Source organism: Prionailurus viverrinus, chromosome D2 (assembly GCF_022837055.1).
Source record: "Prionailurus viverrinus isolate Anna chromosome D2, UM_Priviv_1.0, whole genome shotgun sequence".
NCBI lineage: Eukaryota > Metazoa > Chordata > Mammalia > Carnivora > Felidae > Prionailurus > Prionailurus viverrinus.
In genome coordinates, this window is record NC_062571.1 from 24,166,896 (window position 1) to 24,439,337 (window position 272,442).

Below are 272,442 nucleotides of genomic sequence, written 5' to 3' on the forward strand. Positions count from 1 at the left end.
ATAAAACTGATTATCAAAAATCTCTAAGGGCAGAGTTCTATTTTAAAATAACACTTGATAGGGGCACCTGGTTAAGTGTCTGACTCTTGATCTGGGCTCAGGTCATGATCTCATAGTTCATGAGTTCGAGTCTTGAGTTGGGCTCTGCACTGACAGTGTGGAGCCTGCTTGGAGTTCTCTCTTTCTTTCCCTGCCCTTACCCAACTCATGCGCTCTCTCTCTCTCTCAAAATAAATAAATAAACCTAAAAAAAAAATTCCAGGGGCGCCTGGGTGGCGCAGTCGGTTAAGCGTCCGACTTCAGCCAGGTCATGATCTCGCGGTCCGGGAGTTCGAGCCCCGCGTCGGGCTCTGGGCTGATGATGGCTCAGAGCCTGGAGCCTGTTTCCGATTCTGTGTCTCCCTCTCTCTCTGCCCCTCCCCCGTTCATGCTCTGTCTCTCTCTGTCCCAAAAATAAATAAATGTCGAAAAAAAAAAAAATTTAAAAAAAAAAAAAAAAAAAAAAAAAATTCCAATGAAGTAAAATGATACTTGGTAAAGGACTAAAAAGGAAGCAATTGCCCAGGAAGCATCATTACAAACGGCTCTAGAAACACTCGTATTGTTATAAGAGACCAAGTTTTTTTTCTTTTCCTTTTCAGAGAGAGAAAGTGCAAGCAGGGGAGTAGCAGAGGGAGAGGGAGAGGGAGAGGGAGAGGGAGAGGGAGAAGGAGAAGGAGAAGGAGAGGGAGAGAGACAATCTCAAGCAGGCTTCACGCCCAGCGAGGAGCCTCACTCAGGGTTCAGTCTCAGGACTATGAAAACATGACCTGAGCCGAAATCAAGAGTCAGAAGCTTAACTGAGCCACCCAGGCACCCCTCTAAGAGACCAAGTTTTAACTCCACTATGACAATCAGAGACTTTCTCAGTTTTGTGTTTTATCAGATGTGTTTTGTATAGATGACTAATGCTTCCGTTTTCCATAAGGCTTGCAATTTGGAGCTTATATATGTCCTTTTAATTTTACCTGTCAACCTGCCAGTTCATTGTCAAGCTCCTCTCCTTCTTGTCAAATGCAGCTAACAGAACCAAGGCATACTAGTAATGTTCTGTTTCCCAAACTCCCATACTTCCAAGTAATTGCAAACGGCATTTCTTACCTCTGTATACCTTGTTACCTCACCTTCTATAATGTGTGTTGCCACCTTTCCATCCTCCAGGAACAGTTGCTTGCTCATTACCTAGCCCCAAATAGCACATAATCTGGCTATGCTTCAATAAGAAATGACCAATCAACAGCTTATGATGATAAAGGTTTATTTCCCACTCATCTTGCATGCCAGCTGTAGGACAGCTGCAGCTCTGCCCCATGAGTCTTCTTTATCCTAGGACTCATGCTCAGGAATCAGCCCCTCTTGGAGACATTGCATTCTCGTGGCAGGCAAAAAGAAAGCAATGGTTCTTAAAGCTTCTGCTCAGACAGAGAATATGACACATTGCTGCTCATATTTCATTGGGTAAAGTAATTCACATGGCAAAGCCTGATGCCGATATTTGGAATATATTCTTGCCATGGAGAGGGAGGTCCTGTAGAGGAAGACATCCTGTAAAGATGGGAGCAGCAAGAGGGGTAGTAAATATTTTGGGAAAGAAAAAGTAATAATACTGTCCTCTACAGTTACAGTTTGGATATTGAGAATGAGAAAAAGACCCAAGTCTGGAGGGACTCGCCTATTTCTAGCCTGGGGAATAGAGCAGATGATGATGCCATCCCTCCAAGTTTGGAAATATAGGTGGAGGAGCAAGTGGTGAAGACAAAGATTATGGGTTACATTTTGAATATGTTGAGATGTTGATGGCCGTGCAATTGCTGGAATAGAAATGGTGGTTTGACACCTGGTTACACTACACCAACTTAGATTTGAAAGACAGCAACTGTGCCAACATATGGTTTTAGAGTCATCTACATGTAGCTTGTGGATGGAGGCACATGAGTGAATGAGATCTCCTCAGGACTGTGAGGGAAGAAAGACAATACATTTATGATGTATTAATGTATGAGAAAAGTACATTCTTGGCACTCCCAATTCAGTTGTGAGCAATGCAGTGAGAACCTACAAACGAGACTGAGAAGAAGGAGGAAAAGATCCAAGAGAGGCCCATGGAAATCAAGGGAAAGAAGATTTCAGGAACTTGTAGACAGCATCAGAATACTAAAACTGACAACTAGTGAATGCTTACTAGGTACCAGTTGCCATTTTAAGCCCTTCACACATATTTTTTCAATTAATATCCACAATCTCTAGGAAGTAGGTTCTATTTTATAGTGAAAGAAACTGAGATAGAGACAAGCTAGATGACTTGTCCATGGTCACACAATAAGTAAAGGAAGAGTGATGTGGAACCAAATTGTATAGTTCCAGAAATCACTCTATACTTCAAAGTTAATGGAGGGAAGAAAAGGGTGAAAGCTTGATTGCCAAAAGCTGTTAAGTGCAGGGAAGGTGAGGAAATGGAGTGGTATGGCAATCCAAAAGAGGAAACGATTACCTGTAGTTGAGCTGACCAGGAGAAACTTCATAATATCATTACTAAAGGATGAACATACATTGGACATTCTTTCCTTCCTCCCTTCTCTCCCCTCACCCTTCCTTGGCAAACCTATCGTTCAGAATTGTGATCTTCTAAGAACTCCATCTAAAGGGCAGATACATAGGAATATTTTCAACTTGAGTAGGTTGTCCATTCACTGTAATGACCATCCTGCCATTGGATATTGTGGCAGAGAATGTTGGCTGGTCACCACTATCTCTTCTTTTCCTTGTAGACAACTACATTTCCCTGTGTCCTTTGCATCCTACATGGTTATGTGACTGAGTTCAAACAATTATATGTGGAAAGTAATGCTGTGTTCCAGGCCTGGCCCATAAATAACACCTCCACACAACCCCTCCCCCCCATACTCCTCCCTCCTTTGCCTGCTTCCTCTGATGCCCAACATGACCTGTGCTGAGAAGCCACATGTTGAGGATGGCAGAGCCTCCCTTCACCTGGATATCTGAATGACTGCAAAAGGAAAACACCTCAATGTTACCAATGAGCAGCATCTGGATGAGATTGTTAAATGGTAAATTTTCATGGTGTTAAACCTCTAATATTTTAGAATTTGTTGCAGCCGTTATTATACCCTTAACCAATACAAGTATCTTTCTCTATTCCAGACACCTTGCATTTTCATTTCTTGAATACCTGCATGTTTCCCTGGGAACTTTTTGTACATTTTTAAACTTTTCTTTTAAGTTTGTTTGTATGTTTGTCTATTTATTTATTTATTTTGAGGGGAGGGGAAGCGGGGTAGAGAGAGAGGGAGAGAGAGAGAATCCCAAGCAGGCTATGCACTGTCAGCACAGAGCCCAATGAGGGGCTGAATCTGAGGAACTATGAAATCATGACCTGAGCCGAACCAAAAGTCAGATGCTTAACTGACTGAGCCACCCAGGTGTCTCTATCTCTAAATTTTTATACATCATAAATTGTACAGTCTCAGGAGACCAGATAACAAGAAGATAAAATTCAAGTCTCTTTGGAAGAAGAGATCATAAGTCCACATCAATGTTTGACTCTAAACTCCCCTGGGCCACCTTTTCTTTATAGACAAAGAAGAGCATAAAGTAGACATGGCCTAAACCTGTTTGTAACATAAAACGTCTGTTTCTGTGATGTAGTGACAAGGGTGTCAGCAAGAGCATACAGTGGTGTGATGATAAGGTGTCAATGAGACCAGACACTGGTGTAATGGAAAGATTGCCGGATTCAGAGTCAGATAACCTTATTCCAATTGCATGACCTCGGGCATATCACCTAATCTCTTAGTTCCCTCCTTTCTAAAATAGACATAAAAATACCTACTTTGCAGACAATTTTGTTTATTCAACCAACATTGATGAGGTTGCACTGCCACATGAAATGAGCAGGTACATATATCTGTGTAATTCTTTGTAAGCATAAAGCACTCAACAATTGTTGATGACTATGTTTCTGTATCTCTCTAATGAGCTAAGTTTCTGCTAAAGTGTGTCTGTTCTCAAAACCAGTAAGAGAGATAAGAATATGCCACAGTGACATAAAAACCATATATGAACGACCCAATCCTAATATCATCCTCAAGGGGGAAAAACTGAGAGCTTTCACCCTAAGGTCAGGAACAAGACAGGGATGTCCACTCTCACCACTATTATTCAACATAGTAATGGAAGTCTTAGCCTCTGCAATCAGACAACACAAAGAAATTAAAAGGCATCCAAATTGGCCAGGAGGTGGTCACACTTTCACTTTTCACAGATGACATGATACTCTATATGGAAAACCCAAAAGATTCCACCAAAAAACTGCTAGAACTGATTCATGAATTCAGTAAAGTTGCAAGATATAAAATCCATGCACAGAAACTGGTTGCATTCCTATTCACCAACAATGAAGCAACAGAAAGAGAAATAAAGGAATCAATCCCATTTACAATTGCACCAAAAATCATAAAATACCTACGAATAAATCTAACCAAAGAGGTGAAAAATCTATACACTGAAAACGATAGAAAGCTTATGAAAGAAATTGAAGAAGACACAAAAAAATGAAAAAAGATTCCATGCTCCCGTATAGGAAGAACAAAATGTCGATACTATCCAAAGCAATCTACATATTCAATGCAATCCTTATCAAAATAACACCAGCATTTTTCACAGAGCTAGAACAAATAATCCTAAAATTTGTATGGAACCAGAAAAGACCCCGAATAGCCAAAGCAATCTTGAAAAAGAAAACCAAAACAGGAGGCATCACAATCCCGGACTTCAAGCTGTATTGCAAAGCTGTAATCATCAAGACAGTATGATACTGGTGCAAAAACAGACACTCAGGGGGCGCCTGGGTGGCGCAGTCGGTTAAGCGTCCGACTTCAGCCAGGTCACGATCTCGCGGTCCGTGAGTTCGAGCCCCGCGTCGGGCTCTGGGCCGATGGCTCAGAGCCTGGAGCCTGTTTCCGATTCTGTGTCTCCCTCTCTCTCTGCCCTTCCCCTGTTCATGCTCTGTCTCTCTCTGTCCCAAGAGTGAATAAACGTTGAAAAAAAAAATTAAAAAAAAAAAAAAAACAGACACTCAGATCAATGGAACAGAATAGAGAACCCAGAAATGGACCCACAAATGTATGGTGATGATGATGATGTTGAGCATTTTTTCATGTGTCAGTTGGCCATCTGGATGTCTTCTTTGGAGAAGTAGAAGAACTAATCTTCGACAAAGCAGGAAAGATTATCCAGTGAAATAAAGACAGTCTCTTCAGCAAGTGGTGCTGGGAAAACTGAACAGCGACATGCAGAAGAATGAACCTGGACCACTTTCTTACACCATGCACAAAAATAAACCCAAAATGGATGAAAGACCTAAATGTAAGACAGGAAGCCATCAAAATCCTCGAGGAGAAAGCAGGCAAAACCCTCTTTGATTTTGGTCGCAGCAACTTCTTACTCAACACGTTTCCAGAAGCAAAGGAAACAAAAGCAAAAATGAACTACTGGGACCTCATCAAGATAAAAAGCTTCTCCACAGCAAAGCAAACAATCAGCAAAACTAAAAGTCAACCGACAGAATGGAAGAAGATATTTGCAAACAACATATCAGATAAAGGGTTAGTATCCAAAATCTATAAAGAACTTATGAAACTCCACACCCAAAAATCAAATAATCCAGTGAAGAAATGGGCAAAAGACATGAATAGACACTTCTCCAAAGAAGACATCCAGATGGCCAACCGACACATGAAAAAATGCTCAACATCACTCATCATCATCAGGGAAATACAAATCAAAACCACAATGAGATACCACCTCACACCTGTCAGAATGGTTAACATTAACAACTTAGACAATAACAGATGCTGGCAAGGATGTGGAGAAAGAGGATCTCATTTGCATTGTTGGTGGAAATGCAAGCTGGTGCAGCCACTCTGGAAAACAGTATGGAGGTTCCTCAAAAAATTAAAAACAGAACTACCCTATGACCCGGCAATTGCACTACTAAGTATTTATCCAAGGGATACAGATGTGCTGTTTCATAGGGACACATGCACCCCCATGTTTATAGCAGCACTATCAACAATAGCCAAAGTATGGAAAGAGCCCAAATGTCTATTGATGGATGAATCGATAAGAAGATGTGGCATATATATAAATATATATTTATTTTTATTTATTTATTTATATAAATACACACACACACACACACACACACACACAATGGAGTGTTACTCGGCAATCAAAAAGAATGAAATCTTGCCATTTGCAACTACGTGGATGGAACTGGAGGGTATTATGCTAAGCGAAATTAGTCAGAGAAAGACAAATATCATATGACTTCACTAATATGAGGGCTTTAAGAGACAAAACAGATGAACATAAGGAAAAGGAAACAAAAATCGCATAAAACCAGGGAGGGGGACAAAACATAAGAGACTCTTAAATATGGAGAACAGAGGGTTATTGGAGGGGTTGTGGGAGGGGGGATAGGCTAAATGGGTAAGGGACATTAAGGAATCTATTCCTGAAGTCATTGTTGCACTATATGCTAATTTAGATGTAAATTTTTAAAAAATTAAATTAAAAAAAAAAAGAATATGCCATAGCATTATAGCCAAAGGATTATAATCTGTCTCAGAGACTGCAAAAAAGGGTTTTATAAAATTGGCCCCCATGTCCCTCTGGCCACTTTGCTATTTCCTCAACTCAGAAACACGGGTTTCATTCATTGCTTCCTCTGTGTGTGCCAGCATCACAACACTAGGTCTCTTCCTCTTTTATAGACTCTACGAGTCCCCGTGTACATCTCATAGGTAAGAAACAGGATTTCAGCCAATGGTGAGCAGGGAGCAGAGCCCATCAGGCTGCAGCACCATGTCAATTCACCTTTAAGTCCGTGCTTTACTGGCCCCACCAGTGCTTTACATGCTCCACCAGCATCAGGCAGGCAGATCTCATTTCTAATTCTTACTAGATGTCAAGGTCCTTTAGGAACCTGGAACCAAAGAGCTTTAGTCTCTCATGACCACCTGCCATTGCTACCATGTTCTTTGTCAGAGAAGGCTGCCTCAGATTAGGGATCACTGAATGTCAAGACAGGACAAAAAAGTGAGGTTGGTAGGCTATTCTCTGATTCATTTTTTTCTCTTCCAGAAAACATTTCAGGTTCTGAAAGAGTACTGCAACTAAATAGCTACCTAAAGGTTTGTAAACCAGAGAGGCAAGTGTCACGAGATGAGTGACTGACTCTCCAATCCTCAATGTTCTCAACTGTAAAATCTGAGAAATAGCATGTGTTTTGTTCTGCCACACAGATTTGTTGTAAAGCACAAATAAGATCACTTCCACAGATGTAGGAGGTATTATCATTATTATCTTTATCACTATCTAACTGAAGACCAACACCAAGACCTATGCCTCAAAATCATGTCATCAACAGGGCATATTCTAGGTCAACAATACTGGATGTGGGACTACATTATTTCATATTCTACACAGTGAGGATCTCTCTGAGATTAAGGCCTTGAATAATAGTAAAGTCTCAGGAATCCAGACACTGCAAATTCAGAATATATCACCCCACAGGGGCAGCTAAACTGAACGTGCCTTTGCACCAACTACAGGATAAGGACTTAATGTGTAAACAAGGCTTCAAGGGGAGTATTGACCCTACTCTTGAGTTGATCTTCAAAGCATTTTGCTCAGAACTTTAAGAAATATTTTCAAAGCAATGTCTTCCTATAAATAAGTAATACAGCAATTCAGAAATATTTTTACTGCTTTGTTATGGCAAGTCCCATAAGGGCCTACTCATGAAGACTCTGTTCACTGAGATTTCTTAATTAAAAATGTATTTGCTGAAAATATTCTATAATTTATACTTTATAACAAGAATAAAAATTACCTTTTATTGAGTGCCTTTTGGGGTACCCATCATATCATTTAACCCTTAGGATAACGTGATAACTTCAAGATATATTGTAGAAGCCATTCTTTTCTTTGTACCAGCAGGAAAGCTTGGTTTGAAGAGTCTAAGTAACTCATCCAGTGTCCTTAAGCTAAAAAATAATAAAGCAAAGATACAAACCAAGGATTAAATGATTCTAAAGCCCTTTCTCCTAACCATTTTTCTATTTTATCTTTTAATTAAGATTCTTTAATCCAGTTAAGTCAACTTGGTAGAGACTTTGTTGCAATGAAATATGCCAAAAGGGTCAGCATGTTTCTAGAAAACAGTAGCCACACTTGATCAGATCTTTATTAAGTCCATTCAGCCAGGCTGGGTGTCTTCATCTGTGGATGCCACAGGAGGTTTCGCAATCATTGATCATGACTTCCAAGTTCCCCTTGTAGTCAGGGAATTGATAGGCTTAAGAAATGACCTGTTTAAGGTCATAAAATCACCTTGCAGATGGGAAGTGGGCATCACTGGCTAATTCAGGGGCTACCAGGCTCATCTACCATCTTCTCCTTGACCCTCGGCTGACATTGGTCCCTGAAGCAGCTCTGGCACTTAGAGGGAAGGTGAAGGACAAGAAACATTAGTCTTTCCTGATCCCTCCCAAGAAAGAAAAGAGAACCAGCTGGAAAGGGCAGTGCAGTTGTTTCACGGTAATACAGGCTTTAGAGGGAGCTGGCCCCAACATAAGGAATGTGCAACTCTATCCGCTGCTGGTTTTCTCCCTGAAGAGAGACCTTGTGGAACATAAACTTCAACCAAGAATTGGATTTTTCTTACAATGTCAACAATTACTTTGTTATTAAAGAAAAAATCTGGGAGGGAGACAGCAGATGGGCACATCTGACAAGAGACAGGGAGGAGGGAGCAGTGTTCCAGGTAGTGGAGAAATTGTTCAAGGACAATTTGTGTGTGAAAATATAACCCCTATAAATCTGCCAGAGCCAACAGGGCTGAAGACGAATCACTTACAGAAATGTGTCTGTCCCTCCCCAGCAAAGCTGACCACGGGCTTAATTTAGGTGCACGCCCTGTTTGTACTGGGTTTCAGGTATTTTTTTAAAGTGAGGCATGGGCAACAAAGAAGTAAATTGATATCAGTCCTTTTCTTTGTCCAGTTAATAGCATCTTTTGCCTCCTGGTATTTTTAGAGCTTTGATTCAAAATATAAAAGTGTACGCCATAATCCAGACCAGCGAGCATATCATTGCCTTGGCAATAGAATATTGGCCTAAGAGCAAGAGAGCCAACTTTTTGTCCCCAATGCCATCATCAACTTTCTTGTTCTTGTCGGCATGACTAAAAAGGATGGCAGAGCTGATCCATTATTTAACCAGTTGAGAATTGCCTAAGCAGCTTATTCAACCCATGAGGATATAAGTCACATTAGGGCAGGGATTCTTTTTTTTCCTTTGCTCATGTCGCATCCCCAGTGCCTGAACCATGACTAGTTCATAGTCAGAGGTCAGTCATTATTTGTCACATTAATAAATGAATCATCCATCCATTTATCCATCCTTGAAGACCAATGCAAAGTATGCATGGGTTTTCTTTCCATGGAACTGCAAATGACACTCATTATCTCACTCAACTTTCTCTCTGAGACCATGGGTAAACATATTTCCACATTACTTTAACTGCTGGTCCACAATTTTGGAATAGGAGCTCACCTCTGGGACTGTCTTACACCAACAAATACTTCCACTTAATTTTCAAACCACCCCTACCAACTCTTCAATAGTGACCTACTTTCTTAACTTCATATGTTCAACAGCTTGGATAAAATAGGTTACAGACAATTAAACAAAGATTGGGACTCAGAATTATTGCTGTTTTAGATTATCAGGTTACTGTTTTATTCCATCATAGTTTTTAAAATGATCTATCAGCTTGTCATAGGAGATTTTAGAAGAGAGACTTCTGATGTGCCCTTGACTAAGTCATTCTTTCTTAGCCTACATCTTCTCATTTGGGTAGAAACACTTGGACTAAATCAGATGCACCAAGATGGCAATACTCAGAATGGTTGAAAACCATGGACACTTCCTATTTGACCTACACAGAAGTTGTTTGTGTGTGTGTGTGTGTGTGTGTGTGTGTGTGTGTGTGGCAAAGGTGAGGGTGGGGGTGGGAGAAGAGGTAGGGGAGTTTAGTTGCTTAGTTGCCAAGAGATAAAGACATCTTCATATAAAAACCCAAAAGTCTAAATACCTGTCTTCTCTTTAGAAGTCACACCTGGCAACATTGGGTCCAAAGTCTTGCATAGGAACAGTTAGGAGAGATTCCCTTTCTAGATCCCTCTGGTTCTCCCAGTGCCCACATCACTCCTTAATGCTGACCTCTGAATTAGGTGATCTTTGAAATTCCTTCCATATTGAGCATTCTCTTATTATAGAATTGTACACAATGCTGTCAATTGCTAATCAGCATTTAATGAGACTCTACAAGGGGTAAAATTCCGTTGTCACTATATATGACTTATGTATTTCTTAAGAACATGGGGACACTTGATGCTCTGAGTCTGTTTCTTCAACATTCATGAGGGGCACTGCTGCTAAACAAAGAGCTGTGAGGCCCCCATGTCCAACCCCCTGCCCTCACTTTGAATGTAAAGCTAAGGGATTAAAATGCTACCTTACTGCTGCTTCTCAAATATGCCCAGATATTAACTTTGAATGACTATAAACTGTAACAATTTGCTCACTGACTTTTTTCTAGTCAATGAAGCAGATAGTATATGTCATAAGCCAGTACGTTTTTCCTATGGGACTCAGTAAAGCTATATTTATTTTGAATGTAAAATAAAAACAGCCCATGAATTTTGTTTATTTTTATTCTGAATAATCCCTTCCATTTCTCAAATTCTGTGATTCTGTGTTGTTGTTGTTGTTATTGTTGTTGTTGTTGTTGTTTTAATGTCTTTCTCCACCTAGAACAAAATACGTCAAAACTGGAGATATTCTACAAATATTGTGTTGGAAGAAAGAAATAAAATTGGAGTTGCCTAAATATGCTCTACATGCTTTTTAATATGTTACCTCTGACCTCACAGGAGCCCTTTGAAGTGGATATTATCATCTTACTTTTACTGTAAGAGACCAGTAAGAGCTCAAACTTGGTGTGGTCTGATTAGAAATCAAGCTTTTCCTACCATCCATCATGGCTCCCTAGAAAAGTCTGTTTCCTAAACTGTAGACAATTACATGGTTTTAGGTTGAAGTAGGCTGAATACCCCTCCATTACTGACTATTAATAAGTAGATACATTCTTCTCAATGAGGGACTTACTTCAGAAAATTAGTAATTAGCAGAAAATTGTAAATTTCTCAGGTTTAGAGATAATTACATTTCATCTTTGAGTTTTATTTCCAAAAAAATTTTTTAACAACGTTTTTGTTTCCATTTTATTTATTTATTTGTTTGTTTGTTTGTTTATTTTTGGGTACCTTCTATTTACCACAAGTGACACTGATTTTTCTTTTAGTCATAAAAAGTTGTAAAAGTGAGTCAATACAAATAAATAGCAATGAAGGGGAAACAATACAGGTAGCAAATTGATAAAGCAAACATCAGAAAGAAAACATGTCAATGTCTGAAATTGGAGAAAGACTAGTCTGAAGGAGGAGATGACTTACTCTAGTTACAAGTTAATGAAAGTCCCTCCCCAGGGAGCAGTCATCTTATTGGCTGAAAGTGGAAAAGGACCAGAAATAATAAAGGGTAAAAAAAAAGAGAGATGTTAATCAAAGAAGAGACCTCTTTTGGTCTTCTCAGTGTTTCTTATTTCCTCCTCCGTACACTATTGTCCTGTCCCTTAATTCCACCCCACCCAGGGCCTATTATTTTTCTATTAGAAAGTGCATGCATTTTTTTAAAAATATGTAATTTATGGTCAAGTTAGCTAATGCACAGTGTATACAGTGTGCTCTTGGTTTCCGGGGTAGATTCCCTTGATTCATCACTTACATACAACACCTAGTGCTCATCCCAACAAGTGCTCTCCTCAATGCCCATCACCCATTTTCCCCACCACCCCCACCCCCATCAATCCTCAGTTTGTTCTCTGTATTTAAGGCCCGCTTATGATTTGCCTCCCTCTCTGTTTGAACTATTTTTTTTCCTTCCCTTCTCCCATGGTCTTCTGTTAAGTGCATGCATTTTTTAAATCCCACTTAATTGGTCACTGACAAATCTGACTCTTCTCTTGAATATTGAATATTGAAAGCACTCAACTCCAGTAAAAAATTTTCTTCTCTCCTCAGAACAAATGGAAATTATCTAAATAAAGATAATAAAATAGATAAATAAAAATTCCTTCTGCAAGAAAGAACATTAACAAGAACACAAAGGAGAAAGCACCAAGTATTTAGAAAGACATCAGCATCATTTTATTTAAATGCTCCACTGTTTGTAAAAAATTCTTAATAGCTTGCAAATCCAATTTTTCCACTACCAATTTTACCCTTGGCTACTTGGCAAGCATTGGCTTTTTTTCTTTTCCACTTCTGTTACCCCTGTGCAGAATTTGAAGATTTGGATATGTGAGTCCTGAATTATGAACCATTGCAATGAAAATATCATCTCTGTGCTGGGAATAGCATGAAGAAGCATCACGACCTAGACTATTACAAATTACTGGAACCAGACTATTCCTCCACCCTACTCTACAACAGAGATTCAGAACACACAGAGAATAGAGACATAAAGTCTCTAAGCATAGTTGATCTGTATTGAAACTCTTTTATAATTTAGTAGACACAATTGCATCTAACTTTTATACTAACCACATATCACTCAATGCATAATTGTTGAAGGATTGAAAATGTATGACAGATGTGCCATAACTCCCCCCACCCACACCATGGCAGACATTACTAATCAATCATGGAACTATTTCCTGTTAGAATGGGGCTGAGGAAGGAAGGCCAGAAAAGGTGTGCCTGATTAACCCTTTCCCTCATAACAGAATCCAGCTTTCCAAGGACTAATACTCCCATGACTGCCAAAATGAAAACCTCCCCTTTTTAATGCTGGATAAACATCATTCAAATCTTCCTCTTTTGATTCTTATTTCAGCAACCCTAAGCAATTCACAAACACATTCTTTCTTCTGTCAGATCTTAAGGCAATGGGTCAAGTTTCAGCTTCGGCCAGGTTACTGCCATGGAGAAAATTAAAGCTGCCTGCGTATGTTCTCTTAATGAGTCATGTCTGTATTCTAAAGGCTGTGGGTAAAAATCCTAACTCAAACTTATTTGACACATTTTTCTTCCTGAAAAACCCATTTCACAGATCAAGATTTAGGCAGTTACTTTAGGAAAAGTTGCCAGAGTACTATTTTTCAGCATATTAATATTCCGCCTTGTTTGGGTACAAGCTGCCCTCATCTCCCTATGACCACTTCAGCCACTCAGACTTTTCCTTAGTGGATGTCAGTTCCAGGTAGTTCGTCTCACTGATCATACATGAATTCTAGGTGTTGACCACGCATCCTTATAAAAGCAATCTCCTCTGTGACATAGGATTTGGCTTATGGTTTAAAATAATGCCCAATCATGCCTTGGATAAAGCTTTTCCACATCCCTTATTTTACCTTGTTCTCACAATACTTCTATTAGGTATGACCTCTTCATGTCATTTGTCCCATTGGCAGATGAGGGAACTGAGGCTCCAGGAAGTAACTGAGAATATGTCTTAGTGATGACCAAAGTCTATAAAGTACCTCCTACCTCTCAGTATTGAGCTAGAAGCCAATTAAACCCTTGCACAGAATAGGTTTTCAACACAATGGACTTTTGAAGCCCGTGCATTGAAGGCTTAGTCTGGTAGATTGTGTCTAACTTTAAATCACCAGGTTTCTCTCTACTGAAATAAATATGTTTGCCACACACCTTAGTCATTGCTGTTGTTTCCCCCTTGTTGTTATTTAGTAGAGTTCCTGTCTCTCAAGGGAAGAGCAATATAACTATACAACTTATTCAAAGAGTCGCAGCCAAGGAAACACTGCCTATCGATTTCCAGGAAGGGTGAGATGGTTCTCAGCTGATAGCATCAGAGAATTCTCCATAGAAGAGGGGCCCTTGGGCTGGATTTCAATGAATGATAGGGATAGGAATGATGAGTAGAAGCATTCCTTGGAATTATATTCCAAGGAACATAAATGCCATGAACAAAACTTCATGACAATCATGAAGGTTTTACTGTCTTTTCAAGATTCTGTTTCCCACTATTTGACATAGAATATTAAGTATCATCAATGGCTTTTTAGGAAAACAGTTCTTCTGTGTCTGAGGTTAGAAGGTGCCTTGAGGTTAGACAGAGACCCAAGGGCACTAGGCACATTTACTTTGCAACTGGTCATTGATTCAGTACTTGTCCTTAGGACTAAATCGCTTATCAGTGGCCCATTCTTTGATGTACACAATTAAGGTTGTCTCATTCTCATGCGAAGTGCTATGCAAACACAACCTGAAAGAGTTCCAGGTCACCTCCTTCCAACAGTACTGCCACCCTTAGGGCCCTCCTATTTAGAAGTTCTAAAGTTACTATAACATTTAGTACTTCTGTATTTCCCAGCTGGTAGGTAAGAGAAACAGCAAGATATCAAAGGAGGAGACTCTTCAGGAGGTAGAGGAGAACAACAAATGTTCATACAGAGGGACTGGGAAGGGAGAAATAGGTGCCAAGCCAAGCAAAATCCCCAAATTACCAAAATGAATTGAATTGACTTGCTCTAGGCTCCTCCTCAGATCAGATACCATTTGTATCACATCCAACTAAAAAAAAAATCTACCAGTAAACCACTTTCTTTGTGGTAGAAAAGGTAACTGTCCCACCAAAAAAAAAATCACACAATACAGTTACTTACCCATCCTGGATTCCCTCAGGGCTCAATTTCTAATAATGGATGGTTTAATTTTTAACCAGATAAACTTATCCTCTTTCGGGGGTTAACCAGCTAATGTTCCATTCCCCAGGAGATGATTCCTTAACACCATAGGGTCAACTTTATTATTTTTTTTTATTTCTGAATCCTACAAATTATTCACATCTCCCTTAGAAGCTTCCTCCTTAGTGAATTTGAGCAAGTTATTTAATCTCTCCATGCTTCAACTGCTAAAAAGGACTGCTGAGAGAGCTTCATGTCATACAATTTGTAAAGATTAAAAGAAATAATTCATTCAAAGTATTTAGTGGAGCTCCTAGCCCATAATGAGTGGTCAATAAATGTTAGCTGTTAATTTCACTTTGAACCTTCTCTGGTTACAGTCACTGCCTGTTTTGCACAGCTGCACAAGGTTTTCAAGTGGCAAGGAAGGTTGAGCACTTTCTAGTGTATATATGTGAGATATATAAAAATACATATATAAATACATATACATTACATTGTAGAAATTTTGAAACTACCAAAAAAATACAAAGAAACATAATTGTCTTAAATCTCCTATTGACATAAACTTGTATGTTTTAAGTTAAAGAGATTTCCTTATTAAAACAATACTATTTTTAATATCTTCCCATGTCAATAAACATGTTTCTATTACATTCTTAATGTGTGCATATTTTTCCTTCCTGGGATTGTGCCATCATTTTTATAGTCAATCCACTATTTCAGTTACTCATGCTGCTTCCAAATTTTTGTTACTTTAAACAATGTTCTGGTGTAAATTTTATATTCTTTTTTGTGAACTTGTCCAAACTTTTCCTTAGCATAAATTCATAGATGGGGAATTTCTGAGTTTGAGGGTAGGCTGTATCTAAAGGATGTATTATATACTGCCCCGTTGTCTTTCAGAAGGACTATACAAATTGGCACTCCCCTCTGTAAAGAAAATTCTGTTCTCTTACTTCCAACTGAACATTGGCTACTCTTTAAAATCTTTGCCAGGTTGATAGGTTGTAAATCTAATTTCATTTTTTAATTTAGTTTTTTTAATCAAAAGTAATGAAGACAACTGTTTAATACATTCATCAAATATTTGAATTTTTTCTTCTGTGTCATCCCTGACAGTGTCATCAGAGAGGTGGTAGAATGTGTATTAAGAGTGCAAACTCTAGACTGATTACCTGAGTTTGAATCCATGCTCTATGTCTTTCTAGCTGTGTGATCTGAGGCAAGTTACTTATCCTTATCAGGCACGTCAGTGCCTTCATCTAAAATGTGAATAATACTGGGGTGCCTGGATGGCTCAGTCAGTTGAACATCTGACTTTGGCTCAGGTCATGATCTCACAGTTCGTGGGTTCAATCCCTGCATCCAACTCCATGCTGACAGCTCAGAGCCTGGAGCCTGCTTCGGACTCGGTGACTCTCCCTCTCTCTATCTCTCTCTCTCTCTCTCTCTGCCCCTTCCCCGCTTGTGTTTGCTCTCTTTCTCAAAAATAAATAAATAAACTTAAAAAAAAGAAAATGTGGAGACAACTAGTACTTACTGAGTACATGCAGGCAGTTAGGACATTGTTTGCCTGTTTTTCATTGGTGTGTTGGACTTCTTTCAGTGGACTGATGAAGAAGGTGAAGGATATCCCAAACAAGTAATGGCATAAACAATGCATAAAAGAACATGAAGTGTCATGCTAGCTCCTACATTTGAACCTTTCCAATATTTTCATGTGATTTAAAGAATGAAAAACAAACATGGTTTCATGCATTGTTTTTCACTTCATGAAATCCAACTTAAACCAAATAGAAAAAAAAATCTTGATAGCTCATCAACATGAAATTTCCTTGGTCTAAGCGTGACACTGTCCTCCTGGGTCTAGCAGCTCTGTGCTGTCTTTTACCTGTAATGACCCTTGTTGAGCAGGTGCAGTGAAGTATGGCTACTCTTGTTTTAGAATTCTACGGGCCCCAGGCTCTGGATATCAGAATGGAAGTTATACAGGAATATCTCTCTTGTCCTTGTGCAGCACAAAGGGGGATGCATAGAACCCAACTTTGTGTTCTAATATTGTCCTCTTGTTTGGGTAACTCTACCTAAAAATTCAGTACCAAAATTTCATGAAGCATCAAAAGAAACCTCAGACTTCATGTGGTTCAACCTTTTCTTTCATAGTGAAGGTTCTAGACCCCTACAGTCACAACAGACCTAAGAATGGGAGAGCAGAGAGCTCAGCTTTCTAACTTTTGGAGTTTAGGGGTGTTCTATGTAATTTGTCTAAAAATGTTTTTTTTGGGGTTTTTTGGGGGGGGTTGGGGTTTTTACATTCACAGATTCACAGAGTATATTTTTATTTTATTTTATTTTATTTTATTTTATTTTATATTTTATTTTATTTTATTTTATTTTATTTTATTTTATTTTATTTTATTTTATGTATGTATGTCTAAAAATGTTTAATCCCAGCTCTTCAGTGGCTCAGTTAGTTAATAGTCAGACTCTTGATTTTGGCTTGGGTCATGATCCCAGGGTCTTAAGATAGAGCCCCGTGTTGGGCTCCATGCTGGGTGTGGAGCCTGCTTAAGATTCTCTCTCTCCCTTTTCCTCTGCCTCTCCCCCATGCATGTTCTCCCTTCCTCCTCAAAAAAAAAAAAACAAAAAAACAAACAAACAAAAAAAACGTTTTAACCCAACCCCAATGTTAACAGGATCAGCTAAACATGGAAGAGCCACAATTACCTTATACCTTTTCTGCTTGTACATCCCATCCCAGAATGGCTTGAGGCATTTTATGAAGATGAAATTCAACAGCACATATTTGAGAACTATTTGCGTAATGTGCTAAACCTTCCTTTTCAGAGTTTTGCCTTACAGAAGTCATCCAACACCACTTAACATCTCTGGGTCTCAGTTTCCCTCATATGTAAAACAAGGGTTCAGTTTTAAAATGCCTTCCATAACAAACATTTCATGATTCCATTTACAGGCCAGTATAATAGCACAAAGAATAGACTATCCCAAGATACAATACTTCATAACAACAGAAAATCCCCACCCTCAAAATTACTATTATTGAAAAATAGCCCAAGGGGTAAGCATAAATTAATAGCCAGGCATAGGATAAAATTCAGGACTCCTCAATTCTAGACCATGACAAGCCAGTACACTCAAAATGGGTATTGCTCCCCCCCCCAAAAAAAAACCTTAAGAAAGAAGACATTTTAAAGATCATCTTACTCAACTTCACAAATAGGACTTTTCAATACTTCCAAGTAAAAATTTCAAAAGCTGCTTTTAATATCATCTTCTCCATGGTGTTTTCCCAAGCTGCAGTCCCTGATTTTTGTCTAGTATCACAGTCTGGGATTCACACCTCTGGTTGTACATTAAAATTCTCTGCTTGGGGGAGGAGGGTAAAAAATCTCTATGATTTGTGTACCTACCCTCAGAGACTCTGATTTAATGGACCTGGGGGTGAGACACCAGCATCTTATCTTATAAACTCTCCAGATGACCCTAGTGTGCAGCCAAAGTTGACTGCCACTAGTCTAGATAAACTGACTCCAAAGTGAGGTGCGTAATTCATTAGCACACTGAACGAAATTTTAGAATGTCTTTTTATATGTATTTTATCTAATTCTTTTAAATTTCTTTATAATTTAAATCTTTGACTATATTAGTATATTTTATTACATTTGTAACATATAGGGTAATGGCAAATATACAATTTATAAACAAATACACTTTTATCTGGTGTGCATTCCAAAACAAAGGCTTCCTGATGGAAGTGTGTCCTCTAAACGTTTGAATCAAAATAATTCATTGGGTAAGTAGCCATTTCTAGTAAGTGGGCCTTTCTTTAATTATAGTTTTCGAGGCCTGTTTTTAGCTTACTTGTATATTGTTATTTGTCTTTCATTTGTGCATTATGTCTTGTCTCCCAAAGTAGGTTGTAAATGCCTTTAAGGCAGAGACTGTTTCTTGCTTTTTACTACCCTCCACATTTCTTGGCATGGTGACACATGGTTGTTCAGTTTTGGACAAGCCTCAGTTTCCTCACTCAAAAATATTGATAATAATAGTACCAACTGCATAGCATTTTTATGAGGATTAAATTTGAGACATAGTTCCTAAAATATATTGTGGATTCAATGAATGGAATGATTTTATTATTTGTTTGTTGAGTTGAACTCTTACATCCCATACATATGGACTACATAGACTAACAACTAGACTCATAGTCTAACATAGTCTAACATAGTGTAACAACAACAACAACAACAACTCCAAACACTTAAACAAACATAAGGACACATAATAGATGTTCAGATTGGCACATGTATAAAATGCTATGAGACTATAGCTAAGGGAACAATTTTTCCTAGGGCCTTGAAGCATGAATAGGAGTTTTCCTATAGACAAAGAAGAGGCATATGCTTGGAAAGATAGCATAAGAAAATATACAGAGCACTGATTCTCAAAGTACCATGGGACACCCGCAGACCATTCTGGATCATCCACAGGGTTAAAATAATGATCATAATAATGCTAAGATATTATTCGCTTTTTTTCACTTACATTCTTTCAAAAAAGTATAGTGGCATTTTCCAGAAGCTACATGACTTGAGATATTCAACAGATTGAATGTAGAAACAACTATGAGAATCCAGCTGTCTTCCATTAAAGAGATTTGTAAATGTAAAACAATGCTTCTCTTTTCACTAAGTTTCTTTGTTTTGGAAAATATAGTTATTATTTATAAAAAAAAGTCATGCCAGTATGTAATGAGTTTATTATTGTTATTTTAAAATTAATATTTAATTTTTAATATTTCAATTATAATTTATATGATAAATATCAAAATATATATTTATATTTAATATATCTACCATAAACAAAAACTTTTTGAGGTCCTCAACAATTTTTAAAAGTGAAAAGGGTCCTGAGACCACTAGCATAAGGGCATAAAATTTCATGGTCTGTCTAAGGAATAAATGAATAAATGAATACATGCAGTTAGCTGCCTCCAGTTCTTTTTGGAAGTAGACAGAGTATAAATTATAAATATATACATCACACATTCATACACAATGAATCTGATTATCATATCCTCTCAGCCCATGAATAACAGATAAAATACACCAGAATGCTGAAAGAGTTAACCTGAATTTATTGTGATTTTTGGAAAGGAGGGGGGAGCAGATTTAGTTAATCCAGTGAAAGTCATCGCATATAAATTTGCAAACTAAAATACTCCTTGGGCTGAGGTCATGTGTTTAATTTTAGCAAGCAGGGTGAATATGTTTGGGTAGGTATTTATACTAAGTGGTGGACTGAGCTGGAGATAGGTTTGGCAGTGGAAACAGTGATACAATCTTTATTATTTTCAATGCAAAAAAAAATGAACTATTAATGTGATGTTCTGGTTGAGAATTTAAACTCTCAAAAAATCTGGAAATTCAAAGTCATGGTACCCATAGCAACCATAACTCTGCCCCCTTGCATGCCCAGTGTGGAGTATTTTGTATTGCAGTACATGCTGTGAAATCTATGCCTAAATGTGCTATATAGCAGAGTTACAGTTGCTGTGGGAACTGTAACTTTGAATTGCCTGCCTTTTGTGTCATTAAACTTTCAGCTGAAGTATTGCATTAAAGGAATTTTTTTTTCCTCCACTGCGTTCCCTCATTTAAAAAAATTGATTGGGTATTTTTTTTAAAAGGATGTAAATGATGTTAGACTCAAATGGAAGGATAATGCATTCTTGTTTCCCAGATATATGCACTGATATAGCATTAGTGAATTACCACATTTACATATTTCAACCTGCAATAACGAGTCATAAAATAATCCTCTATTTATATAGCACCTTTAATCCTGAAGGGTCCCATCACACACACAGACACACAGTAACCGAACCACATTGGATGAGAAAATTCAATAAATATTTAACAGCGCCCAACAAAATTATACAGTGCTTTAGGACAAGCAGTAAGGAAGAAAGGCACTGTCATCCAGTGGTTGGAACACAAGCCAAGGAGTGGGAAATCTCACACTTCAGTCCTACTTTTGCGATGGCATTGGCTCTCTCCTTGAGTCAGTGATTTGAATCTCTCACAACGCTGGGTGTTTCATTTTCTCTGTTGACTGAGGAAGGATTTCCGGGACCAATGGCAAGGAAAGACTCCAGAAGGTCATTTGGTTGTGTCTACTACTCCCAGCCAAGGAATGTACCTACGTATTCTAGAACGGACAACTTCTACTACAAAATTCTGCTACAAAGGGCACAATAGTAAATATTTTAGGTTTTAAGGGCCATACGGTCCCTGTCACAACTACTCAACTCTGCTATTTTAGCGTGGTAAAAGCCATAGACAATACATAAATGAATGAGCATGGCTGAGTTCCAGTAAAATATATTTATGGGTGCTGAAATTTGAATTTCATATAATTTTTATATGTCACAAAATATTATTCTTCTAGTGATTTTTTTTCAACCATTTAAAAATGTAAAACACATTCTTTACTCATGTACAAAACAGGTGGTAGGCTATAATTTGCCAATCCTTGCTCTAGAAGTTTGGGTTGCATGTCAGGCTCAAGGTTACCTTTAGACAGAGATGTGCTTCTAAATATTTAACTAGCTTCCCATCCTTAAAAAAAAAAAAGTATGTGTTTGCCTGTTTATATCTAGATCTAGATATGTACATATGTATATATCCAAATTTGGATGTATACAAATATGTGGGTGTATAAATCCATTATACATTTTGCTGATATACAGGAAGTGTAGCACAAATACACAAATAATAATAAAATATACAACCCTTTTCACTGTCAATTCCATATAGTCAACCTATTTGCATAGAATGATTTTGTTAACTATTTGCTGAACTCTTGTATAACTATTTTGCTTACCTATGATTGCATTAACAAATGAGTATAGTTCCAACATGAATGTCAGTTGATCTTTTCATTTATATTAAGGAGTAAGACAGAAATGAAAAAACAAAGATGTATCTCAGAACTTCACTCTTTCATTAATGACATGAGCAACTTCTTTGCTGAATCGCATAGTAACTTCCAAGTATTTTCTCATTGTTTTTTGCACTATTCACAATATAATTGGTATAGACTTGACACACTTCTAATTTGTGTATCAGTCAGGGTTCTCTAAAGAAGCAGAACCAATAGGATGTCTGTATGTATATTGGCTCACATGATTTATGGAGGCTTGGAAGTCTCAAGATCTGCAACTGGCAAGCTGGAGAACCAGGAGGGCTGATGTGAGACTCAGAAGAGCCAGTGGTGAAAGTTCCAGTCCAGAAGTCAGCAGGCTTGAGATTCACAGAGCCAATGTTTCAGTCGGTGTTCAAAGACTGGAAAAGAACTATGTCCCATCTCCAGAAGCCAGGCAAGAGTCTTCTCTTACTCAGACTTTTTGTTTTATTCAGGCCTTCAACTGATTGGATGAAGCCCATCCACACTGGGGAACGGGGGCAATCCACTTTACTTAGTCCACTGGTTCAAATGTTAATCTCATCCAAAAAAATCCTCATGGACATATCTGGAATAATATTTGAGCAGATATCTGAGCACCCCATGACCCAGACTGATATCTAAATAGAACTATCACAATCTTCAATATTAACATTTTCTCTATCATTTTCGTAAGTCTAAACAATCAACAAAACAATAAATCAAGCCCTGATTTGTAACGTTTGCTGAGTTTCATGGTTTAAATACTCCCAACACAACCAATTTCAAGCTACCAACATACCAATGGCCATGGACTGAGAAGAGATGCTCACTAGCACACCATCTTACAGTGTGCTAACCATAAAACACCATAAAAACACATAACCATCTTACAGTGTGCTAACCATAAAACCATCTTACAGTGTGCTAACCATAAAACAACCATAAAAACACAAAAGGTAAGAATGGCCTGAAGAGTATAGATAATAGTAAAATCTAGGAAAATAATTAGAAAGCAATGAGTTTTGAGTATGTACTACCTTTGTTTTTAATACAATATTTAATTATAAGTTTATATAATTTAATGTTTAATAATAGATATGTTTAATAGCCAGCTTGCAAAATTCCTGAAAACATAACAATCAGATCTAGAGAGCCCATAATTGTTGGTTCTAGCACACCTTGAGAATGGAATTGTGTACGTCCTAAGTAAGGTTCATCTGGCCCCTACCTTCTCTGTGAAAAGACTGAGCAACTTCATTTCGGCCAAAGCTTACTGAAGAGAAGAACAGGAACAATCTCACTACTCTTCTTGGTATTATTTTTCCTCTGAAGTACTCAGATCTCTTTACACCCTTAGTGAATTACTACATTTACATATTTCAACCTGTAATAACAAGTCATAAAATTATCAGTCTGTGGCATGGCAAAATGTAGGTGGAGGCAGCCAAGGGACTTGCTGGCGCTTCCGTGGGTTTGGTTGATGGCCTAGTACAGGGGGCTGCGACTACACAGATGACCAGTCTGGATAATTCTGCCACAATTATCTGAGAAATCCTGACAAAGCCAGAATTAGGGTTTGAGTCCTACAGATAATTATAGCCATGGACAGGGAGACAGAAAATCAGTGAAGAATGGTCCCCTTGACTTTCAGTGTAGTGATTTACCTACCATACCCACTCTGCTTCTAAGTAATGAGTTACTTAATGCCTGTCAAGTAATTTTAAGTCATAAATCACCAAATACAAGGCATCATTAACGTTCATTTGAAATGGCCCAGAGAAATTTTTAGTAGGCACTATATGAGTCCCCCAGTAGAGCAAAGGCTCCATGTCTGTCCATTTTCCCTCCTTCTTTTAAAAAGAATCAGGTACGGCAAGATGTTTTAATAACCTCAAATGGCTGGGACCTCTGTTTTTAGAATGAGCTAGGATAGCTGTCCCCAGCAATACCATGTTGAGGGGCAATGTGATCAAATTCTTTATTAATATGTGGATCACAAATGAGTGTGAAAAATAAAGAGCCTGTATGTTACCACCACCCATCCCCCCAGCACTTCAACACCTGAGATGAAATGGTCTGTCATCCCAACAGAGGAACAAGGTAACAATTTAGTCAAATATCATATGGGCACCACTGCAGTGTGTGCAACCTTAAAAAGAAGAAGAAATGAAGCTTATTTGCTTCTAAACTGAATAACACATAAATATGGAGGCATTTGAAGGAAATGAATTGTTCAAATGAAGGAGGTTTGGGTATATTTGTGATCAGGGGAAAGGAGTGGGACTTGGCTTTCATTTATAAACAAATGTTAAAAAATAGATTCAATATTGTTACTATAACTGGAAATGGCTTGGGCAAATTTATTCCAACTTCCCTGAGAATACCTGATCAATCTCAGACCTGGAAGGAAAATCAAGATAAGATAGGAAGTCGCCATCTGTACTAAGGGCAGAGGAACTTGGGGCCTCTGTGTCCACAAAGGGCACCACATGACCCCTCCCTGGGGGATCTTTTCACAGTTCCCTGCTTCTCTCTCGGCTTTGGCCTCAAGTGCACGACAAATCTGAACCAAGCTACCGACCTTATTGCCTGACAGGAGCTGGGGACCCAGCCCAGGAGACAGGCGACAAACACGAGCCCCATATTTAAGATGTAGCTCAACCTTTGACCACTAGAGGTCTCCTGGAAAGCAATGACCCGTATAACCCGGTTTATCTTCCTTCAAACCAATAGACTTGTTGCACTAAGACTTGGCGAGCCTGCTCTGCTGGAGGCCGCCTTATTAATAACGCCACCCACCCCCACCGCTGACTACGGCGCCAGGCTTGGGAGGGGGAGGGGACTAGGCGGTGACTGACCCTCAAACACTGCTAGTTTTTCAGTCCACGAATCAGTCTGAGGACTCCGGGGCTACCCCCTCGAACCCCACTTCCTAACCAAGCAAGACGGGAGAGAGCCCCTAACTCGAGGTCCCCAGGTGGCAGCACGGAGTCCCACGGACTTCCAATCAGCGATGGACTAGCCAGCGGACCAATGTGCAGAATCACCTAGCATCAGGTCCACCAACAGGCCAGGATCCACCCTCCCCCGGCTTCGCCCCACTCCTTCCTCCCCGCCCCCCTTCATCTCCTCCCTTTGCCTCCCGATCGTCAAAGTGGCCGGAGTTTAGCCTGTGGAAGGAGATTAGGGAACCATTCACCGTCCCTGTTCTGATCCATGCGGTATTTTCTGCAAAAATTAGCTGCTTCTAGCTGGAAGAGGAAAGAAAAAAAGAGGGGGGAGGCGAGGGGGAGCAAGAAAGGAAACAGCCAGGTTGAATTCCCAGTCTTTATCAAGCAATTCGCTCACCAGTGAAAGCAAGCTGCAGTGGCAGATTCGAGCCACATGCGGTAGTGTGTAGCAATTAGTAGATAAAATGCTGACTAAAGTGCTAAAACATGAAGTATTATTGTAGCCAAGGTCAAAAATGCTTCAGTTGTCTTTTACAATTTGGGGGAGGGGGAGGCCCAGAGGTGCGCAGAGAGATTTGAATTTTCGAAATGGTTGCCTTCTTTCTTCAAACTGTACTTTTTTTTTTATGATCCTGTTTATTATAGCCCAAGCTGCCTAATTATGTCACTGCTGGTTTTTGCAACTAACTTAATCCTCCTGATCCTTTATGAAACGATTCACAGACACTGAAAAAAAAAATGTGGCTACTTACTCCCCCCTCCTTGAGGGGTGAGAATGATTTTTTTTATTTTTTACCCTTCAAATAAACCAAATAAAACAGAGCATTGGATTTTTGGGCTAGCAAAGCAGCAGGAATATAGATGTGTAGGTACAGGTTCCTGTGTTTCAGTGTAAGAAAGAGCCCAGAAATAGTGGGTCATATAAACATGCACTGCTTTCTTTCCCACTCCTCTTTTATACACATTGACTCCCAGCTACAAGCTTTTTATAGATAAATAAAGCAGTTGCTTTCATGATTATAACTGTCCTGAATGGATTGTCTTCTTACAACATTCAATCTGTTTATGAGTATTTACTTTACATTAGCCCAAGGACCCTGCACTGCAGGAGTTTGCCTCTATTCCCCTGGGTGTCGGTGTCTCAAGTCTTACATCTGCTCTGTGATTGATGGAGCCTTGAATCCACGTTATTACTCTCTCACAAGCAGAAATCAAACAGGCTATTAACTACATTACTTCAAAGAACTGTTTCAATACAATCTCCTTATCTTAATTGAAACTTTCTTTGTATGGATATTTGCTACACAGATAATTTACAGGTGCCTATCAGCATCATGTTAAAAAGGTAAAATAGAGGATGTTTTTGGGTTTTGGTTTCTCTTTTTTCTTTTCTTTTTTTTTTTTTTTTTTGTAAACACACACCATTGTGATCTGTGATTTTAAAAGCTACTTACAGGATTGGACCAGAGGCTTGATTTATTAGATTTTATTATTTTCATGGGGGTGGTAGTGGGTGGTGCTGTAAAAAGAGAGGGAAGATACCCCTGGGATCCAGTTTTGAAATTTAGCATTCATCTGAATACGAGACTGCAGATATTCAAAAATATTCAGACCTAGATCCCTGCAATTGTTAACATCTGAAAAACCTTATCAGGAGTTTACGAGAGGAGAGATTACTCAGCATGCAGCCCTAGTTCAGCTTCTACCTTGAAGAGACATAGAAACAGCGTTTCTAATTAGATGAAGTCCCTTACAGACACTTAAAGACTTACAGCACCAAAACCAGCAGAAGTTGCTTAGATGCTCTAAAGAGTTGTGTATTTTTTAAGAGAGAGATTTAATATACAATCCAGGGATACCCTCAGGCATTCTGTTAAGGTTTCCTGCATAAATGCTGCTTGCTGCATTGGTCATACAGGAAACTGACTCAGAGTCGATCTCAAACATGATCTTGTCAAAATACTGCAATTCAAGTTTTTAAATATAGGATGTCTTGAACTGGATGTATATATTCACGCTAACAGGACAGCGACTAACTGAAGCCTTAGGGATCTCTCCTGTATTTAAAAAAAAAAAGATACGTAAAATACCCTTCAGTCAAGTCCATTCATATGTAAAAAAATGAACAAAATGGGTTATTCTAATCAAACGTCTGCAGTGTGCATCATAAAGTTAAAAAGAGAGAGAAAACGCTAGAGAGCTGTAATTTCTCTTTGTAACCCATGTTTATAAAATAGAAAGATCAGATGAAATTTCAAGGAAGATAATTAAAGAGTGACGTGCAAGTCATAATCTGGCTAATGCAAAGATGGGAGACTGCGAATTGTTACATTGTCCTCCTTCATGGTGCAGAGTTGTGATATTACTTTAAATTATTAAAATAGTTTTCATCTTTAAGAATACCGGCTCTCTGGCATGGGCTTTTATTACTTATTGTAATTGGAGGATCTGCCATTTTCTTTCGTTTATCTCTGTGTATAGAAACGAGATAGATCTTGCCTTTTATTACTTCCCCATGTTCTGAATCAAAAATGTGGTTTAGATAATGTTAAGTGCCCTAATTCTTACTGCAGCGGACGCAGACGTTATGAAAAGGCATAAAAATACACACAGAGGGTCTTTCCACCTCAAGTCACTGAATATGAGGCATTTGTGTTCTGCCGGGTGTATTAACTTCAGCCATGTGAATATAATTTTCATTAAAGTAATCCTGTTTCAACTAGATGCTGTGACTAGAGGTGAAACGTTGCGAAAGCGTTAAAAATAGCTTACTAGTAATTTCAACATCCTGTAATTTTATCACAGATCAAGTTTCAACTGTCATACTATACAGACCTTATTCCCCATATAGTACATGTTTACTTTTTTAGCATGCCAGACCCACTTTAGAAAGATTGGTGCCAATATAATAAAATCGGGGAGGGGGGGCGGGAGGCACTGGAAGGAGTGGGAGGAGAGCGGGGAAGGGGGTGGGGAGCGTGGGGGAAGCGAGTACACCATTTTACATCAACACTGCGAAAATGCAATCTAGCCTGGCGGAGGACGGGCAGCTGGGTCGGAGAGAGCGAGGGCTTTGCAGTCTCTGCCTGTTCCTTGTTCTGTCGCTCTTAAGTTTCTCTGTGTTTGCATAATAGCCGTGCATGCAAACCTCGCAATGCTCCAGGGCTCCAGAACAATAAATATACACATTTAAAACCTTTATTGTCTTACGGTTCATGCCCCCGGTTTTCAACAGCTTAATTTCTGGTTGTATTTAACTAGTTTGCAAATGGATTTTTTCAGTTTCAAACTATTATTGAGGAAGCTCCCCTCCCTTTTTTGGCGGGGGAGGGGATGGGGGTGGGGTAGGAGTCGGTATATTATTCCTGTAGCGCTGGGTTATATAAACACATTATCATTTGAGAGCGCCCTTGGCGTCCATCAGCATTGTAAACACGTACTAGTGTATATACTTCAAAATTAAAGAATGCACACGCAGAACCGGGAGCCTGAATTCATATTCCGAGCAGACTCGCTGCTCGCATTTATTGATTTATCATGCATCGTTTATTGTTCCAGTCCCTAAATGCAGTCGCTGTCCGTTCAATATTGTTTGCAAAATCCTGAGATGTTTGTGCATTGCTCACTTGTCTTTCTGGGTTTTTTTTTTCCGCTGAGTATTTTTTTTTTGCGAAGCGAACAAATGCATTAATATTTATATGTTTATATAATCGATAACCCACTTTTCCCTTCCATGTAAATAGGCATCAAAAGATAATTTAACAGATTAGTTCTCGAAAACATGGCAGTGAGGAAGCGTAATTTAACTATCAAACAAATCTACATGTCTAATAACAGCAAATCTGCTAAGGAGCATTAGAAAGAGGAGCAGCGCCCCGGAATCTCTGCAGGAAATGTTCTTTATATTAGACATATACAAGCAGGTCCTGTCAGATGCAAAGCGGAGCTCGCGAGCTCTCGTCTCCTCCAAAAATCTCACTAGACGACACCCCTAGACAAGGGAGATTGGGAAGAGGGAGATCTCATCTTCACACAGTTTTAGGGTGGATTTTATTTTTACAAACCTTTCTATATGTTTTTTGCCTTGATCCATCCGCTTCCCGCCGAGATCGGACAGAACCTTACTTCCGATTATGAATTTGATCATCCCACATTTGGAAGGAAACCTACACAGTTTTGACAGGAGCTGAAAATTGAGTCGTCAGAGAAATATTAGGACATATTTTCAATCATTTTGGTGCCGAAGGGGAGGCAAGAGCTCAGTTTTATATTGAGACATTACGCCAGCTTAAGGCAGAGAATGTTTTTCCCTGCCAGGACCTGATGCAATCCATTCAAGCCAACAAGTTTGGAGAGAATGTTGAGTTCAATCAATTCAGAACGTCGAGATGGAGCCCAACTCACTCCAGGTATTTCGCTCTCCTCCGCTCCTCCGATCCCGGCACCCCCCGGCACCCCCCAGCCCCCCAACTCACCCACACCTCTGCACCCACCCACACCCCCCACAAACTTTTCACCAAACTTTTACCCTCTGCATCCCCCCAAATCATTTTTATTGTTTAAAAAAATCCCTGCACTGATCATACATACATAATGTAATTTTACCGCCTCAGATGGAGAAGTAGGGAGAGGTGGCGGTGGGGGTGCCCGGAGTTTTTTATTTTTTTTAATTTTTTTTTATTTTTAAGGGAGGCAGAAAATTTGTGGGCTCTATTATTTTTCCACCCAGCTTTATATCTGTTGGCTCTTCTGTATTAAGTGTGGATGTCTGTGTGTAAATGTGTCTGGGAATAGATGTTTGTGCTCTGATGGCTACGTTATTTATTTGGTGCTTTTTTTCCCCTGCAGTGGGTCGGCTCACCGTGTGGCTTGCACGGACCTTACATTTTCTACAAGGCTTTTCAATTCCACCTTGAAGGCAAACCAAGAATTTTGTCCCTTGGCGACTTTTTCTTTGTAAGATGTACGCCAAAGGATCCGATTTGCATAGCGGAGCTCCAGCTGTTGTGGGAAGAGAGGACCAGCCGGCAACTTTTATCCAGCTCTAAACTTTATTTCCTCCCAGAAGACACTCCCCAGGGCAGAAATAGCGACCATGGCGAGGTGGTAAACTTATATCTCCCTCTCTTCTTTCTTTATTATCCCCCCCCCTCCCCTAGTAATGCTTATTACAGGGCAAGCTTGAAAATACTGTATTCACTTCTGCAGGCGAGCAGGATCGACTCCTTTTTTAAAGGGGTAGCGCCACTAGCTGGGGCTCGAGTATTTTGCCATTGTCAGAGTTTGGCTGTCAGCTTTACAAAGAGGATCCAACTGCTGATTTTAGTCAAGATCAAATAACTTGTTCGAGAAGGGTTTTGTTCAAGGGTGTGTGTGTGTGTGTGTGTGTGTGTGTGTGTGATCGTTCTCTCTCTTGCTACTGCTGCTTGAACATCATATGCTTTTTTATATTTTTTGCCTTTTGAAAATTTTACCTTCGCGTCTGGCTCGGTCGGGGCTGGGTGGATTTCTTTCGGTGGGTTTCGATATTGTTCACTTTTTTTTTTTTTAAAGTAAGTATTTGATATGTTTAAGAGGGCGGAAATTACGAAATGGAGGCAGAGTGAGATCAAAAGCTATTGAGTTGGCAAAGACGTGTTGAATAAAGTGATAAATGACAGGTACTGGAATAATACATTCAAATAACTTGCAGATCTGCCCGGGCGGATTTCAAAGCGGTCGTGTAACCGGCACAAACACGTTAAGCATTAACAACTATCTCTTGCCCCCACCCCCCTCCCCCTCGGACAAGCCATTTGATGTTCTAGTTCTCAATTACTCCACGCGAAGTGGACGTCTTCCAGCGCGATCTTCTGGGATGTGTGGGACCGGGACGGGGGAGGGAAGGGCAGAGGGGTGTGTGCTCGCCCACTGGCCCCGCGGGTCCCGCGGCCTCCGTGCCCAGACGGCGCTCCCGGGAAGGGTGGGGAGGGACCGAGCTTCGCCGGCACGTTTCTGGGCGGCCGCGGGGGCGCTAGCCGCGCTCCCGGGAGGACGCCCGAGGTGAGCTGCTGTCACCGGGCGCCGGGGCGGCCGCCTCCCTTCGGCTCTGTCATTTCATGTGTGACCGCAGTTCTGCGGGCTCCCCTCGTCAGCTGACCGACCTCAGCGCCGCGATACCCACCGGGGGAACTATTTTGGGGAGGCAGTGCCCTCGGTGCGGTGGGGAGGGAGGGCGCGCGGCCGCCTGGCAAGGCTTTGTGTTTCCCAAGCGAGAGCAGGGTGATCAAACTGAGACTTTTGAGGGCAGCTAGCTCTGTGCCAGGCCCTCGAGCTTTCGAGGTAGGTGTAGGATCTTTTTGTTAAATGAATGGTTCCGCGTTTAACTCATCCCGGAGCGTAGAGCTGCCTGCCAGTCCTTCCAGAATCCCTTGGTCTGATGGAGTTGATTTTACTTTTGGCATCGCCAGTTCACTCCCTCTCCCAGGCTCGAATTACCCATCAGTGGTCTATGCCGGTTAATTACTGGAGTTCGTCAAAACCTTCGCCCTCGGATCTGCCTCTTCGGAAATAAGCCCCGCCCCCCTCCCCGAATGCCGCCTCCCCCCCCCCCCCCCCCCGCCTTCCACCGCCAGCTTTGGGTTTTAAACGTTCTTACTTCCCGACGTCTGCCTGCAATTTTACAAAGGTGTTGTTTGGAAATACTGTGAAAAATCCTGCAACCTACCAACAGGTTGAGCTCTTCCCCCTCCCGAGGTCTAGCTCGGCCCCCTCCCCCGACCCAACTTTCCTGCGCAGCTGTCTTCCTCCCCTCCCCCTCCTGATTTCTTATTATTTGCTTTTCAAATTTATTACTTCAACATGGCCTGTGATCTGGAAAAGGGAAGGATTAAATATCCAGAAAAGAGCTGGTGCCTAATAGACTTCTGACTAAACCCAGAAGGAAATTATTCAGTGTTTTATGAGATATTTTGTGGTCACACACACTCTCTCTCTTTTTTTAATTGAAATTGAAATACTTTTAAAGACCCCAAGTTGACCCCACTTGGTCCAGTTTTAATTTCTGTTGGTGTAATTAAATGGTGAATTCTGATTTAAGAATAAAAACAATAATAGCCCAAGGTTGCATCTGTTAGAACTGCTGGTAATGGATAGATATACAGTACTTTTAAACACACGATTTTTAAAAAAATGTTCATTAAGGGGAAATGAAAGTGAGCCGTTGTAATGATCTGTACATTTCGTCACTGCTATATGAGCCATACCTAAGAAAATTAATCTTGCCATTTAAAAGTAAACTCTAGGGGGTTTGGGGAGGGAGATGGCTCTATTTATAATCCTCAGCTGCGTATACATCGTCTAATATTATGCATGATTTGTTTTTTAATGCTAACACGGCTGGTAATTAGCTGTATGATTATACTTGTATATTTCATTAGGACTTTGGCTGATGTCATTGTGAATTATTCAGCCATATTAAAACAATTTTCAATTGAGATAATGACACGCCTCAAAATTATGCAAATGCAGGCTGCATTGTGCAAAATAATTATGACAAATGTAAAGCAGGTAGAAAGTTTCCCAATGCAGATCGGTTTTCCATCCTGGTGATGTCATTTCCCCCCTGGCCTAAGTTAGTCATTCATTAGCTGAATAGCAGCAGCCGTCTCCTCTGGAGGAGAGCCTACAGAAACCAGCATTTACTGCAGGCACCTAGAGGGGGCAACAGGGTCCTCTCATTAAGAAATTTGCTTTGTTTTCACTTACTCCATTAACTTGTTTATATACAGTGAGATGATTTTTGTTATTGATTTTAAATAGTTTTGAATGATGCATTTGCCATTTACAAAGTGTGACCGAACGAGAAAGGTTTCTTGGTGATGTGCACGGTTACTCGGAGAAAATGTTCAGCACATTTAATCAGCCAGTACAGTTTATTTTAAGTAACCAAATGGAGGTTAATAATTTCTTGATTGCGCTGACATCAGCATCCATTTCAAAAGGACAGCCAGGACTCAGTATGCTTTTTTGGTTTAAGAGAACCATTCTGTCTATTTATGATTTCTTGAAATGTAAAGACGTCAGTTCTAAAAGCAGGAAAATTATCATTGTGCGAGATTAGAAATAGCGTCCCTGTGTGGTTTGCTGTGATCTGCAGAGGGCCTTTTTGGGGAATATTTTATTGATCCTTGCAATAACTGGAAGAGGCTGGATAAGGCAGGACTTTGTATGCCATTTTACAGATGGAGACAGAGGCTTAGGGAGATTATGTGGTTTGTCAAAGGTCACCAGAGTAGGACCTAGGTCTTCCTAAATTTTAGGGTTGGTTTATCTTCCCACTGAATCCCACCCTGCTTAATGCATCATATTATATTCTAGAAGTATGTACTAATGTGGGCAGGTGCTTGTTCATTTTAGAATCATGACTAGTCAATCATTTTTGCCAAAGGTCACTAGATTTTAGGTAGAAGAACCATTCTTATTTTATAAAGTTCAGCTAATTCTAGCTAGTGGTAGCTAACAAGAATAGTTGCATTTTAGTACCATGATTCATCACCATTGACAATTTATTGTTAGTTGTACTGATTATGATAATGACTTGCATACTTACATGCACTGCTGCCTTCCCATACTTCCAGAGCTGGCCTCTGGTGTTGAGGAAGAGCAGTCCAGAGTCATGTCTTTTTTTTTTTTTTAATGTTTGTTTATTTTTGAGAGAGAGACAGAGCATGAGTGGGGGAGGAGCAGAGAGAGAGAGGGAGACAAAGAATCCGAAGCAGGCTCCAGGCTCTCAGCCGCCAGCACAGAGCCCAACAAGGGGCTCGAACCCACAAACCGTGAGATCGTGACCTGAGCCGAAGTCGGACGCTTAACCGACTGAGCCACCCGGGCACCCCCAGAGTCGCGTCTTGATTCTGCAGCTTATTATTTGTTTGACCTTGAACCGTCATAAACACTCTGAGCCTTAGTTTCTTTAGCAGTGAAATGGGAACAATAATAAGGCTGACTGTCTATGGCTTGTTGTGAATATGTATGGACAAAAGTACTTCATTAACTGTGTAGTCCTTACATAAATAGAAAAGAGTAATGATTATGGTGGACTTTATGCTAGATATTCTTAATTTATAAACGATAAGCAGAATAACTTTTATGTCTGTGTGGAGGTTCCCAGGCCTAATCATGATACTGTCTTAAATTACCATGAAAGTGAATAACAGGCCCATATACAAGGAGTTAAGTGTCTTTAGTAATTACCCACAATTGCCATTCAGCCAGTATCTCTTCAGAGGAGGAAAATGGCAAAGTAGGCGGGTAATTGGTTCTGTTACTGGGTAACTTCTGATTACATTCATTTTCAAAGTGCCAAGCGCTTAATCTATTGGCAATATACCCCCTTAAAATAGGTGGATGTGCAAGCTTGGATTCCAGCCTGACCATGGGCTAGATTCTACAAGAAGCTTTACTGGTCACCTGCAACTGTGAGTGTGGATGAGTAAGCCAATTTTGTCAGGAAGTCAGGATCTAGCACATCTAGGCATTACAGAGGCTAGCATGTAGTCAGGATTTCTAAAAGTGCTTACCTCATTAAAACTTGTCAAAATTTCATATTCCAAAGCGCCTGTTGAAATTAACTCAATTAGAATCTCTGGAATTGGGGTCAAGGATCCTGCGTTTTGAACAGTTTTGCTTTAGCTGTGTGATCTTGGGCAAGTTTTAAACTCTCTGTTCCTCAATTTTCTCATCTATAAAATGGACACATAGTGCCTACTTCTGAGGATTATTTTAGAGATTAAATGAGTTAATACATATAAAGTGTTTACAGTTGGCATATGGAAAGATCTTCAGTAATGGGTAACTCATTATTATTATCATTAACATTCGTATTACTGTTCTCTTTGAAGTTTGAGACGACTACCATAGACCTTCCTAAAGAAAGGTTTTCTCTATGAGAAGACGGCACGTAGGTTAGTTTACTAGTACAGATAGCCAATACAGGTCTCCCCAAATCAGGTTGGCTTTCATCCATGTGATGGGTTTAGCTATGTCACCAAGATAAAAAGCTCCTTGAAGATTTACATGTTTGTATTGAGGTATGCTGTCTGTCATCTGGATCAGCAAGATTTGTTTCAAAGATTGCCTGATTGTATCATATCTCAGGTTGGTCAGACACATTCTGAAATCCAGGAGGGGCTGGATGGCTACTCAGTCTCAGGTCTGTACCCATGAGCTGGCTTTTAAAAATTTCTGACACCTCTTCAGTGACCTCACTGGCCTTGGACAATTTCTTTAACTTTTCCAAGTCTTAGTTTCTCCATCTGTAAAATGGACTTACTGATCTCTACTTTGCCAAGAGAATTAGAAATAATAATAAGAAAGGCCTGCTAACTAACATAGTACTTAATACACAAGAGCTCAGCAAAGGATAGATAGATGCAGTTATATTAGTTATTATTATTTTTAGAAATGATTGTAAACTATGAGAAGGAGTAACTTAACTGGCTGGCCCTTTAGAACTAGGGTGAGAACTAATGAATTATATGGAGAGAATTTATTGGACTGTGACAAGTATCAGCGAACTAAGGCTGGAGGGCCAAATCTGAACCACTGTCTGTTTTTGTAAATAAAGTTTTATTGGAACATAGTCAGACTCATTTGTTTACACATTGTTTATAGCTGCTCTCAGGTTCCAGTGGCAGAGTCGAGTAATTGTGACAGTGACCATATGGCCCGCACAGTGGAAATTATTTACTATTTGGCCCTTTACAAAAATGTCTGCTGACCCTTGGCCTGTGGAGTTGATCTGAAATAGGGAATGTGATTGTGTACTTTTTCTCCTTCTTACTTGGGTTGGAACAAGATACAGTAAATATTAAGAAATAATCTAACATTAATATGTCAAAAATATTTACATAAACAAATCTCTGTTTTAGCACTGAGTCTAATGACGTTAAAAGTTGAGAATCAGTAGAATGTATACTGAGTTATATTTTGTATGGTTAAGATCCTAACTCCAGCAAATGTTGGTATCATCGGTCTTGAGTTAATCAAAAACTACTTATTGAATGCTGACCATGTACTTAGAGCTCTGCTAGGTGCAGAGATGGTTGCAAACAGTTCGTGGTGTGACCCTGTTTCTCAAGAAGCTTATCAATCTTGGTAGAGAGATGAGATCAACACGTTTTTAAAAAGGTAAAAACAGCAAAAGATGTTCTATAACACGGAGAATTGTGTTGACAATAAATGCAACATGTGGTCAAGGGAAGGCTCGCTATCTGCATGATTTTGGAACAAGAATTTATTCAGTTCCTCAGATGCTGATTGAAAGTTTACTATGTGCTGAACAACGGGATACAGAGATGAAGGAGAATGGCCTCAGCCCTGAAAGAGCTCATAGTTTACCCTCTTGGACAGACATGGGTCACAGAAAAGCTGTCAGACTCTCTCTGTGCTTCTTAGTTAAAGTGGAGATTAACTAAAGTCACTATTTATAGCCTTTCATGATCTTTCTGGAAACTAGAAAGTATTGTCTTTATCTTCGAAGTCTCATTCACTCAGTGCTTATTTATAGAGCACCTACTTTGTGCCAGAGCCTGTTCTAGGCCCTGGGGATACAGCCATGAACAAGATAGGCGAGAATCCCTGCCCTCAGGGTTCTTACGGGGCCTTGGTAGGTTTGAGCCTCCCCTGTACTTTGCACATGTACGTTCTGTGATGCTTATCTGTGTTCTTTCCCTTTGCCTCTCACTCCGCCCCCCTCCCCACCCCAGGGTGGTTCTCAGGAACTGAGGGTTGGGCCTTACTCACCTCTGGGTCCCCATACCTTATTCAGCGCTATTCACTAAGTATTTATTGAATAACTGAATGACATAAGTCATTTAAAATGTCCTTTCCCACCACCTGCTTTCTTTAAGCTTGGCCCAGCGTCTTCTGGCAGAGGACCCACTGTCGGCCATTCACACGTAGGCCAGCTGCAGCACCCCATCTCACACTTTTTATTTCTCTTCTAAAATCCACGGTTGTCTTGCACCGAGGATGTGAAACAGCATACAGGATTTTCTTGAGGCGTACTCACCAAAGAAATCGGTGCCTATTTGGGACTGGATGATGAGGCTAAGAGCCAGCATCTCTATCCATTTGAATACTTTTCCAACCTTCGGCCCTCAGCCCATAAAAAGTCAGGGCTGTGGGGTGGCACTCTGAGCAAAGAGTGGACTTGAGGGGAACAGTCCCTCCTCACCTGAGTGTGGTTGCAGCTACTTCCAGCCAGCATGTTTTTCAGACTGATGGTCTTAACTAGGCCAGTGTTTGATGGTGAGTCAAAATTGTAAGCAATTAAAACCTCCCTTGACATTTAGAGTGTCAGGCACATACTAAGGAAATGTTATTTTTATGAAGTACACGAGTCCATACATGCAAATACTTGGTTATTAATTATGAATCAAGCATACCATTGTTCGTAGCGGCATCTAGTGATACATGATGCAAGCCCATTTATCAAAGTCTGGTTTTAACCGATATCCAGAATATAATTGCTCAAATCAAATGTATTTGCGTGTCATTTATTATAGCCAGGGTAGTTGGATGTTTGCCATCTTCCACTCAGAATAATATTGTAGCCTGTGATTACCCTTTGGTTTGGCTTTTAAAGAAATTTCAAACAAATTTATCGGTTGTTGGATGAAGGATTCATTGGCTTCTCAGAGAGGTGGTCGTGGGTTTCTTGCATTTCTCGAAAAATTTGCTCCCATGCCCTTGCACAGGCATGGATGGCTTTTTCCAGCCACACCGTGATCTTTGCCGGCCCACTGGAGATTAGAACCCGGACCTTGGCCTTCAGAAGCACGGATCACATCCTGGCCTGTGAGCATCCGTATCCACAACACATTTCAAGCATGCAGATGATGATTATTACTGAAAGGGTGCTTTAGAATCATGCTAATGGCATCAATCTGTAGCACACACGCGTAAATTAATTCTGCTTTTAAAATCAGATGCACTGTTAGCAGCGTCAAAGATGGATATTTGACATTTATCACACAGACGAGGACGTGTGGTTTAATTACATGAATTTTCTATAGAATCTCTGTGGCTGTATAAATAGACGCACGGTAGTGTATGTCCTTACCCACGTGACCATCAAGTTCACAGCCCTGTCTCCATTCTTGGCCCACGGTGAGGAAAATGGAGGAGAGGCCATGTGTTACTAGTCAAGCTAGTGGCCCCACGGACATCTTTCCCCCCACCTTACCTTTCCTTTATCGTGACTCGGAGCACACCCAGGCTGCGGAACACCCCACCTCCTCCCCAGCATTGAGTTCCAAGCCTGATCAGTGGCACTAAACATTAAACTCTTGTCTTTGAGAATAATAGGCTTTGCTTTCTACACCCTCAAGCATGTTGAGCTACTGTGCAGGCTGGAAAATAAAAATGTTCTAATTGTGTCTTTTAAATAAGCATAGGAGTGAATTAATTAGACCATATTTTGTCTTTAGTTGCTTAGTTACACAATAGTATTCCTGAGCACGAGAAGATAAATTGGTTCTTTTTGTGCTGCCTGTCCCTTAATCATAATTACTGTATTGCTTAGGAGAGTAAAGCATACATAGATTTTGAATTTTTTATTAATAGTCAAAAATATGCATATGATATATAAAGTATATGCTGTTCAACCTGTTTTATATGCTTTTATGTGGGAAGAAGTTTTATTGTGGTGGTAACATTTGCATTAGTTGCTCAAAGATGTAGTTCTGGGAAATACATAATTGAAATGTTTTTGAATTGCTTTTTCTGGCCTTTTCAATCTTATTCAAAATAATAGTGCCTCCAGTCTTGGAGCAGTCATTCTCATTTGATTTAACATCTTTCTTTGCACTGCATGTGTGGTGCCCAGCTTTAACCCTGCAGAGCCTACACGAGGCTGTGATTCATAGGCCTCAGATGTCGCGCCTTACGTTTTGGGGCTCACGCTGTCAGGGGTCGGAGGCAGCAGGGCTGTGGAGCACCTGCATCCTGCCGCCATGAAATGCCCCTTGCTCTTGGCACACCTCCACGTTCCTTGCAGCAGGCCCCAGGGTTAGAGATCGTTAAGTGTGTGTTGTAGCTTGGGCTGGACAATGCTCTGTGCTTGCCTTCTGGGGTCTTGGAAAATGGGATGTTGCTACTGGAACTTGGGTATCTGGCCCCCTACCCCCACCCGCCACCAGGGAGGCAGCAGGAGTTGGACAGCTTGATATAGTTATTGAACAATGGGAGAGTCTGGCTTAAGACCCAAGATGCATGCTGGGTAAATGTATGTGAAAATTGACCCCATTGTTCTGCTGTATTTGAAAAGCAAGTAAATTATTTACAGATATTTGCTAATTAAAGCCCATGTTGTTTTACCAGCACAAAAGAACACAGTATAACTGGAGACAAAGAACTAAGTGCAAATAATTTAAATTTGCTAATTCTGTGTACTCTTCTTAAGGGAGGAATATGTTTTAAAAATATGTACATGTACATATACATATTCATTGAAGTGTGTATGTACATACGGATATGGACGTGTGGTTTTTGTTTTGCTTGTACCCCCACATGGGAAGTCTTCCATGCTACAGAGATAACAGGACAAGTTATCACCAGTTCCTTGTCCCTGGGCCTGCCCCAAGCCCCCTGTGGAACATGGAGTTGGAAATCATTTTGACAGAATGCTGTTTTCCCTTTAGTCCAAGCTTTGCTCACCATCATCTGGTTCGAGCTCAGCTTAGGGTACCACTGGACAAAAACAAACTATCCAGATAGTATGCCAGTGAATAAAAATGTTCTTCCTCATTGCCTTCTTCTCTGACTTTCCCCAACAACAGACTCAGGTGACTTTCCCCAACAACAGACTCAGGTTTAGATGTTTTTCCTCCATGACCACCCAGCTTTGGGGACATTCGGGTTGGAAATTTGCATTGTAGAATGAAGACCTCTGACATGGGGTGAAGGGTTCAGAGGTGGAGAAGGTTGCTAAGAACATTCTCAGATTCTCAAGAATCCTTCTGGCTGGAACGTTGGCAGATCCGTAGGTGCGGCTGGTCTCTCTGGATCTGCCATCTGCACAGACATGTTTGGTTTTAGGCGTGACTGGCTGGACGTCCCTTGTCTTTGTTGATAAAGAGGATCAGGAAGACTTTCCATGGTCATCTAAGGAAAAGGCTCATGTCTGATTTGTCATGGACATCTTATCGACTTGCAGAACGTTCAAGAGAGTGAGTCTAGCCCCCTTTATTCAATGGACACAGAAAGGCCCAGGAAAATCTTGGCCACATGCTCAGAGTTCGTGAGTGACAAGTAGAACTAGAAGCCTGTGCCCTCAGGCACAGCAGGTCTCCTGCTTTGAGGAAGGACTGCTCTCTTAAGGTTGTACTCTGAGGAAAGTAGGCAAGAGTTTCCCATGGGTGTATTCAGGGCGGGTCATTCGAACGGCCTGTCTTATACCAGGAGATGATGCCTCTGTGGTATATCACTCATAAAATCACTAATGACAGTATGGACTTTAATGCCAAGATACTTACCCAAGGGTCAGTGATGACACAGAAACTAGGCTGGATATTTACACTCCCCTCTAGACCTTACCTTCATTTCCTCATTCTTTCCTGAATTTAGGAGGGCCCTCTGATGGTAACATTTATACTGGCTTAAGAAAAGCTTTGCCAAGATGGCACTCTTGGTGATAAATGGAATTGGCATTCCTGCTACATCTGATATTCATGGATGGTTTCTTTCATTCAGAAATGTTTATTGCATGCCTACTATGTGTCGTGTCTCTACAATGGGGATATGAGAGTTGACTAATACACAGATATAGATTTCTGTTCTCATAGAGCTTACTCATTCTCTCATAGTAAGGAGGGGAAAGCAACTTGATTGAGGTTTCCAAAATGGAGGAAACCCATCTCCATCATCTTAGAACCCTATTCATACATTTTCTCCTAAAGGTTTCTCTTCTGCACATTCCAGAGAAATAGATTTCTGTTCTCATAGAGCTTACTCATTCTTTCATAGTAAGGAGGGAAAAGCAACTTGATTGAGGTTTCCAAAATTGAGGAAACCCATCTCCATCATCTTAAAACCCTATTCATACATTTTCTCCTAAAGGTTTCTCTTCTGCACATTCCAGAGAAAATGCCCCAACTTACTGTTTTTCAAAACCATCTGCAAAAATTTTACCCATGGTGTTTTCAATGAAGTTACATTTTTTGTTTATTGACTAGCTATTAGTGTCAGGCATTGCATATATCTTGGTATGTAAATTAAATGCTCATTTAATTCTCAAAGAAATTCTCTAAGGTTGGTTGTATTGTAGCATTTAATACTTTATAGATGAAGCAACTGAGGCCAGGGAGGTTAAGTGACTTGCCTAGGGTCGCATACAGTTAAGACTCAGAGCCAGGATTGAAACCTGGATGTCCTCGATTGTACCAGGACTCTGACCTTCGTGTCCCCTATCACTTTAGAATATATTGAGGGACTAATATTGGGACTTTCATCATTTACTGACCTATTCTCCAATTAGGCCTTCATGAAAATTGTTTATTTTAGTCCTTCATTTATTTGTTCAGTATAAAACTCTTGAAAGCTTCTATCCTGCTCTCTAGGAACATGCAAATTGGCAGTTGACTGATACACAGATGACTCATAATAATACTGTGCACTTGAGGAATAAAACGTTTAAAAGGGCTCCTTAAATCCCATGCCCCCCAAGGCAGGCATGTGGTGCCTCTTGCACATTTCACAGGAGAGGAGACTCACGCTCCGTCCCTCCAGAGTGCCTTCTGCGTGCAGGCCAGCACAGGCCCTGGCGGGACAGAGGTGGGAAAGAAACCAGGCAGATCCTGCCTTCACGGAGCTTTCTGTCAGGTGGGGAGTACGCAATCAATCAAACAATCACAAGTCATGGGTGATTGTGTGGCAAGGTCAGTGTGATGAAGTGAAAATATATGGACCTGTGACAGGGGTGCCGATCTCGTTGGGAAGCTGTATGAAGGCATTTTGGAAAAAATAACATTTGAACTCAGGTCTAGAGAGATTCTGATGAAGATTGGGAAGAGGTTTCTTGCCACGATGTGCAGAGTCCCTGCAGGATGATTTCTGGGCTGAGCCTAATCTTGGTGAATCCAGTAAACAGATTAGAGATGGCCACTGATGCCCACTGGAGGCACCTATTTTTCTATTCTAGATATCAGTGAGACACCTACCTAGCATCTTCAGAGCTGATTTACACTGGCTGGCTGTGGGGGTATCGAAAACAGGGGTCAGCAAACTAAGGTCAATCTGGTCAGCTGCCTGTTTTGTGAATAAAGTTTTATTGGCACACAGCCACACCCAGTTGTTTGCAAATCGTCTCTGGCAGCTTTCATATTGTAGTGACAGAATTCAGCAGTTGTGATAAAGACCATGTGATGTATAGAGCCGAACATACTTACTATCTGGCCCTTTTGCAGAAAATGTTTGCCTGACCCCTGGTCTAAATATATATATATATATATACATATATATATATATATATATATATATTTAATGTTTTTATTTATTTTTGAGAGCGAGTGCAAGCAGGGGAGGGAGGGAGAGAGGGAGACAGAGGATCAGAAGCAGGTTCTGTGCTGACAGCAGCGAACCCAATATAGGGCTTGAACTCACGACCGCGAGATGATGACCTGAGCCTAAGTCAGACGCTCAACTGACAGGGCCACTCAAGTGCCCCTAAAATGATATTAGTAAAGGTAATAGTAAACTGTATGGTTATGGTTTCATATGTGACCTTTTATTTACTTCTTACGATGATAATGCTATGAGGTAGAATGTAATGTCATCTCCATTTTCCAGAAGGGCAAACTGAGAGGTTAGGTGACTTGTGGAGGTTTCTAAATTCCTTCATCACGTAAGTTCCCAGAATGGGAACTTGAGGTGTCTTGATTCCAAAATACAGATGGCAAAAACGGCATGGCATCCTGCTGACAAGTGGAGGAACTGTATTAGAAACGAACTATTAACACAGGCAGTCTTAGAAAAAGGGTGTAGAACTCATTGAGACATCCCCCAGTGAAGTAAAAGGCCATCTTTCAAGGCCCTGTTCAAAAGCCACCTCCTCCATGATGTCTTCCACTGTGTAGAGAAGAAAGGGACCTAGAGCTCATGCACCTTTGTAAGTGCCCACCAGGCCAGGCAGGTAAGATGAGGTGGAATGAGCCAGGTCTGGGAGAAAATATCGTGCTTGAGGGAAGCAGGGAGCACGTGGCTCCTTTGAATCGTGCCTCTCTCATCCTGCCGATCACTGCTGGGCAGGAATGTCATTTCATATTGCCAGATCTCTCCATTTTTCAAGAGAAGTGTCAGAAATCCAGATTTTCATGTAAGTTTAGTTGGCGGTTTGGTCCAACTTTCAAAAACACTGTGGGCCAAACAAAACATGTCTTCAGTCTAGACGTGTCCCCCGTTTCCCAGACTGCCACCTTGCACTCTCTAGAGCAAAGCTTTGGATTGTTACAGTTTTTAAACTTTTCTTGTATTTGGTCCATTTTCTGTAAATAAAGCAAAAGGAACCTACTGGTCCTAAAGGGGCAGCAAAGGAAAGATGAGGGGAGAGCCAGTAGACCAAGTCCTCACCATTCTCTCTAGCCAGAGTTCCAGGGTCTGGAGGGACGGAAGGACTGGTTGTGCCAGGACACCAGGGCTCTGTGTTGGCGCCCATAGTAAGTCCTAAGGGTGCAGGCACTGGCTGTGAAAAGTGTGTGTGACTGGGAGCATGGCCACCAGTAGCCATGCTGAAAGTACCCCAGAGGAGGGAAGCTTGTGAGCAGGCCCTTGAAAATAACCAAGGCTTTCACAGAAAAAGATTTTTGAGGAGTGAGGGGGACAGAAGGGGACATCCTTGGCAGAAAAAGCTGTAGGCGGGTAGGAAGGGAGGACATAGCAATATCAGATATGGTCTGAGCTGGGCAAGAGGGCAGGGGTTTAGTGGAAAATAAGGTAGACTGAGGCCAGACTTCAGGGGGTCTAGCACGTCAGACTTGACTGGAATCTGAAGGCAGTTCTGATTAATAATTTCACATGTGCATTTGATTTTTCTGGTTAGAATATAAACTCATAGTCTGGAAGCGTGAGAGAACCAAATATGAATACTTACTTTGCCAGTTAGGAGCTGGGTGTCATCCACTTAGTTAATCTCTCTGGGTCTCTGTTTCTTTATCTGTAAAATGGGTTCAGCTTGCTGGACTGTGAATCTCAAATGAAATTTATGTGGGCACAGAGCACCAAACCATGGCCTGGCTTCTCCTAGGCCTTTCGCAGATGCTAGCTATCGACCCCACCCTTGCTGGTCAAGGGCCAAATCCTAACATTACTGTCTCAGTGAAGACTGTCATGGTGCTAGATTGTTAATAGCTTATTAATAGGTAACTTATTGGTTGAGCCGTTGGACTACTAACTATTGTATGAAAATGATAATTGAAAAAACTGTCAATTTGCATAGAGTTAAACTTCCTGGATTCCCATCTATCCTGAGACTTTTCTGTTTCGGTGCAGAGCTTTTGATCCATGTTTGAGGTTTCCAGTCAGATCTCCATTCTGTTCTGTACCATTTAGGTCTTAAAGGACCTTGAGGGAGCATCTATTCCATCAGCCACAACAAAATAGGATGAGGTGGGAGAGTGATGGTGTCAAGAGACAAAATCTGCATTCTAGATGTTCCATATTGGTACACCAACGGAAGTTCAAACCTGCTACTTCTCAGGTTCCTCCCCCTCCACAATGCCACCTCCAGAAGACTAGTGTTGATCTACTGAATGTGCACAACTTTGAATTTAAGTACTGTCACTTTCCCTTCATTAAAAAAACAAAAAGCCTCTCCTATTTCCCATTCTTAACCACCTCCCTCCCAATTTAAAAATGTGTTTCACCTCCTAGATGCCTCCTCTCCCTCCTCCTCCTGTGGTGGTGGTGATAGCAAGTGTATTCTCACACACATCTTTAAAATGTGCAAGGCAAGGTTCTGTTAAAAAGCAAAAACACATCAGCAAAAGGACGCAAAGGGAAGGGAAGGGGGTCCCAGCCAAAATGGCTGGGGGATCTCAGACGAAGGATCTTCAAAATAGAGACTGCCTGCTGGGCCATTAAATCCTTTTGCTTTGGGTTAATCCCACAGTGTATATCAGATTACTAGAATTCAGATGGAAACCCTGATGTAGTACTCCGTCTCCTCACCAAATTATTCCAAAATCGAGTGTACATGGGTTATAAATACAGAAAATAATTGAATTCTGTGTGTCTTAAGTGAAATAATCTGTTCCATTCTGTTTCTTGTGAATATTCTCCATAATAGTCTAATTGTGTTTTGTGCTCCTGGGAGCTGAATGTGTGTTCAGCAACAATGCATTGGGTTGTAAAATACGCATCCCCAACTATCTGGGCAGGCAAAAAAGATTGAGTAAAAAGGCTGAAGATGTTTTTCCTAATGCAAATTGTATGAGTCACATAAATGGTAGTGTCTTTTAAAATTATCAACAGTCTCTGGGTTTTTGTCTTTACGGTTATAGGTCCTGTTTCTCACTCCACATTTTTGATGTTATAGATCAGTAATTCAATAGACAGCCAAGCAGGTGTTCAAATCATTCCTGACCCCCCGAATTCCTTAAATGACCCCTCTAAGCAGCAGAGCGAAAACATTCTCAGCATGTCAGAATATTGAGATTCTCAGTTGCCTTAATATTTTTTTGGCCTTAATTTTTTTCTGCCCTTTTTGTTTGTTTGTTTGTTTCTCTTTTTAAGCAAAGAGAAGCCACATCTTGGCCATGAGGATTGGAGGATTGTACGTCTACAGGACCTGCAGATTGTGCTTATAGGTGACAGAATTCTAACTGGTCAGCTGTGTCAAGGGCCTTTAAAAGATGAATCTAGAAAAGGTGGGAGAAGGAAAAGAGAGACAAGGCCTGGGTTTCTCTGGTAGCTAAGGATGTAATACAATACTGCTCTTGAAAAACAGTTCTATTTTTAAACAGAGGCCTTTTGACTGCAAATTTTTATTCGATTCAATTCACCCAGTATTTATTATTATACCCACAGTTCTGTGGGGGTGCTAACAAGACGAGTAATATCGGCCCTTCTCCCTCTACTTGCTTAGAGGAGACAAAACAAAGTTAGCAACTTACTTAGTAAGATTATCTTTTGCTTTGCCCCTTCCATCCAGAAAGGTATGCTCATATTGTTAAGTAGTTTTCTTAGAAATTTCTGTGGGTACTCCCCAAAAAGAAAAGATCTCTCATATGGGCAGTTGTGTCAAGATTTAGGCAGTTGCATGAAGCCTTTTACCACTTCTTGGCAGAAATTAGTTTAATTTTCAGGCATAGTGAAAATTGGTATTTAAGCAGTTTGTTTCACTGACTGTATTTCATGATCACACAAAAATGCGTGAATGTATCCCATATTAAAGATTAGTGTGCCAGTTATCCATTGTTGTATAATAAGTTACCCCAAATTTTGTGTCTTCGAACATCATTTATTATATGTATTATTTAGCATTTCTGTAGATCAGGAGTCTGGGCGAGGCTCAGTTGGGTGCCTCTGGCTGGGGGTGTGGGGCGGAGGGAGAGGGTGGGCTTGGGGGGTGGTTCTCAAAGCTGTTGCAGATCCCGCCTGGGCTATACTCATCTCAGAGCTCACTGAGGTAAGACCTACTTCTGAGCTCACTCACTTGCATGTTGAGGCCTCAGGGCCTTGAGGGCTGTTGGCCTGAGGGCCTCATTCCTTGCTGGCAGTTGGCTGGGCCCCCTCAGGTTCTTGCTGTGCCACATGGGCTTCTCCATGGACCAGTTCCCAACAAGGCAGCTGACTTTCCTCTCAGTGGGCAAGTGGAACAGAGGCCACAGTCCTTTTGTAACCTAATCACAGAAATGATATGCATCACCTTTGCCTAATTCTGTTTGTCAGCTGATGTGCAGCCCACACTCTTGGGAAGAGGATTACTCAAGGGCATAAATCTGGGAGGTGGGCATCATTGGGAGCCAGATTAGCCATCAACGATGGAACCAGTCATTTTAGCATGAGGCTAGTCAATGAGGGTTGAAGGATATTCTTCTTACCCTGTCTAGCTCTTATTACGTATTCTCCCCGGGTGGCTCCTTCCAAACACCTCCTCGCTCTTCTGGGCATTTAATTATAGAAGGCATACATGGTAGACAGCAGATTGCTTTAATCTTTTAAAGATTTGTTAGTTTTAGAGCATGTCAACAAGCCATATTGGGTCTTTCTTAAACCTAACATCTTGATCAGTGAATTTGGAGAGTTTTGCTGGAAAGGGCATTGTGTCTGGTGTGATGATAAGTCTGCAGAGGGAAGGGGAAGGAGGCCCCTATAGCTGGTATAATTAAACAGGCTCCTTACTGCCTAAGAAAATAGGTATGTTTCATGCACAGTGGTTGAGGAGGGGCATTAAATTAGGTTGGTATATGTCCATGTAAACACCCAAATGAGAGGGATTGTTGTCCCAGTTTGTGTCTCTAACATGTGTCTACAGGAGATGAACATGTTCTAGCTACCCTTCAACCCTGTACATATGTCAGAGACTTGCATCTTGTAAATTCTGTGGAAATCAGCTATTTCATGGGAAAACTTTCATGGAGGATGCAGCTTTGTTTTCAACACAGTGTTCAAAACTTACAAATGTAGGGGCTCCTGGGTGGCTCAGTCTGTTAAGCATCAAACTCTTGATCTCAGCTCAGGTCTTGATCTCAAGGTCCTGAGCTCAAGCCCTGTGTTGGGCTCTGCACTGGGTGTGAAGCCTACTTAAAAAAAAACAAAAACAAAAACAAAAAAACAAAAATAAAAACAAAAAAACAGGGACACCTGGGTGGCTCAGTCAGTTGAGCATCAGACTCTTGATTTCTGCTCAAGTCATGATCATACGGTGCGTGAGATTGAGCCCTACATTGGGCTCTGCACTGACAGCACAGAGCCTGCTTGGGATTCTCTCTCTCTCTCTCTCTCTCTCTCTCTCTCTCTCTCTGCCCTTTCCCCCACTCTCTGTCTCTGAAAATAAGTAAACATTTTTTAAAAACAAGAAAACCCATACATATGTAGGCATTAAAGTTTTGAGGAAAAGGTGGCATAAAGAAAATTTTGGTCAATTTTTAACAATGGAAATTTATTTATAATGCAGCTTCCATGCTAAACCTACTGGAAACTTGGAGAAAAGGAATCTGGATTCAAATTTAGAAGCATGCAACTGTGTTGTTTGTGTGTGTGTGTGTGTGTGTGTGTGTGTGTGTGTGTGTGCGTGTGTTTAACCTTTAGTTTGACATTTCAACATGTTCCCCCCAGTGCCTGTGTATCCTCTGTTTCTTCTGCATGCAATGTCCTGGGTTCTTCTCCCTCCTCCTCTCACCTCCTAACCTTGCTAGCTCCTTCTATTCCTTAGGGTCTCAGCAGAGAGAACTCCCCAACCACTCAATTTGAAATCATCCCCGGTTCCACCCCTTGTCTTTCATTATTGCCTCTTCTAGGTTTTTTACTTCCTATTTTGTATTATCTAGCTCTTCTCCCCCACCCCTCTCTCTCCCTAACACACACGTGTGCACACACACACACACACACACACACACCCCATACACACCATACACTACACACCATACTTAATCACTGTAGGCTCCAGGAAAGTAGGGGGTTTTGTCTGTGTTATTTCTGACTATAACCCCAATGCCTGACACATAGTTGGTGCTCATTAAATATTTGTTGAATGAATGAAAATGAATGAAATAACTTATGGCAGTTTCTCAAATAAATCACGTTTAGCTGAGGGCTATTGTTTACTGTCTACCCACCCCCAAAACTGGCATCCATGAGTCAGGGGCTTCTTCCCCAGCTGTTCTAGTACCCAGCACAGCTCAGTGTAGATGCACAGAACACTGACAATGGAAGAAGCATGGATTCTCTGGCAAAGGACTAAAACGGGAAGAACCTTCACTTCTTAGGCGAGAACAGGAGGCCCTGGGCACTCTGGGTTTCTGAAGGGCAGCACCAACCAGTGTCTTCTTCCTCCTCATCTTTCCGTGGCTGGTACTCAGCCCAGTGCTTGGCACAGAGCAGAGTCAACACAGGTTAATTGGATCAGATTGAGTTGAGTTAGGGAAAAGCTCTAACAAAATCTCTCCTGACCATAACCCAGTGTGCTCAGCTTGTGAATACTCCCGTGAAGGCGGCAAGGATGGTTCCTTCTGTATTCCCTTCTGCAACTGTTTTGTCAGAATGCCCAGAAGCATTCATTCGTCCATTCATTTATTCATGCATTTATTCACTTCCTCATTGCACTCAGGAGCGTGCTGGGTACCAGAAGTCATGGAAGACTATGCAGGTTTCAGAAAGCTTACCCTGAAGAAAACTCGGGCTTCATTCTTCGGTTTATACAACCTGCCTGAGGTGGCAAAGTAGTTGGAATCAGGCTGTTATAGTTGCTTGGCTCTGTCCTCTGTGCCGGCCTCCACACCACCGGCTTTGAACAGGAGTAGAAAGGTCACCCACTGTGGTTGCAAATTGGCTCTTGCATTAATCCTGGCTTATTCAAAAACACTCAATATTTTTCCAAACTGAGTTTAGAGCTTTTGATTGAAGCCTGAATCATTTACCACGGCAGAGCATATCACCAGTATAGGAAAAACTAAAACTTAAAAATACAAAGCCCCTTTAAGTAATCCAATATAGGATAATTACATTATTAAATAAAGCTGTGGGTCTCAAATTATTCCACTGCCATTGGACATGTAAGGATAATAATGTGAACTGCGCTAAGTGAACAGAGCAAAAAAAATGTTTAACAAGAGGGAACATGTCTAAATCATATGTTTATGTTTAAATAGAGGCTACACAAAACAGGAAGATTTACTTGGTTTCTACATTAAAGCATTCTAAATAGGCATAAGGCTCTTGGTGCTTCTCTGTGAAGACTGCTCTTCTCATTAATGACAGCAGTATATCAAGACTCCATGCCAGGTCACCAAAACCCTGAAGAATTCAGACAGCTTCCACCGTGGTTTGCATATACCAACAGGGGCAAAGGGTTTTTTCTCTTCCTCCTATTAGGGTCTTTCTGAAGTAGAGGCTCTGTTGAACTGTGTACCTGGGCAGGAGACAATGTGCCTGTAAAACTAGGTGGAAAAAGATCAGGAGATGTCAAAGGAATGGTCTGGAGTCATTCGGCATATTAGATCACCTGTGTTGGGTGGTAGTTGGGTTTGGGTTTATTGCTATTAGTTTTGCTTTTATAGAATGTTCTTCTAGGTAACTTACCTGAACTTTAACACTGGAATTGGGCTCATTTATCTCCTTTTGCTTATGTTTTAATGGCCAGAGCTAAGAACATGAGTGCCAAGCTAGTTTTTATTATGGCAACCTGAAAGTAGTTAAAAAAATAGACTGTGGAGTAAACACCCTATCTATTTGGCCAAAGGAAAGGTGGCAGGCTCAACCCCTGACTTCACACATCTTCAGTGGATATCAGATACTTGCTTGTTTAGAGATGAAATATCTAGGACACTGGGATGCATCTTCTTGCCTTTCGTGTAAATGGTTTTTCATCTTAGGGAGGAAAAAAAAAAGCACATATGTGGTAAATCCAAAAGGAAAGAAGTGAAACTGAGAATTAATGAGATGATGTTTCTGGTGCTTTCTTTAGAGATGGGCTTCTGGTCAGGGAGCAGGCTGCAGCCTAACAGGTTTTAGATTCATGTGTATTAAAAATGTATTTAGGAACATAAAATATTTAGGATTTTTGAATTACTTGTTTGATACGCAAATGCTTTTGGCTATACCATGACGGATGGTCACATTACATCTGACAAATCACATCTCAGAGCAGTCTTCTGTTTGCTTACTCCCTCTAATTGTGCCAGGATGGCTTTCCAAAGTTCACTGAGCCACAAGCTTCACCCAAATGTCTGGTGGGAAGGAGGGGGAGGTTGGAAGAAAAGGGGCTGGCTTGGGAAATTGGAACCCAATACACTAATGAGCCTCCATGGCAAATCCATTTCATCATGTTCAGGGAGTCAAACGAAACCTTAGCACATACTTGAGAAGATATCTTCATCACTCAGACAACAGAAAATTCTTTGCATTTTTAAATAGCACATGAATGGCAATTTCTGCCATCTTACTTTGGGGACAAGAACACAATACAAATCAAAAATTAAAACCCCTTTTGTTGCAAAATGACTTTAAATCCCACCCCCTTGACCTCCCAGGACACTGTTAGGGGTGAGTGCCCTTGTCCCAGGTGGGAGTAAAGGGCTATGGGGACCAGTTTGCCAGGGAGACAAGGGTGCTGCCGAATCTGATTTCTGGTTCCACATCAGTTTTCTCGTCTCTAAAATGGGCCTGGGAACACCTACCTCAGATAGTCTTTGCAGAGATTAGAAGAGAGTATGTCTGCTAAATTCACGGATTAGTGTCTGGACAAAGTAAAGCATTTTAGAGTGTTCTATTCCTCAAGGACTGAGGAGAATGACTTAGAATCCCAGACACTAGTAACTGCTTTTTGCCCTAACTACCCCTTGGAGGTAGCCAGCCGTAGCCACAGGGGTATCATTGTTCCCAAAGAATTAAGAGGAGTGAGGAATACACAGGTGACATCTTAATACTGCTCGCTCTCACGCCCTCATTTTCAGTCACAGTGACACGATGTAGTAATAGTAACAGCCATTATTTCTTGAATGCCTACTCTGTGTTGACCATTGTACTGTGATAACTTCAACATCCTTATGACCCAGTGAGGGGAGGGTTTTTTTTAATCTTATTTTCCCCCATTTTTTAGGTTGTTTTTGTTTTTGTTTTCTTTTTTTTAATGTAATCTGTATAACCAATGTGGGACTCGAATTCATGACTCTGAGATCAAGGGTCACATGTTCCACTGACTGAGCCAACCAAGAGCCCCACCCAATTTTTGAGATGAGACCTTGGCAAGATGATGTTATGTCTCAAGCTTAATGTGGACATTCAACCTAGTACAGCTGTGTTTGAATCTGGGTCAGCCAGACTCAGAAGGCTGTGCTTTCTAAGTATCCCTTAGTTTCTCCCAACGTGGAACATCCAGAGATGGTTTCCATTAAAATCGGTATTTTTTGTCTGCTTTAGGCACAGCACAGTCCTTGGTTCCTTGGGAAGTACAAGAGAAGTAGAAATTAAGCAAAGGTACCTGCCACTAAAAAGTTTCTGCGATGCAGGCATTGACTGTAGAGAATAGAATTCCATGATTCAGCATCAAATACTGGTGCCTAATAAAGATTTAACATTATGTCAGAGGTAATAAGAACAGTAATTCCCAGTTCAGGGACCAACTGAGTGTTGATATCATTTTATTTTGTCTACTCAGGACATTAAAAAACAACTGCTACCATCTATTGTCATCCTCATTTCTGAGGAAAAATGGATATTCTAACACCAGATGAAAGGAGGAGGGATACAGTATTAAGTGGAAAGAGTGTGCAGGGGCCCCTCTAGATCAGCACTGCTTCCTTTTCTCTGCTGTCTGCCCTGTGTCTTTCCCTGGTGTGACTCCAGTAACAGGGCTCCTGGGCCCTGTGGCTTCCAGGGGGGTTTGGCCTTAGAGGTTCCCTGCCAGGACAGGGACAGGAGTGGGGGAGACATGTATTTACTCCCTGTTCTTATCCTGTGAGCTTCCTCCAGGCTGTAGGTGTCCTTCTAAGAAGAGTCACTGCCACCGGGAGAAGGGTCTGCTCTGATTTTGGTAATCATTCACTCCCACTTTGACCCTTTGGCCGAGACGTGATGATAATTGATCTGCCCTAAGCCCAAGTTCCTGTACGATCTCTCTCGAGGTTCCTTTACATCCCACCAACACCTTTGTCATTAGTCCCTTCCTAAAATCTTCCTTGGATTATCATTACACAAGTATTCTGTCTATTTCCCACTGGGACCCTAACTGGTACAGAGATAGTCCTTGAAATCTAGCAAATTGAGCTTCATGAAACGCTGGCTGCATGGTCTTCATTTTTCTCATTTCACGGCTGGCCAGTGAAAACTTCATCTTGTCGACCCACATTACCATTCTGTCCTGCCTGACTTTCTCGGACCTCTGACTGGCAACCACGTGCCTGTAGAGTGAAACCTTTTTACTCACCCTGTAGGTGTCCTGTCGTGGAGCACATTAATGCCTAACTGGGAGAGTGATCGGCCAGACAAGTAGGTGCCTAGAATGACAGTTATCTGAGCGGGGCTTGAAAGCATGAGAGTGGCCAACCCAGCCAGGCCCAGTGGTGGCACCTTCTGCCCCTTGCACACCATGGGCACACAGGCCTAGCACAATGGTTAGGGCACAAGCTGATGTGCTTGCACTGGTCTTTCTAAATGTTAACATTTAACAGTTTTTCTTCATTTTTAGCTTCTATCTAGTTGAAAATAGCCCACTCTTGGGAAACCAGTTGGACTATTATTTTGGTTTCACGATTTATTTAGCTAACATCACCTGTTGGTATGCTTGCATTCCCGTTTATCGCATTTCAGTTGCTACAATGAATATTTTAAAAATCTAGGATGTTTGGGGAAGATTGAGTTGAATATGCTGTGTTTTCTTGTTCTCATTCCATCCTCCCCCTGCCAACCCCTCTATATTGCACTTATGTGTTCATACTCCTTTAAGCTTTATTAACATAGCTGAATATTGTTCTCCTAAGCAGTGATTGGTTATTGGTTACCTCATAGTGTTATATGGAAGGTTGCATTCATTTTCTCTCTTCTGAGGAATGATATAGTCATAAAGATAGAGGTTTCTCTGTGTGTGAGAGAGACGTAGAATTAGATAAGTGGCTTAGATAAGTTGGGAGTTCAAATCTCTCTCATGTCACAGCCTACAGGTAAATGGTTCAGGGCTAGTGTGGTGGTTGTGCTCCATGAGGTGGTCCGGAGACCCAACTCTGGGCAACTCCTTTCTGTCTTTTTCCCCTGAGAGATTTGTCCTCATGCGTATGGTCCAAAGGCATATCCATTCCCTTTTAAGGGCATGACTTGGAAGTTGCACACACCACTAATACTCTTTTTTTTTTTTTTTTCGGTCAGAACTTGGTCATATGGCTGCACCTGGCTATAAGGGAAGCAGGAAAATGATGTGTTTATTCTGTGCCCAGCAATTTAGCAGTTTATTACAAAAGAATGAAGGAAGAATAGATATTGGGGGAAAGCTAGCCACAGTTGGGGATGTTAAATTTCCCTTGTGTCAGCTAAGATCTTTTCTTACAATAAGTCAAATGGGCTGTGGAGTTCCACTGAGCTTGAGCTCATTCTGAGACATCTAAATTGACAACACGGGGCTGGAATCTAGATGAATTTTTGGAACCAAACTGGAAAGTAGTCATAGGCTTAAAGGTAAATATTGGAATTCCCATGGAGAATATGCAGAGAAAGAAGATCTAGACCCAGACTGCATCTAAGGATATATGTTTCCTACATTTTCCCAGTAGGGAGATGGAAAAAGGAAGAAGAAAAATTGAACAAAGCAAAGAAATGTATAGGTGGTAGATGCTGGGTAGGTGTTCTTCCTGGATCCACTGAGTTTTTGTACATCTCGTGAGCAGAGCCACTGACTGTTCTGGACTTCCCTTTCAAGGATGCTTATGTAATGAACAGCCTTGGAAGACAGAGCTAGTGTCTCCAGCACAGAGGGCAGGCATAATCACTGCCCAGTATTAAAGATTTGGGTTCCCTCCGCTCAGGGTCTCACTCCTATAATGCACCCCACTGCCTGTGCAGGTATCATCTAGCTCTCTTGGCATCTCATTTTGGGAATTAGGTATTGAAGAAGCAACACAAACACGATCCTTTCACTGCAGCTATTGCTGTAAGCAATAAACCATTCTTTGTCTCTGACCAGGAGTCTTGTGTCCTCTGCCAGCATCCATGGAACTGTGGCAGGACAACTTGTAAGATTGAAAGTAGAGTAAAATCTTAGACTCTTCACAGTTCTTAATAAGAGGATGAGTTTCATCAAAGGTAGGGTTGTTCATTATCAAATGCCACTAAGAGGTCAAAGAAACCAAAGAATAAGAAAAGGTCTTGGTTTCACGATACAACACAATGGTTCTCAAAGTTTTTGGACTCAAGACCTTTTGCACTCGAATTACTGAGAACGCCAAAGAGCTTTTGTTTATGTGGGTTATATCTATTAATATTTACTGCATTGTAAGTCAAAACTAGAAATAACTTAAAAATTCTTGGTAACTTATTGAAAACTAAAAATAAAATGACATCCATATGTAAAAAAAACCCCAAAAAACAACAACCCTGAATGTTAAGCTGAATCTCAAACTTTATTCAAGATTAAGTCAAAATGGATCATACTTCTATACAACTTTGGGAAGAAAACATAGAAGCTCTTTGTGACTCAGGATTAGGCAAAGAGTTCATAGGTGCAACAGCAAAGCCACGATTCAAATAAAACAGCTGATCGATTGGACTTAGCCAAAATTTAAAACTTTTGTTTTGTTGAATACACAATTAAAAGAATGGGAAGACAGCTACAGAATGGGAGAAAATATTTTCAAAACACATATCAGACAAAAGACCTGTATTCAGTACATACAAGAATTCTCAAAACTCAATAGTCAGAAAATAAACAGCCCAATTTGAGAAATGAGCCTGAAGACCTCAACCCACACTTCACCAAAAAGGATATACGGATGAAAAATTAACACCTGAAAAGATGTTCAACATCATTAGTCATTAGGGAAATGAAAATTTAAAACATGATGAGAAGCCACTGCATTTATATTATGATAGCAATAATAAGTTAATTAACAAACCCAGTATCAAGGGCTGGCAAGGATGAGAAACAACTGGAAATCTCATCCATTGCTGGTGGGAATGCAAAATGGTAAAGCCACTCTGGAAAATGGTTTCTACAAAATTAGATATACACTTACCCAGCAGTTCCTCTCCCAAGTATTTATTCTAGAGAATTGAAAATGTATGTTCACACACACACACACACACACACACACACACACACACACACAAAACCATCTGGTTATAGCAGCTCTATTTGTAATTCACAAAGTTGAAAACAACCCAGTGTTCCTCAATGGGCGAATGGATGAATAATTTTGGGACACATCCATATCATGAGATACTACTCAGCAGTGAAAAGGAACAAGCTATTGATACATACAGCAACATGGATGGATCGCAGAGGAATTATCCTGAGTGAAAGAAGTAATCTCAAAAGATTTCAGATGGTATGATTCAATTTATACGACATTTGGAAAATAGAAAAAAGATAGCGAGAACAGATCAGTGGTTGCCATGTGGTAAAAGTCATAGAACTATACATCAAAACAGGAAATTTTACTGTAAGCTAATTTAAAAAATAAGAACAGCAATATAAACCCATTATATATATTTGCCACATTTTTATGGAAATTAACCATATTTTCAAAAACAAAAAAAAAACCAGTGGCATTATTTTACATTTTTATAAGCTCTTTACTGTCTAGCTTAATAGAGACAGCTGGATTCTCATATCTGCTTCTGTATTTACTCTCTTGCCTTACCGTATGTCATATAGTCTCTGGAAAACCCCACTATACACTTGAAAGAGAATAAGACTGCAAAAAGCAAGTAATGTCTTAGTATTATTATGATCTTTGTTTTGATTCTATGGACTACCTGAAATAATCTGGGGGATTACCCAGGGTTCCTGGACTACACTTTGAGAACCACTGACACAATACACTGTCCCAAATTTCAGTAATTTTCATGCATCTTGACTTTTTTTTTTTTGGCTGTACCCACATGTCCTGTGTTTACTTAATGGTTTAGTTCAAATTGACCTATTTTTTAACTTAAATTTATTTAAAGAGGAAACATTCTAAATCTCCTGTAAATGGAAAACCAGTACCACTTTCCCATAAATGAAAAGTAACCACAAAAATAAATAAGCAATGAGTAACATATATATATATATATATATATATATATATATATATATATATATGTATATGTATGTATGTAAAGTTTACCCGTGAGCCATCTAAACTCATCTCTGCAAGGACTCAGGACAATGAAAATGGGAGTTAATACTGACGTACCACTCATTTATGTTAGCCCATTTAATCCTCAAAATTACCATAAGAGGTAAATAGTATTATTATCCTTTTTTTCTACATACATACAAAATCTTGAAGCACGGGGAGGTTAAAGAAGTTTCTCAGTGTTCCACGGTGAATAAATTGCAGACCTGGGATTTAAACCCAGGCAGAAGGCTCCTGAGTCCAGGATGAATACTCTGTGGGCAGATAGGAAACCTGGGTTTTTGTCTAAGTTCTATTGGAAGTTGGTATGAGGATATGTCATAAAATGAAGGAGGTGGAATAAATCAGGGTGTGCAAGTTTAAATGTTGATTGGCTGTCCGGGGGGCCAGGCAGGTAAGGCAACAGGGAGTGATGGGGTCAGTGGTCAACTCGAGATCTCGCATCTTATCTAAAGAAAGCAACCACTTCCAACTGTTTGGGGGGACGTTTTTGTTTGTTTGTTTTGGCAGAGATATCATTTTATTTTACTATTTCATTTCATTTTATGAAAAGATGGACGTCTGGATACCTTGTGCAAAGTTTTCCAATTTTTAGAACATGTGCAGAGGCCGGCAATACACAGGCAGGCTAATTCATGACTAGATCCTTTCCTCTGACATAGAGGATTCCGTGATTCAAAAAGCTGTTTTTTATACAGTGGTAGACACAAAATCCAAATTACAGAAACAAGCCGTTTAAAACAATGATGAAAGGGGATATGGGCTCCGATAGCGTCTCAACACAGCCTACATAAATATTGATCGGGAACTGGGTTAATTGAAAAGCCAAGGTACATTAATAGAATAACAAAGTGTATTTCTTTGTGTTCCTTTTGTGTTGTATTAGAGTAAATCAGCAATATTTATCCAGTGCTAATTCTCGGTTTGCAGAGAGCTAATGTAATCATGAGATGAGCTTATTGAAATTCTTTTCTTAGACATAGAGGCTTGCCCGAGAACGGCGTGTATTAAGAACTTTAGTCAAAGCTTGCTCAGAATAGTAAATACGAACATGTGATTTATGCCATTGTGTGTACAAAGCAATGTTTCCTGAGACATTTTCTATATATATGTTAGCTGTTTTGTTTTTTGGGCTGGTCTGCTGCTTCCCCCTCCTCCGCTTATCAGATTTCCTTCTAAATCCTGGCATTTGACAATGTTGCAGGGCCAGTTTCTCTGTGAATCCACAGTAAAACATACTGGTGGTTTCACAATTAATCCAAACTTGGATTTATGGCTTATGTGTGTTTATGTGAATTCCTGCATTTGTTTTTATATATGTGTGTATATTCATAAAGTCTGTTTCTGAGAGAGAGAAAAGGAGGAAGAATAAAATCTATAGACTGAATCTTGAAAGATGGGTTTATTCATCAATGACATCATAAGGATTGTATTTTCTCTTGGTTAATAAACTGTTTGTTTGGCGGGCGTTGTAAGCCAGCCAGCGCTAGTCATGCCATTTCTTGGAAAAGATCTGAAGCAACTGGTAATTGACATGATAATCATTTGATCATAGCGCTATTTGAAAATAACACTCATCTCCAAACTTGTCTCTTCTAAGGAACCATATTTGGTAACATTGTTGCCAAATTCCATCTTTGCCAATGTTGAGTCTTCTATACCATGATACTTAATTATTTTCAGTATATTCTAAACTTGATTTCTGGTGTGCCCTGTCCAGAAGCTGTTCCCATATGCTTTGAAACAATATCCAGCCTGAATTTTCATTCTGACATTTAATAATCACCATGTAATAGCTATAAAATGCGTGACAACTACAGATCTTTTATTTCAAGAGGATGGTGTAGTGAATCTGAGTGAAATCATCCATTGAAATGGTACTTTGTAATATGCCCCATTGTTTATAAAGTATTGAATTTTTTTTTTCAGGAGCAAAGGATAAAAACAGTTTCCACTTTGGGTCCCATTCAGGGGAAGTTCATATTTAATCATGATAAGAGAAAGGACTCCATTACGAAAGTTTTACTTTTCATTTTTGATAGAGTATTTATTTTGCTGCTGCCTAACAAACTTTGTTCTCAGAAGCAGCTTGGAACTGGATGAGGAAAAGTGAAATTTTAGATCCTACCTTAAAACATTTTTAAAAATGAAATCCAGGGTTTCTCATTGTGTGAAGCTTATCTTAATAAACCCTTTTTTGTTTGCTTTGGAGTAACGTGTGCAGTACTGTGTGTGTGTGTGTGTGTGTGTGTGTGTGTGTGTGTGTAGGTGGGGGGCGGGAAGGAGGAAAGAGTCATGTTTAACAGCAAAATTAGCCAAAATCACTTGTGAATTCCTTTTGTTTAATAGCTTAGAGACATCTTCCTGTTGTTGTTTGTCAAAAATATTTCTAAGATTTTGTAAGCTTAGGGGTTTTCACAGCTAAGCTTTTCTTCAGAAATGTGAAGTAAAAGAAATGAAAGAAGTCAGTTCAAGTTGAAATGTCAAATGCTTCAAATAATTTAACTTAAAACCCAGTTAGATGATCTTCTTAAGCTTTTTCCAAGGAATCTTTGGGTAGGAGAGGCCTTCCTTTGCTCCATGGATGGATCTCTATTAAATATCTTGCTAAATTAATTCTGAGTCAGAAAAGTTGGTTGTTTCCTGGAAGCAATTAGGGATGCTTAAAATTCAAATTTATGATCCATAGGAGAAACTTAAGTTTCAACTACTTTTCTTAGATTCAAAGGCTTTCTCCTCACTCACCCTCTCTCTTCTTACCCCATATGTATTAAAAGAAAAAAAATCAGTTCATTTCTCAACTTACAAAGTTTTTAAGAAACATGAGAATGTGTAAGTTTCTTTCAGTGGGAAGCACATAACATTTATGAAGTATTTCTTTTGGGATTACATCACAGTTTTATTTAATTTTTAGGACAAAAGTTAAATTCAATATTTGTGTATAAGCCAAGGGAAAATGTACCATAAACATAGGAATTTGGGGGTGAGTCAGAGTTCCAAGAATCCCAGATTTACTTAGACCATTTATATAGAGACAGGCTAACCATTAGTCACCTAGTTCTCGCTTTTTACTTTTGCAATTAACTGCACCTAAAAATTAGCTTTCACCTGAGTGGTCAGATAGGCAGCATGGGCTTTGGCAGCTAGCATTAAAAATAGCTATCAGAATTACTGCTCTAATCATATAACAAATATATCTTATAAATTATTTTTCAACTAGACAGCTAGCAGTGAAAACCCATTGAAATGAAGCGAGCTATTAAAGATACTCTGTCACCAAAAAACACATTGCTTGCTCGTGTAGGGCTAAACCACTCAAATGGTATTTCAGATGGGCTTTGTTGAAAATTTGTCATTTGCCTCTCAACCACCAATAATAGTTTTGTTCTCTCCTGACCACCTCTTGTAGGATGAAGTCATTGCTGTTTCCGAAAAGGTAATCGTGAAGCTTGAAGACCTGGTCAAGTGGGTACATTCCGATTTCTCCAAGTGGAGGTGTGGCCTCCAGGCTGGGTCGGTGAAAACCGAGGCCTTGGGAAGGAATGGACAGAAAGAAGCCCTGCTCAAGTACAGGCAGTCAACCCTCAACAGTGGGCTCAACTTCAAAGACGTTCTCAAGGAAAAAGCTGACCTTGGTAAATAGAATTTGTACTTCCAAATCTAACGTGTGGGCGGATACAGTAACCTACTTTTTTTTTTTTTTTTTTTGGTCATAGACTTTTCTGGAAATCCTGCCATATATATAATTTTACATATAAAATTTCTTTAGCCTCAAAGGGTCCTCGGAACACCTTATGGGCACGTAGTCTGGGTGTGTAAGGGATGGGTGTTACCTGCCGGATCACAGGGCCTTCTTGGCGTGGAGCCCTGTGCTAGAACCTGGGGGATAGCACACGTGACCTCAGGCAGCTTCCACATGGTGTCAAGGCGTGAGACTTAACTAGGACAGCTGAAATAGAACTAGTCAAGAGTTTAAATATTTGTTCTAAGTAGATAGTATGACATCTATTAATACCATGTCAGAATTTCATGTTTTCATGTTGGGTGGAAAATGAAGTGAGGAAGAGAGGCGAGTGACTTCATGTGGAGCAGGAGAGCAGTGTCAATGCGGGGAAGCCACTGGTTGGCGACTCATGGCATAGGTTTCCCTGCTTTTAGCATTCGGAGATCACCATGAACGTATTTTTTTCTTTCCTTCCCTCCCTTATTCCACTATGAGTTTAAAGGAGAACTTGAGATTTGGAGTAGTTATTCTAATTAGTGTTCGAATCCTGACTCTCCTGCTTATTAGCCGTGTTTTCTGGGCAATTTGTTTAACCTCCTAGCCTCAGTTTCCCTATGTGAAAAATATGAGAACTTTACAGGGTCACTGAGATGTAAGATACAAAGGGTTTCGGACCGTGATGACTGGTATATAGGAGGGGCTCCATAATTAATTCTATTGCTTTTTCTTAACAGTTTCTTCTCCAGTGCCTTTTTGTGCCCTTTTCTTGTGTTTTGGTTTTTTTTTTTCCTCTTGTTTGTACGTCCCTCTGGCATTCAGTGGCTTACTCTTCTAACATTGCTCAAGACCAAAGTTGTTGACCTCTGATTTAGACTCGTTATTTCCTCTTTAGGCAAAGAGGAACTTCACTTTTAACATATTAAGGCATCTATTTCTTTCATTCTGGCACAATGCTGATTTTCATAGCCCTATTTTATGCCTTAATGTGACAACTTCCTGTTTTTTTTTTAACCTAGGATTTAACTATTACGACAAACCTAGACAATTTATTTAATTGGCATAAAGAGACTACATAACAACAGTAACTGTCTTTCATGGGATTCTGATTTGTGATGAGCTGTACTGTGCTTTGGGACTCATATTAATATTTTCTTGCAGTTTGAATCAATGACCAACAGTTTCCTGTCATCTTTTGGTAGATGTCAGGCAGTAATATTTTGGACATGGCGGCCTGTCGTGTACATTTAGAGAAAATTATTTAATCTGGTGGTTTTATTTTAAAGCCAATAAATTGATTTCTTAAACTTCCTATATATTCTGTTACACGTCCCAATTTTATGAACACACAAATGACCAGTCTTCTGACCTGTGCTAATGCTGAATAATAATACATCTGTTGTATTCTTTTCCTAATGTATGATCTAAGTTGTATTGCTATTGTCTTATGTTTTCCTTAACATTAAAATGTTTCTTTTGTTCGTTTGATTTTTTTTTTTTTTTAGTTATGGAATATACTGTTACTAATAAAAAACTAAACAGGAAACCCACAGGGGACAAAAGGATGTGTAGATGGTTAAGCTTCTTGTTGCACATATAAACAAGAGTATTTATAGTGGAACTGTTTTCTGTTTAAAATTGATAGTTTATTAATGAATATGAAAAGAAACTCAATATCTTAATTCTAACAAAAGATTTAGAGGGTTTGATCTTAGTGAATTCTAAAAAATGTCCATGACCTATTTTTTAATAACTGATTTCAGAAGAAATTGATTTATGGTGAATATTCAAATTACTTAGTGGTGTTTTAACTCTAGCTGTTCATTAGACTCACCAGGGGAATTTTGAAAATAATACTGATTGCTAAGTCCAGCTTCCCCAAATTCTTCATTCAGTGAGATTGAGACAAGGCCAAGGAATGTGTACTGATAAAAGACTTTCTAGGTGATTCTAATTTTTTTTTTTTTTTGGTCTCATTTGGGAACAGCACTACAATTAGTGCTGAAGAAGGGAAAATAATCAACAGGATATTTGATTGGGAGGCTCTCCTCTGGTGAACAAGAAACACCATGTACTTTTCCTTTCTTTGTTTTTTAATGTAAAATACCCCTTTAAGGATAGAATTTGGGGCCTTGAAATTCTACTCAGTTGGTATGAACTGTGGGGAATTTGAGACAAATAGCTTTTGTAATTGGAATGCACACTGTGTTGTAATAATGTGGAAAGAGAAACAAAAACTTTCCTTAATGTAATGAGTTTCCATTATCTGCCTGATCTAAGGTTTACAAGTCTACATTGTTAGGATTTATATTGGGGAGATAGGGGGTGTCATTTGCTGTACGCATTCCTGTCCCAGCAACTTTCTCTTCAACCTCTTCCTTTCTCTGTCTGCAACATCAAAATATTTGTTGTCTGTACTTTTCTTTCTGCACAGTGGTTTTCTTATCTCTCTTTCTCTTGGCCACACTGAAACCACTTCCAATACCACATTGTTAATGGAAGTTCACACACTTATTAGGTTTTTCCTTCTGTAGAACACTTCCAACTCCTCATTGTTCTTACCAAAGAAAGAAGATGAACTCTGAGATTACTTAAGACCCCCCCCCTTTTTTTTTCTGGTGGAAGTAAGCAAAGAATGGAAAGATCTCACCTTTCTGTGGCTAAAATAAAACTCCAGTACGTTATTTTTTTAACTGAAGTATTTCATCACGTTAAAACATCAATAACAACATACTAATTAAGTTGACTCTTAAAGAAGGGATTCTACCATCTAAAAGCTAATTAAGGAACTCTTCTTGCTCAACGTTTAGGTAGAATAAGCTCCCTTTAATCCTGGTTTGTGTCACTTCCTGTCCCTCTCTGAATAGTAAAAAAAACAAGAATGTTCTCACAAATGTGTGTCTGCCAACAAATTAATACTCCGCAAAGAGAAACTCTGCCCCAAATGGCAGCTTCCAATAACTGCTCTGATTCAAACCACAGTTCTTATTTTTTTTTTATCCCCTTCCCCTTTAAGGACAATATTTGTGGATATCATGTTTGCTTTTTACAAAATCTCTGCAGTTTTCGTTTAAGACTCTAAATGGCTGGTGATAACATGACACATCTAGGTAGTGGGAAAGACAACAATCTTCAAAAACACTCCTGAGATGTGTTGCAGCGCCTTCGTCCCCTTCCCTCCTCTTTGTCCTTTTCAAAGAAAGAAAGTTCACTATGAAACCAATTCAAATTATGACTTTACTCAGTGAGATGTTTTACCTTCTGTCAGTTTCATACTGAAGTTTATAGAAAAAGAAAAAAAGAAGAAAGAACTGTGTTAAAATAGAAGGGTTAAGGAATGTATTATTCATAAGCATAACGAACACAGGAACCTGTTTTTCCAGAAGAATCGGGTTGATTAAATCATTCACTACACAAGCTTCTAGTTATTTATTTTTGTCTTTAGAATTACAGTACTTAGCTTTTGTAATAAAGTGGACTTGATACCCATATTTGGTATGGCAGTTGTAAGTAGTCAAATGAAGAATTATTTCATTTTACGAAATTTTTAGCAACTAAGGAATATAAACACTATCAGTTAAACATAGCAAACTTGCATTTTTTATTCCTTGGGCTATAGTTTGAAAAAAAATCAAATTATTTTATATAACACTGCTTCTTACAGAGTTCCTTTAAGTGAAGTATGAAAGCTGCAGAGTAAGCTTTATTGGCCTATAAATATGTCATTATAGTTGGACTACATTTATATGCTTTGGATTGTTGTTTAAGCCAAGAAAATATGTCTCTACAGGTTGACTTTTTATTGAAACCCTTTGAGGCATACAACAGAATGTATTTTAGGCCAAGGTTATTAAAACAGCATTTTTATTTTTTTGCAGCAGACTCATTGTCAATTATGCTGCCACAAACTGTCTGTGGATGGGCAGTTATAAATGGTTTCATCTCCAAATGTGTCTCTAGAAAAAGAAAGAAAAGATAGAAGCATCTGAGCTGAAATTGAGAAGAGAGACCAAAGGATGTGGGTGTGGGTACAGCTGAATTTAATGATGGGGGTTCCCTCAGTTCAATTTCTGTTTCTAAAGGCCCATCAGATTGAGAAAGTGTGGCTTCCCCTGTCCCTTCTGGTGCTTGGATTTTACTGTACTCTGGGGAATAAACAGCATGGTGGTTGAAAGAGCAGTGGATGGGAGGTCAGGAGACTCTTGGCTCTACTTGTCCTGTAGATCTGTCACTCCCTGGAACAGTCAGCAGGTGTTTGTGCCTTCAGGTTCCTTGGATGTAAAATCGGTGTAATAGTGTGTACCTTGCTTTATCTCCCTTGATTTTTGAGAAGGTCAACTGGGGACTAATTAGTTAGTGTCAATGGCAGCATTTGTGATACTGAAGTCCTAGTATTTTCACCATGTTACTGTGAGAAGGAGGTTCTATATGATAGGGAGCTATGTGGTATGATATTAGTTTATTTGTCCCTTTTGAACTTCCTGAATCATGTAGTCTAGTGTTTAGGGCAGGATTTATTCTCATTACTGTCTGCCTCAATAGAAGACGGTTATTAAAATCCTTCTGGTCTTTGCTTTAATATATTATATATAATATATATTATATATGTATTTACTTATATATTATATATAATGTGTATATATTGTGTATATGTAATATGCACATATATTACATATTAAGTAGATTACATATTATATATTAAATATATATTATGTGTATATGTATAAATGTATATAAATTATGTGTGTATATATAATGTATATATATTATATGTTGAATATATAATATATATTAAGTATATATATATTATAAATATATACTATGTATATACATTATGTATACATGTACATATGTATATATGTACATATAAATTATGTGTATATTAAATATAAAATATATGTATGTATTTGTAAGTTTCTTTACATATAGATTTTTTTTATGTTGTATAACTTTTTTCCTTTTGAAAATTTTGTCAAAATAAACTGGGCCGTTAAGTGCCCAGTAGTATAAATGACTTCTCTAGTACTTTTAGTTAGAAATTAACTATACTGCTTGGAAATCTTGGAAGCCTTGTGTTTCAAATGGTTATTTCAGATCACTTTTGAGTTTGATGTGTCAAGCTGCTTCCAAGGGTGTGGATTGGGTCATGATTCTTATTCTGCATTGGAAGAAAACAGTTTAAATGTCTGCATTATGAAGCATGGTAAGGTGCTGATGGTTTACCATAATGAGGAATTTTCACCTGATACATCTAAGGAACTTGCTAGGATTGAAGACATGCTAATTATTAAGACAGTCCTTTCCTTCCTTCCTCTTTCCTTCGTTCCTAGATGTAAACTTCGTATATTTATTAAACAGTCTTATGTACATATTTGCTGTTTACGTTTTAACTTCCATTGCTGGGTTAGCTGTACTGTTTTCCCTAAGGTAGAAACTTGTGAAGTTTCTTAGATGGTATATTGTTGAATTTTTCTATTCATGAATATCATAAGGAATCCCTACGGAAGGACCCCTTCACTGAAACAGATCTGGCCTTTATAGTAGCCTTGAGTTCAAAATAGAAATCAATTACATATGGACCCTATCAGAAATTTGTAAAGGTACTTTCTAAAGGATTTTCTCACAAGGCCTTCTGACAGTATTGTTGTGTGAACCACGCATTCTTTAAAGAAACTCATCATGGCACAGTTAACACTAGAGAAGTATGCTGTCAAAGGGCCAACATGGCTGTTTCCTCAAGGTTACTTCATGCCACTGTAAAGTGACAGCCCAAAGGACCTTTGACAGGAGTGAGTTCATACTTCCAAGAATCTGTATCCAAGATGTTCAAAGCTTTAGAACAACTTAATGATGGGATATTTTCTATGGATCTAGGAAGACATCAGGGAGATTACTTCATTTCATTTCAACGTTAAAATTCAGCTTGCCCACGTAATCAAATAGTTGAACGTTGTCCTGCAGTAATGGTAGAATGTGTGTGTAAGAAGTGTCTTGAAAAAATGACAGTCATGTATTTTGTCTGCACTTAGCCATCTTGGCTGTTCCTGCTGGAAAGGAAGTCTGCAAAATCTAACCATGTGCAAACCAGTCAGCAGCTAGTCATGGATATTGCTGTCTAGATATTCGTGTTGCCATCATTCATGAAGGCTCATTCCAAGTTAAGACCATTTCATTTAGAATTTCTGTTGACTTGTGCATCTTCTAGTGTTTTCTAGAATTATGAATGCTTTTTAGAATTCCAGATTCCTATCTTCTCTTGATAATGGACTGAAGATGGGTAGTCAATAGAAGAGAAATTTGTAGAATTTAAGAGTTTATTCTTTTAAAATTGGAGATCTTGGGGCAAAAGTAGGGGGAAAAACATGAAATTGGAAATTTCAGTGCTATTTTTAGTATTCAGGTTACCAGTATTCACCTCTTGGCTACAATGCATGAACAAGGTAAGAAACTCATGGTTTTTTCTAGCTCTTCAGAGAGTCGTTAGGCTGGACATTGGTGTCGTTGATGTTTCTTCTCCCCTTTCCTTGAAATAGTTCTCAATCCCTATTATTATATTATTATTATATATATACTCTAATATTAGTGTTTATTTGGCTGAACAATCCCAATTTTTTTCAGTTTTTCCCCAGGATGTGGTTTTAAAATCTCTCACCATCCTGGTTACTCATCTTAGGATCCACTTTGGGTGTCCTTTTACACCTGCTTATCCATTTATGTTTTATGAGCTCATCTGTGCTGAGAAACCTAGACCAAAATGAGAGGCGGCTTCCAGTGGAACAGAGACTGATACACATCCTTCAGGCTTGGCAGGCTGCACTGACTAACATATGAGACTCTAATACCAGCTGTATCGTCTGGACTTCTACTTCTCAGAGCAAGAAGGAGGGAAAATATGTTATTTAGCCACTATTCCTGAATTTTAGTCACCTGGGTTTTTTTGTTGTTGTTGGTTTGTTTTGGTTTGGTTTAGTTTGGTTTTGTAGTAGTATTAAGTGTAGACTATTATCTAATGAACATCATTGTTAACTAAGATGGCAGGAGTCTCTGTGGCTCAAAACCAGTGCTGTGCTTTTCTAGCTTCTGTTGTTCCTGTAGTTGTGTACTATAGCATTTAAGGTAGCACTTGCCCCAGTTGAGTTTTGCCTCAATAAAGGTCCACAGTTGAATACCAGCTTGGTGTCCAGCTAGTTTAACCTGCTCCAATCAAATAAGATAAAGACCAAGAAGTATTCCCTAAATTATCATATGTGTTAGTTGAATGCATTATCATTCTCCCGGACTCCAGCTGTTTTTGCTTTTTCATTTGTTTTCATTTTCTGTTCTTCTGGCATTTGGTCTTTAATCAGATACTCTGTGGTCATGTCTGTGATAAAAAGACCATGATGGGGAAAGCAGTCAACCCATAATTTTGTTTTATTATTTCACTGATTTCATTATTTATTATTTCAGTAATAAGAAATGTTAATTTCACAATGAACTATCTGTGATGGTCACCATCTGAGGATAGATAACAAAAGATGAAAGAAATTTAGGTGTGGTCACACACAGAGACACAGAGTCCTTTGCCATATATATATATATATATATATATATATATATATATATAGTGTGTGTGTGTGTGTGTGTGTGCGTGTGTGTATTTATATATCCCCTTTAGCCTGGTTACATATCTGGGGCTACTGGAGAAAGTCTTCTAGGGAAACTTAGCTTCTTGCAAACTCGTTAATTTCTGGTATCATAGATGAATTGATGAACTTGAAGCAATAAATCTTTTTGCATTTGGTGACAGGAGTGCAACATTGACTCTGTGCCTCTAATGTGCTTTAAAAATGAGGTTAGATTCAACAGTTCCCCTTCCAACTGGAGATACATAATGCTTTCCTCCTATTCTTGTAACCCTAAAATGTTTCTGTTTGCTTTCCACCTCTCATCTATTGAGCCTCTGCATGGTTACTGACTGCAGGCTGTTATTATAGCTGCTACCACGATGGCCTCACCTTGGAGCACAAAGCACATACATCCTACATGTGAATTGATGTGACTTTTCCAGGGGGTTTTGTGAGCAGATATTTGATTGGGGCATTTAGACTTAATTCTCTTTAGTGTTGATGCTGATTCTTCCAAACAGCTCGTTTATCTTTTAGAGTACTTGAAATGTGAGGTTTTATTGCAAAACATTAATTTTCCTAAATGTCAAAGATGCGCTCCCCTTCTCTCCTCCAGCATTATGTGTTTAAGTCTGTAGTTTGTGCGGGTCACTGCAGAGAAAAGCTGAGGTTTGGACTTTTACCCCGTTTTAATAAATATATTTATTTAGGACAGACTGGAATAATGATGGGTTTTCAAAGCCTTTACGAAGTGCTTCATGCACAGTAGGGGCTGAGCACACAGTGCTGCCATTTCGGGGTTTCCTGATGCCTCACCTTGTGTGTTTCCAGTTAGTATGCTGGGATGAAGTAGCCTTCCTTCTTTCTTTCCTGAAATCCCAGAGCCGTGCCTTGCCGCGAACTTTCTTCCTTTGGACCTCTCCACTTGCTTTCTAAATTTTCAGTAATTTTTAACATTTTTATACTTCTGACCCTTTTAAAATACTGGCTTTCAGCCTGTAGCCCTCCTTTCTTCAAAAACTTCATGCCTGCTGGATAAGGTACCATGTTGTCGGCAAGCATCCAGTGCTTTTCTTTCTTATTAAATAACTTTCACTGTTGTTGTTTTTATTATTACCCATGCTATCCATATTGAAAATGCAGGCATTGCAAACAAAAAGCAGAAAAATGTAAGCTGCGTCCCTCCCACCCAGAACTAACTGCTGTTAGCACTTTGATATATCTATATGCCAGTGGATATCATATATGCAGAGACCATTCATATGCATATACCTTTTCCCCATAAAAACAAAATCTAATGTTTGCCTCACTGATTTAAATTCATACAGATGTGTTGCGACAGTGCCTTCATGTCCTAAAAGGGTCCACACTGTTTCTTCCTGCCTGCATAATGTTTTATCATAGAGGTGTTTCTATGGTTGGACATTTTGGTTACACTTCTGTTTTCCCAAAACTCTGTGAAATTCTTGTTGCTCTGCACATACCCATGACTATCTCCTTATATATTTGTAGAGGCGGAATTGCCAGCTCAAAGTGCACTTGGAATGTTAAGACAGCCTATCTCTCTCCCTTATCTCCTATTCCTTTATGTAAACCTCCTGCTTCAGTCTAACTTGTCTAACTGCTTGGTCTTCTTTCTCTTTAACAACATGGACCTACCCTCCCACCCCCCGATCTCTGCAGTACACTTTGAGTGGCTCATGCCTTCACTCATTCTTGAAATGCCCCTTCCAGGACTCTCTACCTATAGAAATTCTCTTCTTTAGGACTCAGTTTAAGCCCCGAAAGCCCTTGTACGCCATTCAGCTCTTAGTATTTTCCCTGCTTACAGAGCTCTTATCACACTTAGTGTCTCTACCACCTACTAAGCTCCTTACTCTGTAACGAGCAATAGAATGCAGTATCTTTTTCTTATCTTCCCCATAACAGTCTTAGGTCTATCGTGTAGGCACTCTAACTTCAAAGCTATACCTCCTAGGTTGAGTAAACATGCAACTTTTATGATCAACCTCTGAAATCTCTGGCGTTCTCTGCTCCGAGTCGAATTGGGATCCCTGTGTGCATACAGTGGTTGATTTCTTTTCCAGCACTTCCTAGGATGACACCCTCTAGAAGAGGGGCTGTCTCATTGGTACCTGGGAGGAGAAGCAATATGCTTGGGAAGGGTATATCGCTTTTAACTATTTTGGCTTAATTTGTAGTCAGCCATGTGTAGACTTATTGTAGGAAACTTATTAAGAGAGCTTTTGACCATGCTCGAAGCTAGCTGCTGGCCTGAGGATTTTTGGTGTGGTTGTAGGGATTTGTTGTGTGTAGACATTTTATGTATTAATGCTGGCATTTATTAATTCGTCTCTTCCTCAAGGGAATATTTTACATGTTTCAGGATTATAGCAGTCACAAAAATGTGTGGGGAAATAAACAAATCCAGACTGGACTTGCTCTGCCTTATCTTTTTTTTATTATCGGCTTGTTCATAATCTGTCTTTTTTTAGGTGACAGGTTATTAAGGAGATGGTTTTAGCATGGCATCTAATATTTTGTATTCTGGGCAATTGCACTGTTTTAATCCTCACCTACCTTAAAATGGTTACTTGCTAATCATGATGGAGGATATTCTCCACCTTCCAACTACCCATTCGACTTCTTTGGTTCACAAAGAAACTATTCTATTAGGCCCTACAAAAACAATGCTTCATGCCTGGCCTATTCACTCGATAAGAAATAAAACATTGTTTTCATAGCAGTGCTGATAATAAGGCAGATTTCAAAGCATGATGAAACATATACTTTTCAAGCAGAGAAAAACCTATAGTTACCTGGCTAATTACCCATCACGTGATGGTTGTGTGTAAATATAGGCTTCTCACATTTGCAGCCTCTGTATGGGTGTCTTTTTTTTTCTTTCTTTCCTTTTTTTTTTTTTTTTAATTGAGAACGCTTTTTTAGTTGACATTGTTTTGTATTAATATTTTCAATCCAAGATTTAGAATGAGCAAACAGAAGCTGCCACTTTAGGTTGGCTTCTTTTTCACCACTGTACTAAACCATTGTAGAGCAGACTTTAAAATAAGACAGATCTGGATTCACATTCAAATTTTTGCTCCATAAGCTGTATGACCTTAAAAGTTGTACTTCTGCTTTGATTGCTTATCTGTGAAACAGTTAACAATACTTGTCTCACGGGACTGGGGAAGATTAGAGTAGATCACATATGAGGAATCACCAAGCATACAGTGGGAGCATTTGGTCAAGAATGCTGGTTTAGTTTCCTCTTTCCTTTAGAAGAGTAAACCTTAGGGGCGCCTGGGTGGCGCAGTCGGTTGAGCGACCGGCTTCAGCCAGGTCACGATCTCGAGGTCCGTGAGTTCGAGCCCCGCGTCAGGCTCTGGGCTGATGGCTCAGAGCCTGGAGCCTGTTTCCGATTCTGTGTCTCCCTCTCTCTCTGCCCCTCCCCCATTCATGCTCTGTCTCTCTCTGTCCCAAAAATAAATAAACGTTGAAAAAAAAAAATTTTGTTTTTAAATAAAAAAAATAAAAAAATAAAAAAAAGAAGAGTAAACCTTACAAAATGCTGTTTTCTCCCCCAGAAAGTAAAGTAGACAATTGCAACATAAAAGAATACCTAGATAATAGATAACAGTAGTATGTGACTTCATTCAGGTTGACTCCTAAACATTGGAGTATCTATTATAAGGCCCAGAAGTTGATTCAGGGTTAAGTAAGTCATGATCCCAGTTTCCTAGGGGTCCAAAACAACCTGGAGGATTATTTCGAAGTGCTTTTAAGGTGATGTTTTGAAATTTAATTCTTTTGGTTAGTGTTGACCTGTGTATTGCCCTGCAAACCATCTGCTTTTATTTCCTCTGATCATGCTTAGATCATAATGAGCAGCTGATTCTAGTTGGTTAGAAAATTTGATGCCAGGAGTTCAAATGTACTTTGGGATCTCACATGTGAAACATGTGAGTTACTGGCCTCATCTGCTGCTTCTCTGGCTGTGAACTGGCTGTTCTTGTGGCATACTGGGTTTGTATAGATAAATGTATGATGCTTGTGTGCTTGTGGACTGGTCCACACTGGAAATCTGTTTGTCCTTGAGGTACCTAATTATTCCAAAAGAAACCAAACCACGCTGTGAAGGCCGTGGTTTTGTGTGTGTTTCCTCTTGAAGGTCATGAGCAAGAATTTTCAGTATTCATCAGGACAGCCTGCGTTGTGCTACAGTAACAAACATCTCCCAAGTCTTGGTGGCTCAACACGACAAATGTTTATTTCTTGTTTAAGCACACAGTTCATTGTGGTGTACAGGACTCTACATAACAAATTTTCTCTCTTGTGATGGCTCCACAGTGGTGCTTCATGCTTATAGGAAGGGGAACAGAGGGGTGGAGAGCTATGTGCTAGAGTTTAAATGTTTACACTCAGTAGTAACATGAAGTAACACACATCACTTCCACTCACAATTCACTACTCATTCAGATTAATTTCATGGTCATGTCTTACTTTAAGGAGGTTAGGATATATAATCCTCCAGCATTCTTGGAAGGAAAGGAAAATTGGATGTCGGGTAAACATGTGTAATATCTCACACCTGCCCTTGGGATAATGATCAATTTCAGAGAATAATAAAATCTTAGAGTTGATAATTTAGTTACAAGATTCTGCTTATGACATCTTTCCTGAACTTACTAGTTTTTAAATGTCTTCTGTTGAGATTTTGATTAGTTGACCTTTTACTGTTTTCAGTGGTTGGGAACTCATGACCTTATGAGGCAATTCCAGTCCATCTTTGATCATCTCTGTGTTAGAAATTATTACTTTTGATGACTTAAGCTTGAAATATATGGCTTATAGTACACACTATTATATTAACGGTATACTGTGGTTACTAATTGTATTCTTGTAAAAACAGACAACAAATCAAATTTTCTTTTTCCTTGATAGTGTTTCCAATATTTGAAAAGAGCTGCCCCCTCCCCCAGTTTTTCATTCTACTGGTCCAACACCAACAGCCGCAATCCCACATTCCTTATGTAGCATGGCTTCTAATTCTTTCCCTTCGCTAGTAGTCCTCATCTAGAGGAGTCTCAGCTGTCCCTGCCACTCTCAGAGTGTAACTATATTTGTCGCTACTTAAAGAAAAGATGGGACTGCAACCCCTTAATTGTTTGTGTATAATACATGTAAAAATTTAAATTGTTTTTCCCCATAATTGTACTATTTATACAATACATGTAAAAATTCAAAAGTAAGAGTCCTTCTTCCCCTCCTTTCCAGTTTTACTCCTTCTCTTAACATTTACATGTTACTAACACTTGGTGGTTCCTGCTTCAGTTATCTTGTGTGTGTGCGTGTGTAAATTGTTTTGCTTTAAAAATAAGATCTTACTGTGGACACTCACTGTCTGACAACTTGCTCTTATCAGCTACTTAAACAGCCTACAACTGTGCAGTCCAGTATAGTAGACACTAACTGCGCACAGCTATGGGGCACTTGAAACATGGCTCCTGCGACAGAGAAACGGAGTTTGTCATTTTAATTATTTTTAATGAATTCCAGTTTAAAATTAAAAGTTGAAGCAATTAAAATATTTTTGGTTAAGCATAAAATAACTTTATTGTTTTGATAAGGCTACTTATCACTTTGCTACACACTGAGCATGCAAATTACATGTACTGTAAGTAAAATACTCACCAGGTTTCAAAAACTTAGCATAAAAAGTATATCTCATCAATAATTTTTTATATCAGTCACATGTTGAAATAATATTTTTGATGTGTTAGGTTGAATAAAATATGTTATTGCAATTGATTTTACCTTTTCCTTTAAACTTTTTTTAATATGGCTACTAGAAAATTTAAATTATATATGTGGCTCACGTTATATTTATATTGGACGGTGTCGATCCAGTGAGATTTGAATAGCTGTGATGGTTAGCCAAAGTTTTTATTTTGAAGTAGGATCGCTGTTGTATGCACTGAGTGCTTAAGAAGGCTAGGACACTAGATTTGCTGTGGAAGGAAGATGAAGACGAGAGTGACCCAGTGTCAGGAACTCATAGTGTAGTGGGGCAGACAGACACGGCTAGGTTGTGACAGAGTTTGCCAGGGCGTGGATAAAAGTGTAAGCAAAGTGCACTGGAAACGTGGAAGAAGTTTCCTCACTACATGTCTCGCAATGTGAGCAAACTTATAAATGCTTATGATTGTTGAATAAATGAGGAGATTCCCATCCCATGTGATTTCTCTGTCCTACCAGGATATTACTAGAAATGAAGAATCTCATGATCGATCATCTCTGGTGTAGATCTTCTTTCTGAACGGCCTACTCCTCTCACTGGGAATTTGGACTTTGTTCAAATTTGGCCTTCCAGATAGAATTCGTGTGTTTGATGTTAAATGCCGACCTTTCATTGTCTCTGTTAAACACATTGTGGTTCATACCAAGCTTGTCTAGTTAGCAGAAGAAATATATATATTATATATTCCTCATTGAAATTCCTAATATTTTGTCAAAGCTTTAGCACTTCTACCCAGAAAATGTTCTGAGATGTTGAAGGGAAGATAATTAAACTGAAGTCTCCTTCTTGGTTTATTTGAGTTTATAGAGTTCCATTTGTCTCATAACTATGAAGACTTTTTATGCCTACTAATGCATTCTCTGATGATAAAAGGATTATCAGTTGAAACTCAGAATGTTGTCTTTATCCTCTCATTGAGTGTCCTTGATTCATCAAAGCAATATTTTCATATCATATTCTCTGCTTGTATTACCTAGAAGCTAAGAAAAAAGTTGGCAATTTTAGATTTGCAAATGATAGAACTTTTCCATGAAAATGTCAACTTTCTGTCTGGTTACATTATTCATAGTTGCAAATGGGGCTAGTGTGGTTAATCAAATCAATTCACATAAAACAGTTTCTCCGGAAGGCAGTGTTAGTGGTGGATCTCACAAAATCAGAGAATTTACCTTGAGCAGAGCTTTCTGACTGAATAAAACTTCTGTCGAATCCGTTCTAGGAGTGAAGATAGGCATGGTATAGATCTATACTACAGATAACAGGTTCAGGGTTTGGTAGGCAGTGTACTGATAATCATCAGTTCTCTCCTACCCACCCCCCCCCAAAAAAAAACCTCTGTAACTTAGGGTAGGTTTTAAGTCAAGTGCCTGAATGTTCTGTTGAAGAATCATCTGAGTCATGGGTTCTTAATTAAGGAACAATGGAAAAAATTTTGTGAGGATTCCTAACCGCCCCCACAACCAATGCCAAATCTTCCTGCAGAATTCTGTATGTAAATACACATTTTCTTGGAGACCATTCAGAGCATTAATCTGATTCTGAAAGGAGTCTGTGATGATAAAAAGTTATGAAATACTTTTTTAATATCTGATTATCAGTAATCCCTCTCTCCAAAAAACACCACTCAGGCATTTTGGCCACATTTTATGTACTGCATTTTCCTGCTAGTCCATACATAGGTGATTGGAAGGAAAGGTAGTTGGATTCTCCTGTTCTGATCGTGCTTAACTTTGGTGGGGGTGCCATAGATGACTTTGAGAATCTAAAGAACACTGGACTCCCTACCCAGAAGACATTGACATCCACAAAATTGGAATGACATTTGAGCACATTCATGGACTCTGTCCTGAAATTTGCTTTTTGAACTCTTGGGTCAAGACTGCTGGTTGATTCCCTTCAAAGAGTACAAAATCGTCATCCTATGAGGAAGAAAAACAAGGATGATGTGTGTCCACCCACAATGTTGGTGAGAATCCACTTTCAGATATGAGGATTTCCGGTTTTCACACGTGTGGCTCTCTCATCTCATATATTTTTCTTCTATATTTTCAAACTAGAAATTTGACAGCAAGAATAGACCATAGGCAATTCTTATTTTCTACTGTCTGGATAATCTGGATATGCTGTGTGAACATTATATCTTTATTAGTTACTTCCTCCATAGGGTGCTGTAAAAAGCTTGCAACACTGGGAAACCCTCTGCAGACTCCTTTTGATGAAGTAGAGCGCCCTTTTGTGATGTAAATACAATTCCTATGGCTTAATTTTTATATATCAGATTTTCATAAAATTAGGCCTAAGGAGTCTTTTGAAAGGCTTTTTGTCAAATCGACCCAGTGGCCACTTCTAACAGCAACTTATTTATTATGTGAATCCATCTCATGTTCAATATTCTTAATATTTATAAAATAATGACTTTTGTCTTTTACTTAGGGAGCTCTGCATATTGTTTATGAGTCTAATTTTAGTCTGTTTCCTGGGAATATGAGTTGAAGCCCAAAATGAGAAACGTTTTTCTTTTTTTAACTCTGATCAAAACCCTTAACTGCCATTTACTAAACTAAACTACGTATAAGGAAGGGAATGAGGGTCCCTCATTCCCCCAACCCTACTTTTAATGTAAGATATTGTCTGGCATGCAGTAGGTGTTCAAAATGTACTTTGGATAAATGGTTGCATGACCAGGCTTTAGATCTTATATCTGGAGACAGCATGATGTAATGGTAGAAGTCTTACAGACCTGGACTTGAACCCTGGATCCCCAATAAAAAAAAATCTATAATAATTCCTACCTCACAAGGATATTGTAGGATTTAATAATACACTCCATTTTAGGTTTTTAAGACAATGTCTGGCACAATAAAGTGCTTGGTAAATGGTAGCATTATTGGGGCACCTGGGTGGCTCAGTCAGTTGAGCATCCAACTTGGCTCGGGTCATGATCTCATGGTTCGTGGATTTGAGCTTCGCATTGGGGTCTGTGCTGACAGCTTGGAGCCTGCTTCAGATTCTGTGTGTGTGTGTGTGTGTGTGTGTGTGTGTGTGTGTGTGAACAATAAATAAATATTTAAGACAATTTAAATGGTAGCATTATTAAAGTCTTAGGCTTTCAATTAAGATATCATAGACTTTAGTTGTTTATAAACCAACATCACAATTTTGTCATATTGAAATTCCCTATTTTATTATTTACTTAATATTTTTCTTTAAATTAACTGCTTTTTTTAACCTAACTTGATTTAATAGAAAATTTTATTTCACTACTATAAATGGAAAACCTGTATCACTTGCTATAAATAACAGTGAAGATAAATACATAATTCTTAAAAATAAAAAAAAATTGTTTATCCACGTACCACCTAAAATTGACTTGGGTACCACTAGTGTATACCACACTTAAGTCATTTCCTTTGAGGCTTTTCTCTTGGGCAACAGCCCAGCCTCGCTTATTGATAGCAAAGAGACCTGCTCAGGCTGTGGCAAGCCTCATGTCAACAGCAGGCCAGGAGGGGTTGGGACCAGTTACACTGAATTCATCTATAGGCTCAGAAGTGTAACTGCCACACAGATGTGAAGTCTGAAAATAACCCACCACGCACCTGCCTTTTTCGTGTGTCCGTTACAGCGTTAATTGAGCACCAATGGATTAGATGCCGTAGCAACAGTAGAGTAAGGACATGAATCTTTCCTTTGAGATTCCTGGACTCTTGTGAATGGTTTAATACTCAGCCCCTGATTGGGGTTGCAAACTTAAGAATTTCAACTCTGGGCAGTTTCTGAACACAGATCCCAGTGGATAAGGAAAAGGGTAATTGTTGTTACCCTCAACTGGCCCCAAACAGTGATTGTGAAACCTTTAAAACAATCCTGGGTAAAATTAGTTTCTTTAGAAATTTGCCTAGACAAAGGTGATTTGCTGAGACTGAATCCTTCAACTTGTCAAGATTAAAACAATTCCCTTGCCCAAGTGTTGGGTTCAAGCTAAGCAGAAGAAAATAAACCCTGCTTTAAAAGGGAGTGTACTTAGTGGCCCACAAAAAACAAAGGTGAAGGCTCACATCTGTGTTGTGTTGCATAATTGATAAAAGCTGAAGACGCACAGGCTCATCGCCTATATACCCCTCCTAATCATTTAAATATGGACAGCACGTTTTAGGATGCTTGTTAATGACTCCGCAAGCACGTTGGTAGTCGAAACATTGCATGTGGTTTGAGAAATGGGTCTGGATGTGTTTGCCAGACAATTTGATTCCAACAGTGTACTGAGGACCATCCTCAATTTGACTGTGCTCTACTCTGTTATGCTGTGAAAGAAAAAGATAATTCAGCCGAGCATAGCGCCGTTGGCTAGAACCACCACAGTTCTGAATACAAATATTACTAACGGTAAATGAATCATTAAAAGAAGGGTAGCATAAAATATCTGACAAATGGACTCCTGAAGTTTGGACTAGAATAAATTCTACCATCCATGAGCAGTACCTTAATTCATCAACCAAAATATTAGTTGCCCATTTAAGTCACCAAAGAACATTTATAGTCTTAGAGTAAATGACTGGTAATTAGGACTCACAAACTATAAATACATTGCAGGGATTTGGTGATATCATAATAAACCACGAGAGAAGCTAGAGTGGTTTCTAATGTTAGTAGAACCTTGAGAAATATTTAGATCCATGTTCTCAGCGCCACAGTTAGGTTTTTTATGGGGAGTGTGGGGTTTGATCCAAAAATGCGCACTTCTTTTCCATCAGAGGCAGTGGGAGTGTACGGACTGTTGGGTGGAGGAGAGGCCCTTGGTTTGAATAATGCATGAATTTTTAAAAAAAATTTTTAATGTTTATTTATTTTTGAGACAGAGACAAAGCATGAGCAGGGGAGGGGCAGAGAGAGAGGGGGAGACACAGAATCTGAAGCAGGCTCCAGGCTGAGCTGTCAGCACAGAACCCGACGTGGGGCTCGAACTCATGGACCGTGAGATCATGACCTAAGTCGAAGTCACACGCTCAACCAACTGAGCCATCGAGGTGCCTCTGCATGAAGTTTTTAATAAACAATATATACTTAAAAATAAAATTATTCCCCTCTTGCTTCCCTCACTTCAGAACGCCTTTCTTAGAATGAGTTTTATATAAATGAAAAAAGACAACAATGGAAAGTTCCGGGCCTCTCAGCTCCTCGTCCCCAGTTTGGCTGGTTTATCCCCCATTTCAGATTGTAAGAAGTAAAGCATTCGTCATTCCGGCTCTGGACTTTGTTCCCCTACCTTTTTCCCTGCCGGCCTGCTAATGCTGGAGACACTGACAGGGGTGCCGACCCACACCTGCCTTCCTGGCTTCACTCAGAGTGCAGAAAGGTGGCCTGTCGGTGGGAGGGCGAGAGCTAGGCCACGTCCAGAAACAAAGTCTGGTGACCTGAACGCAGCGGCCTGGTGTCAGATTTAGCCCAACATCTGATCTACAGGCCAGGGTTGCTGCCCTGCAGGACCAGCCCAGCAGAGCATCTTTTGAGTAAGGGAGCAAGACCATTCTTTGTAAAGTCCGTTAGTCCCATAGGAAGCTCCATGGAAAGCGGTGCAGGCCGAGTGCTGGGGGGTGTAGACCATTGCTTGCCGCATGATAGCTGCATTTCTGTGCCTCTGGCCCATTTCAGGAGATTCCAGTCATCCCTGGCTATGCATCTCTTGAGCTCCTTCTGTGTGCACTCACTATAACTGTATCTAGCACGTGCAAGGCACTGAGAAAGAAATGACCTGTGCAGCCAACACACCTATGTTGGTATCATTAGCAATACTTGCTTAACGGAGCTTACATGCAGGGACAGATGTGCCTGGTGTGCCAGGGACAGGTGTGCCTGGATCTGCCCCAGAGGCATTTCATTTTTGCACATGTCTGTGGTCCTCAAATCCCTTTCAGATTTAGGTACCTGTGTGGCTCAGGTGGTTGAACGTCCCACTCTCTTGGTTTTGGCTCAGGTCATGGTCTCAGGGTGGTAGAATTGAGCCCCTCGTCAGCCTCTTCAGCATGGAGCCTGCTTGGGATTTTCTCTCTCTCCCTCTGCCACTCCCCCACCCCTCTCTAAAATAAAAGATTTGCACCTTTCTTGATTTTGAAGTCTGGAATCAAATCCAGAGTCCAGCTTACTGGATAGTCAGAGTCACCGGTGAAAATTGGCACATAAACAACTAGAGGGCACGTGCGGGCACCAGTCCGCAACCGGGGGCCCCTGGTGTGGCCAAGGTTAATCCACAGTGGCTGGACTGAGGGGGATGTCTTGAATCTCCTAAGGGAGGATCTAGGGATATGGAGGAGGAGACAGGGGCTGGGGGCACTGGCTGTTTACTAGCCTGCAAGAAAGTCCTCGGGCCTCATGAACTGGTGAGGCCACAGTGGTGCAGCTCAACTGAGGGACAGCCCTCCCTATGGTCCTGGTGTCAGTGTGTTAACATGGGGGCAAGAATCCGTGTAGGTTCTGTTTGTAGCTTGCTGAAAGCCCACCCTACAATGCTTAACTGAATAGTGCTCTTCAAAATTCACCGACTAAAAATAGTTTCATCTGCAGTGTGAACATAGTTTCATATTTATACTAGCATCTGGCCTAAGGAATTGAATACTCCATTCTTTAAATAGCTTCACTCCAGCTCTTGAATACTCTGAGAAGAAAATCTATCCCAGTCAAACACCTTGTTTACATAGCCATGTTTAAATGCAAACAAGCTCCCTTTTTAAAATGCAGAAGAATATTAATTTGGGAGCAATGGTACATCGGGGTAGCCTTTCTGGGGTGAGTGGAGAAGGCTGACTGGAGAATGAATTTAAAAATCTGCCCATTTTGTAAAACATTCTGAGACATCTACTAGGTTTACATTTTTGTATTTTCCTAAATTTGATTCACAAGCATGTAAAGAATATGTGTAAATTTGGGGTGCCTCCTTTACTGTCATCTGTGAACCAGCCAGAATGAAGGTCTTGGGAAGAAAAATTTATGCTGCTGCTAATGCCCAACAATAATAGAAATATAAGCCTAGATATACTTTAACTTTTTCTACCAGCAAATGCTCTGGGGCCGGAAATCATTTGCCAGCAGGCAATGAATGTACTTTTGTTAGTCTTAGGGGGATACTAATGGTTAGTCCCCATGAAGAAAAATGTGAAAATAACACACTAAAAGTAAACATTACGAATGGATGGCTAATGATTAGCTGTTATAGTCCAAAGGGGCAGGGTATTTTTTTTTTTATAGTTTTATGACCCTTGCCCAGCCTTTATTGAAAGAACAGTGTATATTCAGATTTATATATTTCAAACTGACACCTCCTTTGAACATCTCCTTAAAGATCATACCACCTATTCTCTGCATTCATTTGTAGGGTGTAGAGGGAGGAGGATTTTAAATGTATACTAGTTTTAACATTATATTAAAGAAAAGCAACCGACAGTTCTTTTCAAAATTCAGTTTGTGAACCCACAGAGTGGGATATAATAATAAGTCTTCACTGGTCCTGACAATTAAGTGAGGGCAGGAAGATGGCTGTTAGGTAGACGAGTTAGTCCATGATCGCTGCAGTATAATCATGATCTATCCCTGCCCCACGTGAAGAGCTTTTGTGTACATAGGCCAGTTCAGAGAAATAAAAATGTTAACAGGTTGCATTTTTTTCCCTTATTTAAAACAAAAATGGCTTTTTTTGGAGTCCCTGGGGGCTCTAGTTTTACAACTCAGATTAACTACTTTAGTAAATAAAAGAATGTCGGTAGAATATTGCCCACTAAAATGTTAACATGTGGGTATTTGGAGAGTAGTAACATAAAGGCAACTTTTCAGTCATTGATGTTGAAATTAGATTTGAGGCCACGGGTCATTCTTCACGGTCTACGAAAGTAAGTGCTCTGGCTGAATGAAAACTGTGTATAGTCTTTTCTCTGGGAAACATTGAAATGTCATAACTTAAGCACCACTTTCATTTTTCACCAGTGGGGCTTTTCTAGATAAAAATCTAATCTAATTCTAAATCATCCTTTTAAAATGTTTTTCCCTCTTACAGATGTAATATGTTTTTTATTGCAGAAAGTGAAGATATGCAAGAAGAAAAAATAAAAATCATTCATAGTCCCACTCCCCAGAGGGTACTACCACTGTTAACAGTTTAATTCCAATTTACTATATTTCTTGATCCTAAGATGCCACCGGTTGTAAAGATGCATCATTGATTTCACGACAGCTTTTGGGAAACAAGAAGCAATTTCATTCCAGTTTTTAGATACATACTGATATCAGAAAATTAGTAATTTGTGAAGGGGACCAGGGAGTACATTTTAGAATTGATCATAAAAGAGCCAGCTCTGGCCCTCCTTTCCCCAAGAAGTTGTATTACTCCCAGGGTTCCCAGATCACAGTGAATCCTACCCTGGTCTGAAACTCTTAGAATTGTAAGGAACCTCAACAACTCGATCTAATCTCATTTTACATCCAACACAGTAATCCTTCCTTGTTCTTCCAGTCATACTGACTTTACTTCCCTTATACAACCATAGTGGGTTTTTTTTTTGTTTGTTTGTTTGTTTGTTTGTTTTAACATGCTCTGGATATTAGAAAATGCTTTCTTTTTATATTGGACCAAATGGTATGTCCCACCACATTTTTTCCATTAGGACTGGTTTCTTTAAGAAACCCCACAAGAGAAGGGTATAAATTATTTTCCTACCTAAAAGTCCTTTAGATACTTTAAAGGCAGCTGTCTCGTTGCTTTCAAGAGCTCCTGAAGTTCTACTGGTTCTTCTGATGTCTTCTAATTTCTAAGCTGAACATCCCTTTCAACCCAGAATAATTTTTTATTCTCCTTTTCTATTGATATGCTTCAGTTAATCAGTGTGTATTTAAAAATAGTGTCTGCAGACTATATGTTTTCTAACCAATGTGGCATATAATAAGACCATTACATTCTTTATTCTGGACCTATATTTCCATGAATTCTGCCCATGTTTTATTGTTTCTTCCTAGCACTATTTCCTTTTGACTCATACAGAAATTATGTTTAGCTAAGAAAACTAAGTCTTTTTCATATGAAATGTTGTTAAGATGGGCCACCACCATCCTGTTCTTACAAAGTAATTTTTTTTCTTTTTTAAAACCGAGTGTAAGATTGCATTCTCCCTTATTACATTCAGCATTATTTGATTTCAGCCAATTTTCAGCCCTTTAAGAGCTGAATATGTATTTGGATCATATCCTTGGGTCTCATATATTTGGATCATATCTCCCCACTGCATCATCTGCAAGTAAACATAAGCCATTCTTATTATTGAGATGTGGCCATATTCCTACCTGAATTTCTTTCTGAGGTATATCTTCCTAACGTGACTCCAATGTCTTACAGGAAGAAACTTGTCTTACTGGTCAATATTTGGATCTTCCAGAGCTCCTAGTTCAGAATAAACTTTTGATGAATCTGTTGCCTGTTCAATGTGTCTGCCTCACCTTACCATCAGCCACCACCACAATTCTTTGCATGTAAACAAAAGGGAAATTAAGTGGTATGAGGCCATACGGTGGACCTGGGTGGAGATGTTTCATACAGTGTCATGTATCCTCACACAAAAGAGTCCTTTTTTTCATCCATACGTTTTCTTACAGAATGATAAACAGAGCTGGTTGATAGATTAAGGCTCATCTTTCAGCTAGATGATTTATAGTGTGTGTAGACAAACTGCCCGAACACTTTACTCAAGTTTTTCTTTTTCCAAGCAGATGTTTTGCTAGAATGTAGACACAGCTTCCACAGCTACTTTTCTGGCCTGTGAATGTTAATGCCTCTGTTAATAATATAGGTGCCATTTACAACAGAAGAGTGATGCTGGCATTGTATTTTGACAAAGTGTTGGAAGTATGGCTTGATGTAGTAAAGGGAGCATCCCGGTCCCATGGAGTAGTTCAAGTAAGCTTCTGGTTTGGATACGCTTGTTGTAATCATGTAGATAAGCATCTGTTTGTACATTCTTATATTGACTTATTCATTAAATGCTTAAGGGCCTATTGTGTTCAGGCTCTCTATTAGACTTTAGTCTTTTGGAAAGATTCTCAAAAATATTAATATTCTTATTGTATGGCAGCATTGGGAATGAATGGTTTGATAAAAATTACTTAGGTTAGAATTTGTATGGATACAAATATACCTAATTTAATAATATTTGATAATACTAATAACAATAATAAATTTAACATGGTAAGCCAGTACACACACAAATAGTTATATTATATTTATATTATATAAATGTATATGTGTGTGTATATACATGTATATGTGTTCAAACCTATATTTTCACCATACCCTACTTAACACTATTGTGAATGATGCACTCTAACATTTTCTTGCATGTTAGATTCTATTTCATTTTTTTAAATGATGGTTGCAGCCCACATACTAGGTTTTGTAATCCTACTAATGGGCTGCAAGCCTCAGTTTAAATAACACTGACCCAGAGGTAATCATTTTCCACGACGTCTGGTTTCTGGTTAAGACACTATTTCTGAACTGACCTGCTCATGGACCTGAATTTGGCCAACTGTTATTCAGGTTCTCCCAACCCTATAACCATCCCTACAGAACTTGTGTTTTCCTTTCCAAAGTCTAGAAATGAATGCTTCCAATATATCCAACTTCTAGGACACCATTACTAGCATGGTTCTATGTTCTTACTGGTAATCTAATATACAATAGTATCATAAATAATTAAGCTTTCCATGTCTAAAATAAAAAGAAAATCCCACATGTAGTCTTTTATAACACAATGCCCTTGATTTTTCAAAATGTATGGGTAGGTTCACTCTTCTTCACATATACAGTGTGTTTAGAGAATCTACCTTTTAGGCATTGTCTGAATTGGTGTGTGACTCCTTGGTGGGGAAAAAGCAATAATTTCCTGATTCTTTGCCTTGGACCTAAGAGAAACTGCTTTCAACATCCCAAAGACAAAGAAAAGCTTCTATTTATAGGTTTCATGTGGTTTCTAAAGTTTTAACCAAAGTGAATAGAACAATAATAAATTGCTTTCACATTTCTGTCCATAGAATTGTTTATTTAGCATTTTCTGTAAAACAAGAGACCTTCCATAGTCATGAAAAGACTGTATTTTGATTGCCTGGGAGATTTGAAATGATTTCTAATCTTGCCACAACTGTCTTCTGCTGTATAAATGAAATGTTTCATTTTCAAAGAGACTGTCAGGATATTCTGAAGACAGTTCCTTTGCTACTCTGCAAGGCACCCCCTGCCCCCCTTCCTGCACGCCCCCCCCCAGCCAAATAAAGTGCTTTGCTTTGGATTTTTAAGAGAACAATGGCATTATTTCATATATTGGAAGATATGATTTTTAACAGGTCCTAAAATGCTTATTTTCTGCCAGGTTTTTTTTGTTGTTTCATGAAGTTGCTGATAAGATTCTCTTTTTTGATTCACTAACTGCCAAGAGTTGCCAGTTTTATGGGATGGTCAAACAGGACAGTAGCCCTCTGGATATGCAGCAAGAATTGAACCTTAAAGTAGTATCTGTGTGCAAACCACTATCCCTTTAGGTGGGGGAAGAGTCAAGGCAATAAGTATCTACAGCAAAACTCTTTTCCTTTGTTAACATTGGCAGGCCTTTTCTTGATAGCTGGACAAACCATATCAAGGGATCTGCCATTTTATCAGGCTGTCCAAAAGGACTGAGTTGAGCTTATCAATCAGCTTTCCTGACCTTCAGGTTTAGTATTTTCAAGTTATTTATATTCTTATACACTCTAGATTGCTGATTTCTAGACCTGCCCTGAGTGTGAAAGAGGCTCAGTTTTGTAATGACACTTGACCCAACTGGTTTTGACTCTAGAATCATCATGTTCTATTTGCTCACATCAGAATCGATTGACATATTCAGTTTACTAAGTGCTTTAATTTTGTTTAGAAATAGCCCAGGAGGCTATTCTTTTAGATTTTTTCTTTTGCCCTAAAGTTCTTGATTTCCATGCTAAATTATCTGACTGATACATTTAATAAGGGGAGTTTTTCACAATTACACTTAAAGAACTGGATAAAGTCAAGTTTAAAGCATATGTTAGTAATGCCATTACCACTTTCTGGTAATGGCAAGCCTTGCCATTACCAGAAAAGTGACTAACATCCAAGTAAAGAAAAATAGTTAGCCAGCCCGCTAATTATGTTAATATATATAAACAGGTCTCCAAGCTGCACTTCATCAATATATTCTGCCTTGATTAGCCATATTGAAATACTTGAAACCCTGAATTGTAATATGAAATTCAGACATACTTATAAATGGTGATAGCTTTTATTTACTTAGAGTCAGCAGTTGATGAAAAAGCTCTTACTTAAATAAATTGACTTTGAGAACAAGGATACAAAGAGAAACATAATTCATTCATTTTATAATTGTTCCTTTCTGCTGTGGACATTAGCCTTTGGCATCTGGTCTTTAACTATAATCTATGGCTAGATATAGCCAGGGCACTGGAAGAATGCTAAGGTAAATTCAAATTGGATAATGCTGGAGAATTCCAGTTCAAACAAGTTGACTGAAATTTAAAACACACTGTAATATAGACAAAGGAATTGTTATTATAGATTAAATGTATGTCGAAGATATAGAAGGATTATTGTGTCTGTTTCAGATGTAATTTCATGCCTGAGAATTTACATTGAAGGAAAAATGGTCTGGATCCCATTAGCGAAAGGCCCTGTTTTGCTGTCAGTTTAATTAAATGGAAACCGCTGGCAAGAGCGTTCAGGAGGTTGATAGAAGCAATACTATTTTGTATGTTGGAACAGGAAACAGTTAGGTCTTCCAGTTTGAAAAGGATACAAGAATGAAACCTGTGATTCATTTTTGTTTACAAACTCCCTCCTAGTTTACAATGACCTAAGTGATAAATTAACTACAATAAGTTATACATAGTGTGCAGGACAATGGCTTGATCCCAAAATATGAAATGCTCATCTCTGATGAAGAAGGTAGAACTTATTTTAATGTGACTTTCCCCTAAACAATGCATTCTTCAACAAAAGTAATTGTTTCCCTTGGTTTATTTTTCTGTAAATAGATTGAGAAGGGGGGAGGGGTATTCAGTTTGCTTTTAAACTGTGTGTGTGTGTGTGTGTGTGTGTGTGTGTGTGTGTGTGTGTGTGTAGCAAAAGAGAGAAGAAAAACAAAAGAAGAAAGGGGGAAAGAGTAAAAAAGAGACCCTGGAACAGTGATTTATCTGTTAAGTGTGTTTGGCATCCTGCCTTTTGGCTGGAATTTTTGAGAGAAACATATTTGGTTTACTTTAATGGGCAAAAGCTCTGAACCTCATTTGTAGAAAAAAAGAGCATGTTTTCTTTTCCCTTTTTCAGTTCAGTTTATTATATCTTGACATTCTGTCTTGTAATTGAATAGTAATTCTGAATTTAGAGCTGGAGAAGAAGAAAATTTAAGTGGGTCCTCCTCCTCCTCCCCCATCCCCTCCCCCTGCCCCTCCTCCTCCTTCCATTTCAGAGAAAAGGACTAGCTGATCCCAAAGTTTTATCTCTTTTCACAGCCACCCTTAAAACTGACACCAAAAATGATTAATTTCTCTGGGACTGTGTAGCTGTCTTTGTACCTTGGACTGTGCTGAGGGTTGTTGACATGTTTGCATCTATCTAATAATACGAAGTCAGTATATGTTATTAGAAGGAAATTTTCAATCTCATTTAAAAAGGAAAGATATCCAGTGAACATATTCTATATGATACTGTCATGGTGGATACATGGTGGTACTGTCATGGCATTATGCATTTGGCCAAACTCTTGTACAATACACAGAATGAATCCTAATGTAAACTATGGATGTGATTAATGATAATGTGTCAATATTGGTTCATGAGTTTTAACAAATACACCACACTAATGCAAGATGTTTTAAAAATATGTTTTGCCTAAAGACACTAGCAGCAAAAAAAAGGGGGAGTATGTAAGTAGTATGCCAACCAAAATCCTATTCTTCCCCCTTAGTAAGAGGGGGAAGTATGTTAAGGGGAAATTATCAGAGTTACAAACACATAAGTTGGATATATTATTTCCAAAAGGTTTGAGCAAATGTTTGGACAACCCAACATTGGAGAGTTTATGCGGGGCCACCATCTCTCTCTAGGCCCACATTTATTTTCCTCATCTCTTTTAGTTGTTCTTACTTTCTTATAATAAAAGTACTGTATGCTTATCATCTTAAGATGATATAAAGAAATAGAAAGAAAAAATGTAATTACCCATAATGACACCATGCAGAAATAACTACTACTTGTTGTCTGTCATTTGAATCTTTTTTTCTCCTGTCTATACGTGGGTTTTAATTTTTTTTAATTTATACTGTATCTTAAGTTTCATATCTCTTATTTAATGTGATCTTTTATACACAAACGATGTTCATCTGCAGTATCATTTTTAGTAACTGACTCCACTGTATTCCATTATACAGAAGTACCATAATTTATCTGTCTATTCTCCTATTGTTGGACTTTGGGGTTTTTTCCTAGCTTTTCACTATTATAAACAGTGCTCTTAGGAACATCCTTGAATTTTTATCATTCTTTGTATTCTTATTTCCTTAGCATAAATTCCTAGAAGTGGAGCTTGTGAGGTCAAAGTTCAAAGCATTATTTGGAGACTTTTGCTAGGTATTAGTTAAACTATAAATAGAACATCTTCAGTAGAATTAGGATATCATGTATACTGAAAATCCCTCAGTGCTTGGCATTGCTGAAGCCAATGTAAAATGAAAAATATGTTACCAGGTTTCAAGAGAAGTTGGGCAAATTTAGATATAGCCAATCTTGGGCAGATTTGTACTTTGTGTGTAGAACATGTTTCTATACCCCAAATTCTATCTCTAGTTCTCATGCTGTGATTAGGAAAACTACCCTAACTCTAATAAGAGTGTTTTTAACCATTCCCTTCTCCACCTACCAGAACTTCTTACAAGGTCCCTTTGGGAGCTTATAGTTACAATAAGCTTTCTAGTGGAAGAGACATACCCCCTGCTTTTTACAATATTCTAGCTCCATGTTGTGTGTGTGTGTGTGTGTGTGTGTGTGTGTGTGTGTGTGTGTGTGTTTAGGGAGTAAGTGTTCTTCCTGAGGAAGTGTTCTCTCTGTGCTGTCCTATTCACAGGGGTATTTAGGGGACTCATGTTAATGAACTAGCCAGTGATAGGCTGGGACATCTGTGAAAGGGTTAACCTGAAAGACTGTTACAGCCAATGAGCATTTATCCTGATGATGTCACATTGGTGATATCAGAGGCTCCGGGGAGTTTTTTATGAAATTACTCAGAACTGTAAACATTCATTCCACTCTTAGCTTTTCTGAGTGTGACAAAAAACAGGATAAATTGAAGTTTTAATAAAATAAGGCTATATGTGTTGTTCCAGATTAATGAAAAAGCATTATTTTGAGTACAGTTAAATTAACACACAGGCACACACACATAAAACTCTCTCTCTCTCTCTCTCTCTCTCTCTCTCGCACACACACACACACACACACACACACACACACACACACACCAAATGCCAGTGTAAAAAGGGGAGGGTGGGAAGCTTTTAATCTTTGTTATTGATTTTCTGTGTGTACAGTTTTATCTAAAGAGTATGGTTTACCAGCTATTGTGGGACTGGGCTTTAGGGCCAATAAAAAAGCTTTGGTCCTTAGAAAATAAAATGAGATATTCAGGCAGCTAGTTTCTTTTCTTTTCTGTTTTTCTTTTCCACTTCTTGACAGTATTTCAAATAATTAGGTTGATTTATGATTACAGATAGTTTTAAGATGTAAGATGCTTTAACAATGCAGTGCCAGTTTATTGTATCTGGCTTTATCCAATTATAAAATTGAGTTTAGTCATGTAATGATTCTCTAACTAAAATATCAATCACAGTGCATGGACTTTTCCAATGTGTATACTGCGAGGCTATTTTGAGCTTCTCTCTTCAAGGCGCCCTCACATCTGAATATGCTTACTTGGCTTTACTCTTTAACATGTAAGAACACATGAAACTTTGGCTACATTTAGCTTCCTGAGTCTAATGCACATGGTTGGTGACAGCAAAGGGGGAGTTTTGATGACGAGCAGAATATGATAGACTAGAGTAATTATTTCCGCAAGAAAATGAGCATCCTACGTTATTTGTACAAATAACACAAAGTGATTATTTGGCTGTGCTGTTGTAATGAAACAATAAAGATCATATTTAATTTAAAACAGTATCCCCCAGGGTCTTCTTTTTTATCCAGAGCATTTTTGGCTACTAAAACAAACACAATTTGCTGCTATGGTTAACAACAGCAATTTTAAAGGAGACAGGGAGGGAGGGGGAGAGAGAGAAAGGGAGGGTGAAGCAAAAGAGGGGGAGAGGAGAGAGAGAGAGAGAGAGAGAGAGAGAGAGAGAGAGAGAGAGAAGAGAGAGAGAGGCACATCTTTTCCTTTCTTTCCTTTAACTCTAGCATTCCAGAAATCATGATAAGGGCGTAGGGAACAGGAATGTTAAAATAAGTCGCTCATTGCACTATTCTTTCCATATTGTTCATATAACCATTTATTTACAATAATTTGAGTAATCTCAGAGTTCCTCCTAAAGGCTTTTTTTGGCCTGGATAAAAAGTGCAGCTTTAAGATATTTCTCCTAAAATAAATTTGAGACGGTCTCATTTATAGTCAGCAGTGCCTTGATTACTTGCAGACACACTGGAAATTTACATGCGCTTTTCTCCTTTATAAAACACTGATCTGTTCATATCATTAGTTCCCTCATGACTAGCGCTTGGCTGCTTGCCAAGCGGTCTAAATCTGTAGTTGTAAATCGTGAGTTGAAATAGCAGAAAGTGGATTTGTAACTTAAAAAGTGTAAACAGTTTGGAAAATGAAGTAATTTTGGAGTATGATTGATTGCCTTGTGATTGTACTTTAAATTAGCCTGGGGTCTTGGGGGCAGATATGTGCTCTAACTGCTTATTATACATTTTCAGATTTCGAAGGAATAATAGCATTGTTGGTAGGCTTTTAAACAATGTATGCATCTCCTGGAGTGACCTTTTAGGAAATGAATAGTTTTATTGTGTGTCCATTACTTTGCCTGAAACAACATTTTTGAGTTATTAATTTGACTTGTTCTATAAATAAAGAATTCAAAATGCAAAGCAGCTGTGTAACCCAGAGCACAGTATATCATACTTGTGCTTCAGAACCACTGTTTGAGATTGATAATCCACAGAACAAATGGTTTCTTGGGTGATAAATTAATAATGTTTTCTGGAGCCTATGGTTACCAAAGATTAGCCCTTCGATATTGCAGAAGCCAAAAATTATTATTAAGGAGGACAATCGATTAGTTGGCCTTCTGGAGCACTGGAAATATAGGTCTGCCTTTGTTAAGAGATCTCAATTCACTTCATGGCTTAGATAGAAGGCAGGAATAGCCTAGTGGGTAATTTCTGGGAAAATATAGCAGCTGGGATAGGCAGAGAGCCCTGGAGTTAGAAAGCCTGAGCTTTCTGATAATCAGCTCTCTTACCCTGATAGACCAACAGAGTCATTAGGCAAGACAGTGAGTCTCCAATCCTCTTTTTTCCCCACCAGTAAAATGGGTGTAAGAATTTCAACCTCACAAAATCATCATAAGATGCAAATGAGGCAAGCTCTGAAAGAGCTTTATAAATATAGAATGCCTTGTATTTCACGAGTATCGTCATCACCGACGTCATCATTATTTTTATCACTATCGTGTTATTATTATGTTGGCTTTGGTAACTTTGCCTGTCTATTAATGTTGTGAATGGCTCATGGATACAAATTTTAAGCAACAGTCTCGTTCGTTGTTTGCTTCCATAAAGGAGAGGTCTAGGAATAGTAGTTTTGTGCTAACACTGGAATTCGAGTTTTTGTTTATGGAAACAATTTTCCCAATATAGTCCTTTCCTTGTACTTTTTTACTTCTTCCTCCAACCCAACATTTCTTGGGGACCACATTTGGTTCCCGTGTTTAGAGATGAAGAATCCTGGTTCCTTAGAGCTTTCACTCCATGTCAGGAAGAGCCTGTGGTAGGCATCAGGGACACAGAGGTGAAACGAAGATACTCTTTACCTTTGCAAGTCTTCAAGCCTCAGGGAGCACTTTCCAATTGAACTTTTTGTGCTGAGGGACCTATTCTGTATCTGTGCCTTCTAATAAGGGACCGCCAGTGACATGTGGCTGGTGACCACTTGAAATATGACCAGTGTGACTGAAAAACTGACTAAACATTTTAAATTTTATTTGATTTTAATTCATCCAACTTTAGCCACCTGTGGCTAGGAGCTATTGTATTGGACAGCCCAGCTCCAGAATAAAGGTTTGCTAGTTTAACTGCCAGCTTGGAAAGTAAACCTAAATATTCTGGAAGCACCTGGAGACAAAAAACACCCATGTTTCTCCTCTTTCTAATGAGACACAATGCCAAAACTCAAAACGTTGGCATTTGGGTAATGCCATTGGACAAAATGGATGAACTGCTTTTTAGTGTGTGTGTTGTCGCAACAGGAATTGGTATGTATAGACAGGGAGAATGAACAAAATACTCAAACAGGGCCTAAACCTGAGCAGCTTTATGGGGGTGGTGCTGAAGCAGGGTGCTGGCCGGGAAGAAGCCTCAGCCAAGCCAAGTAGGGGGGATTGTCTGGCTGCCCTGGTGAGTAAAGGCAATTTGGGGGCATCCATACCCACCAGTCGTAAGTATAGGATTTATGAACATTGAACTACAAAGTAAAGAACTCCCTGCCCCGCAGAGAAAATACAGCACTTCACATCTTCATTTCGAGTTATCAAAATTCATTCTTATCTATGGAACAGAAATATCGAAAGGTATTGGTTTGAAATGCAGCCATCGAAGATGGGAACACACAAAATCGCTGGGGGAACTCCCTGTGCAGCCAGAGTGTTCAGGGCCCGCTCATGGGGGGTTGCTGCATCCAGACCTCTGCAGCACTGGACCACAATGCTTCTTTGCAAGTGGTCTGGGTTCCTCAAAGTCCTTTCTTGGTTCCTACATTAGTGAGTTTCCTCTGGGAGAGGAAGCAGCTTTTGGCATTGTGAAGCAGTATGTAAATACTTGTGGTGAAAAGTCTAGTATTAGAGTGGGAACAGGGGTGCCTGGATGGCTCAGTCAGTTGAGCATCTGACTCTTGATCTCAGCTCAGGTTGTGATCACAGGATGGTGGGATTGAGCCCCATCGCAGGCTCTGTGCTGAGTGTGGAGGCTGCTTGAGATTCTCTCTTTCCCTCTGCCCCTCTCCCCAACTCGGGCTCTCTCAAATAAATAAATAAATAAAATTTTAAAAATAGAGCGGGAACAGAGAGACTTTTGACATCATGAAATCCAATCTGATTTTGCTTTTATTTTTTGAATTCAGTGTTCCTGGTTGAGCAGTGGCAATCTTACCAAGGATGGCATAGGGTGTATGGCGGAGTGGCAGAGGGCTTGGCTTATATCCCGCACCCAGTCACAGCTCCAGCGTCCTTTCCCACCTGACCCAGCTCCTCTCCCCCTGCCTCAGCTGCCTGCCCCTGATGGGAGATCTCTTCTCCACCCTTCTCCCACTAGAACCGTTTTTCACTGAGTAACACTGCCTGAACCCCACGGCCCCAAACTTGCTTTCCCGTCTCCAGGACCTCAGAAAACAGGGGCTTGCCCTTTGTCCAGTCGGCCCAGGGAGCACAGTGCCCGAGGCCCACAGCACCTTTTTAGTCATCCACAAAAACGTCTCCAGAGGAGAATACAACTTTTTGGTCAATGAAAATGTTTTTTGTTCTTTTTAAAAAAATTTTTTAATGTTTATTTATTTTTGAGAGAGACAGAGACAGAATACCAGTGGGTTAGGAGCAAAGAGAGAGGGAGACACAGAATCCGAAGCAGGCTCCAGGCTCTGAGCTGTCAGCACAGAGCCTTATGCGGGTCTCAGATCACTAGCTGTGAGATCATGACATGAGCCAAAGTCAGACGCTCAATCGACAGACCCATCCAGGCGCCCCATGGAAAATGTTTTAATGTATAATATTTCTATATTCATCTTTATGCCAATGCATGTCTACAATATAATTAGTAGTACTTTCCTATGTCGGAAGAGGCCCAAGGAGGTAAATGTGCCCAGGGGCCTTTGGAAGTCATAATGCAGTGCTACCTTCTCCCCGTCCCACCTTCTTTAGAAGGCGTGACCCCATCATCGTACAGGGAAGGCATTGAAGCCCAGGAAAGGGCAGGACTTGCCCAAGATCCAAAACCAGGGCCCGGTGCACCGCTCCCTTCTGGAGCTGCTTCTTTATAGGACATCAAGGAGATTTCTTCTTAAAACTATTCATTCTGGGACTGGTTTTTGCCAACGGTAATGTAATTGTACTTTAATCAATAAAAAAATTTCCTGTGGAACAACTGGGAGGGTGGGGAGGAGAGAAGCCCAGCGAATGTGAATTGTTGTTTGTCTCTCTTAAACCACGTTTCACGTTAAAGCAGCTGCAAATGAAATGAATTGTATTATAACCATCTTAGGAAAATAGCTGCTGATCTCATAAATTCATCGAGCTTCCTGGTTCCAAAGGCCTCTCTTAAAATAATAAGTGTCGCACACTCAGTAAATACCTGCCTCCACTTAGCGGGCAGTGAAGGAATTGTAATTGCAAAACCAGAATGGGTCCCTCCTGCCTCCTCCGGGGTGGCAGGTTCTGTGCTGACCATGAACAGGAAAGGGGAGGATGGTGGCTTCCCGGGACTGTCTCCTGTCCTCTGGATTATATGCTGCCTGGATCCCAAATATCATCACTCAGCTAATAGTCTGCTCCTCTGGGCATCTCCCTTGCCCGGCACATGGCTCGCGGCTCTGTTCTCAGCGCTGTGTCATAGCTTTATCTGGGCATAGGCGTCTCTCAGAAGTCCTAAGTGGTGGTTGTGACCGGGGACTGCAGAATCAGACAGACCTTGGTTCCACAGTGACCTTGACCAAGATGCTTAATCTTTCTAAGCCTCAATTTCCTCATCTATAAAATGGAAGCAGTAAACATATCCCTCAGGATTGCTGCGGTGATTAAATACACATTAAGGGCTTAGCGCTTGCCTGTCAATAGTGTACGTTCGATAAAAGGCAGCCGTATGCAAGCAGGACAGTGTTGGATAACTGAACATTCTGACAGGTAGCCCGGAGGTTTTTATTTGTGTTTTTCTTTTGTTTGGCATCCAGCTTTGTGATGACAGCAGTATGAATAAACATCAGAAAGCGTGCTTGGCATTTTGCAAACTGGACTGTATCTTACCTGTCCAGGTGTGTGAGATGTTTGCAGAAAATGGTTCCAAGTTAGTTGTACTTGAATGGTGCCGGAGATGAAACCAGCTCGTCAGGTTTAAGATCTTTTCAAAGCCTGTGATGTATATTTCTCAACACAGATCTCTTCACACCTTTCTGTTACCTTGTGCTGGCCATCGGAGGATGTGTTCAGCAGGAAAGAAGCACCCGACTTGGGTGTAACTAAACTCCATTACCTCCTGTCAGACGTGCATGGCAGAAGAGACGACTTCAGTCACCGCCAATGGAGTGTCTGAAGGGTTTCACTGTCTGTATAGAGTCTTCTTTGACACACATGGCATGGCATTTTTAAATGTTTTTTTTTTCTTTTTGCAGGTCTAGAAATCTTATTTAAATCAATGTAATGAGACACTTTGAACAAAATGTAATCATTCTCACTTCTCAGGGGTTGGAAGAAGCAGTGTCACAGCTACAGAGTTGGGCTGAGCTGGTTGTGTTGACACAGGCTAGTGTTCATGCCATGTGCTCTAAGTCATCGCGGTGTATCATATAAGTAGGATTTTGCGTGTGTCTATATTAAGTGAATTGTACTCTGGAAGAATTAAGAGGGCTAGTATTTCACTGTGATTTTTGAAAGAGTGGGAAACCTCAGACCCAAGCAGAATCTCTGGGCCAGACCTCTCCCTTTCTCGTCCAGGCCCCCTTCATATCTTGAGAAGACCAGTTCTCCAGTTTTCCAGAAGGCTCTATTGAAATGGATGTATAAGCTTTCCTTAAAGTTTGAGGGTTTGTGAAATCAAAAGAGTCTTCACTTTATCTTTTACAAAAATATATTTATATATTAGTTCTGAAATTTAAGAAAAATATTTTTTTAAACCCTCAGAAAGTTTTACATTTATTTATTTTTGAGAGACAGAGAGAGACCGAGCACAGGTGAGGGAGGGGCAGAGAGAGAAGGAGACAGAGAATCCAAAGCAGGCCCCAGGCTCTGAGCTGTCAGCACAGAGCCCGACACGGGGCTCCCACTCACGAACCATGAGATCATGACCTGAGCCAAAGGTGGATGCTTAACCGACTGAGCCACCCAGGCACCCCCTCCCCAAATATATATTTATTGAGGGTGCCTGGGATAAGCATCTGACTCTTGATCTCACAGTCTGTGAGTTTGAGCCTCGTGTTGGGTTCTGCACTGTGTCAGTGTGGAGCCTGCTTGGAAGTCTCTCTCCTTCTCTCTCTGCCCCTACCCCCACCCCCTCTCTCTCAATAAGAATGCATGAGCAAAGATAAAAGAATTATCTCATTTCTTCTGGCTGAAGAAATTCTCGGTCTCCTCATGGTTACCTGTGAAGGAGCAACTCATTGATTGACACTTACGAAGAGCACTTTAACTCAAGATATGATGTGATGGGAAACTTTATTGGAAGAATCTCTTCCACTAGTCTGTGCACAAGAACATTTGTCCCAGCTCTGAAGCCCAGCTCTGTTAGCAAAAGGTAAGAGGAGATTCAGCCAGAAAGAAAATGGTGGTGCTGGAAACCCCTTGCTTTGGTTCTCCTTATTGTGCATGTGAAGATGAAATTCTCATTCTAGATTTCAAAGCATGAGCAAACTTATAACAAGAAGTACCACCCGAGGTGGTAAGTTGTGTTGCTTTTTAATTTAGAAATAGGCATCCTAAATGAAAAGAATAGAGATGACTTTAAGTAATTGGCTTGATTTGAAGGCTGGGGAAGGTGGAGGGATCTGATGGGTCTTAGGGAGTCTCTCTTGGCTGCCTAAGACCTCCTTCAGATGCTGTTCATATGTGCCTCTGACTAAATCCTTAGAATAACTGGTGCTGGAAGTCCTCTAAGCTTCAAGATTTGTTGCTGCAGCAGGAAAAGGGTGTTTGGGGTGTCCCACTCGACTTGAAGGACCTGAAAGCTTAACAGCCAATAAAAAGAGCGTGGGTGGAAGATGAATGCTAATTTCAGGCAAGAGCAGACTGTTTCCTCATGCAAGCCCTTCCCCTCCTCCTTCCATTAAGAACTGAAGAGGTGCAATGGCTTTGTCTTAAGGTAGGATGAGAGAGAGAGGTGATTTCCTCAAGTCAGCGAAGGAGACAAACATGGGGTTCTTATAACATGTAATGATTGCTGGTATTTAAGTGTACTTTGGTGGCATCTTGGCTGGTATTCAGAGACTCGAAATCATCTTGATTGTGAAGAGTCACTAAAAGGAGCTGTTAAATTGTGCTTCTTGAATTACATTTAGCTACAAAGTATTGGTTCTGTCTTGGCCTTGTGAATGATAACACCTATTATCTAGATGTTCTCTGTCCACATCCCACCTGAGGAAAAAAATCGAATTGGGTTTGAGTTTCAGTTGAGGCAAAATATATTAATAATATCTTTCATTAGCAAAAGAGATCTCGACCGCTTACTTGCACGGAATGTGAAGTGCTTGCCCTGCTGGAGGTGTGGGCTATTTGTAAGCCAAGTGCCAGAAATAAAAATGAAAAAGGAAGTATTTAAATTATAGGTGACGTAGTTGATATATTCGTTTTTCTTCTGCAGGAACCTGGTCACAATCCGAATTGCATGTTTTAAACCCCCTTTTGTTCAAATTATTTCACCAACCACTGCTTTTAAAATTTCAAACTTGAACATGGTGACATAAGAAACATCACTTCCAGAGCTGGGGCATAAACACTCCTAAAGTGTGGAGCTCTGTGGTGTGCTCTGCATTTCACTTCTTCCTCCCTGGGGCTCTGAAGTTCTGTTTGGAGCCACCATCCGTCCTTCACCTGGGTTCTCCCTCCTGGTGTCTCCACCAGAGCACAAGACAAGGAGCTCCAGGAGGGTGAGCCCTATCATGTTCACAAGTGAAAACTGATGAGCAGTGTCTGGCTGTGAGTAGGAACAAAATAGGCACTTGTTGAATGAATGACTAAAGCACAAGGCATTATTCTTGAATGTCTGGTTGATCAAATATATGATACCCCTTCTGGTATCTTGGCTTTGAACGCTGGCCACCACGGCCTCTTTCTCCTTTAAAGAGACTCGATTGGGACACCTGAATGTTGTCTCCTCTGAGCCAGGGTCAGTGGAGCTATGGTCTAGCTATGGGAGCAAATGGGGGGGCTTCCCTCAGTCACCTGTGATGAAAGGAGGAAAATGAAAGGCAGGGTTCAGATCTGGTCTCCTGGGACGCATCTTCAGCTCTGGAATGAATGAATCGGGTACCATGCTTGAAAGTATTTCCGGTGCCTTCAGGATTTAATCTGAACCCTGTCACGTGGCTCGAGGTTCTCTGCCTCCTCACAGAGCACCAAGCCTGCACTCCAGCCATGGCACTTTAATCCCATCATCTCCATCGGTCCAAACCTGTTAGAGTCTGAGGGACTGAACATGTGCCTCTTTCCTTCTGAGACGGCAGCTTAGATCCATTCTTCAAGCCTCTTTGGCAGCATGACTGTGGCAAGCCACTTAATCTTTTTTATTTGTCAGTTTCCTCATCTGGAAAATGGGAATAATAACTCCCTATAGAGAAGGAGAGAGATGTGTTCATGATTGACACACACAAGGGGCTTAGTGAGAGATAGTGTTTTTATCGGCCTTGGGGGTGTCTGTGTATACTTCGAAACCCAGCTCAAGTTTTGTCTTCCTGAAGACTTTCTTGGTGCTGTTTTGGTACTGGGGACCTGCCTCTGCTGTGACTCTTGTGAGGACACTTATTTACTTGTTCACATACGTGCCTACCACTTCTCCCAGGCTGTACATCCCTGAAGAGGGGGACACTGGCTCTTTGATCTTTGTCTTCCTGACACCAGTGTTTGACCAGTCAATGGATGGACGGTTATTTTGACATCAAATGCTATCTTTCTCGTGATGCAGAGGGTATAATTGTGTAAACTTTGCATGTTGATGAAAATTGGATGGTTTGCGGATCTTTGCCCTGGGATCCAAAGAGGGGGAGGTTATAGAGAGAAATAACACTATGGGCTTCACTGAGCCTAAAATTTGCTTCCCGAGGGGTTAAACGTGGAGAAGTGTGTGGATGAGGGATGTTTTATACAATGGCAGTCTCTTTCTGAGATTATCTTCCAAATAAGGCAAAATCAAGTTTCACTTTAAGGATTGTTTTGAACATGAGATTGGAAGGGATACTTTAATAGCACAACCTGAAACGAGAAGTTTGCTTCTCTTTAGTTCATAAAATCACGAGGATTTTCAAGGCCACCAGCCCACTGGGGAGGCTCCGAGAGTCTCTCAAATTCTCATGAATCTGCCAGAGCCCCTGTCAGAAGTTTGGGGCCAAACACAAGACAGCTAGGGTGTAATGAGGATAGTATGGTATTTCGTGCCAGATGACCAGTCCCTGTCATTAGCTAGGTGACGCTGAGTAGGTCATTCACCTTGCTGAGCTTTTTATGTCCTCTTGTGTAAAATGGGGATATTCGTAATAGACTTGAAAGCCGTTTCTGGGAAGATTACATGGATCTAAGTATGAGAAAGGGCTTTATAAATTGTGAAGTGTTATACAGATGAGTGATTATACTATGCATAATAACTTATTTGTAATTTTACAGTGTTAAGCAGGGTATGTAGGCAGAAAGGGGAATTGCAGAGAGCTGGGGAGTCCTGTAATCAACATTTGGGTTAGCAGTCCCCAAAATGTGATCAGAAAACACAACCTCTTAAGGTGAGCCGTGAATGACCAAAAAAAAAAAAAAAAAAAAAAAAAAGTGGGGAGAGGAAAGAGGGGAAGAGAGGATTCCATGATAAAATAAATTCAGGAAACGCAGCCTATTCCCTCCTGTAGATTGAAATGCCGGCTAGCAGGTTGAAGTCTCCAGGGCAGGGAGATTGTCTGTATAACTTTGCTAAACGCAGTGTATTCTGTACTGTGGTACCCTTTCCCTCGTAACACTTGGGTATATGCTCCCTTCTCTCCCCAGGAACTGGTTTCCTTGGAATACTTTGGGAAACAACCTGCAGGAATACTTTGGAAAACAGTCTGCAAAGCAGGAATAATAGTGAATATCTATTTAGTGTTGCCTGTGCCTGATACAAACCTCAGTACTTTTCATCTTTTAACTCATGGATGCTTCCAGGAAGGCACTGTATTTTATGTCCATTTTAGAGATGAGGATCCTGACGCTCTGAGGTTGTCATTCCCCGGGTCACATGGTTAGCAGTTGACCAGTCGTGTGCCCTGCTGCTCTTTGATACAAGCTACCTTGTTGAATCCTACAAACGATTGAACTCATGCCTCCCAAACTCTCAAAGCAATTGATCTTAATGCTCACCATATACTGGTGCTGACAATAGGTAGACTAGTGCGGCCAACATTGTGGAGTATGTGATTTTTAAATGCGTAGCCTACTTTAAAGAGTTTATTGGTGTTACTAAGAGAAAAGAGTAGTAATTTCCGTTTTTAGCTACAACGCCACCTGTGGTCTTCTGTTAGCGAGCTCTGACCCCCTTTTCACTCTAGGATCTTTCGAACACTGCAGTGCTTCAAACTGGTTTTCTGTTTCTTATTTTCATCCTGTCCCCAAGCCTGAATTTCACCATCTGTTTCAATAGGTGCTTTAACACCTGGGATACTTGTTACCAAGCATTAATCCAGAGACCCAGCTCAGACATTCTCATTTAACCTAGCAGCAAGGTGGTCCAGGAATCTCTATTTAAACAAGCCCCTCAGCAGTTCCGCTATGACTGGTCCACAGAACATATGTCCTCTCTTGATTTTCATTTAAGCTCTGAGTGTGAGGACATCCTACCGAGCTAGCACTTGCCAAATGAGAACCTTGGCAGAGTATCAGTGAAAGTTGAGGCAAAAACAGACTTCCACTCAGAGGGTTCAACTGAAGAGATGTTAACAGAAGGAAGACTTATAGAGGTGTGGTTATGGTAAAGAGAATCCAGAGGATGGTTGAGGCACCCAGGGTCTAGTAATGGCAGGAAGCAAGGGGAGGAAATACTGCTAGCTGGTGAAAGCTGGAGCCCTGGAGGAAGGGCAGTGGTATAGGGGTGCAGCCACAGGCAGAACTATGAAACCAAAGCTGAGAGGGAGCAACGAAGAAATACCCCAGCTTCTCTCCACCCTCTGATCTCCTGTTGGTGTCTTCCATTTGCTGAACTAAGAAAAGGCCAGAGTGTGAGGAAGCCCAGTAATACAACCCTCAGGGGTCACACAGCAAGGTAGAGAGGCTAGATAATGAGTAGAGGACACCAAATAGTGAACAACCAGAAAATATTAATTTGAAATATTAATTGAACATTAATTGAAATTAACATCAGTTGAAAGCCTACCATGTGCTTCACTTGTATCTACACTGTTGGAGATTCAGAATGCTAGAAACTCTGCTCCCGCTTTCAAAGAACCCACAGTCTAGAAAGGGGGACTGAACATGAACAAATAAATTCAGTAAAATACCACAGAGTAACTGCATTTTAGGAGTTAAATTGATCTCAGTGATCCAAAATAACATTTCTGGAAGCAATAATCTGTTCTCCAGAGCAAGGATCATCCTACAGCGACCAAATAGATCAGATTTACTGTCCATAAAGCCTCTGTCACAACAACACAACTCTGGAACTGTGCAAGTCTGCTGCTGTAGCAGTGTCAATGAATGGGTATGGCTGTGTTGCGATAAAACTTTATAAAAACAGGCTTCAGGTTGGATTTGGCCCGGAGTTTGCCAAACCTTGCTTAACGTAAACCATCTCACAGAAATATCTAGAATGGGGATCTGTAGCACTGGTAACTCGTGATATGAAACCACAGAATTGTAACTGGAATTAATATATTAGTCACCAGCAATTTGTTTATTGTGTCTTTCATGAGAAAAGGGAAGTAGGTGCGGATATTAGAGATTGGGGAAAGGAGGAATTTTGCAGTGGAAATGATTTTCAGCGGATGATAGGTATTATGGGAAATGTGAATAAACCAGATTCTTCCTCCTCCTATGTTGCATCAGCTTACTCACTACTAACACTGTACAAAAGGAAGTAAGACAGAGCATATCCGTATCATCAGCTTTCAATGATATTCTTCCACGGTGCACTGTGAGAGCACATTAGAAGGTGCTGGAGTTTTTATATGACTGCATTGCCGTGAGATTGAATAGTGGTTTCAGTTTCCAGTAGGTTTTATAAGTATCTCTTGCCTTCAGATGTTAAACTAATTTTCATATTGCACACACTAGAAAAAAAAAAAAGAAAGAAAAATACTCATTCCAAACAACTGATGTTCTCCTTGGCATTGTGATAGAAAACAGAGCAGATGGTTTGTGGGAATGCACCAGGTGAACTTGTAGTTAGTTAGTGCAGGATAGTAGATAGAACCTAGAGAGAGGGCTCTTACCAGGTTTTATACTTGAAGCTTTTTTTTTTTAATTTAATAAATCAGTTAATTTATTTGTTTTATCATTCGTCAGAAACCAAGATGGCAAGCAAGGATCTCTGCTGAGATAATGGCACAGGGTGGTTTGCTACCTTTTAGCCTTGCTTGGGGTTTTGGTTATCAGAACAGTGAAATAATAGCCACTTAAGGCTTTTCCTCCAGTTTTGTTCCCTTTTTCCAGTTGTGTTTCTGAACCCCTCTTAAGATTGTAGGGTCTTGGAGTCCAGGATAGAAAGGCATCAGGGGAACTATGCCAAATACTCAGAACTGCCCTTCCCTCCTGGCTGCCTCTTCAGGTCCAGGCTATCCAACACAGTAGTCTTCAAGTTTCTTTTCTGGTGGATTTCCTAAAACCGTGCCGTCCAATATGGTAGCCACCAGCCATATGTGGCTATTAAGCCCTTGAAATATGGCCTGTCCAAATCAAGAGATGCTGTAAATGTAAAACACGTACCAGATTTCAAAAACTCAATATAGAGAAAATAATGTGAAATATCTCACTAGTAATTTTTTACATTGCATGTGTGTTATAATAATATTGTGGGTATATTGGGTTAGATAAAATAGTTTTTTTTAAAGGGTATACCCTAGAGAAACACTGTACTTATCTTATTATATATATATAAGATATATATATATATATCTTATTATATATAGTTTATATATAAATCATTGTGTTGTGTACCTTAAATTAATACAGTATTATATGTCAGTTATATTTCAGTAGAACTGGAGGGATCAAGACAAAATTGAATTTTGCTTTTAATAATAAAAATTAGAGCTAAAATAGATAAATGGGCTATTACAGTTATTTCGTGGGTTTTTTTTTTCCTTTTTAGATTTTATTTACATATTTGGCTCCCATTTTGTTTCCATGAATAGCGCTGCTTTCGATTTCTGAAACACTGTATTTGGGCCTTTACCCGGTTTTCAGTGGACGTCTAAATTTTATCATTGGTTTGACTGAAGTTTTTTGTTAATAGGAGGTAGAAAATGTTAAACATGATGTATATGGTACTTGGCTATAATTTAAATGAGCGTGTATGATTTGATAAAATATTAAGTTTTAAAATCTGAGTTTATTAAATAATAGTATAACAGTTCTGAATAAATCACGTGAAATGTTTATCCTTAGGTTTTATCTAATTTACTTCAAAAGATCTGGTAGCCATGTAGAGCATTCCACCTATCTTTAAAGGGATCAGCATCATTAACCTTTATTGCTCTGGCTTTTCTGAATTCAGAACATCCTAACACAGGCCAAAGTACTCTATTTCTACTGCCAAGCCTCTCCTTTAACAGAAATTTGTGGAAGAAGGGAAAGATCAGAAACCTATGGTTTAAAAAGCCTTGACACAGCAATAAAGGAAGTTTCTTCGGAACCAGTATTTTGAGCAGTCTCTTTCGTAGTCCTAACAGCAGGGATGGGTGATGGGTAAAGAAGGACATTGGCTGTATTGAATGCGGTCTCATGGATAGAAGAGTGAGTGATGCAGATTTGAGGATCTGTCCCATTGCTACGTAGGTAGGTTCCCCTAGGAAAGTTCTCTTATTCCCATTGGGTGGGGGTTTACCTCTTTGAAGATTACTGATTTAAGATGAGCCACTGATACAAGATAGAAGCCTTTGCCCTCTTTTCCTTGTTAAGCCACTCCAGAAGGCCTATGATAATAAGAAAGATAACAATGCAATCTATACAACTCTTCTTACCTCAAAATGTGAGCTCTCGGAGGTCAGTGCAGGAATTTGGAGGTGGTCCAGCACACACACTCCTCAAGTGGTGAGATCTTTCCGAAAATAAGTCCCCAAAATGAGATGTCCGCCTAAACTCATGACCCTTCATCCAAAAAGGCCTGCCAGCCAGTGACTGCCACACTTTGCTCAACAACTTTCTCTAGATTCTTTCAACCTTTTCAGAAGAGCTGCTGGCCCAGAGCCTCGGGTGAGAGCTTTGGGTGAACTAATGGCCCACTGCTCTCACTCCTGGATGGAAGGTTCAGGTGCTTAGTGCAGCACCGTCTGCAGGCAACTACACTTGTGAGCGCACCTGCCGGGGTCTGGGGTGGGTGATAACCAGAAATGAGGACACCAGTTCTGTGCCCTCCAGGAGTTCATAGGTAGTTGCTGGCTGGAGAGATGCCTCTTCTCCTCCCAAGAACAACTCAGAGCACCTTCAGAAAATATAACCCCTGCCCCACATTCTCCTCTTGTTTTACCATGTAAAATAGACATAACATTTATCATTCAATTATTTAAAATTTTTTTGATGTTTATTATTTTTGAGAGAGAGAGACAGAGAGCGAGCAGGGAAGGGGCAGAGAGAGAGGGAGACACAGAATCAGAAGCAGGCTCCAGGCTCTGAGCTGTCAGCACAGAGCCCGATGTGGGGCTCGAACTCACAAACCGCAAGATCATGACCTGAACTGTAGTTGGCCGCCCAACCGACTGAGACACCCAGGCGCCCCATCATTCAATTATTTTTTTAATGTGCAGGGGCATTAATTACACTCACAATATTATGTAACCATCCTATCTATTTCCTGAACTTTTTCATCATCCCAGACAGAAACTCTGCACTGGTTAAGCAACAACTCCCCATTCTCTGTCCCCTCCCCCCACAACCAGCTCCTGGCAACCTCTCTATTCTACTCTGTAAGAATTTGCCTATTCTGGAAGCTACATAGGAATAGAATCATACAGTATTTGTCCTTTGGTGTCCGGCTTATTTCACCTAGCATAATGTTTTCAAAGTTGACCCATGTTATAGCATGTGTCAGAACATTCCTTTCTTAAAAAAAAATTAATGTTTTTATTTATTTTTGAGACAGAGACAGAATATGAGCAGGGGAAGAGCAGAGAGAGAGGGAGACACAGAATCGGAAGCAGGCTCCAGGCTCTGACCTGTCAGCACAGAGCCTGACGCGCGGCTCAAACTCACGGACTGAGATCATGACCTGAGCTGAAGTCAGACGCTTAACCAACTGAGCTACCCAGGCGCCCCAGAACATTCCTTTTTATGGCTGAATAATATTCCGTTATTTGAACATACCACGTTTTGTTAATCTGTTCATCTACTGGGTTGTTTCCACTTTCTGACTCTTATGAATAATACTGCTGTCAACATTGGTGTGCAAGTATCGGTTTGAGTCCTTGTTTTCGATTCTTTGGGCTATATACCTAAAAGTGGAATTATTGGGTCATGTAGTAATTCTATATATAACATTGAAATAACTTCCAGACTGTTTTCCGCCACAGACAGCTGCCCCACTTTACATGCTTATCAGCAATGAATGAATGTTTGAATTTCCCCACATCCTCACCAACACTTGGGAGTTTTTGGTTTTGCCTTTGTTTTTTAAGTAATAGCCATCCTAGTGTGTGCGACGTAGTTATCTCATTGTAGTTTTGATTTGCATTTCCCTAATGGTTAAAAATGTTGAGGCTTTTTTTCATGTGTCATTTGTGTAACTTCCTTGGAGAAATATCTGTTGACATCCTTTCCCCATTTTAAAATTGGATTGTTTGTCCTCTTGTTGTAGGTGCTCTTTATATATTCAGGATTTGATCCCTTATCAGATATATGATTTGGAAATGTTTTCTCACATTCTGTGGATTGTCTTTTGACTTTTTTGACAGTGTCTTTTGATGCACAAAAGTTTTTAATTTTGATGTTATTTAGTTTACCTATCTTTTAATTCTTATTGCCTGTGTTTTTGGCACCATTGTGAAATCCAAAGTCATAAAGATTTTCCACTATGTTTCATAGCCTTGAGTCTTTAAAAGGATCCATTTTAAGTTAATTTTTGCATATGGTGTGAGAGAAAGGTCCAGCTCATTCGTTCCCTATGAATATCTAGTTTCTGCACATCATTTGTTGGAAAGACTGTCCTTTCTCCATTGAAGGGTCTTGGCTCCCTTGTCAAAAATCAGTTGGCCATATATTTGCAAGTTTATTTCTGGTTTCTTTATTCTGTTCAATCACATTTTATCCATATGCCAATACCACACTGTTTTGGTTACTATTGCTTTGTAGCAGTTTTTAAATAAGGAAATGTGAGCCCTCCAACTTGGCCTTTTTTTTTTCAAGATTGTTTGACTGTTTGTGATCCCTTGAAATTTCATATACATTTTCCAGATGTTCTCATCTTTTAAAAAATTACACAATTAAAATGCAGGCAAACAAAGGATGAAATAATCACAGATAATCTCACAACCTAGAAGCATCTATTATTAACAAGTTTTAAGCATTTGTTTACAAAACAGCATGGGATACCTCTTCACATCCTCTAGGATGGCTGTCAAAAGACAAATCATAGTAAATGATGAAGAAGATGTGGAGACACAAGAACGCTCACACGCTGTTGGAGAAAATGTAAAATGGCACAGCCACTTGTGAAAACAATCTGGCAGTTCCCGAAAAGGATAGACATAGAGTTACCATATGACCCAGCAATTCCATTACTGGGTAAATGCACAAGAGATATAAAAATATATGTCCACATAGAAACTTTTACACAAATGCTGATAACAGTATTATTCATAATAGCCAAAAAGTATAAACAACAATAATGTCTCATTTATGGAATAGATAAATAAAATGTGGCATATTTGTACAATGGAATATTATTCAGTAATAAAAAGAAAAGAGGTACTGATATACTCTACAATGAACATTTTACTAAGTGAAAGAAGCCGGTGACAAAGAACTACATATTGTATGATTCTGTTTATATTAAATGCTCAGAATAAGCAAATCTGTAGAGACAGAAAGTAGATTAAACAGTTGCCTATGGCTGGCCAGGGGAAGGGAGATGTGGGTGCAGGAGGGTTCAGAGTTTCTTCTGGGAGAATGGAAATGTTGCACATTTGATTGTAGTGATGGATGCACAACACGGAGAATATACTAAAAGGTTGTATACTTTAAATGAGAGAATTGTCTGATATGCAACCCATATCTCAGTAATGCTATTAAACAAGAGACATAGGTTTGAATGTATTGTTTCATACCTTTTTTTTTTACTTAATGTAACAGAATCTTTGCATGACCTGAAAGTTTTTTAATTTTGTTACTTTTAATAGACACACAGTTTTAATGAAAATAGATACAGCACTCATTACATACACACACACACACACACACACACACACACACATGTCAATATAAGTCAATCCTACACTGTTGGTGTTTAATTCTCCATACACATGATGGGTTTTTTCCCCTAATATAAACAATGTTGGAATTTATGAGATTTAGCCTGATCAGTGTTGATTAGTTGTGAAATAATCATGTCCTTGAAAGTCATGACAAATAGTGATTAGTCATTTTGTTAAGACACACATTTGGATCTTACATGCTGAGAAGACTGATGTGTGGAAGTTAATTATTTTGCTATTGATCTGTCCTGGATGACACCTTAATTAGGTTTATTCATGAGTGTGGGGGTTCAGGAGGGTCTTTCAAATGTGAAGGGTTTATACAGTTGCTGCAGTAATGGCATTGTGGTTCTTGCAATGTTGGCAAGTGTAAGACACAACTTGGAAATAAAAAGCCATATAGATTTATAAGGGAAAAGATGGCAGAAGTAATTATAATTATAATTTTTAAAGCCAGTTGGGCTAGTGAGGTCAGGTTTCCTTCTCTTGTAACAACTTTGTCATAGTACCCGTAGAAGCTGGATCTTTGGTGTAGTTCCTTGTAAACCAAAAAAGGGTTGAGTTTAACTAGGTTCAAAGCCAATATAATCGCCTCACCTTGGCTGCTAGTAAATAAACAAATGTGTGAGTTCATCTCTGAGAAAACTTTGGGCACAATTTTTAGAGCAGGAGAAATTGTGTCTAAGCCCTGGCTCCCTGGTGCCCTCATGGGTTCTTCATACTTTCTTCTTCGGATAGTGAAATTCATTTATACTAAAAGAGAATGACTAACTATAGTTAAACAGTTTGTGAAAGGGAGGCAAGTGAAGGTAGGCCAGGGCCCTTAGAACCACACTCCAAATGCGGTCACCACTTCACCTACGTGTCAGTCTGGCCACGTGGTCTCAACGGTACATGCACTTATTGCCTAACCACGGTCATGTGTGACACTGCCACTTGGCTGAGATGAGCCATGTGGAAAGAAGGTGCGGAATTCTCACAGTGAAATCTAGAGTGGCTCCTGGATGTGGCTTAGAATTCAGGCACCATTTGGGAAAACCTTGGAGGTGGGGCTGGCGTGCTTCCCAGGGGGTTCGTTTGTTACTCAGAGTCATGGCAGCGTTTGGTTTTAGTTGAGCCTCGTATTGTTTTCTTTTTGGAGTGAGGAAGCAACGGTCACGGCAAAAGCCAGTATCACTGTATTAATACATGGCTTTATATTTGTGTGCCCATGTATTGGAAGGGGCTTGCTTTGGGAAACAGCTAGTTAAAAACCCTGGATTTTGCATTTGAAATATTCTTTGTTCTGTTTACAACCATGCCCTGAGATATTTTCCCACATTTTCTTCTTTATAAGTTCCCCAGTGATGTTTTCGTGGCCTATCCTGGGAAGATCTGTCTTTCCATTTATCAAAACAAATGGCAAGCTGGGGACCATTTAAAGTAGTTTTTTTAGTTAATAAAGCCAATCTCCTTGTTCTGTTATGTTAAAAGTACATTATCTTTTTTATTGCCGGTTCTCTATGGCTAGGTCTGTTTTCTGTCTTAGCAACCTCAGGGCTGCCCCACTTGCTTACTGTGTAGAGAATTACAAAATCATCAAGGGTGGGGCAGCACCAGCTGACTTACAGTACAAACCATTTCTCAAAATAACCACAACAGTGCAATACTGATGTGTAATTTACGTCACAGTATGTTTTTATGAAATAGTTTGTGGCATTTTCATTTCTATTCCGGATGGAATCTTGTTCTCTCTCCCTTCTAATCAGGCATTTAATTTATTTTTATTATTAATATTTTCCACTCCTTGTCTTGGCATTCCTCCAATTTAACAGCTTTGATGAGGGGAAAAAAAAAAAAAGCAACCAACAACCGATCTTCCCCCGACCCCAGCTCCTCCCCAACATCAGTTTAACTGCAAATGTATTTTCCCCTTTGATGTGTACTTACTCTGGGTACTGAGTTTACTGCCTTGAGAGAGCTTGAGAAATATGGTGGGACACATTACACATTTACACGGCGTTGTAACCAGGAATTGATAAAGTTGACGTACAACTTTGGAATTTTAAACACTTTCAACCAAGTCAGGCTATTTAGTCTCCTTCTCTGCTGTCTTTTGCTTTTACGAATGTCTTTCTGTATAATGTCCTGTAATTAGAACAGGAAATCATTGAGTAACTGTAAGATGAATAAGAGCACTTAGACTGGAAGGAAAATTACCTTCCGAGAAATTATATTCTCTCTCTCCTTTTTTTTTCCTGCATGTTACAATGTTGGTAATGATAGTAACAGCTGTAGCTACTCTTATCTGTAGAATTTTCATGCTTAGGTTTTCTGAAGTAAAAAAAATCATTTTCAGTAATAATCAGAAATGAATGGACAGAAAATAGGAAATGCCTAATTATGACAAATATTCAGTGTCACAGCAGAGCAGCAATTAAATGGAAACTTCAATATAATTGTCAATAGCAGTAAGAATTGGAACAGTGCCAGGTATATAAAGTTGATGCTTTGCCGTGGGTTGGTTGCTAGGAGCACAGTGAAAAGTATAAAGCTTTGAGAAAGGAATGTCTAATGTAATAAAGTAACAGAAAGAAGCATAAATCATTGTAAGAGCCTCTCATATTGACATTATTTTACTTAAATTGTCTCAAAACTAGACATCAAGTTTTATAACAGGAGCAAATTCATATTTGCTTGGGGGGAAAAAAAGAACACTGTATGTTGTCTTTGAAGGACTGGGGACTTTGTGTCTCAAACGTAGCCTTCATACATATTTGGAATCTTTTAAGTGAAAATCTTTAAATGTTTGTTTCTATTGGCATCCAAATGCATTTGCCCTAATGCGATTAGAGAACTAAAGGGCAAAATACTTGGCAGATTTTTCAGTTGAGGTAATTAGGTGCAGGAAGGAACATGCATACTTTTTCCACCAGGCTCTATAAAATCCTGGTGCAAAGATTTTTTTTTTTAAGATTTTTCTTTTTAAGCTTACTGATGTTAGAAGTAGATTATAGTGGTTTTCAGTAAGCATAATAGTGTGATGTTTCCGAAACAAGCCTTCCCCTTCTTCCCCCAGAATGAAAAAGAAAGTTACATTTCTAAATGTTGTGTAACAGATAAAAGCAAATTTCTCCTCCGGAATTTATGTTTTCAGCCTTCTGTGCATTTGGCCACCATTATCTGTTTAAAAAAAAATAGCATTATGGATATTTGAAAGTCAATGCTCCATTAATTCATTGTGTTTGCTATTTCATGCATCTCTCTTTGTATAAAGACAACTTGAGCAACGTGCTATTCAGAATGAATGCCTGCTCTTACCCTCTCCCCCCCCCCCCACCCCTTCCCCATTCCCAGCCCAACTCTGAGGATTAAAGCAATGGTATACAGTTACTGTTTGAAAAGCTTGGGTGGAGTCTCACGTTATAATTACAGTTTCTCTGTGGAATTCTGTTTTGGACTTTGAAAATATATAAATAAGTGAAAAATTGACATTGAGAGAGGTTAACAAAACGTGTAATTATGATATAAGCACAGGATTAGAGTAATTTTGGTTGAGCATTACAAGCAGTGTACTTTAGGTATTAACTTTTAATAGGCAAAATTCTTTTCACTGAAGTTGAAATGAGGTTTAGTAATTTTGGGTCTCTTATTCCCTTTGAATATTTCATTTAAAAATATTTCACTTTCTTTTTTGGTGGGGAGGGGAATTGAGAAATGAGATGACATTTTAATAGAATATCATAATATGGCTTAAAATTTCAGTCTTTGGTACCAACAATTTATTGCTGATCATTTTCTGTTAACAGAAATCAAGTAATGCATACATAATCCAACCAACTATAGCTGACTAGAGTGTGTTAGAATAAGATTCCTTGGGGTAATACTTTGATTTCTTTTCCTATGTGGGTGTGGTTGAAAGAAAATCTTTGTTCCAGGAACACTCTGTTTATCTTTCGCTAAACAAATGTGCAATTTATCCATTCTTTATTCATTCTTAGATTTATCTGCTAGACCTGTTATGAATTGGAAAGGGAAAAATATCCTATGCAGTATTTATCGGCAGCCTCCGTTTCATGGGTAACTGCATAGGAGTGTTTGTTTATATGTACATGAAATGCAAAAGGAGGAAAGTAGTAGCTGAGGAATTTAAATAAGAGTTCTTGAAAGGGTTGTTTGGCTTTATTTGTTTCTTAGTGTACTAGGGCAAAATAAAATGTGACAGCTGTTGAACAATTTAATAGTTTTGTAGCTGTATGAGGAAGACGTTAATTTAATGCAAAGGCTTAGGGGGAAGTTATAAGATCATGAGTTTAGATCTGGAAAAGTCTTCCAAACTCATAATTTTATTCTCTGCTTTACATACTTTCCTGTGAAGGTGACTGTACTTGGGAGAATAAAATTCTTCTCCAGTTGACTAAGCATGTCTACCAAATTCTTCTAGGGTAAAGTTTCTCTGAGGTATCTTCACTCGGAGAAATTTTACCCTAGATGAATGGTTGGTTCTTTCAGATCACACCTTCACTATGGATCTTCTCTTCACTCTCACCTAGAATGTTTTCTTAACTTTCATGGAAGTCCTGAGGGTCTCATGGCTTTGTCTGTTTTTGTTGTTGCTGTTTTTTTTTGTTTTTTTTTTTTTTTTTTTATTAAGGACAGTTCCTTTCATGATGTCTAATTGTAAGGTTGGAAATTTACCTCTGTCCAAACAATGCCAAAGTTCTGGTCCAAATGGATGATTCTTTTCATAAAGAGCAAAAGTATCATAATTTTTTGGTTTGGTAGTGGTAAGTAGCATTGCCACATTAAACCAGGTCCCAGCTGGACCTCTAGATTCTTAGTATGGAAGAGGTTAATGAGGCACAGGGGTTCTGGGCTTGCACAACCCTGAAGTTGGCTTTAGTTCCTATTATATGGGTAGAAAGTAAGAAGCTGATATACACAATCCTCCACTTATCCATGGAGGATACATTCCAAGACCCCGGGTGGATGCCTGAAACTGCAGATAGCACCAAACCCTATATATGCTGTTTTTTCCTATTAATACACACCTGTGAAAAAGTTGAATTTATCAGCTGGGCACAATAAGAGATGAATAATAATAACTAATAATAAAATTGAACACTAATAACAATATACTGTAAGAAAAGTTATGTGAAAGTAGTCTCTCTCAAAACACCTTATACTGTACTCACCCTTGTTCTGTGATGATGTGAGATGATTGGATGCCCGAGCAAGGAGAACAAGTGAGGTGGATGATGTAGGCATTGTGACGTGGCGTTAGGCTACCACTGACCTTCTGATGATATGTCAGAAGGTGGATCATCTGCTTCCAGACCGCCGTTGACCACAAACCGCAGAAAGCGAAACCGCAAAAAGCGAGACCACTGCACATGAAAGATGTGTCAGTGCTGCTAGATCATTACAATGTGACTTGCAATGTTCCCAAATAACAGCAAGCTAACTGAACCGGAGTAGAACCTGGCTTGTAGCTGGCTGAATCCTACAGTTCTTGATGAAACAGAGGTTTCGTATTTTACATGACCAAAAGCCATCATCCTCCTCCCTAATATTGTAAGTTGCTTAAATTTCTAATAATAATATGTCAAATAAACAAAGATTTTCTTTCAACCACAGCCACATAGGAAAAGAAATCAAAGTGTTACCTTAATGATAGTAATTTTGCTATTATTAGTATTTGTGACATTTTGTCATAATGAAAAGCCCGTCAAACTTGGAATTAAAAGACCAGGTGGCAATCTCACCTCTGTCACTTTGCTTCCTTGAGATCCCGAACTAGTCACTTGGGTGTCTGAACCCCCCACCTCTGAATTGGGGGATGTTCAGAAGCAGTAAATCCTACTAATAGGGTTGTTGTGAGGAACAGAAGAGATGTGTTTTGTGAAAGACCCTTGTAAATTTTTGTGTCCTATTATCAGTACTACAAATCATAGTATTTCTAAACAAATAGTCCCTCTGTCCCTTGTATTTTTGGCTAAGAGAGCTTGTTTTCATTTGGGGTCTTCTGTAACACCTACAACAATCTGGGAAAGTGGCAAGAAGAAGGGAATTCGGTCCTATATTCTTTTCTGGATACAGTGGGGGTTTTGATAGAAGCATATACCTAAAAACAAGTTATAAATATATATATTCTTGGGAACCCCAACTGAAGATGTTTCAACTTAACAATTTTTTGACTTTACAATTGTGTAAAAGCGATATGCATTCAATAGAAACTGTACTTTGAGTTTGAATGTGAATCTTTTCCCAGGCTGGCGATATGGGCACAATACTGTTTGGTGCCTGCCATCAGCCCCCAGCCACAACTCCCAGTCAGCCACACGGTCACAAGGGTTAACAACTGACAAACTGGTACCATTCTGTACCCACGCAACTATCCTGTTTCTCACTTTCAGTAAAGTACTCAATAAATAACATGAGATATTCAATACTTTATTATAACATAGGCTTTGTGTTAGATGATTTTGCCCAATCTCAGTGTTCTGAGCACATTTAAGGTAGGCGAGGCTAAGCTACGGCGTTTGGTAGATTGGGTGTATTCAATGTCTTTTCAATTTAGGGTATTTTCAACTTATAATGGGTTGTCGAGACATATTCCCATTGAAAGTGGAGTGTGTGTGTGTGTGTGTGTGTGTGTGTGTGTGTGTGTTTACACATACATACAGAAACAGAAATCAAAACCCAAACTGAATAAATTATTATACATCTGTGCAAAAGCTAAATTCAGACTCTGAGGTAGTGGTTTCAAAGTTTAATGTGCATGAACTACTTGGGAGCTTGTTAAAAATGTAAATTCCTGGGCCCTAACCTTCAAGATTCTGAGTTAGTGGTTCTCGATAGGCCCCTAGGGCCTGCCTTTTTACAGTTACTCTATGCGATTCTGATGCGGGCAGTCCTGGGAGCACTCTTAGAGGTAATATCTCCAAAATGAATGGATATCATAGGACATATTTCCATGACTTGGACCAGAGGGAAATTGCTAGCTTTTCTTCCAACAGAAAGAGGATTCATGGCTTGGCTTGTGTTTTGGGAACTGCATGAAGAAAGAGGGATAAATGTTTGGAGCTAGGATGAGGTGAAGAGAAAAAACAAAAACAAACAAACAAACAAACAAACAACAACAACAAAAACCAGGTCATTTCTAAGCACGGAAGATAGCCAGGGAGCAGATTCCAGAGAATTAGGGAGAGGTTAGAGATGGCATTATCATAAAAAATGATCAGAGAAAAACAGAAAGAGAATGAAGGGACAAGAAGGAAGTGAAATGGTCCCAAGAACGCAGGTGACATCTTCTGCTATAAAACTAACCCTGAAGCATCCATTCTTCTGCCATCATTCCACCTGAAAAGCAGGATGCCCTCCATTTCATTTCAAGACCACTTGGAGAAACTAGTGCAACCATTGCCCCCGTACAGAAAGCCAACAGCACAACCAAGATAGAATTTTGGAAGCTGTGTATAGATGTGCACAGTATTTACTCTTTACAGACATGGTATTAGGTGACGAGCATGCTGAAATAAGTCCTCAGAGTCCGTGGTTATACCCTCTCTCATCCACAATGTCTTGGACAAATACAGCATAATAATACAGTTGACGCGTTGGGGGCCGCTTCAGTGGTCTGGAGTTCTGATGATGTTTGGTGGATAGTTCCTATAAAATTCTTTGTGCTTGAACTCTATAGAAAGCACAGATTTGAACCCAAAGTGTGAACTAGGGTCTGGGTCTGCCATAAAAATCTCAAATTTAAATGCCTTGGGGCATATTTCAGCATCTTAAAAACTGTACTTCATTTGGGGACTTGCCTTCAATGTAAACATATTTCCTTTTAATTCAGTATGGCAGCTGACAAAGTGACTACCCACAACCAGGCAGGAGTCTAAGAAATGTAAACTGTTAAAAGATGTCATCTTGAAAGCAGCTAAACATCTCCATTCTCAAAGAAGCCTCCAGCCTGAGGAACTAAGTGAACATAATTAGAAATACATCTGGGTATTGGCCTCCTATCTGAAAAGGTCACATGCACACCTTCCACTGGTACTGGTTATATTCTATCATTTGTTCTGTCCTGACTCATTTGTCTCCCACTGGTTACCAGATGGCCACGATAATGTTGGTATCTTTAACAACTGTCTTGTGCAATTCCCTGCAGCATGGTAAGGACTCAAAATATTGAGTGTTTTCCCTTTGGATAAGCCAGTGACATATCTGGGAATTGCTTACAAACGCCCTGACAGAGTGGTTATAAAGAGTGATGGCAGACTGGGTCATGGAGCCTAAATTCAGCTTGACATTGTGCAGGTGGCACGCTACCAAAGGGGAGTTTTTGCCATTTCTCAGGCTTAAGATGAAGGCAGGATTCCTCCATGCAGAATCTGGTTTTTATAAATAATCACTTAATATAGAGAGGTGTAGATAAGCATTAAGATCATTGTAAAAGAGAGTTTCATTAAAGTGGCTGAAATGTTCTGAGCTAAGTTGGTTCTGATGGAGCTGTCACAAGGATGCTTGGGGAGTCCTCTCAGCATGGTTCTCTGAGATGTGCCAAGTTACCAGATGGATTGGAGGAACATTAGAAGGTAGGGGGTAGGAGAAGGGGGGAGGGCAAAGAAGGTGGAGGTATCAATCAAGTTGGGATAGATCATGCTGCAAAAACAAATAACCCCCCAAATCACAGCTTCACTTACAACAACAAAGGTTCCTTTTGTGCTTGTGTTCTGTGTCCATTTAGGATCAAGGAGGGGTCTCTACTCCATGTAATTCTTACTCCAAGACCCTGACTGGCAGAGTAGCCACTATCTGAATCATTAAAGATGCCCAGGACAAAGGGAAAGAGAGTGTTGTCAGTCAAACACTGGCCCCTAAAGTAGCCACTCACTTCTGTCACATTTTATTGGCCAAAACAAGTCACATGGTCACTTGACTCCAGCGGGCCAGGAAGCATGGTCTTTCCACACGACCATAAAGAGAACCAGAAATATTTGTTGAATGGCACTACCCACCACCAGATTTGATGATGATGCTATTTGAACTTATGGACATCTCTCTGGGGCCAGATGACCTTTACAGAGACTTCCAGCACTGAAAGAATATATAATCCAAAAATGTAGCAATACCAGACTCTGGAAATATGTATAAAGAAGCTCCACAAAATTCTGATTTTTCCTATGATGAGTGACTTTAATGCTTAAAATATATATCAGACTCTTTCAAAACAGTTTTTTGGTTCTGCTGCTTTCTGGTGACCCAAACATTGCTTAATCTGTCTATGAGATCACCCCATCTCTTTCTTTTCCCCACTTTTTCTTTTCCCTACCAGTAACCCGAGGCTTTTTAGTGGAATTGGGTTGGTGAAGTGGGGCTGGGAGAATGCCCACGTCAGCCAGACAGAGACAAACATGACTTGGTAGAAGAGTCTCACTGAAGACACATTTTAATACAAAACCAGAGTGATCACTGAAATCATGCCATAGCCCGGACAGTTCTTTGTTGGAGGGAAGAAAGTAATGGGAGCTTTTTCTCGTTTGTCTAGGGGAGGACGATGAAGAAACCAACGTGATCGTTCTCAGCTACCCTCAGTACTGCCGATACCGATCGATGCTGAAACGCATCCAGGATAAGCCGTCTTCCATTCTAACGGACCAGTTTGCGTTAGCCCTGGGGGGCATTGCGGTGGTCAGCAAGAACCCTCAGATCCTGTACTGTCGAGACACGTTTGACCACCCAACTCTCATTGAAAATGAGAGTATATGCGATGAGTTTGGTGAGTCTTTTTTTTTTTTTCCTACCTGAAACTTGCGCGTGTGTGTTTAGTTGTTTTCGGTTCTTGTAAAGAGCGGTGATGGGGAACAAGGCTTATTTTCACAATCTCTGTGTGCCACCCCTCCCCTACCCTCCCCCCCAAATTATTGTGGCATGAAGTGTCATTGCCTCTTCAGCAGCCTCTGTTTACCAGGGTAAAAGGTTATTATTTAGAATTTGTTGTTCAGTATAGGGTCCAAAGTTGCTTGGTCGACCTTGAAATTGGACTTTCAGACAAGAAGCTTCCGTGTTAGTTCTTTCTTCGAAGGCTTTGGCTATTTGGATACTGATTTTTGTTTTTAATTGATCACACCCTTTTCCGTGTTATAAGGAACTATAAAAATACACCAGTTGTGACTACTTCAGTACTATAAAGGTGAACAGATAGACTGATGATAGATAGATCCCCATGCCCCTTAATTTTTTTCATATATATGTATGTATGCACATATATATCCATCTTTGGTGGGCACAGTGTATAAAAAATATAGAGAGATTTATTTATATATCTATATTCAGATATCTGTGTATATTTTTATACTTATTTATATATCTATATTCAGATATCTATATATATTTTTTGTACACCATGCCCACCAAAGATGGATATATGCACACATATCTTTATCTGCATCTCTGCCTAGCTGATCAGTCATGTGTCTCTATAGATAGAAGTGAAGGAGGAGAAGAGATATACATTTGGGAGACCTTGCATGATGCAGTGAATGACTGGAGGCAAGCCAGGGTCACATCTCTCACATCTTCATTTTCTCATCTGTTTGTTGAAGAGACTGGATCATATCGTGGTTCTCAACAGGCTGGGCAGGGATATCAGAATGCCCTGGGGGTGCTTTATCAAGTTATAAATGTTCCCTGGAAATTCCTGTACTTACAGAGGCATGAAACTCCCCCACCTACCCCTTCTTTGGGAATTGCCACCATGGAGCGACCAGTATGATGACCGACCCATGCTGAATCTCTCATGGGTCCTGGGGTGAAGAAGAGTCTGAGACCACTGGCCCAGAGGGAGCACTAATGGGGTCCCCTTGAGTTGGAACACTCCTTGATTCCATTGGCTAATGTTTTCCCAAGGATCCCTAGTTTGTGGGTTATTCAGATTCAGATTATTCTGCTAAACGATTGCAGGCCTCACCACGGTTTGAGAAATCCACTGTATTCATGACCTCGGCAGCCTTCCACCTGTTTCAGGGGGGTGTTGTACGTAGGGGTGAGGATGAGGGGATGATGTATAATCCAACAAAGAAGGGAGGAAAGAAGTAGGGCACCTAGGTTCATCGGACCTGGCTTTTTCTTTTTTCCTTACAAACTTTTTTGTCGGATGCCTTTCACAGCTCTGGCTTACCGAACGACTGCCATTCTATAAGAGAATAGTAGTGTTTCTATAAGTTATTTTCTCCTTTTTCCAAGAAGAATTGTTTAATACTCAAATAACCTTTTGTATTCAAGTAGATGAATGTATCCAATACATTTTTTAATACCTTCTCTTTTCAGATCAACCTCTACAAATCTTCCCTTTTTAACACTTCTGTTTTGAGGGTTGTTTTTTTTCCCCATATCCCTGACGTCCAAACCCCTCTGTCCTGCTTGCCACTGAAGAGGTCTGTAAATTTCTGACACAAAATAAAAATGAAAGAATGCTTTCCCTCACTTAAGAGTATTCAAAGAGCATCACAATGTAACATGATGAAAAATGTTTTAACCTTTTTGGCTAATTTAAGAGTTATTAGTCATTGAGCTTGAAAGCTGTTGTGTCTGGAATTGGTAATAGAAAGAAGTTCCAATTTAACAGTGATCACAATGGTTGTTAAGAGTTACTAAATTAGTTTTAAATGTTCTCACAAACACAAGCATCTGACTTTTGAATATTTTCCTGAACTTTCTTCTGGTAAAGCTAATTTTAATGCTGTTTTTCTTCACCAGCCTCTTAAAGTGGAAGCTTTCTTTTGGAATAAAGGTACCTTTAAAGAGCTTTTAGATGGCTAGCCTAATCATTAGAATATTAGATTTTTCTTTAATCTTTAATATTAGTTGAGTTTGTACTTCGTATAGTATTTCATTCTCCTAAGTGGACACCCTTTCCCCCCCACAAAAGAGCTTATTTTGACCTGATTTGCACACCTTCGCCAACATCCCTCCCCCACCTTCCACGTTGGGTCACACATCTAAATTTTCAGAAAACACCCTTTTAAACCTCCAATTGGTTGTATTTGAAAGCAACATGGGTTAAAGAGTTTGTTAAAATGTGGGGTTGGGTTTCTCCAACCAACTAACAGTTGGTAGGAGAACATAAATTTCATTAGCATTAAACAAATGTTCCTAATATTAAACACTGCCAGATGACTGAAGCACTTCTCTCAGATTACCGCGAGTGCCAGGGGGCCCACAGATGAATTTTCTACACAGTATATATTCTGTACCACACGTTTGGTGACTTCAGTAATTGGTCAAATGTAATTTAGGTAACAGTATGCCTAGGCTGTAAAAATCAAATTTTATTAGCCATATCACCAGGTGGGTGAATGGTGGAGCTGATGGCAAAGGGTTTATAGCATTTATCAGCTACACCTTTGACACATGGAATTCATAAATTGCCATAACGTACCTGCAAGGCCCTTCTCAAAAGGACAGTGTCTGCTTTCCTATGATTAAATAATGTTTGTTTTATTAACTAATATATTTTCTGCTTTCTCCTCTTAAATGGGATTATGGAGTGGGGGTGAGAGAGGGCGTTCAGAAGATAAATAAAACACGGTTCTTGCTTGCTTGGAGGATTTAAAAATCTAATTGGGGAAGACAGGATTAACACACCTGAAAGGTTAACTAATGTTACAAGAAAGTCAATGATTAAGTATTTGGTGAGTGTTGCAGAAAGCAAGCACAGGAGGAATTTAGCACTGGGCTGGCCGGGGCAGGGAGGGGGGTGATCCTTGGAGGGGGGTCAGGGAAAGCCTCATGAAAAAGGCAGGACTGAGTCTGGTTTTAAAGGACAGGAAGAGGGGCGCCTGGGTGGCTCAGTCAGTTAAGCATCTGACTTCCACTCAGGTCATGATCTCATAGCTCGTGGGTTCGAGCCCCGCATTGGGTTCCACGCCAACAGCACAGAGCCTGCTTGGGATTCTGTCTCTCCCACTCTCTCTGCTCCTCTCCCACTCGTGCTTTCTCTCTCAAAAGTAAATAAATAATAAAAACTTAAGAGAAATAAAAAAGGATAGGGAGAAAGGCTAATAGAAAAGTTTTGGAAATACCTAGATCACTGACAATTCATGTCCTGACTCTCCATGTTAAGAATGGCTGCCTTCACCCTGGATGAACCGTTGGCCTTCCCTTACTTGGTTTGCCCCCAATAAATGGACTGGTGCCTTCTCTTTACCAGGGGGACAGGAATATGAGTCTGTGGACCAGGGCTGGGACGAACCCAGGCAGTGGCTTTAGAGCCCAAACTAGGCTTTCTTGGGCAGAGATGACCCACATCCTCTGTGCGTGTGACAGCCTCTTCCAACTGCTCAGACATCATTCCCCCTCCCCACTGTTTCAATGTTGTCCACTGAATAACAGGTTTAATTGAACAATAAAAGTAAGGCTTTTAAATCTACAATGAATCCCTATAAATAAATTCTCCGTGGAATTTTATGAAGCTGTTTAATGAAAAGTTTGATTAGAAACTATTAAAGAAAAATAGAATAGATGAAATTTCATCATTTAGTCCCACATTACAGTGGTGTCATTTTGATTTTTATTTACATTGAGATATTCAGAATAGAGTAAATATATCCTGGTTTTAATTAACTATCCTCCTTACTTGGGAAAGGTTATTTTAGGCTTGAAGGGTTTTGATAGCATACCATCTGCTTTCGTCCCTGTATTTTATTCAAGTCCCTTCCCTGCTTACAGTGCTGTGCGATATCTAAACCTATGACATAAGCATAAATCGAATCATATTAATGGCAGGTGATTGAAAAGCTTGAGCCTCGACATCCTGCCTGAATCCTTCCGTCTTGTCAGTTACAATGCTCTTAAAGGCAATGTGCTCTTTTCTCAGCACAAGAAAATGGACTATTTTTTAAACTAAAGCAATGGACTCCCCATTAAAGAATTGCGAAAACTGGTTGTATTGCACATGCAATTAGGAAATGAGATTATAATAATAATGAAGGGACAGTGACATTACGAGTGACAATTTTTCTCATAAAAATCTCTCCCCTGTGCATAATTCCTGCCCCCACTGTCCTGTTAGACTCTCCTAGCATGAGGCATTCTTCAACCATCCCCCCACCTTGCTTTTACCTCTTTTTATAATTTGATTCCTCTTTTGTAAAACGCATACCATCATTTATATCATGCTATTGTCTGGATGGTAGGAAAAACACACACGTACACCCATTTTGCCTATTTTCCCTGTTAGAACAATAAAATGCCTACCAGTTTGTCATGCATGCTGTTTACATGACTATCACACGATTGATTTCACACGTGTGAAGTGTTGACAGCCAACTCCAAACAGAGGTGTGCACAGTACAGTAGGTACATGGACAACTTTAAGGTACCAGCTTTATCAGATGTAAGGTGGACCCAGTATATATAAATGAGATGAAATCAGTCTGTAAATATGGGTGGAACTAAATGGATTAAGATATGGTTAATTAAAAATATAACGAAAGATACGGTTTATTTTAGTCTGAGTTTTGAATTACAAAGAGACATAAGACATTCTCCTAAGTTCTTTGGGGTCGGTGTGTGTGTGTGTGTGTGTGTGTGTGTGTGTGTGTGTGTGTTCCCTGACCAAGGAATGGGATGGAGTTAAAGGAAGGATGTGGTAATTCACCTGAAAAGAGCAGAGATGAGATGGACTGCCGTCTTGGCATTTGGTCCACGTGCAGGAAACCATGAGGTCCTCCCCTCAGGGAGAAGGTGGCTACATCAGCATTAAAACATATCCTTTGCTGAAGCGCAAGGAGCATGGAACCATTTAGGGGGAAGAAGTGCCAGGCTTACAAACAGGCACAGTATTAATCAAGGCTCGCCTGTCTGATTTGCTATTCCTCTGGGCAAGAGATGTTAGTCCCCTCACTTGTCCCATCTTTAAAACCGAGTAGTAATAGCTCATCGCCAGACTCAGACTAAATCTGTATCCGCTTGACCAAAAAAAAGTCCTCATGGCGAATGAAGATTCTCTACTGTTTCTATTAGAACTTAGGACTTGGACAACTTAGAATCATCTACACTGATCTTGCTCTGTAAATAATAAAGGAACTGTTCCTCTAAGGCCTTGGGACTCTTTCTAAAACCATAATGGAAAAGAAAACTTTCCTACTTTTTACAGTATGTTTTAAAGAATCTTTTCTGACTCTGCACTGAACTTTCCATTTCTGTTTTCCTGTTGGGTGAAATAATGACATTCTAGACAAAAGAAGAAAAAGCCAAGGGAGGGAGGAAAACAGAAGAGGAATGAAACTTTGACTTATGAAAGAAAATTCAGGATGCATAAAATTATTTTGAAGCAGAGGACGAGCTGGACTGTGCCTCTTCCCTCTAAACATCACATGTTTTGCTGGAAATGAAAGGAAAGGCAGTTGTTTTGTTAAGGATCATGGGAATTTGTAAGTGAGTAAACATTTTTTTTTCCTTGCCAAAGTAGGTTTCATGGTCACAGTGGATTTCGATGATCAAATGGCCTTGCTCCTGGCCCCTGTCCACATTCAGGCTTTTGCTGCCTGCCTGCAGTGCCCACCGATCTCCCAAATGATAACAAGGCAGATGTTTCTCTTTAATTGAAGCAGAGTGGAAAAGGAGCCATGCTTCTTGTATATTGCTATTTATGCAGAAGACCTTAACCTTCAGAGATCTCTCTTGGAGGACTGTTTTGTCTTGGAAATTTTCTAGAGATTCTGTTTGCCATTAGATAGTGGCCTACCCAGGACCATGCTTGGTACTTTCTGTTTATTGCATGTGCTGCCCAAGTAGGGGCAGAGGAATGTTTAAGTTCATCATACAATGTAGTAAATGTACTGGTATATCGGATGTGCTCAATAGTACAGGTAATGATTAACATATGGCCTTGGCTTCCAGGACGCTAAGACACAAAGAGGGCTGGAGAGCAGACCTCCTGGGGCAGAGGCATTGGAAGCTAGGGTACCATCTCTGTGGAGGATTAACGAACAGAATTTTTATGTTGTTACTGCAAGTTAACTTTCAGAGTCATGCTATATGGAATGGGTAGGATTCACGGATTTCTTTTCTATTTTTGGAACTTGAAGGGATATTTTAAAATAACTGTGGACTCCTTTTGTAGCCGAGGGGACTCAATGGGTTATTAAAAACTATTTGGACTCACGGGTACAATAAACTCTTGTTCACTCCAGAAGAAAGGATTTGTGTCTATATTGGCTAATATTTCACCTAGCATTTCATTTAGAAAAGCAAGAAAGTTATATCCCATTACATTAGCAAGATCAACATATTCCTCTCTAGGGTGAAATAGATATTTTTATCAGTTAACACACACACACACACACACACACACACACACACACACACACCACAGGAAAGAACCAGGTCATTGAAAAATCACAGGCTAAAGTGCTACTTAGAGTAGGGATGGTAGAATGAAGATCAGAATAAGTCTGTATTCGCTTGATTTGTAAAATCCTCTTGATAGCAAAAGATACCCTCTAAACCCCTTCATTCTATCTGCTCAAGGAAATTGGATTGATTAAAGTTCCTTGGACTGTAGCGAGGCTGTCTGGGGATGCTGGGAGCCCACCACAGTGCCTGACACTCAGTACGTTCTTGTCCATTTATGCATTGCACCAATATCTACTACACACCTACCATGTGCCAGGTATTGTTCTTGTCTCTGTGCACACAGTTGTAAATAAGACAAAACAATTTATACTCCTAATGATCTTACAGTGTGGTATGTGGGGAGAAGATTGGGAAAATATGGGATAGGCATGCCATGGGTATTAACCATACCTCAAGAGCTGTGAGGATTAGGACACTTAGATGGTCCATGGCAAGTACTACTTAAGTACTCATCATTAACTAAATCTTCTTGTACCTCTTGCACCACCCCACACAACCTTACCCACCTACCAAGTCCATAGTGGTTCCTCAAAAAAACATTTATAGAATTATTTCATACCTATACAGACTACTGGGGAAATGAGGTATCATTTGCTAGTAAAGATCATTCAACAACCACTCATTCCAGAAATACTTGTTTGTCCTTCTGCATGGAATGTGTTTCCCCAGATATCATGGGTCTGGCTTCTTCTCATCATTGCATCCTCAGCTCAGATGTCTGCTCCCCAGACAAGTCTTCTCTGACTTGCCCCTTTTCACGTGTTCCGCTGTACCCCGTCATCCAACATGTACTTATCGTCCTACAACTTATCTCTATCTGAGATTAACTATCATATTTGTTTTGTTATATGTTTATCGTCTGTCTCCCCCATCCCCACCTGTGTTATAATGTAAGCTCTTTAAGAGCAGGTTCACGCGGGGCACCTGGGTGGCTCAGTCAGTTAAGTGTCTGACTCTTGATTTTGGCTCAGGTCATGATCTTACAGTTTGAGCGTTCGAGCCCTGCCTCCCTGCTTGGGATTCTCTCTGTCTGCCCCTCCCACGCTCGCTCGCTCTCTCAATAAATAAGTAAACTTTAAAAAAAGCGGGTTCACAACCCTGTACCCACCCAGGGACCAGAACAATACTAGACACACAGTAGGTGTGTAATAAATATTGGGTTAAATGAGTGAGTGGATGCATAAATACTCTGTGTCAATATCATTGCTCTCCCCCATTTTTTGAAGTAAGAACACTTACGCACAGTAAAGTTACCTAACTATCAAGTGGCAGAACCAGGGTTTGAACCTAGACACTCTGGCTCAGCGTCCATGCTCTGAACAATGACGCTAGACTGCCTTTCATCTTGGACCCGGCTCAGAAAGATCTTTCCAGCTTCCTAAGATCCGGCTGCCTGGAAACAGATAACTGGTCACCAGCTCTCTAGATAATGAATATACAGTGGGTTCTGTAGGCTTTAGAGAGACTGGTGTGTGTCGGAGAGGTTAGGAGAGGAATGATCATGACGATTCAAAATCTGATCAGGAAATGTTGATGCCAGCCACCGTCCTCGCTTGTCTGTATTCTACCAGCCTCCCTGATTCAGCCTTCGCTGGCCTGCGGTCTCTTCTGCACACCAGCCAGAGTGGTTCTCCCCATCTCATCACAGAAGCAGGTATAAATAGAGAGCGCTGTGAGAGCTGGAGATTGAAAGGGGCAGATAGTAAACTGCCCTGTGTTCCCATGGACTCTTTTTTTTTTTTAATTTTTTTTTTCAACGTTTATTTATTTTTGGGACAGAGAGAGACAGAGCATGAACGGGGGAGGGGCAGAGAGAGAGGGAGACACAGAATCGGAAACAGGCTCCAGGCTCTGAGCCATCAGCCCAGAGCCCGACGCGGGGCTCGAACTCACGAACCGCGAGATCGTGACCTGGCTGAAGTCGGACGCTTAACTGACTGCGCCACCCAGGCGCCCCTCCCATGGACTCTTTTTAAGGCACAGGGTTGTGATGCTGACAGGACTTTGATTATACACCTCTCTGTAATTTTCTGCTTAGGAGCGCATTGGCTTTCCCAACTTGGCATCCTCCCTTAATGAAAAAATTATAGGTCTAATTTCAAAAAATGAAATGTATGCAAGCTTTCCTGCTTCTGTCACTTCTTTATTCCTGTAGCACATAAATCATTTCCCTTCTTAAAATTAAATTTTGCTTGCCATGATCTGGTAATGGGTTTTCAAAGGAGGCGGACTAGCCAAGCTCTTGGCACAGGTGCAGGCGGCACTGCCTGCTCAGGAAATCTTCTCATCGCTGGCTGGCGTGGGCCTCGACTCCATCATCTAGGCTTTATGCTCCCTCTGGAAGTTGCCTAGAAACTCTCTCCCTGAGAGTCTCTTCTCTGAATGGCCTTTTTGGCTCTCCAGTTGCCATCATGGAAGACTGAAGAACAGATGGGATTTGGGCAGAAAAAGACTGGTACGTTCTAATACTTCTGGGTGCTTCCATTCATGCATTGAGCACCGGCTCTGTTGAAGGCAGAGGTCTAGGCACTGTTGGGACATGGTTCTCTGCTCTAAGACACTTAAAACTTGAGTTGGCAGAGATAAGACATAGAGTGATGGACCACTATAGATATTATTGTGATCTTCTTAACAATTCCTCATCTTACCACGAGCAGCCTTATAACATAGTTATTTCGGGGTCACAGATCTAGCACGTTGCCAAAGTGGGAGTTAGCACCCCCACCCCAGTCTGCTGACCCCAGGGGGTACACTTTTCCACCCTAAAGTGACAGAAGCATGGGGCTAAGATTCAGGACTTATTTTGATGTTCAGAGGAGATGATATCTGTCAAGCTTTGTAAATGGGAAAGCTCTGCCATATAATGGGCACTGCAAGGCAGTCCACTAAGGGCTAACCAGAGGAGGCCAAATTGTAGGTACCCCTGGAGTTAAAAGATGTAAAAGAGGGCCCGGATATCAGGAGAAGGCTCTGAAAGGAAGTGGACCTTCAACTGGACCTTGAGGGATTCAAAAAAAAAAAAAAAAAAGGAAGTTATTTCAGGTGAGGAGATGGAAAATACTCCAGACTTTGAAGCTCAAAGAAAGAGATTATTTCCTCTGCCATTTTTAGCTTTCAGCGTAGACCTTAAAACACACACACACACACACACACACACACACACACACACACACAAAACAAAACAAACAAAATACCAGCCTCTGCAAGCAAAACTTTTTTTCTTCCTAGAAGATGTCACCTTCCCCTGAGGGAGCCGGTGTTTCTGAGTCCTTCTCTCAGAGACCCCATTGTGGTTAGGACCCAGGGGAAGCCTCTTGGAGGAAAAATCAACTTGTCTCTTATTAAATTGGAAATTTCCCCTTGGGCCTATAAGAAGGAGAAGGAGAGATGCATCAACTTTGCAGCAGAGGGTAAAGGACTGAGGTGCCTTCTTGGTTTCCTGGACGTTTAGGGGCTGCTTCTAGGTTGAAACTGTAGATTCAGAACAATCTTCTAGAACACTTCACTCGTGTCCTTCTGTGTTCCTCAGTACTTTCTCAAAGTTGCTTTTTTCTTCTGTTTGGTATTAAAGTTAATGGATTCTATTGCATTTCTCTTCCCTAGATTCTAAGCTCCTAGAGGGAGTAAGAATCATGCGTTACTCACCTCTGTATCAACACATGTTTGTGTAAGTGAGTAAAAATCCTGCCAAATGTCAGAAGGCTTCAAATTATCATTTTATCTCCTTCCTTAAAGTCAAGTATTTCTTAACCTCAATCTTTATTTAGCTCATTGCCAATTGATTGAATTCTCAAGGGAAAGTATCTAGCTCAAAGGACATGTTTTTTTCCCTCAACATTTACTCACCTCTTCAAACCAGAGGAATGTTCTTCATAAATCGGTCAAGATCTTTGGTTGACGAGTTTTCATTGGTTATGATGTTTAATAGATCCCGGAGTCTGCACAACCTAGAAGGGTGTTCTCTGAGGAAGTCAAGGAGCATCCATAAATTAAAGCAAATAGTAGCCTGTACCCGTAAGTCACCACACTGATCTTTCTAGCCTCTAACCCACAGATCTCAGAATTCGGTGTGAAAATCAAGGAACACTGGCAGGGTCATTAGCATCTAGGACATTGACAAGTTCCAATTAAATGTGGGCTATCTGGATCTGAAACATAATATAGATCACAGTTCACACTGGGATCAGATCAGAAAGTGTTGGAAAAGAAAAAGCTTAGCCAGTTGAACATTCATTACTAGGAAGATTACTTGGTGGATGGCACTTACACCCTGAGCATACTTTGTGGATTGTTGACTTGCATCGTGTTCTTTATGGATGAGGATGAGACCTTCTATCTCTCAGGAGAGCTTCAGTGAGGAGAGCTCCATCTTTGGATGAGGCAAGTTCACAACACACAGGGTTTAACAGGTCACACTTTCTTCCTCACAGTTCCAGACGTGAATATTAGGTCTTTATTTATTTTCTTTTTAATTTTTTAAATGTTTATTTATTTTTGAGAGAGAGAGAGAGAGAAAGATTCAGAGCACAAGCAGGGGAGGGGCAGAGAGAGAGGGAGACACAGAATCCGAAGCAGGCTCCAGGCTCTGAGCTGTCAGCACAGAGGCGGACGTGGGGCTCGAACCCATGAAGCATGAGATCATGACCTGAACTGAAGCCGGACACCTAACCAACTGAGCCACCCAGGCACCCCGAAAATTAGGTCTTTAAAATAGGAGATAGGGGCACGTGGGTAGCTCAGTCACTGAAGTGTACAACTCTTGGTTTCAGTTCAGATCATGATCTTGTGGTTCGTGGGTTCGAGCCCCACATCAGGCTCTGCGCTGTCAGTGAAGAGTCTCCTTTGGATTCTCTCTCTTCTCTCTTTGTCCCACCCCCACTCACTCACTCTGTCTCAAATAAACTCAAAAAATAAATAATTAAAATAATAAAATAGGAGATCAAATATTTTAACAAAGATGACCATGCACAGTGCCAGAAACTATACTCTGTCAGGGTGCTGACCGCTGCCCCATTCCCAGCACAGACACCTTCAGAAAGAGAAAGGATGTTGGTAAAAGTGGATTCTTTTGCTCCTTTTCTTTTTTTTTTTTTTTTTTTTTTTTTTTTTTTTTTTTTTTTTTTCAACGTTTATTTATTTTTGGGACAGAGAGAGACAGAGCATGAACGGGGGAGGGGCAGAGAGAGAAAGACACAGAATCGGAAACAGGCTCCAGGCTCTGAGCCATCAGCCCAGAGCCTGACGCGGGGCTCGAACTCCCGGACCGCGAGATCGTGACCTGGCTGAAGTCGGACGCTTAACCGACTGCGCCACCCAGGCGCCCCTCCTTTTCTTTATCATAGTCCAGATGACAGGCCCTATGCTATAGAGAATGCATCCTGTCCCTTTGTTCTTCCAGAAAGGGAGTTGAAATATGTCAGAACTAGAACAAAAGGGGCCACAGGGAGCCCTATTAAAGTGTCTTGCTGACCTTGCTGGAGCTGAGGTGAGGAGGTAGCCTCAGAGAGCAGAGAGACCATGGCCTGGTCTCTTCCAACTGGGGCAGAGGCTCATCCCGCCCTCACACTGGCATCCACAACCCAGGAGAGGAATGTCCTTCACACACAGAGGAGTGTTGACCATACTTTTCAAGTGGCCTTTACCCCATCTTCAAGATCTTGCCTCTGAACAACCTTGTATAACCTCAAGGACCCGTGTCCATGACCCCTTTGGGCAGTTGAAGAACTGATCGGGAAATTCAGGAGTTAAACATGAGTGTAGTAGTGGTAAGACCTCAATGGGATGTGGGCATCAGCTTCTCGATCTGTGCTTCTGGGGGCTGTCCCCCCCCCAAATGGGGCCCAGTCCTGAAGGGCATGGCATCACCACCACGAGATCCTATGCAGCAAACTCTAGTCAACCAGGATCTTGAGTCAACCAGATGCTCCCCATCCCGAATACCCTTTGTACAATATTTCAAGGAGGGGGAAAAATAGTAAAACACAGCTCATATGTTTTTCAAAATATTTTTCTCATTATGAAATTATTTCCATTATGGAAAGGACAAGGATAATAATAATAATAATTGCCACTCTTCTGTGAGCATGCACCATATGTCAGGCCTTATGCTAACTCCTTTACATACATAATCTCACTCCTTAAAGGCCCCTGTAAGGAATCCCATATTAGCCATCACTTCACATGGGAGGAAGCAGAAGCTAAGAAAGTTCACATCAGCCCAAAGTCACACGGCTAGTAAGTGGTCAGGCTGGATTCCAGTTCAGGTCTGTCTGGCTTCAAAGCTGGTATGCTCCTCCACTCTTTGATTTTGCCTCCCTAAATATCATTGGTAATCTCATCAGGGTTTATCTATTTCCTTCCAGACTTTTTCCATAGCATTTTTATTTACTTGAGAACATTTTATACATGCAGTTGTTTTACCTTAAAATTTTAGCACTTATAAACATTTCCTCATATCCTTATGAACAGTTTCACTAGCACCTATTTAATGGTTGCATAATACTGAATCAAATGACTTTATCAGAGTTTACATAATCCCTTTCTATTAGAAGTTGCTTTGTTTCTTACAGGGTTTTGTTTAGCTTTGTTGCTTCAATGGGTAATGTATAATTAACACTGTAATGAACATCTTTGTTTATAAAAGCATCAGCATTTTGATGGTTTCTTTCAGATAAATTCCAAGAATCTCTTATTGCCAAAATTATTTTCCTTCTCAGCAATAGCAGAGATATCAGATAATCAGAGCCAGCCCAGTGCTTGGTTACAATCAGCCCTATCTACTGAACCTTCTATGGCTATGGTTGATGACACTGAGAACCCAGTGTTCAGAATGAAGATCCACAGTTTCTGTATGACTCTAAGGCACAAGAGGAAAAAATTTCTTCAGTGAATACTGGGGGACTTAGGCAAGAAAGTGAGCTCGGGCAAAGATCTTTGGTCTCCCGAAGAACTCACTAAAATTGTGATTTTTAGTCTCAGACCTCCTGAATTTGAATGGGCAATGTCCTGTCACCAACATGTTAATCTTATTTTATGCACACTTAAGACTGAGACTCAGTGTTGCAGGAATGCCCAAAGTTTTAGTGGTGGTCATGATGCTGACGAGTGGAAGTCGACAGGGTAATGATTACTGCCAGCTCCTCCTTCCTTAATTGCTTCCATCCAGGTGTGATGGCAGAACCCTTGAGCTGCAATTGCACTGACATGCTAGACTGAGATGACAAATGGCAGCAGAAGGTAGGGTATGTTCCCTGGGCAGTCACGGGCTCCCATAAAAGGCTTTCCTTAAGGAAAAGTGCATGATTTTGGAGGGATACACTCTAGTGCTATGAATTACCCAGAAGTTAGGAAAAAGTGCAATGTACCAGAAAGGGCCCTTGACTGGGAGTCAAGAGAACTGAGTTTAGAATCTGGCCCTCTCACCAAATATGGAGCTTCACCAACTCAGTTAATTCTAGATTTCCAGTCTTACCTCTGAAATGGAGGGTTGGACTGGATTTTTGAGCTTTTTTGGATTTCTGCCCCATTTGAGGATCTGAAGGAAGCCATGAGTCTTCTTCTCATGAAAGTGTGCACGCAAGCATCATCATCATCATTACCATCATGGTTTTGAACAATGTTAGCAAAAATTAACCTATCAAGCAAATATAAGAAATCTGCATATATTTTTCAGGATTTGTCCACTATGTGAAACCTTAGGTTATGAACCCCTAGACCAGGTGATCTTCCAGATCTCTTTCTGTCCTCACATACTTGCATTCTATCTGTGAAACAGATAATGATTTGTAACGATTCTCTGTCAATGTTACATTTCACTACCTAGGGCAGCTCATTTCCTGAGAATTCTGGGTAATTAAAAAATAACAATAACTCATACCTTTTATTGAGAGTGTACTATGTGTCAGGCACTGTATTAGGTGTCTAAATAGAGTCTGTGTCCCAAAATGATATCTATTTAATGGATCACATATATTTTATATGATTAATCACTTTAGTGGAAGGTTTAGTGAAGGTTTAAGGTTCAATGTGTATTGAGCACTTAATATATACATCACCTCCTTAAATTCTCACAATACTTTGAGGTAGGTAGTGTCCTGTTTTGCAGATGAAAAAATTGAGGTTCAGAGCTTTTTAAGAGGAAGCCATCCACCAGCAAGTGGTGGAGCTGGGATTCAAACCCAGCTTGGTACTCTCCAGCTAGTGCTCCTGTGGGGTGTGCTGCATTGCTGTCCATGGTAAACGGGTAACTACTCTGATTCGTGTGAAGAATGATTGCAAGAATCCAAAGTGTGCTCAAAATTTTTGACAAAAGGGATGCAAAAAAATGTCCCCACAGAAGTTCTTCACATTCAGCTGCACAGTCTTTGTTTCCAACCCCCAGCAATATCCATTTAATGAGGCATGTAAGCCTAAGCATGATAGCTCGCCTCAGCCTCACCTGACATATACTGGGCACCTGCTGAAGGCGAGGTGTTACACTGGCAAGACAGGGAGGGAGACAGGTGTGCGCCATCAGGGGCACTGCATCAGGCCCAGTTCCCTCAGCGTGCAACACTGGCTTCATTCTCACAGTGTGCTAAATAGGGCAGATTTACGGCCCATGGGCCCTATCTGGCCCATTGCTGTCTTACAGAGTTGCTTGTTTGTTTAATTTTTTTGAGAGAGAGAGAGAAAGAGAGCGAGCACAAATGGGGGAGAGGCAGAGAGAGAGGGAGAGAGAGAATCCCAAGTAGACTCTGCACAGTCAGCACAGAGTCCAACACAGGGCTTGATCTCATGAACTCTTGAGATCATGACCTGAGCCAAAACCAAGAGTCGGATGCTTAACCAACAGAGCCACCCAGGTGCCTGATGTCTTATAGAATGTTTTGCTGAGCGCTGCCACACCACACTCATGTGTCTCTGTCTCGTCCATGACTGTTTTTGTGCTACAACAGACAAGTCGAGTAGAGTATGCCCTACAAGGATGAAAATATTTACACTCCTACCCTTTACAGAAAATTTTGCCGATTCCTGATACAGACCAAACAACTAGGTACTACATTTCATCCAATCTAAACATCATTTGTAATACACATCATTTTCATACATATTGCCAAGAAATAAAAAGCATTATCACTGTAAGATGCTGTCCATTTGGGAGGCCACCGATTCTGGAGACATTGAAATGTGATAAGAACTGTGTGCCTTACTCTTGAAATTTGGTACTTTTCAGAGAGATATTTTAGAGACATTTTTTAAAAATGTAAATATGGATTGTCATAAAGACTATTTTCCCTTTCCCATTAAATCAACCACGTTGTTGACTCCCTGTGAAACCTATAATAACAGACCATGTGATGGGACCCAGTGAATTAGAAAAGTGCTGGCTTTTTGGCATCTGTCTTGCCAAAGACTGTTGCTATTAATGAGTAGAAGAAGTATTTTGGCATTGTTCTCTGATACTATTTTCAACTCCTGTTAGTATAAATATTTAGGGTGTTGCAGCACAGTGGCTTGTGTGGCAGTAAAATTGTTAGTTCTTTTATCTTAGGGCTGGAATATTTGAACAGTATGCTTGCTTTTAAAATGTGTTAGGCTGCGTACAAAAGGCTTTGTAGTAGTTTGGAATGGGAAGCTTCTTAGATGCTGCTTATGGTCAGATTCTTACCAGTCTGAAAAATATGCTAATTACTTACAGGGCTCTGAGCGAAGAGTGAACTCAATATTACAATTTTAAACTTCCTCAAAGCAAAAACACAACACCACTTAAGGTGAGATGGCGATTGATGCATTAACAGTACGTGCCCGCCGTGTGTACACAAACTGATCATTGTGTGTTACACACATTTGCGTATTCGTGTAAACTGACCAGAGAGCATCCATATTTGCAAATGTAAGTCATGGTTTTATGTTTTGTTTTTCCTTCAAAAATAGAAATTTAGGAATTCTGAGTCAGGCCACTTATTCTTTGGCTAATTCAACTACGGAGTAAGTTATTAATGACCCCCAGATGTTGTTTATAGTGATTGGATATTTTCAGTTGTGAAGTAATATTTTCTTTTTTTGTGTGCAAGTGATATTTCTTAACATGCTCTATGGCATCTGAATAAAAGTTTGATGGCAGAACAGTTTGCATGTCCAATGTAATTGCTTCTAAGTGAGCTCTTCATTCTTCACATTTTTAGCTCTAATTGCTTTTTTTCCCATATGTCTAAAAATAAATATTTGCAAGTTTTGCGTTCTGCTACTCATTGTAATACATAAAATATTTGTACACTGAGCAAAATTCACTGATAATGTTCGCAATGGGCTATTTAGAGAGAGTAAGGTTTGTGTGGTAAGAGGAGATAAAATACGCTTTTATTAGTATAAATGCCAAAGAAAGCCATTTATCATATTTTGAAAGAATATTTTTAAAGGAGTGGCCAGATATTTGACCTCTGGGACTATTTAAATAGATTCAGTTGGAAAAAGAGATCCTGAGTCAAAAATAGTCTGTTTTGCTATATAATGGATATTATAAGTGGTCTTTGGAAGGTGGCAATTAACTTTTGATTATCAGGGACAGGGGCCCCACTATGTAGATGATCCAAGCCCCCCGACTCCCTGGACAGGCCTCCTCTGCCTCCTCTGCCTTCATTTGAGTTTATTCCAGCTCGTTAGCACCTCCACCCGAAGGCTGGCAGAGAAAAGGGGAAGAAGAAAAAATGAAATCACTTGTTCTGCTCTTAATGGCCTTTGGAAAGAATGGATCATGAATGAAATAGAAACTAGTGGGAAAAATAAGCTATTGGATTTTCAGTGTTTTCTTTTATCCTTGCCTTCCTTCGTTGACACGAATAATCAATAGTTGGCTTAAAGACTTTTAAATGAACTGTACCTTGGAAGGCTTTGCAGTTATAATAGCAGTATTATTCCCTTTACGCTCCCAAAGACTGGGTGAATTCCAGAGAGGTAAATATTGCCCAGTCTGCATGTTGGCATGTTTCTGAGCTTGCTGCCTTTGTTTTTCTTCTTTTTTTGGTAAAAAACAAAACAAAACAAAACAAAACAAAAACAAAAACAAAACCCCACCTTCTCCCAGTCAGTTTTTATGCACAGAATTCTGCTTCCCCTGTCCCCGTATTAAATCTAACAATTATTTTGTGATCATGTCCATGATACTGACCTGGCGATACTTTGCATTAATGAAAGTTGGCGGGTTTGGTGTTTCTCATCATATTTGCCTCTTAATGTGTTGCTGTATTTACAGTTCACCCAGAACAATGTGTGACAAAGGTTTGCTTTTATCATAACAGCTGCCAGATTTATACCACATCTCAAGGTTCTATTAGACGTGACAATAAAGCAATTCTTCAATGTTTGCATTACTTAGCCATCTTTTTGATATATATTCTTTAAGTTATCCTGGCTACGTGCATCTCAAATTTCAGTCCCTCTTTTGGACCACCATGCAGCCCAGAGCTTTTGAGCTTTGTCTTGGAAGCTCCTTCCATCAATCAGAATACCAAATTTACATTGTTAGGTTCCCCAGAGGTGTTAGAGCCCTGGATCCAGCAATTATTGTGAATAAGAACCTTGCAGCCAGGGTGAGTGCCAACATTCCAAGTGTTAGCACAATGGAAAAGAGAAGTGGTTTATGTTAGAATATGGTCACATTCTTCTGATTAAACCCACTCAAAAAAGACAACATTGTAATATTTTCCAATGACTGTTTATCATGAATTACGTCAGCCTTCGTTTAAATTGCTATTATTTCTCCTTAATGCTTCTTGGTGCCTGCATAATTTACAGCACTGGCAGCCTGGGGGACTATGAAATAACCTTTCACAACCAACACACAATAGTAAAGAACATGGCGTTTTTGTTGTTAATTATTATAGGACTCCTTTAACTTTTACAAAGTGACATAAAATATTGTTGAGGTATTTATGGTTCAAGCTACTTTTACATGGATCTATTTTGCTTCTGGCTAGTTCTTAACTAAAGCAATCATTTGTGGTTATTAGGCCGCCGGAGATATTATGTCAGAACTGGTTTAAGAGTATTATTATGTATCACATGTCTTACACTACATGTCAGCACTTGAGACTGTCTTTCAATAAAAACAAATGTAATTTTAGTTTGTGCTCTTTTAGGGATCAGTGATTTGTAAGCTAACCTGAGTTCATTTGAAGGTGTCCCAACCATTCGGGAGGGGGCCTGTCTCAGCCTTCCATCCTACCCTGTTAGTCGCTTTCCTGTGGATTTAAGGCCTGTCCAAAACAAACTTTGGCAAATGTTTAATTCGGAGTGAAGATTTGCTTCTGGGGAGCAACAGAATTAGCAAGGACTAGTTAATTGCCCATGGCTGAGCTGGTTTTGATTCCCCTGTTTTGTGGTTATTCTTATAGATTTCATAAGCACTGGGTCATCTAGCTATGGCCTTCTGAAGAAAAGGGGAGAGTCCCAGCCCATAGGAGGCCCTACCTCACACGTGCAAAGGGGCTACCCCAACATTCTGGAGATAAGTCTTGGGTAAAGGCTGGTAGAAGCAAAAAGGATGGGAACAGGGTTGAGTTTCCACAAAGCTACACTTCCAAGCAAACTTTGAATTAGTATGTCACTCCCCTGGGTTCCAAATACTGTGCATATTTTCCAGTCCTTGCTTATTTAAAGCAAGAAAGGAAGGGCGTGCCAGAAAGTTTTACAAAGAATGAAAACACATTAGTGACTCATGTGAACAATTACTGATTTTCTTAACATATAATTTCTTAATTACTGTCAAACAAAATAATTTGCATGATAATATTTTCCCTTCCCCACCCCCATCTGTGTTTAAAGAGCCATAAAATAGTGATCAAAGAGCCTGTTTGATCAATGGTAGGGAAACTTAACTCCTTAATTCTTAGGGATTGATGGGATTCTGACATTTGGATATTCTTTAGAATAATCACCTCCAACACAATGGGCAAAATGAGCTTTCCAGTAAAACAAACAGCTTTGAAAAGAGCTCGGGGGCATTTTCTTTAGCTTGAATTCAAGGAGGAAATTGTGACTTTTATGAAACTTGCATAAATTTACATGTATCCTGTCAGAGTTTTAAAATTAGACAACATGCCTGAATGCCCTGGAAATGAGTCTGCCATCCAGATTTAGAGTGCTTTTAGCTCTTTTAATTAAAGACATTTCACCAGCCAACCCCAGAGAAGAAGGGAATTAAGCATTACATAAGAATGTAGCAAAGTTTGAGATTTAATGAGTGAATATTATAAATTTATAAAGGAGATAAAAGGTGTGAAAGGAGCAGTTATTGGGAGTTTTCTGCGTTGTTTTTGTTTTTTTTTTAAATACAAAAAATGGAAGAAGTGAAAGGGCCAGGCTGCCATTTGCTGTAGCCCTCGTTCTGGAACTGGTTCAAAGCTCGCAGAACTGACTGTGGGCTGTGAGGCTTGTTAATGAGCACTTGTGGCAGTGAACTGGGATCATGGGCTTGTCACATGAATATATATACACACATATATATAACTCAGAAGATAGAAGACAAGAATTGTTGCTGCCGTGTGGTTGTGAGAAACTCAAAACAATTAAAATCATCCTCGAAACTGCCTTTATCAGAACTCCAGTGCTGAACCCTACAAATGCTCATTTTGAATTATTTAATAACAATTTCATGGTGAAATATTGTTATTGAAAATTGTTTTTAGCTACATATGTTATCCCATTTAAAAAACTTAGACTAAATACTGTCAGCCCGTGTTTGCTTTCCTAGCATGTTATTCATTTATTGAGAAATTCAGAATGTAAAACATCTGGGAATAAGCTGCTGTGTGCAAAGTCATCTTTAAAATGTGTATATTTCAGAACTTCTTTTGTGTATTTATTTAGAAATATGGGAGAATTCTGTAAACATGTTCTGGAATATATGTAGCATTTGAATATGAAAGAGAAAGTTGGCATAACTGAAAACCCAAATTTCATTTTCTATAAATATTACTCTGTTGGAGGAATGGGTTTCTGAAATTAGAAAATTCAGATTATGGTTAGCGATATTTACAGGGAAGTAGCTCTCTTTGCCCTGGACTAATGTGTGAACCAGAAATGTCCATTCTGGCTCCTTCTGGGGTGTGATGTGATGTTTATGTCTAAATAAAGGAGTTAATTTATTTCAGCACTTCAAGGCCCGCGTTGGAGTTCCACAGACCCAGTGGTGTAGATGTAATAGAGTCCGACCAGAAGGGCTGCACCGCTGGGGTGTTAATAGCTCCCTGGTTTTGTTCGACAATTAGTCCATATATTTTATGGCTGGGCCTTTAAGAAACTGGCACCATCAGCACAATCACAGTAATTGGAAGATGACACAACATAGGGAGGAATCAGGAAGGGAAGTTATTAATGATTTGTAATTTTCTCCTTTTGGGAAAAGTAGAAATTAGACCCAATATCGCAGAGCTCTGTTCAATTCTTGTAAAGTTCACATTCTGTAACCATTCTGGTAGCACTGAAGCCCCAGGGCAATTCCCTCTGCCCCGGGGCTCTTTAATCCTCCTCTTTTTTTTTTTTTTTTTTTTTTCTGAAATGGAATTCATTCTTTGTGATATGAGCAGAACTTATATAATTTTGTTGGTATTGTCCAGTGGACTGCACTAGATGAGCCCCAACCTCCTCCAAACACCACTTTCCTGGGTTTCTAAAACCCATTCTGTGGATGAGATTCTCTAGGCAGCATAGGGGTCCCAGCTAAGGGGCACTCTCACTTTATTTTAACCCATGAGGGCCTGAGGTCCTTCGAAAACCTCCCTGTTTTCCCTGTTCCTGTCAGCTAATACAATCCCTCATTTGTGGCTTTGGCTCTGGACTTGAGAAGATTTGAGGGCCATCATCAAAGGAATATTAAAATCAATGTGTTTTCCCAGGACAACAATTCCCTGGGTCTTGTAAAGAACTAAAATGACAGAAAGGAACTGGGAGCGTACTTTCTGGCAAGGAAATTGACTAAAAATTTAAACTAAAAATAAACAAAACCCCTCAGTGTGAACAATCCACAGAGATCTCCTGTAACTGGAGTACAAGGTTAAATTTGTTCATTGACCAGAGCAGGAAAACTCATTGAGCCACTGTCAAGAACAAACCATCTATTCTCTTAAGAGTTTAGATGAGGTCTCTAGATCAAGGAAATCCTGGGAATAAGCCAGAAAGACATGCCTCTGTGTTTATCTCTTTCTTCTGCCTGGACTTTCGATACACTGGGGCAAGTCGCCAAGTCCTTCCCCAGCACCTAGTAGGTGTGGCAGAACCACGTGGTCTTGGATGATTCAGAGAAGACTTGTTTTGAAGATTTTAGTCCCTTTCTGTGCATAACACTTATCTGTTCATTAAAGTGAACACACTTTGTTCATTGGACATGCTTTGCTAGTAGATGGTCAAATGTTTGAAAGTAACAAGATACTTATTAGAATATTCATCAGTTCAGACTGTTTATGGGTTCGCTCCATAAATTTCAGTGAGGGACCTCTTCCCCCAGTGCCTCGTTCACCATCATTCACATTATACAGTTGACTGCCCTGAAATGAGTATTGCTGCCTTCCGAGTTCCATATATACATAACAGACAGTCCTTTCCAGTCTACTCATACCGACTTGACCAAATGGCTTATTTATACACATCTGGGCAGGTCATTGCCACATTTTGAGGCATATTCTTATACCAAAAGAACGAAATGCTGAAGTGCTGAAGGGATTGGTCAGTTTAAGTTTGCTGTAGGGGTAGAAGCTAGACAATCAAGTCAGAAACAACAGACTCTTATTCATAAAGGGTGGGGGGGGGGGAAGGAGGATAAGAAGGATAAGATAGCTGTGACTTTATAAATAGAGACAGATAGTGAAATGTCACAGTAATCAAGTGAAGGGAAGACTATAAAGTTAATAAGAATGGTTTTTTGGACAAAATCAAGAGGGATATTTCTGATATGCCAGTCAAGCCACAAATCTTTGAGTGGTAGCTGTTCTGCCTTTAACTTGAATGCCCTAGGCACATTGGAGAGCACAGTCTGTTTAGGAGAGTTAGTAGATATTCTTGAACTGATCCATAAAACAAATTGTGAATAGAAGAATAAGTTTCTAGCTGTGTTAGGAAGACTATATGCAGTTGAAAAAAGTTAACAATGATGGCCAGAGTGGTTAGAACAGCTTCCTGAATGGCCTTTAACTGAGACAAGGTCCACAGTATTTGACACACTTGTGCTGTTTGAACCTGATGAGACTTTATGTCTCACCTCTAAAGGATAGCATTCAGAGCAGCTCGTTTTGCAACCTACTGGGTTGGATGAAGTTGTGGGTGAAATAGCCTACAGAACACAAAGCCATAATCCATGGAGATGGAGCCTTTGGTTGGAGATTATGGAGGTTTTATGGGTAATTTTTCACACCAGTGCCCCCCTTCCAAATCATCATGGTAACATTTAGCTGATAAATGTGATTCTTCCTCCAAGAGTCCTTTGAGTGGATGGAGGAAAATGATATGAGCCCCTTATCACAGATGAAGAGACAGTGTTATTGGGACTCATGGCATAAATGTGTTGATGGAAGGGTCTGGAATAAACTTAGCTCAGACACTGTTGATACTCTCGTGTTCCAGTGATAGGATGCTGGCTAGAGGCTCCCTGTGGCCCTGAGAAGTGGAGCCATTGCTTTAACATCACTATTATCTACTCACCTCTGGATAATAGATAATAAGTATTTAGGAAGTGTACCCCCCAATTTTCATAATGCTTGGTCTGCTTTCTTGTTCTGTTGTCGTAATTTCATTGTTGAGTTAACTTTACTGAGCTTTCTCATCTCATATAGAAGAATGACAATGCCTATTTCCCATGGTTCCCATAATTATGGGCCAAGATCATATATGAGAAATGTTTAGCACGGTGGTCCTGCTGTGGTAGTCTTAAAACAATAACAATAGTAGTTATGATCAAAGTCACAGAGAGATCGAGCTGGTGATTCCTTCTGCTGCTTCACCCATTTTGTGTCTTCCATAAAGGTAAGAGACAGCATCCATAGCAACATCCACCCAAAGATATGGTGGACATTGATTTAGGTGCTTGTGTCCTCTACATAAACAGCTTCACATTCAAGCCTCAGTCTTCTTAGCTTTGGGGCACCTGAGTAGCTCAGTTGGTTAAGCATCTGACTTCAGTTGAGGTCATGATCTCATGGTTCATGAGTTCAAGCCCCATGTCAGGCTCTCTGCTGTCAGCACAGAGCCCACTTCAGATCCTCTGTCTCCCTCTTTCTCTGCTGCTCCCCCGCTCCCTCATGCACACATTCTCACTCTCTCTAAAAAATATGGGGCTCCTGGGTGGCGCAGTCGGTTAAGCGTCCGACTTCAGCCAGGTCACGATCTCGCAGTCCGTGAGTTCGAGCCCCGCGTCGGGCTCTGGGCTGATGGCTCGGAGCCTGGAGCCTGTTTCCGATTCTGTGTCTCCCTCTCTCTCTGCCCCTCCCCCGTTCATGCTCTGTCTCTCTCTGTCCCCAAAATAAATAAACGTTGAAAAAAAAATAAGCTTTACAAAATAATAATAAATAAAATAAATGAGCAAGACAATCCCCTTAACACAGAGCTCCTTATTCATCCATCTGGCTATTCTTTCTGTTGAGGCCACCATTCTTCTATTCAATAAATATGTTTAGGGAGAACTTATCATGTACCAGACATTGCATTAGGCCCTGAGTCAACGTTAGTGAATGAAAGAGATGTAAGTGCCTGGTGAAGTCTGGAGTCTAGGGATAACAAGCAAGGAAATTATTATATATATATATATATATATATATATATATATGTGTGTATATATATATACACACACACACACACACACACATATATATATATTCACACACACACACGCACACACACAGAATTACAGGCCATGATAAGAGCAACAAACCTAAAAAGATTGCTGCCTCGGTTCAATGAAACACTGTATGTAAACATGCGTCATAGGCTATAAAATGTAGACCTTCAGAGACTCTTAGTTTTGACTAATGTAACACCTGCTGTCTTCGTGGCAGCCGGTGGCTACTGCACATGCTCAGTGCCTGAGATTGAATGGTGACACCACCAGTCCTTTTTTTTTTGAGGCTTATTTTGGAAAGAAGAGTGGACGGGAACCTTTCTGTTGAGTTTATAATAGCAATTACAAGCTGATAAGGACAGACCATTCATCAAACGATCATACCTCCGGACTTTATCTCTTTGGGTCAAATGTTTCCTGATTGATATTGACTACCATATCTTAAGCAGCTTTGAACAGATAAGAAGCTAGAAAAGAAATTCCTTTTAAAGAGATTTGACAAAATTATGTTTTCTGATTTTTTTTCTTTAAGAAGAGAGATTAACTTCTCATTGTTCTTCTAAAAGAGTACAAAAGCTACCAAACTGTTGAATTGAAGAGAATCTAGAAAAGTTTTCATGGGTAGATACTGACTGCATTCCCACTGAATGCAAATTATCATCTGCATTGATAGTCTTTCCTGGTTCTGAAATTGGAAAGAACTTTCAAAATATTGAAAATGATCCTGTACCACAGATACTTAGGAGTAGGCAGTTATCCCAAGAAAAGATATCCCCTTGATTGCTATATATAAATGCCCTCCTAGAGACAGAGATGTGAGCAAAAGTCTTATAGGTTCAGTATAATTCATTTTCATAGAACATTATTTGTAGAAGCAACGTTTTAAAGGTGGGGAGGGTAGGTTTCTGACTGTGGGCCTGATATCCAGCTTCTAATTGAAATGACCATAAACATTGTAATTAATCAACTATGTACTCAATTATAAAGTATATAATTACATTCTGAACAGTAAAAAGCTTCCTAAAGTGTATATAAATCAATTAAACAGGGCAATACAGTAACCGATCACATAAAATTATATTTAATGAGATGTGTCATCTATCACAGTGTTTTCCACACAGTTCTTATCGTACATCTTTGTGATTCATTTGTGCCTTACTTTTTGCTGCAACAGAGCTCACAGTAAAGGAACCTCTTTATCTTGGTCATAGAATCTAGTGACATTATTTTGAGCAGACATACATGGGTATCTTTAAAGACCGTTTGGGAGTACGGGGAAGGTTGGGAGTCATTTCTAATGGCTTTTGGGAAGGGTGACCTGGGTTTGCCTGTCTGCCTTTACTGGTTATATATTTCCCTGAAGCAAGTGTGGGCATTTGTGCTGGTGGTCTTGCTCCTGAATCCACAACCGGCATCTGTCACCTTGAAATTAGCTAGATGACCTGTGTTTGCAAGAGCTTCTGCAAGAGCTGCCAGGCAGGACAACAGAGGGATAATTAGAAAAGCATGCGAAATGCAAATTCTCCTGATCAAGTCACTGCGTGTTGAGAAGTATAAGGATAATAACCTGGTACCAAATCGTGCTGCTTATATGAATATCAGTCCTTCAGGTTCTGTGTGTATAATCAAGCAGGTCATTCCAAGCAGGCTAACCTAGGGCCAGTGGAACTTCTAGAAGCAAAGGAAAAGCACATTTGTATTCTTAACTTTGGCAAATTGGAAAGACTTCTAAAAAAATTGTGATAAGTATAGTCTAAGATGAGTTTCAGTCAGTGGATGCTCAAGAGACATTTGCATCTGGGGAAGTGACCCCAAAGCCCCTGGTCATGCACATTCTGACCTGTGCCTCAGAATGGATAATAAAAAATTGCTGAGTAACTCCTAAAGGCCTGGCTTTCTAATGTGGTGGTGATGCCACTCATGTACCTCTTTCTCACTCCTTTCAGAGCCCAAATGGCTTTTCCCTAAGCGAAGTCATTCTCATGCTGAGTAACTACACCCAATCTTTGCTGCAAGAAACCGAACCATACAGAACAACTGGCCAGCGCAGGACTGCCAAATGGGAGGATCTGAAAGGCCTTCTCTTCCATCTCTCAGAGAGCACATGTGGTTGTTTTGATCCCCACTTTCCTGCATTACTTGCTAGCAGATACTTGGGGTGTAAACAGTTTGCTCATTAATTTGTGTGTCCAACCAACGTGCTTTGACATCCAGCTATGTAATTGTGTGTTGCACTGTGTGAGGATACAGGGTTAATACAATTAAGACACAACAGAGCTAACCTCTGAGGCACTCACATGCTAGTGGGGGCACTCTTGAATTAAACAGACACTTAGTATTTACATACTGTATTTAAGTATTTAAACAATATTTAAGTACTGTAACGGAGCTAAGTGAATTCTTCTCAGATTCAGTAGACAGAGAAGAAGATACTTATTTTTTTTTAAATTTTGATTATTCCCTTGAATATTTTACTGGAACTAATGTAATTGAGGGACTGGCAAGTTTTACAAGTGACTAATATATTAATCCCACTCTACCCTGTCGCCTTGTGGGATTGTCAGCTGAGTCAGGGCTTAAAAATGGAACTTGATGAGATTTGCTCTAAAGATGTTGACTAATACCAATTAAACCCCTAAACATCACACACAGATTGATTATGCCTTTTTCACTTTTTTTAAAGACCCAAAGATGCACCTAGTTAATAATCTACTCCATGTCCTTAATAAAGAGAAGGCTAGTTAAAAATTGTTTGCTAGCTGAAAATGAATAAATTAAGAATCACATATTAAAACAGTCATCCTCAGCCTACAGAAGGGGCTGAACATGGGCAGGCTAGTGGGGTGGGGGGTGAAAGGGGTAATTGTGAGTCCTTTATCACTAAGCATGACATGTACAAATGCAGAGCCGTGTCATGGAGACAGGGTGCTGGGGTGAGAAGGCTCTCGGCAGGGCAGACAGCCAGGTTAGTCTCCCCTGTGTTCCTGATACAGAATGAAAGAGCAGGGAACAAAATGGAGTGTATTTCATCTCGTCCCCCCTCCGATTCTCCTAATCCTGCCTATCCATCAGGCCATCCTGCCACACGTCCTGCACCCACCTCCTTGAATCCCTCTGTGTGTCTCCCCAGAGCCTGTGGCATAGAAGGTCTTTATCACAGCGATGCATGTTTCCAATCGTGTCTGGTCAGAGGGTAGCAGTCCCCACCTTGTGCTCTGTAGCCAGCAGCCTGGGATTTTCTCAGTTCCTTGAACTTGCTTTCCTCTCCCTGGAATATGTCTATCTCAGTATATGTCTTTCCTAGAAAAGAAACATCATCATCATCATCATCATCATCATCATCATCATCATCTCACATCCCTCACACTGGCCAGCTTCTTCCATCCTGCTGACCTCAGTTTAAGCATCACTTCTCAGAGAGGTCTTCCCTGGTGTTTCCAGGAGTTCAGCACCCCATGATTTTCCCAGAACTCCTACTTTTGCTTTTTGAGAGCACCTACCCATCCACTCTCCCACAACCTCAGTTTTGTGAGATGAAGGCCAAGAGAAGTCTTGGAAACCCCCATGTCCCCGGTACATATCCTGCATATCCTAGGTGACCAGTGAATGTTGAAGGAATAAGCCAGTTATGACTCCCAGCAAACAAACTCAGTTCTAACTTCCCTAGAAAGCGAGAATCCGGTCTCATGTTTCTTTGGTGACCCTCATGAGGCCAACTGGTGTTCAAGAAATATTTGTTGAAAACAGTTCTTAATTGTGGTCTTATATTTACCTTAGCTAGGAATGAGAGGAGTTTCCTTTAATGATGTGTGGGACAGGGAGGAGAATGAACGAGCTTGGGCTTGTTTCTTTCTTAGTTTGAAGGAGTTACATAAGCACAAAAAGGCCAGGTTACAGTACTAAGGGAGCAAGCGTGTGGAAAGTGAGTGCCAGTCACCACTGCAGTTGCTTTAGAGGCTTCTGCCCCTGGGCCTCCTATAGAAGAGACCAGAGTCTGTTCCCTAAGAGGCTGCTTTGAACAGGCTGCTGTACAGAGGCAGGTAGCACAGGCACCAGGAGGTTGAATTCTGAGGACACCTGGGTCTGGGTCTCAGTCCCCACTCACTGCTACCTACCTCCCTTGTGCTCCTGGCCAATTCCTTTACCTGTCTGTGCTTCAGTTTTCTCATCTAATTCTTCAGTTGATGTTAATGATATTAACCGCCTCAAGGGGATATCATATGAGGATTAAGTGAAATGCTGCACGTAAAGCTTTTAGCACGGTGCCGAGCAGGAAACACTTCTTAGAGATTGACAGTGTGTACCACGAGTCACCTAAGTCAACAGATATCTGCTGTCCAGAATTGCTTGTGGGACAGTCTGAGTTGGCAATAGGGACACAGAGAGGCCTAGGATTGATCTGTCCAGAATATTCCAGAATCATGATGTTCTTGCATCTATTTTCTTTCTCCTTCTGCCCTCCCACCACCCTAATGCTCGCACATACTGTGTAGACTGCTCTCAGTTCCACCATGCCCTCTCTTTGTGGCTTTCCAAAAGTCAACTTGAAGGTTTACTATCATATTTTTTACTTTAATATAATTTTATCTCTGATAACAACCTCTGTTTTTTTCTTTGTGTTTAAGTCTATTATCCTCAGTATATTTCAAAATTGATTTCATAGGAAAGATGTAATCTTTTTTTTTAAGTTTATTTATTTATTTTGAGAGAGGGAGAGTGCACACCCATGCATGCACAAGCCGAGGAGGGGAAGAGAGAGAGGGAGAGAGAGAATCCCAAGCTGACCCAGCCCAGACCCTGACATGGGACTCGATCTCATGAACTGTGAGATTATGACATGAGCCAAAAATCCAGAGAAATCCAGGAGTTGGACGTTCAACCCACTGAGCCACTCAGGCACCCTGGAAAGACACAATCTTTGATTAGAATTAACCACGATGAGAATATATGGCCAAGAAATGGTGGGAAGACAAATCTAAGACCCAGAAATAATCATCATCATAATAGTGGTGGTAGTGGTACTGATGTTGATGCTGCTATGTGCCATTCACTCTGTTCCAGGCATTATTCTGAGCCCTGAATCATCTTCTCCATTTTACAGATGATGAAACTAAGTTACCTGTGTGAACCATGTAGTGGAAAGAGTATGCAGTTAGCCTAGTTTGCCCTTAGGACTCTGATGGAAAATTATTTTTCTTCACTTAATATCCAACGAAACAGGGAGATCATATTGCCACAAGTTCTACCTTTGTTTAGTTTAGACGTTTGACTCAATTTATGGAAGTCTATGTCTTTGTAGCTTGATCATGACTTTGGAATGTCAAAAAAAAAAAAGTGCAGGCAAAACACTATAAAATGAAGTCTGCGTTTACTGGTAAGAAACACAGAGCATTTGGCATCAGCAGAAAGCTTAGTCTTTGATGTGGAAAATAGAAGAGTTCTTGCTGTTTCCATTTGGGTCAGAGAAAGAGACGATCACTATATGATAAGTTTAGTGGGTTCTAAAGCTAGATGTAATAAGTGACGAGCCACAAGCTGTCCTGCCCTGAGGATATTCAAGTATGAAATACACATGTCAGGGAAAATGTGGTCAGTGTGGAACCACACAACAGGAAAGCAGAGAATATTTAATAAGACAAGTCCTGGTTATCCTGGGAGTGAGACTTGAAGAGAAGGCGATTTACATATTTGAGTGGGGGGCTGAAGAGGGATGATGGAAGAGACAGAGAGTAGGGGAGTAATTTATGGTGAATCATCTTACCCCCTAACAGACAGAAGCCAGGACTAAGGAGGAAATGCTTTATTTTAGGTAAGGCAGCGTCCTCAGTTTTAAACAATTTTCCCCCTGTTTTTTGAAAGTGTTCACACAATTAATGCCTCTTCCATGTATTCAACAATAGTTGCCTAGCAACCATCAAGAAGCATTTTTGGAGCGCAAAGGGTCTAAAAATGAATGAAGAGAAAATACAGCAAATACTCATTTAAGAGTAATGAGAACTGGTCTGGCATCCTTGGAGACTCACTGCAATGTCCTATTCATCTTGGACACATGCAAGGGGGGATATGTAAAATATAAGAGAAACCTTTAAGTGAGGCTTGCTACGCTTTTCTGCCTTCAGGCAGGACTGCTTTCTACCTAATTCCAAATGCATGTGAAGGTAATGAAGTTTTGGAAAACTCTTAAGAGGAAGGATAATAATACCTCCTCTAGTAACCCCACTTTTGGATCTTGTAACCTTTGGCCTGAGACCACTAGGTAAAGAACATAGGTTAATCAGGAGCTACCTCTTCTTTGCAGGCTACTGATTTCTACCATTGGCTGGCTCTCACAATCATACCTTATTTGAAATGAAAATCTAAGTGAGCTTCCAGATCAGAGGGCACAAACTCAGGTTCCAGAGGTGTCAGCAGGGAGCACAGAGGAAGAAGGGCAGGTGAGGTCTGTAAGAAATCAGAAGCAGTGGATCCCTACTCTGTGGAAAGGAGGCCAGTGTTGTCAGATCTCTCAACTCTCTAAGAAAAGTTAGACATGCTGATTTCTATGTGAAAATCTCATGACTTTAGATTGATGATAATGATTAAAAAGAAAGAGACAAACAAACAAACAAAAAACTGTGCAAGCTAAGTAAACTATGGTACCAGGCAGATTTGGCCCATGCACCAGTCTTGTTTAATAAACCCCTAGTGTTATAGATGAGGAACCAGGCCTGGTGAGTGAGTATACTTATGCAAATTCAATGAAAATGTAAACTCCTTAAAGCCAAGAACTGTGTGACCTTCTTTGTTTTATCCCCAGCTGGACTAGCACAAGGTCAGGCATATGCTGGCAATGCAACAAATATTTATTGAGTCAACAAATAGTACATGTTAGAAGCAAAACCAGGACTTGGTTCGGTCAGTAAGAAATCAGGACCTCAACTGCTTCTTCTTAAGTGACTCTTGTTTCCCCCTAAGTGGCCTTCCATGACTTTCATATGGATGGAATCTACTCTTCCCTTTGGCCACATAATGGCCTTGTTTAAACCAAGATTTGATTCAGGGAAATGTTCTTATAGAAACTCCAGAGGAAAAACTTTGCACCCTGCCTGGGTTTAAACCTTCCCATAGATTCGTGTGTACTGGGACAGCCATAAACAATAGATTGCTTTTCTTCTTGGCCTGCCATATTCAATTCCATTCAATTTTGTGTCTATTTCTCGAGCTCCTACAATGTGCAGAGTCCTCTGTATGGTGATTCCAAGATATAGGGGATCCTGCTGAGCCTGGGGGCCTCAGAAATGTTCAGCAATTAATGCAGAGAATGAAGGTACTTAGCATAGTCTCCTTTTTATTTTCATCTCAATGTTTTTTTGATTCTACTTAGGCAACACTTTACTGTGTGGTAATTTCCTGACTTGACTTTTTCTTTGGAGATATAAAGTGGTCTAAAACCTAGAATCCATTATTACCAAGACATGTTCTCCTCTTTTAACAACCTACTTATTGCCTCTATGATGAAAGGCTCTGCCAGAGTAGACAGGAGTCAGCCTCCAATGAGGTATACCCAGGGCTTGTGTCAAATGATCTTCTAGCTTTCATTGTATTTATTCCTTATTCTTGGGTTCTGTAAGGTGCTTATCTCTGTGCTGAAGGTTCAGGTGTATCCAGAGTATCAATAACTCTCCCACTGGAGAATCACTGGCCTCTCAAAAAGCTTGAAGTGATGCACGATTTCCTTGTGTCTGTGCATATGATAGTGTGTATGCAGTAATAGTAATAATAATGGCATCCACCACTAATTAGTGTCTTCTAGGTCCCGAATAATGTGCCAGACATGTTGTTTCATTTTATCTCATTTATAGTCTTTGTCTGCAATTCCTAACCTTGCAAGATAGAGATAGAGTCCCATTTTGATAAATGAGCGTATTCAACCCCAGAGAGAGCTGATGATTTGCCTAGGGTCATATGATTGCCTGGTCTGTGAAGTAAATGCACAGCTACCTGCTTTCCAAGGGCCCTCTTTACCTCCTTGTGAAACTTCTGGATCCAGCAGCAATTTCACCAACTTCGCCAGTGTTTTGGAGATGAAAGGAGAGACGCTGTATCGCTTTTTCAGAAGCAAACTCTAGGGGACTTTTAAACAAAGTAGATTATTTTGCATGAGACTGTGTTTAATTTCAGAACAGTGTCCTTTGCTGGCGAAGATAATCAGATGTAATGTCATCTGCAACCTCTCTGCGTGCGTGATTTCATAAGACTGGTGTAGCAGTTTATTATTATAAAATTAGTATAGCATAGAACAAACCCGGGATGCAAGCCAGACGAAATAGACAATGAATAGTTATATAAGGTTTTGGAAAGCACATGTAGTAGAACACAAGCTCACTGTATTTTCTTCTCAATTGTCTGCTGTTTGTTCATGTTTCCTTTTCAACATGATTGCATCTCAGTTTAATAGCACTTGCCATCTCAGGCTTTATGGTGCCAGGCCTGACATAGTTACATCCCCTCTGTGCTAAAAATATTGCATGTATATATTCAACCGCAGCCCGACATGTTTAGCTAATGGGTTACTCGGAGCTATGCGCTTATATAATTAAGTGATGTATGTAATTTTGTGTTAACACATTTGCAATGTGTGTTTTCCTGGTGATTGCAATGCTTTATTCTGTGTAAAGTGTGACATTTTAATTCCCACTGAACAATTTCCTACCTTGATTCGCCTTGTTTTTGTGGCAGGGGATTATTTTGCAATCAAGATAAAAGCATTATTTATGAAATTTCTGGACTATCCCATTACTGGGAACTTTTAACTGAAGATCAATCTCCTATTCTATTGATCCCTTTGTTAAAAATCTTTATTGGAATTTAAATTTAATCTCTACATTATGGATTTGCCCCGACTTTTGTCTGAAGGCACATTTTTTTAGGCAGCTTTGCAGGGATGGGGTTCCTTAAAAAGTAATTCTCACTAGGCAGGCTGCCATCTTATCTTCCCCAGGGAACTTAATTTCTCTTAGGTGTCACTGATTTCTTCCCTGTTGAGGGTTCTCCAGGAGAGCCAGCATCTCTGTGGGTTGGAGAGTTTGGCAAACCAGGTCAGATCTATAGATTCACAGATAGGGCCTGTTAAGCATTTAAGTGATTGACAAAGCTGGGTCTCAGAGTTACATAATGTGGGGATACACGCTTTCTCTTTATTAATTGTAATTGTGACCAGTGGAAGGTGCTACAGACAGGAAGGTGAGCCACCAGGGATAACCCAGCCATCTTGCCCTCTTCAGAGGTTGTTTATTTTCTCCAGTGGGATCAGGAGTTCGGTTTAATAAACATTTATTAGACTCTTACCAAGTACCAGACAGGGCTTTCAGAATACAGTACAGAGAGAGTTACTTGTTCAGTGAACATCTATTGAGCACCTACTATAGCGATATTACAGTGACCAAGACAGAGTCTGGTGAGGGAGAGAGACCTACAAGTTGAATATGGGATGATAGGGCCTAGGGTAGAAGCATGCTTGATGTCGAAGCTACTGACAAATGGTTCCTCCTCCAGCTAGAGGTGAGGAGAATAAGGACACTTTTTAGTGGGTGTGATGCCCAGTGCTGGTCTAGGAGAAAAAGTAAGAGTTGGAGCAAGAAGGACAAGGGTGAAGAAGGAAGGGTATCATCAGAGGGAAGCCTGTGAGCATGGGTACGCAGGGGTGAAGCCATGAGAGGTGCTTGCAACCTCTAAGGCATTTGTTAATTGTTGGAAGATAGGGCGAGGTCACTCCAAAGCAAGGTCTGCTGTGGTCCATTCTCCGGACCCCTGAAAGTCCTGAATTCCCCAGGCCTTTCCTCAACCAAGGAGGCCCCCTTCGTTCTTCAGCACAGCCCAACGAAAGCAAGCAGGTGGCAGGCACTGATGCCAAATGCTGGAGTATTGCCCCGATGGCTTCCCACGTGCTTGCCTCTTAGTCCCTCCCATTTGGGTCTGAGCACACTTTCTATGTGGTACACAGAAGTTTCGCCAGGAGGACCCACAGGCTGTGCACTCCAAGTGAGCTTTCTCAGTTGTATGTTTTGGCATTTGAACACAGTGGGAATGTCCTTGTCAGCTCCCATTTGACTTTATTAATTGCAATTCCTTGGGAAGTGTGTTTTAGTAATGTGCTCTGGGATGACAGAGCTCGCCCTGCAGAGACCCAAGAGGAGGTAATCAGGGCCCATTGAAAAGCCATCTGCTGGTAAGTCACTGCTGCTGATCCCACGCAGCCAACAGACGCCAGTGTCTATCACAGCTCTGCCACTAGCTGTGTGACTTCAGACAAAATTGCAGACTCTCTGGGCCTCCCTTTTCTGATGTGTAAAACAAGACTTTGGATTAGTGGTAGCTGAGGTTCTTCTTAAACTTGGGAATTCCAACACTTTATAAGTTTCTTGAATGAAGAATTCTGCAGTCATAACATCTGTGGATTCACCAACTCCTAGCAATGATCTTTGGCTCCAAATTCATGTGAAAAGCCAAGAACCACTTTCTATACTTCATGTCTTTTTTTTTTTTTTAAGTTTATTTATTTTGAGACAGAGAGAGAGAGTGTGTGTGCAAGCAGGGCAGAGGCAGAGAAACGGAGAGAGAATCTCAAGCAGGCTCCACACTATCAGCTCAGAGCCTGATGTGGGGCTCGATCCCGTGAACCATGAAATCATGATCTGAGCTGAAATCAAGAGTCAGAAGCTCAACCTACTGAGCCACCCAGATGCCCCTATACTTAATTAATGTCTTGTAATGATTCTCTGACTCTGCATTTTAGGAGGTCATCTACACTAGCCCTCAAATCTAGATTTTAATTTTTCAAGATACAAAGGGAATCATTAAGCCTCTGAACATTCCTGGAATATATAGCAGTATGGATCAAGTAACCCATTTTATTAGTCATGTTGCAAGAGGCTGTCACCTAGCAGCTCTGCATTGTTTCCAGGCTCCGCCCCCACCCCCACTTCCCTGAGCCCTGAGGCTGTGGTTAATAATGTCAAAAGAATGTTTTAAAATTGCTCTTCTGTTGATTCCAAAGAGTCAGAGCCCTCACGTGGTTAGAGTCCTGGGCTAGGAGTCAAATTCTAAATTTAATTCCAGCCTCTATGAATGTCTTCATTTCTTGCCTCCTTACCATTTCTCGAGGTTTCGATTTTCTCATCTGCAAAATAGGCATAAGATGCCTTGCTCCACAGGAATATTGGCAAACAGCTTCGTTGTGCACACAGATTAGCTTTATATCGGAACAGAATATAATTTTCCATTCCATAATAGGAATGAAACAAAAGCCCTTTTGAGTGTGCACCTTGTGTAAACGCCCTCTGCTTAAATTCTGATGGATTTCAGAGGTCAGCAAATCCCTCCCCCTTCTTTAATATTATTTTTTTTTAAGCTAAACAAAGCTAACTAGGGAATTCATTTTGGTATAAAAAGACATGAAAGAAAGGGTATTCGAGCTTGCACAATAGTACAAAGAAGAACAAGAATCATCATGTTTGCTAAAGAACTCACAGCTGTTTAATTTTATAGTAAAATTACTTTAAGAACTTTGCTAATTCAAAGACAGACCCAAACAACTGTTGTTGCAAAACTGAATTTCCACGTATGAGTGGAAAAGCCAAGTTACATTACTCTGCCCCTAAACTCGTATTAAACTCATATTAGAAATACAGAGCATTTTCGTTAATGCAGGTTAGAGGAGCGGCTTTTATCTGAAGAGAAGACACATAAAAAGGGAAATGGTACATTTGCTAGTAATATGATGAAAAATAGTTTATGTTCTTATGTACTTTGCCCCCAGCTTTTTCTTAAGCTGCTCAGTCTGTTTTAATACCAGGTTTGTTTGCTTTGTGGGGATGGGCCTGTTAGGCAGGAAATTGTCGAAAAAGCATACAGCAGAAATTTTAAATGCTGTTTTTAAAAATTAAAATTAAACACCAAATTGAGTAACCAACCATTTATTAAATTTGGAGTTCAGACTTTTATAAAATTTTATCTTTAGAGGATACGAATGAACTGTGTACCTATACTTGGTTCTGTAAATTCCAAGTTTCCATATGTTGCCTATTGTCAAAAACAAATAAACTTTTCCTTATTTTTTTAAAGTGATTTTCTTCCATATTAGGGAATTATTCAGACTTCTTTCCTTGGTTCCTATAATTCCAAACCAGTTGGAACATCAGTCTATTTTTGGTTATGAAGGAACTTTTAAAATGTGGGTATGATTTTTTTGACGTTTCTAAATCTCATAAAGATCAATTTGCCACATATATAAGAGTTATGGTAGTAAACATAGTGAAGTCATTGTATACTAGGATGACAGTTCTAATTTCCATATTATGAGTCACCCCCTCCTAACCCCTGTCCCCCACCTCCATCCCCTCTGCATGGGAGGGCTGCTAAATGTACATTCTAAAACATATACAGCTACATAAGGTTGTGATTTGTGAGTGTTTCTGTCAAGGATGAATGTTCTTACCTGTATTTGATTAAACTCTGTTAGTTTCTGGGTTTTTATGGTCTTCCCACCACATGACATAGATTCACCACAAGAGGGCAACCAAGAGTTTACTTTCAAGCTAACAAAGCTAGAAATGGTTTTAATATCAGCTAAGTGTTTTTAACTTGCTAAGGATTTATTTCCCCGCCTTCCGATTGCCACACATGCAGCCTCTGAGTTTCCACGAACAACGAATAATAATCCAAATAAAGTTCTTCTGAGGGGAAATATAGACAGACTGGTGCAGACAAGAGCTTTTGCCCAAATAAGGATCCTTTTTTGGAGACCCCATGTGTTAGATAACCATCAACTGACAGTTGGTCATGAGTTAATAATGTTGGATGCTGAAATATGCATACCATGTGCTATAAAAAAGTTTGGAGGACAAAGACAAATACTGCTAAAGTTAGATATTAGAAACATACCAGAGGTGTGCAGACTGCTTCACTGGATGAAGGTGGAATCTGCCAGATAACTTCGTTTTAAAAATGTTATAGGTACCACACAGGAGAACGTATAATATTCACTGCACAATTTGTTGCTTTTGCAGGGATTTGGTCTTAATCTCTCTGCATGTTACTGCCTTAAGAGCTATAGCAACTCTTGCCTTCTAAGAAAAGAAAATATTTCCTAAGCTTATTTCCATTGCTGCCATTGCTGTTCTTTTATTTTTACAATGGGAACCCTAAAAGGGGGGGGGGGGTAAGGTTCCATAAAAGAATCCAGGTGGATGTGTAGCCCTTTGATTGGCCTGTTGTATTTGGAGAGCTGTTAACTGCTAGTTCTGTTTCTGTGTTGTTGCTGCAACAGGAATCCAAAGGTGAGGGGTGGAGCGAATAGGCTTTGATTTCAGCTACTGTGACCAGTTATTTGAGAGGCTGGGACATGGCGCCAGGTGGCCACTGGGCAGCTGCTGTCTTCTTAGAGTGACACCCCAGAGGCTCCTAGTGCTAAGAATGAATGGGGAAAGAATGTGTCTCCTCCTCTGCCCCCTAGAGTTCAGACCTTTTTGTTCTGTCAGCTTTTCTGGGTTTATTGGAGTGCTTGTCTTCAATGAATAATCTCACTTTTTGTTGTATAAAACCATGGGAGTTGAAGCACCTTGGGAAAGCCAAGAAGGCCATGCCCTTGGTTGACTTGAGGACTGACTATATCTGATCGCTTTTCTTACTTGCAAATGCAATCTCCAAAAAGAAAAACACAGCCAGACCATGAATTTATTCAACAATTTGTGGTTAAGAAGATTCCACCTAACAACTAGCTGAAATCACTGAAGATCTATTTTCTCTTACTCAGTTTGCAAATGGCTTACATTACACCCAACCCACATTGGTAGCTGGAGAGAACAGTTAGTAAAATTAATAATTAGACAGCTTCTCTTTTTCTCTGTCTCTTCCCTCTTCTCCCCAAGTGTCCTGTCAAGCTTAACATTTGCTTTGACATATTAGTTAAGGAAGTTAATGAAATAATATCTTCACTGGGGCCATTGAGTAACCTTGAGTCAATGATTACCAGATCTGAATTTTACTAAGGAAACACCTCAGGTTCAGCAAAATTCTCAGATACTAACATCTGTGTATGACTCTCCTGCATATAACAGCAAATAAAACCCTAAATTTCACTGAAACTTTGAATCAACGCTCTTGCTGATTATTCCCGCTTCAGATGTTAATCTTGTTCTGTCTACTCTTTAACACATTTCCAAGGACGTATCTATAATCATGACATTGAACTGACTGAACCAGCATCCCCCAAAAGAAAGATAATGCAAGCCACATGTAACTTAAAATTTTCTAGTAACCTCATTTCAAAAGGTACAAAGAAACAGGTAGAATTATTTTAATAATGTATTTTATTTAATCCAGTATCTTCAACATATCATTTTGATATGTAATCTATAAAATGTCACTAATGAGATATTTTACATTTTATATATTGTCCTGGAAATCCAGTGTGTATTTTATGCTCATGGAAAGTCTTAGCTTTGTACTGGACATATTTCCAGTGCTCAGTAGCCCCACGTGGCTAGAGGTGACTGTGTTACATAGAGCAGCTCTAAACAGTTATAGAAACATTTTTTTCTTACACTGAAAAAAAATGAGAAGCAGTTCTAACCTCTTCTGCGTACTCTTCTTGTTCATCGTAAGATTTACATTAGGATTTCTGATGTAGTTATCTGTGTTTCTCCAGAAGGTGACACACACCCACTCCCACTGACGGAGCACTCTAGCTTGCCCTGACTCTACACGCACAGCCCAGACCCTTGCTGTCCTCATTCTGGACCCTCACTCCACTCTGCTCCAACACACACACTGTTCTCTGCCGTGGGTCTAGGAGTTCCTTGGTATCGCAGGAGAGCGATTGAAGTCGTTTTCTGGTATTGGGGCTTGTATGTACCCACAAACAAATGAAGCTCAGAGATGCCACTGGTAGCTTGGAAAGGGAAAAAGGGATGGGAAGGCTTAATGTGAGAAAGAAAAATGTGTAAGTCTCAGACAAACTACAATAGTCATCTTTTTTTTTATTTTTTAAGTAAGAGACTATCCTTTTTCAATTATTCTTTCTGAAAGATAGAAAAAGCATAAAGAAAGTGAAAAATCCCTTTTAAGTACAAATTCCTTTTGGGATCTTTTAAAAAAGAGATTGGAAGCCTATTACTTGATGACCTTTTACTTTTTCTTATGTGTATGTGTTTGAAAACCTGAAATGTCTCTCATAACATATTAGTCCAAGTCTGACAAAGTTAAATACCTCCATGCTAAACCACACATGCACTCACACACACACACACACACACACACACACACACACACACACACAATGTCTCTTTTACTTATTTCCAAGTAGGGAATGTTTTCTTGAGAGATGTAGCAAATCAATTATCCTCAATGTTGAAAATGGAATATCTCATTTCCAAACCTGGAGAAATGGCTGACCAAGAATGTTCTGTTTATAGAGAGTTTAAAAACTGCTCTGATATTTGCTGCCCCTTGCAAGGCTGTTCAACACAAAACATGTAACTTTCACTTCTGTGCTGTCATGCTCAATAGTAACACCACAGAACATATCAATCATGTACTAGAATGAGCGGGTCTATTGGTTGTAACAAAAAGAAAAAAGAGAGACAGAGACAAAAAGTCTCTATGTTTAAGAGGTCCTTTCTTTATACATTTCATAAATTATAGAAATCAAAATGTCCTTAAGAAGTATTTTCAGACTGGATCTTTAAAATAGCCTAAAACTTAAAAAAAAAACAAGTATCTTAAATTAATATTCTATTCTTACAGACAATCATACAAAGAACAACTAAATCTGTTCATGGAATAGTTTTCAAAAAATGGAAACATAAGTTATTTCAAAATCTTAAGAAAAAGTACATAGTAAGCATTGAAACAATGCACTTCATCTAATTATTAACAGCTTTCATGCAGGTTTTTCCTCAACACCCAACATGGTCTTCTCCATTAAGAGAGGAGGCTGGGACCCAGGGCCTGAAAAAGGGACCGTGGGCACCAGGCATCCAGGGAGAAGACTATAGCAGGAGAAATGAGTTGCTGGGTAGATGTGAAAGTAGAAGTTTGAGACCCTGTGGCATTTTTAGAGGCCCTTTTTGGTTTTGCTGGGTTTGCCACTTCATGACGAGACCTGACTTCATGACAAGATCTTGCAGCTGGGGGCAAGAAATCAGACCTTTTGTGCTCAGTAGTAACACCTGGACCACACCACCACCTGTACTCCGTGTACCAAGCTAAGTCCTCAGGCATCCACTCTGCCCTGATGTTTCTTTTTCTTTTTCTTTTTTTAAGTTTATTCATCCGGAAAGAGACACACACAGCACGAGTGGGGCAGGGGCAGAGGAAAGGGGAGAGAGAATCCCAAGCAGGCTCCGCGCTGTCGGCACAGAGCTCAATGTGGGGCTCAAACCCACAAAACCACAAGATCATGACCTGAGCCAAAACCAAGAGTCGGACACTTACCCGACTGAGCCACCAAGGCAGCCCTGCTCTGATGTTTCTTTACAGAATTGTAAATTTCGTACTTTGAAGGCAAAAGAGTCTTCCATTGGCTCCTGATGCCATGGTACATAGATCTCATACCCTCAGAGACAAACATTTGTGGGACACCTGGGAGCCACCCCCTCTGCCCCTTCAGCAGGTCCTGAAGGGGACCTTTCGCTGAGAATGGTTTCCATGAAGGATACTGGGCCTAGCCAGAACAAACCAAAGGGAAGGTGAGAGTTTGAAAGGTCAAGCATGGATTTCCATTTTCTTCCCTATTTCCAGAATTCTCTCCTTAGAAAGTCCGTCTTCTGAAAACCCAGAATCTCTCTTCACTCCGCACCTTGATTTCACTCCCAGATTTTCCTCTCATTCTGCAAGTGGTAGTGAAAAGTGTCTGTAATCCCTTTCTTCTTTGCCAAGGCCCTTGTAGACAAGCCTATTCTATACTTCTAGAACATTTCTGCATTCCTTTGGAACTCACTACATTGTTTCAGAATAATATAGAGATAACATTTGGGCATTTAAATTTCTCTCCCCCTCAAGACACAGAGGGGAAATAAAGATAGAAATCTGCCTGTCACTGCTGGTAAAACCTGACTAAAAAAGAGGTTTGCTTGTGTTTTAATGGCAAGAATGCGTGGAGTCACATGCTTTCAAACCAATTAGCAATACAGATGAGCTAGCAAATCGAGTTCCGTTTATAGGGTGGGGGAAGGGGATAAGTCAAATAATCTGTGTTTTTAAATGTTTCTGAGAAATGAAGACCTCCAGGGCAGAGAGAAGGCGGATCAGGAAATAGCTATGCAAATCACATGCCTATGAAATTACTAAAACTTTGATCAGGGGCATTAACAATTGCTGCAGCATTCACAAGTATGAAACAAAGAATGAGTAAGACGGGCATGTTTTGGAAGGGATTACAAGAGTGTTTACGTACATGGTTTGTTGAGCAGTCAATGAAGTCCATGGCTGTTTTGGACTTAAGCCGCCAAAGCAGTCCAGGTATGACAAACGCACTAATACATTCCACTCTCATTAGTGACTCGTGGGGATCTCAGTGATTTTGACCAAGAGCCAAAGTGGTTGGACCTCATGTAAAGTCTGCTTCATGTCTTCCCCCCACCCCCCCTTTCTAACAACATCACTGCTCACCCTTCACAGGAGGTGGAAGTGGATCTGGGTTCTGAGAGAGTGTAGTGCATTGGAAATGCTAAATTGTTTTTATGGACACTGTGGTCCAAACCACACCAGGTCTAAAGCACACTTGGAAACTCAAGGCGGCCATGACATCCAGAGTGGCAGTGTGATCATCCCTCTGGGGCAGGTGCAGCCTTCGCTGTTCAGGGCTGTGTGGTCTTGGGGATATTTGAGAGTGAGAGCATCTGCGGCCAGGTCTAGTCTCGGTTCATGACTCTAAATTATTATTTTTCATGGCTTTATTTTTAAAAAAATTTTTTTCAACGTTTTTATTTATTTTTGGGACAGAGAAAGAGAGCATGAACGGGGGAGGGGCAGAGAGAGAGGGAGACAGAAACGGAAACAGGCTCCAGGCTCTGAGCCATCAGCCCAGAGCCTGACGAGGGGCTCGAACTCACAGATGGCGAGATCGGGACCTGGCTGAAGTCGGACACTCAACCGACTGCGCCACCCAGGCGCCCCATTTCATGGCTTTATTTAAGAAAAAAAAATTACTCTTGAAAAGGGAACTGTCAGAACAGTTACAGAAAGCGATAGCATTCTTGCAGTGTTTTGGTTTGTTTGTTTTTTTGTTTTACCTTGCCTATTGCTTTGAAGTCATCATTTAAGGTTAGGACACCACACAAGATAGAGTTTTGCTGGTCTGTGGTCCCGGGTGCTTGTTTCTTATATAACACAGTTGCTTCTCCAACATTCCTGTTGGGCCTAGAAGATTGTTTATAGGAAAACAGAATAAAAGTAAACTTGAAAATTTTTAAATCTATATGTAATTAACGCCCTGTGAATTCACAGAAAGATTCAGCTAATTAACAGACGTTAAGTACTAGCAACCACAGATTCCTGGCACCGCTCTATTAGGTGCGGGGTAGTGAGTGTATGGAAATGCTGTGGATTTGAAACAAACATTTAAGGGTATCATTTATGAATTTTTAAAATAAAAATGTTGGCTGTAAGCTAAAGCCAAAACGAGGGCTGAGAGCTTCTGTTTTTCTTTTCTTTTTTTCCAAGTATTTGAAAACTGAAATTCTATAAGAGATTATCTGTGAAATGGCTCTCCTTTATTACACCCATAAATTTCAGGAGTGGCTCTGATCAAGCTTTCTGCCATTCTTGGTTTCTGAATCTTTTAGTCATACATTAATAACTTTAAAAACACTCATCCTATTTTTGTTGTAGTGAAAGAGGAAGTTTCTAAATAGTCAAAAGGGAAACATTGAAAATAGAACACAGTAAATGATAACTAAATTAGGGTATTTTTTTTCCAGCAAGAGCAAAGCTCCATGCTGAAACTTGCCAGAGTATTTTAAGATTATTGTCTACAAAGAAAATGTAGCAGAGAATTGAGATCCTCAGAGGAAAGGCATTACAGAAATGCAAAGTATTATCAGCAATGTGCATTATACATGGACCAATGTTTCTCAGTCCCTAATGCATCAGTCAGTGGACTTTAGTTTTCTGGCTTGTGTTTGGTGTTTAAAACACACACACACACACACACACACACACACACACACACACACCCCAAGTGCGGACACGCACGCACAACTTGCAAATCAAGTGAGTTAACGCTCTGCCAACTTCCTCTAGATATTGACCCTAGGGGGTCAGACTCTTAAGAAAATGATGCCTGGTTTTCCATCCTCCTAATTGCAGTCCCCCACCAACAAGCAAGTCCTATCTCTAAGTGGAAGCTCACAAAGAATTTCTCGAGAGAATATGGAGCTGCGCTGGCAACAAAATCGTCTCTGCAAAATGAGAAGAAAGAGTTGTTAACTGATGAGTCAATCCAGCTTTTATAGCAGTTTATCTTCGTGGTATTTCCAAGAGCATAAATGTTATAAAAAAAGAGAGACGGTCATGACAGGAAGAACACAGTAGAAAAAAAACAGGGACGTTTAAGCCAAAAGCAATTTACTTTGCCAGTAACTGGTTACATTTCCTTTGTTTTATTATTATTATTTCAAGGGTTGGGGTTGAGCTGAAAGTTTCCCACACCTGTGCTGTCCTGACACATAACTTTGGCAAAACCCATAGAGAAGTGAATATATAAATGAATGCCTGGAAACTCTGAACTTTAGACGCTTTAAGAAAACAAACAAACAAAAACCTTGTTTTGCTATATTGTCTTTAAGAAAGCTATATTTTATTGATATTTGAATGAGTTTTAAAAAAGGAGAAGACAAAACACGTGGATGAGATGTCAAAGTGGCCGGTTGCCGACTCTCCTGGGATTAATGCCTATAGAAATAGCAGTGACTTCACAAAGGTGAATACTTGTTAATTTCATGGCCCTGAGTAAGAGGAACAGATGGGCAGTCAGAGAGGAAAGATTTTCTTTTTTTAAACCACAGAGATCTTTCACTGTTCTTCTGCAGTGGGCAGAATAGTCAGTGGCCCCCTGCAAAGGGATGATGTGCGTGGCACACGAAGTTTTATTGGAACTCTGCGGCTTTAGTGGAAGTCTGTCACCTACTGCTGAGTCAGGATTGATGGGGACCCTACCCTGCCTCAAGTCTGGAGGATGCTGTTTGCTGCCTGAGATGGGCTTTTAGTTCCCTTGTACCGTGTCATGGTATTTGACTGTTTTCATTTAGGGAAAGCTCCCTGGTGACTGCCGGCCCAAGTTAATAATATAAATATCTCATTATGAGACAGACTGAGTGTGTGTGTCTGTTAGAAGTTACTTAAAGCAGGGATGTTGGATAAAGTCCAGTTGCCCGCGTTGGATCCTGTTACCAGTAACCAGTTGCATGACCTAAAACAACTAATTCCATCGCTGTCTCAGTTTCCTGGTCTGGAAAATGGGGGTAATAATGGTGCCTTCCCGTTGGTTTGCTGTGAATTTTAAATGAGTATTGTATGCAAAGTGCTGACTGGCACAGAGAAAGTGCACAATAAATACCAGCTATTGTTATTATTCATGTGTAATATTGAAAACATTGACTGAATTCTGTGAATGAGCATGGATTATATACACATGCAAAAGTAACCGAGCATTTATTGCTTCACACTAGTTTGTTCCGTAGTGGATCTAACTAGACCCATTTATGCTATCAATAAGTGTACTGCTGGCCTCCCGCACTCCTGAACACCACCACACCATAAAGCATTTGTTTTCACTCACTTCCCTTGCAAATGATTTGTTTTCTTGACTCTGTAAGAAAAACAAAAGTAGCCCAGGGACCAGAATTTTTACTCCCCCCACCCCCAAAAGTCAGTTCCTCGGTCCCAAAGCTTTGCCCAGGGTCTTATGGATCTAAAAGGTTTCAAATTGTGTTATGGGGGCTCCCATCCAGTTCTGCATGCTCTGTTCTCCCTGGGACTTTGAACATCTGCTCATCAGGGCACTGGTTACACTGGGTACAAGATCACAGTTCATCTAAGATGCCAGACACAAAGGCTTAACAGTCATCGGGAACCAAAGGCCTTAGGTTTTCAGTCTCAATTCCCAGAGCAAACTTCCTGGTCATTGGGTTATGTTCCCAGAGCTCAAGTGTAAATAGTAAAGGCGAGCAGAGGTTTACAGGTGCCCAACATGACAGGTATGCACAAGGCCAAGTGTGTGGGTCCGGCTCGAAGACTTGAAGGAGTTACATGTGGGCATCTTTATTTCCATTAGTCACTTATTCATTCAACAGATTTATATTATGTAATGCCGCCTCCTGGGTGTGTGCTGGGCAGGTGAGAGATGAGTCTGACATGGTCCTGCCCTTAAGGACTCTCCAATTTAGGATAATAATAAGCCATAAAACCCAACTAAAGTACAAAGAATACAGTGATACCTTCCATGAGAGAAAGTCAGAAAAAGGAGGGCAGAGGGGAAAGGAGAAGAGATATTTGAGTTTGAGGCTTGAGTGATTGGTGGGATTTGCCCAGCCTACCTGAAATGTCAGCGACTTGCCTCATTAGGAACAAAAGGCTTTTTCTCTTGATCAAATCCCATTGAGAGTTTAAGTTTGTGTGACCAGAATATTAGGTGCTAGCCTGTTCTAAATTTACGATTCTCAGAATCTGTTGGGGAAGGGCACATGTGCTTTTCTGGGTTCTGAAAACAGCTCAAAGAATGGAGAAAATAGACCCGATTTGAGGATGACTTTATTGTCGGTTCCCGGAACCTTTGCCTTTATTTAAAACAGCCTGTTCAGTACAAGTTCTATCTAAAAGGCCTTTGGGATTTGAAAGCTCTTCTGGAAATAAATGCTTTTAGGTTTAAATGTTTTGGAGGTCTTTTTTTGCCAAAATGTTAGGAAGGAGAGACCATAGTTAACAAATCTGAGAACGGAGGCGATATTGTTTTGTTGCTTTTAATGAAATGTCTCAGACCTACCCTAAGTTCTGTTTGTCTCTCTGTCAGCTTTCTGCTAGGCTATTATTTTGATAAGGGACATGAAAGTACATCATTCCCTCGCGGTCATTAAAGTCTTAGCACTTAAGTCGTTGTGGAAACACTTCTGCGCGACACCAAAATAGTCCACGCCCTGGCTCCAGGCTGAGGACCCGGGCAGTTCATGGAAGGTGGCATTAGGCTGTGACAGGAGAGCAGGAGGTCAGGATCCACAACACAGGCCCGATGAAATCACCAAGGCAGTGCAGGGAGGGGGAGAGAGCAGAGCCCTCCCTGCCAGTCTGGCAACTCGGCAAAGTCCTCAGAGCTCATCCCACACACTCCGTGCTAGTCACTGCTGTGTGTTTACATGAGTAATGGAGCTGCCGGGGGAGGGGAGTCGTAAGCACAGCGCTGAGCCTGGCAGCTTGCACTTGCGTTCGCATTGGGAGGGAAGCTGACATCCACACCAAGTCAAGACTTCCAGGGACGTGGCCGGGAAGCAGTCACATGCTGTAGCTTTCATGAGCACAGACATCCTCAGGCAGATGTTTGTCGACTGGAATGGGTAATCGCTACTTTCTCTTTGCTTGATTTTTGTCTGCGAGGGTGTTTACCTGTGATAATTCCAGGCTGGCTTTCGGGGGTGGACTTCTGGACACCCGTCTGGGGTGGGGGGGAGAAGAGAGGGGAACGGGTTTGGGAGGGGGAGCCAGAGCCCCACAGCCACTTTTTAAACTTTTGCCGGGCTAGAAAGGCAGCTCTGCTCTTCTGGGCTTTATCAACAGCACAACTGTTATCCACGGTAGAAAAGCGAGGGCGTGGGAGTCATGTTGAGGAGCAGAGTGTAAAATGTCCTAAAACCACTGGTTAAATGTGTGATGTAAGATTAACAACAATTAAGAGCGTTCCAGTGGTTCAGATTGGCACCGTCGTAATCCTATCTTTAAGCAATAAAAAAAAGCGCGGGTACCTCGAAAGGGCTGGGAAAAACTGCTCAGGGTACAATTCACTAGTTTGGAACCGTTCAAGGGCTGCTTGTTTCACGGTTTGTTTTAATTTTGCTTGACTTGCGTGACTGATGAAGCTAAATATGAAAGCTGATGCCGGACAGTCCGAGCACTAGGTAAACAGCAGCCTTTTTTCCCCCCTGCTTTCTGTATGGATCTTAAAGGGGTTCAGGCTCAACATCAAGGATGAAATAGAACTCTGCTTTGCACCTTGTCTGTGGCTTTCAAAAAGTATAATCTTCACAGAATCAGGCTAGCCCCAGTGTGATCTTTGGAAGTTATTTTAAATAACTCTCGATATCTTACTACATTGAGAAGGAAAAAGAGAGCATGCTGATTTAAATGTATCAGCCAGATTTGTTGAGATTGGAAACATGCTGGTCGCAATATTATTAGTAAATACTTGTAAGAATATTTTTTGGATTGTTAACTATGAATGTTCTTTCTATAGCTCTCTCTCTCTACTCATTTGTATCATATCAACTTATTTGTATCATAATTTAAGAAACTGCTCATGTCTCCACTTTTGAAGAGAGAGGTTTTCAAACGGGACATTACTATGATACCACAGTGGGCTTGCATTTCACCTAGGTTTCTGAAAAACAGATACAAAACAAAACAAAGACTAATCTCCGAGCCTGGCTTCGGGTTGACTTTCAGCTCAACATGTTTATTTTCTAACAGTAGGGAAGTGCCTTTTCCTTACCATTGTCCTTGAGAGCGGAGAGCTTCATTTTATTTACACTGATTAGACATGTTAACGTGCATTAGATTCGCTTGGGGAAGCATGTACAGAACTGTAGAGTCTACCAAGATGCGGCCCGTCAGAGAGAGGAGCATAAAATGAGATGCGTACGTTTCTCTGAACAGTTTAGAGGGCACCGCTGTAGTAACACTCATGGTCTTTCTTAAGGAAGCCCACGCACATGAAAATGTACATCAATTTGTTCTTCATTTGTTTTCAGCGCCAAACCTTAAAGGCAGACCACGCAAAAAGAAGCCATGCCCACAGAGAAGAGATTCGTTCAGTGGTGTTAAAGATTCTAACAACAATTCCGACGGCAAAGCTGTTGCCAAGGTAGGGTCATTTGCTCCCTGGTATCCATTTGGCTGCATCTTTTTATTTTTCCTTTCTCTTTATCTCTCTGCTCTTGTGTCTTGATGGCAGTTTTTAGTGGAGAATCTGACTTTGGTATTCACAGCCCTCTGTGTCTGTTCCCGCCACCTCCTCTCCCCTGTGTGGCTGGGGGAGGGGGGAGTGGAGGCATTTTGATTAGTCAACAGAAAGGCTTCCCACCTCCCAGGCTGGCCGGTTGGGTAAAGGACAGATGATTAAGCGCCCACGTCATTGAAGCTGAGATTTCATAGTAGGTGACACAATGACATAGTTTACTCTGCTTGTGTCAAAAATAGACCAAGCTGAACCATCCTCTTTCTGAACGTGTTCATCTAAATATGTTTCAGAGATTAACAGAGGATGAAATTAGAAATGTCTAGAATTAAGCTTTTTAGTGATTTTTTTCCCAAAGTCACCTCTAATTTACCTTAGATTAAAACTGAAGATATTTACCTACATAGCAAAAGAGTTACACGTACACATGCAGCCATATATACATTTATGTCTTTTTAAAGATCTCCAGTAACGCAGAAGGAAAATACAAATGCTAAACTCTTTTTCCGGGAGCAGGCCCATTTTGCCAAAGAGTTCCGTGGAGTCTGGAAAGTGCACACCTGAGGGACTGAGCACGATGAGGGGTGAAGTGTCACTTCATATTTTTAGACTCACTCTTTTGACTTTTGTGGGGGTGGTTGGTCAGATTTGCACGGTTCTGTTTACTGGGTGCTCATACTTAGGTGTTGATTCTGTGCCAAAGACAGCATTAACCCCTTTAGGACTTGAATTGAAGGCCAGATTTCAACTGATATTATGTTTCCAGATTCAAGGACTAAGTGTATGAAAATGGACCATTTTGGCTAGTGGTGAATTTGGAAGATGCTGCTGTAGAAAAATATGAATTCGGCTCTGGGTTTGACAGTCTACTATTTTTCTGCCACATGTGCCAAGCCTCTTCCCAGTGTAATGGAAGCAAATCTGAGACATTCACAGTTTATAAATCTTATTTTTAGCAGGTGGTTGTTATATCAGGAAGTTCTGATGACCTTCCTGTTAGGGTTTCTTCATGCTTCCAAGAATGCAAAGGGTTAAAAAGAGATCAGCCAGTAGAAATGTGTATTTTCTGTCTAAAAACAGATCTGTCTTTCCCTAAAGTTATTTTTGTTCTGCTTATTTAACCTTCTGCAAATGAGTGCACGTGGGTACCAAGAATGACACTCTCTAGTAATTTGGACATCTCAGCCCTAGAACTGCCTATCAGCTTCCATAGTCTTGAAGAATGTCAGCAGGAACAGTTTATTCCCTGTGATGTGGTTTGCAAGATACCATAGAATGAAGCAAGAAGGTTTTAGGATCTTTGCATTGCACAGAGTTTGCACTGCCAGTGTCTCATGTTGGCACCCTGCCTCATACCTCCAAGGTGACATCATGTGTTTACCCCAGTATGTTCTGTACCTGAGCCCAGCAGGATGAAGCTTCTTCCCATGTCATTTGGAGCTACTAAGGAAGTATGCCTCTGGGAATTTTACAAAACTCCTACAAACTGATCTGAAAGAACAGCACCTCCAATATTTCTCACCATGGAAGGCAGCTCAAGACTCACACTAGGATCCACAAAACCGAAGAGAACACAAACCTGCTCTGTATGCGATGTTCACTGACTTCCTAGGAGGGATAGTGGTCAAACCTGGGTTTTCTAAGTGACCCTTTCCACCCCCTCCCACCAGTGCTTCCATTCAGTATCTTTACAAGGAGGTGGGTCACTCTCCCACTGGTGGACTGGTCTAAACACCCAGCTCTCCTCAGACTCTTGGATTACAGTTTTGCCTTGGCTGCTTTCAACGGGCCTGGCAAGATCAGTTCTACTAGAAGAAAGAGATGAATAGGTATGAAGTATGGTGGGCTTGTCTCTTGGCACCAACAGACAGATGTAAAGTCTCTACAGAATGAACAAGCCACGTCTGGGCCCAGAACAACCACTAGAGAGGCATTTATGTCTTCAAGGAGTCTTTCCTCATGAAACACTGGAATGGAAACCACAGCCTGTGACCGTCTGATCACTTGCTGGACTGGAAGCAGTGTTTCAAGTGACAGTTTGGCCTTATGACCAAGACCTATGTGACTGAGTTTTACAAAAGTGTCTCAAACAGACCATTTCTAACTATGGATAAATCCCAGCTTCGTGCAGCTACACCCCACTAAGCTCTCTAGAGGAAGAACCTCCTGGATCTGTTGTGTGCATGGCTGGAAGAACAATGGCAGCCATTTGCCTGTCGCCATCAAAAATTTGCACTCTCTCAATGAGAACATAAAAACCAGCTTTGCAAGACTGTTTTCTAAGGGACGGAGAATTTCATGGCTTTCCAAAGACAGCAAAAGACACACGGGAAGAGGCTACCGGTTCTCTGAGGATGTCTTGAAAGTGTCCAACCAAATCCTGCTGTTTCCCTAGTATCGTATTATGGCAGCAGAGGGGGGCCCAAGCCTGTTCATACGGTGATCTGTGCAAGAAAATCCCTCTCAGTCCAGGCCTCTAGTGGAAGGCCTCCACCAATAAGAGGCAAATAAGTCTTCACATTCTGTAAGCCCCTTCGAAAGGCCAGAAGTATATAACAGGTGGTTAGATTCTAAAAGGAACAAAAGAAGGGAAGCCATGGTGTGCCATATGTTCTTACATTTAAATCAGGAACATCCTCTTGATAGTTCACAAAGGTGATACTTTCATTATCTTCAATATTTTTCATCCAGTTTGGTCCTCAAACCCCCAGGGACCCCCAGGGATTATCCTTCCTGCGTTACTGAGGAAGAACATGAGGGTCTCCTACCAAGTCAGTGACAAATCCAAATGAGACTGTGGCTCTTCTTTCTTGCTGGTTCATCACATCTTGCTGCCCCAGTTGAAGGCTGGATCAGTTATAACTCAGGCCAGTGAAAGGATGTGGTTAATATCAAATAGGTGGTGGTTCATTGAAAACATTAAATGTGGATTCTTTAATTAGCACTTCCTCAATCACTTTAGAAACCCCAAAGCTCTTAGTGAACTCAACAAGTATAAGGTGTTCAGGTTGGAAAAACAGATCGAGTAATTAACTGTCACCATCAAAAGACTAGGCATTCTCAAGGTCAACATGAAGACTAGCTCCTATTGGAACTGCAATAGATTAAAATGTTAAGTTAAAATGAGAATATTTGGGGTAAATGTGAGAAAAATGTGGAAAGTAACTTGGCCAGGTCCTACCCAGAAATGGGATAATAGCCTAAGGGGCTCTTATGTTAACTCAAGAAATGTATGGAGCGAGTCTGAGAAAGGAAACCACTGTTCACTTCTTACAAAGCCTATGTGTGCCCCTCCCCCCACCCCTGCAAGGAGAGACCTGCTGGGATGCCCACTGAGGTTCAGGATGGAGTTCAGGAGGTGGCAGCCTGGCTTTCCCAGGAGACTTTTCTACAAAGCAGGGAGTCTGAATGACTCTGGGCCTGGGTTGTGCACCTCCGCCATGCTTTCCTTCTGTTTCTGGGTGTTTCTGCACAGTTGAGGCACAAGGTTAGGCGGCCATCTAGACACAGAAGGAAACCTCATACTCCCTTAATAGTGGTGCTTCTGATCTAATAATATATATATATATATATATATATATATATATATATATGGCCCATTATTGCTTCACATTTAAGACTCAGCCTGTTTTATATGCAAATCTTGTATCTACTCCTGTTTGGGCAAAACTGGGATTTGGAGTGAGGCAGACCTGAGTCCATACCCAGAGTTCTGCCCCCCATGCGCCAAGTAACAAAATACATAACCTCACTGAGCTTCATTTTCCTCAACTGTAAAGTGGAGCTAATCTATGATTGTTATTTCTGATTGTTACGAACGAACATTCAGGAGACTGTGTGAGACCACAGCACCGTATCCAGCTCACTGCCAGGGCTCAGTGGATACTGGTTTCCTTCCCTTTGCTCGATATACAATAGAAGGAACGGAGCCCTTTGGTTTCATACTTTGGAAACCATCTAGTTTCATCTTTTGTTCCTTATTTGATAGATCATATTTCTAAGCTGTATGTTTTGTGACACCCACTAATAAGATATGCTTTTAATTGCAAGTGCGTTTTGACTATCGATTTAATTTTTTTTTCTGAGTGTCAGTAAATCATAGTGTTTGATACCACAGGCCCTAGAGCTCAATCCCAAACTCACCACTTACTAACTTGGACATGATCTTTTACCTGTTACTCATCACCTCTGTACCTCAGTCCCCTCATCTCTAACAGGAGAATAACAACGTGCCTCATTAGAATTATGGGCATAAAATGAGATAATACCTAAAAAGGGCTTAGAATGGAGCCTGGCTACATAGTACACACTCGCAAAAGGCCCAGGGCAATCCAGATAAAAACTGGAATGATTTTATGATTTCAAAAAGCCATTAAATTATAGATTTCATCAGAACTGTAGACTGCATCGAAAATTTGGCAGTGAAAACTGATGACAACATAAATTTTCACAGGATGCTCGCCATAATATAATGTGGCAAAGTACTAAGGTTTGAAAATACTGTCGGTAAAAATTCTACGTGGAAAACTATTTTAATCCCATTTCCACCAGCCCCTTAAAAATTATAATCTTATCTAGGGGCCCAGTCGAATCAGTTGTACAGGAAGTTTTATTTTTTCCAGAACCAGTCTGAAGATATTAACCTCGCATATTCCCTTAAGAGAACAACGTGAAGAAAACCCCTGTGCACAGGAGGCCACCATCCCCTTTTATAGATGAGCATAGGCTTTTATATTCTTAATGCCTGGGAAGGAGACTCTGAAGGGGAAGAAAAAGAAGGCTCAAAAATCTGAAATGGAAAACAATGTCAAATATGTGGGACATTTTTGTTCATAACAATTCCCCAGCCCTCTTCTCTCCGATGTGAGATCTGGAGATGTGAAGAATATCGAACTGTACACATTCCCCATGGGCACATTTGAACTCAAAGTCTGACCCTTTGTACTTCCCCTTTTTACAATTAAAATAGCTCAGCAACTTAGCGTTATATTTAACACCCATCAGAGGCCTCTTGTAGAACATGGCGGTGGGGAGGGGACCTTAGGTTAGCCACTCAGGTTGCCGAGTTCCATATTTGCCCTAGAGTGTGGAAGCAAGAACATCTGGCACATTTACTGCCATTTATTCTCTAATCATGGCTCTTTCCACTTAACTCTTCTTTGGTTTTTAGCTGACCTCTACTCTTGCCTTTGCCAAGTTAGCATCTTCAGCATTCTCAGAGCTGACTGAAAAACAAGAAGCCCTCATTAAAGAGTGGGACCTTTTGTTACCTACTGAGGGTGCATCTGGGCATCACCCTCAGGTGACAGACAGTAGAGACTTTGCTGGTGTTCCTGATGCCGACATCCGCTGGTGGTGACGTGTTTTTTCAGGTTGCTGGAAACATTAGCAACAAGATAAGTTTACTATGAAGAAGTAATACACTTCACGTTGATACAAAGTGCAAAATACGGGACTATATATTAAAAAGACACATTTTGTTCAATGACATTAACAGCTGATGCCCCTTGAGAAAATAAAGTGTATAAGGAGGCAAAAGAATGGTCCAGCCAGATGCAAACACTGTTTCTGGAATCGTATCAACATACTTGTAAGGACTCCAACAGAGGTTGGCACAGTTGGGCAGACCATGGCCCCCTTACCACATGTTTCTATAAATAAAGTTTTATTGGAACATAGCCATACCCATTAGTTTATATGTCCGTGACTGCTTTCGTGCTAGAGTTGAGTAGTTCCAACAGAGACTCTCTGGCCCAAAAGCCTGCACTATTTACTACCTGGCCCTTTACAGAAATTTACTACCCTGTGGTGTGAGACCATTCATATGCAGTGTTGCCTTTAAAAAGCTACTTCAGGACAAGGATAATTTACTGGTTCACCCTTCCCACACAGTGCAAGCTGTCACTGGCTGTGTCTTTGTAAGCATCCTGAGGCTGTACTTAATTTGATGTGGCATATTTTCCCCCCCTTTTTCCAGGTGAAATGTGAGGCCAGGTCAGCCTTGTCCAAGCCGAAGAACAACCATAATAACTGTAAAAAAGTCTCAAATGAAGAAAAACCAAAGGTTGCCATTGGCGAAGAGTGCAGGGCAGATGAACAGGCTTTCCTGGTGGCACTTTATAAATACATGAAAGAAAGGAAGACGCCAATAGAGCGAATACCCTATTTAGGTTTTAAACAGAGTAAGTATGCTTGTTTTCATCTCTGAAATATCAACACTACTCGTATGCTTTAAACTGGAAAACAGTTTTGACTCAGGATTATGTCGAAATCCTAATCTGGGGATGATGCTCTCTGTGTTTATACTAAATCTACAAATCATCCAGGCCAGGAATGTTTCTCCCTGCCTCTTTCCGCTACATTGTTCCCTTCTGGGGCAGTTGCAGTGAGATATTTATAGGCTTGAATCCACTGATTATGACTGGAAATAGACATGTTGAAAGTTTCTCATTTTCTGTTTTGTCAATCTTGAGTGTCTGTCACGCCTTTCTTCTGAGATAATAATATGACGTCGCTTTATCGGGCACAGATGTTGCCTGTGAAAAGACGGCTTTTAAGAGGAGGACATTTAAAGGTGGACAAAACAATCAGAAAGAGAAAACATATTTCCTAAGCCCCAAATTTGTTAAGAGATAACAAAAACCTGACTTCAGAGGAAACATGAAAGACACAGATTTGAACCGAAAGCCCGATTTTGAACTACTTTTACATGCACATTTTAAGCATCGTAATAAATTTTTAACTAGAAAAGGAAACTCATAGCTGAGCAGAATTCCATAGAAAAAGAGAAGGAACCCAGATCCGGTCCTGATTTCACAACTGAATATATATTTTGCCTCTGTCTGGATTTCATGGCACACAAAGCAATGAGCCCCTGGCTTGAAATCGTATTTTCTCCAAACGTATCTTCCTAGATTAAAACCATGTGTCATTTTGATGAAGAATGTCAAACCTGTATGTTTTACATAACAATTTACATACCTAATAGCAGTTGGCACTGATTGCAAGAGAGCACTCGCAGCCATTATAAACTTATATAACTACGAATGATTACAATGTTTGTCTGAAAACTGGTTGCTTGAAATAGAAGTAAAATTAATGTACTATGAACAGCTTTGTTGCATTATGCATTGGTTCAGATTAAATCAAGGCCGAGGCAGGGCTCTCAATAGCTTTGAAATAGTGCAAGGTTCAGTGAGGCTTTTCCAACGTGTTGTGTCAAAGAGCCTTTTCTTTTTTTAATTTTAATTTTATTCTCCATTTCCCTTACCAAGGAATTACTTGAAATTCAATTTTCCCCTCTTGTAAAAGAGTCAAATCCATAGCAGTCCCATTCCATGGTGTCTGGGACAAACAAACAGGATTGCCAGCAGTTGGGCACAGTCGTTTAACAGCGTAAACGTATGCAAACCTGCAAAGAGAAATCTGTTTTAAAAAAGTATGTATTTGTAACATCACACAGACAAGTTAGGGGACTAGAACTAAGGACTCCATTCTTCTGTGAATGAGGATCTTCCTTCCCTTGGATGTGTTCTATCACTGCTACTTCTAGGGTGAAATATTTGTTTTCCTACTCGTTACAAGGCACCACGCGTTAGTGAAATACTGTATGAGTTCTTAATGGAGTGCTGCCTTCAGACATTCTATTGAAAACATAATCATGTATGAAAGTGGCTGTTATTTCTTCATTAGGCAAAGGTCTTATCTGAAGGAAGCATTATATATTACCGTTTAATCAATGGCTTCTTTCTAAGGGTTGAATAAGACCAACCCTAATTTTGAAATGCCACACTTTTCCCAAGGACACCATAACCTAGCTTCCCTTGGTCGGCTGATGGCCACAGGACTAAAACTGTGTTGTCCTTTATCCTCAAAGTAGAACCATTTCTGTATTTGCGACTGTTTCTTAAGAAATATTTTAAGTGGTAATAATATATCCTGGTGTTGAATGCCCTTTGGCAAATTGTTGCCTAAGAACTTAGCTCTCTGGGGTACTCGTATTTTTTTTTTCTCTTTCTCATTGAAATCAGAACAAAACAAAATGTTTTAATTGACATTTCTTGGAAATATGTTAATGCAATGCTTATCTAAATACTTATTGTCCCTCTAACAGTTAACCTTTGGACTATGTTTCAAGCTGCTCAAAAACTGGGAGGATATGAAACAGTAAGTGTTTAAGCAACTTAAATGAAATAATTTTGCAACCTAACTCCCCCCACCCCTCCTTTGACCAAAATGGAGAAAATGCAAGAGTAAACCGTCATTGACTGCCTTTTCAAATGGCTCCACACTTTTGGGGGTTTATTGGGCCGCTTTTGGAAACGATCCCAATTAGTTCCAGGTTTGGCAAAATTGTAAACTTGTCGTAAAAACTACAAGTGGAAAACATATGTAACTCTCCCCCTGTCAGGGAAATTAGTTGGGTCTGTAATTTTTTCCCATGTTGAGAAAGGGCTATTATTGTACAACAAGCCAAGATTGCATAAAAGAAATTTCCCTTGGCAACATACCTGACATCTGTTCATGTCTAATATGGGAAATGTATTAAAGGCTTTCAAAAGTAATCAGTATTGGCCATTAAGGAATAGAAGACAGCAGAATCTCCTCTTATTCTAGGGCAAAGAAGCTTTATTAGACAAGGGTCAGTGCCGCATAAACAGGAAGTTATCAAACTTATTCAGAACAGGCTCTGACACTCTTTATCAGCTAATTCTAACTGACAGGAATGGGTTATTTTTAGCCCACAGGAAAATTTGATGGCCACGGATTTTACAGCCTGTATTTTGAACCAATAAAATGTGAGAGCAACAAACTAAGATTAAAATCTTGAAAGAAGAAAGAGCTGTATTAATAGAGCACGCAGAGATGATATCTGTAATAAAATCAATTGACATAGGAAGATGTCGTCATTGGAAATATTTTCTCCTCCACACAATGATCAGATTAAGTTGTGCAGTTTCTTCTGCAATCGAATAAGAAATTATTTTTTTTTCTCTCCTCACGAGGTAACCTGGGATATCTCTGTATCTTAGTAAAATGACAATAAGAGACACAAAGTCAAGAAAATGAAATTCATTTTAGCCCCACCATAATAACTAGTGTGTCTTGCCAGATAGAGCATATTACTCCACAAACTAATATAATGGTTTGATGTCATGGGGTTGGAACGGGAAAAGATGGCAGGCATGATGTGATTCGGATAATCTGGTATTTACTGTAGGAATCCCTGCTGTGAATTCTGACTAAAAACTCTTAAGATGTGAGTCAGTGTGTGTGTAAAAATATTCATTTAATACATGGGAGGTACTAGTACCAGTTTATAAAGAAATAAAGTTTATAAAGAAAGAAAATGCTCATATGAAGCACATATAAAATGTGCATTTCATAGACATGAATTTCCTTACAATATTTGTTTTATCAAGCACCCACTGTACAAAATAAATAATGAAATTTTTCACTTGGTTGGGTCTGTTGATAGGACAAAGAGGTTGACTCCTTGCCACTGTGGCTCACAGTTTTGCAAAATCTTAAGCTAATTATAGCTTTTGTCCATGTGAAAAAAAAAAAAAATAACTTAGTCTCATGAATTCAGGAGTCAGCCCCATAGCTTAGATTTTTAAGCCTAACTCTTGATGTTAAGAATAGGAATACACATTTTTATGAACTGTAGATAAGTTACATGATACTGCACAATATTATGAAATGTCTTTTTAAATCCAGAAATTTGTTATTGCTTGCTGATAGGGAGAGTGCCAACAAATTTCACAGAATCAGTTTTTCCTGCTTTTGTATCTTCTGTATCTTCACAAGGATCTATTTTTTGCCATGCAATGGCAAGTTGGTATAGAATACACAAAAGAAACTTCTGATTAGTTTCAGGGCATTTGCAGTATATCGAACACACAGTATCTTCTCTTTTGTTGAATGAGGGAAATAATGAATGGCCACGCAATCAGCACATCACCAGAACACATACTTATTAAGTCGTACATATTGGAGGCATTGTGCTACACACTCTAGAAGATGCAAAAATATCTACCCCAGTGTTTCTAGTTGCTTACCATCCAGGAGAGGCAGTAATTATAATGAAAAGACAAGTGGAAAAAGGTCCATTCCCTGTTCAAGTAAAGTACTATTTCATTTAGAAATGAGGGAAGGAAGGCTTGTGACTCTCATGTCATTCGAGCAGAATTTTGGAGGATAGATAGAATTCAGACGTGAATGATCATGGTCTTGCAGGAAGAGAAAGCCAAAGCGGGGAAGAAAGTGTGGAGGTGGAATAATGTTGGACATGGAGAGTCTGAATAACTTAGAGTGACCAGGTGGCTGGGACAAGTGACCTTGAAGGGGAGTCCAGAGAGGATGCAGCCCAGTGAGAAAAGGCTTTGGGATGGTAGGCCCTGGGATTATTCTGTAGGCTGGGGGCGAGCGGAGGGATGAAAGGAAATGCATAGAAGATTTATAACAAGCTAAGCATTCCCTTTTGCCACGTGCTGTGCCTTCACTCTATGTAGGTGGAGTGCAGGAGAGAAAGGCTGGGGTGGGGGCACATGGGAGACCAGATCGGCATCTGCTTTTCATGTGGTCACGAGCTTCGAGCCTCTTTTGCCAAGCCACAGAGGGGACTGGCAACTTCTGGAATCGCTCCCTTCCTCCTTCCCTATTTACCCATAAACTCCCTCATTGTTCGTTGGGCCCCTGCCATTCTTCACCCCCAGCTCTAACATCACATCTGAGACGGTGAATCTACTTAGCCCTCTTACTCTAAAATCTACATCCAGGGTCATCAACTGGATGAAGCCAGTTTGGTAGGATTTGTCCTTCCTCCCTTCCCTCCTTCCTTACTTATTTCCTTCCTTTCCTTTTTTTTTTTTTAATGCCTTATGCTACCTTGTTGTCCCTGTAGGCACTGAAGTTTGCAACTCCCTTGCTCCATTGAAGCTTTTGAACCTAAGTACAGAATACACTTTTCTATTGGTAGAATTGGGCCAATAAACAAAATGAGATGTTCAGTGAGGATTCAGTTTTGACATCAGTCCAGCAGACGTATGAGTAAGATCCAGTCTGAGGACTTAAATTGTCATCACTGTGTTACTGAAAGACATTTATCTGTGAGATTATCTGATATCAGATGCAAGTGTAGACTTGTCATTAGAGCTCAAAGGAGATCTTGGAATCTTCTAGATCTGTGGTTCCCAAAGGCTATTGAAGGACTGGGGCTCAAATTTTCAAAGGGAACTTTAAAGCATACGTAGCTGTCTAGACCTCCACACTGAGATATTAACTCTGTGGTGGGCCCTGGGCCTAAGAACCCAAGAATCCTTTTTTATAAGCTGTCCAGGGGATGTTAATTCAAAGCTAATGGTAACAGATTATTCTCACTTAGCCTAATAGCCCTCATGACTCCCAGCTTCAAAATGTGGCCCCATCTAAGTCAAGTATCAAAGATTAGAAAGTTGTCTTCACACCATTACTAAAGAAGCAAGCCGGAGTATTAACATCCCTTTGGCTCCCAAGCAGCACAAACTTTCCAGCAAAGGTTTTTCCATTTGGTAAAGTGGTAATCTAGCTACATTGGGACTCGATAAGCCATTTTCATTTTGAATGCAGGAAAGCCTAGCGTCAGAACATTTTTATTTTTTGCAAATAGGCCTTTGTGCAGAGAAAGATACTTGCCCTGCTCCAGCCCACACCCTCGTTTTATAAATGAGGAAACTGAGGCACAGAGAAGTGAAATGAGTTGCATGGGGTCATTACGGACTTCTTCAAATTCTGACTTGCTGAGAATTTTGTGCACAATTGCCTCAAGCTCCATAGCAACACTGAAAGGAAAGACCATCCTTCATATATAAATGACCAGTGTTTATATCTTCCATCCTCAGCAGTCAATTAGGTATGTGTACAATGCTTTCTCCATATTTCCAGTGGTATTTTGGGAAAAGCATCTAATAACCTACCTTCACTGGTAGCATCTTACAGTGAGTTCTTTGGAACTAACCTGAGCCTAACCGGACACACTATTAGCTGAGATTTTATCTGAGTCTTGAGAAAAATGTGTGAACTTAGGAGATGGGTCAAGAAGTCTGCATGATGTAAACATTTGGTAACAGTAAAAAAACTGCAATTTTAAAACTTGTGGATGTATCTCTCCTGCTGTTAACTTGTGATTGGATAAAGACATCTCTCTGGAATTCCTTCTGGTTATAAAAAGAGGCCATCTTAATTGGCTTGTTTTTGTTTGTGGTTATAAACTATTCCAAACCTTCTGGTTTGAATTGCGGATTATGGATTATTTCATTTCAGTCCTTCATAACCCTCAAATTGAATTAAAAAAAAAAGAGGAGCAAAGGTTTTATTTTAAGCCTTTATAAGCATTCGACTAATGGCTATATTCAGTTCTCTTGGCCTCCTCTGTCTTTGCTGGAAATGGATTTTGTGTCTGTGCCTCCTTAGGTCGAGATCATAAATGTAATGAATGAATTTGATTCCCTAAAAAACAATATCCTGGCATTTTGATCGGTTGGCAATGAGGATCCTTTCCTTTATAATCATGCATCCTTCCATACATTTTAGAATATGGGTCACCTACAGTTGAGGAGGCAGAACGGGATAGAGCCACACTGATGAGCTAAACTAAAGAGGTCTTCACTTCAGTGTCTGGTGAAGCAATTAAAGCTTGAAGAGTAGCTTGGGGTATTACCAGGATGCGGTGTGTTGAAGGTAGTTTGCTAAAGTGATTTTCATTTGGCTAACCATTTGAAGGTGAATCAGAGGCAATATTTGGAGAGAAGGTAGAGGAGGGAAATGGATCTTGAGAAAATCTTATTCTAGATGCAAAAGACCATGCAAGGGGTGCCTTCTAAGAATGTCAGCAGCTCCGCCTCTCCCCATGGGTGAGACAGGACCATTATTTCTCATCTGGAAGAAGAAGCCACGTGTCTTCTTGCTGGAAGGATTAGGCTTTGACACCAGATTCCGGCTTTGACATCATTTCAAGACACCCTCTGAATCTAACCCTAGTACTCTGGACGGACAAAGCCTCTTGCTTAATTCAAAATTCTCGAGGCCAAAGATGATGTCATGTAGTTTTGAAAGGCTCCAGTTCCTGGAGTACTACCAGGAAAAAAAAGTCATCTTCCTTGAATTCAGTCCGCCCTCAAGGTGTCCCGAGAAAGAGGCTGTTTCTCAGAGCTGCCTGTGTAACACTGCACGCAGGCCAGTGTGCCTTTTGAGTTCACATCTCCTACGTTCTTAAGCTCTGGACACACTCGAGTCCTGCAAGATTTCTGATTGCTGTTTCCTAACCAAGCCACAAAAACTCCAAGATTATTTCATCCCTGCAACCTCAAAGGTTAGAGAAACCAAAGCCCCAAGACTATGCCTTGGGTTAAAATAGTTTCCCTGTTTTTTTTTTTTTGTTGTTGTTTTGTTTTGTTTTGTTTTGTTTTTAAGTGACAGGATATTTTCCTATGTCCATCCAGGAAAGTAGAGAAGGGGAAGATTCCTTTCCCACTCTCTGGACCTGTTTTCTTGGCAGAGGTGAGCATTTAGAAAGCTGGTTTCAAGCCACCTCTAACATAGTTTGGCTTCTAAAGAACAGTTTGAAAACGACTATATTTAGAAGCAATGAAACTTAATGAACATAATAGGTATAGAGCTTTTCATAGTTTCTTGGGTCTTCCCCACACTGGGGAAAGAAGTAACTGTCAAGTGTCTTCAAAGTGAGATTAAGTCTCTCGTATACCTACATTGGTTTGTTTTACTTGGGTGTGGTCTGTTCGGTTTTTCATCTTGCTTTATGGTTAATTGTATGGGGTTATGCTTCCTGCTAAATCATGAACCCTTGATAGCAGCAACTTCTCTTTGTTTTCATTGTATCTCCCCACCCTCCACCCTCCACCTTCTACCTTCTACCTGTATGCTTTTCTGTACCTGGCACAGGGCCCTAAAATGACAAGCAGTAGATGATGGGTTGATGTCATGAATCCCTAACATTTAAATGAGGATCTTGAAGGAGATCACAGGAGAAGCACAAGCTAAGAGAAATCATTGCTTGAGAAAATTTGACCATTTTCTTGAGGAAACAAAGAGCCAGAAGTCCTTTGTATCCTTAAAAACCTAAAATAATATAAGGTCAGTTTGAAACGTGTACATAACCAGGAGGCCTCAGCTTAATGAAAGCGTTAGTCAAGCTCACCCCATGGCGGTATCAAACTTCCCAGCTGAGTGGGGCTGGGGACTACTAGGCAGACACTGGTTTTGCCCAAATGGGGTTTTAAAGCTAACACACATTCTGGACAACAGAATAACAACCCTAAGCAAATGCACACTTCGGCATGATGAACACAGACTCTCACAGGAGGCAGGTTTGTACAGGTGGGAGCCCAATGCCTGGTGGCTGGGCCAGGGGGGGCTCTCCTGTCCTTTCCTCTCTCCTTATAGGGCGTTGGGACCCACTGTGGGTTTAGACAATGGGAAGGTTTAGACATTTCTTGCCTTAAAGCCCATGGGCAGCATTTGAATTAAAAGCGCATCTGGACACAAAAAATGGAGATGTGTACCCAGGAGCACTGTGCACTTAAAAGCATAAAATCATTTAGCAGTTGGAAAGAGCACATTTTATGACTTTCCTGTGGAAAGAAAATATCTCAAAACGGTCTGATTCATCCAGGCCGGCCTGTGGAAGCTTGGTAAACAGGGACCACTTCCTGGAAGGCCCAGCCCTTGTCTTTGCTCCAGATGAACTTTCACTTGTAAAAACTGTATTTAAACACCAGCACCTGCTACAGCAGGGGCTAACACAGACCCCTGGCCAGCCACACATACTTATAATGCCAAATGGGACCTGATGCTGGCCTCCTGCTGCCGGTTTCAATCCTAGTATGAGGAAGATTGTTTTTTTCCTTTTGATAATTCATTATTTATTCTTAAAGAAGTCAGTCATTTCTGTGATAGGCCAGGGTTGAACAGGGTACTACTCCCTAGTCTAGATGATAGGTTGTAGGAGGGAGGCATGGTCAGTTTCCACACATTAAATATCCCATCACCAGTGGTCTCCTGTTCATTACATTTTTCACAACCTGTATTATTTTGCTTATCTATTCTGTCCCTTCTTTATTTTTGTTATCCCTCCCCACCCCCCACCCCCACCCCCCCCACACACACACAGACACTAGGATGTGGTCATGTTGGGTGTTGGGTCTGGTTTTCATTGTTTTGTCCCAGCTGCTAGCACAGTACTCAACCAATGGGAGATGTTCAAGAAATGTCTGGTGCCTGGGGGAGTAAGTAGAAGGATTCCAATATAATTGAGAGTTATCTGTGATTCAGTGGTGGACATATAGAACCTCTGTTCTAACTAGAGACACACATGGGCAGGGTCAGAGGAACCATAGTTTTACTTACTGAGAGTAAAATCTCAGAGCACTGTTGACCTAACCCATCCCCTTAGATCCCTGCTGACCTCTTTGCTGCACCATCTCCCCCCTAGTAAGAGACCCACAGCTTATAGTTGACAACTTGTAGCAGAAGCTATGATTTCCACAGTCCTCTGCCTCACTTGAAGCAAAAGGTCCCCAGAGTTCTGTATTATCACCCTGCTACACACATGGGCTATTCACCAGCTCAATCTGATGTGGACACCATTTTGATGTCATGAAAGGAGTCTGCTCTTGGGATCCTAAGCTATGAGTTCTGGCATTGCCATTCTGCTGCTGTGTGTCCTTGGCCAAGTCATGCAACCTCTCTGTGTCTTGCTTCCTTCATCTGTGACGAGATTCCTCTAATCTACCTCACAGGCTGATGGGAGGATGAAGTGATAATCAAGCATGTGAAAACTCTTTATAAAATATGAAGTAGAGGGGAGCCTGAGTGACCCAAGTTAGTTGGGCATCTGACTCTTAATTTGGGCTCATGAGGTCATGATCTCATGGTTTGTGGGACCAAGCCCTATGTTGGTCTCTGTGCTGACAGTGCAGAGTCTGCTTCAGATTTTCTCTCTTCCTCTCTCTGCCCCTCCCCCGCTTGCACTCACACACTCTCTCAAAATAAATAAATACATTTTCGGGGCGCCTGGGTGGCGCAGTCGGTTAAGCGTCCGACTTCAGCCAGGTCACGATCTCACGGTCCGTGAGTTCGAGCCCCGCGTCGGGCTCTGGGCTGATGGCTCAGAGCCTGGAGCCTGTTTCTGATTCTGTGTCTCCCTCTCTCTCTGCCCCTCCCCCGTTCATGCTCTGTCTCTCTCTGTCCCCCAAAAAATAAATAAACGTTGAAAAAAAAATTTAAAAAAAAATGTATTTAAAAAATAAATAAATACATTTTCAAAAAATATATGAAATAGAGTGCATAGAAGAGATAAAGGATGACAAGAGCGATGGTTTCCTCTGAAGTGATTGCAGGGACTTGCACAGGCTGTCTTCTGGCCTTGCTGGGCTCCCCACCCCATCTGAGGTGGGGGTGGGGGGTGGAATATGGAGGAGTGTTTCAAGGGGCCTCAGTATCTTAAGGGCTTGGAGGAATAACATGGACATATGGGAGGGGAGGTCTCAACAGGTCTCAAACAGACCAGCCTGAGATGGTATTATTAAAAAGATTGGGGGAGATTGTAATTAAATGTAAAATGATTACTAAAACACATATTCTGAGTGTTTTGAAAGGGGCTTGAAACCATTTATTATAATCTAAAGCAAGCTATAAATAAAGGAAGATTTTATTTTTAGCCATACCTGCTAGTAGATGTAAAGGGTGGTTCTGTCTACACAGGACTATGGACACAACTTGGTTCAAGCATGCTTCGTGGGAAGCTGAACAATGCAAAGCTCCCATGGTCTCGAGGTCCTACCCGGGCCTGTCGAGCAGGGTTTATGGAAATAAAGGGGTCTTTACTTGAGATGGAAAAGGTGCCATTTACCCTATAATATTTAACCACCCCTCCTCCTTCCATTACAATTACGAGCCCCTGTTTGCGAGCTGAGATTTTTTTTTTTTTCCCTCGGATTGCTGCCTTCAGCCCCTAAGTGAACTCCGCTGGCAGCTTTGCGGTTATTTTCCAAAAGAAGCCTCCTACTCTGATTGTATCCAGTGCCACTGGCACCTGTGCAGCGCCCTGCCCCCTGCACGTTCCAATAACAGCGTTTTCCTGTAACTCTGTTTGGAAACATCCACAAGGACCTCAGAATGCATTCTGTCTCCTGGTTTCAAGGAAATACTAGACTTGCTCGGATGTTAGTAAATGACGTGGTTTCCCCAAATTAATCATTTGCCAGATCATGCATCTGCTATTTTGTAAAGTCTTAATTTATGTACAAAAATAAAATTAAAGAAAAAAAGGAAATAGGGCCATAGCATGCCATCAGTATATTGCAAGCTGTTTGGTTTTATTCACCCAACTCAACAGTAGACTGAGCTTGCGTTTTAGCTTTGGAATTTGCTCGTTTTTGTAGGATTTGATGGATATCCCATTTTCCTGACCTAAGTGAATAAAAACAAACAGCTTGAAACATACACAGTTGGAGATCTGGGTTTTGTTTGGGTGGTGGGAGGAGCTGGCATAACCATTTAGCCTGAGATGACTGCAAATCCCACAACCAATTGGGTCAATTTAATTAATTTACGTAGTAATTTTATTTAGTTTTTGAAGTAGTCTACGCATCACACAGTTCAGAAATCAGAAGATACAAAAGCACGTTTAGTGAAAACTCTCCCTTTTCCTACGTCCTTGGGCACCCGTTTCCCTGCTCCTTAAGCAACCGGTGTTAATTCTGGTTCTCTTAAACTGATATTTTAGCTGAAATCTCATTTTATTTGGATGCTTCCTCACACTGACATAAAGGAACAGAGTATGAGTTTGGGACCCCGGGGGGAACTAGCTTCATAAATGTCCAGGGAGATGCCTTAGGGTGACAAAACAGAGCCCAAAGCAGAATTCCGTTTTTATTATAAAGAAAAGTGCTAAAGGAGAGATCTCACTGTAAAACCCGAGTCTCCCCATATACTCGTGTGGACTTCTCTGTTTCTGGGTTTCCAGAACAGGCTGTTCTCTTCTGCCTGTTGCATATGTATTGAATCCTGGAACTGTGAATCTCTTACGATGAAGATTGAATTTCCCATTGCCATTTTTTCAGATAACAGCCCGGCGTCAATGGAAACATATTTATGATGAATTAGGCGGTAATCCTGGCAGCACCAGCGCCGCCACTTGCACCCGCAGACATTATGAAAGGTAAGAAGCCCCTTCTCGGGGGCGTCTGGGTGGCTCAGTCGGTTGAGCGCCCGACTTCGGCTCAGGTCATGATCTCGCACTTTGAGAGTTCAAGCCCCGCGTCGGGCTCTGCGCTGACAGCTCAGAGCCTGGAGCTGCTTCGGATTCTGTGTTTCCCTCTCTGCCCCTTCCCCACTCGTGCATGCTCTGTCTCTCTCTCTCTTTCTCTCTCTCTCAAAAATAAACATTAAAAAAATAAAAGTTGAGATATAATTCACATACCATGAATTTTACTCTTAAAAAAAAAGCCCTTTCTTAGAAAGCCCTTGCTTAATTAAAAGTGTGTTAATTGGAAGCAGCTTCTGGTGAAGGCTAAGGAGAAGTCTAAAGGACTTTTTTGGAAATAGAAAATATCCCCTGGCATTTACCTTGCATACCGCCTTGGGGTTTTTTAAGGGACATGGCTCTCTCTGGTTACCGGGGCTAAAATTAGATGTTCTTTTAGTTTGGTTTTATCCTGTGACCACCTATTTGACAATGCCTTCCCTCCCACCCCCAACACAAGCCTAGACTACTCAGTATGTTTTCTGTAGGTTCATTTACTGTCAGAACCTTCCACTTCTGGAAATCCTAAGTCTGCAGTGTTACTATGAGGTTGCCATGTAAATGTGTTAACATTGAAATGTATTAACGTTGAATGTGTTAATATTGAAAAGTAAGCATTTCTTTAATAAGAAAATTGGTCCCAGATAAGATCCATTGTTTTTTTCCCATCTTGGTATTTTTCTTCTACAGCTATGCTTTTCACCAAGAAAATCCTTTCTTGCCAAGCCGTGCATGGCTCAGTTTTCTAACACTTTTAGCTTCTCTCAGAAGGTGATGATCATGCAAACAAGAAGTAATGCCAAATTAGCCTACTATGAAGGTTGTATCCACAAGAGTGTTTCCTCTTTGCATTAGGACTGTTGTTGTCCACAGCATTGCAGATCTGTTAGTGAATTCATGCATTATCCTTGTTCTGCGCTTCTAGTCCATACTTAATGTGTTAAAGTCACACCAACTTCTCTATCTCTGGCATTTCCCTGCTGAAATGTTGACTGACTCAGCAACCTGGTTTCAAATTCAGATCCAAGTAGAGGGGTGTGTGTGTGTGTGTGTGTGTGTGTGTGTGTGTGTATGCATATGTTTTAATAACAGTCATGGATGGAATGAAGTCAAGACACAGCTGAACAAACAGGCCAGTTAGCTTGCTAGTTTCAAAGGTAAAACATAACTGCCTAATGTGATGGTTGCCTTTTACATGTGAGTTACCATTCCAATTTCATCCCAGATGCCCAACACCTGCCTTTGGATCATACAAATGCATCCTCAGATAATGTCATCTGGAGCATCAACTCTTAGTCATATTTTTTTTTTAGTTCAATTAAATTTTTATCTGTGTTGCATTCAGCGTAGAGTCTCTTTTAGTATAGCCATTCCACGAAGCCTAGAATGTTTTGGTCAGTATAACCTAGTAAACTAGGTTGGGTTTAGTAGCCCATGGAAAAATCCCCATGAAGTATTCCTAAGGGATTGCCTTACGTGCTGTTACAGTCCACAAGGATTTTTTAAAATGGTAACAGGAATTCAAATTATTACTCTTCCTAGCCTTTTTTTTTAGTATGCTACATCAGTTTTTTAAATGTGAGTGTTACTTCTCTCAGTATTTACTACAACAGCCTACATTCTCACTGTACATAACAGGTACACCACTGAAACCCTAATACAAAATAGCATAGATATCTCAGGTGAGTGTTGTGTTAAGAGCACTTAAGGTAACATATTCAACTTATTTTTGACTTATGATTCAAGGCTTTAATCAGAACATTTTCATTAGAAACACCGTCTGTATTTTCAAAGGGCTTCTATTCTGATAGTGAACCTCCCATACCTCCATGTGCAAATGTTCCCAACACCTGAACCATCAAATGTAAAGGACCAGACAGCAGTTAAAATTTGCAAAAAGAGTGTATCTCAGCTGTTTCACTCACTTTAAGGATGAATATTAAACGTATTACAAAGCATCACATGATCAAAAAACAGATTGGGTTTGATGGAAAAAAGATTGGATCTGATAATACAGTGAGTGTGTGTGTGTAATTAACTCAAGTACTGGTGTAGATAAAAATAGCCTCAATCTTAAATGAGATACCAAGATCTGTACTTAGTTGCATGACATACCTCATCCGCAGTAGTAAAATCCCAAATGCCTTCAGTCAGTCAAATTGGAAAATTCTAGGAGAGATACTTTACACTTTAGCAACTATACAACATTATTTAACATTCTTAAAAAGTTCTCTTCCCTCCTCATTCTTGGGAGTAAAGGGGATGTTTCATGAAGGTTTGGTGTCCCACTGGATTAAATACTTTTGAGATGCTAGGTCACTTACTCTTCCAAATCGAGAATTTGTTTGGTCAGTGCTTACCAGTCAGGATCTAGTAAGGACAATAAAAACCACACTAGGTATTCAACAAAGAGAACTGACGTAGAGACTTGCTTAAACCACTGTTTTTGTGAAGCTGTATGTTAACACGGAGGTAATAACCACAGGTTCCCTGGGGCCTAGAGGAGAGGCTGTTGCCACCCACAAGTTTAGAGAGTATGCCTCACAGAGCTGGGGTTAAGATCCCTCCTTCCCGGGGAGGCTCCCAACGAGTGCTGGTGGTTGAGCTCAGAGGTGGAGCATCACGGAGCTAGGCTCAGACCTGAGGAGGGAGGGCTCCCTAGCTGATGCTGGGCCCCAGAGCAAATGGAGGGTGATAGTTCTGGGATTGTCGAAAGAAGCTAGAGGCTGGAACCAACTGCTGCTGCTACATCACTGTTGGGTTGGCCCTGAAATGAGCAGCGAACAAATTAGAAAGAAGGAGGGACTTCCACCCCTCCCCTCGCCTGCTATGGCCCCATTTGCAGAACCCCAAAAGGAAGACAACTGACAAAAGAGACATGTAATGGGCGGGACTCCGATCCCAGAACACAGAAGAGTAGGTTTGGAGCTGAGACAATCAATAGTCAGCTGCCAAGTGGGACCCCCAACATGGAAAGCTCTGCACAGAGCCAGAAACCTTGTCCCAGGGTGGTTAGCATCCTTCCTTGGATATCCTTTCACTATCTAGGCCCCTTTCACATTGTCGTGATCAGATACAAAGGGTGTCTTGAGTGATTAGTAATTAATAATAGTGAAGCACTAAAATTTGCAGATAACTGACTTTTTCTGGAAAAAAAAAAGAGGCTCCACTTTCATGATCCTGAAAGGAATCACCCATGCTCCTGTGTGTTGTGGTAGGCAGAAAGGTCTGGGGCAACTGCTGCAGATGTCTTACATCTTTATTCTCTTTAATGGTTCTACGGGAGAAAGGCAGAGGACACTGAGATCTGTCCAGTGACTAGAAACAGTTCTGCTTGGGTCAGAGAAGAGCCTGAAGCTCTCAGCCACAACTGTGCTTAGGGACTTGGCAGATTTCCTTCCTTCTTGCTAATTACAGGCATGCTAACACAGAACAGAGAGGTCTAGATTGGGGAAAGGCCACCGTTTTCAAGAAGGTTCAAGAAGTTGAAAAAGATCAGGGTCTTGTGGGCAAACATCTAGTCCGGAGATGCTCGTGGAAATCTGTCAAACCTTCCCGGTCAGATCAGAATGACCGAGTTCCCCCTGTGCATTCAGTCACACTCTTTTCACTTTTTTCACTCTTTTCACTCTGGTATAGAGACTCAGTCTTTTTCCTATTTCCTTACCACCAGCTTTGCTTTCCTAGAAGATGAAGAAATGAGTGATCTAGTAGGCATTATCCACTGATTTATTTTTCGTGTGGTGTGGTTCATGTTTCCAGTAAATGTTTTCATTTTCCAACAAGAAAAAAGTAGCCAGTTCCTCAGTGAATATTACTTGTATGTTACTCGGGCACTCTTGGTTTATTAATGAGTGTAATAATGAAAGTGTGGGTTGTTGAAAAGAATCAATGAGTGTTTTTATTTAAGGCACAGCAGAAATGGTACAATGCCTGTGAATGCATCATTGTTGCTGAAGGCCTGACTCGTCCAAACTTGCCTCTGATTGGTTTAAATCAAATAGGTCCAAGCACTTCATAAAAATGTCTTTGTCAGCCTGGTTTTACTTCCAAACCTATTCATCTCTGTCAGTTTTTAATATTAGTACCAGGCTCCTGGCCATAGTCCATTAGTACTGTACTTAATTGCTCATGTTACAGCTGATCACCAATATAAAAAGCATTAATGTTCCCCATCGTGAGACTGTTGCTATGTAGACGTCTCAAACTCAGCAAAGCTCATGAAGTGTGGTTATTCTGGACATTCCTTGCCCAGGATTTATAGATAAAGTTCCTATCAGTTATAATGCAAAGAAAAATGCCCAGCTCCTCCTGGTCAGGACCCTAACATTTTCCTCCTGATCTGACTCTCTCTGTTGAAGATGTGCTGAGTCACTGTTATCAGGACAGGAGCAAAAAAGGGGAATGGTTCTTTTTATGGCATTCTCTTAGCTTAGTTTTCTGGAATAGTAATTCACTTTAAAGACTTTGCTTTCACATGCAGATTTGTTTTCTTTTTTGGAAAAATGTTGTTGTTGTTGTTTTTTAAGCACATACAAGAGGGAAAAAAATCTTCACATAGAATACCACATCACTGGTTTGAATTTTCTTGAATACATTGTATGGTCTGTGTCTGAGGAGCACGTGAAGTTGTTATTAGGGTTGGAAAAAGGAGCATTGAGGCAAAAGGACTTTATGATGTGCTTTTCTGAGTATTTAGAAAATCAAAATCAGGGGTGCCTGGGTGGCTCAGTCGGTTGGGCGTCCGACTACAGCTCAGGTCATGATCTCATGGTTCATGAGTTCGAGCCCCACGTCAAGCTGTGTGCTGACAGCTCAGACCCTGGAGCCTGCTTCAGATTCTGTCTCCTTCTCTCTCTGCCCCTCCCCTGATAATGCTCTGTCTCTGTCTCTCAAAAATGAATAAACATTAAAAAATGTTTAAAAAAAGAAAATCAAAATCATAAACAAATGTGCTTATATGCGGGAAATGAGCAATTATGCATCATTTTCTTATATACCTAATGCCCAATTTCAAATTCTAACCTTTTGCCTTGCCTGGAAGTATTCCCCTGGCAAGACTGTCCTGCTGCAGGGCTGGGGCAGCCTCCTTTGCAGTGACCTGGGGTCAGTGGTACCCAAGCCAGACACATCTGGGCAGAACCCTAGTGGCGGCTGGACCTCAGCCTTTCCTCTCTGAAGAAAGAGAGGTTCATGTTTTGAGTAAGATAAATATGTGCTTTAAGATAAAGACCAAAAATATATCAAGTCCTAAGGAACTCAGCTAATCATGTTGTGAGGAAAAAGCCAAGGGAAAGTAAAGTAAAGTGAGTTCCAGTTCTGTTTATGTCCTGGACATGATTTGCTGTTTTTGGTCATTTTGATACCCTTGAAGTTAATCAGTACACAATTCAGAAAGACACAGGCAAGATCACAGAGTATTTTAGATTTGAGAGGTCCCTTAGTCATCTTCTAGACCAGTGCTTCTCAAGTGAGGGTTTCTGGCCTGTCTGTGTTCTGTGAACAGAATAATTATGAATAAGCATTGTTACACGTATGTAGCAATTTGCCAGAATCATTTTATGTCTGTAAAATCAGGCCTTGTGTTTTATGTGCCTTTCTTAAATTTCATTTTCTACTAATTCATTTTTATGAGTTACGAATTTTACACCAGTGTCAGTCAGCAACAGACAGGAAACTCAGAAAACTGGTCCTTCATGTCAGGCCACTGAAGAAGCACTACTCCACACACCTGGGCACAGACTCAGATGTTTGTGGGGGAGGTAGCATAGGTGAGTGCAGTGGCCAGGTAGGAAAGTAGGAAGCTGGCACACACAGACAGGCCAGAGAGGCCTGGCAGGATCAGCCAACACCACTGTCTTGGACAGATACAGCCTCAGTACTGTCAGACCTTGAATGGTTTCATGATAACTTTTACATGAAGGCACCTGACTTGCAAATATTGGATCCAATATTTCTGAAAATATTTTACATCAGTTAAACTAAACATACCCCTGGGCAAAATGTAGCCTATAAGCTGCCAAGTTCTGTGGGGACTGAACTACCTTTGGCACTGGGCTAATCCAGTCTCTGCTCCAACGCCTTGCAGTTGGGGAACAAGAAAGAAGCGGGCCACCGTTGGAGGTGCTCTTCATCTAAACACTCTTCCACATGCTGAACAAGACACCATCTGTGGCTTCCCACTGGCCCTCCCTCACCTTCTGGGTCTGACTCTTTCTCTGCATGCCATTTCCTTGGTGATGGGCCGCCACATGCTTGGCAAAGCTTCTCTCCCACTCCAAGGCCTCCTATTCCATTCAACCAAGCCTCAGAGCACGATTTATGGGTTTTCACGAGGTTGGCCTGCTCTTACGTAGATGCCTCCAATTTGTGTCACTCAGAATACCCAAAGCGATTCCAGATGTGGTATATAGTACTTCTTGGGATGTAGCAGTATCAGCCTTTCAACATAGCCTGAGATTACATTTGAAATTGGTAAGAAGCCCCCTCCCAGTGGCCACTTTCTTTTTCTGGGATAGGAGTGATTTGCCATTTGAGTGACTGACTGACTGCCTTTTTCCTTTGCTGCTGTCCTCAAGAGCCATTGGGTGTTTTTTGAATACCTATGATGTACAAAGCATTCTCTGGGATAATGAAAATGGATGAACCAATGAGTTTGGAGTAGGGTTGACAAACAATGAGGAGGTGCTCACCCTACCACATTTATGGAAGAGATTGCTAAGGAAACATGATGCTACTTTCCATGAGGCCAAGCTCAGCTTCAGAATTCTCCTCAGTATGGCACCCCCAGGCCAGTGCTACCAACTCAATAGAACTGGGAGGTACTATGATCCTTGGCGTATCTAACTTATCATACGATCTGACTCTTAGTTCATACATGAAAGAGAGTTGAATATTTAAGGCTATAAAAACCTTAGGTAAGTAAGTAATAGATACAAATAAGAAGTTCAACAGGGATGAAAGAAAGAAGAGAGAATTTTCAGCTGGAATGAGCAAAGTCTTCCAGGAGGATCTAGAATTTGAACTGGATCTTAAAAGAGTTAGGTTAGAACTTGAGAGATCATCATACATCACACATACAGAGATCAACATACAGCTAAAATATTCAGCTGAAGAATTCAAGAACAGTAAAGATACTATTTTGGGGAGCAAGGATCATGTGGTATTGCTTTCCTTGAGTCTCCCCAATGCACCCAGTGCAGCATCATGAACATATCTGGGAACTCAGGAATTAGGGGTTGAATGAATTGATTTCAATCCAAACAAAAACGACAGTTTCTTCTACAAAATGTGCATAAAGAGGTAGGAAACGAGGTGGTGGAAGAGGCTGTCAGGGGAGTACTAAGGCTCAATTTCAAATCAGATCCACCACAAGCAGGTCTTGCAGTTTATCTTCTCAGTGTCTGTTAACTCTCTTGCCCTGAGGTCCAGTGGCTGGACCACTCCCATCCTCACCCATGGGTGACCATGGTGGGGTTGACCAATGTCTGGACTTGCAGCTCTTTTCTAAATACTGTGTTGGTAATGTGGGCTCTGGCCAGTGGGCACAGGTATTAATACCTCTCCAACACTGCCACGCAGGCTTTCTCAACTCCCTTTTTCCTCAAATACACAGAAGTCCTCCTGGCTCTTATCAACAGCCAGGAGCCTGGGAAACCTAAGGTGCTGAGATTCAGGCAGGCTGAGGCATTTCTGCCACTCTTCCGTCTACATTCCACCAAGCTTGTTCTGGGGGACCTATAGAATTCCTCCCCAAAGGACAGTCAGATAACTTCCTAAGCAAGAGCCTTCCTCTGTATCACTCAGCATGCCTAAAATGCTCTGATAACTTTCCAATGCCTGGATATTTCAAGAAACTTTTAAAAAGGAAAACAAAACTCTCGCCAGGCCCTGGAGTAGAAAAACTGGTTTCTGCTTTAAAAAAAAATAAACAACAGCCTTTGAAAAATCTCTATTTAAAAATTCTTAAATTTGCCTCTAAATGCAAGTTGTAATTAATAGAAGTTGGAGTTTACACTATCGAGTGTAAAAACACCCTCAGGCACAAACTAATCAAGTGTGTATGTCATGCTGTAAACTACAGCAAGTTCTTTGTTTGACCCAAAAAAAGCTTGCCAAACAGCAGTTTTTCTTTGTCAGTCTCCTTTATTGTCTCATTTTTGTTTTCACCCTACCTCCCCCCTTTCTCACTCCTTTGAACCTGGGTACAGTATTTAAGAAACTTTTCAGGTCCTATGTTTTATTGATAGTTTTCATCAAGCATGAATTTAAATTTGAGAATAGATTAGGTGTCTTAGCCCCTTTTCTTTTTGATAAATAACAAGAGGTTTCTACTTATGATTTTCTGTCCTCGGGGCTTTATCATTAAGATTAAATAACTGTACTCTCAAGCATGCCACTGCACAAACATCTTTTCAATTACGTGAGTAACAGATGCCTTCACAAAGGAACTATTGAAAATTCAGAGAGCCATGTTTCCAAAAAAGAAAGAAAAAAAAGCATCAGATGACAGAAGAATGTAATTGTTTACCATTAAAATATATCCTTAACTCTTCCACCGAAAACCTCTCAGAACATTTTGTTTTTATACAACTTATTACGAAGTTTGATCAAAATTATAAATGTTTGGGGGAATTGTTGAACATTTCAGAAGCTCTGGAACCCATGGTGTCTCACGTAGATGAGACCTAAATGCAATAGTTGTTTGCCTGTCTTCACATAATGGACACTGTCTGCCTTCATTTGTGGGGTGCTCATTATGTTGAAAACACTGTAGTTATATTTGTCTGTTACTCTTGAAATAATGTTCATCTGCCCTTGAAATGGATCCATGCAACTTGATTCTGAGTTAGTCATTGTTTTTTCATTGAGAAGAATGATTGCCACCATCTTTGCTGGCTGACATTGTGGAGGGCTGGGTGCTATTTATGGTCTATGCCCTCTGTTGTGAGAATGTACTTTAATCCCAGGGCATAAAGTCAGCCTTAAGTCCATTCCAACTTTCTTTAGTGAGAAAGACATGGGGATAACATCAGTCTAGACCCTCTTAGAAGAGGCAAGGAGGCATCATAGAAGCAAAGCCCCTGAGGAGCTTCCATTCTAACTGGGGAGGCTATGAGAACCTCAAACATGGTAAGATTAAGTACCCCAGGCTGGAATTCATGAAGGGATATGATTCCTGAGTTTCTCTTACCATCCAACATCAAGTTGGGCCTCATCCACCTAGGGTCACCACCTTTTCGAGAGTCATGGTATTTTAGAAAAAGGAGTATTGTGCCCAGTGCCCAAGCCGTAGGGCTGTTCTAATGGGTTGACTCCTTGTGGAATGGCCATGGGTGTATTTTATAGGTCTGTTGCGTCTGAGAAAAAGAAAATGCTCACCCTGATTTTTTTAGTGCCTTAAGTGCTTAGAATTCTCCTAACCCAGGGGTGATCAGTTCAGTATCTCCTGAGTGTCAGTGCTTCTCAGACAAGGTATAAAAGTGCAGTTACCATGCTGATATGAAGGCAGCTCAGAGAGGCGGACAGATCTGTGTTTGAACTCAAATTTTAGCACTTAATAGCTGCATGCCTTTGACTAGTCATTTAATAATTTCACTCTGAACCTCCATTTCCTCATCCATAAAAATGAGGGTAAAATAATGTACCTGTATATACTTCTTTTTGTAATAGTTGAACTTAAGGTATACAAATACCTCCTATTAATAGGCATTTAATACATGGTCCCTGTTATTAATATTGGAATGCCTAATCAATATATAAGAATAACCAGAAGTTTCTCTCCCCATCCTCCCACCTCAGGCCCCCACAGACCAATGTAACTGCAGTTCAGCGGGCCTGTCATCCCTGAGCAACCTCTCTCACATTGACAATCCTTTATAGGAGTCAAGCCACCATCTTGCTTGGCCCAGGCTTCATGTACCTTGCTTTTCTTTTTTTACTTAGGGTTACAGGCACTCCAGGACCACAGAAGAAGGTGTCAGAGTCATTAATGGGCCTAGGAAACAACTCTCCCACCACTTCCAGGGGCAAATGGACAGTATTAATGCCTTCAAAAAAGTTTCTTGTTCATCTTCTGTTGTCTCTAGAGTAGGCAATGAAGCCCTGTTAGGCAGGTAATTTTCCCAAGAAAGACCTTTTCTGATGACAAGTGGCCATATATCGTTGTTGATATAATGGGCCACATGGCTTTTGGGTATCTTACATAGAATACAAATGATGCTATTTATACCCACTTCCTTATTAAAGCACTCCATACAGTTTACCCTTGGTGACCTCACGGTCAAGCTAAGTCTTCCATATAGAACCCATGCTGCATTCTCCCATGGTTTTCTTAGCTCACATGAGTCCTGCCATTCACCATTCTCCATGGCTTACAGGTCAGCATGGCCTACAGGTCAGCATGGTTCAATGCTCAAAGCCTTTAGTTCACCTCCTCATCTGTTTTAGGAGGGTGCTGGAGACCTCTTTCTCAGCTCTCTTGGTTACTGACATTTTGCTCCTCACACTCTGCACGCTATTTTTTCTGCTTTCCAGAAACACACCATAAAACAGAGGAGATATTTACCCTGGGCCCACATCTTTCTCAGATGGAGCTTGGTTTTTAAGAGAACAGGAACAAAGTTTCTGTTGTACTCAGTGAGTGTTGTGTCCACTGAGGAAACATCCCACTTCTGTGTACGCTGACATAGCACATTTGTGTCTTTGACTTTTGTTTTGGTACCAATCACCCAAATGCCTTCTGCCATTTTTATGGTTGTGGTCTGGAACCTTGAGAGGTGGACAGTATGTGAGATTAGAAACTTTCTAGTCTTCTTGGAACCTTAACAAGGGTGCATACATCATCTTCAAAAAAGAAAAATATACCTTCTATTGGCTCCATATTTGGTGAAAGATTGCTTCCCACACTTCACAGTGAAGTTATATTTTCAATTTCTGGCTGAGAAGGGAAATGTCTGGCCAAGCCTTAGAATTTATCAACCCTGGAATCAACTTAGAGGTATAATGACTTCATTTGGGATCAGATCAGATCCGAAGCCCCAGCGGAACCAATATGTCATTTCTTTTCTACCGCCATACAAAAGCCTAATACTGTAAGTATAGTAGGAGCATTTTGGCCCTTACATGCACACCAACTTTATTTCCCTCTGACCCTAAGGTATTCTGTTCCAGGGGCACCAGCAGATCTTTGGGCCTAGAGTTTTTCACAGGTTTGATACCATAACAGTGTCTATAAAGTGACGAGGGTGAGTTTGAGGATCAATTACAACCCTATAAATTACCTACTTCTTTCCCCCACTCCAAATTGAGTCAGTTCTAGACAGTATTATACTATCATTTTGCAGAGCTCTATAAATAGATGGATTCTCATTTTTCCTCTTAAGCACTGTTTGCTCAATGTTTTTGGCCCCAAAGTTCAGTCATCCCATGCAAGCATTAATCAATACAGAAGATTATTAGTGGTTACTCGTTCAAAAGAGATTTGACATTATTTTCTGTCTGAGTATGGGGAAGGGAGGGGGACAGCGCTGCCTAATAAAGATGAAGTCTTTTCTTCTTTTGTATGAAATGCAAATGATGAGGACATGTGGCGATATACATTTCTTGAATGTGAGGCTGCTGGTTTTTGTTAAGAAAGAGGCAGGACCCTGGAGGATTTTAGAATTTGTAAATATAAAATTATCTGCCTTGGTGTTTAAAAAAATAATAAAAGAGAGAAAGAGCTGGCAGGTTGCCAGATTACTTACATTACAGTAATAGATTTGCTGACCCCTGACTTCTGCTGTAGAGAAATGTATTGAATTTTTCATAATATCAGATGAGGCAGATCTAAAAACCTAGTATACTGAGCACCATTATTTAACTTGAGATTTAACAAAGCCGAAATCTTTTCAAACCAGCAATTTCTTGTATGATGATAATTTAGTGGCTCAGATGCTAATAAATCAAGGTTATAACGCTATTGATTTGTTAATTTTAACTTGGGTTGATTTTAAGTCGTCTTTATTTAAAAAAAAAGATGAAGAAGGAGAAGGAGAAAAAAATCTTGCTTTCACAGTGACTGAATTTAATAAGAATCTTGGTGATAGCAAAAGGCTCCCCTACTGTTTCTGCTGTGGGGTGGAAAATGTTATTCTTGTATTATTCCTAGGGAAAAATAAAATCTCATGCTGCTACAAATCTTATGCCTATGGAAAGATGTTATTTTTTAATACATGATGGCTTACCTATTTCAGATCCATTAATGGCATCGTAAATAAGCATTTTGCTAATCTGAAATGTGAAATCTGGATAATAATAAAGGCCCATTTATCTGCCAAGCTTTCAATTCCCAGAGTAGATGTAGATCAGGGGTAAAAATCTCTCTGGATTTTCTAATGAATATATTGCTTCTCTTCCCCATTACTTCCACCCACCTAAAGCCCAACCCACATTCTTAGAGTTGCAGCCCATTGAAGATGGGCTGTGTAATGAGTTCTCAGGGGCTGGGGTGCATTTTTGCTTTTAGCTGTATAGTTTAGAGACTGATTAAATCTTTGTTGTACTACAAATATTTGAGGAATAATCATCCGCAAGGCACAGGCATGTTTCATTATACTAGATTCTTTATACAATACGAGCCTACTCAGCTTCCTGCATTGGGTAACGTTGACCTTAATATTGGCTAACCTGTTTTTAATGGTATTGCATTTACCCTAAACGTTTAAAATGTTCCAAAGCCTATAATAGCTTTCGTCTTTTTGTACTGTAAAAACTTCTAATAATCAGATGATAAGATCATATCCTGTGGGGTAATTGTGTTGTACCATGACAGGATAACTGAAAAAACATTCAGTGAAAATCGCACCAAACGGAAATCACTATATGAACAGTGATTGTTTGTGTGCTGTGTGAGATCGTGCCCTGTTCTTTGGGGCTTAGCTGGCCATATTTCTACTTGTTTCCTTTTAGCTGCTGCCTTTCTTGTTTTATTTTGGGAACCTTTTTTTCCCTGAGCCACTATAATTATCTTTCAGTGATTTAGAAGGAGGAAAAAAAACCACTCAATTGACCTTTACACACACACACACACACTCACTCACTCACATATTCTCTCCCTCTGGAAGCCTTGAACAAGCAAAGCTTGTGTTTGGATTCAGTTTTACCTTAGTCATGCCTCTTTCCAGATACAAGAAACATTTAATTCCAGATTTCCTGCTTCTGGCTTTAGGCCTTTGACCAGCAAAGTGAAATGTATTTTTTACTGCTGTCGGCCAGCCAGCTGCTGAGTTGAGTGAAGAAGAAAAAAAAAAAAAAAAAAAAAAAAAAGAAAGAAAAGGAAAAAAAAATGAAGCAAAAAATGAAATGGAAATGTTGCCCTGCTTCTTGAATCTGCAGAATTGTCTAAGGAAATTAAAGTCTCCTAAAGGCACCCAGCTAAAGGGCCTGGGTGGCCCCGGCCTGTGAGAGCCTGAGGGGAGGGGTCCACGTTGGGTGTGCCTCCAACCCAGTTCTCTGCCTTCTGTCACCCTCTCCCTACACTCAGAGGTAACACTGTCATGCTTCCCGGTGAAGAGGGTTCCTCCACGTGTCACCATCGCGATTACAGAATGAAGCTGAGGGCAAGGGGGTCCCAACAAACAGCAACCATTGGAATACCCAGACTTCAATGCTACTTGGGTTCCCATGGCAACCAAACAAAAGTAAAACAAACCTATCCGTCCCAACAATAAAAATATGTTTTCATTAAAGTCTATTTAAAATGTTTTTCCCCCCGTTTAAAATATTCAATGCATTTCACTCCCCAGACAAAAATCCCCAACCTGCTAATGTTAAAGGGGGATCAAGTCCCTGGCAGGACCACGCAGATAAAAGGAATCGGGGTAATGTTGGGGACTTTACAGATGAGACGGGATAAATTCAAGTATGAACAAGATTGCTTTTTTCTCTCTTCTGCTTAGTTATGCTTTTTATTATATAAACATTAACTGTAATATTACAGTGGGAGTCAGGTATTTGGCAACCATATATTATTTTAGTAAGTCTACATCGAGAGAACAGTTTCCAGTTTTAGCAGCTGTAACATGTTTAAACTCAGTTTGTAATGGGATCTGAAGATAACTATTCCCCACGGGCTGTGTTGATCTTCATGGCTGGCCCACTGCCAGACAGAGGGCTCGAAACTATTATTCACGCCTCCTTGCACATACCTTGTCTGAGCATGCTCAGTAAATGAATTTTGTTTCTAATATGCTGTAAATCGGGATTTCATTTTCCCATAATTTCCTTGGTATTTTATTAAACATCGAACTATTATCACAAAAGCCCCCACGTCTGTACTCGCAAACCTGAACAGTTGTGTGTGTTGAAGTAGCTGAGATCCAAATTGCCTGGTTAGAAGCCGATGGTAGGATAGCTAACAAATATCCAAACCAAAGAAGTTTTTGCCTGGAAGTCTTAGTTTAAAAATAATTAGGGTTCCCAATATTTGAACAGATTTATGTTGTTTATAAGCCAAGTACATTTTCTTCATTGAGTCAACTTGTCTTATTTAAAACAAATTATGTTTGCCGTATTAAAGTTCATATTTTTAAGGCTGAGTCTTGTATTAATCCCACAGTGAGTCATTAATCATACCAAATGCATTATAAAAACTTTAATCACTGCAGTTGAAACTGAGATTGTAATGCAATCCATCCCTTTTAATTACATCAGCTATTTTTCCCTTTCAGATCAAGAGCTATGTCGCAAAGGGAAAACAGATTAAAACTAGAGCTGTTTGATGTTTCTCTTTTTAGAACAATTTTATGTACTTTGTTTGAAAAGTTATATAATTAAAATGCTTGAATTTTTCAGCCCTCTGATTTTTGTGGCTTGAGTGGTCTGTCCACCCTCCTCACTGGGGCTGTCTTTTGTTTGGCACCCCAAAACGGGTGGGAGTCACCCACCCACCTCAGAACTCGGGAGAAGACAGCTGTCTCTCAGCCACACTGAGCTTGCCTCCCATTAACCTCTTTATCTTAAGTGTCTGCTCTATATTTTAACATGAATGAAAATATAAACTTTGGAGACAGGCAGAACTAGGTGCAAATTCCATCTCTAACAAATGGTGTAATGCTTAAGCAAATTATTTAACCTTTCTGGGGCCTCGCTTGCCTCATCTCTCAAAAAGGAATAGTAATAATAGTAATAGTAGTAGTAGTAATATCATAATAATAACAATTATAGTAACACTCCAGAAAGATACTGTGGAGATAACATGAAATAATCTATATAATGCATTTAGGACATTACCTGGCACATACTAGTGCATACTTAGACTATCATGCTCATGAAGTCAGGGGCTTTGAATGCTTTATTCACTGCTATATCTCAGTGCTTTGAGCACTTATGCACATAGTAGGTGCTCAATAAATAATAGTTGGCAGAGCAATAAATGAATGCCAGCTGTCATTAGTCTTGCTTTCATTGCTGTGATAATATTTTTGGCACTTAGCCAGGTTCCATGAGCTGTGATAATGATGTTAACTTTGGACGCTTCCATTGGTATCTTTGGTATATAGATTCATAAAACCAGAAAGATGTCTTGCAAGGAAGTATGTAAGTTACCAGGTGCCGGTTTTGACCAAGGAAGTAGATCCCGGAAGTGTGGAGTAAGTTTCTAGAAATGCACAGGTGTCATTGGAGATGAGGTCATTCAATAAATTGCTTGTATTGAGAAAAGAAACTAAACCCCAGTAGCATCAATGCTACCTGGAATTGCCTCCCAAGATTGATCATCTCTTCTGATATCCTTCCAGATTAATCCTACCATATGAAAGGTTTATTAAAGGAGAGGAAGATAAACCCCTGCCTCCAATCAAACCTCGGAAACAGGAGAACAGTTCACAGGAAAATGAGAATAAAACAAAAGTATCAGGAACCAAACGCATCAAACATGAAATCCCTAAGAGCAAGAAAGAAAAAGAGAATGCCCCAAAGCCCCAGGAATCATCAGAGGTGAGTTGCTGTCCTCCACAGAAATACCTCTGTGAGACACATCCTGTCCTGTGTCTTCTGGAACCCTGCATCCAGAGCCGTGTCCCTGAATACCCACAGCCCTAGACTAAGAATTCACATCATCTCAGCTCCACGGGTCCCCGTAGAGCGGATCTGTTGGTTTGCCCAGGAGCTGGAAGGCAGTGCGTGGTATTAACTGGATGGACCAATAACAGGATCTAGAAAGATGAGAACATCCTGTATAAAACTGATAGCAAATGCTGACTTTGAGATAGAAGGAGTCAGGGCTTCAGCTCTGGGAAGCAAAGAGACTCCTATGTGATGTGGCTTCTTTGTCATTTCACAGCCAGTCTATCTGAGGAGTTGGTCTGACTCTAAATCACACTTTGTGGGTTCTAGCACATCTAGGGATGTTGAAATGATATATGCCATGTCTCCACAGGACTTCCCTAAAAACTCAGAGATTTGTTTGCCTCCCATAATTGACCTCTGTGCATGAGCCTTGGGTTGAAACCAGTTTAGAAACACCTTAAGTATATACTATTTGTAGGAGAATTTTGAAATTGTTCCTCTGAAACCATTATTATCTCTCATGTTAACAGGTAGTTTCTGAACCTTTTAAAACAAGCCCCAGCTACCCACAGCCCCCAACAGCCCTTTGGTAGAAGCCATTACTGTCAGCATACAGCCAGTCATGGAGGCTGATCTGGGCTCTGTTTCAACATGAATAATAAAAAACCCTGCTGCCCATAAAAAAAAAAAAAAATTAGCAGCCACATTTGGAGACAGCATGTTCTAGGATTCAACCCCAAAGGGAATTTTGGTACTGATATTAAACACCCCCTAAAAATCAGGTTTATAATGAACACATAAGAGACTCCCTAATTAAACACTGGCTTAAAACACACACACACACACACACACACACACACACACACACACATACACACACACCACACCAACCTCCTAACTAGAAATTAACCTACCCAACTGACTCCTGTGTAAGAAGAGATTATTAATACCAAGAAAAGATTTATTTATTATTTTTGTTTCGTAATTATTCTAAGCTTTAGTAATTAAAAAAATGGGGGGGGGGAATGATGCAGAGATTTCTAAACATCTGCAAGCTTGCAACATAAATGGCCAAAAGCAAGGAAATTCCAAGTTAAGGCTGACATTCCATTCTTCCTTTATCCCGTTGGCCTGGTGATTTATTATAGGGTTTTGGATCAGTGAGTTCTATTAGATACCATATGTACAGCATCGCCAAAGTACCAGAGGACAAACTGAGGCCACGGGGCCAGCTGACCTTTGAGTGGCTCCACTTTGGGGATGAAGTTTGAAATGGTTGTTTTGTGAGGTGGGGGAAGAGTCCTCAGCCTGCTGCCCTGAAGCCCCTCAGCTTGGGGAATGATTGTTGCCAAGAGTAGAGCCTGACTCCCTCCAGATCACAGAAATTCTTAAGGCCTTCAGGCTCCTTGTTTCTCCTAGGCCCCAGTGCCTCAAGGCACTGTAATGTTGGAGTATCAGAGGTTATCATGGTCAGGTCATCTGCACTACCTGGACTCTCATACCCTCTCCAAGGCTGACCTTAGAGTAAGAACTGCTGCCCACCTCCAACACAGACTCATGTGTTTGGCCAGGTATATTTCTCCTCGGTGACTGTGTGTTTGGAGTTTGGATTTTATTGTTGTTTTTCTTGATGTTTTCAATATGAAGCAGTGAACTCAATGGAGACAGGAGGGCTTATAAAGCCCTTCCAGTCAGACCCACTATCTTCAGGTAATTGGATTGCAAATGGCATGGTGGGAAGGTACCATTTAACACATCAAGGCAGATCATAAAATGCCATCCCAGGAAAAAACGGTCCTTTACTTTTTTCTGCCTAGCTTCCAGAGACCCTCTAAACCTGTTTTACAAACAAAACCATAAAACTCCATGTAACCGAAGACCTAGGTCCCAGAAACTTCAGTGAGATTGAGTATCCCCTGTAGCTTTACTTCAAACCACAGCCCCATCAGAAACTGACATTTAAATGCAATTTGCCTTTTTCCCTTGCTGTACTCATTTTTCTGTATTTTCATGTAATGTATAAGCTCAGGGGACCAATGATGATTGTTAATGTAGAACAAGTAATGATATTTGTACTGGAAAAGGCAACTACTAGTACAAAAAAAAAAGAAAGAAAGAGAAGAGAAGCAAAAGCTATTAGGTCTTACACGTCCCTAAAAGACAGAGTTATCTTCAAGTAGATTTAAGGAGAAATACCTCTGAAAGGGTTTGATTTCTTTAAAATATTTTTTCTGTGCACCCCTACACCAGCATCCTCAGTCCTACCCGAAGATGTTAATGTGGTTGATACTTCTTTTCTTAACAAAGAGGAACAACATTCAAGGGATGAGATGATGGGGGGGGGGGGGGGGGGCGGGCGGTGGGCAAGGGTTGGAAAAAGACCAGCTCAATACAACTGTTTTGTGACTGTTCTCCTCTTAGACACGTCAGGGCAGAGTGACAGTTTTGAAAGGGCTTGTCAGCCAGCTGGGTCACAGATGGAAAGTTAAAATGACCTTCTAAGGTCAAACTTTGCACAGCTACATAATGCAATGAATGGGTCAAATTGTGCCCACAACTTCTGTCAATAGGGACACATAAAGTGCACACCCATCTCATTGACCACAGTGTATTTCAGTGAACAGAAAAGCTGCATTTGTGGTGGTGCTCACTGCCTGAATTTTGATAACTTCATTTTCAGCTTTAATAGAAATATAGTTTGCTGCAGCCTAGAAGGACTTTGAGTCCTCTGTCCCTCAGGTAGACAGGCTGGTGTTGCATCCGCATAATTTTTTAATATTTTAGCATTATCTGCATGTCATATGGCACCAAGTAGAAATTAACACTTAAGCATTGCTAATTTTAGGCATCATACTGAATACATTAGGATGAGATTTGCTGTCTCAAAGAAAGGCAAGGGGTTCTAGGAAGTTTGTTGCCTGTTGTTGATATGGGGTTGGTTGCTTTTTGAAAGAGAGATGCTTTCAAAAAAAAAAAATCTTTCTCCAAAGTGTCATAAAGCGCAGCATGTAATTTAAAACCCATTTGGATAATTGACTGATTTGACAAAAAAACAACCTCAGAATTAACCTATATATTAGAATCAAGGAATGATAAGATCGTATACACTTTGCTATTTGATAGGTGTCTCACAAGGGACTAGAGCGCCTATCTACCCTCATGTTTCTGTAATTTAGATTTCTTTGTTTAGAGCTGTGATGGGGGGGGGGGTGCGGAATAAAGCTTTACAGAAACTCCCTGAGCTGATTGACAAGCCTGTTTTCAAGAAAAACTGCTGCGTGTAATATTTTGTTTCATAGCAAAATGTGTCAACGCATTTGGCTTCCTTCTGACTGTCTTTTGAAATATTTTATCAGGTCTCATCAGAGCCAGAGAAGGAACAAGAGACTTTAAATCAGAAGAGCATCACGGAGCCTCTCCCGGCAGCAGATGTGAAGAAGAAAATGGAAGGGTACCAGGATTTTGCAGCGAGACCCCTGGGGTCTAGGGCAGACCCAGAAAAGGACAATGACATAGATCAAGGTGCCGACAGTGAGAAGGTGGTGGAAGAGGTGGGAGAGAAGGGGCCTCCTCCTCCACTCCCCAGTGCCCCTCCGGCCCCCGAAAGGGGTCCAGCCCCTGTCCCCGGGGCCGGCAAACAGCCACTCACCTCTCCCAGCGCTCTTGTGGACTCGAAACAAGAACCCCAGCCCTGCTGTTTTACAGAGAGCCCTGAAAATGACCTCCAAGAAGCGCCCTTCCCTGGCTTCCCCACCACGCAGCCACCCCTGGCAAACCAGAATGAGATAGAGGATGACAAGCTACCCGCAATGGCGGATTACATTGCCAACTGCACCGTGAAGGTGGACCAGCTGGGCAGCGATGACATCCACAATGCCCTAAAGCAGACCCCGAAGGTCCTCGTGGTTCAGTCATTTGACATGTTCAAAGACAAAGACCTGACTGGGCCCATGAATGAGAACCACGGGCTCAATTACACCCCTCTGCTCTACTCAAGGGGCAACCCAGGCATCATGTCCCCACTGGCCAAGAAGAAACTTTTGTCCCAAGTCAGTGGGGCCAGCCTCTCCGGCAGCTACCCCTATGGCTCCCCACCCCCTTTGATCAGCAAAAAGAAACTCATTGCCAGGGATGACCTGTGTTCGGGTTTGTCCCAGGCCCACCATGGCCAGAGTACCGACCACATGGCCGTTAGCCGGCCGTCAGTGATTCAGCACGTGCAGAGTTTCAGAAGCAAGCCCTCGGAGGACAGAAAGAGCATCAGTGACATCTTTAAGCATGACAAGCTGGGTCGATCAGATCCCTACCGCTGCAGTCTCTCCAAGCATCACCTTAGCCCCCTTGCTGACTCCTACGTCCTGAAGCAAGAAATTCAGGAGGGCAAGGAGAAGCTTCTGGAGAAAAGGGCGCTCCCTCACTCCCACATGCCTAGCTTCCTGGCTGACTTCTACTCCTCTCCTCATCTCCACAGCCTCTACAGACACACTGAACACCATCTTCACAACGAGCAGACAGCCAAGTACCCTTGCAGGGACATGTACAGGGAATCAGAAAACAGCTCTTTCCCTTCCCACAAACACCAAGACAAGCTCCACGGGAATTATCTCGCGTCGCTACATCTGCAAGACAAAAAGTCGGCCACGGCCGAAGCGCCCACGGATGATCAGCCGACGGACCTGAGCCTTCCCAAGAACCTGCACAAGCCCACGGGCAAGGTCCTGGGCCTGGCGCACTCGGCCCCAGGGCCCCAGGAGAGCAAGGGCACCCCCCACTTCCAGGTCCTCAACAGCCAGGGGCGAGACTGCCACCCCAAAGCCTGCCGGGTATCGCCCATGACCATGTCGGCCCCTAAAAAGTACCCCGAATCGCTCTCCAGGTCGGGAAAACCTCACCACGTGAGACTGGAGAACTTCAGGAAGATCGAGGGCATGGTCCACCCCGTCCTGCACCGGAAATCGAGCCCCCAGAACATTGGTGCCGCGCGCCCCATAAAGCGCAGCCTGGAGGACTTGGACCTCGTGATTGCTGGGAAGAAGGCGCGGGCGGTGTCGCCCCTGGACCCATCCAAGGAGGCCTGTGCGAAGGAGAAGGCCTCGGAGCCGGAGAGCGAAGGCGGCAAGGCGGCACACAGCGCCCACTCGGGGGGCCCATCGGAGGGCCACAAGCTTCCGCTCTCGTCCCCCATCTTCCCAGGTTTGTATTCCGGGAGCCTGTGTGGCTCGGGCCTCAACTCTAGGCTCCCGGCCGGCTATTCCCATTCTCTGCAGTACTTGAAAAACCAGACCGTGCTTTCTCCACTCATGCAGCCCCTGGCTTTCCACTCGCTTGTGATGCAGAGAGGAATCTTCACGTCGCCGACAAATTCTCAGCAGCTTTACAGACACTTGGCTGCGGCCACACCTGTAGGAAGTTCTTACGGGGACCTTTTGCACAACAGCATTTACCCTCTAGCTGCTATAAATCCTCAAGCTGCCTTTCCGTCTTCTCAGCTGTCGTCCGTACACCCCAGTACAAAACTGTAAGCCCAGAGCTGCACTCCTTACCCTGGGGGTGATGGCTTATAGAATTAGAAGTCAGTATTTCTTCTAATCCGGGGGTAAGATCAGTCCCAGCCAAAGGGGCTGAACATGCCGAGTAGGGAGGTGAACATACCTGATTTTTCCTGGGACGACTCCAGCCTTGGCTAGTCGGTCTCCAGCCCCTTCCAACCCAGATGCCCTGGCGCCTAGATGGTTCCCTTTGCATGTGGGTCTTGTGAAGGGATTTTTGTGTATCCAGGAAGAATTTAGAGGACCCCGTCTTGAGGATGGTCAGGAACAATCTGGGCAAAAAAAAAAAAAAAAAAAAAAAAAAGAAAGAAAAAAGAAAACAAAAAAAAGAAAAGAAAAAAGGGGGAGGGGGCAGGCATTTCAAAGGAAGGGGCAAGGAAGACTGGCAAACATTTGCCAAGGGATGCCCCTCTTCCCACAAAACTCTCCAAGGTTCAATCAATGCAATGTATAGTGAAACTTCAGTAGATCTTTCATTTTGACACTATTAAACAATCCAGAGAAGTAAACACTGTTAAAATGACTGTATATATTTGCTTCTTAAAACTACCCGTATCACTGTTTGCTCACCTAATTTATATACAGGTAGTTCCATTTTCTCCCGGTTCCTTCTTGTCCTTTTTTTTTTTTTCTTTTTTTTTTTTTTTAAACAGTATCGCTTTTGTTTGCAGGTCTTTTGTTTTGTTTTATTTTGTTTTGTTTTGTTTTTTAAAGGCTGACTGACTGTCCTAGTTGTTGATGTGTGTTTGTAATTTTTCCACATCTTATCATTTTGAGCAGCTTTGGGTGGTAAAGTTATTGTTTACAAATTGAAGCAACTGATTCTAGTGGAACAAATGAAAAAGAAACAGTTGAGCACACAATAGTGCAAAGAATGTTCCTTTGCAGATCCGCAACTTAAGGATTTTGTTCCTCATAAATGGCATAGTCGAAAGAGCTTATACACTGCTTACCCGGCCAAATGCTTTGCTTTGAAGTATTGGGTTATGTGAAAATATCGAGCATTGTCCTTACCTTATCTAGGCTGTGAAACTGTCCTACATACCAGAGGAATCATAAAAACAAAAACCTCACTGGCAGCAAGCTGCTGAACAACAAGAGTCTAGAGGACATATTTGTGGGCTGCGCAGATATTTTAGGAATTTCAGAAATTAGAACAGAAGCCAAAATGATTTACATTGGTGTTGGCACCGATCCCTTTAAACAGTGTGGGAAAGGGGGTTGGGGAAGAAGAAGGAGCCCCACTATCCGGAAGAAAAGGAGCAGCTGGAGGCCCGGGCACCTGATACCTTCCCTGGGTCACGGTCTTTTGAGTAATAATAGGTAGTCACATGGCCTTCATCAAGTTGGTTTCTTGTTCTCAAGAAGAGCCTCCCAGGCCACATCTCTGTGGGATAATTGGCATCCTGGATTACCCATTTCAAAAGAAAGCCCTCTTCTTTGGGTTTATGGGGCGTTAGTTTTGTGAGTATGCACGCACATCTGGTGGGTCGTGTCATGTTTTTAACCACCTGGCAAGACAGTCCACTTTACGATTTCTTTTATTGTTGGAAGAAATGGCCAAGTTGTTCAAGCAGTCAAAAGATGTGGAGAATGTGTATGGTCATTCTCGCCACTTTATTCCATGCGCTGCTGGGATGTAACATCGAGGTGGATGCATTTTCTAAGTGTGTTAAAAGTCAGTCAATACAGAGTGGATTTTCTTTCCAAGTCCCATCCCTGCTGATAAGACTGCTTGGGTGAACTCCCCAGCCAACCTTTCCCTCCCCCAACACTACCAGTAGACATTAGAACCACAGTTAACCAGTCCTTTACCTCTGAGATATTTAATTCTATGAAAATTTTGATGACAATTTTCAACTTCTAAATAGGTAACTCGACGCAAAATAATCACAACTGGTAAACAAGGACACTGCGGCTCTTAAAGCCATGCATGCCATACATTTGTATTGAAGCGTCTCCATGACATGAAGCCAAATATTCAATGTAACATACTTAATATCCAAAGGTGGAAACAAAAGAATGTAGAGATCTAGTGTTAAGAGTTCCATTTGCTTCAATTAATTATTTACCTTCCTGTGGAATTTTACATATATATATATATATATATATATACCATAGATAGACTAGTAGAATATAGATTATAAATGTGTGAGTGCAGATTATCCTGCTATTGCACAAGATGGAGGGGGAAAAAAATCTCAATTCCAGCTGGCAAATTGCTAGCCAGGACACATATAAGCAAGTTGCACTAGATTGAATGGTCACAGAATCAGAGGCCATGGAAGAAAAAGGAAACTCCAGTGTTTCTGCAGCAGAACACGGGCTAGACCCTAGCACATGGTCTCTAGGAGTCTGTTTCTCAAAGGAGTGGGGGCCATCTGTCCCTGGTGGAGCTCACCTATCCGTTTGGAATATGGGGCATTTGTTTTCCCCGCTACAATGATTTCAGTCTGGTTTCATCATGTTGGAATTTGATCACACCATTTTCAAACAATGTTAACATAGTCCAGCTTTTGTTTTCCTCATCTCTTCCGAGAGGAGACTCACTGTTTCTGTCTGAGGAAGCTCATACCCTCGGCAAAACATCAGGACAAATAAAGAGAGATGGGGGTATACATTCCCAACAGAAGCAGTGTGTTATTTGTTTTAAAACTCCGAACAGAGATCTTGGAAATCTTTCAAAAAAACCATTGAATTCTTCATTGGCTGAGAACTACATTTTAAAAAGTCTTAAATAGAGCTTTGTTTGCATTGTTTGAGTTCAAGGGGCCTTATTATTGAATGGAATTGCCCAAGCCTTTCTTTGTGCAATCAAAGCATTGTTATTGGTAGTTTAGTAAAGGAAACTGTGGAATCTAATTGGCAATGGAGTCATAAATCTATTTACTGAGTGTGGCTTCCAAGAAATGTTGCAATTCAAAATAGCACTAAGTCCGTGATTTACTGGACACTTGGAGATTCTAAATAATATTAAAAAAAAAAAAAGAAAGAAAAAAACCTTTCCATGCAACTTCTGGTTTAACATTTGGCAACTTAAAAAAAAGAGACACAGAGAAAACAAAACAAAACAACAACAACAACAAAACCCCAGCCCAACTGAGATTCAGAATTAAGTATTCTTCTAGTAAGTGATTGGAACTTGTAATATTTGCCACAGGACTGACTTATTTATTTACTAGCTAGAAGCTCTTAAGTTCACTTGTTTATCAGGGCATATACAGAAGGGTTTATTAAAACTCAATGTTGACTTTACAACTTTCTGACCTGGTGCATGAATTCTCAAGTACTGTATTTCACTGTGTTGGTGTGTCTGATGGAAATTTCGAGGTGATCCCACAAAAATATTTTATGTAGTGTGCCTTCAAAGAGAACCATTTCTTTCTCTTCACTTGTTGTCCCACAAAGTCACATTTGGTGGTGGTCAGCCAAGTCCCATCTGGTCCAGTTTTACTCTTGTCCCAGATTTAAAGAGAAATGGGAACAAGTTTGCCCCAGTGAGACCCACACCATTGCAATGAGTATCTTGAGCACTTAAATTCCAGTGTTGGCTGTTGATGTATTTGATATTCTGCTTGTCTCCCCATGGTTGAAATATGTCTGAAAATAGCAGCATAATCTCTTGGCTGTTTATACTTTTTTAAACTTTCCTGTGTTGTAAATATTGTATACTTTTGGTGATTCCAGCTATGTAACCTCTATGCTCTGTAAGGTGATTATTTGTATATAGCAACATGGCCCAGTGATATTACATAGTTTCCCAATGGAGAGGTTATTGAGTAACCTTTGCATTAGTTTAAACACTACCAGAAGAATGCTGAGCCAAAACTATAAACACTCAATTTTGTATGTTTTCCAAATTGTACTTATTACTGCTTTTGATACTGTATTACGTGCCAATAGTTTCCCAATCACATAGCAGGCAAGAGATATTTTGTACTTTTTGATCCACTGTAATATTTAATAAAAAATGTTACTATCTGTTTCCTTTTGGGTGTGAGCAATCTGTTACTTCTTCCTGAGGAGTCCTGTGGCCTCAGGACTTTTTTGCACCCTGTTGTCGCCAAATTGGATAATAGCGGTGATGATGATAATTGGTAATGGTGATGATGGTGTCTACTTTGTTGGGAATTTGCTGGGTGCCCAAGTGACATACAGTCTTCACACCCACACGTGAATACAGGTACGCCTGTTTTATTGATGAGAAAACGAAAGCTTAGAGAGGGCAATTTGCCCCAGGTCACCTAACAAACTGAGTTAGGATTTGAACCCAGAGCTCTTAAGTCTATGACTTCCTTTGTATGCCACGCTCCACTCCTGGCAGATAACAAAAGTCACTGTCTATTTACTTGGTCAACAAAGATTTACTCATGCCTGAACTGCCGGGCTTAGTGTTAGGAGCTGGAAATACAATGGTGAGTAAAAGATAAATATTGTCTCTGGAACTTATAAATCTTATGAGAAACAGTTAATCAAGTAGTCAGTCATATAAATACAAAACCTTGACCTGACCTAGTTCCCAGGGAGAGGAGTATGGTAACAAAGTGATACATGAGGAGGAAGTGGTGATTCAACTGGCATGTGAAGAAGGAACATGAGTTGACCAGGTGAGAGGGAATTGGGAAAAGAGGAGTCCAAACACAGGGCACTGCATGTGCAAAGGCCCGGCAGCAGGGACAAATTTGGTTTATCATAGGTATTTAAAAAAAAAAAAAAAAGCCTGCGTGACAGAAGCATAATTGACAAGGTCCAGGGCATGAGGTTGAGGTTGAGGTGAGGTGAAAGAGTATAGCAGGGGCCAGTTAGGTAGAACATAACAGACCAGGATGAGCATTTTGGTCTTTTTCCTAAGCAAGAAGAGGTTTAAGCAGGGTGGTAATGTGTTCAGATTTCTTTTGGTGTCGCTGGCTGCTGTGTGAAGGCAGACTGTGAGCAATCTAATACCAAGATGGCAGTCATTTCAGTTGGGGTGGTGGAATGGTAGAGTGGACACCATTCAGAGATGGTTAGAAAGAAGGGTGAAGAGACAGCAATGGATTAAATGGGACAATTGATGGATACTCAGGGAGGGGTGAAAAGCTAGGCAAACAGCATATTCTGACTTATGCTGATGATGGACAAAGATTTCTGATCTTTTGTCCCCTTAATCCTCTGCCTTCAGGCTTCCCCCTGGTTTTGCTCAGCTTATTAGTTGAAATGAGGCATTCACAAAGTAGTACCCTATGTGCTCCCTTCTTAATGGAGATTAGGGCAGGGGAGAAGGTGGACAGTCTTTGGTGAGGGTCTTGCTTTACAACCCCCACCATCTGGTCAGGATGGACTTGGAATAGACAGGAGAAAGTAATCTGATAGCAAGCATGTGGCCACAACTCTGAGGGGGATTAGGGGTGGGGAAACACATATATTTTTATAAAAGACACTAGAACCTTTTTCTTACCATGGAAAGGACCCTGCTCACCCTCTCAGACCAGCAGGAATTACAGCAACATGTTCTGGGCTACTCCCTTTTCTTGCTGGCTATTCTCCCTCTGTTAATCCAAACACTCCAAACACAGGACCGGTAGCCTCAGGGTCTCCTTGCCTTCACTCTGATTCATGTGTATTTCACCATATCATGTGAACTGCTATGAGTACATAAAAAAAAAATGTTCTTCCATCTATGACACATTCAGCATTTATAGATCTGATACTTGAATCATACACAACAGGAAACATCATGATAAGTTATCTATTTTTACCAGGCCTAGCTGGCAAATACTGTTGGGAAGGAGGGTGCTTTTGCTAAAGATGTCACTCATAGTGCAAAAGCAATGAAAATGCCCAATGATTTATTCTAGGAAAGTGGCCAAAGTTGACAAATGTTTGAGGGCTGATAGTGACCAGGAAATGGGTGATCATTTACAACAACAAGTATATAAGTGGCAGGAGGCAGGAGTGGGGTGAGGGGTGACCTCTGGCCAGGAATAATGTGAAAGAAAGCATAGTCTTCAAGCTTGGCCTAGGGAGCATAGTAAATCATGTTAATTTAGGCTTTGCCAATTCAGAATTCCTGGATTTTGGAATCTCCAGGCTAAGTCCTAGGATAAAAAACATTCCAAAGTATTTGTTTAACCTGCTTAAAAGAACGAACTATTTTTAATCATGCTAGCCATAACCCTAGGCATTCAGCCAACCGAGGAAGGACAAGGTGATCTGTTCCCTGAGGCATCCATACAAGAACTAGTACTATTTTAATTATTGTTGAAACTCTTTCTAGAACAGAACTGTCCAGTGGAACTTCCTGGGATGATGGAAATATTTTATAATTCAAAGCTTTCCAATACCGTAGCTACCCACCAGTGTGGCTACTGAGCCCTTGAAAGGTGCCTAGTGTGATGAAGGAACTGACTCTTTAATTGTATTTCATTTTTATTCATGTAAATTTAAATAGCCCCCTGTAGCTAGTGATTCCTACGTTGAACAGCACAGCTCCAGAAGGTCTAATTGGTTAGTGTTCACGTACAGATAGACTCTGTTACAGATAGGTCAATATCTGCATATAAACGTTAACATGAACACTAAAGCAGTCAACATTGAGTCTTTTCTTGGCAAAACTTCGTTAATCAGTTGGGGGTGGCTATAGATTTGACACTATTTTTCGCTCGGGATTAACACATCACAGGCATTTAAATACTTAACTGAATGAACTAATAAATCATTGAGAGAGCATTAAGAAAGAAGTCTGCAATTACGGCATTTTGTAATCCAGTCCTGCTTTTTATGTTAAATCTGATTGTGTAAGGCTAGAGCACAACTTCCAGAAAGTCTCTGCAATGTTTGTGTGGCCGTGTTCAAGCCATGCTGCTTCACCCCTTGGGAATTTGAAATTAACTCTGGACACCAGGAGAGTATTCAGCATGAGGGAGATTATCAAGAAGAGAGAGAGGGGCCCAGGGACCAAGTGTGGAGGAATCCATGACAAAATATTTCCAGTGTCCTGGTCTTTGTACCTCAGACCTGGATATGTCCCTTTATTTCTCCTTTACACATAAAACAACAAACACCCAACGGTGTACAGTGAGAACTCCATATGTTTTATGCTTTAAATGTTTTGTTTTGTTTGTTGGCTGGTTGGTTGCTTGGTATTCATTCATTCCATCTTCAAGGATCCCATGAGGTAGATACTGTATTTATTCCTATTCTATAGTTGAGGGAAATAAAGCCATCACTGAGCTTTTTGATAACCAATCAAAACGGGCAGGTTTTGGGGCGCGTGGGTGGCTCAGTCTATTAAGCGTCCTTCAGCTCAGGTCATGATCTCACAGTTCGTGGGTTCGAGCCCCATACCAAGCTCTGTGCTGACAGTTCAGAACCTGGAGCCTGCTTCGGATTCTGTGTCTCCTTCTTTCTCACTCCCGCTCACGCTCTGTCTCTGTCTCTGTCTCTCTCTCTCAAAAATAAGTAAAACATTAACAAAAACAACAAAACGGCAGGTTTTTCTTATTGTGTGCAACTCTTCTCCTGCTTCCTGCCACCCTGACATAGAAATTCAAGCAATCAGCCAAAAATGTCACATAACACCCTAAAGTTGTTTGTCAATTAATGAGGCAAAAAAGAGAGAAGACATCAAGAAATAGTATTATAAAAGGGAAAAAAAGGACATTTTTTCAATTATTAGAGGACAGCATTAACTTTAAGCTTATACATTGGAAAAGTTAGATGAAAGGAGCCATTTTCTACAAAGCTAGAAATGAACAAAAATTTCCCAAGAAATATAAAACTCAAATAACAACTGAAGATTTGATCAGGTGTCGCATAGTTCTCCACAAAAAAGCACCAGGCTAAGATGGTTTTAAAAACTGCGTCAGAGAATTGAAAAAGAGGAAAACTACTCAGTTCTTTTTGTGGGTTTATTTTGACCTCATTAACCAAACTCAAGAAAGGACGACAGTGAAAGAAAAAAAGAATACAGATCAATCTCACTTCTAAACCAGATGCAGCAATCCCAAGTAAAATATCAGAAAAATATAAAAATTTCTGTTTATAAATGTACATCCGTATTCACACACATAAATATGTCTTCTACATATATGTGCATGCACAATATACTAAAAGGATGTACGCGTTTGAAATGTGTTAAAAGCAGTATTCTACCATGCCCAAGAAGGGTTCATCCTAGAGATATCAAGTTGGTGAAACATTAAAACTCCTATTACTATAATAACATATGAAAGCCATCTGGAAAATGATTAAGGTGGGTGGAAACCTGGAACAGTACACAACAATGCACAGATGAATTTCAAAGAAGAAAACGTGAGAGAATTGTTCTATACTCCTGGAGCGGGGAAAGCCATTCTAACTGTGATTCCAAATTCACAAACTATAAAAGATGACTATCTATGTAAAAATTGAATTTCTATGTGCAAAATATAAGCAAATTCAAAATGCAAATTTTACATTGCCGATAAATACTGCAATTCACATCAAAAAGGGCTAATCTGTGTAATATATAAAGAGCTCCTAGAAATCAGGAAGGAAATGGGCAAATGGCAGTAAAACATACAAATCTTAAGGGTACAGTTCAATGAACTTTGACGCATGTGCACAGCCATATGAGCATATGAGCATGACCAAGAACAAAATATAGTATACCTCTATTTTGGCAGAATGTTTTCTCATGACACTTTCCAGTCAACTGACCTGCTCTGACCCAAGAGGTAATCACTGTCCTAATTTCTATCATCGAATTTGTTTTACTTGCTTTTCACCCTCTTAAAAATTCGGAACACAAAGACATTTACCATCACGTCATTGCTTTTATTTAACATAGTACTCTAGGTCCTATGCACTGTGGTATGACAGGGAAAGGAAATAAAAAAGCGTAAAGTTTAGAGAGAAAGAAATAAAATTGAGAATTTTCATAACAATATGATTATTTATCCAGAAAAATCCAAGAGAATTTACAGATAAATTTTTATAAAGAATGAGAGAGCTCAGTACATTTGCTGGAAGTAAGATGAAAATACCCCAGTCCATAACATTTTTATCTACCAGCAACAATGGAAATGATACTCAAAAAAAAATTCCTTTCAGAGTAGCAATAAAACCAAAAGTTACCTAACGGTAAATTTAACAAAATGACTTGGAAAGCAATTTGGCAGAATCTAGTAAAGCTGTAGATGTGCTTACTACAAACTCAGCAAGAACACTTCTAGATGTATGCAGAGAACCTTCACAACTTGTATTAAAAGGGGCGTGTTGCAACGTTGATTTCCCTCACACACAGAGGGACACAGAGACACAAAACAGAATAAAATTCCATTAATGAAGAAAGGGTAAATAAGTATATGGAATGATACACGGTAGTTGCAATTAATTTTTTTAGCTTTTTAAATGTTTATTTTTGAGAGAGAGCGCGCGCATGCACGCACACAAGTGGGGGGAGGGGCAGAGAGGGAGACAGGCTCAGAGGCTGTGAGATGTCAGTGCAGAGCCCAACATGGGGCTTGACCTCACAAGCCATGAGATCATAACCTGAGCCGAAGTCGGAGGCCTAACCAGGCACCCCTACGAGGCCAACTGTCTATGCATCGATGTAAAGAATTGATGAAAAACTTAATGTTGAGTGAAAAAAAATTACGAAAAAGTTCTCATAGTATAAGAATTAAAAACATAAGTAGGGTAATACTGTAATGAATATATTTAATGAATGTATAAAGACATAAACAGCAGCACATCAACATCAGATTATTTACAGGAGGAGAATCTGATGGGGGAAGAGGAGGCCTTTTACTGCCTGTGAAATTTAGTTCTTTTGACATCTGGGGCAAGATGGCAAAAGGTTAACATTCACTGAATTTAAGTGGAAACAAAGTAGGGAGGTACTATGACACATTTTGTGTATTTGAAATGACTTCTACTTTATAAAATGAATTAATTGACACATAACACTGCACGTGGAGTAAAGACATGTGGGTTTGCAGCCTCCAAGCCTCAGTTAACTCATCTGTAAACTGGGGATGAATTAAGTCCAGCCTGGTCTCCAGTCAGTGTTGTTGCTATATGAAAACACTTCACAAGCAGGGAACCTCCGTGCCGCTAACATCACTGCTGATGCTGACGGGTGGGATCGCTGTGCATCTGACTCCAAGGTCCATTCTCACGGGATGTATCAAGTCTCTTCTATATGGGTTCCACACGTCAGCCCCTCGCCCAGAGCCTCAAATGCTTTTAGCCCACGTACCCCCATAATACCCTGGAGAGACAGACACAGGCATACAAAGGCTAAATGCGTGACCCAAGGCTCCTGGGGAAGTGAGTAGTAGACACAAGGTTTGAACCAGGCCCAGCTCATTCCAGCACCTCAGCTCTCCATCACTGGGTGGCTCCTTCCCAGCTCAGGCTGGTCGGTGTTCAGTATTCGCACAGATACTTCCTGTAACTCCCGTGTGTTGTCAACACTCCTTCTTCCTCTCTTCCTACCCACCCCATCTACCTTCAGGGCAAGGTGGGATTTTTTCCTGGTTGCCTAATACTGCGAAGGATGAGGGTCTGGAATCTCCTTAGCAGGGCTCAGATCTTCCATAGAGCACATATTTCTGTCCCTAAGCCCTTCCCTTCCGTTCTCCTCCTCCTGGGGTCCCTACAGCCAGCCCTCCACCTCAGACCCGGGTGGGGCCAGCAAGCACTTATTACAGTGGTGCCTGCGGGTTGAATGAGAGCACCAAATTTGTTGCAGATTTCAAGAACATGTTGGGACTGATTTCCAACTTTGGCTTCTGATCTGTGTGCGGGTGGGACACTGCTCTGTATGGAACAGCAAACAGGCCTTCCCAGAGCAAGAGGGTCAGGATCCCGTGGGTGGGGGTGTCCACACTTTGTCCTGGGAAACTGAGGCTGCAAAGTAATGGGACTAGTTTCCATGAGCCAGGAGGATTCATTTACAATTCCTCCTCCCCCTCTCCTCCTCCATGTATGTGTGTGTGTGTGTGTGTGTGTGTTTGTGTAACCCAGGTACTGTGCTAAGTGCTCCCACATATATAATCTTCTCATAACAACCCTCTGGGGTTATGTTATTTCTTCTTTACATATGTGGAAACTAAAGCTGAGAGAAGTTAAACAACTTGCCTAAGTTCATCTAGAGCATTTATGGCAAAGCTACAATTCAAGCCCAGACCTTCTGGCTTCTAAGAGCATGTCTTAGTCCATCATCCCTTCTATTTCACAGAGGCCCGAATGGGAAGATGTTTCACTGTATAGTAGGAAAACATCCTACTGACTTCTTTAATCCTTGAGGTCCCGACAATGCTCCCTCACTTTTGACATGTCTGATTCCTGAAAGATGGCCACTCCATCCATGTGTTTAAGCCAAGTCATATCCAGGAAGTAAGTCAAGCTTCCATTAATTTGGGGAATATAAGGGAACCAAGGAGCAATGGTCTTTACCAGGTTTAGCATCTTCTTAAGTAAGCAGCTTAGATCTGGGGATGTCAATGTTGGTGGATGAAAAATGGACTGTTTGCATGCTCTGAGTTAGTGACCTTGTGAGAGTAGTGTCTGTTGATCCTTTGTTGCAATGCAAACAAGCCACTGAGTTCTTCATACACCTTGTTTCATTTTTCCATTAAAACTCCTTGTAGATGAGGAAACTGGAGCTCAGAAAGGGTAAGTAATTTGCCCATAGTCATCCACCTACAGCGAGCACTGTGACTATGAACACGACGAATGGCTGTCGTGTCTGAGCGCCCAGCCTCTGCCCTGAACTGACCCAGTAGGAACTCACCTCAGGATTTCCACTTTTGCCGCCGGGCTCTTGATGGGAGTAAATGTGAGGCCTGCTTCCGGGCACCTTGGGCTCTCTCTGTATGGTCTCTTGGAGACTGCTCTTTCCCAACTTCTTTAGATCTATCACCCAAACTTTGGGAAGCACATCTTTGGGAAGTTCATTTATTGATTGATTATATATCCAGGCCCTGTGGCCACACACACAGTCGGCAGCATGTTTGTACTGGGCCATTTCCTCTGCTGGCCTGTTGTCCACCGACACGTCAGTAACCTTTCATCGGAACCTGGTCTTCTGTGTCCTGCCTCTTGTGGGTTACATAGAGGAACCCACAGAAAGGTGTAACGGATAGGGTTCCTCCATCCATCTCAAACTGAGATACGCTGATCCCCACAGAAAATATTTTGGGAGAAAAAATGTTCATCCATAAAATAACATTATTGGGAAGCTAAATCATTATTAATCTTTTAAGTTAAAGATGGAGAGTTTAAATCTCTTGCAGTTCACAAAGGCATGGAAAGATTATGGACTTCTCTTGTCCTAATTTACTCCATCATTAAAAAGCAACATTATTGGGGCGCCTGGGTGGCGCAGTCGGTTGGGCGTCCGACTTCAGCCAGGTCACGATCTCGCGGTCCGTGAGTTCGAGCCCCGCGTCGGGCTCTGGGCTGATGGCTCAGAGCCTGGAGCCTGTTTCCAATTCTGTGTCTCCCTCTCTCTCTCTGCCCCTCCCCCGTTCATGCTCTGTCTCTCTCTGTCCCAAAAATAAATAAACGTTGAAAAAAAAAAAAAAAAAAAAAAAAAGCAACATTATTTTCATGCTGAAAATCACATAGATATATTATGTTATCAAAGGTAGAATTCTTCTGAGTGCTAAGATGAAAACCAAAGACATCAAAAATACCAAATTTGGGGGCACCTGGGTGGCTCAGTTGGTTAAGCTTCCAACTTCAGTTCAGATCATGATCTCACAGTCTGTGAGTTCGAGCCCCGCATCGGGCTCTGTGCTGACAGCTCAGAGCCTGGAGCCCGCTTCAGATTCTGTCTCCCCCTCTCTCTGCCCCTCCCCTGCCCACTCTCTCTCTCTCTCTCTCTCAAAAATAAATAAACATTAAAAAAAAAACCCAAAATACCAAATTTGCAGCAGGCTGCTTTCAGCTGCAATCCAACAAATACTCACTACATGGCCCCCATGTGTCAGGCATAGTGAAGAACTCCCAATTAGAGCACTGCCTAAGGCAGCCTTTCTCTGTTTCTTCTGGAGCTTGAAACTTAGCAAGGAAAACAGAGGTGAAAGCAGTATTTCTAAGTGTGCTGAGTATTACAAGAGACAACAAAGAGCTGTGAGAGCATAGGCTAAGGGGAATGGTAATTTCAATTAGGATTAAGGGAAGGTTTCTTGGAGGAAGTGACTTTTAAACAGAGATCTGGGAAGAGATGAATAGGGAAATAAGATACATGAAATTTCACAAACAAGACAGCATGGAATGTTCTAGGAACTGAGAAAGAGCAGAATGGTCTGTGGTTGGGGTGAGGAAGCAAGACTTTTGGGGTCCCTGCTTGAATAAGGAAGTATAAAAAGTACTGACTCAGTGTGCAGCAACTATAGCACAACCTCTCATATGATAGAACATCAGGTATTAGTCAAAAAAATGACAATATCCCCTTTGGGGATAATTTACATTCTAAAAGACAATGCCAGGCCCAGAAAACCTGAGAAAACCGCTGGAAAACAACACGAAACAGCAAGAGAATTCAGATATGAGTTGCAAAGTAGATACATAAAACCAGTAGCATTTCCTAAACTATACTTGTTAGAAATTGCGGTAAAAGAAAAGATCTCATGTAAAATAGCAGCCATAAAGAATCTTAGACATGAATGTAACATGTAATTTTCAAAGGTTTTATTTAAAAACACTTTAATAATCTATTGACAGACCCAAAGATGGCTTAAGACATTGAAAGACAAACTATTGTCTTTGATGGGAAGATACCAATTCTTCCTAAATTAATTCATAAATTGAATGAAATTCCAATTTAAATGGCATTTATTTTTTTTTAGAGAGAGAGTGTGCACAAGTGGGGGAGGGGCAGAAGGAGAGGGAGAGAGAGAGAGAATCTTTTTTTTTTCAATATATGAAATTTATTGTCAAATTGGTTTCCATACAACACCCAGTGCTCATCCCAAAAGGTGCCCTCCTAAATACACATCACCCACCCTCCCCTCCCTCCCACCCCCCATCAACCCTCAGTTTGTTCTCAGTTTTTAACAGTCTCTTATGCTTTGGCTGAGAGAGAGAGAATCTTAAGCAGGCTCCAGGCCCAGCACAAAGCCCAAAGCGGGGCTTGATCTCACAACCGTGAGATCATGACCTGAGCCGAAATCAAGAGTTGGATGCTTCACCCACTCAGCCACCCAGGTGCCCCAGAAAATATCAATTTTTAAGTTAACAAAATGATATTAAATTTTTTGTGTGTGAAACAAATGTTCAATCAGAAAACTTCTCAAAAATCAGACAAAAACTGCCTCTGTCTGATGCCAAAATTATTTTAAAGCTACAATAGGTAGCTTTAAGTTATTAGGTAAAAATAGATCAATGAATAAGAATGAAGGGTCCACAAATGAAACCAAATTCATATGGAATCTTGATGTATGAAATGGTAACATTTCAAAATATTAAGGAGAAGGTGATTAGTCTGTAAATGGTGTTGGAGAAATGGGCTGATTGGAAAGAAAAATAAAGCTATATCTCTTCCTCATTTATAACACTAGTATTAATTCCAGATAGATCAAAGATTCAAATGTAAAATGGATTTTTTTGGAGTAAAAATATACCATAAACCGAGAGAAAAGAAAAATGACAAATTGGGAAAATATTTAGCTCATGTGATAGGAAAAGGGCTAATTTCTTTCATTTTTAGAAAGCTCATGCAAATAAAATAGAGAAATGACAAGCAGTACCCATCAGCAGTCAACTACCAAAAAGTGAAATAAAACGTAGACAGTAAATATGAAAATATGCTCAACATTACTCATAAGGAAAGACATGCAAATTAAACAGCAACAAGAGATTTTCTTAAACTCAAGATTGTGAGAAGCTAAAGTGAGGAGACCCCATTATTATTTTTTTAATGTTTATTTATTTTTTAAGAGAGAGAGACAGAGAGAGACAGAGCATGGGTGGGGGAGGGGCAGAGAGAGAGGGAGACACAGAATCTGAGGCAAGCTCCAGGCTCTGAGCTGTCAGCACAGAGCCTGACATGACGGCTCGAGCTCATGAATCCCAAGATCATGACCTGAGCTGAAGTTGGACACTTAACCAACTGAGCCACCTAGGTGCCCTGAGGAGACCCTTTTCTGAGAAGGCTATGGAGAGTTAAAACTGACAGACATTGAACTGCAGCAAGGGGTGGTGCACTGGTACATTTCTGGAAGGAAACTTGACAAAATCAATCTGATTTTAAATGGGCACATGGGTGGCTCTGTTGGTTAAGTGTCTAACTCTTGATTTTGGCTCAAGATCTCATCATTCATGGGTTTGAGCCCCACATCCAGCTCTGTGCTGACAGTGCCTGGGACTCTCTCTCTGTGCCCTTTCCCTGATGTTATGCATGCACACACACGGGCACACACACACTCTCTCCCTCTCATGAATAAATAAACGTTAAAAAAAAAAAAGGTACTACTATAGACTGAATGTTTGTGTCCTCCTCACATTCACATGTTCAGTCTTAATCCCTAATGTGATGGTATTTGGAAGCAGGGTGATTTGGGGATGCTTAGGTAATGAGGGTGGAGTGCTCATGAATGAGATTAGTGCCCCTATAGAAGAGACCCCAGAGAGGTCCCTCACTCCTCCCACCATGTGAGGACACAGTGAAATGCCAGCTCTCTAGGAGCCTGGAAGGGGTTCTCATCCAGACGCTGAATCTGTTGGCACCTTAACTTTGGACTTCTCAGCTTCCAGAATTGTAAGAAATAAATTTCTGTTATTTATAAGCACCCCAATCTATGGCATTGTGTGATAATAGCCTGAATGGACTAAAACATATATGTATCATTTAACTAAGCAACTACTCTGCTAGGAATTTACCTGTAGAAATATACCTACAGATGTTGGTCAAGAATTATGTGTAAGAAATATATTCCTTTTTAAAAAGTTTATTTATTTTGAGAGAGAGACAGAGAGAGAGAGAGCAAGCAGGGGAAAGGCAGAGAGAGAGAGAGAGAGAGAGAGAGAGAGAATCCCAAGCAAGCTCTGTGCTGTCAGCACAGAGCCTGACACGAGGCTCGAACTCACAAATGGTGAGATCATGACCTGAGTGGAGATCAAAAGCCAGACACTTAACCAACTGAGCCACCCAAGCACCCAAGAAATATATTCCTAATTATTTAAACACCTCTTGCAGGGAGAAGGAATCACTGAATGGTTATGGACTCCCTTGTTTTGGATTCTTATGCAGCTGTGGAAAAGAATGAACTAGTTCTGTGTGCACAGAGACAGGGAAAAAACCTGTTATAGGACCATGTGTCCAGAAGCATCCTTTTGTGTCATGGGAAGAGGTATATACAAATAGATAATGATAGGTAGATAGATATGCATGCACACTGGTATGGGCATAAAAAAATTTTCTGAAAGCAATCAGAAATAGTTTATCCTTAGCTATCTTTGGACAGAGACACAGGCTTGAGGGATCAGGCTTTTACCGTTTGTTTTCTACTTTGCTCTACTATTGAAAGTTTTCAAATATATAGACTAATTACTTTCATTTATTAAAATATGAACATGGATTACCTGGATAGTGTGATAAGGGACTTTTTTCCTTCTTTGCATGTCCATGGTCTTAAAACAAAGTTTGAGTGGTGGGAGGCAGCACTAAAGAAAATGATACTAGGTGAAGTCTTGACCCAAAAGAATGAACCTCGAATGGTGGTCTGTGCAGCTGCTAGAGCTGCAGAAGAGGTATTTTCAGAGGAGGGGAATTTCTAACAGCTCGCAGACTTCCCCACTCGCCTCAAAGAATGATGGCCCCCTCATATATAACCTTCAGGGAACTTGGCTTTGGCATTAACAGAGTTAAAAGGAAATCAGGCTTCTAAAGAATGTCGTTACTATTTGTGCAAGCATTTCCTCTCTATAGATAAAAATGAGCTAGATGACAAAAACAGATACAGGTTCAACTCAAGCCTTCTCTTTTCCTCCACTTAGCTGGGCAGACTACGATGGCTCACACCCACTCTCCCTTCTTCTGGGCCCTGCATGCTTCCATGACCCAAACATGCAGCAGGCTTCAGCTGGATTCCAGGACCCCAGGGATGTGTCCTGTGACGTTGGCTGCGTCTTCTCTACATCACCTGTTTCTGAGGCTCTTCTTCTCCCACATCCTTCCAATCAATCTGTACTGAGATCAGTTCTGTGTGCAGCACCATGCAGGGTGCAAGAGATGGCAAAACAAGGCCTATACACTCAAAAAACCGCTGGATGTTTCTGAGGAACCTCAGAAATCAATTAGGCAGCCATGTGAAAGGAGGTATCTAAAGACAGAATTTCAGTCAGGAGTTTGAGTTGGAGATGTGTTGGTTGACCCAACCTCCAGCTGATCTTCTCTTCATACAGCAAAAGTCAGCCCTGTGACACCTTTCAGGCAAAGAGATATAAACAAAAATCTTTGGAGTGAAAAAAGAAAAGATTTGTAAAAATGACAGATCCAGGCAACATTATTCTTTTGGCCTTTTGTCCCTTACCCCTTTTTCTTTAATTGGGGATGTGCCCACGAGGCTGTAGGTGAAGTAATGATCTTACAACCAAGGGCAACCTGCTTGAAGGTGAAGCCAACATGTTAAGGAGAGCAGGATGTAACAAAAAAAGAACTGAGTCTCCACTGGCATCATTGGACCACTGCACAAGCCCTGATTCCTGGCCTCCTGATTTTCTGTTCTCTGGGAAAAAAAAAAAAAAGCTTCCCATTTGTTTAAGCTGCTACTAATTGGATATTCTGTTATTTTCAGTCAAGTCCAATATTAACTGAAATACCTGGTAGTAAGAGGAAATAACTCCGATTTAGTGGAATGTGCCTTGGAATTGAAGAATTTGGCCTCAAACCCCAGTATTGTGGTTTACTGGGATAAATTAATCCTTAATTTTTCTGGGTCTCTGTCTCCATAAGTATTACATAGGGCTAATACAGCTATTCAGAAATTTGAGGACTTCACAGAAAGAGGGGGCAAAAGTCACTGCATATAATAGGTCCCAGTTCAATAAACAGCTGAGACCTTTTTTGTTGGGAATGTGGAAGGACATGTAGAAGATGAGGTTTACCTAGAACACAAGTAGAGCAAGATGAGGTGGAATGTAATCCAGAAGGAGATAAGGGAAAACCTCAAGAAATGTGAACAGAATGGTGCGGTGGGAAAATCATCTTGCCCCTTGAAATGGACCTGGAATCTAGTCTCCCTTCGAAATCTTAGGGCAAATGGAATTGATGTGGCTGAGGAGAATGCTTCATTCCTTCCTTCTTCTCTCTGCTTCAGGGTTAAAACTATTTCAAAACCATGTAGAACAGACATGATTTGTTCTGATGCACAGTGGGAAGATGATGGAGCTGGTTTTTCAAACTTCTAATCTATTGAACCACAAAGAAGATTTCTGCTTTCCTCCATTTCCTCCCAATGGAGCAAAGCACCATGATGTGGTCACTGTGTGTCAAATATTCGGGAGCCTTCTGTCTGGCTCTGCATGAGTTCTTGGACCTCCTCCTAACCTCTCTGAGCTTCAACTGGGACAAGAGAAAGAAGACAGGAGAGGCGTTGCTTAGAGAAGATCTCAGGTTCATTTTCCTATTTATGGTTTTGTATGGTCCCTGGAGCATCAGAGGGTTCATTCCATCACTCATTTATTCCATAAATATCTTTTGAGCACCTACCCTGTATCAGGCATGAGTTAACCACTGGAAATAAGGTGAATGAAATAGACAACATCCTATATCCTAATGAAGGGGGTAGACAATAAAGGAGCAGACAAATGAAGAAATTAGATAACTTCAGAAAGGAATAGGAGCTGTGGACAAAATATCACAGTGAGGGGACTACTTGAAGAGGTGGGCTCAGGAAGGCCCCTCTGAGGTATGAGCTTGTGTTTAGCCAAAGTGAGGAGTCAGGCACACCCTGGCTCTGTGACTGGGGATTCACATTTGCCTTCACTGAGAGCATGTTTCCAAGATGGCATGCCTTAAGTGTATCATGGCATCCTAACAGGCCCAGACTGTGAGTCTTCATGTCCCATAGTGACCAACGTGAGTGAGGCAAACCTAGTGATGTCTGAAGGAGAGAATAAGAAGGCCAATGGCTGTGCAAACCAATTCAGGAAGGCAGACAGAAAATACTGCACTTATATATTATCTATTTTTTATCTCATCTTTTTCAGTTTTTCTGGGGAGATACTCTTCATAATGAATATGATATATTATTGTAATGGGGTGCCTGAGTGACTCAGTTGGTTGAGCGTCTGACTCATGATCTCAGCTTAGGTCTCGATCTCAGAGTCGTGAGTTCAAGCCCTACACTGGGCTCCATGTTGGGTGTGAAGCTTATGAAAGAAAGAAAGAAAGAAAGAAAGAAAGAAAGAAAGAAAGAAAGAAAGAAAGAAAGAAAAAAGAAGAGAGAGAAAGAAAGAAGAAAAGAAAAAGGAAGGAAGGAAGGAAGGAAGAAAGAAAGGAGGGAGGGAGAAGAGGGAGGGAGGGAGGAAGAAAAAAGAAAGATATATTATTGTGATTATAAAGGCAAACATTTGACAGTGCTTTCTATGTATTTAGACATTGTTCAAGGTGCTTACATATATATATTAATTCACTGAATCTTCATAACAACTCCATAAGGTACGTATTGATATTCTTTCCATTTTATAGATGAAGAAGCAAAGGCACAGTGAGTTAAGTGACTTTCCCAGCTCATGAGGGGCAGAGCAGGACTTGGAGCCAACCAGGCTAATCCCACAGTCAGTTCTCTTAACAAATGCATAAAAAATGTATAAAATTTGTGTATTTGTTTCTAAGCATATTTATATATAGTTTTACTGGAAGTTCAAGTTTGACTTTTTTACAAATCTTCTGTCAAAAGGTTAGAGACCATAACATTGGCTATGAAGTCAAGGAGAACTAGGTTTAGATCTCTGGTAAAGAAAAATATATTCATGACACTTATTAAAGATGGTGAGGCAGACTGTATTCAAGGGGGACTACTTAGCAGGGGCGGGGGGCGGGGTGAGATCAGGCTCAGCTCTGAGTACCACATAGACAAGTGGAGATTTATAGCCAACAAGTAGAGTGGGGATTACCAGATGGAGGGAACATGGGGTAAGGAGAATTCTGGCTGAACCACTTTGATAGGATTTTTGCCAAAAGCAGGCCAGAGTCAAAGAGGAAAATTTTGTGTTTATTGGTTTTGCTTTGTTATGCTTTGCTTTTCTATTTCATTATTTTTATTTTTTTATCATGATAAGTGTTCTCTTTAGTCCCCATCCCCTATTTCCCCCATGTCCTCATCCTCTCCCTCTGGTAACCATCAGTTTGTTCTCTATAGTTATGAGTCTGTTTCTTAGTTTGCCTCTCTCTCTCCCTTTTTCCTTTGCTCATTTGTTTTGTTTCTTAAATTCCACATATGAGTGAAATCATATGGTATTTGTCTTTGGCTTATTTTGCTTACCATAATACCTTCTAGACCCATCCATGTTGTTGCAAATGGCAAGATTTTATTCTTTTTCATGGCTGAGTAATATTCCATTGAATATGTATATTGTGTATATATGCATTGTATATATACAATATACATTGTACACACACACATCACATCTCCTTTATCTATTCATCAGTCGATGGACACTTGGGTTGCTTCCATAGTTTTGCTACTGTAAATAATGCAATAAGCATAGGGGTACCTGTATCCCTTCGAATTCATGTTTTTGCATTTTTTGTGAGGATGGGGGATATTTACTAAACTGATCTAGCAGGACTTTGCTAAAACTGGACTAAATGGGACAAAGACAGACCCCAAAATGAAGCCTCATCAGAAAGAGGCCTCAGAAGACCCTGTCTCAAGTTTGGTTAAGGCAAGCTTAATAAAGGAAAAGTTTGGTAAAAGTCAGCTCCTCTGCAACAAGAGAGGAAGCCCTCAAGCAGAAAGAGGCTTGTAATTGGAAGCTTGGCAGCAAACCTGCATGGAAATTGAAGGTCCCAAGGAGATACAGATAGGGCCCTGACAGCTTGTATCTATTAATCAGAACTCACTACAGATGGCTATGGATCATGGGTTCTGAAATAAAAGGTCCTGAATTAGAGTTTTAGCTTTACCACTTTGGACAAGCCACTCTACTTGCTAAGGCTCATTTCTTCATATGCAAAATGTGGGAAGGAGAGAATCAAAACATATATCTCACAGGATTGTCATGAGGATGAAATAAAATGATATATATGAATGTTTCTTGCTATATGTAATTTAGTTAATAAGCCTTTGGTCTTTATTTTATTTAAAAATATGTGGATGACAATAATATACTGAATAAAGGTAAAACTTGTAAAGTTGGAATGGAATCACATTAATCTTTGTTCACTTAGCTCTTGAACAATGACCATCGATGTTCAGAATGAACCCAGAGGCACTGCCAGATTTTCTTTAAAGAAGACTCCATTTTGTTTATCTATCTTTGGACATAGAGATTATGGCAAAACAGCTAAATTCTTACCAGCATCTGTTGCCTCTTCTTCCTAGGCTCACAGATTACTTTACCAAGCTTCCTTGCACTTAAGAGATGCCATGTGACTGAGCGCTAGTCAATGGAATGAAATGTGTTCCATTGTTAGTCTTGGTCCATAAAACCTGCCACAAACCCCTTTTTTGCGTGTTCTTTCTCCCTTCTGATTGGCTGAAATGCAGAAAATTGCCAAGGTGACTTTGGAAGCCACATGTTAATGGCACAGCCTCTGTTCGAATGGGTCTCTGGATCTCCCGCCAACCCAATCACCCTTCCATTACTGTTACATGAGCAAGAATGCTTGATATTTCTATTAAATTAAAACCACTATAGAGTTTTAGATTATTTGTGGCAGCAGCTACCATTCCCCTAACAATTAAGCCCATAATATATTGGAAATATTTCCATCAAGAGAGTTTTGGCTTAACTCTGGATTATAAGTTTTCATTAAGTATAACTAACTTTTTCAAATATTCTGATTAACTGTGGTTGTGTTAGAGGGAGCTATGTCCACACAGGGCAGTGTGGAATGTAATAATTGTATTGTGAAGTTAACTACCAACTGATAGTCTTTCAGAAGCAGCCCTCCAACTGAAAAATTCTTCATATCCTGGGCTAGCCCCCAGAAGAGAGAGCAGGGAATCATGTTCCCCTTCACAACAATCATTTTCTATCCAAGAATCTTTACCTTTGGGTATCTTTTAGATAATGGCAGGTGAGAGGTATCAGATACATTTTCTATGAAAGACCATTTAAGGTAAGACAAGCAATCTCTTCCTTCCTGGTCTAATGAAAGATCTATTGAGGGAAGCAGCTGAGATTCTATACTTTTTTTTTTCGTTTTGTTTTGGTTTGTCTTTTTTTCACTTTTTGTTTATTAATTAGTCCAAAAAGACAATTGCAATCATCTCCATTCCAGTTATTTATTGCCAAATAACTACCTCCATTTAATAACTTTATTGTCATTAAACAGCCAGTTTTATTATGCTCACAAACTCTTTGGAATTCAGGCAGGGGGCACTGGGGATGGCTGTTTCTGTCCCCAAACATCTGGGACCTCAGGTAAGAACAACTGAATGTCTGGGAGTTAGAATTATCTCCAAGTGGAGGCTTCTTCATTCACATGCATAGTGCTTGGGCTGAGATGACTCCGTGGTTAGGCTTGGCTGGGCCTGTTGACTGGAGAGCCTGTACATGGCTTCTTCATGTGGCTTTGTCTTTCTCGCAACGTGGTAGTCTCAGGGTAGCTAGATTTCATAACTAGCAGGTCGGGGCTCCAAGAGTGTTCCAGAGACCCAGGCAGATGGTGGGAACCCTTTTATGAACCAACATTAGAAGTCACATAGGGTCATTTCCACTATACACTTCGGCTAAAGTAGTTCTAAGCCCACCCAAATTCAAGGAGAAGGGGCACAGATACCACTTCTCGATATGAAGAAAGTCAAAGAATTTGCAACTATGTTTTAAGCTTGTCACTGTCTCTAATCCTACCATCCAAATATAACTGCTACTAATATTTTGGTTTATTTGTTGCCAGTTTTTAAAAATCCCCAAACACATAAAATAAAATTGAGAGAATAGTGTTAAAATGTCCTTACTACTCAAAGTAATCTAAACATTCGATGCAATCATTATCAAAACTCCACTGGCGTTTTACTCACAAAAATAGAACAAACAATACTAAAATTTGCATGGAATCACAAAAGACCCCAAATAGCCAAAGCAATCTTGAGAAGGAACAAAGCTGGAGGAATCACACTCCTTGATTTCAGGCTATATACAAAGCTATGGTAATAAAAAGAAATATGGTATTGGTATAAAAACAGCCACGTAGGTTGGTGGAAGAGAATAGAAAGCCCAGAAATAAACCTACTCATATATAGTTAATTACTTTACGACAAAAGAGTTAAGAAGATACAATATACAATAGGGAAAGACAGTGTCTTCAATGAATGATTTTGGAAAACCTGGACCGCCACATGCAAAAGAATGAAACTGGACCACTATTTTACACCGTACACAAAAATTAACCCAAAATGGATTAAAGATTTGAACGTAAGACCCAAAACCATAAAACCCCTAGAAAAAAAAACATAGGTAGGTGATAAACTCTTTGACATCACTCTTAAGGAGGATTTTTTTGGATCTGAATCCAAAAGCAAAAATAAACAGGTGGCACTACATCAAATTAAAGTTTCTGCACAGCCAAGGAAATCATCAACAAAATAAAAAGGCAAACTGTAACCTCTTGAAAGAGAGAAAATGTTTGCAAATAAAATATATCTGATAAGGGGTTAATATCCAAAATATATAAAGAAATCATACAATGCAATAGCAAAAAACAATCTGATTTTAAAAATGGACAAAAGATCCTACACTTGATCTTAGCCAAAAGGCCGAGAAGCGATGGACAAAAGATCCTAATAGACATTTTTTTCCAAAGAATATATCTGTATGGCCAACAGATACATGAAAATATGCTCAACATAACTAACCATCAGGGAAATACAAATCAAAACCACAGTGAAATATCACCTCACACCTGTTAGAATGGCTATTATCAAAAAAAAAAAAAAAAAAAGAACAAGAAATAACAAAATAACTGGCAAGGATGGTGGCAAGGATGTGGAGAAAAGGGAACCCTCATGCACTGTTGGTGGGAATGTAAATTGGTGCAGCCACTATGAAAAAACAGTATGAAGTTTCCCCTATTAAAAATAGAACTACCAGCTGTTCTACTTCTGGGTATTTCTCTGAAGAAAATAAAAACATTAACTCAAAAAGATATATGTACCTCCCTGTTCATTGCAACATTATTTACAATAGCCAAGATATGGAAACAACCCTAGCGTCCATTGATGGATGAATGGATAAAAAGGATGTAGTGTAAATATACGTTAGAATATCATTCAGCCATAAAAAAGAACGAAATCTTACCATTTGCATTAACGTGGATGGAACTTGAGGGTATTATGCTAAATGAAATGTCAGACAGAGAAAGACAAATACTCTATGACCTCACTTATATGTGGATCTAAAAACAAAACAAAACAAACCCTCCTAAAACCTAAGCTCATATATACAAAGAACAGATTGGTGGTTTCCAGAGGCAGGGAGTGGGGGTGGAAAAAATGGATATAGGAGGTCATAAGATACAATACAAAATAAATAAATCATGGGGATGTAATATATACTATGGATACTATAGTTAATAATAATGTGTTGCATATTTAAAAGTTGCTAAGAGAGTAGATCTTAAAAGTTCTCATCAAATTAAAAATAGAACTACCTTATGACCCAGCAATTGCACTATTAAGTATTTATCCAAAGGATACAAAAATGCTGATTCAAAGGGACACACGCACCCCAATGTTTATAGCAGTGCTATCAACAATAGCCAAAGTATGGAAAGAGCCCAAATGTCCATTGACCGATGAATGGATAAAGAAGATTGCATATGTATGCAATGGAATATTACTCAGTGACCAAAAGGAATGAAATCTTGCCATTTGCAACAATGTGGATGGAACTAGAGAGTATTATGCTAAGTGAAATAAATAAGAGAAAGACAAATATATGATTTCACTCGTGTTGAATTTAAGAAGCACAAGAGATGTACATAGGGGAAGAGAAGGAAAAAGATAAAAACAGAGATAAAAACCATAAGAAACTTAAATACAGAGAACAAACTGAGGGTTGCTGGAGGGAGGTGGGTGGAGGTATGGGTTAATGGGCACTAAGGAGGGCATTTGTTGGGATGAGCACTGAGTATTATATGTAAGTGATGAATTGCTGAGTTCTACTCCTGAAACCAATACTACACTACATGTTTACTAATTTGAATTTAAGTAAAAAAAAATAGATATAACTCACATATAAAAAAATTCTCATCACAAGAAAAAAATTGTGTTATTACATATGGTGATAAATATTAACTAGACATATTGTGGCAATCATTTTGCAATATATACAAATATCAAATTATTATGTTGTACACCTGAAAATATATAATGTTTATGTCAATTATACCACAATTAAGATAGAATAAAGTAAAATAAATTTGGGGGAAACCTTTTGGTTTGGTTGTGTATCCCAATCTTTTTGACTTTCAATATAATATCCTGAGCGCTTCTCCGTGTCATTAAAAATTCTTCAAAGATCTTTTTAAAAAGAAAATAATGTTTAAGGCACCTGGGTGGCTCAGGTGGTTGAGTGTCTGACTCTTGATTTCTGCTCAGGTCATGATCCCAGGGTTGTGGGATTGAGCCCACATTGCTCTCCACACTGAGTGTGGGATGTGCTTAAGATTCTCTCTTTCTCTGCCCCTCTCCTGTGCTCTCTCTCTCTCTCTCTCCCTCTTAAGTAATAATTTTAAAAGCATATAATGTTCTACAGCAAGGATGTATTGTAGTTTATTTTTAATGTTTCATTCATTGTCTGACATTTGACTTTATAACTAGCATGAACAGCTTCTCTAGCTACAGGTACAATACTCAGCTTCAATTTTTTTCTTCTTTGTTAAAATTGAGGTATAATTTATAGCACACTTAATCAATTGTAAGTGTACAGACTGGTGAATTTTTACATGTCTATGCACTTGAAACACAATGCAAATCAAGAGATGTAGAATGTTTCTGTCACCTAAAATTTCCCTTGAAGTTCTTTGCCAGTCATCTTCCCCCACCTGGAGGTAATCACCATTCTGACTCTTACTGTCATCGATTAGTTTTGCCTGCTGTCGAGTTTCATAGACTCAAAGGGTATGTACTAATTTGTCTTCTTTTATTCACGTAATTTTTTTATATACATCCATGTTGTTGCATGTATCCATAGTTGCTTTTTTCCCATTGCTGATGTATTTCATCATGTGAAGATACCACACTGGATTTATTCATTCCCCTGTTGATGGACAGGAGTTGGTGGTCTCTAGGTTTGGGCTTTGATGAGTAAAAGCACTACATTCTTGTATATGACAGTTCGTGGGTATATTCATTCAGTTCTTCTGGGTATATACCTAAGAATGGAATTTCTGGGTCACAGAGCAGGTGTATATTTAGTAATTACTACTATACCGTTTTATAAAATGTTAACAATAATTTATATTCCCATAAGCAGTGTGTACAAGTTACAGTTGCTCCATATCCTCAACAACACTGGGTATTTCCAGTTTGTACAATTTTAGTCATTCTAATGGGTGCATTCTACTATTTTACTGTAGTTTTAGTTTTCATTTTTAAGATGAATAATACTGCGCTGTACTTTTTCATATGCTTATTAGTCATTTGGATCCTCTTTTGTGAATTGCTTGTTGAAGTCTTCTACTAAGTTTTAATTGTCAATTGTTGGCCTTTGTAATATTTATTTGCAGGAAGTTTTAATATATTTTGGATTCAAATCCCTGCCTCTGATGAAGTTTTTCATAAACAGAAATTCTTAATTTTAATCAATTCCAACTTACTAACTTTTTTATAATTAGTGCTTCTTGGTCCTATTATAAAAACTTTTATCTGTACCAAGATTATTAGCAGGAACACACATCACACATATTTTTTTCTTCTTGAAAATTTCAGGTTTAGGTCTATATCCACTTTGCATTAATTTTTACACATGGTGTGACTAATAATTAAGGTCCTTTTTTTTTTACAGATGTGGTTTCAGTATCACTTATTGAAAGGCTGACTGTTCTCAACTGAATTAAAGAAGAATGTTTTCCATAAATCAAATGACTGTATATGGAATAGGGCTATTTATGGCCTCTCTGTTCTGTTCTACCAATTCCTTTGTCTATACTTGAGCCACTATCATATTATCATAATTACTCTAACCTCATAGTGATATTCCAGCCAGTGAGAGGAGTAAGAGATCGGAGTTCAGTCATGTGACCAATGATTGGAGCTTGCATGCCTACGTAATAAAACTTTGATAAAAACCCTAGACACTGAGGCTTGGGTGAGCTTCCCTGGTTGGCAATCATACATCAATATGATAGGTAGGTGATGTGTCCTAAGGACAAAGAAACTTCATGTGTCAGACCCTCCCAGACCTCACCTTACCCAATGCACCTCTTCATTTGTCTGGTCCTGAATTGTATCCTTTATAATCAAAGTAAAAAAAGTAAAGCACTTAGCTGAGTGTTGAGTGTCATTCTAGAAAGATATCAAAACTAGGGGAGAGGGGAACCCTTGAATTTGTAGTCAATTGATTAGAAAGGTGTGTAGTTCCTTGCCAGTGGTGTCTAAAGTGAGGGAGGTTTTCTGGAGAACTGAGGTTTTAATCTGTGAAGTCTGCACTAACTCTGGGTAGTCAACATCACGAGTGTATAGCAGGCATATGCACATTAAAGATTGCTTTATATTTTAGAGAATTGGCTCCTTTGCAATTACACAGTTTCCCTCTGATCCTTGTTCTGATGTTGGCTTTGTCTGAAATATAGCTAATACAAGTTTATTTTGATTCGTGTTAGCATAGTCTATCTTTATTGCTTAATTTTTAATCTATCTGTACCTGTGGGTTACCTGTTGACAACATATAGTAGGGTGTTTTTTTCTTTGGGTGTTGTTAAACACACTAACATTCAAACTGGTTATTGATACAGTCAGGTTAATATCTACTGTACTTGTAACTTTTCTATTCATTGCCCTTCTCTTTATTTATTTGTCTTCCACTCTTTTCTTGCCTTCTCTGATTTTAATTTAGCATTTTATATGATTCCATTTTCTCTCCTGTCCTAATATATAGATTATACTTCTTTTTAACTATTTTTTTTTTCGTGGTTGCCCTACAGTTAGAAACATAGATTTTCACTGAAGACAAGTCCACTTTCAAATAACACCATACTGTTTCATGGGTAGAATAAGTACCTTAAAACATCATATTCCAAGTTATGTCCTCCTGTCCCTTTTAATATAGTGATCATTTATTTCAGCTATCCATAAGCTATAATTTCCAAATACAAGGTTGTTATCATTTTGAACAAGCTGTTATCTGTGAGATAAATTAAGAATATGAAAAAATATTTTATTTTACCTTCATTTATTCCTTTTCTAATGTTCTTCTTTTCTTTATGAAGGTCTGATTTTCTCAACTATATCATTTTCTTTCTCTCTGAAGAACTTTTAACATTTCTTGCAAGGCAGGTCTACTGGCAACAAATTTCCTCAAATTTTGTCTGAGAAAGTCTTTATTTTGTTCTCCACTTTTGAATAATAATTTCACTGGTTGATAATTGCTAGGCTGGTGATTCTTTTTTTTTTTTAACAGTTAAAATATTTTACTCCACTCTCTTCTTACTTGCATGGTTTCTGAAAAGAAGTCTGTTGTAATTCTTATCCTTATTCTTCTGTTGCTAAGTTGCTTTTTCTTCTCAGGCCCTTTCAAGATTTTTTCTTGATCTTTGATTTTCTGCAGTTTAAATATAATATACTGGTGTAATATTTTTTGGTATTTACCCTACTTAGTGTTCCCTGAGCTTTCTGGATCTGTGGTTTGGTGACTGTCATTAATTTGGAATGTTCTCAGCCATTATTACCATTCAAATAGTTCTTCTGTCCTTTTCTCTCATTTTTATCCTTCTAATATTCCCATTACATGCATGTTATACCTTTTTCAAAAGTTCCATAGTTCTTACATTCTGTTCCATATTTTTTTTCTCCTTGTATTTCAGTTTTTGAAGTTTGTATTGACATATCTTCAAGCTCACTGATTTTTTCCTTGGCTATGTCCAGTCTGCTGATAACCCCATCAAAGGCATTTTTCCTTTATTTTACAGAGTTTTTGATTCCCAGAATTTCCCTTTGCTTCTTAAAACTTCAGTATCTCTCTTTACGTTGCCCATCTGTTCTTGCATATTGTCCACTTTTCCACTGAAGACCTTAACATATCAATCATAGTTATTTTAATTCCCAAATCTCTGCCATGTCTGTGTCTGGTTCTGATGCTTACTTTATTACTTCCGACTGTGAGGGTTTTTTTTTTTCTTTTGCCTTTTAGCTCACCTTGTAATTTTTTTGCTGAAAACCAGACATGATGTATTGGGCAAAAAGAACTCAATTAGATAGGCCTTTAGTGTGAAGTTTTATGTTTATCTGGCTAGGAGTTAGGTGGTGTTTATTGTTTGCTGTAGCTGTGGTGTCAGAGACCAAAATATCTTTTAGTGTCCTTGTTTTTGTCTCCCTTGTTATTTTGGGTTTTCCTAGACATTTTAAATAGTGTCTGAGGCCTGCAGTTCTTTCAGCTGTAATCCTCTATTACTATACAGGAGCTGGATTGATGTGGTAATAAGGTGTAGGGGGAGGGGAACTTATCTATAGTCCTATAATTAGATTTCAGGTTTTTAGTAAACCTGAGTTGGGTATTTTCCCTTTCCCCAGGGTGGTTAGTCTTCAGTAAAACCACAGTAAATTAGACACTATAAGTTAGTTTCCTTTGGCAGCAGGTATTGTTAAGGGGAAGAGTGAACTCTGGGTGTGTTTCAAAATGGTTATTTTCCCCTCCCCCTGCTGGAAGCATGAGGGGATTTTCTCCAGTCTTCACAGTGAGAACCTGGTAGAACTCATGGAGACAAAACTCACAAATGTAGGGGGCCCCCCTAAAACTGGACCCTCTCAGAGTTTCAACCTCTCATGCTTATCACACTGAACCTTCAGCAACTTCCCAATTATAGTTTAGAAAATTCCTACCAATACTGGCAGTAGTGAAGGGTTTCTGCTCCATGTAAGCTCTGGTTCTCTGAATTCACCTATCGGTCTCTCCAGTTTTCAGGACAACAGTTTCCCCCATGACCCAATTCTCTGTTGGATCTAAGAAGAGTTGTTGATTTTCAGTTGGTTCAGCTTTTTTCTTGTCATGAAGACATGAGTGAAGACTTCAAGCCCTTTACTTGTTGGACCAGAAATCAGAAGTTCACCAGGTATGTTTTTGAAAGTTAAATTAACATATTGAGCCACCATATGTTCATATCAGCAGGAAGAGTATGTCTTTATCTTGGAAACTCCTGGGTGGATGGTCCAAGAATACCAGCACTTAGTCTAGTTAGTGGACCTTTCAGATATTCTACAGAGAGAAATTGCAGAATATGACCAGTCCACTAGCAAATTTCCCTTTTTATACCATGCCATTGCAATGACTATGTTACCATTGAAAAGATGTGGCTCTCCCATCCCAATGCTGCCTACAGATCCTATAATGTTACTTGCAGCTGAGACTATGGTACTTTTTTGAGGGTGACCTTAGTCTATCTCAATGTTATGCATGTGTACATGTACTCTACTTTTGGACTCTTGAGGTTATAACAGCCGCCCTTACACATTCAGCCAATGTCCCAAAGTGAACCCACTATACCAGGGTAGATAATTTAATAGGGGCATCTACAAACTTATACTATCTTATTGTCATGGTGAATTCCCTCTCACTTGAACTTCCTTTCCTATTAAGTAGGACTCATTCAGATCTGATAAGCTGAAATAGAGTCTCAGTTTATCAGATCTTCAAAAGGGAAGAGTTCAGGTCTAGATCCATCTGATTCACCCACTTGCTATCCAGAGACTAGTTCTGTACTCCAAGAGGTATAGAAAGAGGTATAGTTAAGACACCTGTGGATCTTCAGAGGAATATCCTGAGGGTGGAACTGTGTGGCTTGCATTTGCTTAGAGCTAGAAATGTCTGGGAATTTATACCTATCTTCCTCCCCCAATTGCCCTTCACTAAGGTTCTGCCCTGCCCTTCACCTCAGGTTGGAGGTGAAGTGAAATTAACACTCCAAGTTTCCTCCGTGGGATGAGGGTGAAGCTAATTCATATCCTTGCTTGGTTTCCTTCCTTTCCTTGTCCTGCTTCCTCCCCATCCTTACCCATTCCCTTTAGAAGCATTTCCCTAATCAACCACTTCCTCATGGCTCTCATCTTGGAGTCTGATCCTGGAGAACTCAACTTAAGACATCATCCAAAGGGCTCAAGAATGCCTTTTGGTCTTAAATTTTCACAGCCAAAAGGGTTGATCTACTCCAAAATGATCTGTTTCCTCCAAGTGAAGTACCTGACACTATTTAAATAGCAGTTGCTCATACAAATAAAGGAACTTTTCTATTCCTGCCCAACCAAATTATTTGCTATTGCTTGTTTCCAATCTTTTTACTTAATATTTTTCTTGTGACTAGCCCTTAGAGGCCCACAAAGATCAGGGCCCACGGTAGCCAAATAATTCATTTGATTGACCACCATATTCAAAGAAGTTTGCTTGAGTATTTACTCTGAAATCAGTTTAGACTTTCTGACTCCTCCTTTTTCCAGCTTCTCTTTTTCTCTTTTAGTGACTTCATTCAGGCAAAAATGCCACCCACATCTCCCCCCACTTGCCCAGTCAAAACCTATTTATGAGAAATGATTAAACGAGTCTGTGGCTGAAATTCACAGGCTACTTTTATTCTCTTAGTACAGGATGGGGAGAGGAGGTTCAGAGTATTTAAAATATACTCTTTCCTTGCACACTAAAAAGCTTTGGATATTATTCAAAATATTCCAGGGGCCAGACAATAAGTATGAGGAGAAATTTAGAAGATGAGGCCCTTGAACATACCTCCTTGCATCTGTCCCTGGTGAGTGAAAGTTGGTTGTAGGCAATTTCTTACTTAGAGTTTGTAAGTTAATCACAGCAGAAAGATGAGTAGTTCTTACTGGATGGACTTCCCTCTGCCTCCATCTCTGTACTTCACCTGGTGCTGGTAAGAGCTCAGGAACAGGTAACTTTGGCTGCAACCCAGCCATACTGGTGGCCAGGGATAGTCTATACTGTGTGGTGGGCAGCCCTTGGGTTCAGGAGAAGACAGACCTGGCTCTGATCCTGGCTTTGCACTTGCCAGCTCTGTGACCTTAAGAAAGTCACTCAACCTCCCTATGGCTCCATTCCCTTGGATATAAAATGAAGATAATAATACTGACCCTCACGAGCTGTTATGAAGCATCAATCTAACATGTACAGTGGTCAATACCAAATAAATACCAGAGAAATATTAATCCCTCCAATCCTTCTATAATTAAAGCTTCAGTAAATTATGTTGGGTTTATCTGAGTCACTTTTCTGCTTCCTTGGTTCAGAAACTGCCCACCCCAATTAATTCCCAAAATTAATGTTCCAGAACATCAAAATTAAAAGGCACTTTCCCATCATTTTGTTCAACCCATCCATTTTGCAGGTGATGAAACTGAGGCCTGGAGGGTTCAGGGCCTTGTTTAAAAGCCTGCTGTTTCTTTTCTATTGCTCTTTGCCCTACACCTTATTAATTATCACCCTTTTGAAGTCTGTGTTTACAAATCCTGGCTAATGTTTAGTTGTTTGCATCTCCAGTATTATTTTGTGAGGTGTTGCCTCATGGGGTTATTTTAGGTCTTTTGCAATGGTTTCCCAAAAAAGTAATGCTATGGATGCCTCACAGCTCTCCAGAAGTGCCAGGCTGATTCATGAACCCTAGCCATGGCACCCAGATACTTCATTCCTGAGAGAGGGCTGTTCTCTCTGGATAAATTTGTCCTCTGGAAGAAAGACACTTCTTCCTTGGCCTTGGTGGTAAACTTGGAGGGGAACAGTTCAGTCAGCTTCCTGGCCTTTAATGGGTGGCTTTGCCGAGACAGTTGTGCTCTGGAGGCAAGAGGGGGCAACCCTCCTTCTGTCCCCACACCAGTGTCATTGGGAGATCCAGGGATTCAGGGGACTAGCTGTAGGGCCAGAAGCCTCAAGCAGCCTCAACAACTTCCTTTGCAGCCTTCCTACCCTTTCCTGCAGAGTGGCTCCAGTAGTGCCTTCATGAGCATGAAAGTGATGAGAACAGCCCAGTCGGAACACAGTCAGAAAGGCATCTTCCAAAAGTATTGTCTTCATAGTGGGCAATGCAGTAAGTTCTACCAGAAAGAACAGGAGAGACGTGTGACTGAAACACCTTCAGAGCCTTGTCAGGTCACAGCACCCCTCTACAATGCCACTTTCATTCTCCGGTTTCTGGGACAACCTTGGGAGATTTGAAATTCTGAATGTTGACAGGTAGGTAAGGAGACGCATCAGAATCTGGCTGGGTGAGTGTGTGCAGGGAGGACAGGGAACAAGTTTGTGAAAGTTCCCAAGGAGGTTGCCCCCAGGGTTGCCAGATTTAACAAACAGAAGTGCAGGGCACCCAGTTAAATGGAACTTTCAGAAAAACAATGAATACTTCTTAGCATATGTGATATTGGGTTCATACTTCTACTAAAAAAAAAAATGTGTTTGTCTGAAATGCAAATCTAACTGGGCACCATGTATTTGGCAACTCTCCCATTCTTTCCACCTTCAAACAGAAAAGTGACATTTCCAAACACCATTTTTAAAAAGCATACACTCACTGTTAAAAAATGCAGAGAAATACAAAAAATCAAATTAAAACCAGTCATAATTTTACCACCCAGATTTATTAACCCATGACAACATGCTAACATTTTGGTCTATTCCATATGTACATCTGTATGTGTGATTTATTGTCAGTCATATATTTATAAAATTTAGATTATACCAAAACCCAAATATTAGGTTTTTATTATGCTTTTTCCATATAACATTACATGTATGTGTATATATGTGTGTATGCATATAAAATACTTTATTTCAAATATCACTAGATCTATCTACTATATATATATATATATATATAAAATATATATTATATATATTTTCCTGTCTTTAAATATTCTCCATTAGCAGGCCTTTTAATGGCTAAAAAGTGCTCATGTTAATTCCCATTATACAGAGAATTTAGGACAGAGCTTCTCAGACCCTTCTATTTTACAAACAGTAGTTAGCCATCAGATGCTTGATATGCAACAGTCTGAACCATGCCAGACCCATAGCAAGGATTCCAGAAATGCTTACTGATTAAGTGAATAAATAAATAAATGAACTCCTTCGATCCCAGGAGCACCCTAGCCCAAACACAACACCCACATTGCCATTGCACAGGTTCCTGCTGAATGGAAAAGGAGGTGCTTGAACTTTAGAGCAAGTAGTCAACAGACAACTCAAGACTCAGCATTCTGGTCTCTGGTGTCGAGCACTGGCAAAGTCCTCATTTTTCTTCAAATTTTACAGCAAGTGTCCTTTTAGTAGGTCCCATTGTAGGTACTGTGGATACAGAAATGGATGTGATAAGAGAATTACATTCCTGTGAAATTGTATTTGTGTGTAGGTGGTGATGGGGAGACAGACAATAAAAGAGTAAATAAATAAACATAATAATTTCATAAAGTGATGAATGAGAACTAAAACTATTATAGCCACACAGCTTATGTTCACGGTAATGTGATTAAACGATTTGGTACTCAGCATTAACAGGACTGCAATATTCTGCAAAAGCTGACCCCCAAAAGATGAGGCTGCAAACAATGTTCCTGTGTGTGTTAGGAACTTGCTGAAAACCCATTTATCTGAACAGCAGACTCTTCACTAGCCCTCATCAGGGTAGTCGTCCCCTTCTCTGAACAACCCAACTAGGCTGAATATTCTTCAAGTCCTCTCCAAAGCCCACACTTCACTGTGTTGATCACTCCTAGACTATTAGACTATTATATCACATGCTTTGCACAGTTCCAATCAGGACTCCACATTTAAAGACCCACCTTAAACTAGACCCTCAAAACCCTATCAATATTCCACCCTTGACCTCTTCCTTCTAAGAAGCTTCTATGATTCCATCAAAGTAACGGTATCTCTTACTGCACTAAGCAATAAATTTGGCTTTGTGCAATCAGCAGGCTATTTCAGTGGTCTGTGTAGGAACCGGCAGTCAACATGAGTGGTATGAAGGAGAGAAAGCAGGGCCATTCAATCCATAGTGATGGAGGTGGGGCTGGCAGTGGTGCTACTTTCATTGGAATAAAAAGCCTCTCAAATGGTAACATGTGAGCTGAGACTTGAAAGAAGAGAAGGATCTGGCCTTACTATATCCTGGAGGCAAACCTTCTGAGCACTGGGAATAGTAACAGGAGGAGGGTTGTCAGCAGACCAAGGAGGTCAGAAGGTTGAGGGCATAGATGGATGCCAGACGAAGAAGTTCATTACAGGCCAATGCAAGGGATTTGGGGTATACGCTAAGCGTGATGTTAAAAACTGGAGGATTTAAGCAGGAAAGCGACATTCCTGCATCCATCCATCTGGTCAGTGAATGTTCCTTGAGATCCTTCTCTAGGCCCGTGTTCGTGACTACAAACTGCTCTGGAGATTGAGCATCCTGGAGAAAAGAGACACAAATAGCCAGCACTCCGAAAACCAATTCCCACACATTGGAGGAAGTGTGGGAAGGAACCGGTGACCCAGAAGCCACAGAACCAGAGGAGATGAACCTCCTTTGTCACGGTTCTGGCTCCCACATCCTCAGGGTTCCACATAAATGTGGCTTGCCTGGTGGAAGCTTCCGGCCTCTGAGGAGCACAAAGCACTACACTAAACCCAGGCCTTGGACTCCCCAGGGGCAGCCGGGTGGGTTACTTTAATCTATATGCCTCAGGACCAAGCACAGTACCTGGCATCGAGTAAGCGCTCAATAAATGTTGGAACTGAGGATCTGCTTTCTAGGTGTCTATACTCCACTCAATTCAAAAGCTGTTTTGAATTTCGTACAGGGCTACATATATTATTGAAACATGAGGTGCCCACGGGTGGCTCACCGGATTAAGCACCTGACTCTTGATTTCAGTTCAGGTTATGATCTCAGTTTGTGAGTTCGAGTCCCGTGTCAGGCTCTGTCTGCACTGATGGCACAGAGCCTTCTTGGGATTCTCTGTCTCCGTCTCTCTGCCCCTCCCCAACTCCTGCTTTTTTTTCTCTCTCTCAAAATAAAGAAACTTAAGAAAAAAAAAAACGTGAAAAAAATGAGGAAGTCAGAGGAAAAGAATGTGAAGGTAAGGAAAATAAAATAAAATAAAATAAGGGTTAGAGTAAATGGTTAACACCCCTAATGAGTAGCTTTGAATAGAGGTGAATTGCAAAGTCTTCTGGGCAGCCAATGAAAAGTGCACAAAGTTCAGCTGGTAGATTCACAGAAACAGAATTAGAACAATAACAAGAAGCCAGGGCCTAAGGAAAGGCCCAGCTCTTTCCAGCACTGGGGCAAAGAAATTTTTTAATGAATCTTCATAAAGCAATTTTCTGTGATATAGTAGATAACACGCCCCTAAGACAACACAGTTGTGAGTTTCAAATAGCTGTTTCTTGAAACACCCCCCCCACCCCCCCAGGAGCATTATCTAGGCATATCTGAACAAAACTCCATCAAGGAGACCTGGCCATGGAGGAATTTTGATCCATGGTGTGCTGATGAGGACACTTTAGAACAGTAGAGGGATTGGGGAGGTTGGGGAGCAAGGGAACATAGAGCTGGGCAGGACCCCACAGTGCTCGAGCTTGGTGGAGCCGGGCACGTGCATACATCCTGCACACCTCTGGAAAGAGTAACTCAGAATGCAGGGGACACTGTCCCCTCACGCCCTCCGTGGAGCAAACGTCTACCCTCCTAGAACAAAATGAGGGGGAGAGAAGCCTCCAGAGAGGAGGGATTTGTGATGAGGGGGGAATCTTCATGAAGTGTTATAGTAAACACCTCATATTTCAACTCTGTGAAGAAAGCATCTCCCGGCAGACAAGCTCACAATATGTGTTCAGTTTGTGGTGGGGTCGGCCAGGGCCCGTTGGCGGCTCCACCAGGGTCCCCCATTTCCTGGGCCATAAAAACATGCTCCTGACTGATGGCTGACATACGAGGTGACAGACAAGGAAATGGTTTCCCTTGGCTGCGTGTGTGTGCCCCAATTTACAGCTGCCCCGGAATTAGCAAGGGCGGATGCTTCCACGGCTGTTAGGTTAAGTATAAACTCCCAGTCGTTTCTTCATGGGGGAGGACACTTGGTTTGGAAAAGAAAAATCATGGCGAAATTAAACAGGAAAATAATGTCTCTTTTTAAAATGGTATTCTTGAATGATTGTAAACACGGTTTAAATTGGCTGGATTTTCTACCCAGATCTGTGTGTGCAGACATAACCAGGGCTACGCTCTGATGATATCAAGCCCTTGAGGGGAGAGCTTTATCTTTTTCCCAAGTGCATATTGTCTTGTTGGATCTTGACATTGCTTGTAGATGGGAAAATAGAGGCTTGGTGAAGGTTAAGGGACTTCTCCAAGGCCACACAAGGTGGCCCTTAAATCCTGTCTCCTGCCTTTCAGGTGAGAGCTAGGAGATGATGTTATGAGGGCACCTGGCCCTGTGCCTGACACTAGTAGTGGGTGCCCAATAAACATTCATTTCCCCACCTCTTACTATTTTTCTTCCCCACTTTTCTATTAAAGAGATGCTCTTCGATTGAAGGCTAAGTCTTACCTATGATTTCCACTTGGCCCATATATCTGCTTTTCCATGAGTCCCAAGTGCAAGTGCTCTAAACACATGTGCTTCATGAAATGCCTCAGAAAGCAGTGAGGGGTGTGGAAGGCCCGTCAAGCCTCAAATCTACAAGGTTGCCATTAAAATCCCTTCCTGGCCCTCTGACCCAGTCCTGTCGCTAACTTTGTGACCCCAGCCCTGTCACTGTGTCTCTCTTTTCCATACAACATTACAAGGGTTTTGTGAAATGCTCACATCTGACCTATCTGATGCCACAGGCTACACACTCTGGTGAGGAATATGAGGCAAGAAAGACATCCATAAATTCTCAGACAACAAGGTCAAGAAAATAAATTCTTTGGGTGAGAATAAGGGGGTGGTGGAATTTATCAGCATGGTTATTGTGCTGGATTTGTACTGAGTTTAGCTTAGATAAGAAGATCAAAAACCATTCACTGTTTGGGATACCCTATGTGATCAGGCTCTTTCATTAGGCGTATTTCAGGCTTAGGAATACATTTTTAACTTCATATTATGTACATATTTGTTTTAAGTGCTATTGTAGTCAGCGGGCGGTGGGGGGGGGGGGGGATAGATGATGGTGTAGGGCAAAGACACAGTTCCAACAAATGAGGGCCCTGAAGACCTTTTTCTCTAGATAGACATCTCTTGAAGGTCTGCCTGTTGAATAAACAGACCTAGCTCAGGGAGGGTTTTCTGGTGCTACAAAAGACTGCGTAAGAAATATATCTATGGCCATTTTTTTAATAGCATAAGAAGAACAAAAATACCTGTAGTGGTCTCAAGGTGAAAAGGAAATTGATCAAGTGTAGGAAAAAGACTAAGCTCTTTTCAAAGGATTTCAGCATCAAAGGTTGGTACAAAGAAGTTTCCACCTTCTAGTAACCAGAACACTTTATTAACCAGATTGGGCCATTCCTTGACATTTGTCTATTTGCAGACTTTGATCCCTGAGACAACTTCTAGCTGGCAAATTCTCCAAATATGATTACCTCCAATATATGAGCTCATTTCTCTGTACTTACTCCCAAATGGTGAACATCGATTTGCGACATTAATGAAGTACCCAACTATCCTTGTTCATGAGCTATTACCTCGGTATTGATTGTAGCCTTAATTGACAATTACTTGAGTGGGCTGGGCTATACTGAGCTTTTATTAATTTTCCATGGTGATACTCATTACTAAACTTCATTGCAATTGTGTAACAATGTACACTCCCCCCTGTAGCTCACTGAACTGGAAAATTCCACTGGCCATTTCCCAAACCTCTTTATCCTGGAAAATAAAGAATTTTGCTATTGCTAAATTTGATATCAGGATTCTAGACCTTGATTCTACGGGGAGAGAATTGGCTGTGAAAATAAATAGAATTTGCTAAATTATTTTTTCTTCACTGTTATTTCAGAGAACATGTTGTATCCACGGACTTTATTCTATCCCTTGCTTCCTAGAGGGACAATGAACTCCATGCTACTGTAAAATTATATTCATTCTTCTTTCTCCCTTTTCTTTCTTTTTTTTTTTTAAATTAAGTGTGTGGAGAAGGCAGCAAGGTAGAGGAGATTTTGTGGTTTTAGGGAAGAGGAGTTTGGGTTTCTAGGGGTGGTAAATCACAGGAAGGTATATAAAAAAGGGAAACTAATGGTACATAAGGTTATTTAATAAGGTTTATTTATGCAGACCCATCTCAATGCCATCTCTGTCTCCAGTGATAAGGGCTGTGCTCTCCTTCCTGGGATGGGAGGAGGAAGCAGAAAACCAGGAAGAAAAATTTATGCTCTGTTCTTAGGCAGATCAGTGGAGTGCAGAGAGCCCCCCTTGTGTCTGCCATCTCTCCATAGCCTTCAGCTTAAAATAATCCTTATTCCCAAGCGGCATATTAGGTGGGAGGTGTGGGGGGGCAATATTCTGATTCCCTTTAAAGGTAATTCAGAAATGTGACTTCTGATATCTGATTGAGCAGAGCAGTGGTTTTAATGTGACATAAATTGATTAGAGTTGGAATTCACTTCATTATGAGCTAATGAATGGAGACATTCTTGTAGTTTTCTGGGAGAGTCAGTGCTGCAACAGAGAGGTTTGTCCGTAAAGGAACTGATGGATATTTGGTGTAGCTGTTCTAGAAACATAACCAGTGAATATCCACAAAATTTTCCGGAAAAATACTGATTGGCATTCAACAAATTCAACTCTCAATTAATCGGACAAGTGCAGATTTTGTTTGTTTTGTTTTGTTGACCATTATCCACTCATGAGAAGTCAATGATAAGAAAACTAGCTCCTGTTGGAAAGGATGTTTTGAAAGAGAAAAATTAACATAGATGAGTTTACTTTGAGCACAATCATCTTTGCCTTGTATGAAAGGCTATGTAATGTAGTGGAAAATGCCCTCCACTAGGAATCAAAATTCTTATCGTTTCATGCTTCTGGACCTCATTATAATATGGCCTGTATAACCTCTGAGGCACTTTCTGTGCTCTTAAATGCCACAAACTTGATCTTGAGACATTGAGTTCTGGGAAGGTAAAATAATGGAAAGAGTACTGTACTGGAAGGCCAGAACATTGCTTTGAGCTGTTGTTTCCCCAGCCAGCTGTGTGACCTTGGAGAAGTCACTTCAGCTTCCTGTGCCTCACTTTTTTCCTCTGTACCATAGGGTGCTAGTGACCCAGGTCACATTCCTCTTCTCAGGTCCTTCAGTTCAACATGGTAAGCAATGGCTCCTGTTGTAGTTACTTTTTTGGGGGGGGGGGGTTGTTTTTGTTTTAAGTTTATTTATTTTCAGAGAGAGAGAAGGGAGGGTTAGGGGCAGAGAGAGAGGCAGAGAAAGAATCCCAAGCAGGCTTTGTGCTGTCAACAGAGCCTGATGCAAGACTCAATTTCACATGAGATCATGACCTGAGCTGAAATCAAGAGTTGAACACTTAACCAACTGAGCCATCCAGGTGCCCCATATTGTGGTTAGTTCTGTGCATTGACTTGGTGAGGCTATAGTGCCTAATAATTTAATCAAATGCAAATCCAGGTTTCATTGTGAAGATTATTTTGTGGATGTAGTTGACATCCACAGTCAGTTGACTTTAAGTAAAGGAGATTATGCTCAATAATGTGGGTGGGTCTTTTCCAATCCATTGGAAGTTAAGAACAAAACTGAGGTTTCTTGGAGAAGAAATGTTCTGCCTCAAGACTGCAGCTTTAATCCCTGCCTGAGTTTAGGTTTTTCCAGACTGTTCTGTGGATTTTGGACTTGCCAGCTCCCACAATCATCTGAGCCAATTTCTTAAAATAAATCTCTTAGCATACACACACACACACACATATATATATACACGTTTATTTTATTGGTTCTTTTCTCTGAGGAACACTGATACAGCTCTCCAGGTGAGACGATCAATTTGTGGCCATCAAAGGAAGATGCACTGATATTTCTTCTACTTACTACGTTAAGAGTAGGGATAGAAACATAGAGCACACGTTACCTCAGTGGCTATATTCAGCCCACAAACATTTTTTCTCTGGCCCACATAGTTTATTTCTTTTGAATTAGTTGACAACATTTAAACATGAGATATCACTTAAAGTGTGACTTTCTCTTTCTCTTAATTGGAGATCTAGCAACCTGAGGCCTGTATTCTTGCAAGAGAATAATCAGCTTGAACGAAGTCCTCAAACTGGGTCACCTCAAACTAGTCACCCTGGGGATACACAAAGGTTTTCCAAGGAGTATCAATTTTCAGACACTCAACTTCCATATGTTCCCATTTCTATAGCTGATCTGCTTGCAACCTGCTTGCCTCCTGAGCTGTCACATTTGTCCTTTCTCTCTCAGCTCCCCTTTCGGATCACCCTTCTCCCACCTCACAAAATGAGGTCAATATGGAAATAATGCTGCCCAGCTATAGCTTCCACACATGACTTGCTTCCCATAGTGGGCTGAATGGTGACCCCTAAAAGATATGTCCATCTGGAACCTCAGAATGTTAACTTATATGGAATAAAAGCTTTTGTAGATGTAATTAAGGTAAAGATCTTGAGACAAAATCATCCTGGATTACAGTAGATTATAAATCCAATGGCAGATGTCTTTATAAGAAGCTGAAAAGTAGAAAACAGCCACAGAGATGCCGAGGGGAAGGCCATGTGAAGACAGAGGCAGAGATAAGAGTGATGCTACAAGCCAAGGGGCACTAAGGAACACCAGGAGCCAGCAGAAGCTTCAAGACAGGAGGCATGGAACAAATTCTCCCCCTGAGCCTCCAGAAGGAACAAATTCTCCCCCAGAGCATCCAAAAGGTACCAGCCCTGCTGACATCTTAATTTTGGACTTCTGGCCTCCAGCACTGTGAGAGAATAAATTTGTTACTTCAAGCCACCACATTTGTGGTCATTGGTTATGGCAGACCTAGAAAACTAATATACTCCCCTCTGGGGGGAGCTCCTTCAAGGTTGGCCTCAGCTGCAGGGGGCCACCCTGACTGAAGTCACACCCTTTCCAGGACAGCCCCACATCCGACAATGAAGCATGTGGGGTACTTGTCACCAACACAAGTCTAATGGGCAGTGTTCACTTCAGCGCTGGCTGCTGGGAGTCTTCACCAATTTCCTCTCGTCCAGGCTTCCTTTCTCTTCCTTCTCTACACATGTGTTGATCCCTCATAAACATCCCGCTCCCCACATTCTGTCTCAGCATGTGACAGAGAACCCAACGTGCACACCTTTTACCATCTCAGGTCTTCCTACCATGAATTGCCTCTAGGTGTTAGGACTCTCTGGGTAACAATCGGACAGTTTGAAATATTGATGTTGATGTTGCTATAAAAGTTTCCTACCCCCATTTACTTATTTATATAAACCAGTTTTCTCAGCATTTGCATCCATAAACATCAAACTTAGAAAAAGGTTTGGTGCTGAGCCCCGTCTCATGCTAGCAGTAAGTAATATTCATCTGTGCATACATGAGCTAATTGGAAAAAATAAAACCGATCTATCTCATATAGGTATGATTTAAACAAAATTTGAATTTTATGTTTAATAATTATTCATTAAAAATTTACAAGTATATTTAGGTTATTTTAATCAATTTTTCCAGAAGAAAGATACTTCTGCACTTATGGCCTTATGGTCAAAGGATATTAAGTTCCAATTTGTATTTTTACTTATGTTGCAGAGAAGTAGGGAAGTGTGATGAATAAAACACTTTATGGTTGAGTGTGGTGAATAAAACGCATTACGGTTGAGTAAAATTTTGTGGGGGAGGAGTAATTAAAATACAAGTTCAAGGAAGAACACCTGGGGTGGCTCAGTCGGTTGAGCACCAATTCTTGATTTTGGCTCAGGTAGTGATCCGAGTCGTGGGACTGAGCCCCAGGTTGGGCTCTGCGCTGAGTGAGCCTGGAGGTTGCTTAAGATTCTGTCTCTCCCTCTGCCCCTCTCCCCTGCTCACACACTCACTCTCTCTAAAATTAAAAAAAAAATTAAAAAAAAAATGTTTAAATACAAGTTCAAGGAGAAAAAAGAAGTAAAATTTCTGTTTGTCAAATAAGAACTTGTTTGTGTATTCTTTTTATGGTTGATAGTGGTTATCAAATTGCTGTGGGGTCTAAATTGTATTGGAATGATGTAATTTTTTTATTTTAAAATATTACCATTTATAGTACATCACTAATTACCTCCCACCCCACTCTTTTTAAAGTAGGCTCCACACCCAGTGTGGAGCCCAACACAGGGCTTGAACTCACAACCCCGAGATTAAGACATGAGCCAAGATCAAGAGTCAGATGTTCAACCGACTGAGCCACCCAGGCACCCCATCCTTTTAATAACTATTAAGCCTACAATTACAAATTTTAGGTTTTTACTTAAAAATCTGATGAGGGTGGTACAGTTTTCCAAAAATCTGGGGACAGGTTCATGACTACCACTGATTTGCGCTGCCTGCGGACACCTGCAGGTATTTCAGTCTTTGACTCCTGCTTTGGCCAAACAGCAGAACAACTCTATGCTAAAGCCTGTGTTAATCCTCAAGTGCGGTTTCTGAGAGGATTATCCTCCCCAGATCTCTGAGGAACTAACGGCATATCTGCCAGGGAGGAAGGGGCTGATATACAGAGGAGGGGTAGCTTTTTCTAATTCTCGCAAAGGCTCTCTTTAAAGGCCAGGGCCACAGAGGAGAATGCTCTGATGGGCAACAGGGACTGACTTACAAATTCCCCCAAAGAAACTTAAGAGGAACTGCTCCTTCCACAGCCTCCTCCCCATATCCCTCCCCCTGAGCTCTCTTTCTTTCCCTTCTCTACATAGATTCTACTCCAGGCGGAGGGGAATGAGACAACTAAGGAAAATGTGTTCACTTTGCACCAAAATAACTAACTACAACTATCATAATGACTGCTGTTTATTGAGCGCTTACTATGTGCCAGGTAGAAAAATGGATTGTCTTAATGACCTCAGAATTACCTGCCGGAAGGGAGGTAATTGTCTTTTGAGAGTCTCTTCATTAGCCCTCTTAGGAACTGGTTATAAAAGCCATCCAGAGGATGCATAGGGAAGCAAGAAAATTTGGGGGAAAAGTTATGACAAATAATAACAACCAACACCTTTTTAAATGCTAACTATATTCCAGACTCTGCTCAAAGTATTTTATGTATAGAAATTCATGAAATTCTCACAATCATCCTGTTATCCTCATTTCCAAAAGGGGGAAACTGAGAAACAGAGACTAAGCAACTTGCCTCAGTGCTAGTAAGCAATTAAGTGTCGACTGGCCCCAGAGTTTGTGCTCTTATCTATTATACTGTATCTATGCTCTTAACCACTCTACTATGCTATATCAGGACTTTTTAAATAAAACAATAGTAATTCAACCAATATGGTACCGTTTCATCATAGAATGAGGAAATACAGATCAGAAACAGACCCACATATAGAAAATTAACAAATGATGATTAGGCATCTCAAATCAGTAGCAAAAATAAAAACAAATTTCTAATTCACATCTAAATCAAATTATATTCCAGATGGATCAAATGTATCAAATGCATAGAAATGTAAATGTATCCGCAGTTTTAAGTTCTAGGAGAAAACATTGGAATATTTTTATAATGTTGGCATTTCCTTCTAGGCAAATGGAGCACAGTATCCATTAAAAAAAATTCTTTAGCTAAATACACAGTAAATAAAAACTTCTATATGGAAAATAACACACTATAATCTAAGTTGGAAGAAAAACAATATTCTGAGAAAATACTATAAATATGTGATAAACAAAGAGACAGAAACCATAATATATAAAGAGCCTCTATAAATCAACAAAGAAAAAAACCCTCAAATTACACTTATGAATAAGAAAAGAAAAATACAAACATGAATTCACAGAAAAATAAATGCAAATAGCCAGTAAATCTATAAAGAGATGCACAATCATCTCAGAAGCCAAAGATGTACAACATCTTTTAAAAGGGATATTATTTTAAAGAAAAATATTAGTAAATATTAAACTGTTTTGAAAATATGGCAGATAGAAAACTCTAAGGCTCTGTTGGCATATTGGCAGTAGTGTGAATGGCAAGCCTTTTGGAAAGAATATTGGCAGTAGCTATTTCAACAGAAAATGCATATTCCCTGTGTTCTAGTAATTACAGTTATTATAATGGATAATTATCAGGTCATCCATTAAATGAATCCCTGTTTCCCCCCTGAGTCAAGTTTCTGCATCTCAGCCTGGTTTGCAAGGCCCTCCATTACCTAGGCCCACCTACCCACTTAGTGCCACTCCCACACACCAAACTGTCATCCAGAGCCTGACAGGTACCCAATAACACCACCTCCCCTGGGCCTTTGCTTATGCTACAAGGACCCTCCTTTCTTGCTTCCACCCACCCCCACTTGTTTCAAGGCCAAGTCTGAGCTCCATCTCCTACATGAGGTCAGGTCCTTAGCACAGCCCCTGACACTCAATAAATGCAAGCTTTTGTTATTTTAATATTATTAACCCTTAAGCATCTATTTTCTCAGGTGACACCCTAATTCTTTTGGGTATGTTTTCTTTACAGTGAGGCTGGAAGTTTCTGGAAGGCAAGAAATACTTTGGGCTTCCCTTGTGAAGGCAGTACAGTTTACAGGGTTCTAATATCAGAACCAAGCTTTGCATACTTGTCCCCTCCCATCAATGCCAAAATAGAATCAAACCCATGGAAAGTAGTCAGCAAACACTAGCAAGTTCATCAGGTAGACGTCCAAATTGTCATGTGTTCTATCAAATACACTGTAAATGACACTTTGAGTGTGTGCATATGTGTATGTGCTTTTATTCATTTATTCATTCATTCAATCAATCAATTATCCAAGAAGAACTCCTGTTAGTTTGCTTTTAAGTGAGCTAGTAACTATTCTCAGTTTAGAGCTAGCCAAGAATCAATCTTGGCCTGGTTGCTAGGAAACTCTGTCTTTGGAGCAGAAGTTAAGAATCAATTTCCCCATGCTTTAAAGAACTTATATTTAAGTAAATGACTTCCTCAGAAATATTGATTCATTCCAAAAGCATTTAAATAATATAGAAAACAAGAGGATTTTCATGTGAAATCTGCATCTCCACAGTGAAGAAGACATGCACTTAAAGAAAACATATTTACACATATAATCTACATCTTGTTCAGAGAGAAAATAGACTTTAATGTAGTAATAGGACTATTTATGTAGTGAACTCTCATGGGCTGTTGCATAAATAATGATTCCTGAACTGTACGAATGTTTTTATGTGAAAAGTGCCTTTGTGAACTTTCATAAAAATTTGCTTTTGTAATTATATCAAAGTCTGAATTTGCATGAACAAATGAAGCTCTGTGAAGAGACATGAAGACATTTTCTAATGGAAACACCATAATTCGAAGCACATTTTCTCAAAAGATGTGTTTTGAAAATGCTCGCGCCTCCTCACAGCTTCAATGTCTTGCAAACGATTCTCTTGGTCAGCAACTGGCTTCACCAGCACTCTCGGACATCAGCAAGCCCTTCTCCGGGGACGGATGCCAGCCAGCCTGTGAAATATTTCTACAAGAACTTTTGGCTGCCTGAACTGCCTAAAGCAAATGTTTGTTTGCTGCGGTACGTGAATCAAATGCTTTTGTGTGAAAACACTTGCTAGAGAAACAAATGTTTGTTTTGGTAATCGACATTTGGACTGTTGGAACATTACCACTTAAGATATTGGTTTGAGAAATATACATTTAATTTGGAAAGCACCAGTTAGGATCGGGCATGTGACACAAATCTAGGCTGTAAGGAAATGAGGTTGAAATTGGACCCCAATATTTCACTTCCCCTTGTCAGATCTGACTAGGAAAATGGTGCCTTGTTTGACATGTTGCTGTATAATGTTACTGAGCAACAGCATAAAGGAAAAAAAGTGATTTACTTCCTTCTAGAAGTGTATGACTTATAAATTATCAAAGATAGCAGCAAGAGTGTATTTATCTAGTATTAATATTTAAATGCCATCTTCCTATTGAATGTACCACATGCTCCATATTAATCTTTTAGATTAGACTTAGTACAAATTGATGTTTCCTAAATGGAAGATTTCTCCTTACAGTTCACTTTTGATTATCCATGCTAACTGGCAGGAGGGAAGGTTCAGATACCCCAAAACAGCAGGTGATACAGAAATAAGCTTTGGCTTCAGAGAGCATTAAATTTTTTAGTAGCAGAAAGAAACTAATTACATTTTAAGGGAGGAAGATATTCAGAAGGGAGTTTGATGGCAAGAGGGTAGTTTTTTTTTAATGTTTATTTATTTTTGAGAGAAAGAGGCAGAGCGTGAGCAGGGGAGGGGCTAGAAAGAGAAGGAGACACAGAATGTGAAGCAGGCTCCAGGCTCTGAGCTGTCAGCACAAAGCCCGATGAAGGGCTCAAACTCACGGACTGCGAGATCATGACCTGAGCCAAAGTCAGTTGCTTAACCAACTGAGCCACCCAGGCACCCTGAGGGTAGTTTTTATTTTAAATATATTTGGTCACAGAAAACCCATGAATAGAAAGTCAAACAATGATATACTGAGGTCTAGTCTAAATACTAGAGCACATACATTTTTAATTAAGTATTTTATTTATTTCCTCATACATTTTAAGTATATTTTTAGTTCTGACAAATGCCAGGATTATATGTAAATGCATTTGAATTTTTTTTTTTACCACTATGTTTAAGTGCTTCTCTTTTGTGAAAATTAACTGCAGGATCCAGGTTCATCTGAACATGTATGAGCTGAAACCTATAATCAAATCACTATGTACTTAATAATAAAATAAAATTATAGCCCACATTCCTTGCTGCTGGCCTTAGTCCTATTTGATCTTTGGCTGAAAAAAAAATCATACTTTTAAGTAGAAAGGGAAGCCAGTATCAGTTCAGAATAGCCAAATAGAAGGACTATTCACTAGAACATCAAGAAACATGACTTTGTATCCTGAATCCACCCATTGCTGTTTCCATTTGTAAATTTCATTCTACCGTTGAGAAAGATAAGTGATATAATTCATGTATATTTGAAGTACTTTGAGCTCCCCAGAACTTAATAATTCAGAGTATTACAGTAAACTCCCATTTATTCCGAATCCAAACTACCAGAAAGCTGAAATAATGAGAATTTTTGTGTGTGTGTGCAATTTATAAAATGGTAATGTCCCTGGAGCATTAAAAGATTCTAAATTCTTCTGAACAGTCACAGAAAGATTAAATTTTGTTCAGCATAATTTTGTGGTTAAGATGTTTGATAGAGTTCTAATTCTTTGAAGATAGTAATTAATCCATACGTAGCCTATGGTAATTCTTCTTTTTAACTTCAATACAGAAGTAGTATCTCTGCATTTCCAGGAAGCTTTGGCTTTGTATTTCTAGCCTAATCATGCTCCAAAATGTAGAGCACATCATAAACTTTACAAAGTTTGATAACGGATCACATATGTCCTACTTTATTAGCTATAAATGATTCATGTGATTTCAAGTAAGAGACACCCACTCAAGCTAGCTAAAGGAAAAGATATTATTTATTACTCTGAAACTGGGCTCTTTCATGGAACCCACACTTGTGCTCAGGCATAAACTGGAACCAAGACTAGGAGGTCTGTGGGAAACCCTGGAAATTTATATTTTCTCTCTGCCTTTCATCTCTATTCTCTTTGTTTATCGGCTTCATGTTATTCTTAGTCTGCAAACCAATACCTGCTCTATTCTCCCCACTCGGTGGGAAGTTGGACCCTATACGGCAACAGACATCGTGTATAATGGCATTAGAGAGACACGAGCACATTTTAGGCCCCACTTGAATTGTAAGAGAATAAGATAGGCCTGCTGAGGTCAGGTATCCACTCAGCACTCCACTTCCCAACCCCTTCTATCCCCCAGTACACTGACGGGGAGGAGGGGAAGGATCATAGCCTAGGTAAGTAATCAAACCCCGTGGACAGAGGAAGGGGCAATTATCAGAGAGGCAGGCTCAGTGTGAGCTGAAAGGTATCACTACCAATTTCATCAGAAGAGTTTTAAGTATTAAGAAACTGTCACATTCATGGTGACAGATACAAGTTTTCTAAAATTCTAATTTTCACTTGAAAGCTTAAATTTTAGCATTGGCAAAAAATACTGTCAATTGCATGACTGTGGTGACAGGCTGACTTCATTCATTTTTGAGAAAATGTCTGCCAAATAACCAAGTCTAAATAACCATAATTTGTCTGTCAGTTTTTCTTTTAAGTAAAAATGTTACACTTTAAAAAGAGAGAGAGGGAGAGAGGCTAGTTGAGCTCACAACTCAAGCAACCACACAAATGCTTTTCCTGGAGGCAACCATCATACTTTGGGACACAGTGCTTTCTACATACTTCCTATTTCATCAGATAGAGTACTCAAAAAATATGTGCAATCAAGGGTTGATGTTTAATAAAAGTAAGAATTTTTAACTGATCCATCAAGGGCATTAAACAAAACTGTCTTCTCTTTCCCTTCACATGGCAGTTAAGAATATAATGATTACTAAGAATATAATGAAGACAAATTCTTCCCTATATCTTTTTAGTGTTATTATGAAAATTATTTTGCTTTCTCGTATTGCCAAAAGGGTCTCAGAGATACCCCCACTACCTCCATAGCCAGGGATCTGTGAATCACACTTAGATAACCACTGCTATACACCAACCTGCTAAATACACATTTATATTAATTAGTTGAAATCATTGAGCAAGGGAATCTTTTTCTTTTGGGATAGTATGTTCTTGGAAGCAAGAACATGGACATCCATATTGCATGGAGAACATAACATTTAACAATTATAAACAAATTGAACTTTTTAGTAATCAGTTCTGGGGAGAATTTTAACACTCAGACTGATAAGGTTGGTTAAGAACCCCAGAAATAATGGAGTTCAATGTAACATCCAGCGAAAGAATTTTAAAACAGCAAATGTTGTGAGTTTGGTTTGATGGATTACTTTGCAGGAAGTGAGAAGGCCTTGCATAGAGACTTGTGATATGACAATTTCCCAAATCATATAAAATTAAAAATTCAAGGAAGTTTTGGAAGTTCTAGCCACAGCAATCAGACAAGAAAAAGGAATAAAAGGCATCCACATTGGCAAGGAAGAAGTGGAACTTCCACTATTTGCAGATGACATGATACTATATATAGAAACTCCTAAAGACTCTGCCAAAAAACTAGTAGAACTAATAAATTAATTCAGCAAAGTTGCAGGATACAAAATCATCGTACAGAAAGCCACTACATTTCCATACACCAATAGTGAAACAGAAGAAAAGGAAATTAAGAAAGCAATCCCATTTATAATTGCACCAAAAATAATAAAATACAGTAAAACCTTGGATTGTGAATAACTTGTTCTGCAAGTGTTCTCCAAGATGAGCAAACATTTCTAATAAATTTTAACTTGATAAATGAGTGATGTCTTGCAGTACAAGTAGTCAGTGACACTGAATGTCAAATGATCACTACTAGCCAATGGTTCTTCTCTCTCTCTCACTGAGGGATTGTGGATAATTGTCAATGCAATGTCACAGTTCTGCAAAATCCTCAAAAGGAGGTAAAAGCAAGTGTCATTGGATAAGTTCTTTGTTAAAGTTGCACGAAAAGGAAAAGTTTCCATTGAGCCAGTAGATAGCAGTGATTTTATTAGTGATAGTGAATGTCTTCCTACACAATAACCCTACTCTCTCTTGTCTTGTCACACCAGCCATGAAGGCTTTCAAAGGTAAATGCAGCTTAATTTGCTTATTTTTCTTTATATTTTGTGTTTTCTTTATTATTTTGTATTATATTACAGTATTGTAATCATTCTTATATGAATATTTTTGGTTTGTAGAATGAATCATCTGAGTTTCCATTATTTCTTATAGAGAAATTTGCTTTTATATACAAGGGCTTTGAATTACAAGCATTTTTCTGGAATGAATTATGCTTGCAAACCAAGATTTTACTATACCTAGGAATACACTTAATCAGGGAAGTGAAAGACCTGTATTCTGAAAACAATAAAACACTGATGAAAGAAATGGAAGATGACACAAACAAGTGGAAATATATTCCATGCTCATGGGTTGGAAGAACAAATATTGTCAAAATGTCATATTATCCAAAGCAATCTATACATTTAATGCAATCCCTATCAAAATACCAACAGCATTTTTCACAGAACTAGAACAATCCTGAAATTTGTACAGAGCTGCAAAAGACCCTGAAGAGCCAAAGCAATCTTGAAAGAGAACAAAGCTGGAGGTGTCACAGTTCCAGATTTTTTTTAGTACATTTTCTTAACGTTTATTTGTTTTTGAGAGAGAGGGACAGAGTGTGAGCAGGGGAGGGGCAGAGAGAAAGGGAGACAGAATCCGGAACAGGCTCCAGACTCTGAGCTGTCAGCACAGAGCCCAATGTGGGGCTCAAACTCACAAACCATGAGATCATGACCTGAGCTGTAGTCGGACGCTCAACCGACTGAGCCACCCAGACTCCCCATTTTTGGTACATTTTTTAATGTTTATTTACTTTTGAGAGAGAGAGAGAGAGAGAGAGAGAGAGAGAGAGAGCAGGCGAGGGGCAGAGAGAGAAGGAGACACAGAATCCAAAGGAGGCTCCAGGCTCCAAGCTGTCAGCACAGAGTCTGATGCAAGGCTCAAACCCATGAACCGAGAGATCATGACCTGAGAGTCAAAGTCAGACGCTTAAACAACTGAGCCACCCAGGCGCCCCCAGATTTCAAGTTATACTACAAAGCTGTAGTAATCAAAAAAGTGTGATACTGGCACCAAAAAAGACACATAGATCGAGGGAACAGAATAGAAAGCCCAGAAATAAACCCACAACTATATGGTCAATTAATCTTTGACAAAGGAGGCAAGAATATCCAATGGGAAAAAGACAGTCTCTTCAACAAATGGTGTTGGGAAAACTGGACAGTTACATGGAAAAGAATGAAACTGGACCACTTTATTACACCATACACAAACATAAACTCAAAATGGATTAAAGACCTAAATTTGAGTCCTTTTTTGAAACCATAAAAGTCCTAGAACAGAGCACAGACAATTAATTTCTCTAACATCGACCATAGAAATATTTTTCTAGAGATGTCTCCTGAAGCAAAGGAAACAAAAGCAAAAATAAACTGTTGGGACCTCATCAAAATAAAAGACTTCTGCATAGGGAAAGAAACAATCAACAAAACTAAAAGACAATCTACTGAATAGGAGAAGATGACATACCAGATAAAGTGTATCCAAAATATATAAATATATAAAGAACTTATACAACTCAACACCCAAAAAACAAATAATTCAATTAAAAAATGAGCAGAAGACATAAATAAACATTTCTCCAAAGAAGACATTCAGATGGCTAACAGACACATGAAAAGATGCTCAATATCACTTATCATCAGGGAAACGCAAATCAAAACCGCAATGAGCTAAAACTTCACACCTATCAGAATGGCTAAGATTAAAAAACACAAGAAGGGGCGCCTGGGTGGCGCAGTCGGTTAAGCGTCCAACTTCAGCCAGGTCATGATCTCGCGGTCCGTGAGTTCGAGCCCCGCGTCGGGCTCTGGGCTGATGGCTCAGAGCCTGGAGCCTGTTTCTGATTCTGTGTCTCCCTCTCTCTCTGCCCCTCCCCCGTTCATGCTCTGTCTCTCTCTGTCCCAAAAATAAATAAACGTTGAAAAAAAATTTTTTTTTAAATAAAAAAAAATAAAAAAACACAAGAAACAAGTGTTGGTGAGAATATGGAGCAAAAGGAACCCTTATGCATTGTTGGTGGGAGTGCAAACAAATGCAACCACTGTGGAAAAGAGTATGCAGTTTCCTGAAAAAGTTAAAAAACGAACTGCCATATGATTCAGTAATCACACTACTCAGTATTTACCAAAGAGTAAAAAAACACTAATTCAAAAGGATATATGCACCCCTATGTTTATTGCAGCATTATTTACAACAGCTAAATTATGGAAGCAGCCCAAACGTCCAATAGATGAACGGATAAAGAAGAAGTGGTAATATATACAATGGCATATTACTCAGCCATAAAAAAAAATGAAATCTTTCCATTTGCAACAACATAAAGAGATCTAGAGAGTATAATGAAATACATGAAATACGTCAGTTGGAGAACGACAAATACCATATGATTTCACTCATATATGAGATTTAAGAAACAAAACAAATGAGCAAAGTAAAAAGAAAAGATAAAGCAAAAAACAGACTTTTAACTACAGAGAACAAACAGATGGTTACCAGAGGGGAGTTGGGTGGGGGATGGGTGAAATAGGTAAAGGGGATTAAGAGTACACTTATCTTGATGAACACTAATATATAGAATTGTTGAATCAGCATATTGTACACCTGAAACAAACATAACACTGTATATTAACTATACTGTAATTAAAATAAAATACAGATAACAAAAATACTGTATAAATAAAAAAACTCATTATAACAATTTAATTATAATAAACATTTTAAAAATCACAAGGAAGAAATCTTTAATGTTTAATCTACCATAAACAGGTTTGTGAGTTAAAATGATAACTATAAAAACATAACAAAATAAATTTTCAAATGAGGCCATTACCACATATAGTATTGATTTGAAATCATCACTGTGAATTTATTAAGATTCAGAGATTCAGGACTAAGGAAAGAGTGGTTTAATTCACCAGCTGGTAACTTTAAGCAAATGTCACTGAACCTCATGGGACTGTTTACACATAGCCCATACCTCACAGTTTTATTGTATTACATGAGTTAATGTACTTAAAGTGCTGAACAGTACATAGCACATAGTACATATCCAAAAGTGTTATTTCCATAAAACTTTTAAGAAAGCCAATATAGGAGCACCTGTATTGATGCCCAGTGGGTTGAGCATCCTACTCTTGATTTTGGCTCAGGTCATGATCCCAGGGTCATGGGATTGAGCCCAGCATTTGGCTCTGTGCTGAGCATGAAACCTGCTTAAGATTCTCCTTCTCTCTCTCTTCGTCTCTCTGTCTCCCTCTGCCCCTCTCTCCTACTTGTACTCTCTGTCTAAAAAAGAAAAAAAAAAGACATAGGCAAGCAATATATAGCAGAGAAATCCCATATCTAAAAAGATGGTCTTTACTATACAGTCTAAAAGACCATGGGGGAGGGGAAGGGAAAAAAAAGTTAGTTAGAGAGGGAGGGAGACAAATCATAAGAGACTCTTAAAAACTGACAATAATCTGAGGGTTGATGGGGGGTGGGAGAGAGGGGAAGGTGGGTGGTGGGTATTGAGGACAGAACCTGTTGGGATGAGCACTGGGTGTTGTATGGAAACCAATTTGACAATAAATTTCATATTAAAAAAATAATAATAATAAAATAAAAGAACCATTAAAACACAAGTTACAGCTCAAAAGTCAAAAAGCATAATAAAATCAGTTAATCTAAAATAAGTCAAAAAAGAAGGAAGAGGGGAACAATGAACTGATGGAACAAATAGAAAAGAAACAGGAAGATGATACACTTAAACTTTATCATATCAATAACCACATTAAACATAAGTATCTAAATAAACATCCCAATTAAAAAGCAGTGATTATCAGATTGGATTAAAAAGCAAGACCTTAACTATATGATGTCTTTAAAAAAGCACATTTTAAATATAAAGAACAAATGAGGTTAAATGTAAAAGGTTGTAAAAGGCTACACAGAGATATGCCATGTAACATTAATCAAAAAATAGAAAGTCAGAGTGGTTATGTTAATATCAATGAAGCAGATTTTAGAGCAAAAGTAGTGACAGGGAGAAAAGGACATTTCACAAAGATAAAGGGATCAGTTCATCAGAAGGATATGAAAATTCTAAATTTTATGAATCTATTAACAGAATTTCAAAATATATGAGTAAAAATTGATAAAACTACAAAGAGAAATAAATAAATCCACAGTTATTTTTTTTTTAATTTTTTTTTTCAACGTTTATTTATTTTTGGGACAGAGAGAGACAGAGCATGAACGGGGGAGGGGCAGAGAGAGAGGGAGACACAGAATCGGAAACAGGCTCCAGGCTCTGAGCCATCAGTCCAGAGCCTGACGCGGGGCTCGAACTCACGGACCGCGAGATCGTGACCTGGCTGAAGTCGGACGCTTAACCGACTGCGCCACCCAGGCGCCCCAATAAATCCACAGTTATTATTTCAATCCACAGTTAGGGATTTCAATATCCCTCTCTCACTAATTGACAAAACAGGTAAATAAAAGGTAGATAACAGGTATATAGAAGACATGAATAACACAATCAATCAACTGGACTTAATTGACATGTATAGAGCAGAATAGATGTTCTTTCAATTTTTTTTTTCAACATTTATTTATTTTTGGGACAGAGAGAGACAGAGCATGAATGGGGGAGGGGCAGAGAGAGAGAGGGAGACACAGAATTGGAAACAGGCTCCAGGCTCCGAGCCATCAGCCCAGAGCCCGACGCAGGGCTCGAACTCCCGGACCGCCAGATCGTGACCTGGCTGAAGTCGGACGCTTAACCGACTGCGCCACCCAGGCGCCCCATGATGTTCTTTCAAGTATACATATGTGAAACAATAATCAAGAGTGACAACGTTCTGGACCACAAAGCAAATCTCAATATATTTAAAAGTATTCAAGCTATACAAAGTATTTTCCTTGACACGATGGTATTAATTAGAAATCAACACCAGAAAGATCTGTAGAAAATCTCTAAATGTTTAGAAATTAAATAACACTTTCTTCAGTAACATGATCAGTGAAGGAAGTATTTTGAACTGAATGAAATAAAAAAAAAAACACACAGCATGTCAACATTCGTAAGATGCTGCTAAGAGCGTTTCTTCGAGGGGAATTCATGCACTAAGTGCTTATCATAGAAAAGAAGGGCAGTGTCAAATTAGTGACCTCAGTTCTCACCTTAGGAAACTAGAAAATGAAGGGCAAATGAAACTCAAAATCAGCAGAGGGAAAATAACAGAAAACTAAGTGGAAATCAATGGTCTTGAAAACAAAGAAATAAAGAATATCAATAAAATAAAAGCTGTTTTTTTAGATCAATAAAATTAATAAATCTCTAACTAGGCTGATCAGGAAAAAATAAGAAAAAAATAATCAATATTAGGAATGAGAGAGGTGATACCACTAGAGTCTGCAGATATTAAAAAGATAAGGAATATTATAAATAATATCATGTCAACAGATTTAACAACATAGATTACATGCACAAATTTTTTGAAGGACACAATGAAAGCTCTCTCAAGCAGAAATAGATAACCTGAGTAGGCCTGTATCAATTAAAGGAATTAAATTTTTCAAAGAAACTTTCAAAGAAAAAATATCCAAGACCAGATCATTTTTTTGGTGAACTTTACAACACATGGAAAGAAGAAATAATACACATTTTATACAGGTTTGTCCAGAAAATTGAAAATGATGTCATACTTCCCAACCCATTGTTTGAGGCCTCCAATAAATCTATACATTAGAATCTCAATCAAAATGCCAGCAGGAATTTTATAGAAATTAGCAAGCTGATTCTAAAATTCATATGGAAATGCAAAGGATCTCTAATAGGCAAAACAACTTAGAAAAAGAAAAAAGTTGGAGGACTAACAATCTGATCTGAAGAACTATTACAAAGCTGGAGTAACCAAGACAGTGTGGCATTGGTGTAAAGACAGAAAAATAGATCAGTGGAACAAAATAGAGTGTTCAAGTCCAAAATGACTTCTAAATGCATGGGCAACTGATTTTCTACAAATGTGCAAAGGCAGTTCAGTGGAGAAAGAGTAGTCATTTCAATAAATGGTTGTGGATATGCATAGAGAAATAATGAACTTTGATAGTTCACACCATACACAAAATAAACTATAAATGGACGACAGACCAAATGTGAAAACTACACCCTGTAAAACTTTCAGAAGAAAACATAGGAGAAAATTTCAGTGATCTTGGGTTAGGCAGACTTTGTAGATATGACACCAAAAATACGATTCATGAAATAAAAAACTGATAAATCAACTGCATCAACATTAAAATCACTGTCCACAGAATGAACAGATAAACGACAGACTGGGAGAAAATACTCACAAACCAAATATCTGGTAAAGGGCTTGTATACAGAGTATATAAAGAACTTTCAAAACATAAGAAGAAGAAAACAATTCATTTTTTTAAAAGAGCAGAAGATTTGAACAGATACATCACCAAAGAATATATACTGATGGCACATGAGCACATGAAAAGATGTTCAACATCTTTAATCATTAAGAAGATGGAAGCTGAAACCTCACTAAGATACTACTACCTACTCATTAAAATGATTAAAATGAAAAAGACTGGCCACCACTACGTGTGTACACTGGAATTGAACAAAGGCAAATTGATGGTGGAGGTGGGAACCAGCTTTCCCACTATTTGCCTGGGAGGCTACAAATTATCAAGGGGAAGTGGCTAGACTGATCTCTGTGGTAATGGTTTCGAGCTAGATACATAAACTTAAACTCATGTTTAGCTTACTATAAATATATGATTACACACAGAAATATTTATGGGTATGGATACATTCATGCCTTCCTATTTTCCTGCTCTGTCAACAGAGACATCCAGAAGCACGGACACTTAGTAACCGTGAGCACAGTGAGTCAAGATCTTAGCTTCTAACACCATCACCAATAAAAGAAGCCAGGGTTCTTTGAAGAAATGGCTGATTCTAGGAGTGGGGTGGGAAATGCACAGAGGAGCCTGGCGAATTCTGTGGTACTACAAAGTAAGAAAGTGCTCAAAGAAAAACACAGTAATTGGGGGTATGTCGAAGAAATACAGGGCCAAGTGAAAGCGCTCACATGGCTGAAGTAGTGTTGGTCAAGTTTCACCACTGTGAAGTTATTCTCTTTTCCCTCCTCTCCATAGTGTTCTCTTTGGAAGGAAGTTCATGCCATGTTCAGCCTCAGCCTAAGGACTGGAGAAGGGAGTATCTACATAAATTACAAATGAATGTATATTGGAATTCTTCTCCTGTTATTTATTTATCCAATCATTAATTTATATTGGTATGGATTCATGAATGGTTATTTTATACTTTGTGTTTAATCTAATACTACTTTATTTGGTTGCTCACATGGTTCCAGCTTCATACTTTCTGGTGGAAGAAGGTGTCCCAGACTCATCTTGTGCTATCCCTATCCCAGTAATTGTATCAGCCATTTCTACAAAGAACTCTGGTTTCCTTGAGTGGAGAAGAGTGTTTAGAACCAACATCTGGGTACTAGGTATACTCACTGATACCAGTATGTCATTGTATACAAGGCCTTACCAGTGGATAGAGGTAGGATATAGATATGTAATAAAAATGAATGAATAGTGATACTTCCAATTCCAATCCAACAATACAGGGTATATTCTACTCTTCCCCTTTTCATACCTGTAGTCCAACAGTGAGAAGCCTGAATGCCATTATCCTCAGTATATTTATCACTTGTTCAAGCCTAGAGTGCATAGAAGATGGTTTCAAAATTGCTAGCCTGATTACCACAATGGAGTATAAGAATGCAGCACTTAAAGAGTTCGATATCTGTGACTGAGGCAGCAGCAGAAGGAAGTTAAGAGTTTGAATTTACCATTTCCAAAGTGTTTGACTTGGACAAGTTATGTTGCTTATTAAAGCCTCAATTTCCTCATGTATAAAATGGGAATAATGATGATATCTACCTCACCAGGTTACTGTAAGGATTAAATGGGCCATGGCTATAATAAGTATTCGGTAAATGGAAAAAAATGCTTTAGATACATTCTGGGAATGCTCTTGAACATACCATGGAAAGTGAAAGCAAGGAACAAAATAAGGGGGATATTAAGGCCCCACTTGTGCCTGGATATTTTCTAGATGAACTACAAAAGGAACTGTTAACAGAGGGATAAAACAGAGACCTGCGTGTCTGTGTTATTTTTATATTTAGAAAAACAAGCTTCATCTTAAAAGGCTTTTTGGTTTATTAAGAGACTGATTTGATATCTCAAATAAAACGTTTGAAGACAATGACTGAAACCTGGTTTTCCTGATGTGTCATGCTGAGTACACTCTGTGCCCTGGCCAGCCTGGGTGGCTGGCCCTGCAGGCAGGCTAGTGGCCACTAAGGCTTCTTCTCACTGCTATAGTCAGGGTCCATATCCGATTCTTTCATAGCATTAGAAGGAAACACATATCCACTAGTAAATTTCTCTTCATTATGCTCTCTGTCCCTTTCATTTATTTCTTTGTTCACTCGACAGATGTTTACTGAGCACCTACCTTGTTCCAAGCACTACTGTAGACGATGGGGATACAGCAGTCAACAAAACCAATAAAAATCCTTGTCCTCGCAGAATTTAACATTCTAGTACAGGAATATTTTGTATATCTATTGCTGCTTAATAAGCTATCCCAAAACTCAGTGTCTTCAAACAATAGCTTTTTATTTTCTCACGATGCTCAGTCAGGTATCCAGGGGCCAGCTTGGAAGCTCTCTTCCACACAGTGTTGGCCAGGTCCTTCATTTGACTCCATTCAGCTGATGGCTATGACAGGCTAGGAAGTTCAAGAAGGCTTTATTTACATGTCTGGAGCCTTGGCACTTACCCATAGGAGGCCTCTCAACACGTGGCTAGCTTGGTGGCCTCAGGGTAGTTGATTTTCTTACTTGTCTGTTGGCTTCCAAGAGGAAGCCCTCCAAAGATCAAAGGCAGAAGCCCAGATCCAAGTGAAGGGAAATAGACTATTTCTCGATGGGAGAGTGGCAGTATTACCTCAGAAAAGAGCAAAAGGGATGGCAGCTAATGTTGTAGTCACCCTTGGAAATAATCCACCTCAGAGAGAGGGATAATGAAGATAAGTCAGTGAAAATGACTCCTAAGAAGAGAACTAAAGTAGGGAAGGGTGTAGTATGAGTTGCAATTTTAAGTAGGGTGGTTAAAGAAAGACTGCTTGACAAAGTTACATTTAAATTAAAACTTGAAGGAAATGGAGCTAACTGGGGCCATGAACATTCCAGGCAGAGGAAACAGCAAGTGCGAAGGCCCCAAGGCAGGAATATGCTTGGCACATTCAAGACAGCAAAAAGGCTGGTATGTCTGAGATAATGAGGCTCTCAAGAATAGTAGGAGATAACACCAGAGAGGTAAAGGGTCAGTAGATGTTTTAGAGTCTTGTAGGTCATTGTAAGAACAATGGCTTTTACTCTGAAATAAATAGAAAGCCTTTGGGTGGTTTCTGAGTATAAAAGAAATACATATTTTATTTTACTTTTATTTTATTAGTTTATTTTATTTTATTTTGAAGATTTTATTTAAATTCAAGTTAGTTAACATATAGTATAGTATTGGCTTCAGGAATAGAATTTAGTGATTCATCTCTTACACATAACATCCAGTGCTCATCCCAACAAGTGCCCTCCTTAATGCTTATCACCCATTTAGCCCATCCACCCACCCACCTCCCCTCCATCAACCCTTAGTTTGTTCTCTGTGGCTAAGAGTCTCTTATGGTTTGTCTCCCTCTCTGTTTTTAGCTTATTTTTCCTTCCCATCCCCTATGTTCATCTGTTGTGTTTCTTAAATTCCACATTTTAATGAAGTCATATGGTATTAGTCTTTCTCTGACTTATTGTGCTCAGCATAATACACTCTGGTTCCATCCATGTTGTTGCAAATGGCAAGATTTCATTCTTTTTGGTCACCAAGTAACAATCCATTATATATACCACATCTTCTCCATCCATTCATCAGTTGATGGACAGTTGGGCTCTTTCCATACTTTGGCTATTGTCAATAGTGCTGCTATAAACATTGGGGTACATGTGCCCCTTCGAATCAGCATTTTTGCATCCTTCAGATAAGTACCTGGTAGTACAATTTCTGGGTCATAGGATAGTTCTACCTTTAACTTTCTGAGGAACCTCCATACTGTTCTCCAGAGTGGCTGCACCAGTTTGCATTCCCACCAACAGAACACACGTTGTATTTTAAATTGTCTTTTCATGAGATCCCTCTATCTGTTATACTGAGGATAGACAATAGGAAACTAAATACTAGTAGGGAAACCACCTCTTGTAATAATCCAGGCAATAGATGATGGTGGCTTGGATTAGGATGGAGGCAGTGGAGGGGTGGTAAGTGGTTGTATTCTGGACATACTTTGAACACAAATCCAACAAGATTTACTGATGATTGGACACAGAGTGAGGAGGAGATAGAGAAGCCAAGGATGATGCCAAGATTTTTGACCTGAGCAACTGGAAGGATGGAGCCAGCATTCAGCAGATGAACTGAGAAGATCAGGATCGGGAGAGAAGAGTAGAAGGTCATGTTAAGTTTGGAATTGTTAGTGAACTTTCAAGTGCAGCTATTTAATAAGTGAGACTTGTAATTGCATATACATGTGTGTACACGTATACATGCACACGCTTTTAGATACATGGGAAATTTTTGGAAATACACATTAAAAACTGTTAACAGTGGTTCCCTCAGGGTGATGGGAATCTTCAAGAATGGCACTGGGATATAAAAGGAGAGAGTAATACACATCTTTTGTTTCTTTTTAAATCTAATACCCTTCGGTACCATGTTTTATATATATGTATGTATGTATTACTACATCCTGTATTACTTTTGTAACTAGAAAACTACATAAAATTTGAGTGGTTGGTGAAATGAACCAAGTCATCACAAATAGATCTTATCAGAAAAGCCCTGGTTGGACCAGGGTCTTGGCAATGTCCTTTCAAGCTCTGATGCTGATTTCTGTAACTGTGAATGAACTGCTAATTCTTACCTTCACTTCCTCCTCAGGCCTCTGTGAAATTTGGAGTGTGCAAACAGCCTCTCTAATTCACTTGCCTCATCTTGAAAACAGCACCAAGAGCTCTCAGCACTTACCTACCTCACAGGAAATATGAGGTTGGATGAGATAAGGTGTTCAAATACTTTTGAGTTACCACAAAGACAGGTGCTCATGTAGGCAGGATATTATGAGTCTTGGAATATTAAGACATAGTAAAAAGAAGCTGTTTCTGCCTTTTGATCACACAGGCATTTTGATACTCTTGAACTATTACTCTTCATTTAGCCTGCCGTAGAATGAGTGTTTCTCCCCAAACAGTATTCATTTTAGCATTTTTGTTCATGCCTTCTGTCAAACAAGATTTCCGCAGCCTTTGATTTTTATCAAGATTTACTTGACTTTATTCTTCAAAGCATTTAATTCAAAGTTCACTCTATCAGTGGGTGGATTAGTTGAGTAACTGAAATATCAGTGTTGAATGCCATAATAGTTTGTTAAATTATTTCTCTTCACAGGAGATATACTTACCAAAGTCATGTACTAATGAACAATGAAGTGACTGTCTAAATAGCAGGCATCTTTAAAAGAAAGTTACTGGTACATGCTGAATGAAAAATAATAAACAATGACAGCTCTAACAAACGTTCATTCGATGCCTCTTAAGAATTCTTCTAAGGCCATTATTATGTGTCAGGTACTGTATTAGGTGCTACTAATACAAGAAGAAAACACATGTCTTTTCCCTCATGAAGCTTACACTCTGCCACAGAAATGCCACCTTGTATTTTAAGTTTGGCGTAACTGTTTTAATGAAGTATCTGAGATGCTGGAGAAGATGTGAAGAGGAATTTGGAAGTCACTGGTTATATCCGTTTCTGGAAATTACGTAGTTGATGACTATTATTTTGAAAAAATCACTTTTAGCCCCACAAAGGTAAGGAGAAACCCAGAAAATCACCACCAAGCAGAATCACAAAGTGCTGTCAGTGGAAAAACTTGCGAGTCTCAGGAAAGATGAGCCATCTCTATATGTAAGACCTTTCTTAGAACCAGAGCTTACAAGAAATCAGGCTGAGGGTTCTAAAAAACAATATAAATTTTTTATTAAAACACCCAAACAAAACCTATGTCAAATGGAGGCTAGATATCCATAGATATGGACTTCAGGGAACACCTTCTATCCCTGGAAGGTGGTGAAAGACTTCCTGCCCCTGGAAGGTGGTTCAGAGTTCCTTTGAACTTCCTTCAGAACCTGAAGTACAATTGTGAAGTTATATTTTCTCTAGAGAAAGATTTCTCAACAATCAAATACACCCAAGATGCTAATATTCTATTTATATTTTATATTTAACAATGATCTCAAACCAGAGATGGAGCTAAAGAAAACAAACAGGCTTTGTTAATTACTGAAGAGAGTTAAATGAAAGTATAGGTTTGACCAGGTATTCATATGCCTTAAGTTCATTGGCAATCTTACAATTCACAGGCCAAACATCTGTCAGATTTAACCAGTACACCACTAACTGGTCAACGCTCAGCCCAGGGCCATCCGTCACCACCAGCATCCCCAACTCTCCCAGAAATCTTGCTAATGTCTTTCCTCTTGCTTTTGCCTCCTGGTTCTAATTAACTTTCCACCCACGATTCTGATTTTGGTGCCAACTTCAGATGACTCTTGCTTCATCATATAATTTAGCTTGCCATCCCTCGCATCTATAATTATTCTTAAATAAGACCTTCATCATAAAAATAAAAACTCACATTTTTGATTGGCAGCCCCTCCAAGTTGACTGGCACTTGGATGCTGTGTACTAAGCAAGAGAGCATTTGATTGCATCAATTCCTCTGACTCTGATTCAAAAAATGCTCCTGGCAAAGACATTGTCTCATTGTCAAATGGCAGGGAGACCTCAAAGGAGGAGCTCCTGGTTTGGTTCCTTTAGGAAGAGTCCAGGTTAACCTAATATCAGAATTCATGTTGCAGATGCATATGACCACTGGATCCTCACCTTGCAACCACGCCATTTTGGGCTCTCTCCTAAATAGTGCGCCAGAAGTTTTTCGTGATTAGAACAACTTCAGGTGGTGGGACAATAATAATAGCCTTAGTACCTAATGCTTATTGGACACTTACTATTTTCTTGGAACCTTACAGATAGCTTTATGGAAAGTTTCTCACCAAATCCTTGTAATGACCCTCTGAAGAAGGTCCTATGGGTCTGGGGCGTAGCAGAGTTATATTGACTGGCCTCAGGCCAGTCGGTGAGGACAGCACCACTGAGAGTCAACCCAAGGTTCATGGATGGAGACTGTGAGATAGCACTGACTGAGGGAGGGAGCCAGGCCATTGCCCCTTCCCCTTTGTCTTCTCTGTGCCTAACTCCCCTTCCTCGGGGATCTCATTCTCACCTACTCTTAACATGTGTGTGTTTTGTACTTGTCTTGTTTCACTTAGGGGAACAGTCTAAATTTCAGCTAAAGCTTCTACTTAATGCATTTGGATATTGTGAGGTTCCAAAAAGATTTGCTCTCTGCGTATCTATGTAAAGTGTTGCCAAAGAAGGACGAGTCAAGTGAGCGATTTACTAGAAACAGAATTGATGAGGGAACATTCTCTGGATTTAAAGGGGACAAGTGTGGAGACTTTGTGACCATGGAGGAAAAGAGCACAGTGAACATGTTGGCATTCTTCTGTCTCTTAACTGGAATGGGGAGTTGGCACCATAGGGGACATGGCTGTTAGCCCTGTGAGAGAAAAACATGCATGGGTTAATAAGATATGTTCTCTCCTCAATTCATAGTCCCAGGAATCAGTTCAGGGCTAATTGGTGAGTATTTAAGCCTTTGGGAGATACTAGAGATTTTGGTGCCCTCTTCCCTCTACCTTATATAATTTAAAAACGGTAGTATGATACCAACCCATAAAATACAAATCTTAACATGCATGCTGGAATTAATATAGTTTCTTTTTTTCTTATTGAAAAATCTGGACTCTCTCTCTCCCTTTCTCTTTCTCTCTCTCTCTCTTTCTCTCTCTCTCGTATGTGTTGTTGGACTGAGATTTGCTTAGTGTTGTCTATTGAGTAATCTAGTACTGAGCAGTCAAAATATAAGTTTCTAGAAGGCCAATTAATTGAAAAAAGGAAAAAGGGGAGTTAATCTAAAGCTCATCAACTTTGGGCTCCTGGGTGGCTCAGTCGGTTAAGCATCCAACTTCAGCTCAGGTCATGATCTCATGGTCTGTGAGTTCGAGCCCCACTTCAGGCTCTGTGCTGACAGCTCAGAGCCTGGAGCCTTCTTTGGATTCTGTGTCTCCCTCTCTCTCTACCCCTCTCCTGCTTGTTCTTTCTCTCAAAAATAAACATTTTTAAAAAATTTAAAGCTCATCAGCTTCTAAATTAGACTGTCTAGCAACACCTAGGACTCCAGGAGTGCCTTAGACCAGCAGTTTTCAAACTGGTGTGGGAAACCCCCAGGTCCTACAGAGAAGCTTCTGGGACTGCTAGGGGGATGGGTAGGAAGCAGGTTGCAGAGGCCACATGCTCCTCACTCCCTTTCCACTCCAGAGTACTTGCGCTGTGATCTGTTATGTGTATTAAAAGGCCTATGTGAGGGGCGCCTGGGTGGCGCAGTCGGTTAGGCGTCCGACTTCAGCCAGGTCACGATCTCGCGGTCCATGAGTTCGAGCCCGGCGTCGGGCTCTGGGCTGATGGCTCAGAGCCTGGAGCCTGTTTCCGATTCTGTGTCTCCCTCTCTCTCTGCCCCTCGCCCGTTCATGCTCTGTCTCTCTCTGTCCCAAAAATAAATAAACGTTGAAAAAAAAAAATTTTAAAGGCCTATGTGAGATTTGGTTTGGAAAAGGGGTTCTGCTGCTGAAACAAAAGCATAGTATTGTATACTTGTCATTTTAATTCTGGTTACCTAGCAGAAACTTATTTGTGTCTTTTTCTGACACTGCAATGAAAATCCCATGAATCAATCTAACTAGTCTATAATCTCCAGGAGGACTA

General features: G+C 40.2%; 1 protein-coding gene and 1 pseudogene across 2 annotated transcripts; one reads left to right on the forward strand and one right to left on the reverse strand.

Annotated features, from left to right (window-relative positions):
- The first annotated feature begins 29,075 nt into the window (after positions 1-29,075).
- On the forward strand, positions 29,076-210,143 carry ARID5B (AT-rich interaction domain 5B). Of its 2 annotated transcripts, XM_047824406.1 has the most exons (10): positions 29,076-29,228; positions 29,668-29,922; positions 60,253-60,478; positions 117,379-117,609; positions 166,050-166,162; positions 172,233-172,437; positions 174,369-174,421; positions 184,378-184,475; positions 200,339-200,537; positions 203,966-210,143. In XM_047824406.1, exons 1-10 carry the CDS (start codon positions 29,208-29,210, stop codon positions 206,129-206,131), a joined length of 3,567 nt encoding a protein of 1,188 aa, XP_047680362.1. In that variant the 5' UTR covers positions 29,076-29,207; the 3' UTR covers positions 206,132-210,143. The 2 variants fall into 2 exon arrangements, with proteins under 2 accessions (XP_047680362.1, XP_047680363.1); XM_047824407.1 differs by lacking the exons at positions 29,076-29,228; positions 29,668-29,922; positions 60,253-60,478; positions 117,379-117,609 and adding an exon at positions 164,048-164,642.
- Positions 210,144-229,978: 19,835 nt separating this feature from the next.
- LOC125148470 (uncharacterized) lies at positions 229,979-230,073 on the reverse strand (annotated as a pseudogene).
- Positions 230,074-272,442: the final 42,369 nt, after the last annotated feature.

Excerpts from the sequence above, each read along its gene's own strand:
- ARID5B (XM_047824406.1), top strand. The coding sequence starts at position 29,208 with ATGGAGCCCAACTCACTCCAG. Across the intron at positions 174,422-184,377 it reads AACTGGGAGGATATGAAACA|ATAACAGCCCGGCGTCAATG; the intron begins GTAAGTGTTTAA and ends CCATTTTTTCAG. Across the intron at positions 184,476-200,338 it reads ACCCGCAGACATTATGAAAG|ATTAATCCTACCATATGAAA; the intron begins GTAAGAAGCCCC and ends ATATCCTTCCAG.